Source organism: Mesocricetus auratus, unplaced genomic scaffold (assembly GCF_017639785.1).
Source record: "Mesocricetus auratus isolate SY011 unplaced genomic scaffold, BCM_Maur_2.0 Super-Scaffold_4256, whole genome shotgun sequence".
In the NCBI taxonomy this organism is placed as follows: domain Eukaryota; kingdom Metazoa; phylum Chordata; class Mammalia; order Rodentia; family Cricetidae; genus Mesocricetus; species Mesocricetus auratus.
Genome location: NW_024429182.1, coordinates 35,465,815 through 35,754,172, shown reverse-complemented (window position 1 = coordinate 35,754,172; position 288,358 = coordinate 35,465,815). Strand labels below are relative to the sequence as shown.

The 288,358-nt window shown below is 42.0% G+C and overlaps 4 protein-coding genes, 1 long non-coding RNA gene and 1 pseudogene across 7 annotated transcripts; 2 read left to right on the top strand and 4 right to left on the bottom strand.

Annotated features, from left to right (window-relative positions):
- Window positions 1-39,046: 39,046 nt before the first annotated feature.
- Tmem252 (transmembrane protein 252) lies at window positions 39,047-44,269 on the top strand. The gene is made up of 2 exons (XM_005063219.4): window positions 39,047-39,423; window positions 42,030-44,269. The coding sequence occupies exons 1-2, from the start codon at window positions 39,149-39,151 to the stop codon at window positions 42,259-42,261; spliced, it is 507 nt and encodes a 168-aa protein (XP_005063276.2). The 5' UTR covers window positions 39,047-39,148; the 3' UTR covers window positions 42,262-44,269.
- Window positions 44,270-48,099: 3,830 nt separating this feature from the next.
- On the bottom strand, window positions 48,100-202,591 carry Pgm5 (phosphoglucomutase 5). The gene is made up of 11 exons (XM_005063733.4): window positions 202,257-202,591; window positions 180,624-180,786; window positions 170,152-170,298; window positions 165,721-165,846; window positions 163,890-164,080; window positions 163,184-163,338; window positions 106,708-106,823; window positions 92,567-92,702; window positions 88,829-89,012; window positions 71,115-71,249; window positions 48,100-49,461 (listed from the first exon to the last, which is right to left on the bottom strand). Exons 1-11 carry the CDS (start codon window positions 202,515-202,517, stop codon window positions 49,372-49,374), a joined length of 1,704 nt encoding a protein of 567 aa, XP_005063790.1. The 5' UTR covers window positions 202,518-202,591; the 3' UTR covers window positions 48,100-49,371.
- Window positions 202,592-204,938: 2,347 nt separating this feature from the next.
- On the bottom strand, window positions 204,939-220,797 carry LOC121134303. Its single transcript, XR_005871378.1, has 4 exons — window positions 220,682-220,797; window positions 212,225-212,326; window positions 206,238-206,565; window positions 204,939-205,533 (listed from the first exon to the last, which is right to left on the bottom strand). It is a non-coding gene; the product is annotated as an uncharacterized LOC121134303 (long non-coding RNA).
- Window positions 220,798-231,875: 11,078 nt separating this feature from the next.
- LOC101841160 (forkhead box protein D4-like) lies at window positions 231,876-233,174 on the bottom strand. Its single transcript, XM_005088084.1, has one exon. It carries the CDS (start codon window positions 233,172-233,174, stop codon window positions 231,876-231,878), a length of 1,299 nt encoding a protein of 432 aa, XP_005088141.1.
- Window positions 233,175-242,236: 9,062 nt separating this feature from the next.
- On the top strand, window positions 242,237-243,995 carry LOC101829207 (annotated as a pseudogene).
- Window positions 243,996-245,583: 1,588 nt separating this feature from the next.
- Cbwd1 (COBW domain containing 1) lies at window positions 245,584-287,756 on the bottom strand. Of its 3 annotated transcripts, XM_005063731.4 has the most exons (15): window positions 287,511-287,755; window positions 285,035-285,121; window positions 282,258-282,354; window positions 280,214-280,305; window positions 274,796-274,855; window positions 273,660-273,697; window positions 268,163-268,209; window positions 266,151-266,237; window positions 263,946-263,990; window positions 259,238-259,294; window positions 255,915-255,963; window positions 248,670-248,738; window positions 248,504-248,569; window positions 246,889-247,018; window positions 245,584-246,476 (listed from the first exon to the last, which is right to left on the bottom strand). In XM_005063731.4, exons 1-15 carry the CDS (start codon window positions 287,656-287,658, stop codon window positions 246,367-246,369), a joined length of 1,182 nt encoding a protein of 393 aa, XP_005063788.1. In that variant the 5' UTR covers window positions 287,659-287,755; the 3' UTR covers window positions 245,584-246,366. The 3 variants fall into 3 exon arrangements, with proteins under 3 accessions (XP_005063788.1, XP_040602129.1, XP_021080938.1); XM_040746195.1 differs by lacking the exon at window positions 248,504-248,569 and having other exon boundaries at window positions 287,511-287,756; XM_021225279.2 differs by lacking the exons at window positions 280,214-280,305; window positions 285,035-285,121; window positions 287,511-287,755.
- Window positions 287,757-288,358: the final 602 nt, after the last annotated feature.

Below are 288,358 nucleotides of genomic sequence, written 5' to 3'. Positions count from 1 at the left end.
CCTGGTAGATCTACAAGACCATGGCTCTGATTTACCTCTCTAAACCTTTCATCTCTGCAGAGTAGGAAGAATAACTAACTATACCTGGAGATTTATAGGGTTTACAGTTTTCTAATTTCTAGTAAATGCTCAAGATAATGCTGGCAGAACTGAGAATTTAAGTTCAGTGCTGGCAACCACAGCATTCTTTGAAGGTAAATTATCTCCACAGTCCCCTCCAGCTCCAGAACCATAGCAGCCTGGCTGTTCAGAGGCACAGACTTTCTTTAATTATTATTGCATACCACAAAGGAAACTCACGTCTTCTTTGAAGGGAGGCCATATGAGGGGCAGTTCTTTTGTGATTAACATGGCACAGACCTCGCTGATAGGTGTCTGCACACTTCACCCCCCACTATAGAACACTGGGAATCTTTATGAAATAAGCATTTATCCATAGTAATTATCTCCCTGAGGAGCAGCAGATGATGGCTGGAAAAGCCGCATGAGGCAGCAAATCCAATGAACCAGATGGAAAGGCAGTTAGAGAAGGATCAAATAGAGGGTGAGGTTCAGTCTGGGACATGGAGGTGTTGCTCCAACCCCATCTCTGAGTAGCACATGGCTGTTAGAGTTCCTTTTCTTCAAACACACCAAAGACTACCAAGGGCATGGCAGGCTGGGGAAACAGGAGCCTTCAGAGTTCCAGCCACCACTCTGAGTGTCTCCCAGGCCATAGCCCAGTGGTCTATGTCCTCACGTATAAAATGAGATGGCTGGATGACATCAGGGCACATCTTGGAGTCCTTTTCTAAAATCAGCTTCGTGACAAATGCAGTTCACTATCCAATAAGTGAGTGGTATCCTGCTGACGATAGGTCTGGAAGGTCATTCAGAATTCACCTTACAGCTTTCATTAATCCCCACTGTGAATCCTGGGGCATTTTCCAAGCTCTCAGAGGAGCCTTATGAAAAATGCCCTCCTTTATGGTTTGCCTACCAGAAAACTAATCGCTAAGACAACCACTTGTCCCTACTGAGTTAACCACTAAAAACATCTGACTGTACTTCCTAAACATGTCACCAAAGTACTGAATGAGTACAGAGATGCAGATATAGGCAAACTTGCACAAGGGAAATCAGAAGAAACCTGGGACTCCACAGGCCCACTGGAAACCACTGAGCTGAGTACTGCATTCCAGCTCCAAACCTTTACCCTTCAACTTTGACCTAGTTCTTCAAAGGAAGGACCATGTTCCACAAAATCCTATCCCCCCCAACCAAACCCTTCCTTTTTATCTTTTGATGGATCTGCATGGAAACCATTATTAATCTAACTTTGCTCATGGGCAAGGGAAAATTATTTGCACAAGGCTTTTGAGCAAGATAGGATGGGGGTCGAATTTAAAAGAAGCAAATCTTGTCTCTGGTACCCAGATTGAAATAAAAGACAACTTTCAACATTCCTGTTACTGTGAGCAACTGTAGTTCATGCTGACCTTATCTGGTGCACAGTTGTTGTCTTTTTGAGATGGCCTTAATCCTAACTTTCTGTGTAATTGTGTTTCCAAGAATCATATGCAATGAAACAGCTGTCAAAAATGTAACACAACTTCATTTATTAGCTACAGAGAGGTTGCTAGAAAGCTTGGCGAGAAAGCAGATGGATGTATATATATATTCTGTTCCTGTGAATTGAGGGGCTTTTCTATGAGAAATTATAAATCATTACTTTCCTGGTTGTACCTTTACTCAGACAGATGGCACAAGACAGAGAACAATTCTAGGTTTCCATGGCAATTACTGGAAAACCCAGGCCTCTGTGCAATGATGGCTGGGACAGTATTTAGGTCAAAGGTGATATTGGAGGGACTCTTGGTAACTCAACAACTCCTCCTGGTTGCAAGCCAATCAAATGTCTTCTTTGGAGGCCTGTGCTTGCAAAGGCAGCCAATGTTGTCTTTCCTTCCTAAGATTGTTGGGTGGATATGTGGATAATATGGAGCTCTAGTGAGACCCACAGATGTGTCTTTACTATAGATTCTTTGTCTTAAACATTGGTCATCCAGCTAAGCGGTGGTAAGAATTAATCCTTAGAAACTGAATTAATTATCGACCTCTTTATTTGTATACCATATAAAAGGCATCAGAGCTCTGTGCGAAGAAGAGTATGGGCCCTGAGCCAGCCTGCCTCTGTTCAAATCCCAATACTGCCAGTTATTTTAGTGGGGTGACCGAATAAGCCACCTGACTTTGCCTTCTCTTAGTTTCCTTGTCTCTAATAATGACAATAATGAAAGCATTTAGCTCACAGGGCTTTTAAGAGGGCAATATGACTTAATACAGACTGAAGTCTGGCCTGGTAGCTCAGGCCTGTGATCCCAGCTACTTAAGAGACTAAGACAGGAGGATCCCAAGTTCAAGGCCATCCTTGTGCTCAATTCCCAGTACTTTCCAAAATAACCACAACCACAACAAAGCCAAAACAACCCACAAGAAACCAAGTTTGGAAAGAGCTTGGAACAGGGTCTGTGTTCAATGTCTAGGAACAATTAGCAAAGACCAAAGTCCTCAATATAGCTCTCTTCACTGATGTTCAAAAGATAGCACTAACCCGAGGTAGAGAAGGCCAGACTGTTGTTATTGCTATTCTGCTCTGTGAACTCCTGCTGGAAACACAAAGGCTGGTACACGCTAGGAAGACACTATATACCCAGGCCCCAGAGCCTGTGCTTTGTGGAGCCCCACAGCCCCTCTGATTTCTCTAGTGAGCTGCAGAGCTAAGTGAACAGAGTGAACCCTTGAACCCAAGGCCAAGGCTGCCCAGACACCATAATGTGAGCTGCTTGCTGCACCATGGCCTCCCACAGTTTTCCAACAGAACCATGCAGAGAGGGACTTCTGAAGTCAAGAGCCAGCATAAACCTTTGCTATTTTCAAGTCACTTCTCTCACGTGCTTTGTCATGGTGAAGCGTTTCATGGTGGCAGAAGGATACAGGGGGATAAGGATTCCTCATTGCAGGTGATATTTACATGGTTTGAATTTCCACTAGGACCAAGGAGAACCAGGGATTCTCTCATTAATTTGCCCAGAGTGAAAGCCATAAGTGGTGAAAGATCGAAATGGGTCAGAACACCAGATGGTTGACACCTGTCTCAGCACTTGGGAAGGAAGGTCACGTGTTCAAGGTCAGCTTGGGCTATGAGACTCTGAACATAAATAAATGATAAAAATTTTAAAATGGAATAAATGAGGTCAGATTCTTATCTTTTGAGAGTGGCGTCTTTCAGTGATGTCTGAATGAGATAAAACATATACAGCCTATTACTCAATTGCTGGTGAACAGCAAGTACTCAATAAATAATATAATTTAAAATAAGTTTTGCTTATTTAAGAAGACAACTTCTGAAACTCCTCTAAAAATGCAAGACACAACATCCTCCCTCTATTTGTTTTCACTAGATTTTTTCTAAAGCCTCAGTGTTATCCCCACATGTGAAGAAACAATTATCAGCTCCCTCTAGCCATCCATCTCAGACTGATTGTTGCTTGGAACACTTTCCCATAGAAATGATGCTATAAATAGAATTGCTTCCCAGAGAGACTGTCACATTCTTTCAAAACAGTAAGATAGCAAAAACAGTCATTGATGGAGCAGGGAACACTGACTCCTACCTACATTGCCACCTGGGCCTCTCAGCATGCCAAACTCCCCTGGCTCACAGTGATTCTGGACAAGACTGAACCCTCAGGTTTTTGGAAATGTCAGTCAGTCAGGGCTAGTGGGTTAAGAATCCACCTCTGATGCTCAGGGGCAGTGATGCCTGCTCTTCCTGACAGCCCCTAGATCAGACCCTGGTGGGACTGAGATTGTCTTGTCATGATTAAGCTAGCCCGTATCCTAGTAGATGGTATCTGGTGATGGGACCCAGGGAAAGATAACCCTAAACATGGTGGGGTTTTTTTCTTTATCAGCAAGATGACCCATTTGATCTACAGAAAATGAAAAGACTTTAAAGGCGTCCTGGCTTCTTTACCCAAAGCCAAGAGCAAGACTGACCTTCCCTACAAGTTCCTTTATCTTCATCAAGACCAGACTATAAAGAAAGGGTAAATGGAGTTCTTAATTGATCAGAGAGAAGAAGGACCAAGCCAACACCGCCTCTACCTCAATAGCCTCCCAGCAGGAAAGAGAGTGAGTTCCTGTTTGTTCCCACTTATATACTCTCTCTGCCAAGTTATCTCACTTCCTGTTTCTGCCCAGTTGTCTCACTTCCTGTCTGTCTCTACAGACCTGCAGACCCTCTATGGTTAGCTAGTGGCAAGCTCCATCCTCTGATTTTCAGATAAGCTTTATTTGTCCAAGCAAGATATCACCACAAGGGAGCATGATTGCCTTCCATCAGGAAAACCCCATGATCCAGCTGGAAAGGACAGGATATTAACCACACCTACAGGAGTCTCCCTGACTAAATAATGCTTGTCCCTTGCACTCATACAAACTACAGAGTCTGTCCAGACCACTCCTCTCCCTACTTAGACCCCTCACAACTATTCACACTCACACTTCCCCTCCTCCTATAACATATGTCTTAGTTAGGATTCAATTGCTGTGAAGAGACACCATGACCATGGCAAATCTTATAAGGAAAATATTTAATTGGGTGCTTTATAGTTCAGAGGTTTAGTCCATTATCACCATGGTAGGGCATGACAGCATGCAGGCAGACATGGTGCTGGAGAAGGAGCTGAGAGTTCTACAACTTACCTGCAGGCAACAGGAAGTGAACTGAGCCACTATGAGTGCAGCTTAAGCATAGGAGACATCAAAACCCACCCCCACAGTGACACACTTCCTCCAACACCTTCTAATAGTGGCACTCTCTATGAGCTTATGGGGGCCAGTTACATTCAAACTACCACAATGTGTACATTTTAAAATCGTATTTGGAAAGTGAATGGCCACATCTATCACGGTCCCCATCCTAAACCGTGGCTTTCCCCTTGCACCTGCATTCTTCCCTGCCCCCATACACTTATTATCAGTTAGTTTAACTTCCCTGAAAAGGACTCAGGAAAATTCCCTCCACGGGTGTAGGGGCTTGGGGACATTCTCTTCTCAGCCTTCTCAGGAGAGGTTGGATCAGGGCAAGAAGTGAGTGCTTCGGTGGAGACTTTTACCTTGGCCGGGGAAGCAAGACAAGATGCTTTCACTTGTAAGCAGAGTCGAAACAATGGGCAATGTGTGCAGAAGAGTTTGGGCAGGAGGCTCTGGGCACCTGAAACAGATTTGGATCAAGTCATGACTCAGAGCCACCCCCACAGTGGGTAAGGACGCCCAGCAGAGAGAAAGGCCACTTTGGGTTATCTTTCTGGTCTAAAGGTCTTAATTTACAGCTGCCCCTTCTCTGCTGTAGGAGTTCATGAAGGGGAGACATCTGTAGCGAAGCAGATGAAGGCAATTTGGGGGTATAGGAGGGGATCTGCATCACAGCAGGGAGCAGACTGGGACAGTTGATGACACACTGATAGCAGATTTGTAGAAGATGTCGGAATCACAGCCTCACGGAACATTTGGAGGGTGACAAACTATTCTAGGCACTCTCTGAACACCTCCAAGTCCCACACTTGTACCATGGTGTGCTGTTGTCATCCCATTTCACATGCGGGGAAAACAGCAGAGAGCAGTTAAACAACCTGCCCTATATTAGACATCTGATGGGTGACAGAGCTGGAGACTGAACTTACACAGCTTGCCTCCTGTGGCTGGGAGCTTATCCGGAGATGTCATTCTCTTTCATACTGAAGCACTTACCTGTAAGAACCTCAGACAAATGCAGTAAGGTATTATATAAGAGACAAATGAAGCTCATGAAGTACGATTTCCCTTAACATTCAAGTTCTGTGTGTATATGAGGTAAACAATGAGGATCCCTTTGTAAAGTTGATCTTTGCCAAAAGTCTGAGAAGATAAAATTGAGTTTTCTCTTGTCTTCTTCTCTTTCTTATTTTTGAGATTACAGCATAATTGCATCATTTCTCCCTTCCCTTCACTCACTCCAACACCTCCCATGCTATCCCCTCCATCTTCTATCAAGTTACTTACCTCTTTTTCTTTAATTGGTACCCACCCAGTTCATATGTTACCTGCATGTATGTTTCCACTTGGCGTTCCATAACCATTTGGTATGCTCCCCCTCAGGGAAGACTATTTATCCCACTCTCTACAATCCTTATTTGCCTATAGTTTTTTGTCTATAGTTTGTTAGTCTTCTGAGCTTTCTCTCTTCCACAGTAGCATATCTATTAGTGTTGTCCTTGTCCAGGGCTTGTGTAGGAAGCCATGTCCATGTCGGTGAGAATTTAGGGGTATTGCTTCTCTGACATTTCTAGAAGACACAATGTCACAGAAAACTTCTTATTCCTATGGCCTTTACAGTCTTTCCTCCCCTGAGCCTTAGATACAAGAGTTGAGTTCTAGATGCTATCAACTGGGACTGAGTTCTGCAACTCTGCTTTTTGACAGGTTATAGTTTTCTGTAATGGTCTCCATCTGCTGCAAAGACACATTTCCTTGATAAGTGGTGAGAACTGCATTTATCTGTAGGTATAAAGATGAATATTTAGAATGTCATTAGGGATTGTCCTGGTTTTGTAAAGTGGTGTTTGTAGGTTCTCCTCCAAGATTTATGATTTCACTAGTTCTGGGCTAGGTTTCCTTTACCAGGTATGGCTTCCCTCTTGTTGAGCAGGCTGTAAGTCCAATGAGAGAGCTGCTGGTTATAGCTAATGTATGTGTGGCACTGTTGTAACCTTAGGATTAACCAGCCCTAGTGGTTGCTGTGACTTGTAGTCATCACGATTGAGTAAGACTACTTGTTCCTTTCCTCTTTGGTAACTTGCATGGTGCCTTCTGGTGAGTTATGTTCTGCCTCTGATGATCAACACCCTATACCAGAGAGTCTTGGCTTCAGAAATGGAACAGTAAACTGCTGAAGGAATTAAGTCACACAATATGTCCCTCAAGCTCTTCAGAGTCTTGCCTGAACACACTCCTTCTACTTTGTACTTCTATACACTTGGGCTCTTTAATCACACGCTACCTAAGTTCTACTTCCTCATAATTATACTTCTCAGGATAAAATCCTGTACTTAGTTAACAAGTTTAGAAGCACTTACTGCGGGTTGGCTGCTAGTCTTCATTCCTTATGGCAGGGGGCAGCTGGGGAAACAAGCAGGTCACTTCAGAGACTCTATGTTCCTTATAAAGGAAATAACACAGTTTGAATATTTTTAAAGTGCATGTTAATAGGTATACACCACAGTAAAAATTTCCCTTAACTCTACAGTCTCACAGAACTGTATGAAATTAAGTATAGCTTTCCCAAAGAAATCTATCTTTAAATGCCAATGCCCCCGGTTGTCTTTGCTTTCCCAGCATGCCTTTCCACAGGAAGCACATAAGAAATAAATGGTAATCTTTCCTAAATGCCAGGCATTTGCCCAGTATCACCTTCTAGGGTGTTTCAGGTACCACTGTGTGCTCTTAGGTTAACACATTCAAACTTCGCAATAACCTTGGAGGGAGGTACCATTCTTATCCTGAAGAATCCATGACATAGAAACACTTCAACATGTAATGCAAGACTGTTCTTTGGGCTAGTTGGCACAGCCAAGTATCCCTTTGGCTACTAGGTACTGACTTTTTTTTTTCCAAAAAAAATGATTCTGCTTTTTAAAGTTTATTTGTTTGATTGGTTGGTTCTATGATACTCTGGGTTGAACCCAATGGGCTGCAGGACCTGTCCCTTCTTGGCTGACTAGAGAAAGGACAGGCAGTGAAAGGCAGGGCTTCTCTCTGTGTGCCCTGTTAGCCTCCTGCTGCTCCAGCCACTGTTAGGCTCAGACAGCTATAGACTTTGAAGACTTACAGACCGAATCTCCAGAGTCTGGGACACAGGATCTTAGTTTAAAAAATTGTTACTAACTTAATAACTACTACTAATAATGTACTTTAATTGTAGCGAAACAGAAAAGTGAGACTTTCTTGCCAAGCCAAAATTGCATCAATAAACAAAACAAAATAAAACATAGCAACAACAACAACAAAATAAACCCCAGACAAAGTAATAGTAATTTCATTTGTAGTTTGGGTCTGTCTAAGTGACCCAGCCTTGACTGGTAGCCCCTCCTCAAGGAAGGATAATGCAGGAAAGTCAAAGCAGAATCTTATTTTTTTTCCTCTTCATTTTTAAAAATTTAAATTACAAACAAGCTTGTTTCACATGTCAATCATAGCTCCTTCTCCTTCCCCTCCTCCCCCCTCCTTCCCCATTAGGCCCCCCCAGTCCCCCACCCAATCTCTGCTCCCATCCCCAGGGAGGGTGAGGCCCTCTATGGTGGATGCCCAGAGTCTGTCATTTCATCCAGGGCAGGGTCTAGGCCCTCCCACAAGAGTCCAGCTGAGAGAGCATCCCTCATTGTGTGATGGGCACTCAAAGTCTATCTGTATACCAGGGATAAATACTACCCAAGGCCCCATAGATTACCTAGGCCTCCTCACTGACACCCACATTCAGGGGGTCTGGGTCAGTCCCATGCTTTCCACACAGCCATCTATCTGGGGTACAAGAGCTCCCCCTTGTTCAGGTGAACTGTTTCTGTGGGTTAAACCAGCCCAGTCTTAACTCCTTTGTGATGCTCCAAATGACGCTGTAACGATAAGCGACACAATTACTGAAAGTAAAACTAAGTATTTATTGTAGAAATTACTCACAAGATACCAAACAAGTAACCCAGATGAGCCAAGTAGTCCCCCCCCCCGCTGCCGAACCGGAAGCCGAACTCCGGGGGAAAAAAGAGACCGAGACTTCCTGTGTGCTGTCTTTTATGCCTTCCCCCGTAACGCCCCCCTAGCCATGCCCAAAAGTGGGCCTGGCTAGTGACGTAGTTCACCGCCTACGTACGTATATGTCTTTACATCCAGCTGTATACGTCTTTAGTCATGCCTAAAGTGGGTGTGGTTAGCGGTGTGGTAAACCGCCCTTTTATTACCTCATCTGTATGCACCTCTAGTAAGTCACATGGTTAATGGCGGCATACAGGCTTCCTCCTACACCTTTGCTCATCAGTTCTCCCTTTCTGTGACTGGATTCCAGGAGTTCAGTTCAGTGTTTAGCTGTGGGTGTCTGCCTCTGCTTCCATCAGTCCCTGGGTGAAGGCTCTGTTTCTCAGATTCTCTGGCAATGGGTTTGTATGATGGCACTCCCCAGATTCATGTCTAAAATCCATAAATGAGTGAGTATATACCATGTTTCTCTTTTTGTTACTGCATTCAGGCTAGTTTCGTCTAGTGCCATCCATTTGCCTGCAAATTTCAAGATCCCATTGTTTTTCTCTCCCCCACAAAGCAGAATCTTGAGTGGCTGATTAAAAGTTCAATGCCAAGTTATACAAGTAACATGCAGATCAGGAACGGGAAGCCTAGGACTCTCTGTGAGGGGCGGGAATGTGGTTCACAGTCTGGAGGACAGAGAAGGCACTGGTCCCCAGGAGAGGCTGATGGGGACTTTTGAAAGCAATGGAACCTTACACAGTGCTTGGCAAAGCTTAACTTGAAGTCTTACCTGGAAGACTAGGTGGCAGATGGCCACAGAGCCATTCCTCTCTCTCATAGTTACCTTTGGGCCCCACCTCCTATTTTCCTGGTAACACTAGAGAGAAAAACATCTCAAGTAACCCTCCTTAAGTCTCCTGGTTAAAACAACAGACTCTAACTCTGACCCTGGGTGGAGGCATGGCATTTTGATCTCCAAAGATTAAAACATTGTATACTATTGTCTCCTCCCTTAAAAGTAATCTAGCTGGGCCTGTCGATCACTGGTCAGGAGACCACCCCACAGGAAATCTGGTTCACTTGAAGACAAGATAAAAAGATGGGAGCAAAAACTATTTTCTTAATGAGATAATGTTCTTAGACATCCTGGAGGCTCCTCAGCCCTAATGAAGCCTCCACATGAGGCTCTGCTAAGCCTGCCTAACTTTTCTTTTTCTTCAATTTCTTTCAGACACTCTTGAAAGCCTAAGTATGATTCCTTAAAACTCTGGGGGGGTGCCCTTTATCTGAAGCCCCTCCCCCTTTCTCTATACATCAGCAGCTGGCCTCCACTGCTGAAGAAACCTTCTTTCTGGGGCCTTAACTTAAAGAGCTAGACTTTCTCTCATTCCTTTCTCATTTTCCTCCTTCTGGCAGCTGCAAGGATTTACAGCTTGCCTATCGTCTTGGTTTTGTTTGTTTTGCTTTGTTCTTAAATGCCAATAAAATTGTCCTCAGGCTTCCTTCCCAAGTCTGTTCCTAAATTCTTTTTTCAGATTTGACTGAGAACGCACAGAAGGGAACAATAATTTCCCTGGTGACACAGGTAGTGACAGATGGTCCATTTCCTGCTTTCCTTCACTTTCCCAAGCCAAACTTGTCCCCTTGAAAGTACCATCAGCTGCAAGGCTGCTCCCCTGAGTTCTTCAGAGACCTGAGACCTGTGTCCCAGTTACTTTAGAGCCTTCTTTCCAACAGAGGCAATGACCCTGCTCAAGAGTTAGCCCCTCCCAGGAAGAGCCTCTGGCCTGTGACTAATTGACCAGGAAGACAAAATCATGACCCCGTCTTTTTTCAACTTGGGATGACTCTAGGGCAGTGGTTCTCAACCTGTGGGTTGTGACTCCTCTGGGGTCACATATTAGATATACTTCATATCATATATTTACAGTAATGATTCACAATGCAGCAAAGATGACATTTATGAAGCAGCAATGAAATAATCTTATGCTTGGGGGTTACCACAACACAAGGAACTGTGCTAAAAGGTCACAGCACTAGGAAGACTGAGGACCACTGCTCTAGAGGGCCATAATATCTAGAGCTCCCCACGGAGTTGACTATAGCCTTATGGCTGCAGCCCTGTTGAGGGGCAGCTCCCTTTGCCCCCAGTTTCTTCCCTCACTGCTGCTGCACTTCTCCCTCTGAGCGTTTCTAGAAGCACAAAGGAAGCCAAGGATGCTGAAGTTCTCCGTGTAGAGCAACATCACTATCAGATACCATGTATGGAAAGAGACAGAAACAGTTAGCTTCTTCAAAACATTCCACCAGAAAGAGGGACGCATGGCATGAGGGGTTGGCGAGTAAGAACAACACAAAGAAAGTGAGAGGTACTGAGAGACTCTCTATGAGACATTAAATGGAAATAGTGAAGGGCGCCCCGAAGTGAAATGGCCAACAGCAAAACTACTTCCCTGGGTCTTTTCCACACGCCTCAGGATAGCACTCCCTGAAGCCAGCAAGACACAGCAACCATTCAGCCTCTCTGTCTCCCCCAAACAGCCTGGAGGACACACTGTCAGGGCCTTGATTGGAACAGGATTTGAGTCTGCTCCTCTCGCAGGGGCCTCCTGTGGCCTGATGAGGGACTGAGAGCCTGTTTTTCTCTGCATCTGTCAGTGGCAGAGGGTTATAGCAAAATGGTCTGTGCTTTCTCTGAGTTAAGCAGCGTTTCAGGAAGGGGTGACAAGTGGCAGAGACCAAAACTGCTGCTAGAGTCAAAACTCCTCTCCAGAAGAGCTTTATCCTTCCCTGCTCCTGCCCACACCTCAGGCTGGACTTGCAGCTTCTATCAGTCCTGACACTTTCCCCGAGCTCGATGGAGGGGAGGTCTGGCTGCAGCAGGTAAGAATCTGTGCTTCCCTGCCAAGTTCATTGGCTACAAAAGAAAAATGATGGTGAGATTTGGTCTTGTAGGATGAGGTCCATGACCCTCCACAGCCTGTCCCAGGGTAACTAGGGAATGTTCAAATGTTCATTATTAAAGCCTAATACACCCCCTTCCCTGCTACCTCCTCGGCAGCTTGTCCATGTTTGTCTAATCAGCAGCTGGTCAGCACAGGACAGAGTCATGTCATTAAGAGTAACAGTTGGGAGGCAGGGGTTAACCATGCTGTAATATTTAACTATATTACTTAAAGCAGATGGTGAAATCTCATTTTAATTTTCAACTTCAAAGACAGGTCCAGGCCAAGGGAATTACTACAGTATCTCTCTAGGACAACCATGTAAAAGAAACAAGGCCTCCATTATCCAAGCCAGGGGCTTTGCTGGGCCTCTGTCAGTTGATAGGCCTGACATTGACCTGGGACCAGAAGAAACAGACCAATAATGAATGGCAGTAGGAGTGTGGAAGAGAATGGGCACACTTGAAGAGGAACAGAGAAGCCAGACTGGGACAGGTATTTCTCAGGAGTGATTTTCCAGGCTCTTACAATGAGATGAATAGCAAAGTCAGAGGGTTTATGACAATGACACGTGAATTTTAGCCACACCTAACAGTCTTTACTTAGACTGTTAAACAGTTCCAAACATCCTAGAATATTTCAAATGTTAACAGTCCATCTACAGGAAATTAGGTGTCCATCTAAAGAGTAAAATTGTAGTTGTTCATGAGTAATTTAAAGAAATGTATTGGCACATGGTGTCTTAGTTACTTTTCGATTGCGGTGTCAAAAGAACAAGACCAAGGCAACTTATAAAAGAGAACATCTAATTTGGAGCTCACAGTTGGAGAGTGTTAGAGTCAATGGCCACGGTGGTGGGGAGCATGGCAGCAGGCAAGTAGGTACGACTCTGGGGCAATCGCAGAGAGCTTACATCTTGATCCACAAGCATGAGGCAGAGAGCGCTAACAGAATGGAAAGGGCTTTTGATCTCAAAGCTTGCTCCCATTGACACAACTCCTCCAACAATGCCATTCTGCCCAAACCTTCCACCTGCTGGGGACTAGATATTCAAAAATATGAGCCTATGGGGGCCATTGTCATCCAAACCACCACACTAGTGACAAAGCAATGATTACACCACTGCTGAGTACAGGACCCTGGGTTTGGTGCTGTGAGTACCATGGTAAGGGGCTGAGACAGGCAGAGCCTCTGCCTTGCAAGTGTTTGTGATCTCACAGGAACAGAGACCTGAGAACAAATGAGGAACCTCAATTGGGTTGTATGTTGTTCTGGAAGGACCTAATCTTATTCAAGCCAAAGAAGTCTCCTGGGGTGACAGCCTCTGAGGCTTCAACAAGGAAGGGTTGAGGCAAGAGCTGGGGGGATGGTACAACAACTAAATAAAGACCTGAGTTTGGTTCCCAGCAGCCATGTGAAAATCTCAGGGGGAGGTGGAGACGGGAAGATTCCTGGAGCTCATTGGCCAGCTGGTCAATAAGAGAACTCCAGATTCAGTAAGAGACCCTGTCTCAGAAGACAAGGTGAAGAGTGACACCCAGCATTGATCTGTATTCTACATGCATGTGCACACACAAACACATACACACAATAAAAAAGTAGAAAAAGCATTCAACATCCTTAACAACTAGAGAAATACCAATTAGGATGACTGAGGTTGTTGTCTTACCACAGTCAGAATGACTAAGATCAAGAAAATGACTGCTAACTAATGACGGCTAGGATGTGGGGAAAGGGGACCCCTCTTCACAGTTGGTGGGAATGTAAACTTGTGCAGCCACTGTGGAAATCAGCGTGGAGAATTCTCAAAAAACTAAAAGCAGATTTACCATTTGACCCTGACACAGCCACATGTTCAAAGGCTGTGATATCCTACTCCTGAGATATTTGCTCAGCCATGTTCATAGCTGTTCTATTTACAATAGCTGGGGAATGAAATAACCTAAGTGCCCTTCAAGTGAAGAATAGGATAATGAAAATTCGGTATGTTTGCACCAAGGAATCCTTTTCTGCAGCAAAGAAAAAAATGAGGCTTGCAGGAAAGTGGATGGAACTAGAAAAGACGATATCGAGTGAAGGAACCCAGACCTGGCAAGATAAACACACATGCTCTCTCTCATCTGTGGATTCTAACTTCAAATCTTCAGAGATGCCGAGAGAGCATGGAGTAACTGCAGAAACTAGGAAAGTCTGAAAGTACTGGTGGTAGGGGTCGGGAGAAGGAGCTCTAGAGGGGGGAATAGCAGGACACGGGTGCTGTGAAAGGGGAGATGGGAAACACAACACAGTGGGGGACTTTCATTGGGGAGGAGTGGTGAGGGCTATACAGAAGGAGAGGGGCTGGAGGAACAAATAACCCTGAGGATGTTTAGAAAAGCCACAGGGAAACATATTATTTTATGTTTACTTAAAAACACACATGTGCCACTTGTTTTCTGTCAACTTGACACAAGATAGAATCATCTGGAAAGGCAAAACATTAAGAAAAATGCTTCCATCAGGTTGACCCATAGGCGAATCTGTGGGACATTTTCTTGATTTAATGATTGATGTAGGGGGTGGGGCAACCCACTGTAGGCAGTGCCATCCCTGAGCTAGTGGTCCTGGCTTGTGTAAAAAAGCAGGCTGAGTAAGCCTTGGGTGGTTGGGGGGCAAGGCAGTCAGTAGCACCCTTCCATGGCCTCTCCTTCAGTACCTGTTTCCAGGTTCTGCCTTGACTTGTCTGAGTGAAGGACAGTGACCCGGAGTATGTAAGCCAAGTAAATCCTTTCTTTCCTAAGTTGCTTTTGTTTGTGGTGTTTATCATAGCAATAAAAAGCAAACAAAGGTAACATGTGTATACATTTAAGTGGAGAGCGTTTAAATGAAGTTATGCCACTTGAGATGATAATGCTACTCATAGACTATCTAACAGAATCCTCCATGCCAATTATGGAAAATCTCCTTTGAGTTTCTGGTCAGGGTAGTTCAAGAGACTCTCAGAGCGCACGCCTTTAATCCCAACACTTGGGAGGCAGAGGCAGGCGGATCTCTGTGAGTTCGAGGCCAGTCTGGTCTACAAGAGCTAGTTCTAGGAAGCCTCCAAAACAATACAGAGAAACCTTGTCTTAGAAAAAAAGAGAGAGAGACTCTCAGAACAATATAGGCCATTGCTGTTGCCCTTGAGGCCCCTGAGGATTTGAAGGGAAGACCCTATTGCTGAAGACAACAGACACTTCAGACACAGAACTTAGAGGAATACAGCTGGAACTGACCCGGAAGCCTTCCCTAGTGGCTAACTCTCATACTGTTTGAAGGAGGCACTAAGAGGGGAGAGCAATCCACAGTCCTTCCTGGCTGTAAAGCTTGTGGACTACAACCACCAGCATGGCAAGATAGCCCCAAATATGTGATAGTTACATTTGTATATTGGGGATAAGTCTTTCAATTAGATGGAAAGCCTACTCAATAGAAAGGAATTCTTGCCTGGTTATTGTAAACTTAGTCCACTTCCTGTGGCTTATGATGTCATACATCCTAAAGGAGAACCTACTGCTGCCACTTTCCTAAACTCATACAACCTCTAACTGCATTATAAAGACTTATCTTTATACTCAGAGATTTGTGTAGCTTTCACCCCTCATTAAAGAAACCTTTTCTTCCAGCAAATGGAGGCCATTACAGAAAAACCATAACTGGTCAAAATTCAGAGAACAACCAACTGCAGGATGCCCAGCTCCAATTGGTACAACCATACTACAACCCATACACTTAGGGCTCAGGAAAAATCATGGAAGGGAGGGTAGAAACACCATAGGAGCCAAAGGACCAGGATACCTGCTGTGAGATAATGCCTTTTTAAGTGACAGGGAATCTATACCCATGAAATCTCAACAATATGATTCCCCAAACAAGACCAGCACAATAACACCAGTTGACATGCCAGTGTGGATAGAGGAAACCTCACCAAGTCCCACCCCTAGGTGAAGCTACAGGCAAGTAATGGCTGCAGAGATGCAGGGAGAGAGTCTGAAGTAGTCAGCCCTAAACACATATACACACAAGCAACAGTAAATGGACTCAGCAGGTTGTGTGTATGTATGTATGTATGTATGCTTGTATGCATATGTTAAAACCCCTGCCAAAGCCAACCGTGGGAAGAAAGAATTTATTTGTCTTACATTCCTATGTCACAGTCCACCACTGAGGGAAGTAGGGGAAAGAACTCAAGACAAGACTGGGAGACTAGGACTGGTGGAAAACCCCGTGGAGGAACACTGACTGCTGACTTGCTCTCTCGGTCTTGCTCAGCCTGCTTTCTTATACAACCCTAGGTCACCTGGCCAGAAGCAGCACTGTTAAGTGGGCTTGGCCCTCCCATATACCAATCACAAATCAAGAAAATGTCCCCACAGATTTGCCAATACAGCCCAATATGATGTACACAACTCTTCAATTAAGGTTCTTCTTCCCATAGGACTGTAATTGTGTCATGTCAACAAAACATTAACCACCAGCACGAGTGTGTGAACAGGGGAGAGCTCTTGGACCCCAGACAGACAGCTGGGAGGCCAGCATGGGACCGATCCAGACCCCCCCTGAATGTGAGAGTCAATGAGGAGGCCTGGGCTACCTATGGGGTCCTGAGCAGTGGATCAGTGTTTATCCCTCGAATACTAACAGACATCGTGTGTCCATAACACAAAGAGGGTTGCTCTCTCTGCCTGGACTCTTAGGGAAGTGCCTGGACCCTACCCTGAATGAAATGATAGACTCTAGATATCCCCTATGTGGAAGGAATTGGCAATAGGGTGGGAGGATGGGGGGATGGTGGAGGGGGGTGCGGGAGGAGGGGAGGGAGAAGGAACTGGGATTGACATGTAAAACAAGCTATTTAAAATAAAAATAAATAAATAAAAAGCTTTAAAAACAAAAAAAAGCAAAAAAAAAATCCAAAAAGGGACAAGCAAAGAGAGTTTCTGAAGCAAAGGACATCCCTAAGGATTCAGTCATGAGCTGGGACAGAATATGCAAAATACCATAAACGGCTCATATTAGTAACTGGGACAGGCCTGAGGTGGTCAGAGACCATCCCAGAAGGCCTTCCGTGACAGTGTAGTGTAGTTTGACTTCCAGATTTAAGGAAGGTAGTGGTAAAGTTAATCCCTCTGATTGAGAAGGTGAGCTAGGAAATGACTGTCCTCGTCCAAAAGTGACATGTTGGTGGTTTGAGCCAAGACGGTAATGTGTAATAGAGAGGAAGGAAGGGATTTAGAAATCACTTATCAGAAAGGGATGCAGGGATAAATTAAACAAAATAGAGAGACAGAGAATGCCATATGTAAAAGAAGCCAGGAGGGCCTAGAGGGACTTCCCAGGTTTCAGGTTACATAATTTGGAAGCTGATGGGGTCTTTTCCTAATGTAGGAAATCCAGGAGGAAGAGTGAGTTTTGAGTAGCAGTGGAGAGAGGGTGCAGTAAACCCCAAATGGTACCACGATGAGTAACACCACCCAGCCTCACCGGTAAGGATGCTAATCAGGTAAGCTGAACATGGTTGTTCTAGTCTCTGCCAGCCGAGGTTGTAAGCCCATGGTTGGCCATACTTATTGAAACAAAAGGCAAGGTTGGTTGGGTGTTTAAGAAGAATTTAACAATCTATTTTTGGGTCCTAAGGAGGAGACTACTTCCCATGTCCTATCTTTGACTGTACTTGTAGTGGGCTTTCCGGGTGGACATACCGAGTAGGCAGTTGAAGATTTGGCATTGAAACTGATACAGATGTAGGGATAGATACAGATTGATATAGATGATATACAGGTTGAGACGGAAGTGAATGTAGAGATACAAGATTTGGGAGATAGAATACACAGTCATATGACAGAAAGGGTTCGACAATATGTTGGGTGGAAGGACCCCAAGGACCAGGAATGTCTTTATACACTTGTGACATGTACACAACAGCGCTGAAGATTGTTTCCCTGTCTGTAACCTCCAATGACAGCAAGAGCATCAAGGAAACAGCAAGGGTCTTATCCATCCCTACCAACATTAGACTGGTTAATATCCTTACCCCACTGAGACAGAGATAGAGTTACTCTCATTACCACCACCACCACCACCACCACCACCACCATCATCATCATCACTATCGTCTTCTTCACCACCACCATTATCACTTAGCAGCTTGTTAGAGATGAAGAACCTTAAGTACTTCTGCTCTAGTCCTGCTAAATCAGAGTCTGCATGCTCTTAAGGTTCCCCAGTTGATTCACATGACAAGTCCTGAGTCTGAGAAGCACGAGCCTAGATGGCAGCTGTGTCCACAGTGTCTGCCATGTCAATCACATTATCTACTTCTTTATTTCTCCCCTCACTTGCTCATCTGTCATAAAACCCAACGTGCTACCAATGAAAGCAATGAAGGATTTGCTTAACCTGCTCCACGAATGTGTCCTCTTTATTTTCTGGAGAAGAGACAGAATAGGGCTTCAGTACAAGTTCAGCTATCTTCCAGTTTGAACCAGATGAAGATAGTACTATTGGTCTTTCTCATCTCCCAACTCCTGCAAGATGTGAAGTTATAGCCTTGGTTGACATTGCTACTTGGCTGCTGGAAGCATTTGTGTCCTTTAAAGCCACGGGGGGCATTTGGAATGCATGTTTAGTTGTTGCATGTTTTGACTTTAATTGTTTTGTATAATGCCCTTTACTGAGTCCGGGGAATTGCAGATTCTAATCAAAGCTTCTACACTGAGGTCTGTTAGGAGTCCCTCTTCCCCATGTCCCGGTAAATATTACTTTATGGGACAGGGTTTCCTTTAGCGAGTTCTTTCTATTGTTTGAAACTTCAAGACTTTAAAAAACATACAAAGGACCTAGACAGCCCCCAGAAGTAACAAATCTGGTTAAATAATTGCAGAACCAACCCTACGAGGAAGCGATAAAAGAATTTGCATGCTGAGGCTGAATAAATGAAGAATAACAAGTCACTGACATGCAGAATTGGATGATATTTCATCAGTGCTTTATCCAAGCATCTCTCCTCAGTAAATGAAGTACTCAGAACCTGATAAAGACAAAAGGATTGATGCTGTCTTCCTTGGCTTTCTCCCTATCCCTTCATTTATTCATTCATTTTTACTGACTACCTGACAAGCTTCAACCAATCCCTGCTGATAGCCTTATTATTTTACTTTAATGGGCGTGAGAACATATTCTTCTAAGAAATATAAATGTGTCAAGATGGAAATTTTAGTTTGTTGAAGGCACTACATTTAACATAATTTTGGCAAAACTGTAAGCATCTCAATGAGTTACTCTCTCCCTCCATGGCACAGGACCTCAGTGGTCTGTCCCCAGATTGTAATTCATCCCTCCCTTTGCTTGCCTGCCTCTGTCCTGCTCACATTTGCCTTAAGTGTGTCAAACCATTCACAAAACTCTCTTAAGCAGATTCCTATCTCTCCAACATGCCCTTCAATGTTGTGAAACACCTCAAGAATTTAAGCGCATTTGTAAGACTCTATAGCTGGCCTCTTAACATTAACCACCTTTGCCTCTAATACAGTGGTTCTCAACTTTCCTAATGCTATGACCCTTTAATACAGTTCCTCATGTTGTGGTGACCCCCAACCATGAAATTATTTTTGTTGCTACTTCAGAACTGTATTTTGTTACTGTTATGAATTGTAATGCAAACACTTTTTTCAGAGATAGAGGTTTGCTGAAAGGGTTGGGACCCACAGGTTGAGAACCCTTACTCTAATGTGATGCTTACACTGTTATGTAAGGTTATGGACTGCACTATTTTCTTTGTGTTCAGGAAGATTGCTTTTTTGCCTCATCAAAAGACAAAGCTCCCATCTCATTCTCTGTACTTCACTTGATACCTGTTTACAGGCCCAGAGAGTAGAACTAGTCTGTTTACCAAATATTTCTGGCTACTCAGCTTGTCTAGGTCCTTATTAAATTTACTCTTCTTGGTTCCTTAGGGTTGGTTGGGCATATATAGCCAATTATTGTCAATGAGTTACAACAGTCACCTCTAGGGCCCAAATGTTAATTACCAGTCCAGAACCCTTGAGGTTTATGTTTTCTCCAGTTGCTGCCACTGTTTAGTCACTAATCAGCTGAGTTCCAAAATGACAATAATGTCAGCATACAGCAGAACCCCAGTAGAACTATGTGAATGAGTACTGTAATTTAACAAGAAACTAACTTTCAACATCTACACTTGCTGACACCTAAGATTATTTGCTATGAAACAAGGCCTCTTGTATTCCAGTTGGTAACTCAGGAATGTTCCCCATACATATGGTGAGCCTGTGTTGTAGAAACTCATAAGCAGCAATGAGCAATTTTATCATCCATTGTAAATTTGCTAAGCAAAATGACAAACCTTAAACATGTGATGGAAGATGTAAAGTGTTAAATGAGAGATAGTTACTGATTCTCTCAGGACTCAACATCTCCCAGGCTTGGCGGGAGCTTAAAATGCCTACTCACAGAAGGCTGTGTGAAAACAGTAAGTGCAGGTGCCCAGCATATAGTGATACTGATTAAACTGGAGACCGTGTTAGGTGTATTTTTCATAATAGATTACATTAAACTAAGAAATTTAAAACCTATTCACTCCAAGGTATTCACTGCTCTTCTTGCCTGTAGATCAGGAGCAGTTTAACACCTCTGTCTTTCTTTTATCCATCTTTCAAAACACATCAATCGGAGTTATTTTAAAAATGCTAAATGTAGAGATGATAATTTATATTTAAATCCCATTTTCTCATCTGAGAAAAAGAAATATTTGTGAGGAATGTTGAGTTATCCCCTGTACTAGACACCAGTGACTCACATTAAATAAACACATGGATTGAGTAAAGAAAAGAGCCATCATTTTGCTTCTCAAGATTTTAGACAGGAAGTGGGTTCCTCTGCTTCTGCTGCTCTGAGTTTGTCTATAAGACAAAACAAGTAGTTCTGGTATTCATGGTTTCCAACCTTTATTCAAATGTAGTGAGCTATTCATCCCGATACACTTAAGTGACGATCTCTAAAAACCTAGGATCACAATCATGCTCGAAGCTTTCTTAAGCTCCTGGCTCAGAGATAATGTCTCGCAGGCTAAGCCATCATCTTTCCACATCTTCATACACCTGTGACTGAGCAACACATCCTTCAGAAACACTTCATATATCCTGTGATATTTTCTAGAATAAACATCGTGTTCCAAAGATAAGTGTTTGTTTCTAGGATATTAATAACAAAAGAGAAAATCTCAACTTTCCTATTTCAACTAAGAATAATGCTTCATTGAAAACAACCAAAATGGAAGGGAGGAGAAATCAAATAAAAAAGGTTGGGACACACATATGACCATCTCCTTCTCCATTTTCTGCTTTAGCCTGTTCTAAATTGCCACTTGTTCAACAGAAGGAAGAATTGGTGTCTTAGTTAGTATCTCTTAATCACTGAGCCATCTCTCCAGCCCCTTAGTTAGTGTCTCTATTGCTGTGGTGAAACATCATCACCAAAAAGCAACTTGAGGAGAATGGTTTATTAGGCTTCTACTTCCACTGCACTGTTGATCACTGAAGGAAGGCAGGACAGGGGCTCAAATACGACAGGATCCTGGAGGCAGGAACCGGTACAGAGACCATGGAGGGGTGCTGCTTACTGGCTTGTTTCCCATGGCTTGCTTGTTCAGCCTGCTTTCTTACAGAACCCAGGACCACCAGCCAAGGGATGGCACCACTCACAATGGGCTCAACCCTACCCCATCAATCACTAATCAAGAAAATGCCTTACAGCCAGATCTTACACAGGCATTTTCTCAGTTGAGGTTGCCTCCTTTCAGATAACTCTAGTTTGTGTGTCAAGTTGACATAAGGCTAGCCAGCGCAATGGGAATGTATGAGAAACATTTATAAAGCTCCAATAGCCAAGAGCTCAGGGTTCTCCAAAGCTGACATTTCCTATTTCTCCACCATTTCATCCTTTGGTGTGGAAGGGATAAAGTGACTAAATGTATGTATCCCCAGTATGATGCATTACTCAGGTTCACTCAAGATATATAATCACTAGAAATAATGTTTTAAAAAAACATGCTGTTCTGGTGATAAAAAAGACAAAACAAAATACAAAGCCACACAGACAATATGCCACAGCCTTAGCTCTATCCAATTATACCCTGGTGCCTTCAGGGGGAAAACGGGGCATAGCTGCCTGCCTCCCCTGTCCCATCCTCCAGTTACACTGAAATGACAACAAGGAAATCACAACAACCATAGTTCGGGCATTTTGAAGATTTGTGTAGATAGAATTTCACAGAACAATAAAGAAAAACCAAAAGAAGTCTGCAGCAAAGATTAGTTTTAAACATGTAGGTACTGGAAAGGCTTCAAGCTCACGGTTATTGGTCAGGGCACAAATGGCTTGGTCAGTAATTATCTAGCCCATAAATTGAAAGATTGTAAACTGCTGGGCCAATCAAGATCCTCCCAGGTGCCCCTTATGCTATAGTTCTGAAGGAGTTCTGTTGGCTCCCATGCTAAAGCCCTAACATCTGCTTGAAAGCAGTGAGGCTAGAGTGTCCCTCAGCAGGGTGTCTGAGCAGAGATGCCACAGAAACAGGACAGCACTCTATGTGTCTAGTCTTGAGGGGAGCTGAGCAAGGAAGTGGGGAGATGGCAAGGAGTCAGGGTCTTCTGATAATAGAGGTCCCCAGATCTCTTACTCTGGGGAGGGGAAGCTTCCACACCAGGGTAGTCCACTGCACACCTGACAGTCCTACCCCATGTCCCAGAAGCTGGCTTCTCATCACAGCCTTCACCCACTGGAAGGCTGAGTCAGCCATGCAGCAGAAGTGCAACGATGTGGAAGAAACGCTCAGATTTCCAGATCCTTGCAGACACTGTGGTATAAAATTGGTGTGTATGCAAATAGGTACATGAATATTAAATTAAGTAGCAAGGTTGTGGGCCTCCAAGGTCTTCTGGAAGACAGAGAGAATGGGATTTCCAGAAGCTTAGTGTCTGTCTCAGAGTTTGCAAAGGAGGGGACAAAGAGAATAGGTAAAAGGACATTTAGAAACAAAACAGATGACTTTTCCAGTGCTGCAGACACTATAAACTCTCATTATCAAACTTGTCCTTTATTCGCTGATTCATTTCAATCTACAAAACTTTTGCCTTCAGATTATCCCTTTCAGCGGTAGTACCATTTACATCCAGGACAATTTTGATCCCCAGAAGATGTGTACCAATGTTGGGAGGTGGTGTTGATTGCCATGAGAATGGGCCAGCCAGCATCTCTGATAAACCGGGTGCAACACACAGGAGAGCTTTACCCAAAGCATCCGTGCTGCTGGTGCTTCTGGGAGGCCCGCCTCCCCTAGGGGTACCCCCCTTCCTGCCTGCCTCCTCTAGGCACCCGACCCCCAACGTTAGTTAACTTCCTTGCTGAGGGGATTTTGTAACTGAGTCTTACACTCAGACATTTCTATACTGATACTTAGTGACTTTTGGGAAATATTTATAGTGTTCACAATTGAGCACAATTAAGACTCTTTGCCACTAAGCTCTCATTGCTTCTAGAAGCTTCCTCTGCATTAGGGGACATGCATTTTTAAAGAAATAAGTAAATCATAAATTCATAATTATTTAAGTTCCAATTTAAGATTACTCATATTTTCCCAATTTTTACTTTTATTTCTATTTTCTTTTATACTGGAAATTTTGGTCTGTGTTTATTATATAACATAAAAATTTAAATGACACTTTATATTTTTATGAACAATGCTACAAAATGCATTTTAGAATTTATTTGTAGGTTTTGTTTTATAGTAGGAACTCTCCCACTAAATAGAAATCCTTATCTTATGTTTTCTTAAAACAATTGCTTACTTTATGGTATGTGGTCACCCTAATAGGAGCACTGATTTATTTTTTTGTCCTTTGGAAAAAAAGCAGAAATTATTAGTCTTGGTTTAGTTTGTTTCTTAACTATGTAAAGCATGTGTCAAAACTATTTTTAAAGGGCACGTTTTGGCTGATTTGTCATCCAACCAACCTGGTTCCTCCCACCTGTCCTCTTGGGTTCTTCCTAAAAGTAGTTATCTTAAAACTGATTTTGTTAAAACTGTTTCTTTTTGAAAACATAGGCATGCATACAGACATATTTTCATACTATAATCCTTGTTGTCTAATTTTCCCTTCTATGAACACATCCTAGAGATCATTCTGGATAATGTAGAGATATTTATTCTGTTTTATACTGGACTTGAAGGACAGCATACATTGCACAGCATACTCCAAACAGAGGAGTATGACTCAAAACATCCAAACAGACGAGGCTGCTGGGAAGCCTTCAGCTTGACTGCTGTCTCCCTAAGCATAACCTCTGGGGTTTTGAGATTTTGATGTACCCTAGTGTGCTAACCCGCCCTTGTCATAGTTAGCTTTCTCTTAATGTGATAAAGCACACACCAAAAACAACTCAGGTAAAGGAAGGAGTTTGTTTGGCTTACAGGTCACATCACTGAGAGAAGCAACAACAGGAACTCAAGGCAGGAACCTACTAGAGTCAGGAGCTGAAGCGGAGACCATGACCATGCTTCCTGCCTTGCTTCTGCAGCTTGCTATCTCAGACGACCACGACTCACTCGCACAACAGTGGCACCCCCACAGTGGGCTAGAACCTCTTGTCTCCATCACTAATCAAGAAAATGTGCTCCCCCCCCCGACTTGAACACAGGCCAATCTGACGGAGGCAAGCCCTCAGTTGAGGTTGTTTCTTCCCAGGTGCTTCAAGTTGACAAAAACCACGAAGCTAACCAGCGAAGCCCCCTGTTTTTCACTCTCTGGAATGTTTCCAGTTGTGTGTAGTTGCAAACAGGGCTGCTGTGATAACGAGATCTGTGCACTGACAGTTTTACACTCTGCCAGAGTATCCTCGGAATCTATTTCCACAAGTGCAACTTGAGGGTCAGGAAAAAAATGCGTTTCTATCAGCAACATGTGAGACAGAGTTTTTTCTACCTTTGCCAACAGAGCATGTGGTCACTATTTGAGAATTTTACTCATCTGATATGTAAGAAATCATATTTCACTGTTCCCTACCATGAGTGAGGTTGAACAACACTTTAAATAACTATTTTTGCATTGCTCATCTATTTATCTCTTTTGTTTATTTTCATAATAGGTGAAATTAATTCTTATTTGGCACTAATGACAATGAGAAAATAGCATTTAAACCTGTGGGATTTGAGCTGAAGTGGCAAGAAGATGCTCTAACTATATTAGAAAATAACATTGGAAATAAGCATTCTCCAGACAATCCTGACAAAGAACGAGGAAAGTACCATCAAAAGTCAACTTCAGAGATTATTAAGGTTGAATGCAAAAATGAAGAAATACAAAATTAATACAAACAAAACCTTTAAAAGTCCTGCTTTACAGGGGATGGTACAGAAAGAATGGCCAAAGTAGAATAAAGGAATTATTGGTGGTAAAAGGAGAAATTACTAAATTAAAACATAAAACAAGGTCTGTTTTAAAAAGAAAATCCCTGAAGGGCCTACGTGATGCTTCTTGGTGAATATCAGTACATGAGCAGGCTATAAAAATGTCTACAGAAAATACAGGTTTGGGCAAACTCACTGAGACTAGAGAGTGGTGACACCAATGCAGAGCTAAGCATTGGGAAATGCCATAGAGTCTAAGGAGTTTGAAAACTATGAGCAAATACTATACATAGCAGCATAATTAAATACTGTGTACATATCTATATGCCACCCTGTGTGTACTCTGTGTGTGTGTGTGTGTGTGTGTGTGTGTGTGTGTGTAGCTCAATTGTAAAATTGGCAGACAATGCATGGAATATTTCTAGGAAACTGTTAATTGTGAAATTTGATTTAAAAAGACAAAAACTTTAAAATTATTAGAAGAATTTGAAGAACTGATTGAAAAAACAAACCATACTAATTAAAATGGTATCAAAGGTCTCTGCCTGGTATGCAGAAAGCTGGGGGTAGTCTTTCTCTGTGATAAAAATGTAGCCTACATTTCCTTGAGTCTATCAGCAAGCTGTGGTAAAAGGCTATCCAAATAGCCTCCAGTCTAAGAGCCTTCAGGGCAAGCTGGGACACAAGGCCTGTGTAGCCTATGGCTAAGCCCAGGAAGTGGGGCTCTGAGGATCACATAATTGAGGAAGATTAATCAGCTACAACTTTTATATTATTTTATTTTTATGTGTGTGTGTTTGTGTGTGTATATGGTGTGTCTGTGTGTGTGTATGTGTATGGTGTGTGTATGTGTGTGTATGTGTATCTGTATGTGTGAGTGTAGTGTGTGTGTATATGTGTATGTGTGTGTAAGGTGGGTGTGTATGTGTGTGTATGGTGTGTGTGTGTGTGTGTGTATGGTTTGCCCCCATGCATGTCTATGCATCATGTGTGTGCAGTTCCTGTGGGGGCCAGAAGAGCCTGGAACAGAGTTACAGTTGTGAGCTGCCATGTGGATGCTGGCGATCAAACCTGGGTCCTCTGCAACAGCAGCCTGTGGTCCTAACCACTAAGTCACCTCCTCTCTAGTCCCTCAGCTGAAATCTTCAATGGCTTCTTAGGATCCAAGTGTGGGCTACCATGAAAGCTCAGACCCTCTGGACTCTGCAGACACTTAGAAGCGTATAGACTCTGCTCTGACGATCTTGGTCATGCTGTTACATGGAAGTGATGAACCATCCTGGTACTCCAGTAAACTGCTGGGCCAGACTGTGTGGAAAGGGAGGAACTCTTACCACCATGACGCAGTGAAATTCCATGTGGCTGGAGAAAGGGAAGAGAAAGAAACCTCACATCCAGTAGTAAACTGTTCCTTGACCAAAACACTAGCTGGTTAGCCCTGGAGAGAGGGTAGATCCCCAAGACAATCCCCAACCCAGTCCAAACCCTGAGGTACACCTGGATGACAGAGAAGTCCCTGATCTTATACTTTGCTAGCAAGCAGCAAACAGCAGTGTGGCAGTTTGAATGAAAATGGCCCCCATAGTCTCAGAGGGAGTGACATTATTTGAAGGGACTAGATGTGGCCTTGTTGCAGGAAGTGTATTAATGGGAATGGGCTTTGAGATTTCAGAAACTCAACTTTCTCTCTCTCTCCCTCCCTCCCTCTCCCCCCCTCTCTCAATTCAGGAAGCAAGCACTTCTGGCTATTACAATAATGCTGCTATGAACATAGTGGAACAGACATCCTTGTTGTATGATTATGCATCTTTTGGGTATATGCCTAAGAGTGGAATTGCTGGGTCTTGTGGTAGACTGATTCCCATTTTTCTGAGGACTCTCCATACTGATTTCCAAAGTGGGTACAAGCTGGCACTCCCACCAGCAGTGGAGGAGTGTTCCCCTTTCTCCACACCCTCTTCAGCATAAACTGCCATTGGTGTTTTTTTATTTTAGCCATTCTGACAGCAGTATATCTCAGAGTTGTTTTCATTTGCATTTCCCAGGTGGCTAAGGATGTTGAGCACTTTTTATGTGCCTATCAGTCATTTTAGATTCCTCTATTGAGAATTCTCTATTTAGTTCTGTACCCCACTTTTTAATTGGATCCTTTGGGGTTTTGCAGACTTGCTTCTTGAGTTCTTTGTAAATTTTGGAGATTAGCCCTTTGTCAGAAGTGGGGTTAGTGAATATCTTTTCCCATTATGTGGGCTGTCTTTTTGTCTTGCTGACTTTGCCTTACAGAAGTTTCTCAGTTTCAGGAGGTCCCATTTATTAATTGTTTATCTCAGTGTATGTGCTACTGGTATTAAGTTCAGGAAGTGCCCTCCTGTACCAATTCATTCAAGAGTACCTCCTACTTTCTCTTTTAAGAGGTTCAATGTGGCTGGATTTATGTTGAAGTCTTTGATCCATTTGGAGTTAAGTTTTGTGTATGAGAATAGACATGGATCTATCTGTAGTCTTGCATTATTTATTGAAGATGCTTTCTTTTTTCCATTGTATAATTTTAGCTTCTTTGTCAAAAATCAAGTGTTCGTAGATGTGTGGGGTAATATCAGGGTTTTCAATTCCATTCCATTTGTTTGCCTGTCTATTTTTTGTGCTGACACCGAGCTGTCTTCAGGACTATAGCTCTATAATAGAATTTGAAGTCAGGGATGGTGATGCCTCTGGAAGTTCCTTTATTGTACAGGGTTGTTATGGCTATCCTGGGTCTTTTGTTTTTCCGTATAAAGTTGATTATTGTTCTTTCAAGGTCTGTGAAGAGTTGTGCCAGTATTTTGATGGGGATTGCACTGAATCTGTAGATTGCTTTTGGCAAGATTGCCATTTTTACCACGTTGATCCCACCTATCCATGAGCATAGGAGATCTTTCCATTTTCTGGTATCTTCTTTAACTTCTTTCTTTAAAGACTCAAAGTTCTTGCTATACAGGCCTTTCACTTGTTTGGTTAGTGTTACCCTAAGATATTTTATGTTGTTTGTGGCTATTGTAAAGGGTGATGTTTCTCTGATTTCTTTCTCTGCCCATTATCATCTGTATATAGTAGGGTTACTGATTTTTTTTAGTTCATCTTTTATCCTACCACTTTGCTGAAGGTGTTTATCACCTGTAGGAATTCTCTGGTAGAGCTTTCGGGTCACTTGTGTAAACTATCATATCATCTGCAAATAGTGAAAGTTTGACTTCTTCCTTTCCAATTTGTGTTCCCTTGATCTCTTTTTATTGTCTTATTGCTGCAGCTACAATTTCAAGTACAATATTGAAGAGATATGGAGAGAGTGGACAGTCTTGCCTTGTTCCTGATTTTAGAGGAATCACATTGAGTTTCTATTCATTTAGTTTGATGTTGGCTGAATATTGCTTTTATTATGTTAAGGTATGTTCCTGTTATCCCTGATCTCTCCAGGACCTTTATCATGAAGGGGTGTTGGATTTTGTCAAAGGTTTTTTTCAGTATCTAGAGAGATGATCATGTGGTTTTTCTTTTACAGTTTGTTTATATGTTGAATTACATTGATATATTTTCATATGTTAAACCATCCCTGCATCCCTGGGATGAAGCCTACTTGACCATAGTGGATGATTTTTCGGATGTGTTCTTGGATTTGATATGCCAGTGTTTTATTGAGTATTTTTGCATCAATGTTCATGAGTGATATTTCTCTGTAGTTCTCTTTCTTAGTTGTATCTTTGTGTGGCTTGGTAGCCTGATAAAAAGAGTTTGGCAATTAACCTTCTGCTTCTATTGTGTGGAACACTTTAAGGAATATTGATATTACCTCTTCTTTGAATTTCTGGCAGAATTCTGCACTGAAGCCATGTGGGCCTAGCCTTTTTTTGGTTGGGGGATTTTGATGACTGCTTCTGTTTCATTAGGGGTTATAGGTCTGTTTCAATTACTTATCTGTTCTTGATTTAATTTTTGTAAGTGATATCTATCCAGAAAATTGTCCATTTCCTTTAAATTTTCAAATTTTTGGAGTATAGGTTTTCAACGTATGACCTGAAGATTCTTTGGATTTCCTCAGTGTCCATTATTATGTCCCCCTTTTCATTCCTGATTTTGTTAATTTGCCTTTTGGTTAGTTTGGATAAAAGTTTGCCTATCTTGTTGATTTTTCTGAAAGAACCAACTCTTTGTTACATTGATTCTTTTGTATTGTTTTCTTTGTTTCTACTTTATTGATTTTGGCCCTCAGTTTGGTTATTTCCTGGCATAGACTCCTCTGGGGTGAGTTTGCTTCTTTTTGTTCTAGAGCTTTCAGTTGTGCTGTTAATTGTCTAGTGTGACTATTTTCCAGTTTCTTCATGTGAGCACTTAGTACTATGAACTTTCCTCTTAGCACTGCTTTCAAAGTGTCCCATAAGTTTGGGTATGTTGTGTCTTCATTTTCATTGAATTCTAGGAAGTCTTTAATTTCTTTCTTTATTTCTTCTTTGGCCCTAGAGTAGTGCAATTACACGTTGTTCAATTTCCACGTGTTTGTAGTGTTTCTGCAATTTGTGTTGTTGTTGAATTATAACTTTAAAGCATGGTGGTCTGATAAGTTACTTCAATTTTTTTGTACCTGTTGAGGTTTGCTGTGTTGCCAAGTATGTGGTCAATTTTAAAAAGGTCCCACGTGGCACTGAGAAGTTATACTTCTTGTTTGAATGGAATGTTCTATAGATGTCTGTTAAACCCAATTGGGTCATAACTTCTGTTAGTTCCTTTGTTTCTCTGTTAAGTTTCTCTGGTGGTCCTGTCCAGTGGTGAGATCGGGGTGCTAAAGTCTCCAATTATAACTGTGTGAGGTTTTATGTGTGATTTGAGTTTTAGTAATGTTTATTTTATAAATGTGGGTGCCTTTGTATTTGGGGCATAGATGTTCAGAATTGAGACTTCTTACTGATGGATTTTTCTTGTGATGAAAATGAAATGACCTTCTTCATCTCTTTTGATTGATTTTAGTTTGAAGTCTAATTTGTTAACTACTAGGATAGCTACACCACCTTGTTTCTTGGGTCCATTTGAATGTAAAATGTTATCCCAACCCTTTGCTCCAAGGTAATGTCTGTCTTTGAAGTTGAGGTGTGTTTCTTGTATGCAGCAGATACAAGAAACATGGATTCTGTCTTCAAATCCATTCTACTAGCCTGTGTCTTTTTATTGGCAAATTAAGACCATTAGTATTGGGGGAAATTGAGGAGCATTGAGTGTTAATTCTTGTTTGTTTTTGATTTGTGTTAGTAGTGTTACTGTTTGTGGATTTACCCCCCTTTTTCTTTTGTCTTTTGGTAAAGTGGGATTATCTATTGCCTTTGTTTTTGTGAGTGTAGTTAACTTCCTTAGTTTGGAGTTTCCCTTCCAGTACTTTCTGTAGGGCTGGATTAGTGAATACGAATTGTTTAAATCTGTTTGTGTGTGTGTGTGTGTGTGTGTGTGTGTGTGTGTGTGTGTGTGTGTGATATCTTGTTTTCTCCATCTATAGTGATTGAAAGCTTTGCTGTGTTTAGTAGTCTGGGCTGGCATCCGTGGTCTCTTAGTGCTGTTAGAATATCTATCTGGAACCTTCTGGATTTCAGAGTTTCCATAGAGAAGTCAGGTGTGATTCTGATAGGTTTGCCTTTATATGTTACTTGGCCTTTTTCCTTAGCTGCTCTTAATATTCTTTCTTTATTCTGTATGTTTGGTGTTTTCTTTATTATGTGCCTATGGGACTTTTTTGTGGTCCACTTTATTTTGTGTTCTGTAGGCTGGGAAAGTTTTCTTCTATGATTTTGTTGAATATGTTTTCTGTACCTTTGAGTTGGGTTTCTTCACCTTCTTCTATACCTATTATTCTTAGGTTTGGCCTTTTCACGGTGTCCCATATTTCCTGGATATTATGTGTTAGGGATTTGTTGGACTTAAGATTTTCTTTGGTCCATGAATCTATTTATCTCTTCCAGCTCTTGTATTCCATTGGTTATGCTTGCATCTGTAGTTCCTGATCGTTTACCCACCTTTTCTTTCCAGCATTTCTTCTGACTGTGTGTTTTTTATTGTCTATTTCAGATTTCAAACTTGCACTGTTTGAATTGTTTCTTGCAATTATTGGTTTGTTTTTTCTTCCATTTCTTTAAAGGATTTTCTCATTTCCTCTTTTAGGGTCTCTATCATCTTCATGAAGTTGTTTTTAAGGTCATTCTTTTCTGCTTCATCTGTGTTGAGATGTTTAGGTCTTTCTGGTATAGAGTCCCTAGACTCTGGTGGAGTCATATTGGTTTCCTGTTGTTGAATGTGTACTTATATTGTCTTATATTATCATCTTCCCATCCCTTCTTCCATTGGGTACAGGTGGGGTCTCTTCCTCTCCTGGTGGGTATGGGTCCAAGTTTCTCTTCCTCTGCCCTGAGTGGGGGCAGGAGTAAACCAGCAATCTCAGTAGTCTCCGGTTTTTTGGTGAGTTGGGGTTGAGTCAACCTTCCTGCAGTCTCCAGTCCAGGAGATCCCAGAGTGCAATTTTTTAAGGGAGAAGAAAATAAAGCAATCTTGGACCAAGTGATTTTATGTGTGAATTCTATATGTCTTTGAGGGACTGAAAATTTTTGCTTAAGTCATTCAAGAAGAAGAAAGTTGGTATGAACAACTAAGAGATAAAAGGAGAAGGACACAGAATCTCAATATTAAAGGAAGTTTCATGAAACAGGACCCAGATGTGTCATATTTACAAGTCCCCAACCATGACACCATTTGACAAAAACTTGTAAGATTTTGTCATGGTGTGAGGTTCTTGTCCTGTTCTGGAGTAGCTAGCCATGGAGGTTGGGCTCCTATCAGTTTTCCAGGGATCTAAAGAAATCACATCTGTTCTGGCTTATGTAGATCATGTTAGAAGTTAAACTTTCTATAACAAATTTCTCTTCTTGTTTGATCCACAGTCATGACAAGATCCAAACATGACCAGACTTGACACTATCAGGAGCAGGGATGCCCACTTGGGTTTTCAAAACTTGCTTGACAATAAAATCTATACCGATTAGCAATGGGTTTGACTTGCAACCCCACAAATTCAGTGCTGTGGACACACATCTCAGAGAATCCAGTTCCGGACCTGCTTGAGGTCTCTGGTTTGGTAACCTGCTGGCCACAGCGGGCAAGTGAGTGGCTGCCCCCTTCCTATGCTAGGAATTTCTTGACTTGCTGTTTGTCCTTTCCCAATCTCAAAAACTCCCTTCATCTCAGTCTTCTCCTGAGTGTGTGTGGGGGGGGGGTGGCAGAGGAAAAGGTTTAAAACCAAAGAAAACAAGGAGAAGGAGGAAGTGACCAGTGCTCAGTGAACCCTCAAGTGTGAAAGGCTAATCCAGAAACCACTTAGTAATCACCCCCATGAGGTCAGACGGGGTGGCATGGCTTCTTACGCACATGCTGCCTCCTCCACCTCCTGCAGAGGCTCACTTCCTGAGCCCAGGTGACCTCCTGAAACCTGTGCCTCCGTGCTTGGCATCAGGCCATTCCTGTGCCACAGGCTCTACAAGCTGCTTCCCAGTTAACCACCTGCCGGTTTTCAAGACACTGGCCTGTGTACCCTAGAGACAGAAACTTGAGTGTGGAGGACTGTGTCATGTCCTAAGGCCCTGACTGTGTGTGCTGCAGAGTGTGAGGAAAAAAAAAAGCCAATTTCCAGGGTACTCTAACGTGAACCAAGAAGCAGGACAGTGCCTGGAACTCAACCGCACACAATGTTCAGAACAGTACTCATGGGTCTGTCATGCCCAAGGGAACAGTGTTGAAAGTCATTTATGTCTTAAGACATTTGGCTGATGGCCAAATAACACATTACTGTTGTTAGGTCCAAATGAAATGCCAATTCCACACACTTCAAAAAGCAGTTCGGATATCCAGAAATGAGTTCATCCTGGACTGTAGGAAGATTTCTGGTGGGTTAGATAAAAGTCACATTCCTCATGACCTTGTGAAGCCTGTTCCTCTCTACCTAAAGGAGTCTCTTCCCTTACCTCTGACAGAAGGCACAAATGGCTACCTGTGGCGCCTGTTAGCATACCAAAGTATATGCTGGCCCACACCATCCTGCTTCTCTTATGACCAGGCCCAGTAAGGCATAAGGAAATGGCCAAATAAGGGACTAGGCCTTGGTGGCTAGCTTTAGGGACATAATCTAACAGTTTAATAAGGGACAGGGAGGGGGGCCTTGATGCCACATCTCTCCTCAAACTCCTAAAATAGCTAAAATAGCCTGGGCCCAGAAACTTTATATATATATATATACCTTTTTGGTGAAGGAACTGGTCCTTCCCTCCCCTGGTGCTTTCTGGATTTTGCTGTATTTCACTGAAATTCTTAGGAAGATACCACCACTGCTTCTGTCACCACCAATACAACCAGACACTACTCAGGAATGCCAGGAGCTATCTCTGGGATGCCTGAGAGGAAGAAACGTGTTTGGAAAACCATGTCTTTTGTTAGCACTGGAGGAGGCCGGGTAGGAAGGCGCACATTTGATCATGTCTTCCTGTCATCATAGGAACAGAGCCTGATCCGTCATCCTCCCCAGCTGAACTCCTACATTTATGCAACCCAAACAAACCAAACAATTCCATGATGGATGGCAGTTATTATGAGTACTACCCCTTCCTGATCTGACACTTAGTATTAGCCCCAGGACCCCACTGCAAATGAGAACTAGGGACCTAACCTTTAGTAACATCAATTCGGTTGGGAACCCTGGGTTTTCTTGTGGCTTTGGGGACTGTCAGGGATGGTGATCACAGTGGTGATAAGGAATACAGCTGACTGTAACATTGTGCTGTGGACTGGGTCCTGTGATAAACACTTAGCACTAACTACTCTGACTTCTCAGGTCCTAATGGAACTGGTTTAGTTCTCTCTTGCTACCTTAAAAAAAGTCACAGAAATGTAGCAACTTAAAGCATATTTATAAGCCCATAGCTTTTGTGACTCAGATATGGGAAGTATAACTTTCAATGACTCCAGTTCTCCAGGGGCACTTAGAGTGCTGCCTGAGCCTTCTCCAGAAGCAGTTGTGAAAGGAAATTAGTCGTCACTCCATACACTTGTGGACAGAATACACTTCTACATGGCTGATGAACTAAGGGACATTAGTGAAGGGTCTGTCAACGGCTGTTGATTAAGAAGGTGTTCTTAGTTCTTGCTAATACGGCAACCTCATGCTTCAGAGGTAATAATCTACTAGGAGGATGGACAATTCCCTTCTTTTTAACCTTATCATAGAAACAGGTATCATCTCTGCCTTATTCTTCTCTCTAGAGTCATATCACTAGGTCCAGCTCACACTCAAATGGAGGGGATTACTTCCATAAGAGTCATCAGTGACCGTCATAGCAACCTGAAAACCATTGCAGCAGGAGGAAGACTAGACTGCAAAGGTAGTTCCGAGCATAGAAGACAGAAGTAGTTCAAGGTTAGAATTGAAGCTACTGTATGTAGGGGTCAGTGGGTAGAAGGAGGAAGTGCCTGCTATTGTGTTTGGCCTGTGGTGTCTTCCTGTCTCTCCTAGTCCTAACTCAAAGGTGGAGCTAAGGAAATGGTGGGTACATGTTAAGAGAAGCTTTTTCTTTGCTAGCCGCTTTGGTTTATCCCCCGCCAGTCACCTGGGCTCTGCCGCGCCAGCCTGGTTCTAGATCTGCATGAGTCCCAAATAAACACACAGGAGGCTATATTAATTATGAAGCTGTTGGCCTTGCTTGTCCCTTACTGGCTAGCTCTGCCTTAAGTAATTACCCCATAATTGTTAATCTAAGTATGTTTCTTACCGGAGAATAGTTCCCGGCTTCTTACCCCTATGGCGTCACATGTCGACTCTCTTGTCTTTCTCCTTCCCAGAGTTCTCCTGGACTCCTAGTCCCTCCTATCTAGGTTTCCTATAGGCTCAACAGTACTTTATTGACAAATGCACAGGACTTCCCCCAACATCTCCTCTTTTCTGTTTAAACAAAAAGAAAGGTCTTAACTTTGACATAGTCAAATCATATATAACAGAACAGTTATCAAGTAAGAATACAGTTGTAATATTTTGTCTATCAACATTTAGCAAGATTTAAAGAAAATATCATCCATCCCATCCTTGTGAGTACAAAGTCCTATATGTAGCTTTTCTTTTATCATAACTAAGGAAAACTATAATTATAACTATCTGTCTTCAACTCCATCAAAGACCACAGAAGGATAATATATAATCACTAGGATTGACAGAGACATCTTACTGCCTGGACAGTCACCTGAAGTTCCTCTGTATTGTCGGGGCATCCATCTTCAGCCCATAGGCCACAATGTGTCTGGAACACTTCTCAGCAAAGCAGGAAATTTCAAACTGTCCATCTGCATTGGCAGTCTGTCAGTCATTTTTCTTTGTCCTGCAGAACGTCTCCTAGACTCTTCCATGAAGCAGGAACCCTGTAAGACTGAGTTCAGTAGTCACTTTCCTGTGGGTCCTGCTTATCCAGCTTATACAACAACAGTCAAGAAGTACAGGCAAGAGCAGTTCTTGCCCAAATGGCTAATCTTGCCATGTTGAAAGCAAACTTTATAACGAGTTTCTTCGATGCCCATCTTCCTCTCAGACGTAATTGGTGCTGCCAGGAGCAGACATTTCTCATTGTCAAGACAAACCCTAAACCATTTTAAATGCCATGTTCTGAAGGTCTTTGAGAGGTTTGAAGACTGTCCATCTCAAATATATTTCTGTATATCTAGAAAACCTAACTTACCTAACTATAAGTTCTGACTATTATAAGTAACTATCTATAATCTGTATTCAATTATGCATTACATTTTAAAAGATCAGTATAAGCACAATACTTAATCAAGAGGAGAAATATAAGCATCACAAAATTGACCTTGAATTTGTATCAATAAATGAAAAACAATACCCATACCATAATTCCCTTTTTTACCATTAAAAAAGATTGGCTGTGATCACTAGCCAATTATAAACAATCCCATTTAAATGAAAACAAAGTTTTATAAACAAGATGGGAATTGGGACGTCGCTCAGTCCAAACTGCTTCCTGCTGGAAGGGGGCGCTGTTTATACCATGGGGATCATGACAAAACTCAGAAACCTGTATAAGTCCGTATTTTCGGGGTCTGTAAAGCTCCATCATCTTAACTGTCTCAGTCGTTGGAACACCTGGTCCACTGCTTCCGGGGGTCTTGGTTCGTGAAACCACAGAAGCCTGGAAGGAATTCTCAGCTTTTCATTTTCTGTAGAAACATAAGCAAAAACTCCTTTTCCGAGTAACATATCCTTATACTTAAATTTTGAAGTCAAGTCATTTTCAAAAGATAGAAGTTGGATTAATTTAGCAGCATTTATAATCAAGTGTACTTTAGCAGCTGTTCCTTCCTGAGCAATTAAAAAATTGAAAAACACAATAGCGTACAGTATCCAGACTCTCTGTGTATTTTCCATCTTTACGTGGCTTATTTATTTATTATTACTTTATTTCTTTCACTTTTATTTCTTTTTCTCTGAGACAGGGTGTCTCTTTGGAAATCCGCCTGCCTCTGCCTCTGGAGCAATTCCTACCAGCGTGCGCCACCACAACGCCAGCTTTTGTATTTATTTACCACTTTGCCGTTTCATTTTCTCTCTCAATCTCACGTATATTTTTAAACACACTGTAAACCTTTAAAGGTTTTGTTCATCCAAGTCTGACTTTACTGTAAATCTTTATGTTTTTCTGGCCACGTGTCTTATCTGTTAAAACCGCGGCAGTTTAAACTGCCTCTTTTTTTTTTTTTCCAAGATGGCGGGCGTAAGCATGATTCCAGCTTACCGCCTCAGTCCATGCTGACCTCCAGCAAAAGCTGCCACTTCCAGCTGTACGTACACACCTTTCAATCGTTAGCAGAGTCTCTTAAAACAATCTTGCTGTTTTTTTTTTTTTTTTATGCCGAGTCAGGAAGACTCCCGTAAGCGAGCCACGTGAATCTCAGCTTGTCGTTAGCAAAACAGAGCACACCTGAGAAAAATGCTGCTACCAAAAATCTGTGCTTCTCTCCGTTCTTCTGTTTCTAAAATTCCTTTAAAGCTTTTGTCATTCTGCGTGGAAATTCAATCCCACTCCTGATCATCATTATGTTAAGGGAAGCTTTTTCTTTTGCTAGCCGCTTTGGTTTATCCCCCGCCAGTCACCTGGGCTCTGCCGCGCCAGCCTGGTTCTAGATCTGCATGAGTCCCAAATAAACACACAGGAGGCTATATTAATTATGAAGCTGTTGGCCTTGCTTGTCCCTTACTGGCTAGCTCTGCCTTAAGTAATTACCCCATAATTGTTAATCTAAGTATGTTTCTTACCGGAGAATAGTTCCCGGCTTCCTACCCCCATGGCGTCACATGTCGACTCTCCTGTCTTTCTCCTTCCCAGAGTTCTCCTGGACTCCTAGTCCCTCCTATCTAGGTTTCCTATAGGCTCAACAGTACTTTATTGACAAATGCACAGGACTTCCCCCAACAGGTACAAGGCTACAGGATACAAGTAGAAATATTATGACACTGCACAAATAAACACTTTCCCATTGGAAAAGCAAATGACAAGCCACGGCAATGGAGAAGTTTAGAAAGCATTTAGGCAAAAATGACTCAGGAGCCCTTGTGTGAAGAAGTCTTTTGGCATGGATGTGCCAATGTATCCAATAGAAAAGGTAGGAAGTAGGGCAAGAAGCAGATCTAGAATAAGATGTTTGCAACCATCGTCTGTCAAGAAGAAGGAAAACAGACTTCAGGCACAGTACATATGGCAGCTTGGGAAATGTTTCTAAGGCAATGTTGCACAGAGCAAAGGTGTAGGGGAGAGGGTGAGGAATGTCGTTTGGCGGCATCCACTAAGATACATTTTAGTTGCCATATCTTAGGGCGAAGGTTTCAGATTTTTCTGAGCCTATAATCTGCTAGTGTGCTGTGTGAAGCTGTGTGGGGGGCAGAGAGTGGTAATATAATAGGAGGCATTTCTGACTGTTCTGTGGTAGCTACAACGTGCTGTAGGGAATGCTCTTAGGTCCAAAGCCTGCGGATCTGTGTTGAGAGCAGGAAGAGACTTGGGTGAGCCATTCATAATAAACCAGAAATGGTGGCCTGAGCTAAAGTAATATAGAATAAATACTAGTAAGCACCCGTTATCCAGAGGTGATCATCATCTGGCAACATCTGCACCCTGACAGTGGGAAGGGTTCCAAAGCTGAGTTCAAACAACAATTATCACACCATCCCCTTTTACAGCCATCCCCAAGTGCCCCCATAATTCCTTCTCAGTATGTTCCTTCTCCCAGAATTCTCTCCTATCAGCAGACAGGTCACTCCCTGGCTTGTTCAGGGGTGGGGAAGGGGAGTTACCAGTACCAGAGTATTGGGACAATGAAGGTGAGAGTCACTTAGGTAGACAAGACAAAGATACCAAGAGTCTCAGAGAAATGTCTTCTTAGTATAGAAAGAGAAAATGAAATCAGGAAAGGATTTCTTGCCAAACAACAAAAGCAATAGCTTATGGAGAGATATAAACTTCTGTAGCTTTTAGTGAAGAATGCCCTACAGTGAGGGGTGAGAGACCAGTGCCATCATAGCCAAAAGGTTTAGGGCCTCTCCTGTAGCACCTGGGAGCAGCTGAGGTCCTACCCACTCACCAGGAAAACACTGGCTACGTGCAACCTTCCCTTCCTGGAGGACACAGTGTTATGTTTCTAGGTTCCCCCTGGAGGATATTACAGTAACTTTCAGTGGTTAATGAATAGCTTCCCGGTGCCTGCTTCACTTAATTGTTCAAAGGCCATTTGTTCGTGTGTGTATAAGGCTGCAACCTGGCTAATGAGTGTGTTTCCCTGAGCAGGCCTGGAAACAGAAGAGTGGCAAGGTCAGACGGGCTCCAGACAAGCAGGGATGCAGAACAGGACTGGTCTAATTCTCTGTGCCCTCTCTCTCTTCACTGGCTTCCTGATGATCTGCTTGGGGGCCTTCTTCATCTCCAACTCCATATTCTACTCTCCAAGGAACCTGGTCATGGCCTATGTACTTCTGCCTATGGGGTTTGTGATCCTTCTGAGTGGAATTTTCTGGGCCACTTACCGCCAAGCAAATGAAAACAAAGAGATGTTCAACCATGTGCTCAGACAGCACCTTGCTTCTCAGGACCTGTCCCTGGCCACAATAGACAGGTATGTGCTGAGTGCCAGAGGGCATGAGAAGGGCTGAGATGAGCCACAGTGTGGGATGTGGAGAGATGTATAATTCCACAGCAGATCCACTTACATGAGGCTTTGCATCTAGGCCTGAAGTTCATTGGGTAATTTGCTCTGGGGTCATAGTGTGGAGGAGCAAGGCTGTTATTGGGGGAAAACAACGAGGCAAGGGGGACTTTTCTTAGGCTAAGATCCATACACCCCTAGTAAAAACTCACCTACAGCAAATTAAGGGGCACAACTCCTAGGTTCTTCTTCTGAATTGGGGATGATTTTAGTAAATGTTAGGTGATGGCTAGGTGGTTTCTACAACATGGTTACTGAGTTATAAAGAAAGACCCAGACCAAACTCTGCCCACAATAAATGAGCAAGCAGACATTGAGTCAGTCAGCAACTTCTGTGACTAAGGGAAGTTCTAGATAACTGTCCTTTTGGGTGCTCTGGTCTCACCTTGTATGAAGCATGCATCCAAGGCAAGAAGATAATGTGTCCATCAATGATGGGAAAACAAATAGCAGCATGTACACATACGCATTGCAATATTATTTGGCTTTAAGAGAAAACAAAATAATGGATAGACGACATAGGTGGCTACACAGTGAAAACATTATGTCAAGTGACACCCAATGGTCAGAAAGGGCAACTACTGTACCATTCCATTTACACCAAGTAGCTACCGCAGACAGGAAATAGAACAGTGGTTCCCAGACCTGGAGCATGGTGTGGAGGGGGGGGCAAAAAGAGTTATTATTTAATGAATATGGGATTGGAATTTGGAGTGACATAAAAGTTCAAGAGATGGTTTGCAGCAATATAGGATCACTAAATACCACTAATGCCCTTACAAGTAATATATGTTTACACACACACACACACACACACACACACACACACATTCAAAACAAAAAGCCAAGGATTCAGGTAACCTTGTGGTCAATTAATTTAGCATTAATCTTCTGGTTCCTAACACAAGAATATCATTCTTAAGGTATAAGGTGTAAGAATCCATAATCCTAAGTCCTTTTGGGCTCTTCATGCAAGTGCAGGAAATCCATAAATGTCTTAGTTATCCCATGCACATTGAATCAGAGTCCTCTCACCCGTGACTATGCATTGCTGACATCCATCACACCAGTGACAACAACCACAGTCCATTTCCAAGGCTAATAAGACTAACCAGGAAGAAGTTCTTTGGGTTTGAGCAAAAATTAAGATATCAGGAATGATTTAGAAAGTACTTCTAGACCAATTGTGTGTGGGGAGGGTTGTGTGTGTTTGTGTTTGTGTGTGTGTGTATTTACCTCTACAGTGTGAATTCCTGCTATTAGTAATGAGTGCCTTTAGAATGCATCTAAAATTTACCAACACATTCATATATAGTAATTTGTCTTGAGTATTAAAAAGTAAATAATGACTATCTTGACACCCCTCTCTCACTGCTCCTTCCTGCTGCATCCTGAGATGCTCAGCCCACAGAGTCAAGTGGGAAAACTCCATATCTCAAAAGCTTTACACTCAACATGGGCACCAAGGCAGAGATATCCAAGCAAATACTCCTCTGGGGATGGAATTCATGGCAGCAGTCTTCCTGGAGTCTCTCAAATGGTTCCATGGAAGCGCTCACCTTTCTAGCCCCATGACTCAGCCTTAGCTATTCCTGAGAAAGGTCGAGCATTACATCGTACAGTAGACAGCTCCTTCAGCTATTTGGCCCTAGACTTTGTGACATTTGGAGTAGAGCAGTGGCTACAAATGGCAGACCCTGTTCTGTTGTGGTTACTCACCACAAACACTCCCTTTGGCACTGGATAGTTTGCCTCTATAAATACACAACTCATGCAAGCTCACCCTGGCTCTCTTCCACTTACCCCACCCTCAACTTCATTAATGGTGGAGGAGCCAGAGGAATTTAGTAATTACTTAGACTGGCAAGATGATGAACAAGTCCATCATCTGGACCAACTGATCTTGACCATGGGCAGGCCAGCACCTATGCTGCCATTGAATGCCTCACAAAACTACCAGCCGATGCCTTTTGAGACCTGAGCGTGTTTCCTATGTTTTCTCTGAAACCAGCTGTCCAGGACTTGACAATGTGTCAGGAGAGAGTGCGGCATCTCTCAGGTCAGGGACCTGCATGTAATAGGCTTCCATTCATTATTCTGGTGCTTGTGAAGGTCTCAGGCCTTGGGAGCAATGGAGTGGAAGAGGATGTGTGAGTGGTAACAACGATTGAGTACTGGCTAAAGAGAGGTTTAGGGTCAAAGTCTCTGTGTCACCCAGGGCTGATAAGGATAGTGCCCTGAATGGCTGTTTCCTGCGCTGAAAGAGCAAACAAGGAGGAGTAGCTTGGAATACCTGTCCGGAACAGGCGGGCTGCCATGACTGGAAAGGAACTGATTCTACAGGAAGGGTGTGCAGTTTTTAGAAACTGGTGATGTCAGAAAAGTACATCTGTTTCAAACTCAGTGTTTCTTAGCAGTTTAGCTTCACACGATGTGAGACGAGAGAGGCAGACATATGCTCCTTCACCACCGAGACCTAAATAACACATGCATATTTGTGGTATTTCGTCTTGCAGACCCAACTTTTACCCTCCGGCTTACGAAGAAAGCCTGGATGCTGAGAAGCAGGCCTATCCTGCAGGCAGAGGGCTCCTGGAATTTCCTCCTCCTCCATACACAGCGACAAGCCTTGAACTTGAAGATGAAAATGAGCCACAACCAGAGGCCCCACCGCCCTACCAGGAGAGCATGGCAGGTGCAGTGGCTACAGAGAAGGCCTGGGATGCTGTGGACCAGGCACAGTGCTGAAGGCAGGGCCAGCTCTCCAGCACTCAGGACTCCCCAGCTGCTGAGGAGACGGCTGGCCAGGGACCAGGAAGCTGCTCTGTCGCCCTGCACTGGAGCAGGGCCACCATGGGTTCAAGAGACTAGTGTTTCCAGGACAGCTTGGGGTCCTTGAAGGACATAGCCATCAGAAGGAAGTTGGTGTAGAGAATTCCCACAAAGCCCAACCCAGGCAAACCTTAGACGGGAGAGAAGGCATATGGACTGGCCTTCCAACCCCCTCCTAACCCCATGACCTCAACTCAAGCCTGGAGGTGCATTTGCTGTTGGTGGGGACTGCCACAGCCCTTCACATACTGTGTCCAAAGAATCTCAAAGGGAAGACTGTGTGGGAAGTCTTAGAGTCACCCTACTGACCGTGCTACCTGAGGGACGCCATAGCTCAGACATATCATGGGAGGGGCACTAGGAACCGAGGAACGTTATTTTGTATCATTTTATTTTAATTATGTATGGGTTTTTTTCTACGTGAAAGGGAAGAGGCTGCAATATTTGCTTTCCAATGGTTCAAACACAAAATGTTGAGTGACCTCTTAAAGAGGGTCTCATGAAGGCACAGAGGGGTTCTTCAAGATTAAAGTTGAGTAGACAGAATACTAAATTCATGACCAGATAATCAAGGGTGATGCTGATATATAACTTCTTACAAATCCTGTGAAGTTTAAAAATATATGTAGCTTTCCAAGATGTAACCCCCCCCTCAGATTCAGAATGTAAGAGATAAAAAAACTGTTTCTATCACCAGGAGGTAGGGGTGTGTGTGTGTGTGTGTGTGTGTGTGTGTGTGTGTGTGTGTGTGTGTGTGTATAGAGAACTAAACTTTTGGACTTAAAAACCCCAATGGTCCCTCCTGGGTTTTATCTTCTTTGCGAGAGTTTTTAAGGTCAGAGAACAGGTTAGGAAGAAGGATGGTGGCGGGACAGGTGGGCTGAGACTTTTGAATGTGGATGAGGATGTCTATATCCTGGCCTCAAGTTCCTTCTCTACCAAGTGAAGCATCAGTGTTCAGGTTGATATCTAACAGTCATGGCATGCCTCACACGTGATGGGTAAGCTAGCCTTCCCATCCATGTTATTTAGGCCCCATCCTCTCTTTGAGAGGCGGGTGCTGTGGCCATTCCTGTTTTATGGATGTGTCAACTGGGGCTTTGAGGATTCAGGAAATGTATTCAGTGAGACAGTGGCCTCAAGGAAGGTGAAAAACCTGCAGGAACGTGAGGAGAGTGACTCACCTCACACTTTTGAGTTAGGCTGGCTATGTCTTTCCTCTGTCCAGGACACATCTTAGATTTCTTACTCCATGTCAAAATGACCCCCAACAGAAAGCAACGTTCCCAGTCACTACTCTATTGTCCATCCTTGAAGAAGCAGCTGAGGTGACTTTAGGATTATTGGGCTTCTCGGTTAAAATATGCCAGCCTGTTTCCTGCCTGTGAAATGGACCCTCACAGTGCAGTTTTCCTGCATCCTATGGAGGATAGCCATGATGCTGGGTACAGAAGAGTCTTTAAATACACAGGGGAAGGATGACATCTTTCAAGAAGAGAGCCATCAAGGTGGAACTGGGTATCCATGGTCTCTGCTTCTCCACTGGTGTGGAATGCACAGACTGTGAGTGTCCGATAGAACAAAAGATGCCAAATGAACAAACCCCTAGTCCATGAAGCACACCTTTATGAATCTCTGCTTTGAGTCCTTGGCAATGAGCGAATGACTAGATAGGAAGGCCACTAATGACTGTTAGCAGGAAGGTGACCATTTATTAACAATGCAATTCATCATTCCTTTCTTGTCATCTCTTTTCATCATTCCCCTACCGAGCATTTTTTCCTACTCGTCTGAATGACCAGCATTATTGAACTTCTACCCAGATTTGCACACAGAATAGATGGTTTGTCAACCACTCAGATGAGCCAATTTCGTTTGCATACATTGTGTTAATCTCCTTAAGGAAATAAATTTTACATTCAGAGTCTTTTTGAAGTTTATTTTGTGGGTGTGTGCTGCACATGCCTGAATGTGCACACAAGTGCATTGCATACTCATGCATGGGGTAGTCTGGGGCTGTTGTTTCAAGTAGGATGGCCTGCACGTGAATTTCCAGGAGTCTCTCTGGGGTTCCTGGTATGAGTGATGATTTAAGCTAGTTCCTCATGCTTTCACAGAAAGCATGCTAACCCTAGTCACCTCTCTTTTACCTCAGACTTTCCTTCCTTCCTTCCTTCTTTCTTTTTTGTCACTTTTTTATCAGAAAAAAGCAGTATAGGACCCTAAGTAATGGTAGCATTCTCCACAGTATTAAGATGAGTTTATATTCCTGCAAACCCAAACATGATTGACACCAGCTGTTGCTTCAGAAAACAACCTGGTGCCTCCTTTTCAAAAAAGAATACTAAAGTTGGGCATGGTTGCACATACTTATAACCCAAGCACTTGTGAGGTAGAAGCTGGAAAATCAGGAGTTCAAAGTCAGCTTTGTAAGGGACGGAGGGAAGGAGGAAAGGGAAGGAGAGAGCAAAAAGAAAAAGAATAAAAAACAAATCAGCACTAAAACATACTCCTTGACATGTTTCTAAGACACATGTACTCTGATTACGGAGTCTAGAACCTGGACATCATGCAAAACAATCTTTAATTTTTGAGTCTCAACAACTAAAATCCATTGGGTAAGTCAAACGAATGTGTCCTGTTGTAGTGAATGATACTTTATTATTCCCTACAGGATGCACTCTGGGAAAGTAGCACTGGCACCCCCTTCTTTCTCAGGGTGTGATCAAATGAAATGATGCTGGGTTAGGAGCGGTGGTCTCATGGATACTGAGGAGGGCTTTTGGATATGAGACAATGGAGAGAGGATCCCATGGCGGAGGATCCTTACTCATTCATCCTCATCCCTAGTGTGAATTATCGTGCCCCCAGGCCCCCAGTTTATAGCTTCATGTTGTTCCTTTGATTAACAAGTTTAAATAATTACTGCCAGCCCCTAGAAGATCATGATGACAAGGTCAGTATGCAGTACATGATGCTGAGTCTTTGCATATCTGAGATGTATTGGCTCTGTCTTGACCCCCACGCACAAAACTCAGAGGTGTTTTTTTTTTACTGACACATCTGTTTGTCTCTCGAGATTTTGCTTCAGTGTATTATTTTCTGTGAAGCATCATTCAAGCTCGTCTACACGGCATATCACATGCTAGGTGCTGAAAGAAATGGAAAGAGGAGAGAATCATGGATTTGTTACTACACTTTGTTCTCTGAAGTTCCGTGACAACCCTGCTGACTCACACAATAGTGAGCTGTCGATTGCGTGGGCTATGTCTGCTGGGAAAGCCTCCAGCCCGTTGAAGTTGAGCAGGCATTCTGCTAAGCTCTGCTGCCTCAGATAATCTCCTGCTGTTTGGAACTGTTGATGACCCAAACACTGATTTACTAGCCTTGGGCATGGAGTCATCTTACTGTCATTATCAGGTCCCACAAATGCTTTCTCATCCTCTACATCAGCCGTAGCTCATGGATCTGGCCACCAAAAACTCAAGTCATAAAACTATATCATTCTTGCCAAGATTTAGTGTGGTCAAATCTAGTGCAGGGATGGCTGTCAATCTAAGGCTTCTTAGACGTAAGCATTCATGACCTGCAGATATGATGGCTGCATTTTGCAACTTGGAACAGTAAGATCTGATAAATGTCTCTTTAAACAGGGCTGCCCTTCTGTGTGTATAGGCATGTGTGTGCACATACATGTGGAGGCCAGAGGTCAATGTCAGGTGCTCTCCACCTTAGCTCTTGAGACATTTTACCACCTGAACCACCTTCCTAGCCCCCTCCCATTTTTTTAAAGGGCAATGAAGAAGTTCAAGAATCCTGGGTGAAACAAAGCAATGTTTTGTTTTGGGGAAATGGCTGATACCTGGCAGGCAGGGTATTTAACACCCAGGTTCCTATAAATGCCTCACTGGCACACATGCGCACACGTTTCCAAATCCCCTCAATGAATGGGGCACTGCTTTGGTTAAGAATCACTACATATGTGTGGTGGCTTGCCCTTTCCAGAGGCCTATGTTGCAGTGAGGGAATCCCTGAGTGCTAGAAGATCGCCAGACTGGCCCTAATAGTTACCTCACTATAAAATTGCTTCTTCTGCGAGTCACTACACTGGTTCCCACATGTGTGTCTCATGTCACTTACTCTTAACTGAAAAAAAATTGTCTGTGTGGAGGGAGGGGTGCACATGCCAGGACAAATGTGAAGGTCAGAGGACAACTGTGTGGAATTGAGTCTTCCTTCCTTTCTGTGGATCCTGGACTCAAGCCACTCAGTCGGCTTGCTCAGTAAGCACCATTACCTACCCACCAACCACCTGACTGATCCCAGTGCTCTTAAAGGCTGGTTGCTGACCCTCCCACTTTAACAATAAGAGGTACATCATAGAGGGAAGTGTGGTTTGCTGGCTTTCGTGCCTCTTCAGAGTAACACACACATTCACACATGCAATCTTGGGTTAAGGCAGAAATAATACCTCAGCAGTGTAAACTTGAGAGAACTCAGAGACAGGCCTTGTCCTAGAATTGCCGAGAGACCTGCTCTTTGTTAACCCAGCTGAGAGAAAATGATGGCCATGAGGATTGGTTCCACTTGATATCATATCCTATGTCTGCCTGAATGCCACCCATCATACCACCTCTGGCTCCCAAAGTCAACTTCTTGTAAGTCCCAGCTAACAATGACTGTTCTGTCTTGCTGGCTCTACTCACCTCTGGTAAAATATACAAACACTAATGGTTCCCAAGACACCCTATTCTTTAGGAAGAACCTCCTGTTGTCAGTGACCCACCATTTTGGGGCCAGTTACTCTTGGTGTGTTCTCGTAGCTCATGCTTGCACCTCTATTGTAATATTTATGCCTCCCCAATCACTTGTGTTTGTTCCCACCAACTCTTTCCAAATTCTAAGTTGGTAAGAGCAGTGATAACTCCACCCACCTTCCTGTTAACATTTAAAAGAGAAATGTGCCTGGAGTAGCTGCTCAACCAGTCTTTGCTGAATGGATGAATGAGTGAATTACTGAATGAATTGATGGCTGACTATAAATTGGGCTACATCACATGCATAAAAACGGGAAACAGAGCTGGGCATTGGTGGCACGTGCCTTTCATCTCAGCACTTGGGAGGCAGAGGCAGGCGGATCTCTGTGAGTTTGAGACCAGCCTGGTCTACAAGAGCTAGTTCCAGGACAGCCTCCAAAGCCACAGAGAAACCCTGTCTCCAAAAAAAGGGGGGGGGGGGGCAATGTTTACGCAGAATAACTTGAACTTAAAAGTTAGAAATGATTTAAGTTCAGGAACTCGAGGCAAAAATATTTGCTTGCCCTGCTCGAGCTGATTTGCCAAAGGACCTGTTAGAATGCGCTGACAGCAGGTCCACAGTGGGTGGATGAACGGATGTTATCAGGGACCTTTACTCCTGAGATAGTGAGAACTAAAGCCACAAGGCCAAAGCTTTCCATTCGTGATATGGTTTTTTTTTTTATAATCTCAGCTCAAAGCCACCTTCCTCTTATTCTGAAGTAAAGACTTTTAAGGTGAAAGACTAGATGCCATTTTAATTTTTGCTAATTCCCAAAACCAATTTTGAGCAATTCATTTTTCTCCTGTCCTGTTTTTAAAACCCAACCCTCCAAGTCATTAGAACGAACCAAAGCCCTCGCCAGTGTTCTGGAAGGCCGCTTTATCAGTACAGGTGACCGAACTGGAACTGCAAAGTGGCAAGAGGCAGAAATGAGCTGAAGGCCACAACCTTGTATGGAGGTTAAAATAAAGAAGTTTTGTTTTATTGGCTACAAAATGTCCTAGCAAGTTTCTGACAGAAGCACAGAGAGAGAATGGAAACAAACACCTTTCTGGGAATGTTTCCTTGCGGCAGTGACCTTGACGGCAGCAGTCATCCTTGCTCAACAGCCAAAAGGCACTAGGTCATCCCCACAAATGACACGATAAGTGAACCTGCAGTTCCCAAGGAAGCCAAACATAAGCAAACACATCCCGTGCCGGCCCGAGGACTCTGCCCCAGTCCATGTGCCTGCTGGAGCTGCCAGGTCCCTGTTCCTCACAGGCAAAGAAAGCTAGTGTGACAACCACCTCCCTGTCTCATAGGGCCCACGACTGTTCCACTAATTATTCCAGCCCCTTCTCCTTTATTCAGCCACTGGGAACAGGATCAGGATACACAGTGCTGGGAGGAGTTATTCAAACACATGTATCTTGTGACATCAAGGAAGCATCCCCCTCATTTTCAGCATTAATTTTCAGTCTTTTCCAGAAAATCGTTCCCCACCTACACAGAAAATGACTACATTCAGAAGGATGCAGCCAGCTTGATAGCTAAATTAATACTATATGCAAAATAAGAGAGGAAAACACCCTTTTATATGTCTTGTTGGAGGTGTGCCATTGTGAGTTACAGAAGATTCTAGAAGATGTGAGAGAGGCAGTGCAGAGATAGTGGCAGGCTGGGGAAAATGGACCATTGGATGGCTAGTGGGAGAGGGGTGCATCCTGAAGTTCTAAGCCTTTCACCTTGTAGATCTGATTACAAGCGCAAAGTTGAGTCCTCCTCCATGTTGATGAGATCTTCTGCCTGCCCAAAGGCCTTAGAACTTACCTGCCGGTCTAATTCTGGGTCTCTCTCTCTCTCTCTCTCTCTCTCTCTCTCTCTCTCTCTCTCTCTCTCTCTCTCTCTCTCTCTCTCTCTCTCCCTCCCTCCCTCTCTCTCCCCGACCAGAAACCCACAGGGGCTGTGATTAATACTTTCTTAGTGCACCTGTCTATCTCCAAAGGGGAAGCTCATTGGTGTGATGAAATATAGATATCAAACAACAGACAACTAAAGACCCTGCTGCATATGAAAGAACTGAACAAATCACAACAAAAAGGGTGCTTATCCCCTTCCCGCCCTCATTTCATCCCCCCCCCAACAGCAAAATAGCTTTTGTTTTCCAAAGTCCTAAGTGGCACAAACGGGAAGCAAGAAGGCACGGTGGTGACGTGTCTCTCTGCGTGCTCTTCTGCCCTGTGCTCAGGTGATGACGGTGGGTCCCCTCCGGCCAGTTCTCTCATGAATCTGGGATATTTTCAGCGCGATGGCTATGAGAGGGCTCAGCACCGCCTGGAAAAGAAAGGACGACCATCAACTTGAAATCAACTCCAGTACGGGCTTGGGGATGGATTTCTACCTCAGAGGCATGAACTCAGATTGTCTTTTACAGCCTACAGGTAGTGGCTGGAGCGGACAGGACACAGATAAGGGACAGAAAAGTGCTCTGTGAGGTTTTACTCAAACCACAGAGAAATTAATTCATGATAGGGACAAGCATAAGCCCTACTGCTAAACAAGACTATGAATTCAGGAAGACTGGAAACTTCCATTCTTCCTCTGATACTCTAATCCCTTCCAAGTTATAACCCCAACCAAACTCCTCCCCACATTCATTGTGAGAACAAATCTCACTCCCCATCCTGAGACCACAGGTCTAAAGAAGCCACTGTTCTGACACTCCAGAGATGACCACACGAATACTAAGACCCATCTTCCTATCCTGTACCATCCTGGCTACCAAGCTTCTTCAGTATTCCCAGGGAAGTGGGGCTGGCTCAGAGAGATTTGGAACCCAGTTCAGCAAAGGAACCAAAGGCTATCACAATCAGAGCAGTGGAAGTATTAATCTAAGGGTATGTTTGGTAAAATATTACTTTAGGGGCTATGTCATATAATTAAGTTGCACAACCTTAATAATGAACAATCACAAAATAATTTTACTCCATTTAAATAATTATATTGAAATTACTTCAATACAATTTCCCAAATAAAAAGTACACATATAGAGAAGCTTTTCTAAAAACTGAATTTTAGTATTTTAGAGACAATAGAGAATGATGATTGGTTTATCTGTTGAATTAGATATGCATGAGATATTGTAAAATATTGGTGAGAAATCAAAAACTGTAAAAGAATTCTTCAGCTTGCGTCACAATCACACTTAGGTTCCTATGGCGCTAACTAAATAAGAATAAAAGCTGAACATTATACAGGATGAAACAGAACCACAATCCTAAACACTGTACTCATATTCAAAGAAAAATGTCCTGACCCAAAACGAAGTGATTGGGAAATGAGCAATAGATTGACATGTGTGATTGGAAAGACACAGTGGTCAAGTATGTATTCAGAATCAGACAATGTCTCTTGGTCTGGTCACATCAAGCATGAGGTCACCAGTGGCAATTAGGCCAGTTCACAGAAGTCAGAGCAGGGTGCACACCCCCTTTACCCTTCATGTAGCAACTGGGCAGCCCTAATGCTAAGTACTTGGAATCATGGTTCTGAAATAGTTTGGGGTATAACCCAAGTCTAAAGACAAAACTCATTTTTGTTTCTCATATATGCTTTTTTACACATAACCCCAGGTAAGTTTATACAATATTCTTAATATATCTTCATTTTGACTGTGACCATATCACATGAGTCAAGGTCCAGAATCTTCCACTTCTAACACATCAAACAGTGTCAAAATTGGGAGCACTTTAGGCCTTTAGATTTGAGGTTCCGTGTGTTACACCTATTCCTTGCTCTCCACTGGTGTAGCTAGAACACTTCTTGTTGAACCTTATTCTTCCTTTCCGACCCACTGGCAGTCATCAAACCCTCTGTCCTTATTCACATAGTAGCTCCTCACCTATATTCTCCTCCTCCCCCCAGGTTTTTCCCTAATAGGGTTTGCTAGCATCCATGGCTCACAGGTGCCAGTCAACTGCTCCCAACCTTATCACACGCAGCTTCTTTCTTTCTGGAAGGGATCGTTTGATGTACAAGTCTCAGGTGGCTTCTCAAGGTCTGTCGTCAGCCATTCTCAGTATGGCTGCTGGGTTCCTGATGTGCTGTCAATCCTTAGCTCTTTCTCCCACTCCATCCATATAATCTATCTGTATTGTAAAGTACCTAACATTAATCAAAGTAGACAAGGAAGAGGGCCCATAGATAATTCAGAATTCAGAACTCAGCTTGGAGAGAATTTATCTTCTCCAAATAGCAAAACAGGCCTCCATAAAAATTCTTCTGAGGGAAAAATTCCTCTCCAGATTGAAGTAGAGGATATACTCCCAAAGAGACTCATCAAAGCAAAACCAAGCCAGTCTCTGGGAGTTCAATGTGCCACCCACAAAGCCACACAGGCAGGTGGCATCAGCCTCCTTCTCTACTACCCTTTCCACTTTTGCCATTGATTTGGGCCTTTAGGTAAGCGGTGGCATTTATACTACAACCTAACGAAAGTGGGACAATCATGAAGACAACTGTCCTATTTATTCAAACATGAGCTCATTTGGCTCCACACATGGAAGCATTTGGAGAACATGAGGTGGAGAGTAAGTGAGTAGGCTGGCCAGCTCTGTGGGTTCCGCTAGTGACTGGAGTACAGTGGGCTTCTGCCCTTGGTAGATACAAACTAGCCTGCGAAAGTTCTCATCTTAAGCCTCATAGAAGTAGTCCTTTGCTCACAACTTCCCCTTTCCTCTCTTCTCTGCCTGTACCCACCTCATCTTCCATGCAGCCATAGCATTGCAAAGGGATGGGGAATTGTCAGCTGGTGTAGATCCCTATATGCCCTCCCAAGATCTCCACTATGTCCTCATGTTTCTATTCACTGGGCATGTCCACAACACACTTCAAAATTTTCCTCTGTGCGGAATAGACTTGCTAGTTTAATGGAAAATGGCCTCCTAACTCATGCTAAAATTCTTAGCAGAAATGGATCTAAAAGACTGAAGCCAGAACTTTAGGCAAAAGACTGTCATCTATAGAGTTTGTTACTCCGAGCCTTCTCTTTTTCCTCCCTAAGGCTGCAGAAGCTGAGATAAAGGTTACTCTGTCATTTACTGCAATCTGAGTTCCTGTGGTTACAACATTGACATGCTTCAGTTTGGTGCTCTGCTTATACATGTTCCTTAGAAATGAAGTTGAAGACCCCACAGGTCTGCTAGCAGCTTGCTACCCAGGGAACAGCCAAGAATCACCCAACAATACAGCTGTGAGTTCTAGTCAGAGAGACAGAGTATTTGTGTTCCTATGAATCCTGTAATATGTAACTCTGACAAGCTTCCAAATGACCCTCGTGTATACCCAGGTCTGGGACCCTGCTTTGCAGCATTGTGCTCCTTCTCCTAGGATGGACAGAACAGGTCAGTGGTGAAATGACTCTGAAGCCAAACCTCCCTGGATCAACTGACTCTACCTCTTATGAGCTGTGTGATCTGGGTAAGTCACTTAACCTCACTGGACATCAATTTTCATTTCACGGGCTAACAGCACCTTCCTCACAGAGGTGAGAGGCTAAGCGAGCTGGTAGGTAGGAAACAGGACAGTCCCAAGCATGCAGGGCAAATACATAAGTGATTGTTATCATTAAAAACTAGGAAAGAGACTGTAGCATGCAAGCTGGCTGTCAAATGGCTGCTTGGTGTACTCTGTGATCTTTTATTAGAAAATCAACTCACACTTACTCAAATGTCAAGTGAATGCCTCCGGTATGCACCCCAGTTCAAAGCAGCTATTTTGTTTGGTCAGGTCTTACTGCCCTTTTTTTGCTCTGGTGAGTTATCAGCCTGCCATCTGGATCTCTGACCCCAGAACTTCCAAGAGGACCATACCCTGAATTCACCATGGCTCAAGTTGGCCTCTGCAGTGATATGGTGGGTCTGTCAGTGTGGAATGTACACACACTGTGCTATTTCTGAATGAAGCTGCATAGTAAACATGCCCTTGAAAGCTCCCAGGACTGTACAACCCATGCTATGGTTTAGATATGGTTTGGGTTTGTCCCTAGGAGTCCTGTGTAGTGTCATTGAGAGATGGCAGGTCCCTCTAAAACTGTGAGCCAAAATAAAGCATGTCTCCTTATAAGAAAATTATCTGGGAAATTTCATCATAATGATGCAAAGTTGATTGTACTAATGTATGTAGTGTACTACTACATAAAGGGCACAAATAGAGTAGTTTACACAGCTACAAAATCATTGGCATTCTCACACTAAATGGTGGGTTTAGAGCTGGGGAGACACCTTAGCAGTTAAGGGCCCTGAGTTTGCAGAGAGCATGACTTTGGTTCCCAGCAACCATATGGTGGTTTACAAACATCATAACTCCAGTTCTTCTGACCTCCACAGACACTAAGCATTCAAGTGCTGCACATCTGTGTATACAGGAAAAACACTCGTACACATAAAATAAAAACCTAAGGAGGCAGGTTTTCTTTGCCAAGCCTTGACATTTAGCAAGCTTTTTCATTCCAGACATAGTTCAGAAATGATGTTATGTGACTTCTCAGCCTGGGTTCCAGGATGCCATGAAACCTCCCACCAAGCCCTTAGCAGCCGTGTCAAGAAATCTGACACATGCCTAAAGCATGAATACAAAGACTCCTCCATAACATCACCAACAGTCATTCATCATCAGTTTGTTCCTTAGATACTGACGTCATAGAGGTGGGTAGGACAAGCTAACCCAGAGCCATGTTCAAATACCTGGATCCATGGACCCACAGAATGGGTCATTGCAGTGCTGCTAAGTTGTGAGGAAGCTTGTCAAGTAATACCAGCTGATGATGGCAGCCAAGGTCATAGCGCTTTGTTTGGTGAGGAAAGAGTTAAGGGCTGACAGGTACAGGAGGCCCTACCTTAAGTGGGTGACTGCCTGTGTGGGGGTGGCGGCTGGCTTCATTTCCACCTCTAGCACAAACTAGACAAGGCATTTAATCTCTTGTGCCTTACTTTTCAAATTGGAAACTAATAATAGTTCCTACCACACAGAGTCGTAAGCACGGAACGGAATGATGTATGACAGTACTTAGCCAAGTGCCTGTCACATAGTAAACATTCAATTAATCGTAGATATTCACGCATTAGTAATATCATTATCAAATGCTCCCGGGCAAGTTTAAGTCATGATACTTTTGCAAGCATCAAGTGACTCTCAGATACAGAATGTTTGGCTGGCTCTTTTCTCTACAGACCAGTAATTAAAATCCACATCTGAAAGCCATCCCCTATCTGCCTTTGAACTGACACCAAGCCACATTTCAGAGCTGTTCTTGCAAATTAATGCTAATGAGCATGGATGGAGGAATCTTTTTCTCAGCTGGTCACATGGCAGGGGTCCTCTCGGACAACATGTTCCACAGCTGACGACAGCAATAAAAAGCAGGCTGGCACAGTGGTTACCAGGCAGGCAGATGTATACACAGCCGCATTCTCGCCAGCATCCTACCCTGCAGTCAGGGGTGTCAATGGGTAGCTGGGAGGCCTCACCCAAGGACATATGCAAATTCCTGAGTAGGGACTCCACACACAAGGTACCTTCTCACTTTTGTGTGTAGCTCACAGGCAATACAACAGCCCCACCAAGGCAGAGGACTGAAATACTGGCTTTGTTTTCTTCTTCAACAGTTTTTAGTAGTGGACACCGAGTACTCACTACGACTCCTCACTCACTCTTCTCAATCCATGCACCACACTGATCTTAATGGCCTCTGAGGGGATGGTATACCGTCTCTCTAGATGGGGAAACTGAGGTCCGGAGGTATTGTGTTAACGTGCTGAAAGTCACCCAGCTTGCTAGTGCTCTGAGCTGAGCCTCTAAGTTGGGCTATTATTAGCAGAGATGACCCCTCATCCAACAGGAAGTTTCCCTTTCCCGAAAGATCCTGTGTGTGTGTGTGTGTTGTTATTGTTTGGTTTACTTTTAGGGTTTTTTTGGGGGGGTTAGTTTTTTGCTGTTGCCGTTATTATTTTTAGAGTTGTCTGAACGCCTGTACCTTAAAAGGGTTCTGTTTCAAGTATGGCATTTGAAATCTGTCCTTTAAAAAAATGTGAACGGCTGTAACTCCAGATCCAGGAGATTCCATCATCCCCTTATGGCCTCTGAGAGCACTGCACACATATGGTGCACAGACATACATGCAGGCAAAACATCCAAACACATAAAAGAACTGTAAACTGTTAAAACCACAGAGAAGTTAACTGAATTTAATCTACATGAGTTACATGTAAAATTGATGTTTGTGCTCTAAGACGAGCTGGGGTTGTATGTAAGTCTGCTGCCTGCTTCTCCACACAGTGCAGCTAGCCACACATACTGCCTGCACCCCAGAGGTTCCAGCAGTGCCATTCTGTGAGACCAAAGGCTTCTCTGGTTCCTTTCAGAAGAATGTTGACCATACATGAGTGCCACGTTTTATCAAATGCATTCTGTGCTTATTTTTTCTTTGCTTTCTAATTTAATTGCCTTTGTGATAGTGACAGAACCCTTTCACCCCCTACCCATAGTTAATTTTTACATATGTTTCTGTGTCATGCAAAGAATTTTATGTTTATATCACTTGGTGATATATATGTTCATTAAGTTAGGTGTGTAAACTAATCTACATTAGCACTAATAGAATGTTTGCTTGCTCTGAAAACTACTGAAGAGGAGGGAAGACTATTCTAGGATTAGTAAGGATTTCTTTAGTCTTGTTTTTTCTTATACTTTCTCCAGTCTTTTTGCTTAGGAATTTACACTTATATTTCCTGGGAGCAATTAAACCTGGCTTCCATTTCTTTATCTTTAGCAATGACTTTGACCTTGAAGTCCTCCTTATCTGAAATGACTAATGCTGTTTTTGTTATTAGTTGTGTGCATGTACACAAATACACACACACACACACTGTAGTTTTAAATCCCTGAAATTCTGATTTTTTTTGGTTTGACATGGCTTTTATATTCCATACTTTTAAAAATCTCTTTTGTGGGGAATGTAAGGGAACCTTGAGTAGATGTTTATTGTCTTACAAGGACACAGCCATGTCAAGGACCCCAGGGCCTCAGAGCCTTTCCAGGTGAGATGCAGAGGGATGGCAAAGCCCTCCTCTGGTCCAAGTGTGAATGGTGATGGTGTATGCAGAAACTGTCAATCACAGCTTCCTCTTCAGGGATGACTGCAGCCTGAGACTGCTGCCTACAGAGACCTCCTACGCAGATTAGCTAAACCTGCCTCCTTGTTCTACTGGGTACCATATACCTACTCCCTTACTCATCTATATACAGTAAGTCTGCCTTCTTGATTCAGATGTATTAAATAAACACGCTGAAGTTCTGGCTGCTACTGCAGCTGGTACCTGTTACCACACTGAGTACAGTCCACCCAATTCCAGCTTTTCTGTCTGTGTGTCCATCCTGTCTTCAGTCAGGTCTCCAGAACCAAACCATGCAAGACACCACACTCTTTGTTTTTATTCCTTGTTTCACTTTATTCCAAAATCCATCTGGGATAATGTCCCCCTGCCCCCACCACTATCTTGGGGGGACTTCTTCATGTGTGGCCCGCTGATGCACTACTCTTCTGTGTCAGTTGCCGGAAAAGTTCTCCCGTTTGCTTTCATTTTACAAGAAGGGTTTCACTACATTGGGAACTCTGGCTTCTAAGTGGTTTAATTTCAGCCCTTTGATCTTCAGTGTTGCTGCTAAAAATTATTTGCCAATAAAGCGATTACTTCTTTGACTTTCATTTTCTGTGATTTCATCTGGTGTGTCTAGATATGTATTAATCATTAATTATATCTTCTGCTTTGCCAACTGGTCCTATTGCACTGATACCTTTCCGGGTTTTGCCTGTACCCCAGTGCCTTCTCCTCTCCTTTTGAGACTAATTAATCATGTTAGAACTGTTCACGTAACTTTCACGTCTCACACTCTCTTTTCTATTTCCCCCTCTTTACTCTCCACCTGTGTTACATCTAGTTTCTCCAGACATAGCTTAAGTTCGACAACAATCTCTTGCACTGTGGATGAAATGATACTGTTTTAATTTCAACTTTCATTTTAGTTCTTTAATTTTAACATCTTGCTTCTTATTCTAAAGATTCGTTTATTTTTATTTATGTGTATGAGTGTTTTGTCTTTGTATTTGTGTGTGTGCACCACATACGTTCCTGGTGCCCAATGATCCCAAAAGAGGGTGTTAGATACTTTGGAATTGGAGTAACAGACACTTAGGAGCCACTTTGTGCTTTCTGGGAACTGAATCTGGGTCCTCTGCAAAAGCAGCAAGTACTTTTAACTTCTGGGCCATCTCTCCAGCCCTCAACATCTTGATTTAAAAAAACGAACAATTTCTAGTAATTTTCTGGTGACTCTATGCCCAGTGTTTGAATTCCTCGAGTACGGTGAAAACAATTGCTTTATAGTCTGTTCAGATGAGCTCCGACACCCATGGGTCTCCTGGCTGTATATAAGGTCTGTTGATTCCAGTACATATGCTTTGTCTCTTTAGGTGACCTGCAAACCTTCACTGGTCTCTGGCCATCTTGTTGGAAAAAGAGGCTGTAAACACACACGAGACATCAGACACTGTCAGTTTCCTTCATTTCCTTCTGTGAGACTTGTGGGGGATCTAGTAGTTCTTGAACTTGACTCTTTGATCCCCATCTTATTTTGATTCCTTGTGTGTTACAACCTAGAACAAGGGTTGCCATGAGGATAGCTTGCCCTTGGTGGGAACTCTACTTACTTTTCCCTCAGCACTTGAAGCTACCAGAGGTCTGCTTCACTGAGGCTAATCCTTTTCATAGTAGAGCTGGTTGTAATGGAGCAGGCTGTCCCCCTGGACCCATTGCCTGTCACCTAGACCCTGTGTAGATAGGCAAATGTCATAGACAGTAAGGGTCCTGGCTCATATCCCAAATTCCATCTCCTTGTTCCTATTACTGCCTCGTGGGACTTGTGGTGATGGATGTCTCCAAAAAGATGCTTTTACAGATGTCTTTCAGTTTATTTTCACTGTTGATTTTCAGATAGCTTGAAATACCCAGACTATTGCTTCCAGGAGCTAGCAACCTTTCACCTAAGGTTTGGTCTATTTATATTACTGCCAATTTAAAAAAAGAAACAACAACATGTATGAAAATCCAAAGACTTTGATTCTTTTAAAACCAGAACATCTAGCAACCTTGATGGCATCTATTAATATAAGTAGAGAGAGACCAGTGTCCCCCAAATTCCCATCCCACTCTATTGTGTTAAACAAACCCCAGTCTATACTCAAGGCCTGTGTTGGTGGGCTCCTGAGTTTGTACCATGAAAAGCAATAATGGAACAGAGGTAGTAAAATAATACCAGTATGAATGAGTGAGTGAGTGAGCATGGATTATACCCGGATAATTACACATCCAAAGATCTAGGCCATTCTAATTTAATTTTTTTCTCTTTCTCTGACACAGATTATCGTTATGAACTTGGAGACTACTAGGGAAGGCTGACAGGTTATACGTGGAGCCCAGAAACCTTTAGAGGGAGAAAGAAACTGAGATCCCCCTCACTGGCACTGTTCCAAATGACACAATCTCTCAGCATGAACTACTACAAAATGACTATAACTTGGGCACAGATCTGCAATCTACAACTATCACTGTGTACCTGGTCCTCCCACAGGGTACACAGCAACCTGATAAGCACAGTGAGACAGTTTTGATTCTTCTCTTAGAAATAATTTTTTCATTTATGCTTTGAGAATTTTGTAATGAAGAAAAATATATTTGTTTGCCTGTCAAACACTCCATTTCCATGGGTAGACAACTCAAAAGTTACAAAGCAGTAGAAAAGTTCCCTATAAATCAAAACTTCATACTACTAAGGTTCTAAACATCTGGGCATATTAGGTGATAGGTATTTAGTATGGATAGAACATACAACAGGCAGGAAGAAATGGTGGAAGACAAGTGGAGAAATATAGGGATAGGTCAAAATAAAGTAATTAGACTGCAAAGTGATATTTGGATATTACTGGGTAGGTCAATCATTTCCTCTGGAACACACGTATTTTAATTTACTACTGATATTTAAGTTAGAAGACAAAGTCAACCAAGACAAAAAACAGGTTTGTATTATTTTGATAAATAATATATAAATATATAAAGGAAGGAAGAGAGAAAGGGAGGGAGGGAGAGAGGCAGGGAATGAGGAAGGAAGAAAGAAAGGAAGGAAAAGAAAGAAAGAAAGAAAGGAAGAAAGGAAGGAAGACTACTGTGAGAGTGATGGGATGAACAGAGATACCCAGACCATGTTAGCAAGGAGAGTTCCCCAAGCTCTTTTCTCCTCATACCCTAGGAACTGCCAAGGAGTAGACAAGGACCTTCACTGCTTCGATGCTGGAGGCCCAGCACCACCATGTCCTTTCAGACCAACCCTTGGTGAGGTAATCCTGGATGGGCAATATTGCTTCTATGGGGGAGAGTGGAGAGTTGAGAGGCTCTCTGAACAGCTGCTCTTTCACAGCCTGCTTTACACAGCACCTAGAGGACATGGTTTCCTAAGAAGTCTAGTCCACTGGAAGAGAAAAGACCAGTCTTTTCTGCTAGTCTGGGATTGAGCTGTTTGAGAATAAAACCTGGGAACTCTCCTGGAAGATGGGTTGGTTTTTAGTTATTCTATGCCAGACTGAAGAGTACTCTGAGTACTCCAGGGAATTTCTCAGAGGTGAAGCAACATCCCCATATATTTGGGTGGCACGTGGGACAGCATCATAGTTAAGACCATGGGCTTTGGGAACAGAATCTAGGTTCAAATAGCAGTTGTGCTATTTTAAACCATAGGTAATTTAGATTTTCAGAGTCAAAGTTTTCTCATATGTAAAACATGAATGGCTCATGTATAGCTACTAATGGCATTGGCATGTGGTAGGACTACAATATGGCATACAGAAACCCATAACATTCTATGCAGCACACACATGCTATATGCCGATGAACACTTTTTGTTTTTCTTAAAGAAGGAGGCATACATACCATAATAGTAGGTAAGACCAAGGACACGTTTCATCCAACCCAACAGGCTGACCTTTAGAACTGAGTCAGCAAAACTCTTCCTTTATCACCCTTTATCAACAAAATGACGTTCATCTTTTCTAATGAAAGATTAAAGAGATCAAGAATGTGCGAGAGCTCTCAGTTGTTTGAACAAAAGCCACTTAACTCTGCTGCACCCCTGCTTTCTGTTACCTGTGCTGCTCCCCATGGCCAGCCAGAGGGAACCCCCATCAGATTGGAGTTGGACCAGACAACGGTGAAAAGTGGAAACTGATGGTAACAGCCGTTGGCAGCATGTTCTTTATGGGCATATCAGTTTGCTACAGCAACAGCAAGGACAGCTTTGTTGAATATTAAACAGCTCAACATTGGTTGAGCTGCAGAAGCATAGAGAAAGGAGAATGTCTACTATGAAGGCTGCTTGAGTCTCAAGAAGCAGGCAGCTCAACACCACAGACCAAGGGTAGAAAGGAACCCACCATAGCAAAGGAGTCTTCCATGCAAAGCCATTAGAGGGGCTCATGGATGGCCACTATACATTTTATGAGCATACGTAGTCATAGGGTCATGACTTGTTCTTTTTTTTAACATTCTGTGTCTTTAAGACTCAGCTGTCATACAACCCCTAAGTGTTTTAAATAATTGCCTTTTCCCGAGTAATTCGAGCTGTGCTAGACTGTCTACCAACAAATTTAGCAAGACTTCCGTATCTTGGAAAACTATCAGATGAGAAGTTTCTTCACTTCATCCAAGGCTTATTTTGAATCTCTCAGCTTAGCTAAGATAACCGTGCAAAGAAAACAAGCTCACTTGTGGATTGACACTGAGGTAAGGTTTCCATGGAGACACAAAATGAAACTGATCTTGTTTTCCTTTTTGTGAATTGACCTGAAAGAAAGGAAGAAATCTTCCGAGATCCTCAGAATTTTTTTCTCTTGGGTTGTTTTTGACACTCTTGGTAACTTTCCAGGTATAAGAAGGAATGACAGAGGCCAGTTACCCTCATAAGTACTTAGTAGTTGGATTGGCATTTGCTCAGCAGAGGCAGAAAAAAAGGATCTCAAAGGTCATCTACAGAGGCTTCTCTGACTTTAAAGTACATGTGTGCCACCCTCAAGCCTGTGACAGTGCAGAATCTGCTAGGTAGGTCTGAGACGGGGCCTGAGCCTGCAATTCTAAGAAGCTGCCTGCTGCCATGGATCAAGGATCTGTTGGGCAGTGAAGGTTCCAAGAAGTTCGGTAAACATAAAAATATACTTGTTTTGTAATTCCTTATCATTTTTTACTTGATAAAAGTGAATTTGTAATAACTGCCAATTCTGAACCCTGTTAGTGAGAATTATGCAATGTTAACACAAGTAGGAGTGCCCAGCTTGATTCATCAATCGAAAAATACCCACAGAGTCAGGGACAGTGTGACACTTACAGCTGTGGAACCTCAGGACTACATCATCAGATTGTCTTATCATATTTGGAACACTACACTGGCCATCTTGACTGTAACTCCTGAAGATGTCCCTAAAAGCAAGGAACATAAAGCAAGGACAGGCTCATTGCTTGTCAGATATGCTGTTCATGTGTTTATGATGTTCATGTGTTAGAAATGGCTCACAAATGAGTAAATTGGATTGCCGAGCGAGCCCAACTCCACACACCTTGCTCTGAGCCAGGAAGACACTGAATTTGCTCCATACTCTCTATGGATGTAGCGTCCCTGAAAGATGGTAAAAGTGAGCTGGTAGAGACTCTTGAGGTCATTTCAAAGCCTTCCCCACAGCTCAGTATGGGAAGAATGCCACGGCACAGGAGTTGGCAGCTTCTTGTAAAAGCCAGGTTTTCAGGCATTGTCAGCTCCATAGACCCAGTCAGACACTAATGACAGGCTAATTGCATTTTTAAAAAGTTACTAATTATCTAGAAAATCTTTTATCCTCAGGTGAGCTGAATCTTATCCACACTATTATTAACAAAAAAGGGGGAGAGGGAAACAATGACAGAAACTGGCATTTATTAAACAAGTTCGTGAGCTATGCATGGGGAAAACTTTTAACATGAATAATCTGATTGGGCACCTGAATGTTCTGTTTAGAATGCTCTGATAAAATGACTGATATTCAAACAAGCTCAGCTATGCAGACTCGTGGAACTGGGAACTGGAAGAAACAGGGCTGAAAAGCACACTCCTGGCTCTGAAGCTTGACCTCTGACCCAAAAGCCATCGATCTGACACTAACTATATGTAAAAGACAAATAAACAAGCAAAAATATAAATAAAACAGACCCCTATTGGAGCACCTTCCCAAATGTTTGCACATGAAGAATTGCCTGGCTTTACCATTCTATCTCTGAATTTGGCCCATCTGTTTAATCTGATACTCTGACACCCCAGTGCCTCACTGATATGGGAAAGACTGCCCTCCCAGAGCTGGCTGAGTCTCAGAGGTAACAGCTTACACTGGAGTGCCCACCACCTGCAGTCCAGTGGCTCCCTTCATTAGGTTCATACTTAAGCCACTATTTTCCTGCCCTGCATCTCCCAAAGCCACATACAAGGCAGTTAGGGACAGGTCCTGTGCTCTGGAACAGAGTCTCCTGGAGTTATTCAAATTAACCAGTCCTAAATTTGCTTGCCTGGCCTAGCCTACTTTTATTACAGGAAAATAATAGAGGCTTCAGCCCAAGGTTTCCCCTTGCCTCTTCTGCCTCCCAGCTGCCCCTGGTACACCGTGTGACCTGGTGGGGCGTGTGTCCCCCTCCTCTTCAGGACTGTGTGTAACAAATCATTTGGTCCCTGGCAGTTATCTCCTGATTTGCTGCCCTTTCATATCTGACAATAATTGAACCATTAGTTCAAACCACTCTTAAGGTTTCGTCTAGCTTCTATTCCTAAACTATGGAGCACACAGGTCCCAGTCAACCGAGCATGGCCTCACGTGACAGTTTCTACCAACAGATCTGCTCAGAAATGAGCCCCCTCCCCCCATAACTTCATTACCCCCTTTTGCTCTCCTCCTTTCCAAGACCTAGAATTCTACTATCAAAATATCCCTACCCCAAAGTCCCCTTAGATCCCAGCATTACTGGGAGGCAAAAACAAGGACAAGGGACTCCTTTATTGAGTGTCTTGCACAGGATTTCTCAATATGGTACTAGCATCACAAACTTAAAACCATCCAAGAGCCTAAGGAGAGGTGAGCCAGCTGACCTCCTCTCTGAGAGAGATGCCATCTCCCATGCCAGTGCGTGGCTGTGGTGATGCCTGGCAGTGCCCTCTCCAGGTGCCAGCTGAATACACCGAGTCCAGGGCTTTCTGTCAAAGTTCTCAGTCACTGACCAGGTTCCCTCAGTCGGCATTCATGTGCTGTGATACACCCCTGTTTATAAGCACAGGCAATGATTTACTAGCCACACCAAAAGATACTACTTCAAAGAAGTCCCGAGTCACCACCAGCCATGAGACTTGTGCAGCTTTCTATGGAAAGGCGCTGATGTGTCGTGTTGTGTGGCAGGGCTGGAACAAACATGACGCCAGAAAAGCCAGATTGCGCTGGTCACAGGTTTTCAAACCCATTCATCTGGCAAGAGGAGCTGTGACTTGTGACCTCTGTACTTGTATGACCAGCAGAAATTCATTCATGCTTTCTTCTGAGGCTGAGTAAACAAGACCTAGCGAGATCTGATGATTTGTAGACATAAACAGTGCAGGGTTAACCAAAAGCTGGTTAATACAAGAGTGATTTGGATACAGTAAGGCTGAGGCTCAACATAAACCTGGTAAGAGTTGAAACTGTATCTTAATTTTAGAAAATCAGGAGAGCATCAGAAAGAACAGAACTTAAATGTCATGCTTCCTTATACTCCTTTGAAAGCTAGCTTTGCTTTTGTGTTGACCTTTTTGAGTTGAACAAGGGGGAGCTCATGGACCCCAGACTGACAGCTGGGGAACCAGCATAGGACTGACCCAGGCCCCTTTAATCTTTAGGTTTTCTAAACCTTGTGTTAGACCCAACCTGAAGCCAAGGTCAAGGTGCAGCGTTCTGCTCCTCCATGCTCTGTTCTCAAGGCCACTAGGTTTTTTTGGACAGGTTGTCAACTCAAGAATCTGCCATGAGATTTGGAAAGAGTACCTTCTGTTTATATTGCTCTGAAGGAGATGACAAGGGCTCTGCATGTAGGACTGATATAAGGGATGTGCATAGGAGTTGCCTATTTCTCACAAGTTCTAGGCAGGGGACAGTGTGGGTGGACAGGGCCATCACACACTCAGGACCTTGAAGAGTGGTTGAGGAAAAGGCCCATTGTCATCAAAACTCTGTGTGACATCCTTAGAAATGTCAGCCAAACTCCCAGCCTGAAGGACATTTTCACATATCATCAGAATCCCAGCTCCAGGGAAATAACACAGAGACGGCTGAGTTGGGGTCTATATTTCAATACCAAGGCAGAAAAGGGAGGAGTGTGGGTCTGGTTGTTCTTTTGATTTGCTTTTGTTTTGGTTTTCCTTGGGACGTAAGTCAACTAAGCCAATAGAAATATAAGAAAGTCTGTACAACAGGGCCAAGGCGATGGCCCTGTGGGTTAAGTGCTTGCCGTGCAAATGCAAGAACCTAAGTTCCGATCTCCATTACCTTCCACCCGCATCGACCACACACAAATGGGGGCAGGCACACCACACACACACACACACACACACACACACACACACACACACACACACACACACACACACACACACACACACACACACACACACACACACACACACACACACACACACACACACACACACAGGGGGAAGGAATGGAGGGAGAGAGGGAGAGAGAGAAGCAGGACAGTAACAAAAACAATAAAACCTGTATAACTTTCTCTTTGTTAAAAGATTAATTCTATGCAGGTTCCCCAGCTGTCAGTGCAAAGTCAGTGAGCTCTCACTAGCTCATGTCAGCTGTTTTTGTGTGTTACCCCATCATGGTCTTGACCCCTTTGCTCATATTATCACTCCTCCATTTCCTCAACTGGGCTCTGGGAGCTCAGCCCAGTGCTTAGCTGTGGATCTCTGCTTCTGCATTCATCAATTACTGAATGAAGGTTCTATGATGACAATTAAGTTAGTCATCAACCTGATTACAGGGAAAGGCCAGTTCAGGCACCCTCTCTACTGTTACTTAGAGGACTTTAGCTGGGGTCATCCTTACGGATTCCTAACTAGACCCTCTGAATGTGAGTGACTGTTTATGGCACCACTGACAATGGGACCAGGATTTATCCCTAGTGCATGGAGGAATACCTTACTCCGCCTAGATACAGGCAGGAGGGCCTTGGTCCTGCCTCAATGTGATGTGCCAGACGTGTTTGACTCCCCGTGCCTCACCCTCTCTAAGGAGTAGATAGGGGTGGGGTGGGGTGGGGTGGGAGGGAGGTGGGTAGAACGGGAGGAGGAAAGGGAGAGGAACTGGGATTGGAATGTAAAATTAAAAGATTATTTTAATTTTTAAATTGAAAAATAAAAGATTGACAGCAAAATAAAAATAAAAATAAAAGATTAATTCTGTTCAAGTAGCAGATTTGTGAAAGACAATTTCTTTCTGCACCACTAGAGGGAAATCTAACCTACTCACTAGAAGATTTTCTCTCTTTTTTCCCTCCCTCCCTCTCTCTCTCTCTCTCTCTCTCTCTCTCTCTCTCTCTCTCTCTCTCTCTCTCTCTTACTCACTCAACAGAATTGGCATTTTAATACTGAAAAATACTTTGAGACATTATCTTATTCAATCCTCTGTATTCTTGTCCATATTTTAAAATTATTATTTGACTACATGATTATAGAGACTTCTGGAAAGGCACAAACCAGCCATCCTAGCTCGGCTGGTGGAAATATCACTGTTGGGAAATGGTCCTAACAGCAGATCTGAATCTCTCCTCCATCTTGAGTTTATTTCCTCAAATTACATATTCATTAGCCATAGCGAACAGCTGGTCATCTTTCAGCACCTCATATTATTTTTAAATTTCTGAAGATGTCTGGGTCAACCCTGTCTTCCAAGGAAATGAGCCAGCTCCTTAAGTCAGCCATAGAGTTTACAGCCCAACTCTTTCGCCACGTGTTTCTTCTCTAAACTCTCTCTGCATCACTTCCCCCTCCTGCTGTGAGCCGTATGACAGCAACACATACTAAATTCTAAGGCAAAAAGGGAAATGAAGTATTTCCTCGTGGATTTCTTCAAACATGTGGTTGTTAAGACATTCCTATGCAGATTTTCTTTCTAGATAACAAAATGGTGTTTTATTATTTGTTTATCATATGATTTGAAAATCATGCTTTCTCTCTCTCACAGACACACATGCATATACATTCATATCTACATGTTTTCATTGTATCATGAAAATGGACTGGCTAAGTAATGCCTATTTATGTCACTTTGGAGTCTATTATGCTTCCAACTCTCACATCATAAGTACCTCAATTTCTAATTCAGGCTTTTGACTAATAATTCCAGGCTCTTTATTTGCTATAAAACACAGACAGTATGTGCTGAGAACATTATCCTTTTAATAATGTTGTAAAAAGATAATCATTGCTAATAAAAAGTAAGGGGGGGAAACTAACCATTTACCCATGTTTGTATGTCTGAAGTGGTAAAAACCATATTTCATTTTGTTCCTGGTTCCTGGCCTTGATCTAACTCCATTGGAACTTCCTGGGTAGTAAGTGTCTGTGTTGATTATATTCCAACTACATCCAACTTCATACTCAAAAGGTGTCTTCAGGTTGGGCACTGTCTGACAAGGAAACACCCATGTGGTTAGACAGTTTGAACTTGTGGTGACTCCTTGACCCCTAAAGTGAGTTTAACAACCAAGGACAATGGCTTTATCCATCAAGTTTGAGTAATGAAGCCTCCATAAAATGCCCTGAAGAGGGCTGGGAGAACTTATGGTGCAAGCATTGCGTGTGGGGTAGGAGTGGGGGTGTGTTGGAGGGGTACAGAAACTTCTCACTCATCCCCCATACCTGGCCCTGCGTATTTCTTCCTTAGCCATACATGAGCTGAACCTTCTGGAAGAAACCAGTAACAGGCAAGTGGAGCCATTTTCTAAGGTCAGGCAAAAGAAATCGAATTGAATTTTACTGAGTTCTTAGGACACAGTTGAGGTTTAGAGGCTCAAAGTACTGATAAATGTGGAACTATAAGCCTCTTAACTGCTGAGTTGCCATCCCTACAGCCCTTAAAGGCAAACTTCTTAATAACAAAACCAAACTAAACTTCCAGAGCAGCACTGAACTCAAGTTCAGGTGATAAATCCTTGGCTCTTTGGACTCAACCATTAATCCATTTAGAAATCTTTCTTAAAACAAAACCAATCCAGAAATGACCTGTCCCATGGATCAGGGTAGTGAAATGAGGAATAACAGTGTATATGAAGTATCTAGAATTGAGCCTGACACATTGCAGACACATTAAAAACCAACATTAGAAGCATCTCAACAAATCACAAGTCCTACATCAGACCCACTGAATCTCTGAATGGGGGCCTGCTATGGATGTTTCTATAGATCTCTTTAAGTGGTTCTGATGGCAGTCTGGACTGAACCTCTCTGATCTAACTCCACTCCCTCCCTCATCTAAGAAGCCACACAGTTCTACACTAGGATGGAAACATGTCCCTAGAACAACCACATGGCCAGTTGATAGGGACCAATCTCAATGGGTATTAGTAAATACCTTCACTCTCAAAAGTGCCCTAGCTGGTCCATTCTCGCCATAGACAAAAAAAAAAAAAAAGACTCTATATTGTCTATTTTTGAACTATAAATTATTATAAGAACTGTTAGAACAAAATGGCAGGTGGGCTTGGGTGACATGTGAATTAAACATAAAAAGATCCCTGGTGCTTTAGACACACATCTGCTAGATGCAACTTATCAAAAATCTGTCAATTCATCAGTTTCAAAGAAGGTTCAAGAACATTGGCTCCTTCCCAAGACTGGAATGGGCTGGGGTGTGGTTCCATCTCGATTAGTCCCAAGCTGACCTCCATTCTCTGATAACCTAGCCCCTAATAAAACCTTCTTCTTTTTTCCTTTGACTGTGAGTAGCATTGGCTACTCCACCCGTGGTCTCCGATGGACAAAGGAATAAAGCAAACACAATGTTAACCCAGCAATCCTGCTGAGAAGTGAGATGGAGAGAATATGGAAACCACCTCCCATTTCTGTTACCTGTGAATTTAATCCAATCTGGCTCAGCCCTTTTTACAAATTTCCACCAGCTGACTTGGGTAGTAAAATTAAAGTAACTGTGTTTGAAAATGATGTGGATTTTCAGCATCTGTCATAGGGAAGGCTTTCTCTCTTCATATACCAAGGACCAAAGCTGTGCAAACACCTTTCCCATGACCTTCCTCCATTCACCACCAACTCACAGGTAAGTATGGAGAGAATGTTTTAAAAGTTTGTGTCAGTGAAGTGATTACTTGACATCACCTTAAAACACATGGCACAATTACCTCTACAAAAGAACACAGCCAAAACTCTAGCTGTAGGGGTCGAGGGTAGTACCCGTGTAAGTCACAGGGTTTCCTGGTTGTATCACAAGGCTAATTTGAACATTTTCTCCTTGAGGTAACAAGTCTAATGTCTAAAAATGCCTTTCTCATGTGCATTAAATATCTGAGAAATAAACAATGCATATGCAAAGTCAAATAACCAGACACCAGTATGGTATTTGAAGGGAACTCTGTCCTCATACAATATAACTAGAATGTAGATGACCACAGCACTGAGGTAGGTAAAACATAACAGAGCTGTGGCCTGGAAAGTATTTTCATAGGTGTGTGTGTGTGTGTGTGTGTGTGTGTGTGTGTGTGTGTGTGTATGTGTGTTCTCTGCAATCTAGATGACAAAACTGAAGTAGAATCTAAGAACGTACAAACTAGCCCTTGCCTGTTAGGCCGCTTGTCAGTGATGAGCCAGCATCTCAGTGTCGTGTCTTTATGTCTGTTAATGGCTAACCAAAGTTTCATCCTCTCAGGGTTCTTAGAAGGAAAACGCAGTTTGTGCCAGAAAGCAACAGTTCCCCAAAGGCTTAAAACCTCCAATGGAAGGGCCTAGATGAAGCCAAACAGTGATTAATGTGGGTAAACCAGCTGTGCCTCCGTCTCCTCTCCCCTTCTCCTCTGTCCTCCTTTCCCCTCCTCTCCCTTTTCCTTATGGAGTTAGAATTCTTTTAAATTTTGACTATTGTATCATGATCCCAATGTATTATGCAATAGGGCTTCAGTGAGTGAGTTGATGATATGTGCTATTTTAATCAGGAATTCTATTTTAATACAGAACTTTTAGCTAGATCATGTGCTATAATAAATGTACTGAGCCCCGTCTACTTGGGTCTAGGGAAAGACTCTTGTATTAGAGAAGGAGAAAGTGACTGTGATCCTAAGAGAAACATTAAGGAAGGGATTCCTGGGCCATTCAAACTGGCAAACTAGTACCCCAACAGGGTGGAAAATATGCAGTAATGGGAACTAAAACAAGCACTGTTTATGTTTTATTTACCCACACAACCCTCTAAAAGCAGGCCTGGGGAGAATTTTTGGCTTCAAGGAAAACCTTTTTTCAAAAGTGCCCTTTGCCTTCATGGACCACCTCGGAGATGCATTTGTGTATGAAAGGTCTAATGTCCTGGATGAAGTCCAGCAAGGGAGGTAAATAAAAATAAGCAAGTGTTTTAACCACTTGTCCAGTGCAAATAGGGAAAAGAATGCTAAGAAAAAAAAAAGTCTCAAGTCAGAGTGACTCAGAACTGGGGAGGCCAGAGATGTCATTCCTCACCTGGTGCAGAGTTCCTGCCTTTCAGCATGAGCCATAGAAAATAGTTTTATTCGGAAAGAGAATGTAAGTCTCTCTCCTTCCAGTTCTTGCATGGCTTGGTACTGTCTAGGGTGAAATGTACTCACTAACAAGTTATTTTGGCAGAGCATGGCCCATCCCTGCATGGACAGCTCCTGAGAGGAAAGGCTAGGACTAAATGCTGGTCATGGACTCTGTCTACTCATGCCCAAGTGACCCCGAGAATGACTCCCAGGCCTTTATTTCCCCATGTAGGATGATCTCACTCCCACAGACTTTTGAGTTACAAGAGCAGGTAGAAGAATCCACAACACACTGATGACTGAGTTCTTTGAGAGTCTCCAAAGAAAATAGCATGAACAAGTTACACTATCGACAGAAAAGGGCATTGCCCCAGGAGACAGGATGGATGAAGCTGAAAATCCTGGATAGCTGGACAATGAGAAATGGCCTGGATTTCTGCCCCTCCACTTTCCCAGAAAAAATCACAGCTAATGTTTCAGCCCAGGGAAGCACCCACAAAACCTGATGAAAGGGAGATCAAGGAGACCAGAGCACCCAACAATGCAGCATGATGCACCCAGTGGAGTGGGTTCTTCTCTGTCTAGTTTGTCTGCTGTGTTAGTAAATGTAGAAGTACAATGGTCTATGACTAAAACATTTGTGAGTGCTTCCTCAGTCTGAGAGAGGAATCGCAGAGTGGTATTCATATGGTTACCTCAATATCATGGTCCAATCCAGGTTTTCCTAATACCTAAAGATAAATAATTTACTGAGCACAATAAAGGGTTTGAAAATTTTGACTCTCTTATTTATACAACCCACCTTTTCTTGTTAGAACCCACATTAAGCCACAGGACACTGAAGAGAGGTGAATTATTTGGGAAATCCTGACCTGAAATCATCCTAGATCCTGGAGAGAAGTTCTTCTGCCTCCAACACTTCAAAGAGAGAATGGAACCTGTTTGAGGTCACACACAACTCGCCTCCCACTGAAGCTATCAATACGTCTTTCCATCAAAGGTCCATGGAAGCTTTAGGAGAAGACACACAATGCCAAGAGCAGAGCTGTGCTTATGTACCTGTGGTTCCTGGTCGTGACCGCTGGGATCCCTCTCATAGCTCTCTGCATACAGTCTGATGGTGGCCCGCACACCACTGGAGGAACTGAGCCGGAATATGAGCCGTGATGCATCGGAGAAAATGATCCTCAGGCCCTGAGACCAAGAACATCCCAAATGGCTCAGTGAACAAGTGAATACACAGGCAATGATAAACAATCCATGGTACAGAAATCAGAACAGCCCTATACACCAAATCCCATCAGGGCCATGCCAATTTCTAGTTGGCTCTGGGTACTCATTCAAGCGTAACACTGTGGTAAACCCAAAAGCTACTTGAGGTTACCCATTTGTTTCTTGATTCTATTTCTGTTGCTCTGTGGCTAATGTTGGCAGGTGTTGAAGAGCCAAACCATGGCCATATGCTCAGATTTTTCTGGGTCTAGTGTTATGAGGATTGTAAAAATAGCAGAGACGATTGGGATAGGATACCATTTAATAAATGTTCTCAAATTCATGGGGTAACCCTTATAAATCTGACTGCAATAGGCATTAAGCAAATTAACTATTGCAATAAGAAATACTCTGCTCCTTCCCTCCCCACCCCACCCCATTTTATTAGACTGAGTTTTGCCATGTCACCCAAGCGAGCCCAGAGCTCAAGACCCTGTCCCCACCTTACAAGAACTGGCATTACGTGTGTGCACCAACAGGCTAAGTAACAATTTCTCATTTTAAGGTTCAGATTACCCCATATACTGTTAGGCTTAGCTTAACCCCTTCCCCATTATCACAGTGGTAGAACCCTGCAATGAAATGTTCAGGGCTGCCCCTCCTCCAGGCTGTGAATGTTGCTGAGAACAAAGTCATCATCTTAGATGACCTAGAAATGCCGGGCACCAGCTTGGGGTCAGGACAGAGTTGTGGCCAGGTAAATTAAGTGCTATCCAATATTACATTTGCTTTTAGTGTAGAATGCCCCTATTATATGTATTTTCTCCTCATTCATGACAGGGATAGTAAAATATGGCCATACTTTTATGACCATAAGATCATATTCAGACTACTAATGGAAATACATTCTAAAGGCAGTTAACAAAGCAAGTCTGATCTGTAAAGCATTAGAAAGAGGAGCCCACAGTGTGTCACCAGTTGCCACTCATAAAATGTAGATGTCTTAGATGACCTCAATGACAGGCATTTTCCCTAAGTGATCTATCATGGAAATGTCCCTGGCCTCCAGTCCTGCTGACTATGAACCAGCATTATTAAAATCACTCCATTCCTGCTATGTGAATTTGAATGCCAGTTCCTTACCCCACCCCAGGCCTGACAGCATTTGATACAGGAGGGCATTTGATCCCGTCTGCATGGTTTTAAAAGGTTTGTTCCAATCCCAGATGCAAAGCTTTTGTTTATTTTACAGTTGTTCAACAGAAACCAGTGGGAATCAGCTCCCATACTAGCAACCAAGTACTAGTTTTTACTCACTGAGTTAACATCTGAAAGCGGCCCTATGAAATAAGCGCTAGGCTATGTCCTAGGTTTATGAAGGTAAAGGCACAATGTTTGCCTTTATAAACCTGGGCTATGTCCTAGGTTTATGAAGGTAAAGGCACAATGTTTGTCCTTCATAAACCTGGAGTCATCTATTACAACCATCAAAAACTCATTTCTTAGCTCGCTGCCCTTTGCCACCAGAGAGCTGAACAGTCAACAAATCCCAAATGGAGCAAGCAAACATGGGGGAAAAGAAAACATTTCCTAGTATCCAAAAACACCTGCTGCAAATGATGTTCAAACCATAGACTCCTAGAAGTCCCACAGATATGCTCACAGTTAAGTTTTCACAGATACTCCCAAAACTGTTAGTAATGTTAAAGCATACAATCTCATTGTCTCAACACAGGGCAACCAGTACATACTTCATCATTCCCAGGACTATGTATGATTTATTTATAAGTTGATAAAGGCAATTCTAAGGCTGAGGTACTTAACACACCAGTATTTGCAAGTGTCAAATAACTTGGGAGCTACATTTTCTGGTCCTTTCCCTGACTGAAGTCTTTGAGACAGATTCCATCACACAGTGAACCTCCTGGGTTTGTTACTGGCCAGTGGGAGGTATACAGGATTTCAGGTCATGTGGAATCATCAATTTGTAATAATTTATATCTAAAACCTTTACAAACAAAATCATACTCCCCCACTAGTTATACTGCATGCTACACACATAGAAGATCATTAGCAATTAGTAGAAATAAAGACAGTTTGAACTTGAAGAAATGATACCTGAGAGAATGGCATGTATCTGTCTGCTGAAAATAGTTTACCATCATCTCTCCTTCTAGAACACCAATCATAAGAGCTTAATTGAGAATCAGTGTTGTCTGAGAAGCCCTTATAGGCAATCAACATCACAATTCTCTTTTCTGCATGGAATGCATGACTTTCCAGACCAACCCCTCCTCTTCATTGCAATGTCATATGTATGTGTAAGGTTAATTAATATCCATTGTTGACTTGACTTCATTCAGAATTACCTAAGAGACACACTTCTGAGGGTGCATCTGTAAGAGTGTTTCCAGCAATGATTCTCTGAGGAGGAAAGACCCACTCTACATGTGAGAAGCACTACCCTACAGCTTTAATCCCAACTAATGAAAAATGGGAAAAAGCAGAAAGACATCACAGTACCAGCATTCCCCCAATGTAGGCTTGCATGCTTGCTGTCATGCTTTCTGTACCATGATGAATCATATCTATAGCAACTGTGATATAAAATTAACCCTCCCCATCTTCAGTCACTTCTTCTCAGGTATTTTGGAACAAGAAACAGAACTAATGCACCATGTCTGGTGAGTACCACTTCTATATGTAAAGAGTTAGATTGGATTTCTTTGAGATCTGCATGTTCCTTCAATGAGCATAATGACTTTGTAATCCATACATGAGCCATGTTCTTTCTAGCATAAATCATTATTACTATGAACAAAGCAGTTAGGCCAAAGTCACTATTCAACAAGAGTTGCCAGGCTTCATAGCATTCCTTAATTTTACCACAAAGACAACAATGATATGCTTTCCCTTCATTTGTTGTTGTTATTTAGGTTATTTCAGAGGTTGGTGAAACTTGTCACACCCTGTTTTTTTGTTTTAAATCAAGTTTTACTGGGACACAACTATGTCCATTCAGTTAGGAATTACCTATAGCTACTTTTGTACTATAGTTTTAGAGACTAATAATTGTGGCAGAAATCATCTAGTGCATAAGGCCTAAAATATTTATTATATAGTTCTCTACAAAAGTGTTTGCTGGCCTTGGGTATAAACAATTACATCATGCACAGCCTGGAATATTTACCCTTCAACCTTATAGTAGAAAACAGAAAATGTGGCCAGCTGCCATATCAAAATTTCAGTAAGGAGAAATGATGATGAAGATTATCCTCAGGGGATTCAACCCATTCATTTCCCAGGTATTCCAATTGTAACTATGAAAGCATCTGGACCATATCTGACCCACATCTGTTGACTTCTGACCACCTACTCCTTCTGTAAGTAGATTTAATGAATGGAACTTTGAATTGCCATCCTCACTCTTATTGCAAGCTGCTATACCATACTGTTTTATAATGTCCACTTTCCCAGTCCTGTAGGGATATTGTCAAAGACGGTACGAAACTAGATATGAGACATTCTCTCACAAGCCAAATGTTTTGAAAGCCTTTCCTTCCCCGAGGAACTGGTCGTCTTTTGCTTTCTGACAATAAACACTTTGTAACTAACCATATTTCCCTTCTCAATATGGCTGCCAGGACACTTAACACTAAACTTGAAGTTGAGTCCAAGTGGATCTCCATGACTCATGAAGCTATGAGTTTTTCTTCTTCTGTTCTTGGCATTCTAATTTATACATTCCCCAGTCTTGATTTCTGTTTCTTATTTATATTCTAACAACTTCATTATGTGTTTCTACTGACAAAAATCCTCTTAAACAGACAAGGCCCAGAGCAAAAAGATAAAACAAGTTCCCAGGGCAACTTTAAACTAAAGTGTTTGCCCTACTGTATTTTGTCTTCAGATCACTTATTAACTCTGAGAGGAAGACAGTCACATACCTTGTTCACCTCCATTTTAGCAACAGAGTCAGGACAATGCCAGTCACAGAGTAGGCCCTCCATAAACACTTGTTAGTTAATGTCACTACATGTTCAACACCTGGAGTGAGCAATACTAGGGACCTCACCAGGCAGTCCTGGAAGGATCTTCCACCTTTAGCTAAAGAAAAACAAATGCACGTTCTTTATGATGAACTGAGGCTGATGGCTCCACCTGAGAAGGTAGTTGATATTATAGACAAAAATCACCAGCACATTACAAATAAGTCAGCATCCGACATTTACTGGCCCATCCATTATTGTCACAATGTGCTAAAATAAAGCAAGTTTGTCTAAAGCAACAGAAGTTGAACCAGCATGGCTTCCTGGCTGTGCAATTGTGGATAGACTGCAAACTTCACTGCAACTGGAATTATCTGTGAGTCTCCTGCCCCAAGCTGTAGATGCCTGAATTGTGCTATAGGTCAGTATTCTAAGGAATTCCGAGAATAGCTATGAAGGAGTCTATGATTCCTCTGTAGCTACAGTAGCTAGAATGTCAGAATGACACACAACCATGATACACACACACACACACCACACACACACACACAGGAAAGGGTGTTAGTCTCCTTAGCAGATAGGGTAAATTATGGGGCTGGGTGGCTTAAAAGTTCCTGCCTTAAATTTGCCTGCCACGCACATCTCATTTCTGAGAGTAAAGTTGCGTCCATCCCAAATCTGTTGCAATATCACCTACTGCATACAGCTCTCTCTACACAAATACCCCACCAGCATCCAGACACCACTGTAGCATTTCTTTCTTTTTTTAATATCTCAGATTTGCCCCTCTTTGATTTACTGTGCACAGGTAGCTTGGAGATGATTCAGGAATTGCAACCAGATACATGCAGGCTAGAATTGTAGCTTGGCCACTCACTAGCTGGTGGTCTTGAGTAAGTAATTTAAGCTCCCTAAGCCTTAGTTTCCTAACTTGGATGAAAAATAGCCTGACTTTGGTTATAGGGTATCTGGGAACATCATATCAGAAACTGTGTATAAAAAGTGCTTGGTAAAGTATCAGTCATTATAAAAGACTTGTTATTCTTCCTATGTTAGTTGAATGATTATGAATAGGATTATCAAATAAAACTTTCATGCTGTAATGGTGCATGCTTGTTTATTTTTTATTATATTTTATTATTTTATTGTAGTGGAGAGGGGGGAGCACGTGTATGAGCCACAGTGCATAAGTGGAGACCAGAGGACAATTTTTGGGAGTTGGTTCTCTTCTACCACGTGGGTCCTAGGGATTGAATAGATCATCAGTCTTGTTGGCAAGTGTCTTTTCCTGCTGAGCCATCTCATTGGCCCTTCTTAAAAATTAGGCAGAATTAAGATGAGTTTTCAGAATGTTGAAAATCACTGTTGATATTTTTTTTTCAGCCTCCTGCCAATTATCTTTCCCAGAACAACCCCTGAAATGGCTTCTTCAGCAATAGAATACTCCTTTATTAATAGTCATTAGACACTTAAGGAGCTGAAAACCCTCAGGTGTGATCCTGGCCACTTCCTCTGCTTATGAAGAAGAAAGTAATTGTCAAAACTGGCTCAGTGTCGTAACACAGTGAGTCAGAGCCTCAAGGTCTTCTGACGGGGGGGGGGGTGGAGGATTCTTCTGACATGGGGGATGCTACGCCACATGAAAGAACTCATGCTCGTGCATCAGTTCTCATGCAAACCTCTGACAAATTTCTCATGTTAGGTATGAGCCTCAAAGCTGGCTTGAAGCCTCATGCAGAGTAAGTATCTGATAAATGCTTGATAAATGAATGTTGGAGGGGTTGCTGTTTGGGTTTTTTTTTTAAAACCCACATGTAAATCAAGGCAGAGAGATCTAGTTGCTAAATCCATGCATAACCGCCAGATGTTAGCTTGGAGACTGTAGGACATGTTGCAGCCAGGCAGGAGGAGGAGCTGTGCGTTACCAACAACTATTGGCAGCCTCTGACTTACTCAAATGCCGATGTAGGATGAATTCCAGGGGAAAACGGCATATGGCCCTGAAATCTTGTACAGTGTCACGTGTACAGTCAGTTGGCCACATGAGGCATATGAAGCTGGAGGAGAACAACCTTGGAAGCTAGTCTGGGCCTAACGTGGATGCTATCTCCCACAGGAAATCCCGGCCATTTATCTGGAAAGCGTCAAGGTGAAAACATGGCCATGTAACATCTGAACCATATTTTGTAGAAGAAAGCATGTATCCCATAGAGCAGGGGATTTGGATGGAACACACACACAAAACTACACGGAGTTACCTAGTTTCCTTTACTTAAGCCATAGAATTAACTGGAAACATGAGTTCAAAAATAATTGAGTAAGGCTGCAGCTAGTCCACACAGAGCCTTCATATGAGTTACAAAGTGGGGTCCCCTCTGGGTGGGAAAGGGACACAAAAGCATCTGTCCTCCTGGCTAGCTGCGGACTTTGGCTTTGCCTTTCCCATTAGGCTAGGGTCCTTTGTACAATGCACTGACCACACACATACACCCAGAGACACATTCTCATTTAGGCTTTATCTTAGTTACTTTTCTATTGCTGTGACAAAACACCATGACCAAGGTGACTTATATAAGAAAGCATGCAGTTCAGGGGCTCAAGGTTCCAGAGGGTTAAAGTATGTGACCATCATGGAAGGGATCACAGAAGCAGGAAAGAAGGCAACCAGAGCAGTACCTAAGTGCTTATATTTGATCCACAAGCATGAGGCAGAGAGAGAGAGAGAGAGAGAGAGAGAGAGAGAGAGAGAGAGAGAGAGAGAGAGAGAGAGAGAGAGAGAGAGACTCAGTAGTTGGGAATAATGTGGGCTTATGAAACGTCAAAGCCCATCTCCAGTGACACACCCCATAAATAGCCACACCTCCTAGTCCTTCCCAAACAGTTCTACCACTACAGACAAAGCATTCAAATATATGAGCCTATGGCCATTCTCATTCAGGATTTTTCTTCTTCTTTTTTAAATAACCAACACACCCTTTTGGGTCCAACAATTAGAAAGAATGAAAGAATTATCTGGGTAAAATCAAAGCCAAATGGCCCCTTAGATGGTCTTTCAAAGCACCAAGCTAGCAAATGCTACCTTAAGCAATGAGACGCTGCTTCGGTTTTTCTCATCAAAATGCTAACACTCAAATGTGGACCAGTGGAAACAGATCACACATATGTATCCATTTCTTGAGGAGAATTATTGCTCATCCCTGTTCGCTCTACCCCGCACTGGCCCTGGCTCTGGGAGACTTTGGATTCAGAATTGCTTTCCCTCCGGTCACAGCAGTTCTTTCTCCCTTAGCTCCTGTGGAGATATGCGGCCTTGCCTTCTGTACTGTTTCCTCCTGAGCATAGAGAGACATTAGCATTTCAGTAGGAAGTACCTGTAACTGAAGAACACTTAGATGTTCCTCATAGCTTGAAAGACAGCCCTAAACCTACCAACCTTTTCCAGGAAAGGTTAATTCATTTTAACTGAATTCTCCAGAAGCAGAAATGGGGGGAGGGTCTCCAACTAATAAGAAACCATGTCCCCATTGATCTATGTTCATAGCAGTAATAAGTAGATAATTATAAAGAACTGACTATGTGTTTCGTCCATGAAGGAAAATTTCAGGGAAACTGTATACTAGAAAATTTTTTAATAGTTTCCAAGATGTCCCACTAAGAAGCCTATTTAGCAAAGCAGACAGCTAAGTTGTCTGCATTTGCTATGACTACAGTGTTGCAGAAGTGTTGAAGTCTGGAATTATAGTTGTAGGTATCATAATACCCCCATGAGATTGTCTAGAATCAATCTCATTGTCAAGAAAACTAAACAGTCATATAATTACACTCAACTGAAGAAAGTTATAGAGTATGATGCAATGATCTCACCTGGGCTTGCTCTCTTGGGCATGGCTTAACCATCATCTTGTCTGAAGAGTTTTCTAGTTCCTCCAATATGCATGCCCAACTAAGTTCTTTCTCCATAACACTGTTCAATAAATTCTACAATAGTTACAAGTTCAACATCAAGTTACGTCTCCAACTAAAGTGTACTTGGGCAAAGGGCAGGAATCTCAGCTACCCAGCTTACTATTGGGTTCTCAGGACCAGAGTGCTGAGTGGCATACAGCACCTGTGTGGTAAACACTAATCTGATGGGGAAGAACATGAAATAATGACTTTAACTACCTTCTCCATATTTTCCTAAGTCAGGACAGGAATTCATATTTATCACAGGGATTGTTTTTCAACACCACACTATACCTATTATGGTAACCACACACTTCTATTACTCCACACAGAAGGGTCTAAGTGCCAACTTTCAGACTTAAATAAACTTTATTGGTGGCTCACCATTCCAACGGAATCATTTCCAACATTCTGCTTCTAGATGTACAAACCACACTCCAGTAAATGGCCCATGATAGAGCGATGGTCGGCTGCCACTGTTAGAGTCTCTCGGGTGGTTCATCTATAATGATGTTATTGAAATTGACAGGTGAAGCTGAAGATGGATCAGTTATCCCTAGAAGGAGAAGCCCTTGGCTTTGAAGCTCCAGAGTCCTCAGATAACACCATTTAGTGGCCTTTGCATAATGTAATAGATGCTGGCGGCTCAGCAAACTTCTCTAGGTGGGGAATGGAGAGGACGATGGCACCTAGGGACAAAGTCCAGCACCATGTCCCAGAACTGGTGTGATTTCCAGACTGCCAACTTATGTTCTTTATTGTTCCTAAATACTGAAATTAAAAAGGGCAGACCTGGTTCCTAGGTGTTAAAATTACAAGTCTGGAAACAAACGCTCTTAAGCGTAGGCTTTTCTCTGAATGGATTTCTTCCTTTCAGGCTGAGGAGGACATCCAACTGTTTCCATGCAGCCTGCATAACTTGAAGCATTAACGTGCCTAGAGTTAGCTCGGAGTTACACATAAGCAAACTGGATTTGGCTGTCCTTATTAGCTAGCTGGTACACATTTATTTACACCAAGTTTTAAATATCAGTTGAACAGTTACTTGCAAACTACTTCACTACTGGTATTTTCTGATTTCTGAGCCTGCTAAATAGAAATACAGAAGATTTGGGTGTGTCAGAAGAAAAAATAAGTCTCAGTTGCTTAAGCTGTGTTCCTGAAGTGTCAAGTTTTTTCATTTAAAAACAAATTTTCATGATATAGGCTATAGTTCTGGGTTGAGGCCACCATGGTGGCAATATGCCAGCTCTTACTATGTTATCACCTTTCCCAAATGGCCTTCATTCACAGGACCAAGACTAAAAATTTCCCACTGTTAGCACTGGAAGAGTCTCATAGCTATAGGCACCGAGGCTACAGGTAGATGGGATGAGGCAATGGTAGGAGACTATCTTGGTACTGAAAAGTTCCCTGGGATTTTGGAGGTAAAAGGGAGAGAAACCCAGCACCAATGGTGCCCTGGATACCTGCACAACAAATTCACCCTTGAAGTAAGACTCACACCCCCAGTGCTTGCCAAACTTTCCCTCATCTTGTTCCAGGGCATACACTGGAAACATCTTAAACTACTCAGTAATTTGATCAAACTGCTCTCCTACTCATTGTAACTATTGACTTATTTTCCCACTCATATTTGAAGAAAGCAGCATTAGTCACACTCATGTGACTCAATTTTACCTGAGAATAAACAATGACAGATTCCTCCAAAACAACACGGAAGAACTGCAGTGGCACCACACCTTACTAAATTGTGATTTCTAAACGCAATAGACTCTTGGTTCTGAACAGAGTAGACACCCAACATCTTAAAATCAGTCATAGCAAATCCTATGAAGTCTGGAAAGCCACTCAGGGTAGAGGAGGCACTTGGAATTCGAGGTGGGGTAGAGCGCTTCAGGGATTCCTTCTTGCCTCTGGCATGACCCTTGCAGGGTTTCAGGCAGGACAGATATCCCTAGATATTTCCACAGCCATGAGGCTGGCCAGGGACTTATTACCACAACAGGATTTTGGCTTCAATTTGGTTGGAAAAGCATTTCAACTTTATCTCTGGAGATGCATGCGGAATGGCTTTTTTCCCCTTTATCTGTTGCCTGACTCTGATCTGACCTCAAATTAAGGACAAAAAGGGAGGACCGTGCCCTATAAGAACCATTTTCTTTCTGAGTCAGACGTATGTGTTGGGGGTCGGGGGTGATGGGGGGATGGAGTGTGTGAATTGAATCACTGAGGGATGACTCAGACACCAGAGGCCCGCTCCTATCTTCGCAAGACACCCTATCAAACCTACCTTTCCTTTGCTTTTCTTACTTTCTGTGGCTCACCAAATGTCCAGATTTCTCATCACAGGATGTTCTTTTTGTTTCCTTTGTTACAGTGTTGGGGGTCAAGGGGTGCAATGCTCAACCACTGTTACATCCCTGGTGTTCCCAAGGTTGTTTAAGTAAGCTTAGTTAATCACTTACTAATGTTCCTTTTGTGTCAGGAATTCACAGGTTGTACTTAATTCTCCCAATGACCATGTGATGTAGCCATTTGTTATTCTTATTTTCTCAGATAGAATACCACAGGGAGAGCAAATTTATCAAGAAGGTGGAAGAGCAGCTAATCAGATTTAAGGTCCACTCAATAGGAGGGAGTTCATGCCTGGTGGTGTAAACCTAGCTAACTAACTGTGACTGTCATGAACCTTCGAGGAGAACCTACTACTGCACTTTCCTAAACCAGTATAATTCCCAACTGCATTCTAAATATCCTTATACCCACAAGTAAGTGTAGCTTTCACCCTGCATCAAAGGCACTTCTTTTTGCAGTAGGCAGAGGCCAATACAGAAATGCACTACTGGTTGAAATGAATAGAACAACTGACTGTGGGATGCCCGTCTCCACCTCTATAGCACAACCCTATACCTAAGGCTCGGGAAATACCATGAAGAGGGCGTGGAAAGATTATGAGATCAACATATAAGGATCAACATGCATTTTCTGTAATGTCACAAAGAGTTGTATCCATGAAACCTTGACAAGACCTGTACAATGACAACCCCAGCCAACTTCTCAAAGTAGATATGGAAATCCTACAGGGTCTCATCTTTGGAAGAACAGTGGCAGGCCGCTAAATGGCTACTAAGAGAATAATCAGTCTTCTCCCGGGATGAGGTCCTGACAGGTTATCCCATCCCAAGTGGTCAGCCCCAAATGATGTACATGTGAGCAAAACTAAGTGGACTCATCGCATTTAGAATACTACACACACACACAAATATGTGTAACAATAATACTTAAAGGAAAGGAGGTTATGAGTTTGGGGAGTAGGGAGTCATGAAACATGGGAGGAGTTACAGAGGGGAAACAGTGGGAAATGATATAAATACAGTACTCAAGTATGAAATTCTAAAAATAGAAATGTTAAAAAAGAGGCAAAAAAAAAAAAACATGGCAGTTGACTCAGCAAGTGCAAGGCCAGCCTAGGATATATAGTGAATTCCAGGACAGTCTGAGCTACAGTGTGAGAACTGATCTCAAAAAAAATTTTTTATTGATTTTGGTGAGAATGTGGAGAAAGGAGATGCCTTATCCTTTACTGGTAAGAATGTAAACTGGAACATCCACTATGAAGATAGCATGGAAATTTCCCAGAACACTGAAATCAGAACTACCATGCAGTCAGTTCAGCAATCCTAGCTATATACCAAAAGGATTCTAAATCATCATACCTCAGAAATACTTTTACATCCATATTTATTGCTGTACTACATATATCAGGTCAGATGTGAAACTAGTCTAGATGTCCATTAACAGATAAATAAAATGTGCTATATATACACAATGAAATTTCATTCAACTGTAAATAAAAATGAAATTGTTACATCTGCAGGAAAATAGATAGAACTGGAGATCATTATGTTAAGTGAAATAAGTCAGATGGAGACAAATTTCCCATATTTCCTCTTATATGTGAAATCTAGATTGAAATGTATACATGTGAGAGGATTTGAAAGAGGTCTATAAGAGGGGAGGAAGAAAACTAAAGGGGGAGGGAACAAGAGAGGATAATGGAATACATGTGACATGAAAACATGAGAAAGGACTGTTGGAGCTGTGACACCTCTGCTATAACCTGGAACTGTGAATCAAATGGACCCTTGCTCCCCTATGTCATTTGTTGTCAGGGCTTTTTGTCACAGAAAATAGAAGTGAAATCAAATCAGAAATTAGAACTTAAAATTTTGATTATTTTAAAGATGAGATAATTATTCCAATCCTTGAACTTTCTGACCACACACTTCAAAGTTGCCTGTGGAATTCCTAGCAGTGCCATGAGGCATAGGCTACTTCAGAGTACAATGCTGTACTTACAGATAATTTCTGCAGCTGGACAGTGTTGGCACACACCTTTAATCCCAGCACTCAGGAGGCAGAGGCAGGTGGATCTCTGTGAGTTCCAGGAGAGCCAGGACTGTTATAGAGAAACTCTGTCCTTAAAATAAACAAGACAAACCAAACAAGCAAATAACAACAACAACACAAAAAACACCAGATAATTGCTGTATCAAATAAAGAGCAAAACTTCTGTATAAAAGGTATTGTTGAAAGCCATGTATGTCATCTAATTCCTTCCTCTAGCAAGTTGAAATTATAGAGCAAACTACGAACATCCACTACCATGGGATCACTCACCTGAGCCTCAAAGTTCACTGCAAAATATCTAAGGCTAGGATAGAACACAGACTTACCACAATGATTTCTAATACTAGTACATGGCGTACAGTATTTTCAAACCATATACTTGATGGTGTATATGCATGCATGTGTGTAGGTACACACACCTCCAGACATGAAAGAAGGGGAAATAATGTATCTTTGCTCACTCTGATAGAAAGTTAAGGATTCTGGATAAAGAGAAAGAACTAATATTTCTTGAGTGTGGATTAGCTACCAGCCCCTGCACTGGAGCTCTATAGAATCTTTCTCTCAGACATCCTCCATTATCATACACACTGAATACCATTACCTCTCAAGTTGAGCTTCAACCCAACAGAAAAGATTAGACAGTGGCAAAGACAGCCTTTAAATCTGTGTATGTCTGATTTCAAACAACAGAGGAACAAGATGCCAAAGAGGACAACACAGTGCTGAGGAGAAATAAGATGCTGACGAGGACAGTGAACTGCCCTCTAGAGCTCATGCAGTTGCCAGGTGATCTTCGTGTTTTGGATACTGCTGTTGTTCCTATGGTTATAAAATTTCTTTCTTTTTTTTAGGAATGTTCATAGCTTACTTGACCTCAGAGTCATGATCCTCAGCTTCCTGAGTACCAGGATTATTGTGTGTGTGTGTGTGTGTGTGTGTGTGTGTGAGAGAGAGAGAGAGAGAGAGAGAGAGAGAATGAATCTGTTGTGTGAGTATGTGTGTGTTGTGTGTGTATGAGTGTGTTATGTGAGTGTGTGTGTGTGAGAGAGAGAGAGAGAGAGAGACAAAGAGAAAGACTATGTGCTTGTCTCTGCTCCTATATTAATTTTAAAGGAATCCACAGTACAGTATGTTGTTTGAAAACAGCAGTATTTAAAAATAAAAAAAGATATAGTCATAAATGTTAGCAAAGTGTGGGGAGCTGGGCCCCTCACATGCTGCTGGCAGGAATGGAAAGTGGTAGAACTGGGTTTGAAGACTGCATGGCAGCTCCTTTAAGGTTTAGCTGAACAACTGCTTTCCAGTTGTATATCAAGAGTGCTGCAACCTATGTCAGCACTACAACTACATGTGAACACTCACAACAGGTTCATTATAACAGTCAAAAATGGAAAATGCACTAAGTGGAAATCTATCAATGGACAAATGGAAAACAAAATGTAGCATCCACACAATAGAGTACAACTCAGTTTTTAAAGGAATGAGGTATTGGTATACAGTATAATATGAAAGGCCAGTACACTGAGAATAGACAGTCAAGTCACAAAGGCCACACGTGATTCCATTTAGAGGCAATGCCCAAAACAGACAAATCCAAAGATACAGAAGTTGATTGCCAGCACCTGGAGGCTGAGGGGCACTGGAAGGGAGAGGGCAGCTAAAATGAGCAAGGTCTCATTGTGATGAAAATGTTTTAAAATTTAATGAGGCGGTAACTGCATTACTTTGTCAATGTAAAAACCATTGAAATCTATACTTTAAATGAGTGAATTGTATAGCATGTATATTATAAGACTATAAAGTCACTACAAATTTGTGTTTAGAAAACTGCACAATGAATGAATGCACAAAAACCCAAATTTATATATTTTGTAGACTCTCAGTAAATATCAGCTTAGTGAGTCTACCCAAGAACTTCATGACTATTTTGAAATCATATAAGCTAATTTAAACTCATGAGTCTTTTAAGTGTCTCTCACTCAGAAAGTGTGCCAACTTTGCACAATATTACCTGAAGTGTACCTTAGATTCAACTATCCTTGAGTTGAATGTTGGTGTCTGCTGATAACCCCAAAGACTGCATAGTCCTACTGTGCTGAGTCCCTCTATACAGCACCCAACAGAACAAACTGTGCCAAGAGCCACCTTTGATAAGCTGACAGTGCATGAGCTAAGTGTTAACTGGTCCCTCATCACCCTCACTAAACCAAACCAAGGCCTGCAGAAAAGCTGCAGTAAGGTTCAGAACAACTCATACATGGAGAAATCACTCACAGGGCCCTGATATGAGAGAAAAGGAGATGGTCTATAGTGCTTTGTTATTCATGATTTATTAAAGCTTGACTGAGGATTCAGAAAAGCAAAGCCAGCCTCAAGCTATAGAGATCAGGCAGTGGTGATACACACCTTTAATCTCAGCAACCACAAGTTAAGAGGTGGTGGTACACACCTTTAATCCTAGAACTCGGGATTAAGAGGTAGATTGATCTCTGTGAGTCCAAAGCCACCCCGATCTACCCAAGATTGAATCAGTCTAAAGGAGGATTATAGCTCACACCTTTAATCCCAGGACTCATGAGAGGTACATAAGTCAGTATCAGGACTGAGTAGAGGCATTCATTCTCTAACCATGCTAAGGAGAGGTTACAGTCTGATGCTTGGTGAGAGCTGGTGGAGACAGAATCAGACCATTCAGCAGGAGGTAGAGCTAGTGACCAGCTGCTTTGCTTTTGTGATACCCAGCTTGAAGTTTGAACCCCGATATAAGTCTCTGGGTCAATCACTTTTCATGTTACAACAGTCTTTTTTCTTCTTTACTAGAAGATACCCAAGAGCAGCTCCTGGCAACACTGATCTGTTTATAAATACATTTGAGCTCAGGTGGAACAGTGTAGAAAGGAGAACATCAATATATCCAGAGTTCAAATGAAAACTAGCATCTGTGCTTACAGAGGGAAGGGGAATGGGATAAAGGTACATGAGAATTTGAGAGCGAGCTGAGGAAGTGACCTGATATAACTGATTAAAGCGCATCTAAGACGATTCCATCTGAATACTTAATGTCCCAGGAAAGAAGTAAGTCAGAGAAATGTTGGATCAAACAACAAATAAATTAACTCAGCAGCTAGGCTTCCCATGGCTAGATAACATCACCATTGTAGTTGTACCTAGACCAGTAACCCCCAAAGATGGTCCCAAGCTTTCTTCAGAGACTAGAAGCCGCGTCACAGGGATACTTTAGGCAAGATGGGGGAAACTCAGGGTGTTAGAGCTGTAGACCCAGAAATATACTTTAGAAAGTATATATATTTCAAGTCTCTCCAATCTAATGGCAACAAAAACAAAGTGAGCCTTGATAATGGGGCAGGCTGGTCTGGAGGGAAAGCGAAACAAAATTGGAAAATGTGTATTCAGGACATAAGGACCCAAAGATTTCATGTGAGCACCCATTTTCCATTGTGTCTGATGGCTGAATCACTGCTGTGATTTCAGAGCAAGGCCAGTAGGCAAGAACTATCCTTTGTGAAACCAACAGCCACAGAAGTGGGGGGGGGGCTCCCTATCAAAAGGAAAACCAGGGCTTTTGTCTGTCTTAGAATGGAAAACTTATACTCTTTACTATCTTCCTTCGTTCCATTTCTGAAACAATTGTGTGCATGGATGGAGACGAAAGTGCAGGCCTAAGAAATCAAGGAACTTCCCTGCAGTCCACACAGCAAGTAGCATGATTCCATTGTCTTCCAGATCCTGACTGTTTTCTTGACGACTTTTGCCTTTCTCGGCTGAACTTAAGGACTTCTAGAACAAAGGACTCCTTGTTCTCATTATTTATTTGTTTGTTTGTTCATTCATTCATTTTTGTTTTTTTGAGACAGGGTTTCTCTGTGTAGCCCTAGCACTCCTAGAACTCACTCTGTAGACCAGGCTGGCCTCAAACTCAGATACATCCACCTGCCTCTCTCTTCTGAGTGCTGGGATTAAAGGCGGGTATTACCACCGTCTAGTGCTTGTTTTCATTTTTAATGCATATATGAGTGGTTTGGCTAAATGTATGCCTATGTATCACGTGCATGTCTGGTGCCCACAGAAACCAGAAGAGAGCATCATAGCCGCTGAAACTTAGAGTTTCAGATGGTTCTGAGCTGCCACGTGGGTGCTGGAAACTGAACCTGGCCCTCTGTAATAGAAAATGTTCTTAACTGCTAAGTCATCTCTCCAGCCCAAAGCACTGATACTTTGATGGAGATTTTTAAAATAACTATAAAACTAAGCCAACTGGAGGCAGTACCAAGAGAATAAAACAGAATGCACTGGGATTTGGAGTACTACCCACAGTGTGGGGGCTTTCAAAACCAAGATGACAGGGGAAATATTAGTTAAATCAGGGTAGCAGTCCATATGTAGTCCCAAACACCTGCAGCACCTGTCTACTGTTACTGTCTTCACTTACAAAGTATGTATAAAAAGATAAGAACTTGGGGATTCATGAACTAAACCACTCTTAACATTACTCAGGTTGTATTACGTATACTGTAAATGTTAATGTCTGTTATGTGCTCCCAGAGGGGTCAGTACTTGCCATAACCAATAAAAACATAAGACTGGGAGAAAAAAAAATCATTATAGAGACATCAACTTTTCTCACGCAATTCACAAAAACGAGAGCATAATTGAAGCTGCAGCTGGCTTTGCTACTTGCCTGAGATTAGCATTCATCCATGAATCTTCCCCTTGGGATTTGTAGGCAAACTTTCCAACTATTCTTTCCCTCCCAAGACACTGAATTTATCTAAGCCCTTATAGTTCCTTGATGACATAAGGTAACAGAAGATGAAGTACCATACTCTGGGAGATCCCAACGACACGAGACATTTTGCTCTAGCAACTTCTGAGAATTTATCACCAAGAATAGCCACCACATAAAAGCACTTGCAGGCTGCTACCATTAAAGAAGGAAATACGGGGCCTATTCCTGTTTGAGGTCTTGATTCATCAGTTACCAGGTATAAGCAATATGGGACCGTGAGGTCCAGGTTCTAATCCACCCTCCACCAGTACTGAGGTAACCTTCATCAAGGCCTTCCTCTTCAAAAATGGAGAACTCTGTTGTTCAAACTGAAGAGCACAGAGAAGATGACCCCTAAAGATTTCTCCAGCCCTGCACACTTTGTCCATCTGCTTTGCCTAATCCACCTGTTCCCCAGCAAGTACCTGTTTCTTAGTCACAGTGCCATCCACAGGGTCCACATATTCGAAGCTGTCTGTCTTTGCAACGCTGTAAATGTGGCTCCCCACAGCAAACTGCTGGCCAATGAAGGACTTGTCCGTCACCAGGGCCTCCAGGTCCCTCATGATGTAGTATGTTGCCTTGGGCTCCAGTCCCTCATAGTCAAACCTGTTGCGGGAAGGCAGGACACAGGAAAAACAAAGCCCAATCAGAGAACTGGCAGCTGGGTGGACCACTCGTGGTCCTGGTTCCAGGAAGGGAAACAGAGAAAAGCATGTTGAACGGGCCTCACTTTCTCTTCACAGCCTCTCCAAGGCAATCTCCACATGGTGGCCTTGTAAACTCAAGTTATGTTGTTCCTTTCTTCTAAGCCCATCCCCAAACTCCTGCCATGGTTGAGAACAAAACCCCAGGCAGACTATCACACACTATGGGGTCCAACCCTGCCCTACTTAGCTTGACAAACTGACTTTGTCCCACTTTGCACAAGCCATCATGGCTTCCACTCCAGCCCCTGGTGACACCTCAGTCACCACTGGCACTTTGTACTTGGCATTTGTCCCTCCATTTCGTACATTCTTAGGGTCCACCTGTGCATTTTCGCTTGCACTGGCTTATGGATTCCCTCCTGCTTGCTTTTGAATTTGCTTGTTTCAAGTCTGTCCTTGCCATTCAGAATGTGAGTCCAAAGGGGCACAGACCTTAGTTCTCCTATTCTTTGCTGTTTCTGGAGCACAGTGCAAGCTGTGTAAGTACTTTGGGGTCAGGAAGCAATGGAGGGGAGGCGGGGCAAGGGCAAAGAGAGAGGAAGAAAGTAAATTAAAATCCTTGCAGAACTTGAAAGAAATGTCCCAACTGCTCCATTCAAAAAGGTCTTCCTATCCACAAGCATCAAATATAATAGTAAGGCTGGCGTGGTGATCAAAAGAGTAAAAGAAAGAATAAAAATTCTCCCTGCCCTGTTTGTTTTGGAGTTTGAAATATGATGATGCATACCACACAGTTGGCTCAATGCCAAGAATCAAAGCTTTAAAAAAAAATCTGTCCATTGATTTGTTTATTTCTTTGTTTTCCTTAGTTACTAACATAAAGAAATTGTCTCTCCAAACATAGATAATCATCTCCAAATTTGGCTGGCCACGGCATGGAGGGGATGGTTATTTACAAAGGGAGCCAGAGGAGGAGCTCTGGGCCTAAGTGGCTTCAGGAGGACTTCACATCTGGGCTTTCTGCAGAATACAGAACGCTCAGGGCAAGCTGCAAGATGGCAGCCCTGAATAGTTGCAACTGCTTTTGTCAACTTGAGAGGTTTAAAGATGTTCAGCAAATATCAGAGCACTTGCCGAAATGGGGGTCAGGGAATGACATCATGTCTATCTAGCACATCCTTTCTTCCTCCTATACCAGGTATCCTTCCTAAACTTCACAAATAAGGTAACAGTGAAGTCGGAACACTGCTGGGAAACATGTTCTGCATGGATTTTTATTCGAGATAGACACTCTGGGGTGGGGGGAGGAGACCCAGCTAAGAGCCTGGCATGGAGGCATTTGTAATCCCAACACTCAGGAGACTCAGCAAGAGAATTAAAATGAGTTCAATGCCAGCCTAGCTTCAAAGTAAGATTCTACCAATTGATAAGTAGATAGTAAAATTCTGTAAATAATAGTAAGACCAAGACGAGCAAAAAGGGGCAGGAAGATGGACAAGACAGGAGAACGAGAACGTTGGAGGCAAAAATTGGAAACTTGAGAACGTTTGTTTACTAAAGAAGAAGGTCAGGCTGAGTAAAACTGAGATCAAGGACAAGCACCAGACCTAATGGTTTACCTCCTCACATGAGCGACTCCTGAAGCCGCCCTCTCTCCTCTTCTCTCCCCCCACAGCCCAATGGCTACTCCAGATGCCACCACCAGCATATTTTCAAGGGATATAACCTTTGAGTGGAGAATTGTTTCTGGAATTTATCCAGACAAAGAAAATTAGGAGACTGTGCCCAGCTACAACTTTAGTCTCACTATTAGTGATACTGAAATTGTTTTATTATTTAAAACTGTCAGCTAGAAATCACTTATTTCATTCAAAACCCCTTCCCTCCGCTTGCTATTTGCTGGAATTGCAGGAGTCTGTCCTTCACTGTATCTGCCCCCTATTCCCTTCTTCTTAATCTCTGTGATTATTCTGGATAGAAATTTGTAATACAGTTGAATGTCCTGCAAGAAATTAATCTCCATTGCATAGTATTCTCTAATATGGTATTGTTATGAAAGAAGCAATTAACATTACAAGCTCTTGGCCACAAAACATGAAGTATGTTATAAATACACTTATCATCACACCATTTCTTCAAAACACTGGCAGGAACCTAAACAGTCATTCCACAAATTATAAGGCACATATCTCTGACTCAGAGAAATCGCTCAGCTAACTAGCAAGCACAAAATATTTTTGTCAGATTGGAATCTTTATAAGATCTTCATGCAACAGAAGAAATTCATGTGCCAACTAATCTTTGGGTGTAAATTAAACAAATATATAAATAAAAACTCCACAAGAATCAGGGGTGTGTGACCCATGTTAGAAATATTTATGGGCAAAACAAGATCTCACCTACCTTGAGAATTTGTTTTATGACTCAATGTGTAATATGCCGATTTATTTATTTTCACATTCCCAGTCTTCCTAACTAACCAGGAATCAGTTATTATGGTTGTTGTCTCTATTTCCCAGAACACTGCAGTCCCTTAGAGTTTAATAAGTACCCTCAAGGTCTTGCTTATTTTCTGATATTTATCTAGGTAGATGCTTTTTAAAACAAGAAACATCACCACAAAAGGGAAAAGTGGAAAGCTCTTTGCCCCTCAAGCTCTTGAAACTCAACTGAACACCCAAGGCTCATAACCACACGTAAACAGAACAGAATGAACCACAACCTATGTCTCTAACATTAAGTCTGAGGTTCCCTAAGTCCCCTTTCCCACACATAGTTGCCCAGAGTCAACAATTTTTTTCTACCACCCTTTCTCCTAAGCATGGCTTTGTAGTAGGTACACAACCTGGCACACACCTAGGTGGCATAACCTTGGAATGTTCTTTCTTAGTTCAACAACAGGAAAGGGATAGACCCGCTACCCTGAGTTCTAGCCCACCATTCTTTCCTCTGCCTCCTTCAGAGATACTATTTCCCTTCTCTGTGTCTCTTTTTATCAGGGTAAGCCTCTAGCAAAACTCTGGGGCTGCTGAGCCATGCGGGCCATGCAAAGAGTTCCGGCTCACTCATATCAGAAGGCTTCTGACCATTAGACCTAGGGTGGGAGAAGACTTCAAAAACACAGAATTGTGGGATTTTGTGTCTGCCCACTCCTTTAAAAGATTCACATAGACCAAACAAGAAATGTGTCTGCTTTGACTATAGGACCCATAGCAACCAAGGATCACAAAGAATTTCCCAAAGCCCTGCATTTTGATACCCTCCTGGCATGACCACCCATTTGCCTTATAGCTTCAATGAAAATATTATGGAGGAATGTCAGCAGGGCAAGTAAAATCTGTCCTTTCACTCCAGCAGCCCTTGACAATACTCCCTAACAGCCAAGCCCAGCCTTCCAGTCCCTCAGGTGTTTCTAAAAGATGCTTTCTTCTTCTTCAATTCAAGCCCATCAGGTTTAGAAAAATCTCTAAGGGTAGTTCTCAAGATGCATGCAGAGACCCTGCCCATCCTCACCTGCAGTAGTAGTGGCGGCCATATTTGGCCCAATGATCTCTAACAATTTCCTCCACACTCTGCTTCCGGGCAGCAATAATGGACAGCCAGACCAACACAGCCCAGAGGCCATCTTTCTCTCGGAGGTGATCAGATCCTAAGGCAAAAAGAGAGATTCTGTTGAGGGGTCTCTCCTGGGGAAAAGCAAAGGTCACAAGACCATTTAACAACTTGGAGCTGTATCAAAAAAAGCTGTGTATTTTTACCCACTATGTATAGTTGGCATGTTATAATGTACTTGTTTTTTTTCTTTAAAAACATGTAAACAAAATTCAAATAATATAAAATAACAACAAAAATCTAATAAAATCCTAAAAATTATTGAAGGAATTGAAGGCCCAAAATAACATGATGTCATTATATATTCATTCTTTTACTCAGTAAATATTTGACAACTCTTCCAATCATCTCAGCAGTTTTCTATATCCTGGCCAAAAAAAAAAAAAAAAAAAGGAGTGAACAAGAAAGTTCTTTACTTAAAGTCTGAGTTCAAGCATATGGAGGCAGACGAGAGAAAGGCAGACAGAAGCATATGAGACATCAAATAAGGGCAAATGCTCTGGAGACAGAGGACATGCTGGTAGCAAGGGGCGGCATCACAGGCTGCGAGCACAAAGGACTCATTCTTCCATAACCTATGGGTGTGGATTTCTTCTGGGGGAGATGGTCTTTGCAGGTGCAACTAAGTTAGGGATCCTGAAACAAAGCCATCCTGGAACATCCAGATGGCTCCTAAATCTAATAATGATGTTCTTATAGCCAAAGCCATGAAAAAGGAGAACTAGAACTACAAGCTGCAGAGACACTGAGCCTGGAGTCACCCTGCTGTGAACTAAGAAGCACACAAATCCATGCAGCTCTGAGGGTCAGGTCCAGTGAGTTGACCACACCTGACAATGAGGCATCGGGATGATGAAATAGACACAGGCATCTAGAGAAGAAGGCGTCCAAGCCAAAGGACAGCAAACCCAAAATTCCAGAGGCAGGGATAGCTGAGAAACTGGATCCTACAGCTATTTATATGGAAAAGAGAAACATGTCTCACTGTGGCCCTTATACAAATAACTCATAGAGCCCGAATGGGGAGTTTGCTGGGCCATGTGGTCCCAGGAGTTTGTGTTGCAAATATACTTAACATATGTCACTTGGCCAGTCACAAGATTTCTCTGAAGTGGGAAAAGTGCTGAATTGAAAGGAACATGTTGCAGTGTGAGAAAAGCATGAGGAAGGCTTTGGAATAAGGGGCCCAACAAACCTCTGCTGCTTTCCAGGTATGAAACATCGTTTAGAAGTTGCTAGCCCATATTGGGTGGTGGTATCTAATGCCCTTAATCTCAGCACTCAGGAAACAGAGGCAAGTGAAATCTCTGAGTTTGAGGCCAGCCAGGTCTACAGAGTGAGTTCCAGGATGGCCAGGGCTACACAGAGAAACCCTGTCTCAAAAAACCAACAACAACAACAAAAAAGTTGCTAACCATTCCAAGTCTCAATTTCTCATCTATAATATAATGATACTATTAGCAAGCTTGTAATCCCATAACAACTGAATCAAGTTCAAAGAGCAGGCACTACAATGGTGGTGTTTACCTGTATTTCTAGCTACTTAATAAGGTTTGGCAGTGTTAGAAGTTCAAAGTCAGCCCAGGGAACATAGTAAGGCCATGTCCTTTAAAAGGCAGCAAAGGGAGGCACATTCTAGAGACCAATTTTGCATGTTCAGAATCCTGTCTTAGCTATCCACTTCTGTTTGCTATACTTGTTTATACTACAAGAATAGTAACAGCCTCTACCCTATGGCTTCCTCTGGGATTAATCAACTAAATATTCATAAGTATTTAGAAGTGACTGAGACATCACAGGCTTGTGGCTGAGAGGAATTCCCATATGGTGCCTACAATGCTGATTCCTAATACTTGTTTTAAAACAAACCATTCTGTTATAACACAAGCTGCTTTCTTCTTCTTTTGACTTTAGCAATAGCAACATCTTAGGAAATGAGACTGGGCCCGGAAGTGGACCATTTCCCATTGCAATCAGGCAGTAAGAATGGACAAGCTCACTCTTGCTTTTAAGGTGATGAAATAGTCATAACAAATCAACAAAGCAGACCCATGACACAGAGCTCTTAAAACCTTGAAAATGGTACAAAATGTTATCTTAATTAAGCCAAACATCTATGGGGACTAAGGCTGAAACTACAGGCTGATTACCATCATTATTCTACCTACATACTAAATGTTAAATATTTTCTCTCAAGAAGTAAAAACATGTAACCAGAGAGGGCAGTAAAGTAACTTAAATCAATAGGAAAGAGTTGAGTCTTGAGACTAGGCTTGTTTAACCAACAGAAACAGATGACCTGAATAAGGGGGAGCTCTTGGACCCCAGACTGATGCCTGAAAGGCCAGCATGGAATTAATCCAGACCCCCTGAATGTGGGTGTCAGTGAGGCGGCCTAGGCAATCTATGGGACCTTGGGTAGTAGATCAGTACTTATCCCTGGCATACAAGTGAACTTTTGGTGCCCATCCCACAATAAGGATGCTTTCTCAGCCTGGACTCTTGGGGGATGGCCTAGGCCCTGCCCTGAACGAAATGACAGACTCTGGAGATCCCCCATGGAGGGCCTCACCCTCCCTGGGGAACAGAGTGGGGATTGGGTAGGGAGTTGGGGAATTGTTGGGAGGGCATGGGAGGAGGGGAGGGAGAGTGAACTGGGACTGACATGTGAAGCAGCCTTGCTTCTAATTTAAATTTTAAAAAGGTTAAATAAAAAAAGTCAAGTCTTTAGTTCGTAACACATGCTGATCGATGGTCTGCCAATGATACTGTTGGATGTCCCACCGTGGTTGGCTCCAGGTTAAGAAGATACTAGTCATAAAGAGACTTATCCCAGCCAGTGAGCTCTTCATGCTGCTACAAGAAATGGAAGAAATTTGGAAGACTCAGGCACAGCAATGTGGCCCACTGCCAAAATAACAAGCCTAGGAAACCTTGCCCAGTGCAATCATCTCAAACCCTCTTGTCCTTTTATAGCTGAAAAAAAAGTCACTTTTACTTACTGGCTGAAGAAAAATATCCCTTTGTCTAAAACAAGGGCTTTGCATACCTTGGATCTCCAGCTGGATCACATTACCAGAGATAGAACCATTAGATGATGTTAAGTCCTTACGAGAGATGTCAGAATTTAGTGGCATGGAAACCAGAGTTCTTTTAGATGGATAAAACCTACCCCAGGTCATCTGTAGATAACACATAGTAAATTGTGAGCTGGCCTGGACATCTTTGCCTACAGGGGTAACATTTGCCAAGAATCATAAGGGGCTGATGATTGAATGAAGTTAGCTTTCCTCTCTAGTTCATTGAGGAAGCAAGAGAGATGAGAAAAGATGCTGCAAGTATTTAGATGCTGCTATTGGATGATCACAGTGCTTTGTGGAGGTAGAGTCCTTTAACACAGCTTTAAGGCAAGTGAACTCCAATGCCCTCCCTATCAGTGTCAGGCAAATCATGTAAGGAATGTGAACGCCCAAAGATGCAAGTATTTCTCTAAAAGCCTAATATAAATGGGGGGAAATGTATGTATACACACACACTACAGATATTAGAGTGATAGATGATAGATACATATATCATCGATACATAGAAAGAGATAGAGATATATGACATAAATAACAAACTGAATACTGTAAAATGTTTTCAGTAAAGGGGAATCCCTGTAGACAGCCATGGGAAAGTCACAAGCAAGCCCTTTTCTGTTGAGGCCAGCGCAACATGAGGCACATTCCAAACTAGCAACTGTCAAGAGGAAAATAATAATGGCCAATGAACATCTAAACAAATGTTCAGTCTCACTGTGCTCAGAGGAAAGCCAGTAGAGTGGGCCAGCTTTGGAGACTGCCCCACTAGCAAAGGCTGGCTTAAAAAGGAACCTCTCCAGGCAAGGGTGAAGCACCAATGTAGATGAGGACAGTTTGGTCCAATAGTTTAATAATACTAATCAAAGGCCTTTACATGCCAATGGCATTTGGACCCTGCTATTTCTTTTTCTTAACCTTTACTCTTAGAGACATTCACTGACAGAAACAACTTAAAGGGGAAATTTGGAAAAATATGTATTAGATTGACATGTGAAGCCAGCTTGTTTCTAACTTAAATTTAAAAAAAAAAAGAAGAGAAAAAAATAAGTATTCGCTGTTGAACAACAGAGTAATTGTGAAAAAGTCAAAGGACAAAATATTAGCCAAGTCTTCAGTAACATAGAGTGATGCTCATGAATTTTAACAAATGACAACAGTTTAATAAAAATAATATCAATTGTATTCTTGTGGGAAATAAATGAACCCATGTGGGCACAGATGGGTAACAGATCTACTAACAATGGCTACGTAGCTCTGAAATGTAAGAACTCTGTTTGCTTTTCTTTTCTGTCTCTTGTTTATTTCTACAATAAACACGTACATATAACTTTCAAGAGAAAACTTCAATTTTTAAATTTGTCAATGATAAATAGATGTGGAACACATGTGTTCCACAATGTTGCATGGTTGGATTCAGCCAGTAAGCAGCCTTTTGAGGTGGGTTTCTTTTACTCTGCGATATGCTTGCCCATGCCCTTCCTATCTTCATGGCTGGTGGGGGTGGAGGGTTACCTTTGGGGAACTGAGTTACACCAGTACAATTTTTGAAATTTGGTTCCTCTAGCTTCTGACTGTCCATACAGCCAAAGCCTGCCATTCAACTGGGACAAAGCAAGGAGAATTTAGCTCCAGTTTCAAAAGTCTAGAAGTACCACTCAGCTTTCCTTCCTCAATCCAAGCCAGCCCGACCCAAGCCCACCTCGCCTTCATCTGCCCCGTCTGCACCACAGCCATCAGGCCAGAACCCACATGCCTGTATGGGGCACAGTCCTTGACTGCCAGACTCCAGGAGAGGCAGCACAAAAAGGGGTCTATTTTCTTGTCAGAAATATCACTGATCCCTCTCCACTCAAATCAGACCTGGGACATTTTAAAACCACATTCCTTGAGCCTGTGTGATGTCGTAATGGGTAAAAGCATCTACCACACAAGGCTGGTGACCTGAATGTGATCCCCAGAACCCACAGTGGAAGGGGAGAACCAATGCTCAAAAGTTGCTCTTTGACCTCCACACACATGCCCCCACATTATACATGCATACACCATCATTATCATCACCATCATCATCAGTTCCTTAGGGTCAGCAGTCACCAATGCACACACTGCACTCACCAGAGGGGAGAATAGACAGGAAAAATTAAAGAGGGCAATCAAGGAAAAGTAGAAGGAATTTCTTTAAATGAGCAAATCAATAAAACGTCACACATATATTGTGCTACTACGTCAAACCAATGAAACTAAATCTCAGGAGTCCTTAGTCTGTCACTTAGGAAATCCAGGGCACCCTGCACTCACATCTGTCACAGCTAGGAAATCCAGAGCATCCTGCACTCACATCTGTCACAGCTAGGAAATTCAGGGCATCCTGCACTCACATCTGGCAGAGCAGGGCTATCAAGACTGAAACTGAACTCTAGCACAAGCTGGCAGTTCTTAAGCCTGGATGGCAAGTTATAGTCACTGGAGAACTTTTACAAACACCCGTGTTCAGGACTCTGTAGGTCACCTGCCTGAACAGGGTCAGAGCCTGCTGTGAGTTCAGAAAGGCCATGTGGCAGCAACTGCTGCCCTCATGTCCTCCACACTGTAGGCTCCATGGGTCTTGATAAGTAAGAATTGTAATAGATGGATCATATGAAGAAAGCAGTGCTACTAATGATAGCTCACACAACATGATTGGGCCAATTGTCCTTTTAGCACTGCCTTGCAAACTCTACAAAGGAAGGGCTTACATTCTAAAATGTCTCTTTGCCGTATCCCTGTCCTGGTTCCTGAAAGGTATGAAGGAAACATTTGCTACGTGAATAAATGAGTGCAGGCATGAATCTTTGGCTCCTTCCTAAAAGTGAAGCTAGCCAAAGCAAGCCAACCTGTTACAATGGGGTAAACTCAACAGGCCATCTGCCTGAGAGGATCTATCCCACAGGTGAGAAGATGGAGGTGCAGAAAAGCAAAGCTGTCCATCCGAGTCAGCAGAACCATAGAGCAGAGCAGGGCTGTCAAGACTAGGGCTACCTCTGCTAGCTCCTGGCGCTGTGCCATTTACAAGACACCATCCTACAAGTTACATGGAATTGGCTCCATCTCCATACAAAAGGATCACAAGGGCCTTGGAAAATGACTTGCTAGCCTCACTGAAACATCAGCAGCAGGTGATGGAGAACCAGCAAGAGTGAACCCTTGCTTAGCCAAGGGACTTTAGCCAGGGACTTGAGCTTCCCTAAGCCATAGTGACTTCATCTATAAAATAGGAACCATTTATGGACCCTTCTTCATTTCAGGATAGAGAACAAAGCATGGAGTGTGGGGGGGGGTGTGCTAGGCATTGTGTCTGTTACTTAGGAGGCTTCCATATGTAACATTCCTAGTCAATTGACTCCCCAGGCCAGAGAATGGAGCATGTTAGCAGTTTCATGAACAGCCAGTGGACGCATTTCCCTCACAGTAACACACTAACCCTAGAATAGATCTCTTAATTTATATATCCCACATTATTCCTGTGGTACCAAGGCTCATAGGAACAACAGAACCGTCTAAGAATTGCTTCCAACAAGTCATATACTAGACCAGGAATATCCCTCAATAGATTCCAGGCTAAAGGCCTTTCACTCAGTCACTCTACTCCCTCCTCAGTAAGGCCTCTTAGTAACTAGTGATTCCCTCCCCCCAAAAAAGCCCATTAGGGATGCTCAAATACAATTTTAGGGATTGCATCTAAATCCCAAAGGACAAGACACATTCTTTAAAAGCCCCTTAATAGACACTTTGCAAAGTAATTCTCATTCTGTTTGGAAGTCCTTAGCCTGTGGCCAATGGCCATGGTCTCCTAGGCTCTAGGTCCCAGGAGGCACGGGAATGTGTAGATGTAGCTCAAAGGCACCAATCCTATGTTTCCATTTATACAACACTCTTGCCACTTTTCATCAACATACAGTATTAGCTGAGTGGTCAATGGAACATGTCCCATGAAAATTTCATGGAAGGGAGTCATGTGATGGAGACATTCTTCCCATGCTAATGGGAGTTTTGTTTCCAACACAGCGGGTGATAACTTGAAGAGAATCCAAAAGGTAGTTTCAATTTTCCAGTGTTACAAGGGGCTCTTAGGGATGTAATCACAGTGCCTCTACACTCTCCCTAATCTAGATTGAATTGCACACAGCCCATTTCTAACAGTCCTGCAGAGAAACTTTTTCCCAACCCTGATAATGTTGTCATCACGACCACTTGCCCCTTCTGCAATCTAGCCAAATTTAGAAGCACTGGCCACAGAGAAGAAAAATCACTGTACTTAATCATCTGAAACTCGGAGATAGGTGGACCTCTTTCTTTCCCCTGCTGACTGGGCAGAATTGAAAAAGACAAATGGGAAATTAAGACCCCTTGGAAGAGAACAGACATAAGCTTTCCCTCATTTGACTTGGAGAAACATAAAATAGTTGGACAATCTTGGGAGACTTAAGCCTCTTCTATATCTGTACCACAGCACTGCCTGGAACCCAGTCTTGAGTTGCAATGTATGTAGTTCATATGTAGTGAGAGCAGAAATGGAGGAGAGCACCCTGAGAGTGCTATAAACTGTACAACTACCGGGTGAGATAAAATTTCCTTACACAAAGGCACTGGAGAATAAGTCAATAATGCAGAACACAAAACAGCAGATCACAGAATGACTGTGATAAAGACACTAAGATTCACTATCATCCAGAACATCACAAAAGCTGGAAACAGCCCTCTGTCAAGCATAGCCACATCCCAGAGAGTGTCAGCACCCACATGGGAACTGGATAAGTTAAAAGTACAAACTACCAACACTTTAAAATCTGACCATTAGTATGCGTTTTGGAAGGGGAGATCTTTCTAAAACTGTTTTATTAGTTGTGGATTTGTGCTGATAATGATAAGACAACAAAAAAGCAAAATAGTTTTATAATTTACATAATTTTGTTTTTATCATTCTTTATTACATCCTCTTTCAACTGGGCTACCCTTGAATGGTTTGTGTGTATATCTGAATTGTTCCAGTTACTCCTTCAAAATGTTGGAGTACTCATATTTCCAGATATAAAGAAACATATCCATTTAAGAATGATAAAAATGCAATTACTGATGGGAGGAAGAAATAGCAAAGTTGAAATCCTCCCTCCTTTCCTTCCCTCTTTCTTTCCCTAGATCTATTTTTCTGCTCTTCTATGGGTCCCATAAACATTTACTCCAGACCTTCTTTATATCAAAGGATGAGGTATGAGGTCTGAAGAAGGCAGGCACGGCTCCTATCAACACATTTACAGTACCCACATGACAAACAGAGAAATCCAGCAGACCTCAGAAAACCAGAAGGGTACTAAGGACTCTGTGGCAAGGCAAGCAACAGGCCTCTTTCTGTTATGCTAGAATCCAAGATGTGAAAATTGCCAATTCAAGGCCATGGTACTGTATTCAAGAATTCACAGGGCAAAAATCTGGTGGGAAAATTTAGATAGGTGTATTATTGTCAGGAGTTCTGTATGTGTTTCATAAAGAAATGGATGTATAATTAATTTAGGAATGCCCTGACTCACTTACACAAACAAACAAGGTTGTTATTCTAGAAAATTCAACATAACGTACTTGCTTGGATACAACTGATAGTGCCATAGTGCATGTTTTCTTTGGCAGGTATGAGAGCCTTTGCTGCTGTGCAGGTGACAGTAACAACACTGGTGGTCAAGCTCAGAGCCCTCCAACATAGAGGGCAGTTCTTCAGCATCGCCTGCAATGGGACAAACTCCCGAACGCTGGGCTAGGACAACGCATATACTCTGCAAACAACATGGCCTCTTAGAAAACTGATGCTAATGATGAAAAGAGGAGGACCATTTTCAACAATGCAAAAAAACAAATCTTCCCTTGAGTTTTGGCTGTTTAAAACAATTCCTAATTTTAGTATATTAGTACATTCTCTTTGTGTTTGGAATAAGCCCAGATTCCTTTAAAATTGGAAGAAGAAGCCCAAATGCCATTTAGATGAATAATCTTCTGTTTGACTGGGTATGTACAAAATGTCCCCATCCCCAGTAAAGCAGCTTTCCAGAACTTTCCTGGGCCATCGGTGGACACCTGATCCTAGCATAAATGATGACTTGGCCTCTATTATCCAGTTTCTTTAATATAGCAATGAATGCAGGTTCCTACTGCCTAGATCATCTCACACAAGAGAAACCTGAACACATCTCTGTCCACCAGACTGCTACTTTGGCACACTCTGAGAACCAGAAATGCCAGCAGGGACATTTCTATTCAGGATATAGCTTGCTCCTGTGGGCCTAACCCTGGGCAATGTCTTGGCATCCTTGAGCTGAGGTTGAGTCTTATTTCCAAACTTTCTTGGCACTGCACTGTACATTCTTGGTTGGTACACAGTTCCATGCCCCAGGGACACTGGCAAAGGCCTCTACTTTGGAAAGCTGAAGTATACTCTAGAAGCTTCTCTGAGTCTATCTCTCCATTTCTCTTCCTATGATTAACATGATTCTGAAATGCATGTTATAGATAAGTAGCTCTTATGATGGACCATTCTCAACAAGTTGGAGGTGAAGAACAAAGAAGTCACTTGGTTGACCTCCAGTGTCAAACAAGGGTCCTGGAGGTGAGTCACAAGCCTTCTGTCTCTGTGTCTTGTACTGCTAAGTTAAACTCAGTGTGGAAGCTCAGACACACTCTTTTTCCCAGCTCCAGTGCAAAGCAAAAACCACTGATATCTCATCCCTGTTCCTGGATGTATACCAGAACTACTTAAACATATTTCTTTAAAATGCAAAGGCTCAGGGGCTGGAGAGATGGCTCAATGGTTAAGAGCACTGGCTGTTCTTCCAGAGGACCTGGGTTCAAATCCTAGCATCCATGTGGCAGTTCACAACTGTCTTTACAACCTATTCCATGGGATCCAACACCCTCACACAGACAAAACAGAAATGTACATAAAATAAAAATAAATAAATTAGTTTAAAAATGCAAAGACAAGTGACACCATTTTGAATCACTCTCAGGGATTCAAAGTTGGTATAGGAGAGAAACACACACAAACACACAAAACCAAGCTCACACACACACACACACAAACTAAGCTCCCCTGTGGTTCTGATACAGCCAGCTCAGAGCCTTTCTTTGAGCTGGTATTAAGGAAGCCTGACCCAAGAGCTGAATGAAGAGACTTCTCCTTCCTAGATTCTGTGTCACTCTCCTGTAGGCACTGGAGTGGTCACATACTTTCAGCTGATTCAGAGGCCAAAGGAGTCATTATTTTCCTGGGAAGACTGACAAGCGGGGTAGAAGCAGTGTACACTAAAGAGACAGAGAACTGTCTTTAGTTCTGCTAGATTTAATGAAAATGCAGGCTTCTTCCAGGTTCTGGAACCCTGGAGAATCATTTCACTATTCCTTGGGCTCAGAGGCTCTATAGATTAAAGTAGGTTAACATTTTTAACCTGCCAAAATGGCAGAGGATGCAACAATTTTAAAGCCCTTGACATGAAAAAAAAATCTTCTGTGTTCCTTGAAAGGAAAATGACAGACAAGTCCAAAAGTGAAAGATTTTTTTAAATCCCCATCCAATCCAGCCTTCACATTGCAGTCAGCATCACTATCTCAAAGCAGAACTTGCTGAAAGCACCCGCAAGCTGACCTCCCCACAGCCAGCTGAGAGTCTTAGCTGCATCTTGCTGGGGCCCCATATCTAAGAAACCCCCTTCTCGTGATATTTCCAGTTTTGTCTCTTCAAACTCTCTCCTCTACCTAGCCGTGTGTTCATAGGTAGCAAATGACAGCCCTTGGGCAAACTCTGAACTCACGCTTATGTCCAGGACTAACACTTTATCGGAGGATAGTCATGCTGGTTTGTTTATTCATCATCTGTGATATCTTTGTGTCACAGTCAGAGATGAGTAATTTTGACAGAGACCCCCTGAGGCCTTATGGCTGGTAAAGCCTAAAATATTTACTATCTTGCCTTTTATGAAAAATTTTGTGATTCTGGCCAAAGATGCTTACAGTTATTTTCACCGTGATCTATAGTAAGTACATTTTACCAGGAGAACTACTGCACACATATGTGTGCATGTGTATACTTACATACATACTACTACACACATATGTGTGCATGTGTGTACTTACACACAGAGAGAAGTTTTGGCACGCAATATCTAAATTGCAATGCGCTCCCATAGCTCCTGTTCCTTAAAGCAACTGATGCTATCATGTTACTCTCATGATCCACATTTGAAAAATACCACTCCAGAAAAAGCAAGCCATTGACTACATAAAAGACAAGTCCCTGCTCTCCCACCTCCATTGACTTTCTGACATTATCTCTTCTGGCAGGGCCTTGGTCTTCCATGTCTCGGTCTAAAATTCCTCCCCATTCTTCAAGTACAAGCTCAGCTGCCATCTCTTTCAAAAAGCACACACGTCAAAATTCTAGTCCCAATGCGTTTTTTTCCCTTATCTCGTCTCTTAAAGTGCATTCTCTATGCCTCTTTGTGGTCCTTCAAAGTTTCTGTTTTGTAGACATATTATTATCCTTAGGAAGACAGCCTTCATCACTTCATATTCAACATGTCACCCAATTGAATGCAAAGAAGTTAATAAATGTTTACAAAGTAGAAATGTGCATTAGCTAATTGTCCTAGTTTGCTTTCTACTATGGTGATGAAACACTGACCAAAACTCAAGTTAAGAGGAAAGGGATGTATTCATCTTACAACCTCCAGTTCATAATCCATCACTGAGGGAATCAGGGCAGACACTTGAGGTAGGAACCTGAGGCAAGAATGAAATGGAGGTCATAGAGGAAAGCTGATTATTGACTTCGTGTTCATGGCCTGCTCAGCTTGTGCTCTGAGGACAACTTGTCCAGCAAAACACAGTTGTCTGGGCCCTTCAATGTAAATCATTACTTGAGAAAATGCCCCCATAGATTTGCCTACAGGCTATCAGATGGAGGAATTTTCTCAGTTGAGGTGCCCTCTTCTATCTCAACAAACAAAACATCTCACAACATCAGAGTTCCTTCAATCGACGCATCAGCACACTGAAAACCAAAAAAAGAATAGATAAATATAAAGATAAGTTGTGCTGTTCCATTTTTTGTCAGCCTAACACAAACTAGAGTTTTGGGAGAAGAGAAACTTCAATTGAGAAAATATCTCCATCAGATTGCCTGCAGGCAAGTATGTGAGCATTTTTTTAAATTTAATGATTGACATAAGAGGGTCCAGCTAACAAGGGGGTAGTGTCACTCCTGGGAAGATGGTTCTGGACTGTTAAGGAAGTAGGCTGGGCAAGTCATGGTGAGCTAGCTAGTAAGCAGCATAATCAGCATTCATCCACAACCTCTACTGCAGTTCCTGCCTCCAGCTTCCTGCCCTGAGTGCCTGCCTTGACTTCGTTCATGATGTACTATAAGCTGTCTTTATCAAAGTGATGGAAACCCAAGATAGATGTCAATGAGGATCATCTAAACTTAAGCACACACATACAAAAGAATAAACCAAATTAGATGAGTACATGGAAAAGCTTCAAGTCAATGTCTTTGGTCATGGGTGATCAACATATAGTGTAACTGGAGTCTCATAAGAAAAAGAGAATATGAAAGATAAATGTTTGAAAAGGTAGTGACTATTTTCCAAAACTAACAATATATATAGACCCAGAAACATCACACACACACACACACACACACACACACGCCTAGACATATTAAATTTTAGTCATCGAAAATCAAAAATTTTTTAAAAATTGAATAGAGCCAGAGGGTATATGACTTGGAGAAAGCACTTTAAATAGTAGAATAGAGATACAAATTATACCAGAATCATGGAAATATGCAAAGCAATGGAATGACATCTTTAAGTTATTAAAGAAGTAATTTTAACTGTGACAGTGGTGTCATGGTTATATGCTTTTTCTGACATGGTTTTATATTTAAAGATTCCCACTGAAATATTCAGGAATAACAAGATGAGTTTTGGGATAGGAGGTTGCTTCATAACAATCAGGAAAGGTAACTTTCTTTGTGGAGAGAGTACAGAAAGCCATATTGATGATAATTCATAAAGAGAGGGAGGTAGGGGAGATGGAGGGAGGAAGGGAGGGAGGGAGAGAGGAAGGGAGGGAGGGAGGGAGACATTGTAGTACCTGCCAAATATTCAGGAGATAAGGGCAGGAAGATGGAAAGTTCAAGTGTGAGGCCAGCCTGAGCTATATAGTGAATTCTAGACTAGCCTCAGCTATATAGAATGACCTTGTCTTTAAAAAAAAAACAGCAACATGCAACATAGTGAAACACCCCTATAGTCTACTCTGGAGTCCTTGATCACTCATTCAAAGCTAGCAAGACCCTAACTTTAAATTTAAAAGATGTAGTTTACTGACAGAGCACTCATCTAGCAAATGAAAAGCCCAGAGTTCAGTCTTCAATAGTATAAAATAAAATTATTATCAAATAATGATTTAAAAACTGACCATGGCTAGGCAGTGGTGGCACACACCTTTAATTCCAGCACTTGGGAGGCAGAGGCAAGTGGATCTCTGAGAGTTCACAGCCAGCCTGGTCTATAGAGCTAATTCTTAGACAGTGGGGGGCTACACAAAGAAACCCTGCCTCAAAAAGAGAGAGAAAGAGACTGACCATGAGTTGATAATACTGGAAATTGAGTGGTACAATTAATATGATATTCTGTTTACACTTACAATTTTTAAATTCTGGTAAGAGAACTTTTCTCATAAAGACAGGAACTTTTTTAGAGATATCCTAAAGAGGTGAATGTGTCAGTGCACATATCCTAATGGATTTCTCTGATTTTTTTTTTTGCCTCTAAGTAATTCTTCCTCCAGCCTTTGATGCGCAGAAAGACGTACAAGTCTCCAATGGATTTGAAGAACTGCAGCCACCCTCACCAGTAACATCAGCCCAGCCCAGCCTACCAGTGCCAAAGCTCTCTTCTCCACACAGAGAGCACCGTCCAGAGTCCATCAGATTGGAGAAGAATCTCCATCCAGCCGGGGTCTCATACACAGGAACCTTCATTGATTTAGCCACTCTGAAAAAGGAAATTTGAGGCAACCATCAATTCACATGACGGATTTCCTTTATTTTCTCAGCTCAGTAGAAAGTCTTACGATCTATTTAATCTGCAAGCACATTTCAGAACAGCCTGAACAACTGCTGACAGCTTAGTTTTGAAGCTGTGAGTTACAGAGTAAGTAACATCCTTCAATGCTCTCAACTCTGCTTTCTCTATAATACAATATATACTAAGTCACTGCATGAATGATTCCAATATCAGTGTTCCTATAAATTTGGCAGAATCTAGAAATGCTGGTGGTTTCCGGCTAACAAATACAGCTTTCTTTCAATAAAAGATATTTCACTTGGGCTGAAGAGATGGCTTAGTGGTTAAGAGCATTGACTGCTTTTCCAGAGGTCCTGAGTTAAATTCCCAGCAACCACATAGTGGCTTACAGCCATCTATAATGGGATCTGATGCCCTCTTCTGAAACAGAGGCATATGTGCAGACAGAGCACTCATACCTAAAAAATGCATAAATAAATAAAAATCTAAAAAATAAGATGTCCCACACAAAGTCAGAAAGCCACCACTAGGTCAACTTAGTTAGTGTCTGATCCATGTGGAATAGTCAAAGGTCTGTCATTCATCCTAATTTTGGTACAACTCCGTGAAGCTATTTCAGTTCCAGGGATCCTTGCATGAAGGATTTTATGTGTCTTCAGTAGTTAGGTGTCTGTCTGTCTAGTCGTCTTCACTGTCCCTTTCCTATAATTTGAATATGACATGTTCCCTAAATGTCCACATTTTAGGGCTTGGTCCTCATCTCAGCACTATTAAAGATTATGAAAATCCTTAAGGAACACTCAGTAGGATGTTTGGGATCTTTGGGGGGCATGCCCTCAAAGGAGGGGCTGCGTGATGTTGGACTCATCTTCTTTCTTTTTTTTTTTTTAACTTCTCATGAGGTGATCAGTTTCCTAAGCTGTGTGCTCCTACTAATATGGGCTGCATCACCATAGGCCCAAAGGCAACATGGTCCAGTGACAATGTAATAAAACCTCTAAAACCAGAACAAACATCTCTCCTTTCTACATTGGCTGTCACAGGTGTTTTGTTACAGTAGTGGAAACCTGACTGACAAAGTGTTGATCATAGAGGCAGGTTTGATCTTTAAGGTAGAAAGGAATGAACTCCCTACAGGAAAATTTCTTTTAGAGCCATTTCCTGGAGACCCCAGTGTGTGATGTTACTCAACATAGTGTAACATGAGATTTGACAAGACTGATAAACCGCTATTTACAATAACTGAAACAATAAATAAATATCCTAGGAGAATGGACAAATAGCTTATGATATTGAGATGGTTAATCTTAATTTTCTACTTGATTGGATTAAGAGACACCTAGAAGATTAATGAAGCATACCTTTGGGTAGGCTGTGGGGGTGTTTCCAAAGATGATGACGTCATAAGGGTTGTGACCTAATGGTTCACATTAGAGTAGCCTGCTGAGAGGGAGCAGAACAGTGGAGTACGCATCCTAGCTGGAGGAAGTGGGTAATTAGTCTGCTTCCTGGCCACCACAAGGTGAGCGGCCACTGCCATACATTCCTGCAACCAGGATATTCTTCCCCATCTCAGGCATGTAACAATGGCTCTAGATAACTCAAACCAAAACTTGAAACTTTGACCTAAAATGAATATTTCCTTATTTCAAGTTACTTTCTCTGTCATTTTGTCATGGTAATGAAAAGCTTACTATTGTGGATATATAGATGCCATTAAATAAACGATTGTGTTAGGCACCACCCTGAATGAATGAAAACCCAAACAAAGGAATGTGTGCAATGCTGTTTTATAATACTTAGCTACTTAGATGTTCATTCAGCTCAAAGGTTCTAGCTCATCTCTTTTTCAACAGTTTAAGAAAAATATGCAATTGCACTTATATCCTGGGAGGAACAATGGAAGAGCCTCTCCACAAGCCTTAGAACAAAGGAGAATGTTCAGAGCTGCTAACTTCATCGTCAAGAACTCAAAGAAGGAAGAATAAATCACACAGAAACCCAATGGAGCACATAGGAAAATGTGGGTCATAGTTATCGTAACAAATGTAAACTCACAAGGGTGCCAAATAGAATGTAACACAGGGAGAAGGTGGGGGTGGGGGACAGTCATGAGGACACATAATCTTTGTCCAAAATACTCGTGTGGGTTCAAAGCCAAGTTGGCAGGACTGAAGGGAGGGGAAAGGATTTCCCTAGGTTCCACCCTTCCCAATCAATCACTGTCAGGAGGGCACCAGGCTGGATTGTAAAGAACCAGATACTTGTGTAACTATGAGCCTTAGTGGCAGTTATGCAAGCTGAGATAAGATGGGTAATTAAATTCCAGGACCCTGAGTGTAAACTGATTGTGCCCTGGGGTCAGAAAGGAATTCCCGTCCCTACCCTGAACTTGGGGCTCATCCCACGCACAGCACTCAGCAGACACTCTGAGTTAGACCTCCTGTTGGCAGGAAGCCCCTGGTGTCCACAATCCCTGAATACAAAAGCTGAAAGTGAAGCAGCTCACACAGCCACTCCCAGAGCACTGCCACCATAGGCCAGGAGCAAATGGAAGCTCTGTCAAGGAAGAAGAGAGTAGGGAGACTGTGGAGGCTGCACCTCTTCTGCCAGGGGAAATGAACCCTGCTTGGTGGCTAACAGAGCATATTGTATTAAGTCATCTCCTCAGTTGGGGTTTGTAGACCTTCACAGAAGTGAGGTCTTAGCCTCACTTTACAACAGCTTCCTCCACGCTCCCCCTTGTATTCTGTGCTCCTAAAGCTCTTCTCTATTTCCCAGAGATGTCCCTGCCTGCCTTCTGTTCCTGCTGGTTAGTGTTAGTCCTTCTATGCCATTCACTTAACTCCGACCAAGCCTTTGTTTCCAATCTCTGTCAAAATCTATTTTGAATGATCCGCCATCTGAAAGCCTGCCTAGATACATTTGTCCTGCTAAAACCAAAATGCCCGAGACTGATTTATAGAGAACAGAAAGTTATTTCTCATAGTTCTGGAGGGATGCCCAAGAGTACAGTGCCCATATTTGGCCTGGTGAGGAATTTGCTATGTCCTCACAAAGCAAAATACGGAAAAGCAACTTGCCACCTGCTCCATGAAACATCTTTCATAAGAGTTGTAAATTCAGGAACAAGGCCTCATTGTCTCTTCAAAGCCCCCTTCCTCTTTTCAATTCTTTCAACACCTGGGTTCTGGAGGGAGTTAACTTTCAACATGGATTTTGGAAGGGATTGAAGTTTCTCTGGCACACCCAGCTGATTGTATAACCTTACAGCAACAAGGTTGTAGCAGATTTAAAGGTGACAAGATCTGGGTCCCTTTGCCTATATCCAAATATCACGTTTGTTAAGCATCAAGAGGGGCCCACAGGACCATATTCTGTGTCCTGAGTTCTTGACCTTTCTTTAAAACCCTTCACCTTCACAGTCTGGGAGAAGATATCTGTATTGCACAAACCCAACCAAGTCCTCACACACACTCCATATTTTAAATTCCTATGAATCACTTTTAAAAAGTAAAAGTCCACAAAGAAATAAAAAACAAAATGTAGAAGGTACACACTTTATACAAGGTGATATCCAAAGGGCCAGTTGGCATATGAAAACTACTTGGAATTGCACACTAAAACCACAGTGTGGTGTCACTACCCACAATCCTAGAGGAAAAGAATGGGATTGGCAATGCTAGAGAAGACACGGAGTCTCATCGCAGAGTCACACTGACTACAGAGTATTTGTTCAACACAGTACAGTGCCATACCATAGGACAACAAAAATGAATAGTGTAGAACAATGTAAGCAGCGATTGGTAACGTGGAATAACGAAGCTAGACAATAGGATACCGCAGAACTCCATGTAGATGCAGCGCAAACAGGGTGAAAGAAGTCAGTGGTGGCAGGAGTCAGGGTGCTGGGGATCTGGGGATGGATGGAGAACAGTGGTGAGGAAGGGTGTTTCTTCACAGCAGTGGTTGCTGCGTGTGTGTGTGTGTGTGTGTGTGTGTGTGTGTGTGTGCGCTTAGAATTGCTTAGAATAGGTACACTTATGTACTGAACCTTTTCTACATGCACATTATACTTCGACTAAAAGTTTATTTTAAAGCTAGGCTTGGTGACACAGTGCTTAGGAGGCTGAAGTAGGAGGAGCAGGAATTTGGAGCCAGCCAGCCTGACTTCAAAGAATAAGATCCTATGGGGGGGCATATGGGAGAAAACCACAATTATTTAACTATTTTTAAAAGTTTATTCGCATGAAAGAATCCCTCTGGAATATTTAAGATTAAATGCATGTTTGAATTAGCAACATTTCGTACTCCTAGGAAACAAGGGAACCCCCATATGTTGTTAATGTCCAGCAGGCATGTAGCAGTCTTCAGGTTAGCTCTTCAGCGTCCTTACATGTTCATGTTCACACAGCCCTTTGATGTCTGGCTCTGCTGTCTGCAGATGCTCCCTAATAAAAGGCTTATATGAACTTGTACTTTAAAATCCCTTTTAAAGGAAGCCTGCCCAGATCATAAATATGAATGAGGCAGAGTTCATCCAAACCTGGTTTTCTAATAGCAGTCCCCCCTGACCTTTTTTCTTTTTATTGTCCAGTGATAAAACTTGAATTCCTGCACACAACAGGCAAGAACTCCAGCACTGAGCGATACAAGCCTTCTAACTGTAATCTTAAGTCTATTCTTAAGCCATTTTTGTTTGGATGAACTAGACATTGGGCAATCACACCAAGATGACTGCAGTCTCATCATTGTCTAAACCTCAAAACCCTCATGTAAAATGACACCTTCCTGCTTGTCTTATCAGATAGGCTGTAAGGATCAGATGTGAGAGCACCCCACTCTTGCCACTATAGAAAGGCCTCCTGAGTTACAACATTATCTCTCTTCTCAGTATGGGATCTTCAGTTAGCCCAAAGGAGGCAGGCTTACCACCTGAGAATATTTAAAAGGCAAAGATTAAGATAACTGCATGTTTCTTGTCCCTCGATACTTGACGGTGTTGGCCAACTATAAAGCAATGGAGAATTTCCAGCCTAGGAACCTTTGATGTCTCAACTTCACACTTCTGCATACTCATTTTATGTCTGTTCTGTGGGAGAAAGTAGAGGACCCTTCCCTGTCACATTTTCAAGTGTCTGGCAGCATAAGGCACACAGATTTCTGAAGATCCCGACTTAACTTGAGAGAAAAAACCATCTCGGCTTCAGAAAACTGACCAAAATCCAAGAAAATAAATACACAGAATTGAAACAACCACAGCTGTATTCTCTTTGACTAGTGAGAGATCAGAATGCCCCTGTGTGGGAAACCAAGTTCATGTTCACAGTCCCGGTGCTAGAGTACTTTGATGCAACAGCCGGGTTCTGATTGTCTTCAAATAATAATTTTTAAAAAATTGCCTAGGAGCTGAAACTGAGAGAACTTAAGCTCTGAGTTCTCAAGCTGAGCAATGGGTGGCCAAGAGACAGCTGTCCTCTGTCCTCCAGACTTCTGTAAGAGTGTACTAAGAATGAAGAAAAATAAATCATCTTATTTGGTTTCATTTTGCTTTGTTTTCTGATTCATGGGGACTTCTGATTGAAGCTATTAAAGTGCCTTTGGGAGATTTATTACCAACTTATTTGCTTCTAGAGTCCAAAAATGTTGAGAACTGACAAGACAGCTCCAACCTGGAATAGAGAACATCTCAGTACAACAAAGCCTCCTGAGTTTATAGAAAAGTCACTTTTCTCCTCTTCTGGATGCTAGCATCTTTTCCTAAATGGTACCCTAGAGATCTATGGAGGTGACATTCTGAGAGAGACAGAGAAGAGACACAGAGAGGAACACAAAGAGACTGTTCCCTGGTGCTCACTGAGACTAGAGAAATTAGCATCTGTAAAAGGCTGTGCCACCACTCTGTGGGGACAGAGTGACCCTGGGAGGCAGCGGTCTTCACTGAAATGCCATGGCTCTTCAGTTTTCCCAAAGCAAACATCTGCACCTGGTTCCCATGTTTCATGTTGGATTCAGCTTCAATAGGGCCAGAGACCTCAGTGTCTGTCTCCCACCTAACTCACTCATTTAAAGCCTAATCTGACAGAACAGCATTAGTAACTGACTTCCATGGATGACTACAGTGAAACTTTGAGGCAACAAGTATGTGTCTATCTAAATGTAAAGGAAATGTGATAAAGGAAATGTGATAAATTTAGTTGCATTAAAAATTACAAATATTTCTTTTTCTGCCAAAGGTAAGTGAAAAGAGGGTAAACTGCAGATTTAGAAAAAATACTTGCAATGTATGCTGAAGGATTCATCAACTTCAATAAAACACTGTAAATCAGTAAAAACATCTGAAACTACCCATGCAGTTCACAGGAAAGAGACTGACTGGCCAATCTGAAAACATACAGTAAATGATAGGACAGCGGTCAGATGACATTTCACAGTCACGAAATAAAGAGCAAAATAAAGGGTGGAAGAGAGGGAGGATGGAGGGGAGGGGAGAGAGAGTGAGAGAGGAGAGGGGGAAGGGAGACTTTGTGTGTATATATGTGTGTGTGTGAGAGAGAGAGAGAGAAAGAGAGAAAGAGAGAAAGAGAGAGAGTGTGTGTGTCAAGAAGGGAGGGGGGAGAGGAAGGAGAAGAGAGAGCAAGATTACCAAGTGTTGGAGTTCGTGGGAAAGCAGAATTCCAAACACTCTCCACACGGTTATACAGTTATCTGAGAGTTTTTAATAGGATCGATCATGCTCTACCATCCAGCAAGCCCACCACTGGATAAACTCTCTAGAGAAACTTGAATGCATGTTCAGAGGTGTCTATTCCAGTACTATCCTGTGAGTGAAATAAAGCCAAGTCAGAAGCAACTGTATCATCCATCAAACAGGAACTCGGCAAACTGTATTTAATTCACACAGCTCATAGACGGTGTGACTCGAGGGCAAAAAAGTTCAGAGAAGAAATTGTATAGTCTGTTTCTAAGCATTATCACTTTTATCTTCCAGTTACTGCCTCCGCTCAACAGTCCGAGCAGAGAGCCTAGTGGGATAGTGTCCCTACTCTCTAGCAATGGGTTTCAGATATTTGCAACTCGGAAGAATCAGTTTTTAAAAAGAACTATCCAAGTACAGAAAGACACCCAGTGACGTCATCTGGCTGAGCATCCCCTGGCTCAGTGAAGCAGCCAGAACCTCCCAGTGCCACCACAGCCACATGGGCACTTGAAAGATTTACCTTCCCCATAGGTGTGCTTCCCTGGCCAGAAGTCAAACCCAAGTGTGCTAGCTGTGGATAATTAGCCTGGGTGTTTCCTGAGAGTCCTCGTGCCTTTCACTTGCTTGGATGGGACACAAGCCCCTTCCTACTTTAAATCAAAAGGCTTTCTGGTTTTCTCTGTGTACTTGTACTAGAAGCAAGCAGTTCCTTCCTTTGCTCCTGCTGATCAGCCAATGACCCCATAAAAGAAATGCACCCTGTCTGTATCTGGTCTCTAACTGAGGCACATGTTCAGCTCTCTGTCAGAGGGTCCTGATCCTTAGACATGAAGACCAAATAGCCTTAAGGGCCCATACTCACCAATTTCCATGAGTTGGTTCCCTGAGCAGGGTCATATGCAGACCATCAGGGCCCCAAACCTTCAAAGAGGTCCCTCTGAGAGTGAGAGGCAGCTGTCATGCTAAGTTTGGAAGGTCGTGGACTAAACAATACTTCCTATCTGAACCTTCATTCCATCACATGACCCTGACCTGTGTCTTACCAGGTGATGTTTCTCTTGAAGCCAGACCAAGTTACCAGGCAACCATCTCCACATGGGCTCTGGAAAAATAAATGTTCATCAAGGGACTGTTTGAGGCTGTGCCTACCTTTCATGGTTTCTTCTGTCCCTTGGGATTGGGTTCAACTTTGCCAGCAAGCATCAGGAAAGGTCAGTCCATATTAGTTCTGCTCTAATATTATTTTTTAAAAGGATTTTGTTTAACGAGTCAGCATTATGAGGAAAGCAACTGACGGAAAAGCCGATGAATGTTTGTGGAAAATAGAGCTGGACATTAAAAAGTACTGTTGTGGGGGCAATAGAGCAAGCAAACACCCTGGGCTCAGTCACGTCCAAATGCCTTGGCATGGGAGGAAGGACCCCTAGTCCTCTTCCAACTCCACCCCTTCCTGGCTTTGTGAACTTGGCTAAGACACTTGTATTCAGTACACTCAGCTTTTCTACCTGTGAAATAGAACCACAAGCCATCCGACACTCAGAGGGGACCAAGCAGAATGAGTCCTGGGAAGCCCTGGATTCTAGGACCATCAGCAATAATGAAGAGCCCCTCTGCCTTCCTCCCCCTCCACCAATTCCAACCTCAGACTCTTTCCTCTGATGGAGAAAACTTTTTTTCTGATGGGTCCTCCTTCAATCCTGTCACTTCAGATTCTTGTACATGTCACTTATGCTTTGTCTCTGTGAAGGTCCCATCAGGAAGAGATGAGACACTCCATTCGAGTAATCTTAAGAGAGTTTTGTGCAGGAACTGTCTACACAGACATGCAAGGTGAAGAAAAGTATAGCAGAAGCCCATGCCCCTGGACAGGTACCAGATAAGTTATATCCTCTCACCTAAACAGCTATCACTGGTTCTGCCTGGCACAGGCCAGGATCTTTGGAAAGGCATGTTGCCAGCTGATGGAAATCTGTCACGAATGAAATAAATGCCTGACCACATTCTCTCCTGCCAAACATCTACAATGTTCACAATTATCCAACCTTAACATAAGTCTGGAGAAAAGAGGAGTCTATAGATAGTATAGAGGGGCCAGCTTTCAGGCCAGAGGACTGGAAGAAATGGACTTAGGGCAAATGGAAGATACCAGCTTGAGACAGAAAAGCATAGGGAATAGTTTAGGAACCTAAAACTCCACTTGGGTTGAGCTATGCACATATCCCTCATTTAATAATGTGTTTGGCAGCTTGAGACCCTTACTGTATGTGCTATTCACACATACTTCTCTGAACAATGCACCTATCAACCTGTTAGCAACCTAGGCCCCCATCTGCATTGAGCTGCATACACTCCTCACTGAATAGTGACATAAGCTTCTTTCCTTAACAGCTATCAAAACCTCCTTTTTCATGGACAGTTTCTTATTCAAATATACTTCATCCATATCCATGAATGTAAGGGGTCAATCCAACCTAGATTGTTTTGGGGTGCATGCTCAGTAAGACAAAAGTTGTCCTCTGAGTGATCTTTTATGGTTAAAAATAAAAAAGAAAGAAAAGAAATCCCTATTTACCATTTTATGCCTATACATAACTGAGCACGAATGTGATTAAAATCAGATGTATCATGGGATAAAAAATGCACAGTGAGCAAAGGTTTATATAATCTAAGTCTGTCCATTAAAACAGAGAACGAGCCAGTCAGATGGCCTAATGGTTAAATGAGCATGTCACCAACCCTAAAGAACCAAGTTCGGTCTCCAGGTCCCACACGGTGGAAGGAGAGAACTGGTTCCTACAAGTTGTCCTCTAAGACACACACACGCACACACACACACACACACACACACACACACACACACACACACACACACTTAATTGGTTAATTATTTATTTAATTAGGAGAAGAACCTGTGCTATGTCTCTACTTCTCTTGAAGTTTACAGAAGACCCAACCAATACCCAGGCCCTTCCAGTGCTGTCCCTCATGTGGCCTAGTGTTTTTATTCATAGCATATTTCTTTCTGATCTGTAATATTGCTCCATTTTTAAATAGTTTTCCTGCTACTTGGCAAATCTGTTTGACCCTTTATTTCAGTTTCTTGACTAAGAAGTCAAAAACCGGGAAACACCCAGCTGGGACACCAACGACCACTGGTGACAGGTTCTCCCCACTGCTGGCTGGCTATTTCCTCGCTTTCCAGCTTGAACTGGACAGTCTCTTGTGCTGCCCTGTGAGCTCAGCTAAGAACTCAGAGGAATATTGCCTTGGATGTCCAGACATCAGATTCCCTGCCACATCTGGGAGGCCTTGCAGGAGCCATCAGAACACAGCCATGAGGAGATACACAGAATGAGACTAAGAGCTGAGAGTCAGTTCAAGCCACAGTGAATGACTCTGAAAGAGCACAAAATTTGGCTGAAAATGTTAATAATCGCACTACTGTTATGTACAGTATATCTGTCAGCTTACCAAAGCTAGTGCTATAGTTTGGTGTGAAACAGCCCAGAAGTCTGCTGAAGCTACTTTCCCCATACAGAGTACGAACCAATGTTTATCTCCCTGGACTGCTTAGAGGAACAGAACACACTTCTCAGAGAGCACCCTCTGGGGTTGACAGTCTCATTCAGCACATGCTGGAAAACACTGACTTAAACAGACACAGCAGCTACCCTTTATACAGATATGACACCGGTGTGGTTCAAAGGGCTTTACTCCCAATGAACACTAGTGAGGACCAAGAAGAAAGAACATGCCAAATTCTGTTCATTCACCTCACATCAGAGAAAAGGTTGAAGAGAATTCCAGGAAGTAGAGAGCCCACCCCCTCTAATCCTGAATTGCAAGAAACTCTGAGCTCAGCAGAGAAAACAGACAAAAGGAAAGTCCCTCATCGACTTAGCCAGTGGGGACATCCATGGCCAACACATGTGACAGCAAGGCTCTCTGGCATCTGAGTGACCTGAGCAATCTGGCCCTGAGTTGAAATCCCTAGGGAGGTAGCTTAGGGTGAAGAAGAAGTTTGGAAAAGCAGCTGCTCCTAGATAGGGTGATTGTGCCAGCTACAGCTGAGACAGATCCTCTCGGTGGCCCTACTTGTCGCTAAGGGACAGGAACCAAAATAGGTTGGCAAGAATGCAGAGTTCCTGACATTAATGGGAGAAGCAGACATTCCCAGGAAAATAAAAAGGCCATTCGCTGTCCCATTGTTCTTCTCTGGGGACCTAGTGGGACAGTTTGTATTGGTGAGGTTTCATTCCAGGTGGAACCCACTGGGAGCTTAGGGAAAATGCCAGAACAGGGCAAGAACACAGAGATTTTTACGTCAAGAACTTACTGCCAGGAAGCAAGCCAGCCTACTGGTGGAAGAAAGCTAGAGGCAGGTGGGAAAGCCTGTAGAAATATCAGAGCCTCTGGCTTTGAGAACAACTATGTACAGGGACGAATAGCTCCCTTCCGTTCAAGATCCCACACCCAGAGGAGAGATTGAAATTACAGAAGGAGGGGCAGTTGCTGAGAGCCTTTATCTCAGCAGGTAGTATTCCAGCAGGCCAGAGCTAGATCCTAGACAGTGCCTCCAGAGCCCTTTGTGACAGCTTCAATACTGGTGCCCAAACAGGCACCTATGATCCAAAGGCTTGGTCTGCAGCCCACGCCCTACTGGAAAGTGGTGGAGTCTTTAAGAGATGGGGTCTAGTAGAAGGAAATTAGGTCACTAGGGTCATGTCCTTAAGGGAGCATTGAGACCTTGGACTCTCGCCTCCTTCTCCTTCCCCCACCCCAAGTCCCCCATTCTTGCTTTCCAACTACCATGAAGTGAACAGATCACCTCCACTGTGCATTGCAACCATGATGCACTGTGCCACCACAGGCCCAAAACAAGGAGGCCAACTGACCATGAAACCTCAGAAACAGAGACAAATGGTCCTCCCCACATCTCAGACACGTACTACAGTGGAAAGATGAACGGCATGTCTTTCTTCCAAACCTCACCTCCAGCTACCCAATTATATTGCACTGAGTTCCTTAGACCAGAACACATGAAAATATTCTGCTAAAGCATCACAATAGCATTCACACTGCCGCTTTGCTATGTAGTACCCTTATAAAGCATACATCCATTACAAATACATGCAGCAGCTCTTCACTGGTTCACCTGTGCTCAGGCAGAGAGTATACATATTTGAAGTAGAAAGAGAGGCATATACCCTCCCAAGATGGTCACATCACTGAAGGTATCCCTAAAGGTCTTTCACTGTCTTTAAAACCATTAGGGACAAAGAATTTCATTTTCCTACAACCCTGTGACTGGTTCAATAACATTGCATTATGGGAAACTCTGTGAGTATGGCTTTAAGTGTGTGTGTGTGTGTGTGTGTGTGTGTGTGTGTGTGTGTGTGTGGCCCCACCCCATTTCATGTCAAACATATTAAAACAAATCTACATTTCACATACAAATCTCTACTTTGTACTCCAAAAGCATCTTGAAGGGATTTCTGTAATTTTGCATTTGAAATGATGAACCTCCAAGTCACTCATTTAATTAACTATTGGCAATGCACTCTCATCCCTTGTGCACACTTGAGAATCCTTTCAGAATGAGAAAATGCAGCCTATAAATTATTCTCAAGTGTTATAATGAGCTCTTGAGTACGAAATTTAATAATAAAATGACATGTTGCATTTTTCTCATGTTCAGTTAGGCAGCTAATCATGGGAGAGTTGCAGTTTTCTTCGTTTTGGAGCTCCTGGTGGGAGTTAGATCACTTACAGGCTTATGGATAGCAAAAAGCCTGAGGCAAGACACTAAATATTGCAATAAGGAGTAAATTAGTGACCCTGGCGTATTCAAGCATGTGTACAGGTGGGTAGGTGCATGTGTGTGTAACAGAGAAGGATGTAGCTCTCCTCAGAACCTTGGGTTATCTCCTTGATAAAGCTTGAAGGACAAGGCTGTTTCCCACCCACCACGTTCTGCAATACTACACATTATACTTGCTTTCAGAATGTCTGAAGGCCTTATTTCTAAGCATTGCATTCCACAGTCCTCTCAGCCTCTGTCATTATCCACTACAATTAAAGATGCCCATTAGGAACACTAGACCCATATGTAAGCGTTCCCAGAACTTCAGCCTACTGCTGAAATATTAACCAAATTTCTTGAAAAGTTTAAAACAGTTGGAACAAAAGGTGGCCAGTCCCATGAGTAGGAAGATTTTCCAGCGAGTATGAATACTTTCTGTACAAGAAAAAGGGCCAAATTCAAGTCCCCATGACCCATCAGCCAGCTTGATGTCTGCCAGCACAGCTCCAGGCTTTGTGAGAAATCCTGTTTCAAAGAAATAAGGGGGGAGTGATAAGGTCGGACCACCAACATCCTCCTCTGGCCTCTGCATTTATATGCATGATATGCATATGTGCATGCAGGCACACGCACACACACATCAAACACACCTTCAAAAAAAAAAACAAAGTTAAACAAATAGAATGAAACACATTGTCAGTCCCTTGTAATGGCGCATGTGGCAGAATCACCTGGGGACACACTTCTAGCATGTCTGTGAGGACTTTTCTAGAGTGGGTTAAAAGAGGTGGGAACAGCCACCCTCATTATGATGCCCTAGGCTAGAGGTCCAGACTGAACAAAAGGGAGAAAGTAGGCTGAGCACCAGTGCTCATCTCTTCTGGTATCCAGAATGGAAAATCACCCCCAAGACAACCCTGCCACAGTTGCTCTTTTAGCTCTTTGATAGCACCATGCTATATATAAATTCACTTATGCTCTGTGCATCTCTAGTAGATTCAAGCAAAAAAGGGTCTCAGTTGAGTAGCGCCATTGTTAAGGAAGTTAGCATGGGGCTGTCAGGTGCTAGGTGGAAGCCTGTGGTAGGACAGGCCTCTGCGTGGATCCCTGAACCTGGGAATTTGCTATTGGGTGCTCTGAGGGCAACATCATGACACTGTGATTGTCCCAGAACAGGGTAGCACCGGCATTTAAAACATACACTATCACCTTTCTGACTGGAGTGGTTTGGAAGAAAACGGCCCCCAAAGGGAGTGGTACTATTAGGAGATGTGGCTTCTCTGGAATAGGTGTGGCTTGTTAGAGGAAGTGTGTCACTGTGGAAGCCGTGAGGTCTCACATATGCTCAAGCCATACCCAGTATTTCAGATCACTTCCCATTGCCTGTGAGCCAAGATGTAAGGACTCTTAACTCTTGCTCTAGAACCACGTCTGCCTGCATGCTGCCTTGCTTCCTGCCATGGTGATAATGGACTAAAGCTTTGAACTGTAATTAAGCCACCACAATTAAACACTTTCCTTTATAAGAGTTGCCATGAAACCAGGAGGTTTTGGCCTTTAATCACAGCTCTCAGAGGCAGACAGATCTCTGTGAGTGAGGCCAGCCTGGTCTACAGAGTGAGTTCCAGGGTGCACAAAGAAACCCTGTCTCAAAAAACAGGGAAAAAAAAGTTGCCAGGTCATGGTCGTGGTGTCTCTTCACAGCAATAGAAATCCTAACACACTGTCCTTTGGGCCTGTCCTATCAACCTGACCTTGTTTGCTGCAGAATAGAACTCACGATAAAAAATGAGTCTAGGATTGGATGCAATCTGGCAGGGCAGAGGAGGGGATAGGTTATCTATTTGCAGAGGAGAGGATAGGTCATCTATTTGCCTAGAAACTAAAAGAAGGAGCTCTACCTTCTGAAATGCCTCTTTCTCTTCCCCCTTCCCTATCTTATGAAATAAGACATAGTTTATTGCAGAGAAATCCCTACAGTTTTGCAGTGAATCATTTCTTTTTGCCCTTGCTCTGATTTGGTTTGTTTCTAGCCCCTGGCAACCAAAATACATGGATTTAAACAACTCTCATCACCAGACCACAGACTACAAAAGTAAGGTGCCAGGAGATTAGATAGTTTGTCCAACTCCATAAACCTAGGGGTGGCCGGGTAGAGAGCCAGATCCTGGTCCACCTCACCTCGTTTGCTATGCAGGGCCCTGCCAAGACATTCTTCAGGGATCCTAAGATTATTTATGAATGCCTTTGGCACTTAAAGAAAATCACTTGGTCAAAATTATGCTAGATCAGAACAGCAAGGTTTCAGGATACTACCCACAGACACCAAATCTATAGCTCTCATCCAGATAACACGGTAATGCCAACAATAACAACAACAGCTACCATTCATCAAACTTTCATTATGTTTCCAGCTCTGTGCTAAACACTTTACATTTTATCACATTCATTTTCTCTATTTTTAGTTGAGAACATTGAGTCTTGGAGAGTTACATGACTTATCTGAGATCTTGGAGACACTAAGGGAACTATCTATGACTTAAAACAATTTTATCCATCCATCCATCCATTCATCCATCTATTTACCTATATCTGTCTATCACCTATTTATTATCTACCTATATCTATTTATCTATCTATCTGCCTGTCTATCATCTATCTATCATCTATCTTATCTTTCTGACTGCTATCGTGTATCTATCTCTACCACTATCTCTCTCCATCCTTCTCCAGAAGTGAACATAATAGCACAGATACAACCAATCAGAAGCCTAAAGGAGGCAGGAGGGAGGGACAGTGTCTTTGTGGACATCATAATCACTCATAACAGATGGGAGCACCCCAATGACAGTCAGGATGTGACACTGGTAAAGTTTTCACTAAAGGTCAGAAATTCAACTGTGAGTTGGCTCATTAAGAGGAAGTACAATGCTGATTGCATTCAGGAGAGAGCATGATCTCTGAATTGTCTTCCCAAAGCTTGGTGCCAACAGGCCCCTGTGATTTATACTTCAGAGGCACATAGAACCTGCAGGCACCAATTTTGCAGTAACATGGAAAATGGATGGACTGCCTTGGGATGATTTCCCTGCACGCACCATGTTTCCTTAAAAGGTCTCCAGTGTATGTACAGTTGACACGAGGGAAGAACTGAATCATAGCTGGTCCTCTCTCTCCCCCCTTATATGGTCAAGTATCACAATGCCATTCTCCTTCTCACTTATGAAGAGAAGGGACAGAGGAATGCTGCTCAGGAGCTACAGGGATGGTTCACCAGGGAAGGTAGAAAGTTCATCCTGCTGGCAAAGGACTCACAAGACCAAGTGGGACAGAATATATCTTCCTCAGTTGTTTCCTTTTAACTCTGAAGAATAAACACATCCGTTCTTCTCCTGAATGTCAACATTTCATGAAGCCAAAGACTGTGCAGGGCTCCTCCCACATACTGGGAAAGTGAAAAGTAAAGCAAGAACAAACATTTCTAGGCATTGACCTTCATAAGAGAGCTTTTCTCCTCCCCGTGCCTTGTTTCCCTGTTGAACACACACACAGAAATGCATTCATAGACACACAGTACAGACATGCAGATACACAAACACATATAGACTTACACAGAATGTAGACATATTATTACAGACAGAGCCAATTAAGCATCTAACAAAGGACAATTTCATCTTAAACAGAACACAGAAATGGGACAAAGGACCATGACACTACAAAGAGTTCGTTATATCTAAAAGATCTTAACTGTGTTAGAAATTAGGAACCAAAATTTTCTATCCAAAGTCTGTCCTAAAATTGGAGCTAATAAAGAGGGGGGCACACATATAATACAAAGACATGGGAATGCTTCAAATTGTAACTCTCTCAATGGGTTGCATTGAGAGCATAAATTATGTTCTCATTTAACCTATCTTCCCCATTATGATCATTCACTTTTAGTTGGCCAAGACTCTGAATTGATCTGATTGATGTACGCTTTGGGCCAAATGATCAAATTCTTGTGAAAATGCAGTGGGACATGTAAAAGAGAGGTTCAGGGAAAGTGGTACGTTTCCTACAGCAACTCACTCCCATAGGAAATATTGCTGTCCACAAGAGCTTTAACAATCCCTTCCAGGGCTGGCGACCCAGTGGGGTAATTACATCCCACCAGGCCTCAGCTCTCAAAGACTGAACTACCTCAATGCTGCTCACACTGGGGGTCACACTCAAGCCATATCCAAAGCAGAGCAAGAGTCTTAAGGTGCTTCTATCACTTGGCGAGGAAAACAGAAAGGTCAGGAAAGAGCAACTTCCCTTGAAATCATCTATCAGCTTCTAGCAGCCAGATCTCATCTGAATATAGCTCCTAGGCCAATGTTTTTTCCTCCCACGACACCCAACACTCTCATTGTACCTCCCTGTTCCCAACCCATATCTATCCAAATGCTCCATAGGAGTGTCTAAACCCCACAATGATTCCTGGAAGCTACTGTTTTCTCCCTGACCAATCCCAACTTCTGCCTGAGAAATGAAATACCTAGGTTACTTCTGTAGAATTTCCCTTGGCCACTACTTGTCAATCAACATAATCTCTTTCCCATACAAAAAGAATGAACATGTGACAGGACTTACTCTGAGAAGATGCTGTATTGAGGTGAAAATGGGGTCAATGTACAATCTCCCTTCCCTAGGCCTAGGCTGCCAGCCACGGTTCCTGCTACTTTTTTTAATAACTCGTTCCATTGATGATGGCTTTTTATCTTTCATCACATTCCTTTTTAAGTCACTTAAAATTGATCTTATTACTTGCATCCAAAGAATGCTACCTGAACTCTTCTTCCTGACCCAATAGCCACAAATATCTAAGTATTTAATCCAATCCACTGCAAAGGGAAGTTGGTGTGTCAGACATCTCCCTTTGGGAAGCACAGAGGATGGCTAGGGCTTTGTATTTGGATGGGAGGGGTCCTGGAAACCACCATCCCCTCACTATACCCACAGTCACCCCAAATTATCCAGTATTTCTGCCTTTGATACCCAAACACATCATCTCCAAACTAAAATCTTAAGATTCTGTCTTTGCAGCTGGAAACAAACCATCATGAACCCATGCAGCAATGTGATCCACCCAACTCTGCTAAGCAGTGCACACAGTGCTTCCAGAGCCAATGCTAAGAGGCCATTGGACTTTGCCACATCTTCGCAAAGAGATGAATTGCCCTGCTTGTCAATCTGGGCTTCTCTCCCTGGGATAGCACCATGGTCTCTGACATACCTACATCTGCATGTGATTTCCACATAATGGGAGCAAGGCTTGGTTATTTTAAAGCCACAAGTACCATTAAGGTCTTTCTGCCAAAACCCATATTTCTCTTTTGTTACAAAGCTATACAAATATTTGTGTTTTCTGTTTAACTTGGCAGCATGGTATACTTTCAGATTCCCTACTGCTCTTGCTTTGAATGTCTGTCTCTTGCTGCAGGTTTCTTACTATAGACTGTGATTCCTCAGAATAGGTTCAACCTTTAGAAATCTTCTGAAACTCTGCTGTTAAAGAGGACCATCCTTGGTATTTGCCCAGAGAAGCAAGGATGCAATCTGGACAGCATACTAGCATTCTGAGCAAAGATTTTAAAATATATTGCACTTTTTAATGTAATTTTTACATTTATTGAGAGAAAGTGTGTGTGTGTGTGTGTGTGTGTGTGTGTGTGTGTGTGTGTGTGTGTGTACACGCACATGCCCCGACACACATGGTCTTTGGGCTTCGCAGCAAGTACCTTTCTCTACTAAGTCATTTAGCCAGTCCCATGCTTGTTGCTTGTTTTTCTTAAATCACCCACAGTGAAATTGCCTCTTTGGTGTGTTCTCTTTTTGTCAGCTTCAGACATGAGTAGATTCACCCATCCAGCACCACAATCAGGATACAAAGCACTTCTAACCACCCAAGAAAAGCCTTTGAGAAGTCACAGCTGTCCCATCTCCAGCACCGCTCTGTTTGCCTTATACTTTTGTCTGCTTGAACACAAAATAAAGGAACTCATACGGTATGTAACATTTGAGTCAGGTCCTTTGCACTGAGCAAAGTCCCTTAAGATTCATCCAACTTGGGCATTAGTTCGGTTCTATTGTGGAACATCGTATGGACATATCAGTTTGTTTACTCCTTCACCTATTAAATGGCTTTTGGCTCTTTCCAGTTCAGAGCTGTTATAGATGAGCTATTATAAATATTTGTATACAGGTTTTATGTGGATATACGATTTAGTTCTCTGGGGTCTATACACAGGAGTAGGATTACAGGGTCATATGGTAAGCATCTGTTTAACTTCATATGCATTTGGCAAACCTCTTCCCAGAGTGGCTTTCTGTTCTAGTTGCACTCCCACAAATGCCATACTGTACACAACTCCCAATGATGTGAAGATTCATCAGTACTTGGCTTGGTCTCAACACTAATTTTTATTTTTTTATATTCTCATTGTTCTGTCACAGTTTTTATTTGTGTTCTCTACAGGGTAACAGGGCTGAATATCTTTCTTTGTACTTCTTTGAGATCCATGTATCCTCTCTAGTGAAGTGTCTGCTCAAACTGTCCATGTAATTTTTAGTTGAAAGCTGTGTTAACTCGTCCATTCTCCTGGAAACACTGTGCTTTGTCCTATGAATTACTTTAGCACCATCAAAAATCAACTAGTCGTGTTTATTAGGTTTATTTCTGGGTCTCTGTCCTGTTTTGTTAAGCAATCCTTTCACTCTCATCATAATGCTTTTTAACAGTCAAAAAACACGGTTCTGACAGCTTCCCCCTCCCTTGTCTTCCTCCACTAAGGGTGATCTTTTTCCTCCCCCTACCACTTCCTTCCCTTTCTCTCCCTTCTCTCTTTGTTGTTCTTCATTTTCTGTGATTTTTTTCTTTGTGAGACTGAGGACCAAACACAGGCCCTCCCTCATCCATGCTAACCCAGCACACTACCACAGAGTCCCATCCTCAGTCCTAGTCGTTCTCAATCAAGACAGTCTTTAATAGTCATAGAACTGTCCCAACTACCAAACTCACCTTGGGTGAGTGTTGGAAACTTGTAATATGTATCAAGAATAATACATTTGGGGCCAGGTAATGGTGGGGCACTTTAATCCCAGCACTCAGGAGGCAGAGGCAGGTGGATCTCTGTGAGTTCAAGACCAGCCTGGTCTACAGAAGGAGTGCCAGGATAGGCTTCAAAGCTATGCAGAGAAACCCTGTCTGGGGGGGGGGGGGGGAATAACACATTCAGAAAGACACTCAGCTCAGCAACTCTGCAGACTGTTACCCTTGCACTAAAATCCCTGGACATTGCTGTGAAACCCTTTTTCTTTAAGGCATATCATTTCATGGAAGTTCGCAGCTTCCTTTTCTCCACTAACAATGCCCTTTATCACAGCCTCTTCCTTCAGTATAAGCCCGGAGGAAATGAAACAAGAGGAGAAAATTGGTAAAAGTAAAAAAAAGTGAGTCTCAATTAACCTACCCTGCAGAGGGAAATTAATTTGCAAGTCACAGAAAAAAGGGGATAATGAGGCAGGGTGTGTCCTGCAGAAGCTTGGTCCACAATGCAGACCTTATTACTGTCACTAAGTAGGAGCTGGCTCTATGTAAATGCAAATTATTTTCTTATTTTTGTGAAGAAATTCATTGATACAAATGAGTGCATACATAGCTCCAAGCTGGTTCACTTAGATGACCTGTGTGTTCCTATGATAACTAAAATACCTGAGAGCATGGTACAGGGCAAAAACCTTGAAATTAGGTAAGCCTGGACTTGCATTCCAGCACCTCTACCTACAATAACATGATCTTGAGCCCTGACTTCATTTTGTGTAAAATATGGTTAATAATAACAGTGTTTAGATCATCTTTTCTCGATTCAGGGGATGAAGTCTCACCCCCAGGGGCCTCAGGTGGTTAAGGTGAACATGGTGAGGGAAGAACCAGGATAATGACAGTCCAGTTATTAAACCACAGCATCATAGACACCTAGGGAATGCTGTGCAGCCGGACCTCAAGAAGACTTCACATAGTTCAGGGGCTCAGGAGTTGCACTCAGCTCTTCTTTGACCTCGTCATCACCACCTTGGCCCAGACATTCCTTCCCATCGGCTGGGTGTCTTCTCTGTAAATGTGGATGCTTTACCCGCCAGGTTTTGCTTTATCAACTCTGTTTCCTGTGACTTCACTCATAACCATCACCACTCCTCCAGTTTCCCTTTACATAACGACCTTTAAAAAGCTCTAGCTTTTTCTCCCTAGTGCTCGCATAGTGTAGTGGTTTAAATGAGAATGGCTCCTATAGGCTCCTATATTTGAGTGTTGGTTCCAGCTGGTGAACTATTTAGGAAGACTTAGGAAGTGGGGTATTGTTGGAGGAGGTGTGTCAATGGGAGTGGGCTTTGAGGTTTCAAAAGCCAGACCGGTCCCAGTTAGTTCTCGCCTCTCTCCCTCTCTCCTTCCCTCCTTCTCTCCCTCTCCCCCCATCGCAACATACAGATCAAATGTGAGCTCCCAGCACCATGCCTGCTTGCCTGCCACCATGTTCTCCGCCATGATGGGCATGGACTCACTCTCTGAATCTGTAAGCAAGCCTCCAGTTCAATGCTTCCTTCTATAAGTTGTCTTGGTTATAGTGATTCATCACAGCAATAGAACAGTAACAAAAACAGATTACTAAATTCAAGGCAATTAAAAATAAAACTCTTACAGGGTTCAAATTCTCTATGTGGGCGGATTTATTTTCTCTATCGCAAAAGATACAATAGGTCTATACCCACTCTAGACTAATCATTACCATCAAAGCTAGAGTCTCGTTGTGAGGGAAATAAGTTGCTTAGGATAAAATCAGCAGGCATGTGGCAGGATTAAAGCCTTCAAAAATGTGTAAATGCTGGCACTGGGGTCAGCATTTCTGACACAGTCTTCTTCAGAGCACATCGGATACAGACTGTTATTAACATGCATCTGATGCCTGGCAGATTCAGTGTATATTAACTAGTCATTAAGCACTACCTGAGAACCTACTGTATATAGGCACAGAAACGATGACAGTGACAAGTCAGATGGGATTTTCACCTGTATCAAGTTATAATCTAATGGAAGATGCATTACACAAGCCACAAAATTTACAAGGAACCCAGTGAGTCTACTCAGGTGTATAATCAAGACTTGTCATTCTTGTTTACAATAGCCACCCAAACATTCATCAATGGAAAGGAGAAGCCAAATGTGGCAGGCTTCTCTCTCTCTCTCTCCCTCCCTCTCTCCCCATCTCCCTCCCTCTCCCTCCCTCTCTCTCTCTCTCTCTCTCTCTCTCTCTCTCTCTCTCTCTCTCTCTCTCTCTCTCACACACACACACACACACACACACACTGGAACACCATCAAATACTGATGTATGCCAAATATTATGAATATTAAAGAAGACAGATACAAAAGGCCTCATGTTACATGAGTCAATTCATATGAGATTCTCCAATCAACCAAGAAAATTAGAAAGAGTAGACTCATGGGTACTTAGGGATGGAGAAGTAATAGGCAGTGGAGCAATGACAGCCAAAGAGAACGGGATGTCTTTGCAAAATCATGATGCCTTAAAATAATGGCAATGCTTGCCCAAGTCTGTGAATATGGATAACGAGTTTCATGTGTATAATTAGATGGTATGTGAGTGATACCGAAAGCTGTTAAGATTACTTTAGAATTTCCAAGAGACTGAGATAAAGAGTAGCACTTAGAGGCTCTCTTAGGGAGAGTGGTCAAGGCAGGGCACTCTAAGGAGGTGACATGTACGTTGACACGGAGCAGCTTTGGGAGGAGCAGTACAGGCAGCGGGAACATCCCACACAGAGGCCAGAAGTAGGAAAGGACTCAGCGCACTCCTCTCCCACTTGAGATGACTAAGAGGGGTGCCAGGACAAAGGTTACTCATCCTTCCTCCTCTTCTCTTCTCCAGTCTAGCTGTGAACCCCAAGATGGCTCATTCTCATGACCCTCCTACATAAGCCTCACAAGTGCTAAGACAGCTGCTGGCTGCTGGATGCCACCGCACCCTGTAGAAATCGTTTTCTATTCGTTCCAGTTCGTTTTTAAAACCGTATTAATCCCACCCTCTAGCACCTTAACTATAAGTACTAAGAGAATTCATTTGTAAGTTATAGTCACCTTATCAGGGATATACAAATTCTAAAAGCAGACTTCACAACTTTTGACTGAATTTGCACACAGGGATGATTTACTGGATATCATATCCTGGGTCTGGAAGTAACCTATTCATGTAAAATCTGAAATCTCACCTGTGTTGGCTTAAGTAGATTTCAGATGTGCTCTTTGGCAGCTGGGCTAAATGAAGAATGTTTCCTTAAGTATCTCTTAGGACTGTGGTTCACAGCCTTCCTAATACTTCGACCCTTTAATACAATTCCTCATGTTGTGGTGACCCCCAACCTTAAAATTATTTTTGTTGCTACTTCATAACTTCAATTTTGCTAGTGTTATGAACCATAATGTGCGTATTTTTGGAGCTAGAGGTTTGTCAAAGGAGTCGCAACCCACAGGTTGAGAACCACCATCTTAGGAACTCTTGAGTAGTATATAGTTGCCCTTAACTCCTCCTCACAGTTTCACATACCCAGGACCAGCAGCCATCCACAGACGTGATGTAGAAAATACATGAAGTAATTCAGACATTTCAAGTAGCATGTAGTCTTGGGCTGTTCCCCTTATGCCCCATCCAGAATGTGACCCATCCCTTTGCCTAATGTATCCACACTATATTCACTACCTACTCATCGCTATTGTTTTGTATTGTATTGTATTGTATTGTATTGTATTGTATTGTATTGTATTGTATTCAGTCTGGCTGCTGCAGTACCTCAGAGCAAGTGCCTGATACTTAGCTAATAATGACCCCCAAGTGCTTGAGTGGTGCTGTTTACTTGAATTACTGTATTCCATTATTGGATTGGATTGTTAATCTCTGACTGTGCCAAATTTACAAGCTAAACTTTATCATAGGTGTATGTGTATAGAAAAAAAAAACCGGTCCATTCAGGGGTCAGCACTCTCTGCAGTTTCAAGCATCACACTCAGGGTCTTGGTTCTTTGCATGAGGACAGACTATTGCATTGTACAGAGGGAGGTCCCAGGCGATCTGCAGCTTTGCCCTGTTGAGTACAGTAACAAGACACCTAGGACCCCTACTTCCCCTGATTCCTCAATAAGCAGAAGACTGAAATAAACCAACCCAGCATCTTTCCCAGACTCCTCATTTTTTTTTAATGGATCTGATTTTTACAGGGATCAGTGAGCAAAACATGGCCTTCATCTGAAAGATTGCTACCACGTGAGTGATGTCCCATCTGACTTGGAACTTGATTAAAACCAAATCTGTTCACTAGCCAACAGGTCAAACGTGCCCCATCCAAGCATCCCAGAGCACTTAAGAGTATGCATAAACACACAGCCATCAAACTGATTTGAATCGGACAAAATAAACACAATCTGGCCTAGATGGGGCTCTGCTCAGCAGTGGTTCTCAGCTTTGAAAGGCTCTGAAAGAAGAATTCACAGCTTGAATGTCTCAAAAGAACCTTCCAGGGAGGTTAATGGATCTGTTTACTAATCAAAGAGACATTGGGAGGAGCTTAAATCAGCTCTCTCCCAGCAATCTTGTTTGGACCAGGCCTAAATATGCCTGGAGACTGGGCAGCATCTATTTATATGTAGTAAGATTCCGGGGAAGTTGGAGCTGAGAATTCACTCCAATAAAGTCACTTGTCCAAAGAGCAAAGGGGGTGGCAGCCAAATTTGATTAGGACCTTTTGAGGTTTTGTTTTGTTTTTAGAATACACAGATGTAACAGCAGCAGTAAAAATTCGAAAGCACCCTTTAATCCAGAAATTACAATCTTAGAAATCAAATAGTACTTGTGTACAAATAAGGTATAGACACCCAAACAATCACTGCACTATTGTGGGTAGAATGAAAACACTGGGAGCTGCCTCCACGTCCAAAAGTAAGGAATGACTGAGCACAGGATGCCACCCCAGTGCAGTGCAATTGAACAGCTGTTATATTTCATGCTCTGACATGCACCTCCATGACAGACTGCAAAAATGGCGAGCTTCAGATCAAAGAGTGAATATGGCCTCATTCCTGTTTGTTTAGAAAACACATTAAAACTCCATGCACGTGCCTAAGTGCATATACACATGTTCACACAGATGTGTATATGCAATGTCAGAAAAGCCACATTCCACTGTCAACAGGGGTTCAGTACAAAGACAGGGACTTTTTAAAGCAAAGGGCAACAAAGTCAAAAACTCCACAGATGACACAAATAAGCTAGGTTTCCCGAGGCATACTGCATGACCTGCAAGCAACTCTTGGAAGCCCTGGCAGCACCAAGCCATGGAGTACACAGGGCAGGTTTTAGCCTGGCACTGGCCTCCATCAGTCTCATCTCTGGTGTGGAAAATACTGCATGGAGCACAGATCAAACCCAAGCTGGACTTCCCCCAACAATGCCCTTCTTACCAGCTGCCTCATCCAGCCACTCGAAGAAGGGAATTCTGAAAAACTGTAGCATAGGGTCCAGTCATCTTCCCATGGGACAGATACAGATCCTTAAGGGTAGACTTCGTGCTTCTAGCTGACAGAACGTAATTCTAGAATATTCTAAATGCATTATTTGAGCTTTCTCTGAACATACAACATACTGTATTGCTGGTGGCTTGAGAACTGGGGACAGGTGGCCTCTTTTAGAAAATTTGACCCCTGCTAAGTAATGCAAGAACTTTAATAGCTTCATCAAATCCTGTGCTCTTTGTAAAAATGTTTGTGTGACAGAGGCAAGATTTATTATTATTTGAACAATCTCAGCCTCACTCTGAGATCCTTAAAGCCTCAACTTCCTAATACAGATGGTTTTTCTTTGCCTGATCAGCTTCTTCCCGCTGCCTTCCCTCTCAGGAGACCACATCTTATTCATTTGATCCCCTGGGGTACCTGATTAGTTGACTCTAGGCTTCAGAACCAGGAGAAGGGGAGAGAAGGTAAAAACTAGAAGCCAATAAAATAAAATAGGAAATTGTGTGCCAGACAGGAAAAAGGAAGCACGAAGCACAGACGTGTGGAGCCCTTAGGTGCAAAGAAATGGAGGGGGTAAGGTGGGTCCTGGGAAATGGTTGGGATCCTTGCATGGGGTTTTCTTTAGGTACTCCATGGGAACTGGAAAGCCGGGGCTGTGCCTTTGAAAGAGGCCTGGTTACTGGTTGCTGGTTGCTGAGGGCTCTTTCCTGAAAACTGTCAATAACTGATGCCTATTACGAGGATGACACTAACCTCAGAAGACAACTTCATTTCAAAGAGAACTTTCAAACTAGACAAGACTAATCACATGGCAGTTTTAGCCTTCTATTAGGCTGCGCCTTTGATTATAAAAGACAATGGTATTTAGACCTAATGTACACATACCAGAAAGTGCAGAAAAGAAATGAGCATACTTACAGTTTGGAAGCTATATCCAAAAATTAACCTCCCACGTTAGGCATCCCCTTGGTTTAACTTGAACTCTGACCCACGTCAGAAATGGGGAATCAATCTTTTCCCAAAATCTCTGTAGTAGGGGCTGAGTGGCTCGAGGTTAAGAGCAGTGGCCATCCTTCCAAGTTACCAGAACCCACATGGTAACTTATAATCATCTGTAACTCCAGTCCCAGGGGATCTGTTGGACTCTTCTGGCCTCCACAGGCACCAGACACGCATGTGTTGCACATGCATACATGCAAACAAAACACACACCACATGATATAAAATAAATACATCCTTTTTTAGTCTCTGTGATAATGATGGTTCTAGCCATAACTCATAGCTCAGTCTGTGTTGGGGGCTGCTCTGCTTTCAGGTAGTACTTCGTCTAGTCATTACAGCAATACCACTGTAATCCTTCTTTTTTTTTTTTTTTTTGGTTTTACGATACAGGGGTTCTCTGTATTGTTTTGGAGGCTGTCAGTCCAGCCCGGCCTCGAACTCACAGAGATCCGCCTGCCTCTGCCTCCCGAGTGCTGGAATTAAAGGCATGCACCACCACCGCCCGGCCACTGTAATCCTTCTAACTTCGTGCATTTACTGGAGCAGACACTGGGTATTCTACTGGCATACCTCCTACTGGAAGATACCAACGCTAGGATGTTCCCTCTCAGTTTTGCAGTTGAAGAAAGCAAAGGACTGAAAGATCAATGAGTTTGTCCTACCTAGTAAGTTACATACGAAAACAGCATTCAAGGCAGCATCACACTAGCTATATATAACTCTGCCCCATGCCAAGCTCATATGTGGCTGTGTCTCTAAGCATGAGAGTGGAAGACAGCACAAAAAGAAGCCATCCACAGGTATGCGTGAAATGATTCTATGCATGAAATCTGAGTTATGGGGAACATTCTATAAAGCATAAATACTCACAGACATTCTCTAAGTATCCTTGAAATTATGTGCATATGAAATCTCAGGATGTGAAGGATGGAGATAGAAGCTTCCAAGACACCCCAGACTCCTGCAGCTGCTCTGAATTAGCATTAAGGCAGGAGACACTCAAAGCAGAGTTTCCTCTAGGAGGGCCCCCTCGCCATCCTGATTCCATGCTGAATCACAAACCCCAGATACAGATTTCCATACTCCTCCTGACAGGCTGCTAGCTTGCAGCTGAAACATGATATGTGACCTTAGCTCAGGGGAAACAGACATTAGCGTGTCTGCCTGAAAGCTAGTCAACAGAGGCAAAGGAAAAGATACAGCCATGTTTGAAATAGAAGGTGAAATGTAAATGTTTGAAACAATTTGCTCATTAGTATAAAATTAAGATAATGAAACGATCTATGAGTGGCTGAACAAACATGTCCCAAATTAATATATGTACACACGTGAAATAATAGTCAGCATCCCATGTGGCCCCCCTCTCCCAAGTGATGCTTAATTACAATAATTAGCATTCCCTGAAACACAGAAAGAGTCCTCAAACCCACGATGATCATTAGTTGAGGGTCTGAGGCAGATAACGTCTTCCTGGTCAAATTAAAACAATTCCTGTAATCAATATTTCCAGATTGCAATCTGTTCACAATGTCGAGTGTAGCTGTTCGAATTGAACTGGACTTAGGACTGTACCAGGATGCACAGTAGGAGAAGTGTCTACTTGTTCAACTGAATTTGGAGAGCTCATAGCAACGTCAGGAAAGAAAAGCCACAGCATTTTTACCAAGAACCCTGAGTCATTGCTCAGGCGTTTAGTGTGGAGCCTCAGAAACCTGAGTGTGTTCTAGGAGTTTTCACACAAAATAGTCATTGGAAGACTACAAGAGGGCTATGTTAGCCGCCTTTGCCCTTGGAGGGATACAAGCTAAGCCAGCACTACAGGAGGCTTCATGGTAGACAGACCTACCATTGGTTTTTTTAGCCAGCTCTCAATAAATTACACAGATTCCCAAGGAAATGGTTGCAAAGTAACCCAGTCTGAAGCCAAAACAAAACAAAACAACCTTCCTATACCCTTTTCAGAACTATTTGCCCAGCTTCTATTCCCTTTATCAAATTTTCCAGCAACAGCCAAGTGGGGAACATAGAACATTTGGAATCATTTTCTCAGATACAAGTTGAAAGCTCACAACTCGATCTTGCCTGAATTGGCCAGACATCCTGACCCTAGCATCCATGACCCCAGCAGGTGGCTTTATGATCCTCAAAAGGATCACATAGGGATTTTCTGCTCCAGGGGGATTTGGAAACCCTCCCCATCCTGTTGCGTCAAAGAATCCTGTTCTCACATCCAGACTTTCACAACATAGCTTGGAATTCTTTGACACGGGATATGGTTATCTAACAGCATGGCAAGGGTTTGATCTGTCATCTCCGACTCTGAAACAAGATCTGCTGTGCCGCCGAGTGACAGACATCAGTGAGGCAGGCGGTGATTAAAATATCCGAGTGAAGCGAGGGCCTTCCCTGTAATCACACAGCTTTACCCAAAACCCCTTCTCAAGGCATTCAGAGCTGAGACCAAGATCTTCTGTCTCAGGCTTGGGGGCTGGACTTGCCAGAGTGATGAGGCCACATGTGTCACATTTGCCCCTGTCAGTTCCTGACACTTGTGCCCAGCATGACATTTTCAAGAACTTTTTAATGAATGAGCAACTTGGCAAGTTGGGTGACAGTAAAGAATCTATTACATGCAGCCATCTGCTGAATTTATTGCCATTTAATCATCAGTCACTGAGCTTGGAAGTTCAGCCTGGTCAGGTTAGAGTACAAGGATGATTAAGCTACAATCTTACCCAGAGAAACTTACACTCACAGCTGTGTGGTTCTAAGAGAGTCTAAAGATGGAAATATGGCCACCAAATGTTGATTCCACATCTCTCTGGCGGTCTTCAAACAGGCATTGAAACACTAGTGACATCCTAGGACAGCTACCAAAGGGAAGCACATTTGGATGAAGAAAAAGACAGAATAGATTTTTAAAAATGCTCTTTCACACTGACTCCATAGCCCTACCCCAGAGAAACTGGTCCCCAAAACAAATGAATAGTTGTATATAGAGAAATGCCTAAGTGTGCCAAGACTTGTATGCTGCAGGCACTAATGCAGAGACCATGGAGGGGAGCTGCTCACTGGCTTACTTTCATGACTTGCTTGCTCAGCCTGCTTTCTTATAGAATGCACCCACAATGGGCTGGGCCTTCCAGTATCAGTCACTAATTAAGAAAATGACCTTCAGGCCTGCAGCCTGATCTTGGAAGGGGGGCATTTTCTCAGTCGAGGCCCCTTCCTCTAGCTTGTGTCAAGTTGACATAACACCAGGAGCACAGAATCCAAAGCTTTTCTGTTACTGACTTAGGCAGAAGTCTCTGAGTGGTTTCCAATGAACCCATGCCCCAGCAGCTCACAAAGACTGTGCCTGGAATGGGGGGGGGTTCTTGCCCACATAAGCATAGGGAATAGTGTGCATTCTGTTATCCTCTGCTGGAAAATCACAAGAGACCTTGACAGCTATGGAAAGTGAAAGGATCAAGACCTGCCCACCTTTGTTTCATCATTTTCTGGACCTCTGTACTGTTTTAGAACAAACTGTGCTCAGAAGCAGTGATAGGATCTGAATGCTTGTAACTCCTGTTAGCATCCAGGCACACCTTGGCCCCACCCCTTGGGGACCTGCCAGAGTGCCCACCCCTGCATACATGGCAGGAAGAATCCTGCCTCTGTATGCTAAGGTCTCTTTAAGAAACAAACTCGGTGGGTGTAAGATCTAACACTAATGCACAAACTGACTTAGTGGAGCACATTCTATATGGAGAGATTCCTTGACTAGCCTAGACACAGGGGTTTGGGGAATGGAGAGGTGACTTTGTTCTACCTCGACAAGATGATGGGACAGACTTAATAAATTTCCTAGGGGAGGTCTTACCTCTCTGAGGAGCAGGTAGGAGATGGGGAAGGAGGGGAGTGGGAAGAGAGGAGGGAGGGGTAACTAGGATTAGAATATAAAAAATAAATTAATATAGAAAAAGAAAAAAAGAGACAAGCTCTGCCCACTCTTGCTCGATCTTTCTGCCATTTCTCTGAAGAGGCAGACAGATCTCTGCCTCTCTCTCTCTCTCTCTCTCTCTCTCTCTCTCTCTCTCTCTCTCTCTCTCTCTCTGTCTCTGTGTGTGTGTGTGTGTGTTGTGTGTGTGTGTGTCTTTCTTCTCTCTCCCCTCTCTCTCTCCCTTCCCCTACTCCCTTCCCTTCCCTTCCCTAATAAAACTTTCTCCCCATGTAAGTTCTGCCTATTTGTCCCTCACCCGCCATAGGACGCTTCCAAGCTCCCCCTCAAGAAATATTCCTAACAACCCCTCCCCCATCTACACACTGAGGTCAAATCAATAATGGGAAGGTTGCATGATTCAGACCCTCCTGAATGGGATTTGTGCCCTCACAAAAGATGCCGCATTAAGCGGCCTGAAGTTCTTTCATACAAGGGTCCAGCAAGATACAGCCATGTTTGAACAGGGAAGTAGGCCCTTGAATCTGCCAGTTCCTTGATCACAGACCTCCCATCCTCCAGAACTGTGAAAAATATATTTCTTTTTCAAAAGGTGGGGGGGCGGGAGCGCAGTATGTATATGTACCCACGTGTTCATGTATGTGAATGTGAATATACATGCAGAATACAGGCAACAGCCTCCGGGACTGGTCTTCATGTGCGACATAGTTAGAGACAGTTTCCCCTTGTCATTTTTCCATTTCATGCACCAGGATAGCTGGCTCATGAGGTTTCTGGGATCTCCTGTCTCCACCTCCTACCCACTCCTTAAGAATGCTGGGATCACAGAGGTTTAAGTCACACTTCTAGCATTTACAGGAGTTCTGGAGATTTGAACTCAGGTCCTTAAACTTGTATGGCAAGCACTTTGGCCTACTGAGCTACTTCCACCAACTAAGAAATACATTTCTGTTGTTTATAAGTCTGTGTTTACAGCAGCCCAAATGGACTAAGACAAGTAGTGTGTGGGGTCTCTTCTACATTAAATGTCTCAGGTTTCATCCTTAACGTGTTCTAGGAAAACTTTCCAGACACTCACTCCAGCCTTGTTAACTTAAGGTATGGGATGTCTGCAGGGCAGGCATGGGTTGGAAGAAGGAAAGACAATCCTGAAAGTGCAATTAGAGGAGACATGGTCACCGGATGTCTGCTTCTTACTTTCCTAAGGGACAGCGGTGGTGACCTGGAAATGGATCCAGAAGACTTACAAACTCAGTCCATCTAGCTATGTCCTTCCTCCCAGTTGTTGCCCCGTCAACACATTTCTCTCCACAGGGCAAGGACAGACTAAGAGGAAGGTGCTGGAGTTGGACATGGGCAAACCACAGGCTGCGTGTGGGATAATGCTGTCTAACATTTAAGGGATATCTCTCATTATTCGTAGAATGGTCCAGAGTTTTCAAGCCCATAAAGGATGAAAAGAGAGAGAAAGGGAGGAAGAGGGAGAAGGAAAAGAGAGGGAAGAGTGGTTATATTCTTTCTGCTGTTATTTCACAAGGATTTCCTCAACGTGGGAAAAGAAATGACCTTTCTGAACAACTATCCTCTGTCCCCACCCTCAGCCCCCCAAAAAAGCTGCTGCCCTGGATAGAAACCTAGACTGAACAAAACCTTTCTGCCCGGCTTCTGGGCGACGCCCCATCCACCCCCCCCCACCCCATGCCTCCCATCCCCAGCAGGCCTTTCAAATTCAGATCTGCCTTTGCAGACCGCTATTCTCATGTTACTTATTTTCCTATTGGTGTGCTAATTCATTTCCTTTATCTCATCGCCATCTTTTCCCTTTCACTTTTTAAATGGACTGTGGGGGGGGGGGGAGCGGGGTCCATGCTGGGGAATTCTGAGGCTAGGTCCCTGACTTCACTCCCCTCCCTGGGTAAAAGCAACCTTTTTCAGAACAGGCAGCTTCTAGCCAAACCAAACCGCCCACTTCCTCCAAGATGGAGAAGCCCAAAGCCCCCTACAGACACATGCTAGAGTCAACTAACTCCAGTAAATTTTTTTTCAGGCCAAGTCATTATTTATTGTTGCTGGGATTCCCCCACCCCTAGCCCCCACCATCCTCTTGACCTGTCAAAAGTTAGAACTGCAGTGAGATTTCTAATTCGAACAGAGTTCTGACTTTTTTTAAACATTAAATAATCATTCCTTTATATATTCTGATGTTGTTTAATTTAAAATTTTATATATTTTATATGCTCACATATGAGCATATAATATATATATATCCCCTAACTTTTTGCTTTCAACCATTTCATTTTTTTAATTATTTTGCTTTTGCTGCACCATTTATATACAGGATAAATCTAAATCCTGTACAATTTGGTGATACTGTGTCTTAATCTAACATCCATCTACAAAGAAAACATCCCTGTTTCAGAGTCCAGCAGGAAAACAGCATCAACTCCAGGTAAGTGGTTTAACATGGAGAATCTGTTACCCTGGAGATGAAGAACAAAGACTCTGAACAGAAGAGAATGAGCCCACCAGGCATTAGCAACATCAGGACCCTGTCATAACGTCAGGACAGGAGAGATGCCACCTGTGAGCAGAACTGGTGGGCAGACAGAAGAGAGCAGAAGACCTGGGCTGGAGAATTTGAGGTAGAAGGCAGGATCTGCTAGCCATATTCTGTAATAGCTAGGGACTGAGAGATGCTGGGAGAACCTAGTGACCAGGTTAAATAGGCACCTCAGCCATTTGTCCCAGGTTAGCACTATGGTGCTACACACACACACACACACACACACACACACACACTTTAAATAAAAGAGACTTGAACCTGCCCTACATCCTTTGTTTGTATAGGAGATGTCCTGTCTGAGACTGAGAACACAGAGAAAGAGCAAGACAAGGTGCCATACAGCTGACTGAGTGCCAGACTAAGACGTAAATGCTATGTAGAAAGGGCACACAACACCAGGTCTGTAGAAAGCTGTGCAAAACAAATTATCTGGCTGATCTTCAGAGCAGCTGTGGGCCCACTCACCCCAGTTCCACTCCTGCCTCCCTCAAGGAGGGTTTCTTCCACTGCAGCTTCCAAATGGCCCGGTGTACCTGACATGATGCCTGCTCTAACCAAATCTTCCCACACAAGCAAGTCTTCCTGGGTTAGGCTGCCCCTCCCGTCCTCCGTGCCTGGATGTACAGCTGAGGGGAAGCAAGCTGGGCTGGGTGATCACCATTCCAGCCATTCGTGTTTTGCTCTTGTGCCAATAAGGTGCCTAGCAATAAGGATTCCACACAGTCACACCTTATAAAGTGATTGTTAGACTTATGGTACCTTATCTAAAGGCATTCGACCTTCTGTTCTACCATAGGCAACTCACTGTCTACACCAAAGCTTATACCTAACTCCTAATTAACCCAAAACAGGAAGCTAAGGAATTGCAGTCAATTGTGTTAGATTGAAGCAAGCGAATCTGTCCACATTTAACTAAACAGACTTAAGGTGGTGGTTTACTTCTGTGTTTACACTGGCACAGGGGCAGGACACTTGGTGAAGTAACTATCGCTGTGAAACAGGCTTCCTGATCCTGCCACACTCCTCACAGGGTATCATTTTACCCTCAGACTTTAATTTCCCAACACCTCCTCCTCCTTCCCTCCATCTCTGACACCCAAAACTAGAAACTGGGAAAGGGCAATTTAGGTAGTTTCGGCAAGTAGGCAGAAGGCGTCCTGAGGGGAAAAGAAAGACCCAACTACAGTGCTATCTCAGTCAACCAGCAAGACCAATTTGTCACACCGGGCTCCAGTGAGGTACCATCGCAAGTCATAAAGGGCAGTGGGCCTGGAGGCCTCACACAGCAGGTCTGCCAAGAGCAAGGAGCCATCCTGCCAAGCAGCAGGCAGAGCAAGGCAAGAGAGGCAGAGGGCTGCCTTAGAAACAGCTTGGATCTTCACTCTTGAACACAAGCACCCTTCCTCCCGCCCTTCCCAGTGGAGGACAAGCTATCAGTGATAAAGTGTAATTCCCCAGACACCTCTCTCTCACACCCTCAACACTGCAAAGATGTCAGCTATAAGGTCTGGCTGAAAATAACTCCACTTGTTTGCAAAGCTGAGTAGCACAAGGAAGTCTGAGACCAAGGGTGTAGTTAGACTTTCTTTGGGGCCACCAGCTCCCAAATAATGACACAGAGACTTGTTAATTATGAAAATGTGGCCTTAACTTAGGCTTGTTTCTAACTAGCTCTTGTAACTTAATTAACCTGTTTCTACTAACCTACGTTCTACCACGTGGCTTGGTTACCTTTCCTCTGTTCCCTATGTCTGATTTGTTTTTTGGTGTATCCCACATGCCTCGATTATCTTCTCTTCCTCTTCTGCCTAGCTAATGGCCATTCAGCTTTTTATTACACCAGTCACAGCAACACATCTTCACACAGTGTACAAATATTCTACAACACAGGGTGCCTTTGCCAGAGAGTGCAAACGGTGAGTTTACCACTGGTCCCTTCCTCCTGGGAATGAAAATGCCAGTGCTGACCTGCCCTGGGAAATAGGAGTATGGTGGGTTGGCGAGCAGGTGTAACCCTGTAGTTCGAAAAACTTGAGACCCTTTGCTCAGACTCAACTGGAACCAGGCAAGCAGCACATTGTAAAACTGAGAAAGACCTTACATGAGCCTTCAAAAACAACTCTGGCTTTTGTCAGGACTGAAACAGAGCAAAAGAGAGAGCCCAAAGGCAGAGAGTTAGGTTCCCTGCTCCCTGGAGGCATTAGGGAGGACTTTGGCAACTGTATGTCTCCTGAGAAGCCAAGCCAAGCTGAGAACAGATACTATCCTAGAGCCTGATTCACAGAAGGTAAAATTAAAGTCCCTCAAGAAGCTAGTAGCAAGGCACATATAGTCCAAATGAGGCAGAACTGAGAGGTCTCCTTTGGCTCTCCTTAAGTTTTGGCTTATACCATCAAATTCCAGGAAACGTGGGTTGCAATACAGAAGGATGGCAGCTGGGGGGAAAGAGTGTGTACAGCCATCGTTCTGAACCTTCCTAACACTGTGACCCTTTAACACAGTTCCTCACATTGTGGTGACCTCCAACCATAAAATTATTTTTGTTGCTACTTCCTAACTATAACATTGCTACTGTTATGAATCATAATGTAAGCATCTGTGGTTTCTGATGGTCTTAGGCAACCCCTATGGAAATGTCATTTGATCCTCAAAGGGATCGTGTGTGGCCCACAGGCTGAGAATTTGGGCAGGACACTTACAAGGCAGGTGTTGATCCAGAACCTAGCATCATTTGTAGTTCCTTAGCCTTTCCTGACTTGGTTAAAAGTGCAATGAACAGTTTCCAGCACTGATTTTACATCTGCGTCAATTTGGAAGCTAAAAATGTCTCTCCTGCATCTTAGATATTGACCTGAATGGGGGGAATAAAAGAACAAACCGTGTTGCATGAAGTGAATCAGACAGTGATGTCAGCATTTCCCACTAACACAAGTTCAAGGGAGCCCAGAACCAGGTCGGCACTTCCCCTTCTGATTGGCTCTTCCTTCCTGGGGCCTCTTGGGGAAGGCAGGGACCTGGATGGGACTGAAGTCCTTCCACTGTATTATCCAAATATATCCCACTGTCAAAGAAGTGGCCTCCAAATACAGTCTCTACAGATACATTCAGTCTCCAGTGTTCTGCTGGTTTGCTTGTTGGTTTTTCAAGACAGGGTTTCTCTATGTGTAGCTTTGGCTGTCTTGGAACTCACTCTGTAGGCCAGGCTGGCCTCTAAGAGTCTCCCGTGTTTTGATAAGAAAACCCATTCCATGAGAAGCCATACAGGCTTCTCCTAGCTCTGCTGATGACAGGCGGAGAGTGACAGGCCTGTGTCTGCCTGGAAGGAGGTGATTTTAGTAGGAGGTGAGCTGAGCAAAGGATGGGGTCCCGTGGGACCTGAGCTAGCCAGTCTTTGCACTTCCATCTGTCTTTCATCCTGGCCTTCTTGTCAACCCGCTGAACCCCATTAGAGAAGAAAAAAAATCTGTCAGCATGCTGAGCTGAAGAGAAAATCCCACTTTTAAGATAAGAGTCCATGTGTGGCAGATGTATATCTAGTTGGCTTTCTTAAATCTCTTTCCATAAAAGAGTTCCACAGCAGCTAATCTCATAAAATAATGAAATTATAGATAATCATCAAAGGCAGACAAGCCCCTTTGGGATTACCATTCAAAAGGGCCCGAGACAATTCCCCAGAGCTGGGCACTTTCTAGGTTACCTATTGCAACTGTGGAATGTCTGTCTGCAGGCGTGAACTTTTTCATTGCCCACCTTAGAAAAGCCAAGCTTGGGTCTGTGTGCAGAGTGAAAGTTGGCAGGGTTTTTAAATGTCTCCGCAGCAAATGAGGAAAAGAAGAAACGCACTTGCGCCTTTGTTTGCATTCTCCAGGGGGAGACTTGAATCCTGCAAAGATTCAGCCACACATGGCTTGTTTTGATGGGGAGGAAAGCAATGAAGACACAGATGGACACATGAAGGGAGAGTAATACAAATTAGGATTTCAGGCCAGTTATCTCCATGGTGACAAGAACGTAAGCCCACACAGGCTCTCTGGGAACTGGGGGGAAAAGGCCCCCTTTACAGAGTTGTTTATACAACTCTCATCATGTGCTGGTACAGGGGTGCCATTGGAACCACACGTGACTTCTTGGATGGACTTCTTTGGAGTAAAAATACTTCACCCAATATCTGCTTTTCTCTTACTGTTCCAATTTCTTATAAATAACATAAAGTCTTTGCTTACCCAACAACCAGGCAGAACACTTACAGGAAACCTCTCTACATCTCCATCTTCCTGTGCATGACTAACTTATCACTCAGGTCTTCGGCAAATGCACTACACTCTCACAGGACTTGGACATCCTTCAATACTAGCCATGCTGGAACTGATAGTGATAAAAATCTCAACAACAATATGGGTTTCTTCGACATTCATTTCTAGGTCCTAGGAAATGGAATTTTCTGAAAGAGAACGACTGAGGAAGACATCTGACACCAACCTCTGGCCTCCATACACATTATGTATACACACACACACACACACACACACACACACACACACACACGTGCACGCACGGGCAGAATATGCACAAAGGTTTACAGGGGCAAAAATTAAGCATCAGGCACCAATACTACTTCAATACTACTTTTTCAAATAGTGATAAATAAGGTAGTTTGCCTAAAGTAAGATCATTAGTTAATTCCAGATAACTGATTCTGATTCTGTTTTCCCCCCCAATTATTATTGTACATGTGTCTGTACATACATGATATTCATGTATGGGTACAGCACCCCCCCTCTCTCTGTGAGGATCAGAGAATAACTTTAATTCCAGATAACTGATTCTGATTCTGTTTCCCCCCAATTATTATTGTACATGTGTCTGTACATACTGATATGTGTGTATGGGTACAGCACCCTCCCCCCCCCCCCTCTCTCTGTGAGGATCAGAGAATAACTTTGGGGAGCTCCGTTTCTCCTGCCACCTTGACATGAGTTTTAGGACCCAATTTATGTAACTAGGTTACATGACAAGCTCCTTTCTGTACTTTGTCATCTCAGCAGTACATTTACATTTTGTTAATTATAGTTGACTTCTTTTGTGTACATGTGTGTAAGGGCAGGACACACATGCCACAATGTACATGTGGAAGTCAAAGGACAACTCATTCCATTGTGTGGCTCAAACTCAGGTCTCCAGGCTTGTCGGCAGGCACCGTTACCCTAGGAGCATCGCCCCAGCACAGTAAGTGATTCTCAGGGCAAAACGAAGCAGATGTACGCTAGGTGCAGCTGACAACCTCTGTGGTTTTGTGGCTGTGTGAGTGTGCCTATGAGATCACACAGCGATTCCAGATGTTTGGATACTCTAGGGCACAAACCTGCTATACCACAGGGAGCCTTTGTCACCCCTGTGGTGGTAGAACCCAGGATACAAAGCATTGACTTATTTGAAACCCAGGATGGAAATACGCTGAGAGGGGGAAAAGGGAAAACATAAAAGGAAAGATATGGAAACAAAGATAGCTGACCAGGTTTAGAAGAAAACAGTCCCTTTAAATAGAAAAATAGCCACAGGATATTACCAAATACCACTGCTTGCTACATCCACATTTTGACAAAGGAGACCACATGGTACTGCCTGTCCAAACAGTGCTGACCTCAGCCAAGTCCTGGCTGGAGAAATGGAACCCATGCAGTAACAACAGGTTCCTACACACATCAATTCTGTTGATGTTGGAGCAGATTAAGGCAGATGTTTCCTGTCAGACTGTGACTCTCTTCCCAAAGAGCACAGCAGCATCCTCTGTCTCGGCCAGAGCTTCAAGCCACTGGACTTCTCCACCTTCACTATCCTACATGTAAATATCATCATGTCTTTCCCCATCCCGTCCCCCCACCCCATATCCAGAAGCTCCACACTCTGGAACGCTCTTCTTACAATGGAAGATAGTTCATAGTTCAACAAAGGAGAACTCTATTGAGTGCCCTGCAGTCTCATGGGAGGGGCTGCCGTGGCCAGCTGTGCATGGTGGCTCAAAAATACCGAACACTTTTGGTGGAGGAGGGGTGGGGTTTGAGCATAGTCCCCAAGATCTAGAAATTCTGGTGGATACTGACCTGTTGACAAAGGGTGGGTCTATCAAAGCCCGAAAGGATGGAATTTAGCAATGCTTAACCCTTGACTCTTCCATCTTTCAGAGAGTATCGAACAGAGGAAGGAGAAGGTAGGAAATTTAGTTATGGTAGTTATTAGAACCAGACCAGTAATGTAAACACCATGGCTCTCAGCTCAGGAACCATGAAGCACATCACATTTAGGTCAGCTTCCAGTTGTCATAACGTTATGACGTGATTTAGAGACAGGATTGTCTTCAATAAACAGTTCAATAATACAAAATTCTTAAGTGAGGGAGAAAATAACAAGGCAGGCAGAGGATATTATTAATGATTAAAAAAACAGATAAAACTGACTGAGTTTTTATTCCATATGGACTTCATTACCACTTGCCTCTCAAGTGATGGCGAAGAATCCAGGGCCTCCTGCACAGCAGGCAAGCACCTCCATTAGTAATCCCATTTGAGTTCATGGCAACCCAACAAAGTTGACTTTCACTTGACAAATGAGAAAATAATCACAGAAAGGTTAGATAGTGGTGAGAGGTTGAGTAAGGGTGAAAGGTTAGGGAGTGGTGAAAGGCTAGGTAGGGGTGAAAGGTTAGGTGGGGGTGAAAGGTTAGTTAGGAAGTAAACTGTTAGGTAGAGGTTAAAGGTGAGGTAGGGGTGAAAGGTTAGGTGGGTGTTGGGGAAGTCCTTTGTCAATAAAGCACTGTTGAGCCAATAGGAATCTAGATAGGTGGGACTAGGAGTCCAGGAGGATTCTGGGAAGGAGAAACACAGGAGAGTCAACATGTAACGCCATGGGGTAGGAAGCCCGGAACTATTCTCCGGTAAGAAACATACTTAGATTAACAATTATGTGGTAATTACTTAAGTCAGAGCTAGCCAGTAAGAAACAAGCAAGGCCAACAGCTTCATAATTAATATAGCCTCCTATGTGTTATTTGGGACTGATGAGGCTCTAGAACCAGGCTGGCGGGAAGGCTTCTCTCAAAGGAAAAAGCTTCTCTTTACAGAGGTGGGGGTGAAAGGTTAGTTAGGAAGTAAACTGTTAGGTAGGGGTTAAAGGCGAGGTAGGGGTAAAAGGCTAGATGGGGGTGAAAAGTTAGGTGTGGATAAAAGGTTAGGTAGAGGTGAAAGGTTAGCTAATGATGCATCTACATGATGACTAGTAATGTGGGTCTCAGGCTCAACCTTGGATGACTGTGAAGCTCAAATCTACGCTTTTGTCACTGCACTGTGCACTTCATGACTCTAAAGGGTGGCTTGCTCCAGAACGCACACTCTCTTCCTGCATCCCCGTTTGCCACGTGGGTCACTGCTGTAATCAGAGCACTCTACTCAAATGGAAGTAAAAAGCAAAGATGTGGTTGATATTACAGTGCTCATTAAGGGTTCCCATGAACAGCATCCATAATGTGAAAAAAGAAAGAACCATTATGTCAGGTCCACATCATTTTGGTCCAATAACAGGACTTTTATCCACTTATTAATGACCTGTATAGAAGGAATTCCTTATATCGTATCCTGTGTGCTGCCACTAATGCCTGGCTCTCTCACTAAATCATAACTATGAGCCTGTTTGCTACACCACCAGACGAAGTGTGATTGATCTTGTCAATTCGACGCACCTGGGCATTTTCTTGATCGATAATTGATGTGGGAGGGCCCAGCCAGTCAAAGGCAGTACCACCCCTTGGCAGGTGTGCCTAGGCTATGTTAAGACCAAAAGCTGAGCAAGTCAGTAGGCAGTGTTTCTCCATGGCCCCTGTTCAGACCCTGCTTCCAGTTTCCTGCCCTGACTTCCCTCAGTGATGGACTGTGACCTGGAAATTGTAAACTGAAATGAATCCTTTCCTCCTCAATATGCTGTTGGTCATGGTGTTTATTGCAGCAACACAGAGAAAACTAGGACACGCAGAGACAGGAATAAATATTTCTTGATGGTTAGTTACAATAAGCAAGAGACACGCCAGGCGTTGGTGGCGCACGCCTTTAATCCCAGCACTCGGGAGGCAGAGGCAGGCAGATCTCTGGGAGTTCGAGGCCAGGCTGGACCGACAGCCTCCAAAACAGAGAAACCCTGTCTCGTAAAACCAAAAAAAAAAAAAAAGAGACACCAAAAATGATAGTATTTGTTGGAAAGCATCCATTATTCTAGAATGTTCTTTAATGATAGGCAGTTAATTTAAATGGATATTCTTACTGGTACAACTGGGACTTTAACAAGGTATCACTTCCCAGGGAAAAGCAGGGTCAGCTTTTCCTCCTGTGGAGGAGGGGACTTCAGAGATGTTTTTTGTTTTCCTGGATTTTTCTTTAATATTTTTATTAATTTTTTGAGAATTTCATGGAATGTAGTTTTGTGATTTCTGTTTTTATTCATTTTGCTTGTTTGTTTCATATACTTTTAGAACTTCATACACAAGTATTCGTTTTCCTCATTCCTACCACTCCCTCTCCCCCCTAATCTTCCCTCCCAAGTTCATGATCTCTTTTTTAATTATTCTTATATGTACATATATATGCACAAGTGTGTATGTATGCACATATGTACATATAACCTACTGAGTCCATTTAGCTTTGCTTGCATGTACATGTGTCCAAGCTGACCACTTGGGGTTGAACAACCTACGTGGTAGCTGCTTCCTGAAGCAGACAGATTCTCCTTCTCTCCCAGGCACTGACTATCTGTAGCTTTTATCTGGTGGTGGTGGGACAATAAGGAATTTTCCCTGTCCATATTGGCATGTCCATATTGGCTTGTCAACTGGTATTGTCATTATGCTAATCTTATGCAGGTAGCCACATTGCTGAGATTTCTTGAGTGCAACTTCCCTGCATATGTAGAGAACATCATCTCACAGAAATCACGCTGGTTCTCTGATTCATGTCATCTTTCCACCCTCTCTTCTGTGATTTCACTGAGCCTTTAGTGTAGGAGTTCACTGGAGATGTATCAGTTGGGTGTGATGTAAGCAAAAATCAGTCACCTTTCTTTTCCTAAGACCAGGTCCTGCGTCAGGGTAATAGCCAGCACTGCTGGGGCCTCTGTCAAGCCTTTGGATCTCCAGAACTATGTGTTATACAAGCCTTTCCTCTTCCTAACAATGGATGCCTCAGGTGCTTTATTGTAGGAATAGCTCAGCTGGAAAAGACCACACCTAAGCATGACAGAGCAGGTTCCACCAAGACATTGTATTGGCAGAGAACCAACTGCCCCTCTGGGGATGTCCCTTCTATCCATTTTAACAGGCAGAATGCAACTTTCTCTCAATGCTAGGACACTGGATAGAGTGTCTGATGCTTAGGACTGAAAGCCTTTAGCTCCCGAGGTCGTGACACAGGCTGGTTTGCTCTTGGTGTGCTTTTCCTATGTGAAGCAAGGTACTTATTTTTGAAAGAAGGAATTTATTTATTCCTTTATTCACTAGTCTCTGAGTTACTACATCTTAACAGCCTGACATCTTTTCTCTGGAAGATATCTCTCCTCCCTCTTCTTCCCATCATTATCTTTATTAGTACCGCCAACATCATGGTTTGTGTCATCCTCTGGAGTTCTTTAAAGGGAACTTTCATGCAAAACTCAGGTATTTTATATCTTCACCAAGCACTCTTTTCTACAGAGAATGTTGAAGGCACTGTTGAAAACTACAGCAGAGACTGTTCTCTGCCACCTCTGATGACCATCTCCCCTGCTTTCTTCATAAGAACACTCAACTTTGGCTCTCTTTCTCCCTCCCTCCCCCTCTCTCTCTGTGTGTGTGTGTGTGTGTGTGTGTGTGTGTGTGTGTGTGTGTGTGTGTGTGTACACTCTGTATAATGACTACATTTCTCAGCCCCCAAAGTTCTAAACACTGGGCTTTGGTCAGATGTGTCTGTCCATGTCTGTGAGCCATCTTAAAAGCTGTGTATTCTTGGCCATTCTTTACCCTCCCCTGTTTCCAACTAAGACATGAATATGGTTCCTACTTCCTTGAGCCCTGAGAATGAAGAAGGGGTGAGGAAGAGGGGGAGATGGCAGCAGTAGCTATCTCTCCTGACATAGTTTGAGTGTAGCTTAACTGTGTCTCTCGAAGGCCCATGTAATGAAAAGCTTGAACTCAAAGATGCTAGAACCACTGGGATGTAGGGCCTAGTAGTGGGTGTTTGGGCTATTTAGGGTATACTTATGAAGGGGCATAGGCCCCCAGTATCTCTGTCTTTCTAACATCCTGTCTGCCAACATGAAGCACTTTTGTGCATGTGCCTCTGCCATGATGTGACTGTAGCTGGGAGGGTCTTCACCAGAATTGAAGCCATGCCATGCCCTTAAACCTCCAAAACTATGACTTACACCAACCTTTTCTCTTTATAACATTAGAGGCCTCAGGCATTTTGTTGTAGTAATAATGCAGTGACCTCAACTTAGTCATGTCCAATCATAGCTACAATCCAGCCTGTGGCTCCCAAAATGTCATTAGATGAGAGTTCTTTCTAGAAATCTCATAGACCTTGTCTGAATCACTCATTGCTTTCAAGTTTCTAGTGCTCCTGATCCCACCTGATTGGTAAGATGCATTTAAAGAAATCCCATTTGAGTGGTTGAATTCTTCCTCTCCCATCTATCTGTAATGCATCAGAAGACTCGACTAGTGGTTTAGCAGAGAAAGGGGTAAATCTAACATAAAATCGGAAAACAAAGACTATTATATCAATAAATTGAGGTTGACTGGTGTTTAGAAATTACAGAGTAACAAAGAAATTCATTCTCACAAACATCTCTGTGAACAAGTTTATCACAAAAACAGTTCATTATAGTGTTTCTCATATTTTACTTTTGTAGCTTTTGGCTGAACTACTGACCAGATTAGGAAATGGGTAAATGCTTTCAATATGTACACAGTTCACATATGTTTTAGTGGGATGTCTGTGAGATACAGTCAAAACCCTATCATCACAGTTTATGGGAGAGATAAATGTTCAAGGAATTTAATGGATTTTGGCCGGCACACAGGCAGACACAGATGTGTCTTACAAGAAAAACAAAATAACAACAAAAGTCCTCCCACTAACCAAATTTTCCAAAGAGATAGGAGTGTAGTGGCCAACATGTTTCTATGTAAGTGCCTGATAGAGGGAACAAAGAACACAGAATTTTTCATTTGTCACAACTTTATAAGATGTTAATTAAAAGATGGATCAGAGGGCAATAGACCTAATCCTAGGTAACTGACTAAAGCTTGATGTCCATATGAAGAAACTCCAAATAAAATCAGCAATTATTAATTACCAGATAAGCAGAAAAACTGTGGACATATGAAGATCACATGGCAGTCTTCCTAAAAGCCTTGCTGTGTTGTGACGTGTACAGGACCCACAGCAAGGAGTCTGACAACCTATATGGAAGATATAGAGGCTAAGTCAAGCCACTGGACTTTAAAGGCTAAGTCCTAAGTGTGAATTGTATTTTTATTCATCTTTTATCTTTCTCAAGATAGGATTTCTCTCTGTAGTCCTGGCTGTCCTGGAACTTACTCTGTAGACCAGACTAGCCTTGAACTCACAGAGATTCTCCTGCCTCTGTCTCCCAAATGCTGGGATTAGAGGTGTGTGCCACCACAGCATGTAAAATGTTTCCCATAGGTTCATGCGTTTGAGCACTTGACCTCCATCTGATGGAGCTATTTGGACAGGTTGTGAGACCTATAGAAGGCGAGGACTCTCCAGAAGAAGTGGGTCACTGGGGTGAGTGTTGAGGTTCTATTGACCAGTCATGCTTCAGTTACCCTAGCAGAATGAGGAGTGTTGAGGTTCTATTGACCAGTCATGCTTCAGTTCTCATTCTGCTGCCTGACTACAGATACATTGTGATCTCCTGGCCTCCTTCTCTTTTCACCATGACTTCCCTGCTTGAACTGTAAGCCAGGATACCCTTCTTCTCTTCAGTTGCAACTAGCACTATAGAGCTGGAGACCTATCATGAGACTAGTCCACCATGCTTCAGTGTGAAGACTGTAAAACACCATCTGATAGTAATTGCCCATCTCCCCTGAGCAATGCTCAAGCATGTCCATGTATTTCTCCATCTACTACTCATGAAGGAGAGTGCTCTCATCATCCTCATTTAGAATAATCAGGTATCCCTGCCCAAGGTTACACAGCCAGAAAGCATCAGAGTCAGAGTTCAAACCCAGGTGGTCCACACACAGATTTCACGGTAGCCCAATAAAGATCCCTTCCCAGTTTCTGCAGAAGCCTGAATATCCTGGCAGCTCTAAATGCTTGCTCTTCTCAAATGATGTTGTCTTTCCCCTCCCTCTTCTCAATGCTAGGGAAGCTCTTCAAAGATAAAAGATCTTTAGGATGCTGTGCCATCCTGATTTCAGATCACTTACCTTGTCTGTCCTTGAGCTTCAGATGGCTAGCCCTCTCAGATCTGGTCCAATACCTTATGAAACATTAATTTTGGAATGTGAAGTTTGCTTGATGAACATAGACCACTGAGGTGAAGATCAGTGCCAGAAGTCACATGCTGGATAAACAGTGGACCAGGAATGCAAGAACGTTTTTGTTTGTTTGTTTTGAGAAGTGAAAAAATAAAGGTAGGTAAGGAAAGAAGAATGTAGCAGAGTAAAGGAAATAATGGAGAGATGGAGAAAAGAATAAGGGAGGAAGAAAGGGGTCAAGGTGGTATGGGTAGGAGAGGACAAGGACTGTGCGACCATGAATATGTAAAGGTCATGGATGGTTACACAGAGAACCCTTGCTTTGACAAAACCAAAACCCAAAACCCAAAGACAAAAAAAAAAAAAAAAAAAAAAAGTAAGGCAAGGCCACAGGCAAACACCACCACACCATTATCAGCGAATAGTGTAAGAGAGGATTTGCAGGGACATAAGGAGGTGAAAAGAAGGGGACCCTTAATTCCCTTCTAAAACCATACCCCTATACGCTCAGGTACTTCACAGCTCAAAGTTGCTGCAATTACTACTTTCACTGGGCAAAAAGAACAAATGCATCCATTATTCACCATTTGGTCTGAGAAGGAATGACCTTCATCCTGGCTCTACTTAAGGAGGGAGAGGGGCTTAATGCTGTCCACCCCTCCCACTGGCTAAGGCCCTGGTGAAAACTCCAACCAGGGTCTAGACTCAAGGAAATGTGGTTAGTTTCTTTGTCTCTCAGCCTCATAAGTAGAGTGCTATGGGGTATGAGGTTTAGAAATCCTGCAGACATCTGCTCCATCAACTCTGCCCTAGAGAGACAGAGCAAGGAGCCTGAAGAAGTGAGCAACACCTTCCAAGGGAAAGCAGAAAGGGCATTAATCAGGTCAAGCAAGCTGCTGGGTCAAGGTTCACCTGAGGCCAGCCTATGCTTTGTGTGAGCCAAACACTGCTTAAGAATTTAGGTTCCATTTCATCTAGTTTCTCTCCTGTTCTGTATAAAGTCCCTGGCAGATACCATCTGAGTCCTGGATAGAGATCTTGCTGTCTCAAATGCAGGCCTGAAGTTACCGAACAGTTGTCCTCAATGCTGGGATAGAAACCACTGATGCAATCAGACTTACCCACAGGGAACTCTAGAAGAGGCTGTAAATTGCAAATCCAAATGACAGTCACACCTCAGATAGACACCAGATTTGAGATGCAAAGAAGGATGCTCGGGCCTGGCCTCCAACCTCACCTGTGCAGAGTATACAGGCAGAGACTGTCTAGAGGCTTTTTTCTTAAGGCACTGGGTATCTGAAATGCAACTGCTAGCATATTCCCTACTGAAGAAACTCATCACTTAATCAATACCATTTATGTTTTGTGTCAGTGGTGTTGTCTGTCTTGGATTTAAAACTCTCAAAAAGAAGAAACTGTATCTGTTTACCCCACCTGCACAGAAGGCAGGCTGGCAACGCTACTGAAACCGGACCAACACCCTCAGTGCAGCCGCTCGCACTGGTATTACAGCTAGGGTGAGGGTGTAAATTCAAACTTTACCTTGAATTCCTGTCAATATTTTCATGGAAGTCTCAAGCCAAAGCCAAGAACCACTTCCTCCAAAGCTTGACTAATGCTCAAAAACCAGCAAACAAACAACAAAAACCAGGTTCAAAATTACAAGGCATTTTATGTTAAAATTATCTGGGTGTATCAAGTGTCACCCACCACCATTTGGGCAACGTGTCTCTCCTGCCACAGTGGTCTCCAGACCAAGCAACACAAATGACATCCATTCATGGTACAGGAAGAACTTTTGTTGTTCCCAACATCAGGAATAGTAAAGAAACAAGACTTGAGACAGACAATCTGATGGCTACAGCCTTTATGGCATTTTTGTCATGTGACCTTGGACAAGTTATGGAAGCTCTTGGCATCATATATTTTCTATAAATACCATGTCCACACTACAGGCTGCTCCAAATGTTTCTGTGGGTTTCTATGACGGACGGCATATACACCAGAGCTCATGGAGACAAAAATGCAGTCACACTCTAGTTTCCCCTCAGTCAGCAGTTCAGGCAGCTTCTCAATGCCCCCTGTGTGCCTCCCTCACATCCTATCCCTCCCTCAAGCAAAATCAGTATTAGCAAGCACCTGAGCCGTATAATAAACCCTGTTTACTATGACCCTGGGAGGTTAGAATTAAAAGCCATTTAGTATTCTGTTGTTAGTAAGAGTTACAAAACCCATTTCAAATTAGAAGCACATACAAAAATCACAACATCTTCATGACCTGGAAAATGCAGTGGGCCTAAGATGCCTTCCTCACTCTCTTCCATGTAAAAGCAATGCTACATGCCAAGCACATACATCAGAGTTACAAAGCACTGGCTGGCTTCCCTGTGTCTTTTTTTTGTGGCCAATAAATTTGACTACTGATCTTCAAATCTTAAAGACTTCCAGTTTTAAGTGAAGGCAAGTCTTTGTCAATGAAGACCAGATTGCTGGTAACACACATGTGTTCTGGTGTGGCACAAAGAGAAAAAAATATCCAGAGGTCTCTCCTGTATCCTGACTCCAACCACCATTTTCAGAAGATCTATGTATAAAATCCTCCATGATGACAAGGGGAGTCACCCACAGGAAGTGGTGGTTCCTGATGCTGATAGAGCAAGACTCAAAAGAAATACTCTCTTCACTTTTACATAAATGGGTTTGATTATTTTTTGCTCTTATTAAGTATAACTTATGAATAAAATAAGATTCATCACCCCCTTTTCCTTCACTTTAATTGTATAGCTCCATGGATCTTAGCAAGTCCATACAATTGTATAACTGCCACCATCATCAAGACACCAAGCATTGCTATCTGTCCAGTTACCTCAATGCTCTTCATAGCAACCAACAGGATTTGCTTTCTAAATCACTAAACCATCTCCCCAGCCCTTAGATTGCTTTCTACAACAGATTAATATTTTCAGTCATAAAGAATGAAAGGCAGTTATTAAACCAAACATACCCTCCACAAACCAAAATGAAACTACAAATAATGGCATACCCTGACTTACTGGAAATCTCTGAAACCCTGGATTTAGTCTTAAATCCAATCAATATCATGAAGATGCTAAGGGAACTCACAAAGTATGGCTACATCTGTCAATATGATTTCCCAAAGGCCAAGGAAACTGAGTCAATAAAGGGGCTGCAAATGGGGTTTTGGATACCTTTACCAATCTCAGTGCCCATCCAGGACAGGATCTGAAATTACAAAGAATCCTTACAAGTATAGCAGACCTGAGAGAGGAGACTTCAAAAGTCATTCATTTTCCCATTCCAGTGGATTGGTTTGGAACACAGGTGACTTAATGGCTATCCAACAGTGACAGTGATTTTCTGACAGTCTCACAGAGCAAAAACCTAAGATGACTCTGAAAAATGATTTACCCAATGATAAATGAAAGATGATTTACCCAATGTCTTCAAAGCCAGGAACCTTCTATTCAGAAATGTTCGCTTACTCTTCTCCCTCTACCCACATACACAAACGCCCTCCACTAACACTGCCCTTCCAGAGACCGACACGTGGAAATATTGGATATCAGGCACAAACTTTCTTGGCATCCTTTCCAGGAGCTGAACACAAAACCCATATGGGAAGGAGTGTTAGGCATCCTCTAAACAGCAGTTCTCGACCTGTGGGTCATGACCCCTGGGAGGGGCAAACAACCCTTTTATAGGGATCACATATAATATATTTACATTATGATTCATAACAGTAGCAAACTACCATTCTAAAGTAGCAAGAAAAAATAATATTATGGTTGGGGAGGGGGGTCAACACAACATGAGGAACTGTGTTAAAGTCACAGCCTTAGGAAGACTGGGAACCACTGATCTGAACATCCTAACAGTGAACTCACTACTCCTCCCATTTGCCAACACACGCAGCAGACCATCCTAAGCTGAAGGCCAGGTTGGAGCAGATTTGAATTAGCAGCTAGGAAGTGATTGTGCCACCTCCTGTCACATTAAGTCACACATGACACCAGCTTCTGTACTCACCTGCTGTTAATGAATTCCACCTTAATGAACATGAAAACCATAAGTCAAGCACAGTTCATTACACTCAAGTGAGACCGGGTCCTTAGGCATCCCTTGTTTTCTTCTTACCACTTGGGTCTATTTTCCCTTGTATTTGAGCACAACAATCACCAAATGTATCTTGGTACAAAAGTAAAATGAGGGTTGGGCTGCTGGCCGTGCATAGTAATCTTTCAGAATTATGTGTACTGATTTGTGGGACACTGCAAACAATTTTTCCAAAATGGCAAGTACCAAAAAGTGAAGAAATGTCACTCATTTGTTTAATAAGTGCACACTAAAAACATGCACTGTGCCAACTTATGAAGAAAAACACTGTTTTTAGGTCCAGTTACTATAGCGACAAAAGATCCATGAAGAGTAAATCTCATACACTGCTTTAAGGAGGAGGGACTATGACATCGAATACTCACTGCCAAGGTAAAGCTGGACTCCAGGCCTAAAAGAAAAAGAACGAGCTGAGGAAACGGGCAAAGACAGCACACTTCTCACAGAGAAGCTCCTGAAAATGCACCGAAGAGACGTGGACTAGGGGAGCTGTAAGCAGCACTTATCTAGAAGACTGAACATGTCATAACAGGGCATGCGTGGGATCTCCTCGTACACGCACCAAACGCTGCCAACTGATTTCAGGAAGGAGAGAGGTGTAATTCTGTGCTTTAGGTCAAGGTCCTTGGGAGATCTCCATCCAGAGTATGAGATGAAGATGAGCAGGAGACCGATTTATCAATTATCACAATAGCCGAAGGAGGAAAGTGTGAGAGAACCAGAAGCAATACATGGAAGACTGGAAGGGAGAGACTGAGTCAGACACACAATGGGACATTCAAGCATTCCACTGTGCTCTGTGGTGGAGCAGTCAGAGAAAGCACAAATACTGGATGTTTTTTAAGTGATAAGAAATGAGCCCTCCAGGGTAGATCAGCACTTTGCCCAGCATGTGTTTGATCACCAAAAAACTAGTTTATGTAAGAAACCCATTTTTAAAAAAAGGAAAGGTCTTCTCATTGGGCCAACTATGAGATGATGGGTAAGACAAACTTAGCTGTCTGGGTCTGAGGTCCCCCAAAGGACAGACTGGAAGTATAGTGAGCAAGCGGAGTGGTCCGGAATGCCTGGTGTGCCGGTTGCTCTGATGATTTTTTTGGTTGCTCCCTTCCGTTCTTTGATTCCCATTTCACTCAGTGTCCTGCTCTCCTTCCTAAAGTGAGCCTCAGGCCCTGGCAGGTTAGTCAGCAGGAGGCACCAGCAGGACACTGAGCATGAGGGGACAGAGGCCCTTGTTTCTCCCTCCCTGTAAGTTCAGTCCCCACCAGCAGCCGGCTTCACGGTTCCAGAGCCCACAGTGCTGGGCTTCACTGATCCTCGCCCTTGACCTTCCAGTCCTAAGGGATTCTCATCTGTTATTGCTGGTCACATTGGCCGTCCCACTCTTTTCTGACCTTGTGAGGATTCCCCAACTTCGTTCATGCCTCCATAAACTATTAGGTTCTCTCTGGTAAACCTTTTTCTTGTTTGAAGGTGAATTTCAGATGATGTACATGCAAGTGTTCTGTATGGAGGTGTGCACACGTGAGTGGAGAGCAGACGGAGGCATCAGATTCCCCGGAGCTGGAGTCATAGGCAGTTGTGAACTGACCGATGCAGCTGCTAGAAACCAAACTCAGGGTCCTCCACAAGAGCAACTCTTTGAGAGCAATGTCTTTCTTGCCTTCATCCTAATTGATGAGGAGTGTCATGGCAACCTATGATAAAGGTTTTCCCAAGTTTTCTTTCTGCTGTCTCAGTATAGGAGATCTGAGGCAAAATGCTCCCATCATTCTGTTGCAAAAGCAACCTATGGGAGGTGAGTGATCAGCCACTATTCACATTACTGTTTCTCATTGCCATGTACATGATGACTGATGCATGAGATGAAACAGCCCAGAGCTGTGGATGTGGCAAGGGTCAAGGTCACCATACATCAGTAGAAACTTGCATACTTGCAGGATTAACACTGTCTGAATTCCAGGAACCAGCTGAGCATGATCAAGATAAGCTACAGTCCGTATTTTAGACTGAAGATTGGCAGCAAACCACAGACTCAGGGGTAAGTGTTTTCATATGTGTTATATGGACCTTCTCATCCCAACCCCCAGTCAGGCCCAGCTGCATGTTTCTGATGGCCCATGAACTAACTGTGACCTCCTCACAGAGTCTTTCTGTAACTACCCTTTCTAAGCAAGATGCCCCCTCCTCACCAAGTTTCACTGTACCAAGTTCACATCCCCATAACTCAAATTACAACTTGTGTGTCTATATTTTTTTCTTTATGTTATTTTATGCCTTTCCTATCAGCAAGTTCTGTCATAGCAAGGGACCAAGTCTAGGGCATAGAAAGTGCTTAGAAATATTTTCCAGTGAATAAATACTAAATACACAGGTGGCACCAAAAGTAAAGGTGGAGGGTCACCAATGTGTCACCATCCTGTTTACACATATGGACTTTTGTGGCCTTGCTTGTAGTCAAAACATGCTTCTCATAGCTGGGTCCTTTGGATGTCTCCAAGGAAAGTTCCACTCTAGTGAGTAGAGCTTGAGGCTGCATGTTTGACTTGCTTTGTACAGCATTCGGCACAGCCCCAAGCACAGATGGAGCGTCATAAATATTACTGAATGATGATGACACCCAGGGTTATTTAATACCTCCATGTGGGTGGAGACAGACCTTGGGCCACAAATATACTTTGGATATGCGTTGCTTCTCAACTCATCTGTACCAGAATGTTTTCAACAACGCAGCTCATCTGTGCCACTAATCAGTCACATTCGGATGACACAGTCCCCAAAGAATGCCATTTTCAAAGAGGAAAGTTTATTATCTGGGGGTAAATGCGACCTTTGTGTTAGTGACACTGTGAGAATAGAAATTAAAGGCAATGAAAGTCTCTTTCTGGGAAACACCAGTCTTATCTGCGAATAACGAAAGTTTGGATATTTTATCAGTTTCAAAGTTAAGTGGGCTTTTGGATATATCACAAGCATTCAACAGCTACCCTGGTATTTATGGATACAATCCTATGGTTCCATTCATTTAAAATAATAGCACTAATACTAAGTAATTTGGGAAACCACAAGAAGACGGACTTTTGAAGCTGCATTTGTTCACCAGGAAGAAAGAGCTTATAAAGGGTCCATCATGAGAATCCCCAGGGGAGCGACCCAGCAGATCAAATACCCAAAACAAATCAGCAGGTCAGAGCCCCACAGAATTCTGAATCCCAACCAGCAAGCATGAATAATCCTTTTAAACGGTCACTCACGTATCAGAACAGGCCCTTTGTGAGTCTCTAGGCAAGGCCCCTGGCCTCTGACTGAACGGACGTTGTCTTGGGAAAGTGGACGATGCGAAATCAAGAGCTATTGGGACACTTCCACAAGAGAAGAGGACAAATGGTTTCTGTTGTTAGAATGAAACTTCCCACTGCCAGCCATGGCTTGGAAAGCTGTTGGCTACCTCACAGGAGAGCTGGGCAATGTTTTCAACGGTGTCAGCTAGGCCTCTCTAGATCCCTGAGAAGCTGAGATAGGAACCTGTATCAGAAGACACAGGGTCGAGTCCTGCCAGTTTCCAGTTAGCTGTGGGACCCAGTACAAGGCTCTTAACTTTCCTGATAACTAGTTTGTTAATATGAAGAGAGGAATGACTGGCATAATGTCCTCACAAAACTATTGCCAGTTTAAGTAAGATAAATGTAAATTTTATCTAAATTATAAAATTGTGTTTAAGCAGAATCCTGGAATATCACAAAAGCTACATACACAGTGCCCAGGATTCTTTCCTTGGGTACATGCACCATATGGTATTCACTCACACAGACACACGTATACACATAAAAATAAAAATAAAATTCTTTAAGAAACTACTCCGCTTATAACAGGCTCAAAATATGGAAATAGCAATAAAAGTTTAGCAAAACCTGTGAGACAACTACACTAAAAACTTCAAGTGTATGTGTAAGAGAAATTGAAGAAAACCTATTTAGAAATACACCCAGATTGGAAGATCTAATATTAGTAACTCCACTCAGGCATATATCCAAAAGATGCCCATTCATACAACAAAGATGTCTGTTCCACTATGTTCATAGCAGCTTTATTTGTAATAGCCAGAACTTGGAAGCAACCTAGATGCCCCCCAACCAAAGAATGGATAGAGAAAATGTGGTACATTTACACAATGGAGTACTATTCAGCAGAAAAAAAAAAAAAACAATGGAATCCTGAAATTTGCAGGCAAATGGATGGCACTAGAAGAAACAATCCTGAGTGAGGTAATGCAGTCACAAAAAGAGAAACATGGCATGTACTCTCTCATATATGGATTTTAGACATAGATCTGGGGAGTGCCAGCTTACAATTGCATGGCCAGAGAGTTTGGGAAACAGAACCTTCATTCAGTGGCTGATGGAAGCAGAGGCAGACTCCCACGGCTAAGCACTGAGCTGAACTCAAGAAATCCAGTGACAGAGAGGGAGGACTGATGACCAAAGGGGTTAAGACTGGGCTGGTTTAACCCCCAGAAACAGCTGACTTGACAAGGGTTAGAGCTTGAATCCCAAACTGATGCCTGGGAATCCAGCATGGGACTGATCAAGACCCCCTGAATGTGGGTGTCAGTGAGGAGGCCTAGGTAATCTATTGAGCCTTGGGTAGTAGATCAGTATTTATCCCAGGTATACAAATGGACTTTTGGCTCCCATCCAACAGTGAGAGATGCACTCTTACCCTGGACTCTTGGGGGAGGGTCTAGGCCCTGCCCTGGATGAAATGACAGACTATGGACACCCCCATGTAGGGCCTCACCCTCCCTGGGGAAATGAGGGGATACTGGGGTGGGGTTGATAGGAGGAGAGGGAAAGGGAGAGGGACCTGGAATTGACATGTGAAGCAACCTTGTTTCTAATTTAAATTTAAAAATAAAAAATTAAATTAAAAAAGAAAAAAAGAATGTAATCTTCCTCAGATGGCTTCACAGATTCAGCAGATTCTCTGTCAAGGTCCCAAACAGCTCTGATATGAACTGACACATCAGTTTTAAAATGTCCTTAGTAATGGAGAAAGCCGAGGAAATATATATGTAGTAACTAGACAAAGAATGAAAATGACCGGATGGTTAGCCTCCTGATTTCAGTGTAGTATCTTTGTAAAAACACAGTAAAATAAATGGAATAGAATAAAGAGTCCAAAGAGTTCCACATAAATATATGGTGGGTCAATCTTTAACAAAGAAATCAACACTATTCAGTGGAGAGAAAAATTCCTCCCATAAATAGAATTGGAGCAACTGAACGTGGGGGTGGGGTGGAAATCCTCAACTATTACCTCACACCACACATTAAAATGAACTGAAAATTGAAAGCACCAATGTAAATGTTATGACTGCAGTTATTCACAGGAAAAACCCTTCTGCTTTAAAGAGTATTGTGTAGCCATTTCCTCCAAAGACCATCCATCTTGGGGGAAATCTCATTAATATTCAGGAAGTAAACAACTGAATGGATTCAGGAAGTCCCTGAAACTGGCCAGATATGCTAGGTTCCTCTTACCCATGCATATATAAGCTGTAAGGACTCTTAAGACACCCTCAGATAAGCTGGGTTCTTTCAGATAAGCTGGGCTCTTTAGGAGAAGTTCAGACCAGCCAAGCCACTTGGGAGGAACAGACCAGCCAGCTACCCAAGGAGGCTCAGGCCACCTGAGCGGCTGGAAGGGGCACTCTCCATCCTACTGAGCAGCCTGCAGGCTGGGCTGTGTGCTCCGGAATGGTGGAGGGTGGAGGCAAGCTACAGGGAGGGATATATATCTTTTAAATGAAAGACGGTAACAAGTATCTGATAAGCATATGAAATAATTAAAAATCATGTTATTGGCTGTTGATAATTTAAACTATGATAAAATGATATCTAGCACACAATAGTTTGACTTAAGTTAAAAGTCTGTTCCAACCCCCAATTATTGGTAAGGATATTATGCAGCAAACACAAGCCCCCACATTGCTGAAAAATGTATAAGGTAGAAAACAGCTTGTCAGCTTCTTGGATGTACAACTATCCTAAAAATCAACATTAATTCTTAGATGTTTGCCCAGGACTAACTGAAGTATGTCAGCAACAAAACCTTTAAATAGCTACTGGCTACAGAGAGCCCAGATGTCTATCAATGAGAACCTGGAGAAAACAAATGGTAATATTCTCATATATTAGTAATACACTGCATAACAAGGAGAGATGTGCTTCTGACATATGCAATGATAAGGATAAATTTAAAAAGGGGTAGGAGGATGACACAGTAAAGGATCAGCTCTGCTTCTATGATATTGAACACTGCTAGAAAGCATCAGGTACAGGGACAGCAATGTAACTCAGTCTCAGAGCGCATCCCTAGCATGTCCGAGACTCTGGATTTGATCAAATCCAGGCTCCACTCTCAAGGGCCTCCAGAGTGGCCCTCCTGTTGTGTGCTCTCTGCACACCATCATTCCATTCTTACAACAACCTGTGATGTAGCATCCCTGTTTTCACTCACTTGATGAAAACGAAAGCTGAGTCTTGTATAATATAATCTGACCTCAAATTCCATGCTCTTTTCTTTTTGCTTATATATACACCCTCAGATTTGAGAAGACGACATATTTATGAGATATTCACTATGTTTCAATTAAATGCATATGGATGAACAAAAAAATATTAAATGAAACAACGCAACAACAAAGAAGCCCATAGTAGAGAATTCTACTTAAATGACTTTTGGAACAAGCAAGCTCCTGTGGAGACAGAAAGCATGACCTCATCCATACCTCACCACAATCTATGTAAGGATGGTATTGTCAGCATTCATATATTACAGATAAGAAAAGTAAGACATAGAGATCAAATAAGAAAGAACAATCCAGCTCAGGCTACTTGATTCCTACACTGCTATACTACACCATATCCCCAAGTCTCCAGGCTGTCACCTGGCTTGCAGTAGAGCAGGGAAAATGATAGCCAGCTACCAACAGAAGGACTTTAGCATCAGAAGTCTACTGTGAGTCACAGTAGCATCCTTGCTTACCTGTCCAGAGCCATGCTGGTTGGCATACTCCTCCCAAACCCTCGAACCCCCATCTGACGGAAATACGGAATGCAAGAGAGGTTGGCGGCGATGATGGCAAGGGAGTCTGAGGGACTCACAAAGAAGCCATTTTGGCCAAGGATCATATAACGGTCCTGTGAGAAGGAATGTGTGAAAATTATCAGAGAGAAGCATCTGGTCTTCATACCCAGTTCCCAACATCAGCACAAGCTACTTTCCTGCCATTTAAACAACCCAAGACAATTTGAATAGTTCAAAGGAAGCATGGGAAACCATATAAATTCCTCAGGGGCCCAGAATCTTGATACAGCTGGAATGTGCTCCACCTGTTGGGATGTGTGCACAGCTACTTCATGTATCTGTGACCTCCACAGACTCAATCCCTTCCTTCCCCACTGAAAGAGCTGTTAGTAACTGGTAAATAGCATGTTCCTTTATGTGGTGCTCTCAAAAAAGCCAATGATAAATGAAAATTGATTGTCTGACTATTTTCTTAAAGAAATAATTCCTCAAGAACATACATCAGTCTGAAACTAAGAAAAGCTATGGCTGCTTCGTGGTACTAGTAGCACTGAACAGAAGAGCAGAGCCATGCCCCATGCATGTGCACTCCAGGTACTCTGGCTTCTGGTACTTCTCCCATCACATGGGCAGCAGATCACAGTTGGGGAACCCTCCCACTTACCCCATCGGCATCAAATGCAGCTCCAAATCCATACTCTCCCCCTTTCATGGCTTCCAGAAGGGTAGTTGCGTATGTCAGGTTTGGGTCTGGGTGCTGCCCTCCAAAGTCTTCTAGTGGGACACAGTTTATAGCAGAGTTGGCCGGGGCCCCCAGTTCATCACACAAAACTTTTCTCACATAGGGTCCCATAACTAAAAAAGAATAGATGAGAATGTAAAAATACTTGAAGGGTACTCTTCCCTAGGTTTTTTTCTTCTGGTTAGAAAAAGACAAAAACAACTCACTTAAGAGCCTGGAAGAAAAAAAGAAATTATACCATCATTTTTTAGGACTTAACATGAAATAATAATCATATCAATTACCACTTATTGAGCATCTACCAAGCGCCAATCATCCAGTGAGATGAAATTCTTTTCCTTGTGGTTTCCTAAAATACTGCCTTATAGAAGCCAACTCTATAATAATGATTTATTACCTGCTGGTTTTCATGTATTAAGCACTTCAACTGAGTATACCAAAAGCACTAAAGGGCACTAGTAATTCTCTTATTCTCTTTGCACAATTGTTGTAACATTGCCAAGTTAAGCATCCAAATCCCAGAAGCTTCATAAAAAATAAAGCACCTCTTACAGAACAATGAATGTTATGCAATAATAGCAGTTATGTGGACCAGGAGACCTAACGTTGAACCCCTATGTTAAGAACCGAAAGGATCAGATGAAAGAGGGTGAGATGCATAACTGTCACATTCCTGGGCTCTTATCTAATAGTGAGACAAGTCAAATCTATAGAAGAGTGGAGAGGTGGGACAAAAAGGGAGAGATCTAGTGGGACACCATGACTTATAAAACGATATCCATAGGTAAGCTTCCCAAAGAAAGCAGTGTTTTGAGTAGGACTTGAAGGAAGAATGTAAATTTGAGAAGGGTGTTAGTAGGGGAACCACAAAAGTGAAAGCCATTAAAGCAAGAGAAGAGAGCCTGTGATAGGGCCACCATGCAGTCCTCTCAGCTGAAATGTGCATGAGATCACTTTCCTGTTTTCTCCAACACAACACTGTTTTCACACCATGAACATCTCTGTCTTGTGACCCAGTCCCTATGCACCCTCCTCTAGAGGAAGCATCAGGTTTCTTTTGGAAAAATCACATCTTTCTCCAAATCAACTCATACAACTAGGGTATGGCTAAAACTCTGCCCCCCTCAAGTAGGGAAGTGACCTACAAGAGGAGACACATGTGCCATGAGCATCGTTTTAAAAAAAACATTATGCTCAATGAAATGTGAAGCAAAAGATGACTGAGTTTATTCTTCCATTTATATGACCATCTAGAAAAGGCAAGACAATGAAGGCAGAAGAAAGATAAATGATTGCCAGCAGCTGCTGGGAGACATGGAGAGTTGACCATAAAAGTCCAGGAAGAAGCCCATATTCTTCAAAAATGAAAAGTTAATAAAGAATTATATATTTGTGGTATTCATAACAAGACAATAAACACTTTAAACATCACTAGAAGGGTTGAAAAAGGTTGACACTGGAAAATAGAACATTGACTGCCAAAAAGAATTGGGCACACATTTTTTCATAATTTTATTCAGCTGTTTAAATTATAGAATGTAGCAAGATTTTTTTAAAAAGTCAATAAATAGGTAGTCTTGATCTACGTTATTCACATGATACAGTCCCAAATTTGCTTGTTCAATTTTTGTTTACATTTACATCAAAAGAAAGTAGCCAGAGCCCTGAAATTTTCTAGAATATTCCATATATCTGAACATGTAGAGGTCTTTAACAGTTCTCAGCCACTGCTTTTAGAAAAATACAAGCTCACCTCCATGCATGGCATCAACTCGGATCTTCAGCTGGCTAGGCCCAGTCAGCAAACTCTTGATAGCATTAAAGTCAAAGATGGTCCGAAGAAGGTTGAGATAGATGTCAACGGGGTCCACAATCTCCACTGAAGATGGGAAACAGGGGTGGGAGGATGTCAACTAACATACTCAGAAATCACAGCACAATCAAAATGCGACAAACTCTTCAGATAAGTAATGGTACAAAAATATTCTACATTCTTCTTGCAAGGTAAAACTAAACACTAGAAGAGTTTAGGATACAAATGCACTGTCATCCCTGCCCTCACCTCCTCTACCCCTCCCTCCCCCAGCTGCACACACACCAGTGCTAACAAGCATCCCACATATGCAGAGGTCTTCCTGTGGGTTAGCCAAAGAATGACTCAGCTGGTAGGAAACACATAAAGGAGTGACCTCGGCTGTGGCCCTTATTTTCCAAATTCTAGTATACATACTGGGTCCAAGCACAGAACTGTGATGTATGGTTGGATTCTGATTTCACATAAATCCTCTTTCACACCCTGCCTGCTACCTAATTTCCAGAGTAATGCCAAACATCTGCAGCTCCTCAGGAAGCTCAAACGCTCTCCAGGGTGTCACCAAGAATCCCAAGCAAACCTTTTTATTTAACTCATGAAAACCAGCACACAGAACATGGCACCATTTCCAAACATCTACCTGTATGTAATTAGTGCTGAGAAAGCATTTTTCCTAGGAGAAGTATTTGAGTTTGGGGGAACTAAAATTTTGTCTTGGAAAGCAGTCTTTTTTAAAATTTGTGGTTACATCTATACCCATTATCTCCTTAATTGGGTGTGTGTGTGCACATGTGCACACACATGCATATGTGTGGGTGTGTACACATTTAGGTATGTGCACATTAGTGCAGATGCCTGCAGATACCAGAGGAAATGGATCCCCTGAAGCTGGAGTTGTGGGTAGTTATAAGCTGCCTGGGTGCTGTAAACCAAGCCATATTCTGAAGAGCAGTCAGTGCTCATAACTAGAAAGCCGCTTTTCCAGCCCCCTATAATTAAATTTTTAAAGTTATACATCTATTACTTTGCAATGTCATACTACTTTGGAGCTGAAACACTTAGGCCCACATTAAAGATATTATCAATCAATAATTTTTCAGTACACTCAGGTACAATATTTAGTATGTGATATAAATTACCCCTTCATCTGGACAAATACATGTATCAAAATATTTCCCTTACATTTAAATTGACATATGAATATCCACTCAAATTTAATTACTTCTTAAGGAGCACAGGCTATATTTAATCATCTTCTGATATATGAAGAATGTTAATTCAGAAAATAATTAAAAACCGCTGTCCATGAATTATACATCTGAAATGCTTGGTTTTATGCTATGAATGCTTTAGACATTTTACTTACTCAATAACATAAGATATTTTTGGGAATTTCATTCTGATTCTTCAGCTCTTGAGTCATTTGTCTAAAAATATTTGATATTCACCAGGGACAATTTAAGGAAGCAAGTCATTCAGGAAAATTGAACACTCCCATTAGCTAATACATGTCCTTGACACCTTAAGATAACATGCTAAGGACTATTTACTTTCAATTAATTCAAGCATTGCTCATCACTTAGAACAGTAGGAATATAACACATAAATTACTTCAAAGGATTATCTTTGGGAACCAGAAAAACCTCCACCTTCTTCCAGACTATCACCAGCACTTTAGAGAATCCACCCGAGAATCAATGTGGGTACAGCAATGAGCTCCCCAAATACTCAAGTCTCTCAGAAACTATAAAATAATAAATATGCCCAAAACAACTAAAATACATATGACTTCTTCCAGATGGTAATGCCTGATAGTTCTTATCCCTCTTATAGCCCCAATGTCCCTATGTTTCTTATCATATGTGGTAAGACATATTTAAACTGTTTTGCTAGATATAACACAGTTGCAGTTGCCTAGATAATCCACGTGAGCACATTTGTGTGTTGTGTGCACTTCTAACTAGATCAATAAAGATAGACACTTTTCAGCCAAGTGGTAGTGGTGCACACCTTTAATCCCAGCTCTTGGGAGGCAGAAGCAAGCATATCTCTGTGAGTTTCAAGACAGCATGGTCTACAGAGTGAGTTCCAGGATGGCCAGATCTGTTACACAGAAATACTGTCTTGAAAAAAAAAAGTGAAAACTTTTCACTGGTTCGATAGTAGCATGAAGTTTATAGAGGTAACCAATTGCTTTTGCATTGGATTTGAGGACTTCTCTGTAGGAAGGAATTAATATTTGGTACTATAAACCTGGTCAAAAGCCCATAATCCAAGAGATCACTAGCTCTAGGGGAAAATCTACTACTGTTACCTTGGTAAATTGAAATGTTACCAAAGTGCCAAATAAATATTTATATTTATATTTATATTTATACCCACAGATTAGTGATGCTTTTAATATTGGCCCCAGAAGCTTCTTCTGCAGTAGAAAGTAGTTAGTGCTGATATAGAACTCATAACTCATTCAAGTGCTGATAAGTGATTATTGAGTGCTCAGTCCTAAATAGGACATCTTTATCAATCCTCTCCCCTCTCAAGGTACAGAGAACACCACATAAGAGGGGATATAAAGAATATAAAAGCTAGAGGATGGAGAAGAGCATTGTTAATACTGTCTTCCATATATAGCATTGTCAGTGTATCCAGGAACTCACTGTAACTATGGTTACCCACACAAGATCAAGCAAACAAGATCAGTCAATGTTCCAGTGAAGAAGCACCAATTAGACTCAGTGGATTAAAAATAAACAAGATCAACAAAACAAAACCAAAGAAGAGAGCGTAAAGATGAGAAGGGGACATATATATTGGGGTAAAGGGCGGAGTGTGTGGGACTGGTTACAGATGATGTAATCAAGATATATCATTTACATTTATGAAAATACTGAAGAATAAATAAATGATACTGTATTTTTTAGGTGTGCACTGTTGCTTCTAGTGAATATCATGTGGCTTTTAGTAAATGTTCCCTACCTGAGGAAATGATCAGCTCAAAACTTTTCAAGAAAGACTTGGTATCAGTAGCCTAGTGTTATCACCATCACACACCGTCTATTTTAAGCTTTCTCTGACTTTAAAAATAGTGTGCTCAGGTTGGGAGGGTGAATCTGTGAGAACTTATGAGGAGTGGGTGGATGAATGTGATCAAAATGCAACATATGATATATGAAATTCTTAAAGAATAATAATATTTTTAAATTATATGCCCAAGATAGTTCATCTTTTTAGTCTAGTTGAATTATTTGTAAAATTAGGACACCATTGTGATACAAATTGTACCCAATCTTGTACAGGCACTAGATATGGTAATTCTATTGCTACCTACATGCCTTCTATACAGCTTTAATTGGATACAATAGATAAGGTATATTCATGCCATGAATGTTTCTATAATATTCATAATGAACCTGTAAAATAACAAATTGTGCTCAGTTCTTCACTCAACCATGTATGATAATAATTTTCAAACTTGTTCTGGTTGTTTTTCTTTCTTTCTTTCTTCCTTCTTCTTCTTCTTCTTCTTCTCCTTCTTCTTCTCCTTCTTCTTCTTCTTCTTCTTCTTCTTCTTCTTCTTCTCCTTCTCCTTCTCCTTCTCCTTCTCCTTCTCCTTCTCCTTCTTCTTCTTCTTCTTCTTCTTCTTCTTCTTCTTCTTCTTCTTCTTCTTCTTCTTCTTCTTCTTCTTCTTTTGAGACAACGTCTTTCTCTATAGCCCTGGCTGACTTTCAACTTACGACCCTGCTTCCTCAGTCTTCCAAGTTCTGTGGTTTTATTGTGTGCCACTGTGCCAGGCTTGAACCACTTGCCTAAATATATTCAACAATTACTGAATTCCTTTGTAAAATCTCTGGACACAGTACTTGGTATAGAGCATGTGGTCAACCTTAATATGTAAAGTCAAGCAGAACTGCATGGCTCTGACCTGGCAAAGAAACTCCTACCTCTCACGGGAAGTTTAACAACCCATTGACTTTTATCTCTCTTAACTTAGATTTTCCCATATCCTCAACTGCTTAGAAATTATTCAAAGACAAGTTTTGGTCATCCACAGTCTACTCCATGTATGCAATGATGAAGTCAACCAAAACCTTTTCCTATGTTGAAAACAAAACAGTTTGGATAGGGGCTTTTGAAAGTGTCAAGATCTAAATACAGAGATTTCTCCAGTTTCTTTCTGCACTGTATATACTTTTATTATAACCTCACCCTGAGCCACTCCTCAAATGACTAATTCAGTATTTCTCATGAGAATCCTTGCCTACAGAAACCACTGATGACCAACAAGGACCGCCACAACCTCATGCACACCTGGACTCCACCACACGCACCACTCTGTATGGAATTTTTTTATTTCTTCAAACTATGTGTTACCTCTGAATGGTTTGAACTTGTTCTCCAGGTCAAATTCTTGTCTCCCTAGTCGAGATAGGTCAATTCGAAGATCAGGACATATGGCGTATTCCTCAATTGTTTTGCTGATCTGGTAGATTTTGTCTGAGACAACATCTGGTGCAGGACCTAAAATGTGACACCCAAAATATGTTTATTTTAAAGCCTTCGGAATTTCAATCAAAGAAACATTACTGGCCTCAAGGACTAGAGAGGAGAGACTCATCTGGTCTCTCCATAATGAACAAAGATCCGCAGTTCAATTAGACCAGGTATTTCCCAGGTTGTATTCATTCACTGTAGAGGAGATTTGATCAGCCCTGCCTGTTCTGTGTGGACTAACAACCCACACGTGTGTTTTAATCTGCTTCTAAGCAATGATGTATGTACTCTAAAAATAGTTTCGCACCTGTTGGGGAGACCCGGTTATGTAATTAGCTTTATTCAGGATATGACACACAAACAGGACATGCGCTTGACAGAAGTGAGGGCTTCCAGATTTAAACCACAGCTCTCCAAATGAACCTTAAAAAAAATGATCTCCCTATTGTCTCATAGCAAGACAGGTAATCATTTTTTCCAGTTAACATTTTACAGCACAACTAGTTTTAAACTGAGGGATAACTAAAAATATTTGGTAGATTTCCTCAGAAGGTCAAATTGGCAACAGTGATGGAGAGAGATATTTTAAATGAGTTGAGTATGAAATCAGTAGTTGGTTTCCTCCTCCCTTTAAACACATGTGGCTTCACACAAGGTTTCATTGGGTTTTGTTTGGTCTTGGAGAATGTTAGGGATTAAATAAATAAGTGTATTGAATGGCCTTAAATATAAAAGACAGCTAGATAGTTTTGACTGTGAATCATAGTTTCTGACTACATTATAGCTTCCTATTGAGCAGAAATTGCATCTAGATACATTTCATTTTCTACTCCATAGCTGTACTATCCAATACAGTGACCATGCACCACATTTAGCTACTGAGTACCTGAAATGTCAGTAGTCAAACGGAAACCACTACAATTGTAAAATGCATATCAAAATTTTAAGTTAGTACAAACAAACAACCATATAACAGGTTATATTAACATTTCATGTTTATATATTGAAATGTTTGGACATAGTATGTTAAATAAGTTATATTACCTAGATATTCTTATTACAGTGTAATATAACTATTACAAAAATTTTAAATATACTATATATGGTTCGTAATACATTTGTATTGAACAAAGCTACTTTCTTGAATAAGAAGCAACATCTATAAAAAGGAATGGAAATAGCCCCACTCCAGCAGGAAAGGCAAAAGACAGCCTCATTGGTTACATGAACAATTATCTTACATGGGATGAGTGAAAATCTCAAACACATAGAAGGGCATGGGAGATACATGAGCTAGTAATGTGCTTTGCCATACAACCATGAGGACCTGAGCTTGGATCCTCGGCACTCACACAATGTAAAAAGCCAGGCATGACAATTCATGCCTATAACCCAGTGCTGGAGGACAGGGGTAGGAAAACAGGATTCTAGGAGCTCACTGGTCAGTTAGTCTAGCCAATCAGTGAACTCCTACTTCAGTGAGAGAGACCTTGTCTCAAAAGACACGGTGGACAGTGACAGTGGAAGCTACCTGATGTCAATACCTGGCCTTCACGTATGCACATAACTACACATACGTATGTATGAAGGTATATAAGTGCATAGAAAAAGAGGGGGGAGGAAGGGAGAGATATGCACAAAGCCTTTTTCCTTTACTCTGCCATTTAAAATGTTTCTAAATTATTCATTTTTATTATTTTTATTTGTGTATGCATGGTGTGTGTGTGTGTGTGTGTGTGTGCATGCGTGCACTCGTGCACATGAGTACAGATATCTACAGAGGCTGGGGGATTGGATCCACTGGAGCTGGAGTTACAGGCAATTGTGAATCATGTGATGTGGGTGTTAGGAATCGAACTTGGATCCTATGGAAGAGCAAGGCATGTCCTTAGCCACTGGGACATCTTCCTAGTCCCTCCTTACCATTTTTTACCCTTCACAAAACTTTTTAAAAAAGAAGAATCTTGTTTTGCATTTGCATTTTTAGGTTTGCTAGACTAAAGAGGGTTTTAACACTAACACACACACACACAAACACACACACACACACACTTAGCTATAAGAATTCAACAGATAACATATGGAGGGGGCTGAGCAGGTTACCAGCCCAGTAGGAGAACTGAACATCAACATTTTTATTGGTCTCCTCATCCTCAAAAAGTACTTAGAAAGCAACTTGATTTCAAATATACCCCTACATCCCTGAGCCTACTTAGTCTATAGACAAGTTCTATCCTCAAGGAGCATCAGTTTAATACACAATGAGAAGAGATAGATGCTGTAACTTTAGAAAATGAATGTCATGATAAAATACACTCTGAGGAGGAAGAAACTGAGTCTTCCCTTGCCATTAAGAATGTTCATTTCACGAGTGAGACAAGCAAACATGTTAGAAGCTAGAATGGTAGAAGGATTTTCAACATAAGCAAAGGCTCAGTGACAAGGTCACCCCAAACCCTCCCATTAAAGCATAACCTCCTGCATTGTCATCTACAAAGTGGGTATATAAATTGCTTTGGCTTGGCTATAGTTAATTCCCACCAATGACTCACATTGGTCCACTCTGTGTTGGTGCTAATGTTGCAGGACCTTTGGCCTAGTGAAAAGCAGTTAAGCCGATGGACAGACTATCATCAGATGAGATTAATATCGTTCTTATGGGACTCTGGTGAGTTGCTCAGAGAGGAATGTTGTTATAGAAAAGAGTAATTCTAGCAAGTTCCAGGTCATTAAAATAGCTTGTCTCTAAAAAAAATGGAATGACTCTAAAGGTTGACCTCTGGCCTCTAAATGCATACACATATGCACACACTAAGGAATTACACTGGAAGTTATCTCTGGCCTCTATATACATACACATTCATGTGTACACATACACACACACACACACACACACACTAAATAAAATGGTTACTATGGTAGAGCAAATTAACTTCTCTGTCATCACACAAGCAGGTTTTTTTGTAGCAAAGCAAGTAAAACTGAACAAAGTCATGACTATCCCATACATTATATCCCTAGAGTTGTTCATTCAACATATCTGCTGCTTTGTGACCTTTGACTTCTATTTTCCTATTTCCCCTCCCCCATGCCCTCACCAACAATGACAAGTGTTGTTGTCCATCTCTGGATAGCTAACTATAGCTGATTCCACCTGTAAGTAAACTCACACTTATTTAACTTGGAAGAATGTCCTCCAGGTCCATCCATGTTATGACAAATGACATCCTTTTCTAAAGTTAAATAATATCCCATCATGTGTGTGTCACATTCTTCATCCATTCATCTACTAACAGATAGTTGGGTTGTTTCTATATCTTAGCTATTGTAGACAATGCCACAAAGAAAATGATAGTGCAGATTTCTTTGCAATATAGTGGTCCAACATTGTATTTGGAGGCAGAAGAGGCATGGCTTGCTCACAGGAATTTCCAATTTTCTCCATACTGTTTTCCTTAATAGTTGTACCAATCTATGTTCTAGCCAACTGTGCTAGGCTTCTCTCTGTGTGTATCTTCTCAAACATTCATCTCTTACTGTTTCATAGTAGCCATTCTATCAAGTATATAATTCTTCAACTTGTTATTTTATTGTCTAACGTGTGTTCTGACGAAACAATGTCCTGGGAGAGAACATACACCCTGCTGCTGCCATGAGAGCCCAAGTTCTATCCATGCCTGCAAGGTTCATTTGGTGCAAAGTGCAGCTCAAATCCCATATTTTATCGAAAACTTTCTGTCTTGTTGATCTACCCATTGTTGGAAAGGGAGTATTGAAGTCCCCTGCTATTGCTCTCCTGATGCACATTTCTTCCTTCATATCTATTGAGATTTGCTTTACATGTTCAGGAGTCTCAGCACTGAGCACATACAGATTATAACTCTTATGGCCTCTTAGTGAACTGATCCCTTTATCATTACATGATGACCTTCTTTTTACTTTGAAATACTTATTTGATGGGAGTTGCATTTTACCTAAGTGTTGCCAGCCCTGATTTCCTTTGCTGTCTATCTTCCAGGAATATCTTCTCCTGCCCCTTCCCTTTCCATTTACCAGGGCATGTAAAGTTTCAAAGAGTCAATAACAGGCAGCAAGGAGATGACTCTTTTCAGTACCCATTCAGCCACTCTATATATTTCAATTGAAGTTGTCAATCTGTGGAGGACCCTAAATAAAGATAGCATAATAGAAGCCATCTTAATATTCCTACTGTATTCTTAGAGACTAACACTTAGTTAAGTTTCTATTTCTCTGTGCCTGCTTATCCTACTGTACAGCATACTTTCAAGGCCTGCAGTCCAGGCTCTCCCACCCTTCTGTCTCCTGGCCTGCAGTCCGGGCTACCCCAGCTGCAGGCTTGTGTCCTTGGAACATACTCTGCCAAGGAGAACTTCTGCTCCCCCGCCCTTCTGCTACCTGCCTTACTTAAGCCCTGCTGGTACTTTTAATAAACGAGACTTGATCAGAATACTGTCTCGTCTCCATCTCTCGTGTCTCTAGTCCCCCCATTCTCACTCCCTCCTCTAGGGTCCCCGTTGACTGACCCCGCCGGCCGGGGCAAGTCACACCCAACATGGAGGCCCAGGTACGAGAGCCACAGTGAAGAACATCACTGAGGAGAGCTGACCATATCAAAAAGAAAAGAAATAGAGGTAGCTGCAAGACGGGAGCCTGCTGCAGCAACAAAGACCTTGGTAAATGATCGACGATATGGGAAAAGAAATGAGTCAACATTAATTGTTTGTTGAAGGCCTCAAGAAGGCACTTAAGAGTTGAGGGATTAGACTTAAAACATAGGATTTGTTAAAGATTTTTGTCTTTATTAAGGAAGTTTGTCCCTGGTTCCCCACTGAAGGGACCATAGATGAAAAAAGGTGGAAGAGAGTAGGAGATGCTTTAAAGGATTACTATGAAACTTTTGGCCCTGAAAAGATTTCTATTACAGCATTTTCATTTTGGAATCTAATTAATGAAATTATTTCCCAGAAACAGCATGACCCTTTTGTAGCAAACATAATAAAATAAGTAGAGAAATGCTTAAAACCTACTGAAACAGAAAAAGTAGAGCAGCCTAGTGAGGAGCAGGACCTTATGTCATTTGATAGTGACTCAGAAGAGATTCAAAAGACTAGCCACAAACCCAGAATAAGATCGTTAAACCATGACCTAAAAAAGATGAGGGAGCCAGACCCAAAGTTAAAAAGATGTATCCCTCACTTAAAAAATTATCCAAAAATCAACAGCCTATGGAAGATAGTCTTAGTGATTCAGAGTGGGAAGATTTGGAGGAAGAGGCAGCTAAATATCATGATTCAGACTGCCCTGCATTAGCAGAACATCGGCCTCTGCCTTATATGCCTCCTCCAATAGCCCCCTCTCTGGCTTGCCCAGTTTTAAACCCTCAAAAAGAGCTACAGGACAAAATTCAATATCTTAAAGAGCAGATTCGATTAGAAACAGAACATTAAGACCTGATTACCCAGTTAGAGAGTTTGAAAGCAGGCAAGTTCACCAACACCTCTCAGAAAGGTGTTGCCAAGCCACCTCTCAGGGGGGCTGCCCTTAAGACACCTGTTACCCACCAACATCAGACAGAATCAGAGAATATGACTACTTTTCCAGTAACTGAGACAACAGATGCACAAAGCACTGCCTGGTGACATCATGCAGGTTTCAATTTCAATGTAATCAAAGAAATCAAAACTGCAGTCTCTCAATATGGAGCTATGGCTCCTTATACCACTGCCATCATATAATCTGTGGCAAACAATTGGCTTACTCCATCCGACTGGTGCACTTTAACTAGAGCAACCATGGCAGGGGGGAGATTATCTTTTATGGAAGTCAGAGTTTACAGAAGCTTGTACAGAAACTGCAAAAAGAAATGCCCAGGCAGGCAATAACTGGAATGCAGATATGTTAATGGGGGAAGGAAATTATGAGGCAGAGGAAGTTCAAATGCAATATGAACCTGGACTATTTGCCCAAATTCAAACAGCTGCCACCAAAGCCTGGAAGAGACTACCTGCTACAGGGGACATGAGCTCTTCCCTTACTAAGATTAAACAAGGGTCTGATGAGCCTTTTTCAGACTTTGTCCACTGCTTGCTAACAGCAGCAGGTAGGATTTTTGGAAATGCTAATTCAGGCTTTTGAAAATGCTAATTCTGCCTACCAAGCAGCTATTCGACCATATCATTAAAAAAATAGAACTTTTGGCTACATTTGCCTCTGTGCTGAGGTAGGTAAAGTTTATCAACAAGGACTTGCCATGGCAGCTGCTTTACAAGGCACTACTGTTAGACAGTTCTTGTCTAATCAGGGCAAAAACAAATATTTTAGCTGAGGTGAGTCAGGCCATTTTTCAAAAAACTGCCCACAAAACTCAAAGATTGATTTTTTTACTATACCCTTACATCTAGATAATCAAAAACGCTTTGCTTTTCAAGCACCCATGCACTGGTATCAATGGCATGTTCTCCCCAAGGCATGGCTAATAGTCCCACACTTTGCCAATCTTTTGTAGCATCTGCCATCCAAGCAGTTAGGGACTCATAGCCACAGATGTATATTATACATTATATGGATGATATCCTTTTAGCAGGACAAAAGGGGAAAGACATATTATCCTGTTATTAAAGAGTTATATTGGAGCTGGAGAGATGGCTCAGCAGTTAAGAGCACTGGCTGCTCTTCCACAGGACCCAGGTTCAAATCCCAGCACCCACATGGCGGCTCACAACCATCTATAATGAGATCTGATGCCCTTGTCTGGCCTGCAGGCATGCATGCAGAGAGAACACTGTATACATCATAAATGAACAAATCTTTAAAAAAAAAGAATTATATGATGCTCTAACAAAAAGGGGATTACAGATAGCACCAGAAAAAGTACAACTCAAAGATCCCTTTACTTATTTAGGTTTTCAAATGTTTGAAGATAAAATTTTATCTAAAAAATTACTTTGCGATTAGGTAGGCTTCATACCCCTAATGATTTTCAAAAATTATTGGGAGATATTAATTGGCTACTACCTTATTTAAAAATTAGCAAAGATGAATTAAAGCCCCTTGATGACATTCTCCTGGGTAATTCAGATTCCACCTCACCTCGTCAACTTTCACCTGAAGGCCGCAAGACAATAACTTTGGTGGAACAAGCCATACAGTCTCAAACAGTTATTTTTCTTGATTACAATCGCCCCTTGTGGTTCATTATTTGCAAAATAGCTCAGTCTCCAACGGCAGTTTTTTTGCAATCTGTTCCCACATTATGGTTTAATTTACCAGTCAGCCCAAAAAGGGTGCTAAATCCCTATTTTCAATTGGTCTCAGATATTATTCTTATAGGTAGGAAGCAGGCCAAGTCTTATTTTGGCCATGAGGCAAGCCTTATTATTCAACCTTATACCAAGGAACAGGTTGATTGGCTTATGCAAACAACAGAAAGCTGGCCTGTAGCCTTGGCCAATTACATAGGAAACACAGATAACCACTATCCCCCTAATAAGCTAATTGATTTTGCCAATAGTCAAGAATTTATTTTTCCAAAAATACTCTCCTAGATCCTATACCAGGTACATTAACTGTGTTTACTGATGGCTCCTCCAAAGGGATAGCTGCTTATGCTTGGAATGATGAGGTTATTAGTTTTCAAACTGGGGCCTCATCTGCCCAACTAACAGAATTATATGCTGTTATAGGTGCCTTTAGTGCCTTTCCAAATCAATCACTTAACATTTATGCTGACAGTGCCTATATTGCCCGTTTAGTACCGCTCTTAGAGACTATAGGTCAATGGACAACCAGGACCATGTCCAGTAGGATGCAATTTTGTGGACCAAATGAATGCTATGTGCTACAGCACATTCCAAGAATGCACATATAATGGCCTTACTTATTTTACTGTCATACCCTTAAGAACTTATTCTGGCAATGTTGGAGGAGATTTGTCTATTAATCCCCAGGTGCTTGGCAATTATAAATATGCTGCAGCCTCCTGCCGACCTGCTCCAGGAAAGCCAGCATGCTGAAACAAGGTAGCTCCCATTCATGTTTCTGATGGAGGCCCAACAGATATGGTTAGAGAAGCCAAGGTCCAAGAAGAGATTCAACATATAATTTACTCCATGATTCCTCATATAGATTATCACCCATTATTACTTGCAAAGTCTAAAGGCATGGATATTGATCTTCAAACCTCGGAGATATTGTCTGCTACCCATTATGCTTTAAATATTACTAATCCCCATCTGGCAAGGGATTGCTGGTTATGTTTGACCTTGGAATCTCATGGCCTCTGGCAATTCCAGTGTTACAAAATTTCTCAGTACCTATTGATGGTTCCCTGCAAGGTAATAATTGTTTGCTTAGCATTCCTTTTAAGATACAACCCACAGGATTTAATCATTACTTATGCTTTTATAAACATTTTAAAAATAATAGCTTTGATATAGATGTAAGACAAGCATCATTTACCTCATGCTCTTCAGTAATTAATGTATCCACAACTCTTTGTCCTGAGCCTGGACAAGTTTTGGTGTGTGGAAACGGAATGGCTTACTCCATGCTGCCTGCCAATTGGACAGGGTTATGTGTATTAGCCACCCTTCTTCCAAATATAGAATTTATACCAGGGAGTGAGCCCATTCCAATACCTAGCATAGATTATTTTATTCCCAGGCATAAGAGGGCCATCCAATTCATTCCCATGTTAGTTGGACTTGAAGTATTGGGAGCCTTAGCCACTGGCTCTGCAGGTGTGGGAGTAGCTATACAAATATATTCCAAGCTATCTCAGCAACTTGCTGATGATGTACAGACTATGCACAGGTCAGCTTAGGACCTTCAGGACCTAAGTTGACTCCCTAGCAGAGGTAGTTCTGCAGAATAGGAGAGGCCTAGATTTGCTTACAGCAGACAAGGGAGGCATTTGTTCGACTTTACAGGAAAAATGCTGCTTTTATGCCAATAAATCAGGCATTGTTCAAGACCGAATCAAAAACACCAGTAGGAGCCGCGCAGTGGTGGCGCACGCCTTTAATCCCAGCACTCAGGAGGCAGAGTCAGGCAGATCTCTGTGAGTTCGAGGCCAGGCTGGACCAACAGCCTCCAAAACAATAGAGAGAAACCCTGTCTCATAAAATAAAAACAAAACAAAAAAAAAAAACACCAGTAGGAGCTCAAGAAACACCACAGAGAATTGTTTGATCAGCCCATTTGGAGTGCTTGGAGAGGACTTCTGCCCTATCTTCTTCCCTTATTAGTCCTCCTGTTTGGCTTACTAATTCTCCTATTGCTAGGACCTTTTCTTTTCAGTAAACTGATGGCTTTCATTATGAGTCAAATGGATGCTATCAAGATGCAGCCTGTACAGGTGCACTATCACCGTCTTGACATGGCCTTACAACATCCCAAGTGTTCAAATGATTACCACAATGAGAAAAGCACAGTAATGTATACCTAGAGTCCATTTATCACTCTCCCTACTTTTTTGTACATTCTGTTTTCTAAAGTAATTCATCTCACTGCTCACTAGGGCTCCAGACTATACATTTCTATAAATTTTATGAACAAATGAAATAACTCCCCCTCTATGTATATAGTGAGAGAAAGTCTACAATGACATCGAGACTTAGGCTAAAAATCATTTATCTGTCTCTAAGCAGCCTTGTGACCTTTCAAAGTAATTCAGTTTCTTTGCAAGATGAAAAGGATATTTTAAATGCCCTTTGGGGTCTGTAATAACTTTGAAATACAGAGACCTCCTGTATCAATTATGAATCAACTGTCCAGTCTTTCACTTGGCTGAAGCACAGAGGAGATCAATAGACCAGCCCTGAGCATCTGAGGGGACATATGTTACTTCCTTGGGATCATATCACCTTGGGTACCTCACCAAATTTTTCTGAGCTGATTCTTGTTGGGGAAGTCCTGTGCATTTGTCAATAAAGCACTGTCTGGCCTATAGGGAATCTAGATAGGAGGGACTAGGAGTCCAGGAGGACTCTGGGAAGGAGAAACACAGGGGAGTCAAGATGTAATGCCATGGGGGTAGGAAGCCCGGAACCATTCTCCGGTAAGAGAAATACTTAGATTAACAATTATGGGGTAATTACTTAAGTCAGAGGTAGCCAGTAAGAAACAAGCAAGGCCAACAGCTTCATAATTAATATAGCCTCCTGTGTGTTTATTTGGGACTGATGCGGATCTAGAACCAGGCGGGCGGGAAAGCTTCTCTCAAAGAAAAAACTTCCTTTAACAGATTCCTCTCCGCTTTGCCTCTTTACCATCATAGAGTATGATAATACATGAGGAAAGAAATCAAGTAAGTCATAGCCAGAACCACATACCTCCATTGGCAACATTAAACTTCACTCCAAACTCTCCCCCTGGTCCTCCAGGACAGTGGCTGGCTGTGAGGATGATCCCACCAGCTGCCTTGATCTTCCTGATAATGCAGGAGACAGCAGGTGTTGACAAGATGCCATTCTGCCCAATAATCAGTCGTCCAATCTAAATCATCCAGGAAAGATAAATCAATTTGAGGTTCATGGAACGGAAGGCATCTCAACAGGAAAGTATCCCAGGATCTTTTAAGAGGTAACCAATCTCCTATCCAAAGGGATTGAGCAGGCTTTATGTTAGGAAAGCTGAATAAAAGGTGTTCCAGTATTGTTTGCACTACCCAAAGACTCCAAGCCCACTTGGGCTGCTCATATCTAGTTTCCCACTAGTAACTGGTAAGTACTTGAGGACCACTGATCTCTGTTAGCTTGTGATATCTACTTTTGATGACCTACAGGTTTGCTGAGCCCACATAAATTCTTAATTCGGTTCTGACTCAGAAACTATAATGATGAAGGTGTTAGAAATGACAAAGAAAAAGAAGAGGACTGCTTCCTACTTCTCTTGCTTCTTCTATGCGATATTTAAATCTTGATTGCAGCATTGATGCAATTTAGAATCACCATGGAAACAAACCTCCAGGGACATCTCCAGGGAAGATCTAGATCAGGTTGACAGAGGGAGAGAGGAAGACCTGCCTTAAATGTCTGTACCATTCTATGGGGTCATGGTCTCAAACCAGATTAAAAGAAGAAAGCCAACAGCAGCAGCATACATTTCTCTGCTTCCCAACTGCACATTCAATGTGACCAGTCACATCTCACTCTTGAGGCCACACCTTGTGTTTCTACTCCAAGGTGACAGACAGAAACTAAGACAGCCCTATGAAATGCAGTACTCACAGTCCCTACCTTGAGTTGTTTTCTATTTTTCCTGATAATGTTTCTTGTCTCATATCTTATCACCTAATACTTTCTGTATTATTTATTTACCTACGTGTATAACCCCCAAGAACTATTTATTTCACCGTTTTTAAATAACCTAGAACAAACCTTCCAGATAGCAAGTGTGTAGTAAATATCTGTGAATTTGTTAGTATTAAAACTAACGAACAAGTTCTGTATGAAAAATATACTGGGAAAGGAGAGAACGGCAAATGATACCCAAGATGGTGTGATGGTTACCTTTGTCAACTTAGAACCACCTAGAAAGTCTCAATAGGGTGTTATCTACATTGAATTGACCCATGTACATGCCTGGGGGGGGCTGTCTTAATTAATGGATATGGGAAGGCTCTGTCCACTGTGGGCAGCCCCATTCCCTAGGCATGTGTATGAGTGGAGAAACCAAGGTGAGCAGAAGCAAGCAAGCATATATGCATTCATTTCTCTCTGTTCTTGACTGTGGGTGTGACAATGGCTATCTGTTTGAAGTTTCTGGCTTAACTTCCTCATAATGATGGACTATAGCCTGGACTTGTACATTGCTTTTGCCGGGGCATTTTATCACAGCAACAGAAATGAAAATAGGACACTTGGACTGCTAGACTGTCTCCATGGGGGTAGGGGACAGGGATACTTAGACATCAGCTATCCTAATAGAAGGGCAAAGGAAGAAAAACACTAATCTAAGTAGCAAAAGAGAAAGAAAATTTAGGAAAGCAGAATGGGTGAAAGAACCCAGAGTGCATGCTAGAGGGCTCAGCCCTAACTGTGTGCACTCCCCTCCCAGGGCTAGTGAGGAAGAGAGCAGGGTTTGAATCACAGTTTAAGACAAGGAGGAAGTCTCATCAAACTCACACTGTATGTTCAGCGGCAGAACATTTAAGAACATTAAGGAAGGGTGATAAAAGCCACACCCACAGCAGCTGCACTGGCAGAAGATGTTGGGAAATCTCTTCCCCACACTGGACCAGAGCAGTGGCAAGAAGTCATTATGAGGGTAATGGGAATGGGCACGGATAATCAAAATATATTATACACATGTGTGAAAATGCCATAATTAAATACATAATATGTGTATATAACTAATATACACTAATCAACTTTAAAATGAGAGTTAAAAGACCCCCCCACTGAGTCAAGAGCTAAGCAGTTCTACAGGCAAAGGTTCATCCTTGTGTGCTCACTCTGAGAATCCAGGGAAGAATGGGATACTTGAAGGAATCTTACACATTAAAGAGACAGATAAGCATATCCTTGAGGCCCAGCAAAGAATAAACCAGGTAAAAAGCTATCAGGGGCTATTAACTAATAGCTTCCTAAACTGGGTAGAGACTAGAAATAGAGATGTTCAGTTTGTGAAATGTTTCTAATGGACAAAACATGCAATTGGGATGAAGTATGGAAGGGAGATACTGTGGAAGTCAGTCTCGACACAACCCCCAGGGGTCCTTGCATTCTGGCCATGGGGCCCTGTGCAATTCAAGGCAATCAATGCAATCCCACCAGCCACCTCCACAGTGGGGCTGACAATGATGCTGACACTCTTCACCCGGTTTTCTTAGACTGCTTATTCATGGAGAGTCTGGAAGCACTATGTTCTGAAGACCTTCACAGGTCCCCACGGAGAGAACTCTGTGTGGAGGAACCAGCACCTTCCATCAGTAGCCCGCACCATGTGGCAGCTTCATGAGTAAGTCACTTGCAGCAGATCCTCAGGCCTCTACAGATTCTTCATATGCCAAAAACTCCTACCAACACTCAACAGGGACCTTATGAGAATCCCCAGGCAAAAGTGACCATCTCCTGTCTGACCAAAGCATACTACTATATAAGCTACCAGCTCAGTTTTTAACCAGTAGGAAAGACTAGAACTCTGAGGAAGCAGTCAGGAATAATGCACAGTAGTACTACTGACCAAGATAAGGAGGATGGTAGAGACATCCCATTATTATCCAGGGCAACGACAAAGTATCTTCCATACACTTCCATTGAAATTCCCACTGTCATTCAACTCATGTTGAGTACCTGCCATGAAACAAGCAATGTGCAAACAGGGACACACACAACCACTGCCCTCAATGATATCTGCAAATTGCAAATGACATCCATCCTTAATTGTTTGTCTGCCCCACTGCTTGTACGTATTTCTAAAGAAAACGTATTTCTTTAAGTTGAGTTGGGGCACAGCCCAGTGGCCAAGCATTTGCCTAGTATGCTTCATGAAGTCATGGATTCCAACCCTAGCACAATAAATTAACTAGTTAATAAATAAGCTAATAAAGTTGGAAAAGGCGTACACATGTAGATATGTCTTGTGGTGCATTTACTTAAAATTCAATTTTTAAAACAATCTTATCGAGCAATAAGAACCAGTTAGACAAAGCAATGCAAGAAAGAAAACTATGTAATACTACTTAGCCATTTAAAAGTAATTATTTCTTAATTACCCAAGTGTGGCAAACATAATTAGCAGCCCACAAAAATTCAGGAGAGGGCCACAGGAGAGTGACAAGCACTAGAAATGAGTAGAGTAAGCCATGGGCTTCTGTCCTAATTAGGTCTCTGTTGCTGGGATAAAACCATGACCAAAATCAACCTAAGGGAAAGGGTTTATTTCCGTTTACAACTCCTAGGATGTTTACTTCACTAGAAGAGGTCAGGGCATGTACTCAAGGCAGGAACCCAGAGGCAGGAGCTAAAGCAGAGGCCTTGGAGAAGTGCTTCTTACTGGCTGCCCCCCTTTACTGGCTCCACTACCTTTATTATAGGGCCCAGGCCCACCTGCCAAAGGAGGATACTGCCCTTAGTAGGCTAGGCTCTCTTATATCAATTAGCAATCAGGAAAATGTCTCCACAGATATCTCCACAGACCAATCTGATGGAGGCTATTCTTCTATTGACATTCCCTCTTCCTAGGTGAGCCTAGCTTGTGTCAAGTTAACCAGAACTAACCAACACAATAGTCAAGGTATGAGGGCCCATTCTATGAGTTCCCAGCAGCCTCTTCCCCAACCTACTCCTGTCATTGTCCAAGAGCTCAGGTGGCAAGTGACCACCATAGTAAAGATGTATGGATGACCTCAGAAACATGGATTTCTGTTCAGCTAGGCTGCCCTCCTCCCTTCCGCCTGTCCAATCTGCCAACAGTAGAGATCAACCCAACCTCCAATATGGTTGTATTCACCTGGGGTGGTCAGCCTGATAGCAGGCTGATTCATTTGAGCCACTTCCATCATGGAAGGTCAACCCTTTAAACTAACATGGACACACAGAGGGGAAGACACCCAGAGAGAAGATGAAAACAGAGGCCAAGATGACTGTGGCTGAGCCATGTGGCCACAGACCCAGAAAGCCAAGGAATGCCAAATGCCACCAGGAGCTAGAAAGCCATGGAACAGATCCTTCCAGAGAGTCTCCAGGGAGCATGGTTCTGCCAATGCCTTCATTTCAACTTCTGGGCTCCAGATCTGTGAGAAAATAAATTGCTGTTGTTTTAAGCTAAGTGGGTCATTTGTTATGGTAGACGTAACAAATTAATATAAAATCTGAAAACTAATATAAAATCAGTGCCCTTTCCTAAGGCTGCCACAACAAACTGTCAACAACAAAGTGGCTAAAACAAGAGCGTGTTGGCTTCTTGTAGTTCTGAAGACCTGAAGTTCAAAACGAAGACCACACATCCTCAGATGGTCCCAGCACTGCTCTGGTTCCCGGTACCTACCTATTACTCTGGTCTCCGTCCTCCCATCTTCTCCTCTGTACGTCTACATCGTTCTCTCTTCTGTTAACCTTCCCTTTCCCAGTTAACCCAAGATGATCATCATCAGAAAAGTTGCTATTTCCAGCATCTAGCGATTGTTAAGATAAATGTGCATTTGAGACTTACTGAATAAAGGAAGGCACCCAATTTGAAACTACATGTGAGTCTTGTACCATGTCCTAGTTCCGCTTCTATTGCTATGATAAAATACCCATGAAGAAAAGCAACTTGGGGGTGGTATTTATGTCAGCTTATAATTTATAGCCCATCACTAAGTAAAGTCAAGGCAGGATCCTGGAGTCAGGAGCTGAAGCAGAGGCCTTGGGGATGTACTGCTTACTGCCCCTTCACTTGCTCCACTACCTTTATTATACAGCCCAGGCCCACCTGCCACGGGATGGCACCACCCTTAGCAGCCTAGGCTCTCCTACACCAATTAGCATCAGGAAAATGCCTCTGCAGTTGCAGGAGCTGAAGCAGAAGCCATGGAGGAACATTGCTTACTGTCTTTCTACCCATGACTTGTTCAACCTGCTTTCTTCTACCTCCCAGGACCACCTGAGCAGAGCAGGCACGCCCACAGTGGGGTGGGCCCTCTCAGATGTGCCCACAATAAACACAATGGAGGCATCTTCTCCACTGAGGTCCTACTTCCAAGTTACTTCTAGCTTCTGTTAAGTTAGAGGTGGAAAAACCAAGGATGTACCATTTAACCTCCTGAGCTTAATGTCTTTCTCTGCAAAACCAAAAGTGTTCACTTAGGGTTCTTTAAAGAAGAACTCTTTAAAAATTAGACATGACCCAATATAATAACAATGTCTCCCCCAATCCCTGAACTTCTTAAAAATTGTTTGTTTGTTTTCTAGATAGCATATTCTCCTTTAATCCATTGTTGAACTTTCTGGGAAAATTACCAGAGACAATGGGGCCTCTGGTAGTAGATCAGGATTTATCCCTAGCATACGAATGGACTTTGGGAGCCCACTCCACATAGAGGGATACTCTCTCAGCTTAGATACATGGGGGAGGGCCTAGGCCCTGCTCTAAATGATATGACAGACTTTGAAGATCCCCCAAGGAAGGCCTCACCCTCCCTGGGGAGCAGAAAGGGGATGGGATAAGGGGTTAGTGGGGAGCAGGGGAGGAGGTAATGGAGAAGGAACTGGGATTGACATGAAAAACAAGCTTGTTTCTAATTTAAATTAAAAAATAGAAAAAAACTACCACCCTATGCCTAAGTAGCAGACAACTAGCTGCCTTGCAAAGAAACCATGGCCTGCTTCCCTAACTGGCTTTGAGTCTGAGCACACACACACATCACTGAAGAACAACATCTGCCTTGTGTTTCTGAGTAAAACCCAGCTCACCTGGGGAGGGCAAAATATGGTATTCTGAATGCCCTACTCTGAACCTCCCGCTGCATGGCTTTGGCTGGATCTAAGGGTGACCCCCCCCCAGCCCTGCAGAACAAGTCTCCTCTGGAGAGTCCCTATTGCCACTAGAGAGCATTCAGCTCCAGCTTGGGAAGAAGGTGGGACAAACCCTAATTCCCTGAGACTTCACAGTACAGAAGGGGGCCGGACAGAGTCTACGCCATGCGGGAGAGACATTATCACACAGGACTGTGTGGATATGTAAATGGGACATATGCCTTCCCAGATGCAGAGCTAAATAGAGAGATGGGTCAACTGGCTCTCACTCAGCTGGAATTTTAAACGCTGGAGTAAATGGACATGGCAGCAGCTCTTTATGCTGCTCCCTGTTTGTTCTCCTAAGGATACCAAGGCCCCCCACCAACCCTTACACCTTGCCTGCTTGTATCGCTATTGTCTTCACTTAATGAAGGACATGGCTAGTGCTGATAGAATAACATGCCCTCCACGGGTCACAGACCCAGTGTCTAAGATGGAAACAGTCTGACACAAAGGCTTTCTCCTCCTCACGTCCATTTCTTTGCATCATGTGCATACAACCAACTTATTATTTTATTCATGCTTTCTCCTTTTATTTCAGAATGCCAACAACTGTTCTTCTAAATTAACATGAATTCACTTTCTAATTAGTTCCAATTAAAGTCCTTGAGAGCAGAGATGTACAGTTTCAACCCTAAGGCTGAAATCCCAGAGTAGATACAGAACCTGGATGCTGAACGAATTCTCCAGTAACATAACACTAATAAAAGCAGATTGGTCTCATGTGTGAACTCTCTCAAGAAAAATGCCCTGCTGTGACTCCCTTTTAGTTTTAAGTAAGTCATTTATTAAAAGAGAAAAGAAAGGCAAGTATGACACTCCTCAGTGTCTCCCACAACCTGGGTTACGACCCTAAAATGGAATCACATTTAATGGGATCACATCCCAGAGTGAATCAAGAAGAGTAAAGAGAACAATAAACAGACACATCCTCCATGCTTCACAGAGTGTTCCACAGGACCACACAGACGACACCATGTCCTCCTATGAAACGCTGTGGCTAGCACCTGTTTCCTGTCCTTGATGTTCACATGCATGTGTGCGCGCGCGCACACACACACGCACACACACACACAACACACAAAGATGTGAGTTAGGGTTAAGGATTAGGGTTAGGGGTTAGAATTAAGGGTTAGGGTTAGGGCCTAGGGTTAGGGTTAGGGCCTAGGGTTAGGGTTAGGATTAGGGGTTGGGGTTAGGGTTAGGGGTTAGGGTTAGGATTAGGACAGGGCTAGGGTTAAGGTTAGGCTTAGGGCTAGGGGTTAGGGCTAGGGCTATGGTTAGGGTTAGAGTTGGGGTTAGCAGTTAAGACTAGGGTTAGGGTTAGGATTGTTCATATATGCAGCCAAGCTGCCATGAACATGAACAGGAAGCCTTCAGTCTTTAAGTCCCTGCTATCAGAGAGGGATGGCAACCCTTAAGGAGTTCTGCGTGAGTAAGGAGATGGATGGCCCAGTGGAATTTAGAGAAATAACAGACTCAGCAAGGCATGGATGTGGTTACCCAAACATCAAGGGACTTCTCCATTTGCACATGGATAATTGTCAGCTATGTGCTTTCTTACATGGGGACCAGATGGGAACAACCGGATACACCCCCAGCTTCCTGGACTATTGGAAGGCATTATATACACTCTGATGCTGGACAGAGTACTGAGAGCATCTGAAGCAAACCAGCACAGATTTCTCATGCCATTCCTAGTGTCTGAACATGTGACAAAAGCTCACAGGCATATAGAAGTTTGGCCCCAAGTTGCATTGCTCAATCATCCCATTCTGAAAATCTCACTGAGATCAGGAAATCTACTTGCCTTTAGCTGCTAAACAGAGAAAACCCTGGAAAGTTTGTCCCTCTTCCCAGTCAGGTAGTTAAGTGCTTTGAGAATGCTCTGGAGCCTTGTCCTTGAGCCTGACTCAGTAAACTGCTGAGATTCTGTGACACATCATCACCCCAGTAGACAAAGAATAAAAATTGCCAATGTCTGTTGTGTCTCCCTGAGTGAAGAAGGTAGCATGGGGTCATCAAGCCAAGACAAGCTGGTACCAACATAAAATTCTATTTAAAGAGACTGTACTCCCCTGCTTCTGTGCTCTGGGCAAGATCCTTGGTCCCTCTGAATCTCAGTTTTGTTATTTAAAGGATCTAAAAGATCACATGATGGGAGCCAAGGAAGGAAAACAGCAAAGCTCCAGATCATGATGCCCAGCACCCAGCAATCCTTCAGCACATCCCACTGCCTTTCTCTAGCTGGTGACATTGCTAAACAATGAATGAATATGTCACTGTCACCAGGTACTAACTTGAAATATTTTTCTCCTATGTTTATTTTGTCAAACATTTATGACATACATAATAACAAAATAAAAATCATCTGTGAATCCTACCACCTACAACTATTGTCTACATTCCCAGGCACAGCCTTGGTCTCTGTTTCAGCTGTCTTCACACTTTGTACAAAAAAAGATTGTTGTGTAGCCTGCATTATTCACTTAGTCTCCCCCCCCCCCCCTCTCTCTCTCGTGTATAAGCTTAGAGCTTATAAAATACTTGGTTTCCCATATGGTTTTATCAAACCTCCTTAATGATAATTATCCCTCCCCCAACTGCTCCTGTCCTCTCCTCCCTCACTTAATTGTCACCCATAATTCCCTCTCCCCCTTCATACCACCACTTCCTTGCAATCTTTTTCCCATTCCCCTACCCTTTTTAGTTTCCCAACTTCTACAAATACTGCAAGTGAACTCCTCAAATCTAAAGATTCAAAACTAGGACATGCATATAGGAAAAGACATGTGGCATGTGTCTTTCTCGGCAAGTCTATCTTTTCATGACACTGAGTAACTTTCTCAACATGTTTTTAATGGGCATATAACCTTCCATTATTTAAACTGACTGTTATTAACTGGTGAATATGAAAATGTTTTACCTCAAGTTTCTATTTGTAAATCAATTCCGTGTTTGAAGACTGAAGCCATCTAGAGGTGTAACTTAAACTGGTTATTACTTGCCAATAACTAAGAAGCACTTCAGTCCATAGAATGTGTCCATAGTTACAGTGTCTTTTTAGCCACCAAACCTGCCCACTAACAAGCTGCCAAGGTCTATGGGAGGGAATGACAGACCAGCATCAACCAAGTCTTATATTGTGCTGTCTAAGTGCCTCACTGACCCTGTCTATTTGAATGCTCCAGTCACCAGTGTCATTGAGCTCAACTCACAAAGCTATCCTTGTGAGAGAGAGGCCTGTCTAGAATCATCAGATTTATACGCCTTATAGTTCTTCTCTCACTCCATCACCAGGTCTACTCAATGTTCTAGAAACACAGGTCAGTAGGAAGATTTAAGTGTATGTTTTGGCTTTATGATGTCATCAAACATTTCTGACATTTGGGATCCTGTCCTCTTAAAAATGTTACTTGTCAAGTTGACAGATTCTAGAATCATTTGGAGAGGGCTCACCTGAGAGAGGATATTGTCTTGTTTACAATAAGGCCCATCTTAATTGTGGATCAGGCCATTCCTTGGGTAGGAAATCCTGACCCATAAACAGTGGAGAGAGACACTGAGCACTACCTTGTATGCATTCATCCCTGTCTATTGCCTGATTTGAAATGTGATGTGATGAGAGACTTCAAGCTCCTGCCATGACTTCCCCACCATAATGGACAGACCTTGAATTTTAGTTATGGCAGCTTATACAGCAACAGAAAAAGAAATAAGACTCCTCGCAAACATATTCAAGGGAAAAATACAGTTCTGTGGGGGGTAAAGAGAATGGGGTCCTGGGCATATGCTACTTGGCAAAGTAGACAGAATCCACACATGTATCCACACCCATTTTAGGGGTAGCTTTTACATTAAAGATTGCACATAAGATTTTAACAATCTCTTTAATGGCACATGTTTTCTCTGAGTAGTTATCACAATCAATTTTGAAATTCATTTATGTCTGTTTTTAAGTGAATCGCCTCAGACCAATTCCTGCCTGACTGGGAAATAATAGCTGCCCATTTTCTAAGAGGCCCCTCCCTTCATCCTATGTTCCAGTGAACTGGTAAACTAAAGACCTCCGCCATCAGATTTACAATTCAGGGAGATTAAACAGTTTACTATTATTTATGACAGCAATTCCAGGCCTTCCGTGTCTGCATCTGTCACTGTACATTTGAGAGATTCTTCCAAAAAAATAGCATGCCTCCTAACCAGACACTGAGCAGAGCTGCAGGCACAAGCCCCTAACAGATATCCTAACCAAGCCTGAAAGTCAGGCCAGCTCCCACAGCTGTGAATTTTCAGACTCCTCAGCTGATTAGAGAGATTAGCATGGAGTCTCCCAGCTTCTGCTGGGCCTGTTCCTTTCAACAATCTCTCACATGGCCCAGCCCATTAGGTCAGAAAAGCTTCATGAAAAGAACAGATTAAGGGCTTGCTTCAGGAAAGGCCAGGGGGTAGGCCTGGAGGCTGGGGTTAGTGTCTCCACAAAGACTAAGGGGCAGAAAGGTTAACTGTGGAAAAGCATGGTGTTGACCCAGCTAGCTCCCTTCAGGAGACAAAACGAAGACTGCCCCAGGAAAGTCCTTTGGGTTGAGTCAGTCTTTGTGGGAGCAACTGCCGCCACCTCAAGGACCGTTCAGAGGCATGTGCATGCAGGCACAGCTGGGAAGAGCGGGGATGGTGTCTGCAGCAGTTGTCACCCAGCTTGCCAGCAGCATGGAGGAATGCCAAAAGTCAAGAGGAAGCAACCGTGGTCACCAGACCAACAGGAGCCTCTGGTTACAAGGCCATGGCTAACAAACACACTCTGCCTCCTTTTCATCAAAGTGAGATACTTTTGTAATAATTGTGTCATATAAATATACAAAATAACTCCTTTTTCACTTTTTCTTTTCTAACACTTTTTTATTTTTTTACATTCCAATCCCAGTTCCCCTCCTCTCCTCCTATGCCCCCACTCTCCCTCCCCCACATCACATCTGCTCCTCTGAGAGGGTAAGGCCTCCCCTAGAAAGTCTAAGTCTGTCCCATCATCTCCTTGAGGCAGGACCAAGGCACCTCTCCACCCCCCACACCCTGTGTCTAGACTGAGCAAGGTATCTCTCCATAGAGAATGGGCTCCACTAAGTCAGTTTGTGCATTAGAGTTAGATCTTGGACCCACTGCCAGTGGCTTCATATATTGTCCCAGCCACACCATTGTCACCTATATTAGGGGGGTCTAGTTTGGTCTTATGCAGTTTCCCCATTTGTCAGACTGGATTCAATGATCTCTCACTAGCTCGGGTCAGCTGACTCTGTGTGTTTCCCCATCATGGTCTTGACTCCTTTGTTCATATTATCACTCCTCCCTCACTTCTATTGTATTCTAGGAACTTGGCCCAATGCATCTGCTTCCATCTGTTTCTGGAAGAGGTTCTAGCTTCTCTGAGGTTGTGAATTATAGGCCAGGTATTTTTTGTTTCACGTCTGGTATCCACTTATGAGTGAGTACATACTATATTTGTCTTTCTGGATCTGAGTTACCTCACTCAGGATGGTTTTTTTTCTAGTTCTGTCTGTTTGCCTGCAAATTTTAGGATATCATTGTTTCTTAGCACTAAGCAGTACTCCATTGTGTAAATGTATCACATTTTCTTTATCCATTCTTCAGTTGAGGGGCATCTAGGTTGTTTACAAGATCTGACTATTACAAATAATGTTGCTGTGTGCATAGCTGAGCAAATGTCCTTGTGGTGTGAACAAAAATAATTCTTAATAATTCATTGCATTAAGCCACTGAGATACCTAGAAAATGTGGAGGGAAGTCTCACTGTTCTCTCCATTTTTATAAACCAACCCCAAGACTGTGAGATTTCCCCTGTTCATGAAGGTTGCAAGCAACAGCACCATAGATACACTCCTAACCTTTTCCTACTTTTACTTTGTTTCTTAAATGCTATTTGTTGGTGGTAGTTTTTGTGTGGTTGGTTGGTTGATTGGTTGGTTGGTTGGTTGGTTGGTTGGTTGGTTGGTTGGTTATTAAGATAGAGGACAGCTTGTACTTTGCAGTCTGGTCCTGTAAGCTTATATGATCCTCTAGCCCAACTCCCCTGTACTTCACTATTAATGTCATTAATTATTAAATCAATGAATATATGTATTATAACTCTTTTAATTATAAAAGTGTATAAAGTAGAAAGGAAAGGGGTACTCCTTCCATCCTACCACAGACACACACAGATATACTCACTGTAACTGTTGGGAGTCCAACCCTATTTGCTGACCATATATACAAAAAAAAATGGGATCATGCATCCCCAGTGATTGCTTTTTCTAGTTAGGAAGCTGCCATTCACGTCTTTCTAATACCATATTTCCACATCCTCCATATTCGGATTTTAATGGTATCATTGTGTAGCCATGCCATGAGTCATGTGCCTCATCTCCACTATAGAGTATATAGATTGTTTTCTAATGTTCTTTTAGCAAAGTGTACAGCGAGCATTGTTGAATGCAGGCTTGCACATTTGTAGTTAAACATCTACAGAACTGATTCTTAGATTACCACATTCCTGGGCTGTTGTGTAAAGACTCTATTAGTTAAGATATATACTGACCAAGCTGACTGACCAAAATGTTGTATCTATTAACAATATGTAATATAACATATTGTAATATAACTATGTTTTGTGACATATAATATATATCATCAACAATATGTAATGTAGACATCTGACTTTCCCATAAGCCACATCGATTCTTGAGTATTTTCAATTTTTTTAACATACCCATTATTTTTATTTAGATTTACCTGGCTACAATGACATTTTTACTTTGTTTGTGTGTGTTAGTTGGTGACAACTTTTGTATTAAATTTTTTGGGTTTTCTTCTTGATTTGGAAGGGTATGTTCTGTGTTGGAGATATGACCCATTAGTTTTAAAACTCTCCTCTCGGTATTTTTTGAGATCTTTTATTGAATAAACTAAGCTCTAACTCTGATTTCAGTCAATCCCCTCTGTACTGCCCCCCACCTTTGGAAATCCTAAATATAAAACTAGATAGCACTAGTTAGAAACCAGGAGACTTATTAAAGGAAAACAATAGAAAGGCAATAACTTAATAGTATGTTTGTATAAAATGTTTCTCAGTAAAGACTTGGCATGAGAAAAGAAAAATCAAAAACTCCTGTGACTCCAGGCTAAAGAAAAGATCTTCCCTGATGGCTTAGTGTCCCTTATTTTCTCTTCATACAAGTACAAACATTGCTCCAAAAGTTGATGTCACTAAAACCATACAAGGTACATGATATTTAAGGACTCAGAAAATGTGGGTCTTCACTTTTAAAAGTCCTGTATATATTATAGACATGTATTTATTCATAACTAGCAGGGTGGAATCAGATGAGGAGAGTTTAAATGTCCCTTTGGCTATGTAAGCATGAGCAGTGAAAGCATACTGGCCACTCTTGAGTGTTTCGGGTCTACTTACAAGGCCAGTGGCCCAATGCCTCACACTGAAGCCCTAGCTCTCTATCTTCACTTTTATATTCCTGAGATAATCAGATCCATTTTTCTCCTGTGGATTAGTCCCAAGAAATCTTGCTAAAATTCTATTTCAATGCTTATTTATATGGCTGTTCTCTAATAATGGGCAGGATCCTAACGTGAGAGTTAATGTTGGTGAACTCAATACCTATGTTTGGGCTGTTCTAAAAGTGGACACTATGTCCTAGTCCTCAAGTCTGTGAAGAGACCAAAAAACTTCTGGAGTTCATAAAGGGTCCATCATAATAGACTTTTCATCAAAAATTATCCCTAGGGCAAGTTTGACACATAATGTTGTGGATGTGTATCTGTCTTTTCAATAAACATCATTATATTTTACCACAAGATTTTTCAAAGCAGCTTAGTTCAGAATGCCATCTGGGTCTCTGGACACATTAACCAAAGCTTAAAATAACCAGTCAGCAGCTGGGAGGGCACAGCTGTTCTCAGACTCTCCGCTGTTAACGTCCCCATAAAAAAGTGAATGAAGACAGAAGGCTTAACGTGTCAACCAAACACTAGTCACATAGGGAAACAGAGGCAGCCATGGGCTCCTGAAGTGTGCTGTTGCTCCCAGGAATCTTGCCTGTTGCACACTTTATGGAGATCCAGAAAGGAAAGTGAGGCAAACTTATGGAAGGTCCCTTAAGGTTTCTCCTGAGTGTACCACAAGCCTGCTTTCCCTAATGTCTGAACTGTAGCTTATTCTGTCCTGCAGTTCTATAATGAACACAGTTGAAAACATGAAGCAATCACTCTTCCTCTAAAGGCAGGATCCTAGACCTTAGATTTTCAGATCTAGGGCAGGAAAGAGGCCCTAGGTGCTTCCTCTCTGCACGCCCACCCAATGCCAATACAGCCTACTTTGCTTCAACTTCTAGTCTTCAACTTCTACTCTGTGTTATTCCTCTGTGGAACTATACCAAGATCTGCTCCCCCAGAGAGTTGTAACAAGCACCAAAACAAGTACATTCTCATTCTGGGGAACCACCAGCTTTTCATGGACAACTGGGATCATGATACGTGTGGGAGCACCTGTCGGGGGACAGTCTCAAATCCCCTCTTGAACCAACTTGTCTCAGGTGACTGCAATTCACTTCCACCTCCAAAAGATTTCACTGCCAATGACTAGTGCTTGCAATCTCTTGAATACACTGTATCCTTCGCTTATCATTTGCTGGTCATCATGTCATCAGCACAGTTCATATCTCACCAACAAATGGGTTTTCTCTTGGCTAAAATGTACAACAGAGTTGTAGGTTTTTGTCAAGGGACCCATGACAGGCTTAGTTCAATACATATGGTTAAATTATAATTATATATATTCAGTTGGCCACAACAACACTTCTTTTTTGTTATTGTTAAAACATGTTATGGTTTGAAACTGAGATGTCTCCCAAAGGCTTGCTGCTGAAAAAATGAGTTATGAGTTGATGGACTTTGGGAGGTGATTGAATCCTGGGAGTTTCCACAAACTCAGAATTAAGCCCTGGTGGAGTCACAACATAACGGCAATAAACAGATAAGGAGAAACTATTTGGGGGAAGTGGGAAACTGGGAGCATGCCCTGGAAACACTTAACTTGTCCCTGGCCCCCTCTTATATCACTAGATTTTCTGACCACCATAGTGGGAAGCAACTTTGCTTAGCCATGTGTTCCTGTCACCATGGTCTTCTGCTTCATCATGGGTTCATACCATACTGACTACAGATTGACACACCAGAAGTGGTGGGACAAATTAAATCTTCATCCGTAACACTATAGGCATTTGTCACAACCATGAAAAATGACTAACACATGCTGTGGAATGGTCCTTCTGTACTCTGTGAAGATGTGTTGCTCTCATCATTAATAAAAAGCTGATTGGCCAATAGCTAGGCAGGATTTTCCAGGCAGAGAGAATGCTGGGAAGAAGAAGGGGTGGAGTCAGAGTCATGAGAGTCATGAGAGCCAGAAGTAGCAACATGGGAGCTTCATAGATGAGGTAAACAAGTCTTGGGGCAGCACATAGACTAGTAGAAATGGGTTCATTTAAGTTATAAGGGTTAGTTAAAAACAAGTCTAAACTACCAACTGAACATTTATAATTAATAATAAATCTCTGTGGTTACTGGGGAACTGGCTGGTGGTACAGAAAACTACGCCTACAAACACAATGGCTTAGCTATTACAAAGTGCATTCCGGAACAAGGCTTGATTGGACTTCCAGGGTAGTTCAGTGGTATTATCATACCAAATTTGAATATGGACAGTGACTTCTAGGCATGCCAGGTTAATAAGTCTACTGTGCAACTTGAGTGGCAGAGCAATAAAAGAAGGACCCTCTTCCAGCTGTTGACCCAAGGCTATTTCTCCATCCCATTACCTCCAAGGTTATCACATTCAGAAATCTTGTGCAGACTTTTCAAGTGTATGTTTGTAGTATTTGATGATGTCGGAGGCACAGCTTAGGAAAAACACTGGAGGAACAGGAGTTGTCAGACAGACTGTTTTGTTCTTCAAGAGAAGGAAATGACGGATGCCCATTAGCTACTTGTGACTATTTCTACTTCTACCTTATTTAATTAAAATGAAAGAAAATTTTAAAACTATATAGCTCATCGGTCACACTAGCATTTCACCTGTTCAACTGTCATAGGTAGAACCCAGGACCATGCTGATTCTTAAACACTTCTGCCACGGGAGAATTATGCTATAGAATATTATCTCCAGAGAAGGAAGACCTCAGCCACTTCTTGGTCTGCTGACAAAGGTCAGGTGCAGAGAAAGAAACTTTTAGAAAAATCCAGAAACATCTTGAGGAAAACACAGTGCCCAATATGAAGGGCAGTTAGAGCTACCTAAGAAAATTCCAGCTGAAGAGAGATTATGTGATCCTAACTGCAGGTGAACCCACCCAGAAGGGGCAAGGACATTTTTATAGCAACTGTGCTGCATTTAGCTCTTAAATTCTTGTGTGTGTGTGTGTGTGTGTGTGTGTGTGTGTGTGTGTGTGTGTCTGTCTGTCTGTCTGTGTCTGTGTGTGTGTGTCTGTCTGTGTCTCTCTGTGTGTGTTGATACTGAGGAGGTTCTGAATGAGATGGAAATAAAAACAGCTTCAAACATCAAACTAATCTTGTTCATAAGATTAAATACTATTTGCTTTTCAGTTCAGTCCTATTGGCTTTTTATACATAGCCACTGTTTTTCTTTCACTCTAGGGAATAGCATGGTTTGTGTCTTTAAAAAATTAAAATTTTTTATCAGGGGGTTTAGGTAAGTTTATATAACAACATAGAAACTATAAAAATGAGAGAACTTCAGTTATTGGTGAGAGGTGGAACACTTGTCCAGCATTCCCAAGGCCTGAGTTCCTAGCACTGAGTGGAGGCTGGAAAGTTAAAAGTATCTTATTTATTCACCAGTGCACTGAAATTGAATGCATAAAATCCAAGAATTCATGAATCATTCCTCAAAGCCAAAAGTGAGACAAATTCAGTTGTCATAAAGTTCCATTGTGGAGATAGCTATTTTCTTAAATCCCTGCTCCAGAGTTGGCAATGTGAAAGAGACAGGGTGTTTCCTTTTCAGGAGCAATAACTAAGTAGCCCAGTTGTAAGGACAACGTCCGGTTCATAAAAGAATGTCCTAAAGGCTGGGGAGACCATGCAAGTAAAAGGCTTGCATTGCAAGCATGGATACCTGAGTCCCACCCCTGGTACCCATATAAAAAGCAAGGCATGGGCGGAGGAAATGTCTGAACAGGTAAAGGCATCTACTGGCAAGCCTGAGAACCTGCATTCCTTCACCAGGACCCACATGGCATGCTAAAGTTACTTTGAAACTAATGAACTAGTTTAAGAGATGGTCATTAGTGGATTTTAAGCCAGTAAGTAAATGTTGATAAGAAACCAAACATGCACATAGTGTAAAGTGGAGCCCACAGCAGACGAGAACCGAGGAAGGAATGGTGGCACATGGAAACAGTGGCCGCCAGGACTCTGCAGTCCTCCTATTGTCACTATTGCTGAGACCACACAGCTTGCACTCCACAGGATGCAGATAATTCAGAGCCCCCAAAGTGCTGATGGTTGCACTTAATGTGGGTGAGGGGTGAGACTGGGAAACCAAGTAGATACACCAAACGGCGATTCGTCCTGTAGCACGGGGAAGAAGGAGCAGAAGCAGAAACCTAAAGTCTGGGAAAATGAACATAGTGAAGTAACTATGACTTCTTTTCTTGTTTTTTTTTTTTTGTTTCCCAAGTGGATGACAAACTCATAAGCCTCCAGTGATAGCATCAGAGGTGTGCACCGCCACACCAGGCTCTGAAACACTCTTCCTAAAAGATAAGTTTAAACTGAATCAAATGAGCTTTGCAAAAGAACTGAATGCTCATATCCCCCAAAATTCATACACTGAAATCCTAAGCCCAAGGTGACAGCTGGAGGTAAGGCATTTGGAGGAGAGTTTAGGTGGTGAGGATGGAGTCATCATGATTGGAATTTAGTGCCCTTAATAAAAGAGACCTCAAGAATTAGCAAGGTCCTCCCACTACGTGAAGTCACAGTAAGAAAGCACAATTCTTCCTGTCAGAAACTGGGCCCTCACCAGATAGATGCCAAAATAACCAGAGCCCTGACCTTGGGCTTACAGCCTCTAGAACTGCTTTGAAATGAGCTTCTGGTGTGTGCAAGCTACAGTCCATGATACTTTGTTACAGCAATGCACAGGGACTAAGGTAGTCTTCAGAACCAATTTCTAGCCAACAAGAAAAGCAAGGTGTAGAGTGAAAGTGAAATAGTGCCGTAAAAATACACTTGAAAGGCCTGAAAAGACCAGAAGAAACAGTCTACAGGGTAACTGGCCTGGTTCTTTGAAAACTCAGTTTCACAGACAGATGTACAAACAGACAGGCAGGCAGGAGACAGTATTTTATAGGTTAAAAATTGACCTAAATTACCAAATGCAATGTTTATTCCTTGATTAGGAGAACTCGGTTTGAATAAATCAATTTTAAAACAACAGAGTGAACTCAGATGTAGAGTTATAACTACATGGGAAAGGGTCCTTATTTTTTAAGAGATCCATACTGAAGACCCATACAAATGCCAGTTTTCTTAAGAAAATAGAAACATTTATGTCAAAAAGAGTGGCACAAACGTAAAATGGACCTATGGCTATTAATAAATCCTACCTTGACTTTTCTGAAAGCTGGAAATTTTCATAATGTTTAAAATTCTTTTTAGTTTTTATTTTTATGTGCACATGTGTATGTGTGTGGTGTGGATACATGAGAGTGCAGGCATGCACTCTCCCAACCATAACTTTTAATTTGTTCACTTATTTATTGTATATGTGTGTGTGCATGCACACATGTGCACACATACATCACAATACACATGAAGAAGTTAGAGAACAATATTCAGGAGTAAGTTCTCTCCTGCCACCTGGGCTCCAGGAATCAAACTCGGTTATCAGATTTAGAGGCAAGAACCTTTACCTACTGAGCCATCTTTCTGGCTCCATACCATGCTTTTATCCAAGAAGTGTTCAAATCCCAAATTATACACTAAGTAGTGTGAAATACATCAGTTTGAAGCTTGATGAACTAGTAAAATTATATGTAATATGTTCACCATTGAGAAATTTCATAGTTCTCCAACAATTATATTACCAAATACTAAGTACAGCTTTTCTCAGAAAATTTCCTTGTAAAATTAACTGCCTTAGTCAATGTTCTATTGCCGTGAAGAGATGCCAAGACTGCGACAATGCTTATAAAGAAAGCATTTAATTGGGTGCTTGCTTATAGTTTCAGAGGCTTAGTCCATTAGCAGCATGGCAGGAAGCATGGAGGTTTACAGGCAGACATAATGCTGCAGAAAAAAGCAAGAGTTCTACATCCTAAGCCACAGGCAACAGAGAGACCAGACTTGGCATAGGCTTTTATGCCTTAAAGCCAACCCCCAGTGACACACTTCCTCCAACAAGACCACACATACTCCAGCAAGGCCACACCTTCTAATCCTTCTCAAATAGTGCCACTCGCTAACATATGAGCCAATGGGGGTCATTCTTATTCAAACCACAATATTAACTTTTCAATCAAAGCCAAACTTTTTCAGATGGAGGAATGACAGACCACGTGATAATCAGATTTTCCCATTCCGTTATTTTTGCATCCTGTTTATGAATGTCCAGTAAAGAATCTATTTAAAGGCTTTAGGAATTCAGGCTGGTTGCCCTCAGCCTAACACAGCATGCATGTTAGAAGGCAAGTGAGTTCCATCTACATTCAGTCACACAAAGACCTATATTGCTCATTATTTTCTAGTCCTGCCAAGCTACATTTCTTCTAGAGCCAACTATCTGCCTATTCACTTCAGAACAAGTCTCCCAGAAGATAAGAAAAATTAAGAGGAGACTGGTCCAAGTCAATGCTCAAAATGCCAATCAACAACTGTCTTCAACAAATATTCTGACCCACAATAAATACTGGATAGGCTATGTTTTTCTCACCCCCTGACAAACTAGAGCATGGAAGAGGGTGAATGCTATCATAGCTCTCTCAGAGCTCATTATCCTCCCATCATTCCCAGGAATAGCTTTGTCAGACAAGAGGGAAAGAGTATTTGTCAACCTCTCACCAACCCTAGACTCTAGCCAAGATTCATCAATCCTAGGTGAAGTGCCAAAGATAAATGCCAGTCTGGAATCCACTCTAAAACCTCTGGCCCCACTTCCCCCAAATATTTTTTGGATATATATTTTTTTTAAAAGCCACAACAAAAATCCCACAAAACATCTTTTGTCCCCTATTCCATTCCTAATATGCCAAGAAGAGAAAATCACAGTAGGAAACATGAAGCCCGGCCTCTCTAAAAAAGAAACGCTAAGAAGAAATGACATCACAGAGAGGAGTGGGGTGGCCAGAATCCGCATGCCAGGTAATTTTCTAGTTTCACTTTTAAAGATGTTTACAACTATACATCTGAAAGAGATTTCACTCAAGGGAAAGTTTCGTTGGTGTGACTCTGGTCATGTTTAATCGGACTCAGATAACGTTTTAAAACCCTGTTTCCTACGGAGAATTCAAAGACCCCCAAAGTTTGGTAGTCGGAAGTTTTGGTCGCTGGATTTGGGGGTAAGGGGAAGCTAAGTAGGGAGAGCAGAGTGGATATGTCGGAACGTGCTTCTGTCTGAGGAATAAGGAAGAGGGAGCAGAAGGAAGAACCTCAAAGTCTGAAAAACCAAGCTGCAGAAGAAAACGGCAGAGGTCTTAGGAGAACGGAGAGGAAAGGAAGGTGTCCTGAGAAGGAAGAGGCCTGGCTTGTCAAATGCAAAAAGCATCTTGGAAAGAAGTTGGGAATCACAATACCCCATATGCCTCCTGGGAACTGAGAGGCCAGGCTGCAATGTCCCCAAAGCCATCCACCCCATCCCTGTCCCAATTAAAGTAGTCACTAAATGGCCACTGAGGTAAAGTGATTCGCAGGGAGGGGCCCGCTCTTGGGAAATAGCTCACCGGCTCAATACCGGTGTGGTGTGTGCGTGCAGGTAATCGTTAGGTTTGACAGCTGAGATTTGGGAGAGGATGGTGGCAAAACAATGATGAAGGTGATGATGATGGACAACTGGGTGGGAAATCATGTTAGCAGACTCGAAAAAAAAAAGTCTATGTGAGGAGGTGGGCCAAAAATCGGTTGAGAGAATATGGGAAACCCAAGCTGGGATGGGATGGAAAACGGATGAGGAAGAGAATGCAGCCGTGGAACAGGTGCGGGAGAAGTCTAAGGTTCCAGACCCAGGGCTTTGAGAACAGCCCCCTTGAAGGCCAGTGTCTCCAGTGTGCCTAGTGGCCACCAGTGCGCAGGTGTGGGAAGCTGAAGAGAGCACTCACTAGGGAGGTGGCCCGGGCGCAGGGACTGCAAACCCACACCGGGGTGGGAGTCACTCACCCCGTTGGCCGCAGCCATCTGCACCACGATCTCAGTGGCCGTCCTGCTGAAGTACCTGCCGTCGCTGCCCACCACCATGGTACAACCCTGGCGGTCGCGCAGGTCGATGGACGACAGCACACTCTGGATGAAGTTAGGCAGGTAGTTGCGCTGACCCTCGAAGAGTCCAGTGGGTCGCCGCAGCCCGCCACCGCCAGTCGGCCGCTGGTCCTCGTAGGGCGCCGTGGGCACCGTCAGCACCGGGATGGGGCTCCCCTCCATGGCGCCGCTAGCCGGTCCTGCCGCGGCTGCGGGAGCCTCGGGGATCTGCCGCCCGCCCGGGCCCCCGCCGCCTGGCCTCGCTCCCGGCTCCGCCTAGCGCCCTCCCCGCCCCTCCCCGCCCTCCTGCCGCTGCTCCCTGCGGGTCCCCTAAACGCCCGCCCAGAGTGGAGTCTGCCTCCGCCTTCAGAGAAAAGTTTTCTGTGGCCCAGAGGATCGCCCAGCTGTCCTTGGTTTCTTTCCCCAGCTGGCCTGACTTTCCGAGTGTCCCAAAAGCTGGACTCCAGGGCCAGCTACTGGGTCCCCAACTCCACCTTCCGTCCAGCCGAGGGACTCAGCCTTCCAGTGGAACCCGATGCACACTCTCTAGAAGACAGCCTGGGACTGGAGTCGTGCTAGCCTGGGTCTTCTCCGGCTGGCAGGCCTTTCTCCTCATACCCTGAAGTCAGCTTAGCTCAAGCACAAGTTTCTCTCCCTAGTAAGGACAGAGAGGGAGGTGGGAGGGGGCTGAAACCTTTTGCCATCAGAGAACAGTCCGAGCCAAAAATAACCCTGGAAAGGAGAGCTGAGAATTGTTAGGCTCTGCCAGAGGTGAAACTGGAGGCTGGGCACCGTGTGTGTGTGTGTGTGTGTGTGTGTGTGTGTGTGTGTGTGTGTGTGTGTGTGTGTGTGGGGGTGGGTGGGTGGGTGTGGGTGTGGGTGTGGGTGTGGGTGTGGGTGTGTACACTCAGCAGGAACATTTGTTGTGAGGAATCACACCCTGTCAGGACCTTCAGTACCCAGCATCCATTTTGGTAGCATTTCTCTCAGGATGGGAACTTTTTTCTTTTCTTTTCATTGTTGTAATTGCAGCAAACACATTGTCCTGTCCTGCCCGTCCTTCCTACACATCTGCTTAGAAACCGTCTCCCTTCACACTGCATCTGTCCACACTATTGAACTTTTCTCTGGATAAAGCACCTTCAATGGGCAATTTGAGCACATGTAATGTCCACCAGAAATGAATGAACAAAGCCGAACTGAAACAAAAATGAAGTGCAACCCACTGTGCTGAGCATTTTTGCCTGAATCCTTTCGTTCTACAGGACCTAGGGGTTTTCTGTATCCTATCCATAAAATCCTCCTGAAATCCAAAACCAGGAAAACCTTCATATAGTGAAGAGTGGGGAAGGAGGGAATTAGAAGGAGACAAAGACTGAGCTTGGCAGCACAGCTGTAATCCCAGAGCACAGGAGGCAGAGACTAGTCAAGGTTAGCCTCAGTTACCACTCTCCTTTCCAAAGTTATTAGCCACTTTCTGGGAGAACAATTGACTCGTTGCCTCATTGCTGGGGTGTAGTGTTTGATTTTAGGAACTAAGCAGTAATTAATACACAATGTAAAGGCCATGCACCCCCCAAGGCTAAAATCAACCAAAGAGAGTAGGAAAAGCCTTCATACTGGCCCATCTTATGGATGAGGAGAAAAGAACCTTTTGTGAAGTCAAGGAAATGGCCAAGACGTCCCTTGTAGCCAGCCCAGATTCTCCTCTTGCCTCTCCTTTCCATTAGTGTCCTTGAACTGTGATGGGGAAACGAGAGGAGCTATCAACTGGAACCTGCAAAGATCTTCTCCCCACTTCTTAGCAGTAAGGAACGAGGCCACTCTAGAGCAGGTGGAGAGGCAGAGGCAAAGCATAGAAACCTTCAACTACGCGGGACTAATGTCTTTTCTAAGATCCACTGCACCACATGGGAGAGGAAGGAAAGGGAGCCGGGCCAGCTTTGTGACCACAGCTGGTGACACCTCCTCCCATGTCCTAAGTGGGCAGGGATAAAATGTGATCATAGGTGGCTTGTTGCTCCCCTGTGCTGAGCTCAGAGTCACAAGGAATGCACAGCTCCCAGGCCTAGAGGTGTCTCTCAGCCTTCTCTGACTCCCAAAAGATTAGCACCACTCTGAAGTCTTGGTGTGAAACTGGAGCACCTTGGTGTCCTCAATATCCCCTTGCCACCAACCACCATCTTCACACACAGCATACACTAACTCAGTAAATCTGCATTTCCCCAGTGAGTGATGAAAGCCTTCATCCCCATCCCATCCTCACAGGTCCACAGAGCATGTCAGGGTCGAAGACACAGGAAATTCCAAGTCTTTGGAATACCTTGGGAAAGATGGCCGTGGTGATGCACACCTTTAACCCCAGCACTCAGGAGGCAGGGGCAGGTGGATCTCTGTGAGGGAACAGTTTGAAGAAGAACTCCAGGCTGAGTTTTCAGTCTAGACTGCCCATTAACCCTGTCCTGCCAGCTGCTCCCCAAATAGCCACACAGAGTCTTATTACTAATTATAAATGATAGGCCAATAGCTTAGGCTTGTCTCCAGCCAGCTCTTACAACTTAAATTATCCCATTTCTATTAATCTATGTGCTGCCCTGAGACATATTTACCTCATCTATGATCTTCCCATGTTGCTTCTACAGCTTCCGGTTCTGGGACTCTGGGACTCCCTGACTCTGCCCTTTCTTCTTCCCAAGTTTCCTTCTGCCCTGATAATCCTGCCTAGATATCAGCCAATCAATTTTTATTAACAATGAGAGCAACACACCTTTGCAGTGTACAGAAGGATCATTCCACAGCAGGGAACAGATTCCCTTGGATTAGAACATGAATTCTCTTGTGTATGAAGAATTTGATGAGACTGTTCCTGAAATTTTAAAATCACCTTACTCTGTATTGCTGATGTTTCTATCCAGGATGGTGGGAAATCAATCTTTGTCCTTAGGAAGGTGAAAGCCTCGTCTTTTTATGAATAATTGATTAAAATGAAACCATTTGCTTTCCAAAGTCCATAATTTTTGCAACTTCGTTAATTAACACTGAATACTTTTCACATAGAGCCAAGTGCAGACAGGGGTAGGAAATCATACCTCCGTTAATGTTCCTCGTTGGCTTCTTGCGCTGGGCTCTTAAGAAAGCTCTTCGATATTCCATGGATCTGTGGCTACCTCCCAAAATGAACTGCTAGAGACGGGGTCTCCTTAAAAATTTAATGCATGCTATTTTATTGTGCTGTACATGTGTTGCAAACATGCACGTGCCACAGCACACATGTGGAAGTCAGAGGACAACTTGCTGGAATCTAGTCCCTGCCACCTTGTGTACTCTGAGATCAGCTTTGGTGTCCAGGCTTAGCAGCAAGCATCTCTACCTGCTGAACCATCTTGCTAACCCCCTGAATTTCTTTTAATACTGTGTATATTTATTTACAGACCACATATGGGTCAGTAAAAAATGCGTTTTCATCATTAGCACTAATTAATTCTCTAATTCATGTTACTGTACTTGATATCAGGCTAAACAGTTAAACTGATATCCCTGATATCCACTCAAGTACTCTTTGATACAAAGAACAAGAACCATTCTTATGGCAATGGAAAAGGTCTGTTAATCACCACTATTTTAATAATAATAAATGAGTAATGATAATGATCACAATAGTAATAAGACTTAATTTGTAATAGTAGGAACAGCAAGCCAGGCACTGTGCAGGCAATTTGAAAAAGACCACCAACCCTAAGAGGTAGGAAGCATTGTGTGTTCTTGAACTCAGAAACTGATCGTCTGAGGCTGACCGGCTTGTTCAAGGCCTCGGGGGTCATTGTGGGTGAAGACATGAAGCTAGGAATGTAAGAACACATAGACAGGTGCCCCAACATTTTAAGGCACATGTATGACGCTCACCTTTTTCGTTTCTTAGCACTAACGTTGTGCGTGGCCTCTTCATGAAGGACTTGAGGAAGATGTGAGTTCCATTGGGATCTCCCTAAGCTATTTCACTTGTTGGGGAGAAGGTGGTTTAGTGGGAACTGGCATTTTAGGTGTTGCTTGAAAAATGTACTTAACATTCCCCCATCAAAAAGCATTCAGGCAGGCTAGGAAAGGCACATGAACTTCCTTGCAGGACTGCCCTGTGACATTTTCCACTCACTTTTCTGTCTCCTCTTGTCCTGCACTTTTGGCATTCTCTGCCCTCAGAGTCAATGTGTCAGCAGCATGTTTTTAGCATTCCCTGTGTGGACAGAAATGGACAATGACTCAATAAGAGCATATAACTACTGTGGGCCAAATACATCTGGACTTCCCTGAAGCCAGGGGAGCAGGGAGGGGAGGATGGGAGAAAAGAATCTAAAATCTAAAACATGTATTGTATGTATGTGTATGTATGTATGTTTTTAGGGTCTATCTGTGAAATCAGTTTACTGCCCTCCCCACCCCAACCACAACCCAACCCCTATCTGAGCTAGCTCACCCAGGGTCTCTCATACAAGCTTTGCTGGGCAAACCCTGTCATAGAACTATACCCCAAGGCAGAAAATGCCAGCTACACTTTGTTTAGTCTAAATGTATCTGGTTTGCTTGGGGAAAGAGTCAGGCTAGCTTTGTGACCACAGCTGGTCACTCTTCCTCCCATGTCCCCAGTGGGCAGGGATAAATCCTAATTCTGACCTCAGGACCTGATTACACTTCTGCACCCATCCTGGTTCCCAGCAAATGTAGAAGTAGACGTTAACCTCCACCTGTCAGTGATGCTGAGTCAATGGATGCCTCCAAATTGTTTCTTAATTCTCACAAAGAGTAAGGGGTCATATTAATAAACAAGGAATCATTTTTCTTTGTCTCAACTGATGTTTCTCAAAATTCAAAAGCCCAAATACATTGAAATGCCAGGTAGGAACTCCCAAATAGTAACGCTTTCCCCTTTGTTCTTTATTCTTTAAAGAAATTGCATTTTTCCTTCTCATCTCTAGTTTTTCTCTATTCCCATACAGTCATCACCTGCTCGGGCACCCAGCTCACAGGCCCTCCCCTGCAATATCCCCAATTCAGGCTCTGATTGCCAGTGAGCCTGTTACAACCATCCTACATTCCTGACCATATACAAGGGGGTAACTCCTGGAAGAATTTCTGGCTTAATTGGCTCTTCTCACTGCCTCAGGAATTTGAAGACTGGCACCCAGGCATACAGAATGCAGAGGCTTGGGTCATTGTGGTTTTTCCATGCCAGTGATGAGGACAAGAGAATGAAATCTCAGCTAGCTGTTGCTCATGTCCACTTGGGTACGTTCCACCGAATCCCTCTCGCTTAAAGCAACAGAATGACTTTCTGTTGTTTTCAATCAAAAGAACCCTAGTTAAAGCTCCATTACTCCACAGCCCTGGTCCCTTTCATTTTCCAGAAGAACAGAAAATGCCTTCCTGGTTTCTAAAAGTGGGATGTGAGACCATTTATGTAAAAATGTAGGAACACACAAAGGAATACTCTGTAGGGCTTCTCAAGCACACACGGGGAGTGTGGGCGGCAGTCACAGAAAGTGTATCAAGGGTGTGGTTGCCATGGTTGCCTCAATGTAAGGAGCATTCATATCCAAGTTGTGGTGCCTTGCTGGGAAGAGGAAACATGGCCCAGGAAGAGGCACAGGAAAGATGTAACAGTCACAACACTAATTCCTGGGTGACTCTGTAACCTGGTTTAAGTTTGTTATCCTAGATATTTAGCAGACACACAAAGCATGCACATGCACACACACACACACACACACACACACACACACACACATTTTAAAGATAAAAAAGAGATGATACATTCCTAGACACATAAAACCTACCAAGGGGACTGGAGCGATGACTCAGCAGTTAAGAGCACTAATGACTCTTCCAGAGGACTAGGGTTTGATTTCTAGCACCCCCATGGAGGCTCACCACCCTCTGTAACAGGGGCTCCAAAGGATCCCATGCCGTTTCTTGACTCCTGGAGTACTGCGTGCACGTGGCACACATATATAGATGTGCAGGCAAAACACCCATACACATAAAATTTTTTAAGATTAAAAAAAGACTAAGACTTTGTCATTAAGAAGTAACATGCTTGACCAGAACAATAATAGGAGAGAAGATTGATTCGGTAATAGAATGTCCCCACACACACACATCTAAGAAAAGACCAGGACCTGATAGTTCCACGGTTAAAATCTACCAAACATTAAAGTAATCTTTCTCAAACTTCTAAAAATGGTCGGCATTATCCTGACATTATCCTTATGAGGACACTCATAAGAAATGAAAATGACACAGATGAAAAAATCCTAACCAAATACTCACAAATCAAATTTAGCAGCAAGTAAAAAGAGTCACTACAATCAAGTGGGATTTATCCCTGGAATGCAAGGACGGCTCAACATATACAAACCAACAAACTGGATACTCCACATTAATAAAATGAGAGATGAAAAGCATATGATCATTTTGACGCATGCAGAAAAAGCATTATGTATCCCTTTGTGATGAAAACTCTCAACAGATTAAGTAGTAAAGAAATATACCCTAACAACAAAAGTTATTTAAAAAACATAGGAACCATCATATTCAATTGAAGAACTGGGAGTTTTCCTTCGTTTGATTAAGACAGGCATGCCTGCTCTTGCCATTTTTATTCAACGAAATACTGGGAGGGCTCACCAGAGCAACTAGAGGAAGGGGTGGTGGAGGAGAAGGAAGGAAGGAAGGAAGGAAGGAAGGAAGGAAGGAAGGAAGGAAGGAAGGAAGGAAGGAAAGGTATCCACCTAGGGAAAGTGGAATTGTCTCTGCTGACAACATGACTTTTTATGGGTGTTTTACTTGCATGGATGCCTGTGTACCACATTTGTGCAGTGCCCTAGATCCTCAAGCACTAGCATTAAAGAGGGTTGCAAACTATTATATGGATGTTGAGAATTAAACTGGGGTTCTCTGTAAGAGCAACCGGTGCTCTTTGAGCTATCTCTCTAGCCCTAGTGGTTGCATGGTTTTGTTAGACACAGAAAACACAAAAGAAACTGTATACACATACACACACACACATACACACACACACACACACACACGCACACTGTTAGGACTGATCAAATGCTTCAGTAAAATTATAAGCTACAAAATCAATATACAAAACCTTTACTATAATGGCATTCAGCTGTTTTATGTAAGTGTCCCAGAGGCAGGAGGGATCCAGAGGACTGAAAACCTGTACATAATTCACTCAGGAACTACAAGCCAAACTGTGTGGTTGTCTAAACATGCTGTGTCATTCCCTGAAACCCATTTGGAGAGCCAATGGGATATTTATTCAAAATTTAAAAATGACAGTCTGGAGGGAAAGCAGAGGTGAAGTCTTACCTTGGAAAGGACTAGTGGTTAACTCAATGCAGTATTCGGTAACTGTTCCTGAGCCAAAGACTTGTCTAATGATTTGGATATTACACACACAACCAGAAAAATCCGTCACCAGTGGAGAAAACGTGTGGCTATGCTGGGGCTCAGCTATCTAACAAGAGAAGGCAGTATTCTCAACGCACGGGAGGAATGTTGTTTGTCTTGGCTCATTATTATGAAGCCCACAGCCTCTCATTAGTGTTGAAGTGCGTGACATATCCACATCTACCCCCATATCTCCCATTAGTTCCCGAAGGATTTCAGCTGCACCAAATCCACCTCTAACAAACCTTCTGCCAAAATCTGATTTTCCAGAGAAAACTATCCAGGGACAGAGGGCACGGATCTGGAGGCCTTCCATCCCAGAGCTGCTTTAGGTTAACTCGAAAAATCCCACACTCAGGTCTGAATGGCTAACATCTGAACCACCAGGTCTCCCTGTAAGCAAGAAAGAGTCCTAATGGAAGGGATGACACTCTTGAAGTTGTGACTCCTGTCAGGCATGGTGACACATATCTGCAGTTCTGGCCCTTGGGAGGCTGAAGCAGAATTGATAGCCTAAGCTACAGTGACACCCTGTCTCAAAATAGCACAACACAAAACTAAATTCAAGTGTGACTGTTTTTAAATTTGCACTGCCTATTTCAAAGCAGTGGGTGACATTGGGCTTGTCGTTACTGTCGTTCATAGAGGAGTGAGCTGAGGGGACAATGTAACTGAAAACTTGCCCCCCATGCCAGTGGCCACCATCCGTGGCACTAGTCAGAGGATCTGTTGACCTGGCACCTCTTGAAGACATATTTGCACCATTATCTTTTCGGGATAAAGATGCAGGTAGATTTTGTGTGGAATGATCTGGAAGTGACCCGATGTATTCGTTTCGTCCCCATCACACATTTGGTGAAATAAATTAGACTTTAAAGTCAGGAGATTTAGCAATGAGAGTTTGTTTTTTTCACCCCCAGAGAAGAGGACAATATTTGCAGCTGCTTCAGGGAATGATAGGAAAAAGCCTTGCTAAACTGGAGAATGGTGGAGTGTCGCTCTCCCTGCACACGTCCATTCCTTAGCAAGCAATGTATTTTCACACAGTGCACAAATCTCTCACAACAACATTCTACTCCTTCCCTCTCCATTTATGCATTTAAAGGCTGCCACTGCCACCTGGCATCCTCAGATCCACCAACTTCAAACAGACCAACAATGTCACAAGCAGCGAGCAATACCTCATCCAGAAGTCTTCATTTGTGTTACATCTGAGAAGTGTCTGAGACTTGCAACCCAGAAAGAACACTGGCTGTCTGTACTCAATGCAAACAGCATCATGTAAAAAAAAAAAGTGAATTCTATCAATATCAGACCATTTATGTATGCACGCTGAGCTCAGTATGCACGCTGAGGAGCCAGTGGAGAAAATGGTCAAACAGCGCCACCTAATGCAGAACCCAAGAAGAGCAACAGTTGTGTGTTCCCAAAGAAAAAACAGCTGGTGTCATCCAGCTGCAGAAAGGTGACGTTGACAGGGAGGCTGTATGATTAACTTGTCATCACTTGAAAGGACACATAGTCTCCCATATATTAAGGAGGAAATATTAGATCAGGCTCTACTAAACAATGGGGAAAAACTCCATGTTGAGAAAAGTAATTTTGTTCCCATTGAAGATTCCTGACATCTGAAATGATGGCCTAGGGAATCCTTACATCTGGAGAAAGAAATGGAGTATTTCTTCTTTGTAATAAGAATCCCCACAAAATTCAAAGCAAACCCAGACTTTAGGAGTTGCCTCTTTTAATTCATAACTAACTTCTTTTCAAAGTCTCCCGATTACGAGGGAACATAGCAGAAAGAAATTTCCCCTAGCATCACACACAACTTAATGGCAGAATCTCTCTCGTGGGGGCAGCACTGCCTCTGGCCTCCCTGCCTTCTCTTTAGACCCTCTGTGGCTGGCGTTAAACACCTCCACGCTCTCTGCCAATGGCAGCCTTGCTCAGGGCACCACTCCCTTAAGCTTCCTGCCATTCCTTAAGACCTGCTTCTAAGTCAGCCAAAGTAGGAAGGCTCAAGCAATCACCATCACCTTTCAGTTCCTGGACAATTAACAACAGAAGTCTTATTCCTTTGGTGTATGTGTAAAAGGTGGAAATTTAAATCTTTCCTTCAATAGGTTCCTTGTTGAAATTCCATACTGGCTTTGTTTTCCCTGGGAGGAGCCCAAAGAAAAGAACTGGCTAAGTTTAAATAAAGTTGATTTTACTGTTCATTTTAATGCAGTCATTATCCCAAGTACCATCTTCTAATAAGGTCGTAAGTTCTGACCAAGCAAAGAACTCAGGTCTTAGACGTCAGAATCTCACTGCACCATCAGTAGCCCTACACTTTCTCATGTGCTCTCTACAGACAACCCACATCAGTCAGCTCTCTGCCACTCTGACTAGATGTCTAAGGTAACCAACACGATGGAATGTTGATTTTAGCTCACAGTTCTGGAAGTTTCGGCCCATGTCCTCTTGGTCTTGTTGCTTTGGTCAGTGGCACTTCAGTCTACGATGGTGGAGGCGTGTGGCAGAGAATGCCTGTCCACCTCATGATGGGAAACAAGGAAAAGGAAACAGAGGAATTAGCAAGATAGTCACGTGTTGTTGTCATGCTAGGATGCCCTGTGGCAGAGAATAAGCTCAGGGAGCTGTACTAAAAGGATCCAGAGACTGATGTTGGAGTTCAAGCTACAAGCTGAAGATCAGAATAGCAAAGCAGCCAGCCACTAGCTTCTTACCTCTACTTCAGGCTGAATGGGCTGGTCCTGTCTCCATGAGCTCCCACCAAGCCTCAGACGGTAACTTCTCAGTGTGATTGGAGAATGAATGCCCCTATCGAATCTGATACTGGCTTACATACCTCTCATGAGTCCTAGGATTAAAGGTGTGAGCTATAATTCTCTTTTGGACTACTTCAGTCTTGTGTAGATCTGGGTGGCCTTGGACTCATACAGATCAGTCTACCTCTTAATCCTGAGTTCTAGGATTAAAGGTGTGTACCACCACCTCCTAGTTTCTGTCTGCTGGGATTAAAGCCTGGCTTCTAAGGCTTGTGGCTGACTTTGCTTTTCTGAATCCTCAAGCAAGCTTTAACAAATCATAAATAATATATCACCACAGTGAGTTGAGAAGGGAATTACAGATTGTGATGCAAAAGTTGTCCCCTGACCTCTTTGAGCGCACTATGACATGTGCACACCTGCACTTGAGAGCACTCGCGTTCGCGCACTTGCGCACACACACACATTTATTTTAAAAAAGCTGACACTACAACATGACATACTGGAAGCCAGTATCATTATTCTAAATACAACAATAAACTCACAGCTACTTAAAAAAATTCTAAATGTACATGGGGTATGTGCACACATTTGGGAAACTGTTCTGCATTGCCCATTCTACCCCCCCCCCCAGTATCCCTGAAACAGGATACATGCTGGGGCAAAGAACAAATATAGCAGACTGAACAAAATGGCAGCCAGAAAAGCCTTGACTAGGGAGACAGGACTACTGACCCCTGAGATCCTGTACCCTGAATGTCAATGTCTCCAAATGAGGCTGGAAGTCCAGACACAGTAGCAGATTCCAGAAGTTTATTAAAAAGCACAGGTCCCATCCAGACCCACTCCATCTGTTTTTGCATTTTTTATTTTATTTATTTCTTTATTTTTATATATCCATGCATATCTGTGCACATGTATGCAGTGCTCTCAGAGGCCAGAAGAGGGTGTCAGATCCTCTGGAACTAGAGTTCCAAATAGTTGGGAGTCACCATGTGGGTGCTGGAAACCAAGCCCAGGTCCTCTTAACTGTTGAGCTATCTCTCCAACCCTGCCTATGCATTTAAACAAGATCCAACTGATTCATTTGCACGAAGTTATGAAGTCCTACTCTAGAGGAATGACCTCCGACTTGGCAGCAGGCTAGACCACCTAGGGGGACTCTCCAGATCCTGATACCTAGAGTCCACCCATCAGACTAAGAGGTAAACATCTGGAGCTTAGACTGAGCATAGATCAAAATAAATAAATAATAACACGTAACACCTCAACTTGTGAAGGCAGGAAATATCGCATGGAGTAAAGCAATTATAAAAATAGCCTGGAGTGCAGCCCTCAAACACAGCTCAGGTGGAATCAGGACCCATCTCAGGAGAGCACTGTTTTCTGGCACCACACAGTTTCCATTCCCTCTTCCCGTTGCACTCAGCACCAAGTTTCTAGGACTGGGCCGCTCACTGCTGCAGTTGCTAATTGAGAAGTTGTCCGTGTCCATCTGGCCCTCAAGCTGAAATCAGCTACTTCTGCGCTCAGGCCTGGGGGAGACTGTTCATTGGGATTAGTCTGACACAAGGTGCTGGGTCCCTTTTAGGGCTCTGACTGGGTCCTTTCTGCTGTGTGTGGGCATCTTCTTTGTGAAGAAAAAGATGCTGCCCCTCAGCCTCTTCCTCCTCCTCTTCTCCCCCTTCCTTCTCTCCCCTTCCTTCTTCCCCCTTCGTCTCTCCCCCTTACTCAGCACCCCACCTTCTCTCCTCCTTTTGGATTTCATTTTTTCCCATGGAGTTCTTACCAAAGGAACCAGGTCAGACTCCTCCAGGGAGTCTCTTCTACGATATATTGCTGCTTAAAATCATTTTGGCCCACTGAAGAGTAATTTTTTAAAATACGGAGTTATCTCTGTCTCAAACAAGAGGAGGTTTCTTAACAAAATGGAGAACACATAGCTCAATCACTTATCAGAGAGCATGCTGCTCTTAATCCTTCTACACAGATGTGGGTAATAAATCAGAGCCCCAGCCCACGAGGAGGGAGCTTGGCTCACTTCGCAATCCTTAGTTGAAATGTATGCTGTTCATATGTACATGACAGATAAAAAGAATGTGTCTTCAAGCCCATTGCTGGGCCTATCTTTCAAATATGTTAAATGGCATTTCTTTTCATAAAAAGAACTCTTTATTTACAATGTCAATTACAAGATACCAAGAGGAGACAACATGTAAATGATGCCTTCCTTGGCTTAGGGGTTGTGAATGAGTTCATCATAGATTTGCAGCAATGAAACATTAGAATAATTAGCACCCACTAGATGTGCCAGGTACTGGATTCGCATCACCAACTATGCTTTCCCATTTAATCCTCCGAATCTGTAACATGGATCACTTCACTGTTTCAGAGATGAAAGCTTGAAACACAGAAAAAACAAAGGGACAGCTGTACCATCTTTCTTCAGGATCAGTCCATTCCCCACCCCAGACAGCAAAGAGACTGCATTATCGCCTCCTCCAGCTGCTCTTCCCCAAGATCCACCCCCCACCCCCACCCCCACGCCCCCCCCCACCTCCACGCTCTCTCCTTGGCTTCCTGATCCTCTTCAGACAACTGTGGGGCTCCATCTCCACTCTGCTTTTTGCTCTCCTCCCTTCTCCCCTCAGCCCCTCCCAGTCTTAGGGCAGTGAAATGGAAAACCATTTCCTCAGTCCTTAGCCAACTCCAGGTGGCAAAGGCCCTGGGGTGCCCCTCCCCCCTTCAAACCCTGGTAACTTCTTAAAACTCCCGGGTGCATCCTCTCACTCTGCCTTCCCCTCCCAGGGGTCTCTGGGTCGCATCTTCTGCCTTGGCTTCTCCCCTAGCTCTAACCAGTGTCCCCTGCCCTCCAGCCCCTGAACTCCACACATGGAGCTGGTCCCCTCCCGCAGCATGGCACCCTAGCCCCCACCAGTGGGCTTGTCACCGGTGCCTGCTAAGGACTCAGGCCCTGCCTGCTACATGACAGCCCTCAGTGGCCATTTGTTAGTGTGAGCAACTGACCTCAGGGTCCTTCTTGATAAAACATTTATCTACAGCATCCTTTCTCGGGATGTCATTCTCTCCCTTTTTAAAAATATTTTATTGGTATGTACTAATTATCCTCTCCTCAACTAGTCTCTGTTCTACTTTTATGTCATTTTTAAGGACTCAATGGGTTTCATTAGGTTTGCTTATAAGAATCAAGTAAGAAGTTGTTTGCAGTAGCATAGGCACCTTACCAGTGGCTACAAAACAGAAGAAAATGCCTCTTCCTTTCCACTAATCATTAGCTACATACAACTCCTCAGGGGTAGTAGGGCTTCATGAGCCCTTTCCTCCTCCATGGCAGGGTGCTGACAGGCCTAGTCTTATGCAGATCTTGTGCAGGTAATCATAAGAAGCTGTTTTAGTTACTTTTCTATTGCTCTGCAGACACCGTGACAGAGTCAGCTTATAAAGGTGTCTACAATCATTATGGTGAAGGGAGCATGGTAGCAGGCAGGCAGGCATGGCACTGGTAAAGTAGCTGAGAGCTCAGATCTGATCCATAAGTACTAGGCAGAGAGAGAGAGAGCTAACTGGGAATGGTGTAGTCTTTGAAACCTCAAAGTCCATCCTCAGGGACACATCTCCTCCAACAAGACACACCTCCAAATCCTTCCCAAACAGTACCGTCAATTACATACATGGGTGAGTCATCGCCACCCATCTATTTCAAATGCTATGAGTTCAAGATTGCAGCAGCCATAGCATGTCCAGAAGTAAGCGTCCCATATCACTCCTTGCCCATCTTCTGGTGCTTACACTCTTCCAGCCACTTCTCCCACAATGTTCCCCTCTGGAAAGGATGATGCAGGTGATGTCATTACTTTGATCAGTTATAAGTCTCCATAGTAGCACTGCTCACTGCAAGAAGAATCTTTGACAAAAGTACACAACACTAAAATATGGGTACAAATGTGCTTATTGACAAGTGGACTTTATGAAGACATCATGTCCATTTAGCAAAACAGCAGTAGCTTCCCCACTAGAGCCTATGACCTTCCTAGCCACGGGCTGTTGATCAGGTTTGCAGTATAAAAAAATGAATTTCCTCCTGTGGCCTCCAATCCATTGTGAAAATGGTTGGTTACCCTTATAACAGATGTGACACTATTGCATCAGTAGGTACGTACTGCCTGGCCAGTTAGCAGGGTCCATAGCTGAGTCAGATTATTGATGAAAACTCTTCAGCAGTGACCTGCATTGCATCTTTCCCAGCACTCTGAGAGCTAGTTAGAAGGGCAGAAGCTTTCCAAACCAGTTCCAACTTGATTTCTCTGTGTCTTGCAACTGAAGTGAGTGATTTCTTCAGCAGCAGATTCTTACTGTCTAGTTCTAGTGGGAAACTGTAGTTTGAATGTAATTGACCTCCATAAGCTCGTAGGGAATAGCACTCTCAGGAGATGTAGCTTTGTTGGTGTACATATGGCCTTGTTGGAGGAAGTGTGTCACTGTGAAGGTTGACATTGAGGCCTCATATATGCTCAAGCCACTTCCAATGAGACAGTCTGCTTCCTGTTGCCCGTGGGTCAGGATGTGGGACTCTAAGCTCCTTTTCCAGCACCATGTTCTGCCAGATGCTACCATGGCCTGCCACTACACCTTAGAAATGTAAGTCACCCCAATTAAATGTTTTTCCTTTATAAGAGTTGCCATGGTCATGGTGTCTCCTCCAAGCAATAGAAACCCTAAGACAACAATCACTAGCAATGGCAGATGATTGTATTGTTGGGGGGGCCTCCCTGGCCAAAATCTGTAGCAGACTAGCCCACCCCTGACACTGGGATTTTCTTTTCATAACATAGTTTCTGGGAGCAATTTTGTTCACCCATGCATATTTCTTTCTTCCTTTTTAACTTTCCTCCTGTCTCGTTTTGGTTTTGGTTTTGGTTTGCTTGAGTCTAGGTCTCACTATGTAGTCTTGGAACTCAAGAGATCCGCCTACTTCCGCCTCCTGAGCGCTGGGATTAAAGGTGCATGCCACCATGCCTTGAATTTTTTTTAACTTTTAATTTTGTGCATATGTATGTGTCTGTGTTTAGTTGTGAACTTGAGTGCAGCCCTTTGTAAAGGAAAAAAAAGGTTGTCAGATCCCCTGGAGCTGGAGTCACAAGTGGTTGTAAGCCACACAATATGGATGCTGGAAACCTAACTCATGCTTCTGCAAGAGCAGTGCACATGCTTAACCATTGAGCCATCTCTCCAGGCTCCTTGCTTATGGCATTTTCATAAATGTTAGCTTAGTTGATCCTCCTTTCACCCATCCCCCACATCCTCCCCCCCAAAAATCCTTTCCACTTCCAGTATTTCCCCCTTGTATTTTTGCAGAACATGCTTTCTAGTACCCCTCCCCACTTAATGCCTCTCTTTTCCCTTCTGATGGACCCCGTCTGGTTTCCTGGGCTTCCCACACTTACTCCCACATTAGGAGTTAGAAGCTAGAATCCACAGATAAAAGAAGACATTGATATTAGTCTCTCTAGACCTGGATTATATCACTTACTATATTTTCCAGTTACACCCATTTTCCTACAAATTCCATCATTTCACTTTTTTCTTTATAAATACATTTTCTTTATAAACATTTTCTTATAAAAAATCTTTCTTCTAAATAAAATTCTTTTGTACGTATGTGGAAGTTTTTCATTACCCATTTACTAATTAATGTATATCTTGGCTGATCCCATCTCGTTGCTACTATGAAAAGGTATCTTGGTATGCAATTCTTGATAGTTGTCCACGAAGAACAAAGTCCTACTCCAGTCCACCATTAGGCCCCACACTACACTGTATTCCTTCTCTCATCCTGAAACACCCTGGAGCAAATCCTGTAGTGCTTCTGTGTGGTTTAGTGTAGTAGCTCACACATGTTGAATAAGCAATGAAATGTAAGGTGTTTTATTATTATTACTGGATTTATTTTGTATCTCTTCAGTATGGCAACCTGCAGTGGTGGCAAAAGGGGACAGGGCAGTCCCAAGAAAGCAAGGGAAGACACCTGGTCACCTGTCTTAATAAGTGCAAAACCAGCTCTATTAAAAAATTAATCTTATTGGGACCAGGTGGGAACAGGATAAAGTGGAGGATATGAACACTCAGTTTATATAGAAACCTACTCATGTGAGCTTTCAAGATGCCTTGACAGGTAGAGACACTTGCCACCAAGCCTAATGACCTGAGCTACATCCCCAGGACTTACCTACATATTAGAAGTAAAGAATTTCCCCCTGAAATTTGTCCTCTGATCTTCACATACACACACAGTGGCATTCCTGCTTAGACACATACACTCTCTCATATGTACACAGATAATAAACCAATGTTTCAAAATCCTTTGTACATGAGTTCTTAAAATAGCATTAATCTTTGGCATCAATAATTTGCTGTAGGTGGAAATCATAAGCACAAAGAGATTAGAGATCATCCAATCCATAATAATATTGTTGATAAAGAACAAAAGCCTATAACCAGTCAATAGATGCATGGCCTTAAAGTTCACAGATGGATAAACAGGTAATCCACCAGGTGTCTAAGAAATCATCTCCTTGTCCATCCCTTCATCTCCAGTCTTCCAGTGAACTGGGGAGTAAACCCCAGTGTTTCACCCAATCACTGCACTACAACCTGAAAACACAGCGTGTGATTCCAAGAATCCATAGGGGAAGGGGGGCTGTGGTTGGAAAAACAACAGCTTAGTGAGTAAAAATGAGTGTTGTTTGTGCATGAAGACCTGAGTCTGAACCCCTGGCATCCATATAAAAATAGGATATGGCCACATGCGTCTCTAAACTCAGCACTGGGGAGTAGAGACAGGAGGATCCCAGAAACTTGCTGGCCAGCCAGCCTGCCTGAAACACCAGGCTTTAAGCGATAGAGGAAGACATTCACATCTCCTCTGGCCTCCCACATATCCACATGAATGCCCCCGCACACCAAGAAAAAATGAGTGTGACACGGTAGGTGTGCTTGTATTCACAGTCCTGGGGTGGGAGGGAAACAAGGGGACCAGGAATATGGGGCTTCCCTCTGGCCTTCCAGAACAGTTTTCAGGTTAACGAAACGGCCATCTGTCTGCATCAGTAGGTTGCCGGCCCCCCCTGCTTCCCGTGGTCAGAACCCTCACCTAATCCTCTACCCACAGAGTAGAGCTCACCCCACAAGCTGTTGTTGCAGCTGCTCATACCGACAACTGCTCGTGATTTACTTGCTGAACGACATCGGCATCTCTAAAGCCGTGTAGCCAAGCCCCACGCAGCTATACCACTTGCTTCCTCCTTCCCCGATCCACATCTGCACCTACCCACATCCCTCTGCCCCCTCCCTCTAAGTCCACGATTGACCCGCCCACCTACGCTTCAGACCCCAGTCCCTTGGGAGCTGGCACCATCGATTACTCGCTTTCTGCCTGGACCCTTTGGCTTCCCCATTCCTAGGGCTCTTTAACGTATTCAACACAGATGTTCAAATCGCTTCCACGTTAAAAAAAATAAAAACTGCCTTTAACCCTGTCTTCCTTTGCAGCTTCTTCGGTCTGTAATCTCCCTTGTCCTTAGTTATCTACCTCATGTATCAGTTTGAACAGAGCCCCTGCTCATACTAATCCTAGTCCTTCCTAGAAACCCCAGACTAGGACTTTATTTGTAAACAGAGTCGTTATGGATATAGTCAGTTAAGTATATGCCCTTAATCTGCTGTGCCTAATGCCGTAAGAAGAGACACAGACATGCATACAGGGAAGGCTCCTTGATGGAGGCAGAGACGAGAACAAAGCAGCAGCCATGATACCCGAAGATTGCCATGGAGCAGCTTTCGGGTAGAGTGATTCATGCATGGAGTGATGGAAGTTTGACCAGCCTGAGAAGCAACACCAGAAGCCTTCCCTGCAACCTTCCCTGCAACCTTCAGAGAACGCGTGGAGTTACCCTACATCTTGGATTTCTGGCTTCCAGAACTATGAGATAATTGGTTAAAGCCACCCAGTTTCTGGTGCTGTGTTTCGGCGTGTTTATGAAATGGATACGCCCCCTGAGGTCACAACAATCTTCCCTCTGGATCTAAGATCTCTTTACATACCAACCGCTGCTGCAGCGAATCCAGCCTGCATTTTATGTGACTTTCTCAGTCACACAGTGTCTCTAACCAGCTGTCTGAGGGTCCTCATGGGCAGGCAAGGAGAAGAGCCTCAAATGCAGGTGGCTCTCATCTCCTGTGTTTAGATGCAGAGACCACAGGCATTAGCAGGAGGAAGCAGTGGAAATGGTGCCCTCTAGTGGTAAAGTCCTGGTACAGGTCACAGACAATGATACTCAGCTCTTGCTATCAGTCAGTATTGTAGCTCAGTGTCTCCTGTCTGAGACCTTTGGCTCTGAGGATTTGGCAGCTCTCTGGTTTAGCTACCAGGGGTTATGGGTGCTTTCCTCCGACTGCTTACAGACTTTATCCTTCAGCTGTAGATCTCCAGCGTCCCTTGCCACCATCTCTCACCTTGTCCTCCCTTCTTCCCAGCTGACCACTCCAGAACTGCTGAGCTGAGAAAAGCCGTACTGCTTAGGTACGGTGCCTCTGACATTCTGCTACACCTGCCATTGCCACTTCCATGCTGTCTCTCCTGCCTCTTCCTGCCCCCAGCTCAGTCCTCACGACAAGATAAAATAACGTTCTACCACCAGGGAAGACAGGCAGCACAGGACAGGGTGTCCCACCTCCTACTGAGCAATCAGCATTCACAGCCACGGAAGCGCTGTATAGACCAGTCACAGCCAACTGTCTGGACCAACCACCTTGCCTCTTAGCACCAATCAGAGTCATTGAGTCTTAGATTTTGGACCAATCATGGCCTTGCCTGAGCAACAGACACAACAGTCCTTCACTAGACCACAAGAAGCACCCTGCCCTGGCAAAAGTGGAAATGGTTCCCTGAGGCTTGTGATGGACAAAGATCTGATTTGAAACAGCCCTGGCTGATGTTGTGTCTCCAGGGGCCAGGGCAATCAGCTACAGGTAGTTTTGGCATAGTTATCTCAATACATCTGTGGTGTACTCAATACAGCTGGTCATGGCATAAGAGTAGTTCAATTAGCTGTTGACTGAAGAGGCCAGAAGAGGACTCTGGATCCCCAGGAACTGCAGTTGCAAGCAGATGTGAGCTATGAGCAGTGGATGCTGGGAACCGAGCTCAGGCTCTCTGCAAGCACAGTAGCATCCTCTCTCCAGCCCTATTTAACAGATTTTAGCAATGCTTTCTTTATAACCGTCCAGTGCCCAGGGGGAGAGGTCAATGGTCCTTACTTAGCCCTCATTGATGCTCATCTTCCCATCTTTCTCAGCCTCCCTGCTTTTCCTGACTCCCACGGCTCCCAGCTCCCTCCCATGTTGCAACGGTCCTCAGTTCATCGCAGCTTTTTCTCGCTGCAGTGCTATGCTGTGACCACATCTCACCATCAGATCCCCTGCTAGCCACACACCAAACTCCCAAAACCTGGTCCTGAATCCCACACCGTCTCCCGTAATGTACACCTGAAATTTGTTCACATCTCAGATACTGCATGGATGAAATGGAAGCAATGTTCTAGAGCCACCCTGACCATAAATATCACCAGCCACATGGACGCTGACAATGAAAGCAGCATCCAGTCTCAGAGGTGCGCACACGTATGCCCAGCTGGAACTTAATAGCAAAGAGTGACATCTGGTGGAGCAATGGGCTGGGCCGTGAATGCACACCTGTAAGGCAGCATCTACAGCAACCTGTCCCAGTGCCCTGTGTCATCCTGCAACCTTTAGACATCACAGAGGCTATCTGCAATTTCATTTTCCAGTCCTTGCACAGATTTCTTTTGTGGCTAAGCTTAACCTGGAGTCAACTGGAGAGAGATTCTGGGGAATGGCTTAGCTGTATGAGATAACAGCAAGTCATCAGAGAGAGGAAAGGCTAGCAACTGTTAGTAAGAGGGAATAAAATAAGACAATAATAAAACACGTGTAACATGCTGGAAAGTTCTCATCTGGGGCTACAGCACTCTGAAGGAAGGGAAGGATGGGGTGGGTGGGAAGCTGTGTAATGAAATAGGAGCAGGGCTAGGAAAGGGTGTGTAGGATTTGGCAGAGATGGAATAGTTAGCACTTGGTACTGAAGGAGGGGATCGGTATGGCAGTGCTGGGACCACCAGAGAGAGGCCTGGCCTGACCAGAAAAAGAACTGCAAGGCTGTGCTGTGAAACATGCATTAGTGCTGAAAATTAAGACAATGGTTACAGTGCTTTGGGCTGCCTGTAGGAAAGCAGGAAGAGGCTGTGTCCTGATGTGGACAAAGCAAAAGTTAACACCGCCGGCTCTTCACACCTTTGGGTTTCAATCTGTGGATTTGTCTCAGTGTAGGTAGATTATTCTGGATGGGGGATGTGCACTATAATAAACACGTGAGATTTCTGTTGTTGTTGTTGTTCCCTAAACAAAAAGTGCAGCAAACATTTACAGAGCTACATACTGTATTCAGTATGACAGATATACAGACATCGTTCAAAGTATTGGGAGGATATGCGTAGTTTGTTATATGACACCATTTCATAGAAGGGTCTTCGGCATGAGCAATTTGAGTAGCTACTGACAACCTAGAGCCAAGTGTCACAGGTGTGTGTGTGTGTGTGTGTGTGTGTGTGTGTGTGTGTGTGTGTGGTTCGTGATACAACTAATAGCATAAGGTTTTGGGTTTCTTTTTGTTATAGTTTTGGTTTTTGAAGCCTCCTGTGGAAATGGGAAATTTAAAAAAGAAAGTCTGCCCTTTGGTCTAGACTCCAGCAGACTCGGAGCCACAGGACAGAGAAAGGACGGCATCTCCAGGGCCGCGCTCTGGGGAGCAATAGGTAGCTGATAATGCTGTGTACTAGTGCCATGGACTGGTCTGACAGCGGTCCACCACCCACAGAAATGGGTGGTTCCAGTCTCAGGACACCACAGGAGAAGGCACACTGACAGCAGGCCAAGTTAGCGCGTGGCAGGGTGGGGCAGGAAATGTGTACGTAGGAAGAGTATTTAAACAGAAGGAAAGGGAGTGAGGCTCACCTTGTTAAAGATGCTGGGCGAGGACAGGAAGGGCAGAAACAGGGCAGCAAGGAGCAGGGGTCATAATCTGTCTTCTCATTGTTTCACACTCCTCAAACTCATCTTGTCACACAGTCCAGTTGCCTTTGAGCTATACTGATCCCAGGTGTTCTCTCTTTCAGAACTTTTTTTATTTTTTTTATTTTTTATTTTTTTGCTTATCACAAACATACATTCTGCAGCTGGCCAAAAAAAAAAAAAAAAAAAAAAAAAAAACAACTATTCATTCCGGTCATGGATCACAGGGGCGTGTGAAGCAACTGCTATGTGACAAGCTCTGTGCCAGGCACTAAAATACCAGCAGCCAAGATGACGTTTCCCAGGGGAGGGCAGAGATCTGCAAACAGGAGTGACAGTCAGCAGGAGGTAACTCTCTAGTTTCTCCCTGTGTCCTTAATCCACACAGACAGGACACCCACCCTGCCGTCCATGTTTCCCTTATCACTCTAAATGATAGAATAAGATCTTTGCGGGTAGAATGCAGATTTCCAGGTAACTAAAGGGGAACTTGTTGGATTTTGAATACATGATACAGACTGGGAAGTTCAAAAATGTCTGTCTCACACTTGGAGAGGCAAAGAACCCTGTAACTGCAATTTTTCATTGGGCCAGCAACCAGCTCCCAAATAAAGACACAGAGACTTACTATTAATTATGAATGCTTGGCTTAAGCTTGCCCCACTAGCTCTTTTAACTTAACCTAACCTGTTTTGATTAATTTATGTTTTGCCTCAGGGTGTTTACCTTTCTTTCATTCTATAGGTCCTACTTTCCTGCTTCCTCTCTGACTGGCTGGTGTCTCCCTGTCATCTCTTTTTTCTTTCTTATTTTCTTGAGCCTACATTCCTCCTCCTGTTTACTCTCTTTGCCTGGAAGTTCTGCTTATACCTCCTCCCTTGCTATTGGCTGTTCATCTTTTTATTGGCCCAATCAGGAGTCTTAGGCAGGCAAGGTAAAACAGCAGCACATCTTCACATAGTTAAACAAATGCAACTCATCTTTGCATAGTTAAACAAATGAAATGTAACAGGTCCCCCAGACCTTAACACAGTTGGCTCCATGACAGAAGTGACATTTAGGCCACAAAATAGCATCACCTGACAAAATGAAAACAAAGCCCTGATCCATCAAAGTCCATTGTATGGGAAAGCCTCTAAATGTACTAGCCTGCTTCTGGCTAACTGTTATGTTAACTGAAGTATATCAACCCAGAATATGCTTTTTCTTTGTGCTTAACAGCTTACCCCAAGAAAGGCTCTGGGGTATACTGAGATTCCAAACACCCAGTGTAGTTGCCAGATGGTTAATAAAGACTTTCTATTGGCTTAAACCCATGTCTGAGCAGTTTTCTCTGATGGTTACCCCACAACAGTAGGTCCCAGCTTTGGGCTTCCAACATGGACTGGAGATCTGTTGCTCTCTAGAATTCCTTAGGCCTTCATCACAAGATTGGACCTGCTGAAGCACCCAGCCTCTGGACTGACAAACTGTTGGGTTCTGTGGCAGAATATCTGTTTAACTATGCAAAGGTGAGTTTCATTTGTTTGATATGTCTTTACAGTAAGCATCTAATTTATACTCTATCAAGGATAAAGGCTTTAAAACTATTGAATGCCAAATATATTTGTTTGCATATATATGTGATATATATTATATGGCATTAACTGCCAAATGTAGTGAATCAGAAAGTATAAGAAAACGAAACAACAGTCAGCATTATATAAAATACCAGCTGTTTACCAGGTACATATAAAATAATTAGGGAATTAGAACTATTAAAACTTAAAGTGCTAGCACATGCCTTTAATCCCAGCTCTCAGGAGGCAGAGACAGGCAAATATCAAGAGTTCGAGGCCATCCTGGTTTCCAGAGAAAATTCCAGGAGAGCCAGGGCTATTACACAGAGAAACCCTGTGTCTTAGCTAGGTTTTCAATTGCTGTCAAGAGACACTATAACTATGGCAACTCTTACAAAGGAAAACATTTGATTATGTGGCTTACAGTTCAGAGGTTCAGTCCATTATCATCATGGTGAGACATGGCGGCGTGCAGCCAGACTCAGTGCTGGAGAAGGAACTGAGAGTTAATACATCTTGATCCAAAGGCAACAGGAAGTGAAGTGAGACACTGAGCATAATGAGACCTGAAAGCCCACCTCCACATTGACACCCTTCTTCTAACAAGGCTACACCTACTCCAACAAAGCCACACCTCCTATTAGTGCCACTCCCAATGAGCTTACGGGGACCAATTACATTCAAACTACCAAACCCCATCTTGAAAAAAAAAGTGCAATATTTTAACCTATCAAACTAGCCCTTTCCATTTGTTCTAGGTGAATGATACTTTTATACAAAAATATTTGTCATTTGAACAATACTTATACCCAACTAAATTAATGTTTCATTCCACTCCTTTGCACACCTGCTGTATTATAAACACAATAGATTTCAGTTAGTCAGAATTTTCAATAATGCACCAGGGCTCTTTTGAGATAAGTAAAACACGATTTGATTCCTGGAGATTTCTGTGGGTATAGAAACCTGTGCAAATAACTACACAATGTGGGTAACTGAAATCACAGAAACCAGTGTGCACTGAAGAATGGAAATGCAAGCTTGGTTTAGTTTGTACACTCATTCATAAGAAGCCCGAGTAGTTAACTACCTTCAGATTTTATTAAGCTTGCTTCTTACATGCAAGTGCAAGTGATTCCTTTTCTGTCCAGTCTAATTTCCTTTGTAACCTGATTCTCTTTCATTTGGGGTCACCTGAAAATGAATCTTTCTACAAGCCCAGAATTTTTGTTCTTACCTTATCGTGATATCACTGAGATTTTAGTATTTACATCCTAAAACACAACACAATATAAAACATTGTTCCCACCAAGTTCCACAGCTGCCTCAGAGCCCAAAAATAACACATGAGACACTTTATTAATTATAAGCTGTTGGCCTGTGACTAGTCTTTTTTATTGACTAGTTCTGTCTTAAGTATTAACCTATAACTACTAATATATGTATTTCTACAAGGTCTTATCTTACCGAGAACGCCAGACTCATGTGTCCTCTCTTCATGGGATCACATGGCAACTTCTCTCATACTCCACTTCCCAGAATCCTCCTTGTCTCCTAGTCCCACCTACCTTGCTTCCCTATTGGCCAACAGTGTTTTGTTCATCAGCCAATAAGATAAGCATATACAGAAGACCATTTCCCATCAAAACATAAAATGCTAAAACATAAAAATTTAAAGAAATAAAGGTCTGTATTCTCACAAATAAAACTAGATTTAAATTGTAAATGATGTGTCTAAGGAGTAATTTTATGTGTCTGTAAATACACCCAAAATGACAATCAATCTTTAAAAGTATAAGAAACATTTAAGAAGAATTAGCATAAGCTTTTCAAGACCCATTCTTGGGAATACCCAAAAGTCTGCAGAAGAGGCCAAGGAATGTTGATGCATCTTTCCACTGCCAGCCCTCAGAGGGCAGACTCAGGCACATTCCTGTGATTTCAGGCCCAGCTGGATCTACAGAGTTCCTGGTCAGTCAGGAGAATACAGTGAGATGCTGGGTTTGTTTGTTTTATTTTGTTTGCTGGTATTGTTGTTAAGTCTATAGGAACAGCATTATCACTGGGTATATTTTGCTATGAGAATATCATTTGTGGGCCAAAAAATCTGGAATGCTGAATGTCTCCCTTACTTTCTCCAGCTGCCTCTGAGGCCCTGGGGGCAATGAACGAGGACAGGGCAACCTGTCCTAAGAAAGCTTAGAGACTTGTCAACCGATTGTGAGCACCTGATCACCACTGTTCAAACTAACAAGCTTTTTTTGTTTTGTACTTTGTTTTTGTCTCTGTTTTCGTTTTGTGATGCAGGGTGTCACTACTGTGGCATTGGCTGGCCTGGAACTCACAGAGTTCTTCCCCCTTCTGCCTCCTTAATGTCTGTACCACCGTGCTCTTCTCAAACTAACAAACTTTTTAAAACTTTCTTTTGAGACAATTGAGGATATTTGATATTACCTAGGTAAAATGATGGTCAGTGAATGATTTTGGTATAACAATAGTAATAAGGTTACGTTGATGAAATTCTTGTCTTCGGAAACGTTCAAAAATATTTATGGATGAAATGATAGGATCTTGGATTTGACACAAAACAATCTGGAGAGAACAGTAAGATGGTAAAGATGAAATGGGTTAGTTACAACAGAATATGTTACAAATAATTACCACAGAGGAAAGCTACCATATTCTCTCTACGAAAGTTTCCATTTTTAAATGGAATAAATTAGCATTTGAAAAATGGCACACTGCTGGGTGTGGTGGCACACACCCTTAATCCCAGCACTCAGGAGTCAGAGGCAGTGGGATTTCTGTGAGTTCCAGGCCAGCCTGGCCTACATATCTGTAGCCAGAACTACATAGACCGTGTCTCCAAAAAAAAAAAAAAAAAAAAAAAAAAAAGAAAAGAAAACAGAATTAAAGAAAAAGGAATAGAAAGAATAGAGAGGAAAAAAAGATAGCAATAATAGTCACCCTAATTTATAACCTGTGGGTCATAAGTATGGCCCACAGCTATGCACGGAAAAAAATGCAAACCTCTTAGACTTCATTTAATCTCATTGTTCCTTTGCCTGGCTGGGGAAGAGAAACTGCTTCACTGTAAGGAAGTCATAACCTTCCTAAAACATTCTTAGTTACTGCCTACAGTAGAAACATGCCTGCACCCTATGGAAAAGGAGCTGGGCTGGGTTTATGTCCAGACACCTTCAGCTTGTTAAGGGACTTGAGCAGAGGGAACTACGGTGAATTTCACACTGTGGTCTCAAATGCTTGCTCTTTTCCTTCCTGTAAGTTTGTCTTTTGTGGAAAGTCAATTTTGCTAAGATTAGCAGTCACCTGCGCTAATTCTTTTCTGTTAGTGCCCTGTAAGTAAGAAGTCAGAGTTTAAAAGGCATTGAAATAATCTCAGGGCTCGTGGGGGTGGGGGCGGGGAGGAGGTAGGGGAATCCAAGCAACATTTCCGTGTAGACTGCCATCTGTGTTGATGTCGGCAAGTTTTCCTGAACATTCTCTGTAAATGCTGAACAGTCCCATAGGTCCCACTTTAGAAGACACCATTAGCTTCTTCTCGCTGCCCGCCTTAAAGCTGTTGAGGCCAGTGTTTCCCCCTCGTTTCTGATGCGGCCATAGACTGCCTATCATCTGTCACAGAATCTAAGCCAAAGGAGTATTCGTGGTTGACTTAAGCAGTCTAGAGATGAAAGCGGTTTCAGGATCCTAAACTCTCTGTCCAGTAGATATCGAGGTAGTTCATTTGGGGTGAAGATCCAGGCACTTGAGAAACAGTACCTTCTCACCCGCTGGCCCGCTGATCCCTGGTCTCAAACTGGCTCCGGGCTTGCAGGTTGGGTGTTGGGGAAGCCTCTGCTACTCCAGGGCTCCAGGTTCTTAGGGACCACCAGGAGGAACCGGAACAAAATCTAGGAGGCAGGAGGAGCTCCTTGAATTCTTCCGTTCGTGGGGTAGAAACCACATGGGTCCTGACGCTGCCACCCGAGGGTCCTTAGGAGACAATTTCTCCTAGTTTAAAGTTCCCCTCTGCAAACCATGGGGTTCTACCGCGAGTGTTCCTTAGTGAATGTTCGAGGTGCAGCCGGGCGCGGTCAGTGCCTGGTGCACCAGGAGTAGCAGCACCAGAGCAGCTAATAGTGCATGGCATTCATTCCTAGAAGGCAGAGGCTGTGAAGGTTCCCTCTAGCTCGCTGCTGCTGGTGGGAATGTCACGCACTCGCTTCTGTTCTGTGCAGTCAGTATGTACCCAACGAGACCCTCCAACCCCCAAGGTCTCAGAAACCATGTGTTTTTTAAAGCCCAGCCCGAGGCGCCCACCTGCACGAAGTGTAATCTAGAACCGCGGGCTTTGGGGCTCCGCATGGCCCTGCAGGAGGCGATGCAGGTGACCAGGCTGAGCCAGGCGCCCTGAGTACTCCAAGAACTTGGCACCGTGGGGACGGCCAGCCTGCCGCGGTCGCTGCTGGTGCGCGGGGTTCCTGCGGGTTCCTCAGGTGCTGCCACTGCAGCACGTACCCCCACCCCGTCCCCCGCCCTGCCAACTGGGAGCGCATGGCGCAGATCGCACCCGGAGGAGGAGGTCCGAGCTGTCCCAGTCCTCAGGGCGCTCTGGCCCAATGGACTCCTGGACCGACCTTCATTTTACCCGCCGACCGGCAACTGTCTTGGGAAGTCTTGGTTTCAAGAGAGAAACATTACTAGTTAGGGGCGGACCTGGGCCACGTTCTGGCCGCTCATCCTCGTGCTGGGCCGGGTTTAGGCGCCGTAGTAATGGGAATTCTGTGCACTGGAGCCCAGCCAGGAATCATTCCTATCCAGGGTTGTCTGGAGGCCGGGGGTGAGCAGTGTTAATTGAAAAGCTGAAGGTGGCCTGGCTCCGGACGTCTTAGCGCGAAGAGCAAAGCGGAACGGCGGAGAAGTGGGAAAGGGGACCCTTCGCTTTGTTTTTTTGGTGTTTTGTTTTGTTTTGTTTGTTTGTTTGTTTGTTTCTCCTCTAAATTCTCAAACTGCCGCTGGCCACCGAAGAGGTGGTACTGCGAGAACCGAGGGGCCATCGACAAAGTGGAGGAGAGCTGCCTGTTTGAATGCTCAAAGTTCCTAAGGTCTGAGTTTAGGAACTTTCCAGAAGGTCCCACAAAGCACTAACTCGGAAAGGGTGGGGGTAGCCGGTGGGGAGAGCTGTAGGAGAGCTGAGCTATGAAGAGTAAGCAGTGAAATGTGGACTTCGCTGCAAAGGGTGGGGAGCACAGACGCTTTCGGCTACTCAGGGTGGCTTTCCCCCAGAGCCACAAATGACAGAACCCGCTTACCATTGACCCAACCTCCAAAATCCCGCCTTTTCTCGCAGTCGTAGGTGATTGACAGTCTCTTGTTTTGCTTGCACCCTGAAGCTGAATCACTGTTACAAAGACCTCTCAGAAATTTTTAAAGGAAAATGTCATTAAAATATTAGTATTTTAATATACCTAATAGCCGTTTATTTTCCAAGAGTAGATGCGCTTTGTTTCAAATCGATCTCCAGTCATCCTCCTGTTTACCTCAGGGGGAAAAAAATCAACTTTAGAAAAATAGCGAATAAAGTCGGCATAATGGGGCATTCTAAGAATTCTGGGGGCTGGAATAGGAAGATAACTGATTCCAGGTCACGAAGAGCTACACCGCGGAAACCTCCCTTTCAAAAAAAACGAATGAAAGAAAGAAAGAGAGAGGGAGAGAGGGAGAAAGAAGGAAGGAGAGAAGGTGATGGGTGAGAGAGAATAGAGGTTGTATTAATTCTTCCAATTCTTTTCCTTCTAGAAGTTCCGTAAGTACTAAAACTATTTTATAAGATGAACTTTTGTCCACAAATATTCGGAATTTTTAAAGTCCATGTTTAAAATTCCTGTTATCTATAATGGACATAAAGCATAAAAACAAGCTGTGAAATAAGAATGTAAATTCCAAAAGAGATTCCAATTGTGAAAGTGAATAAAGAGACATAATAGGAAACAAGCGGTGTAGCATCCAGACTTAGTATTTTATTCAATTTATACCTCTAGGCTTAATTTCAACACTCCCCACTGGAGTAGGGAACATCACAAATACAAGAAATAAATGTTACGGAATTATTCTATTCATATTGCATACGGATTTCAGGAATCAGAGCATGTACGCATTCTGCATTTGACTGGGGAACACTTGCAGTCTTTAGGGAATGAAGTTGGGGATGTTTTTGTGTTGCCAGCTCTTCTGTTTATTAACAACTAAACATCTTGCTCACGTTCATCATTCGTAGGTTCCTGGGAAGTATGCAAATCGGAAAAAGCTGTGGAAGTCACAACTGAAGCATACAAGAAAAGGCGAGACTTCAAGCCCCTAGATTTCCCTGCTTTCGGTCACCAAGCCCCTAGATTTCCCTGCTTTCGGTCATCAAGGGGACAGAACACAGGAGTGACAGTTTGGCGCGACTTAATGCATGCTCCGCTGCTGGTTTTCTACGCACAAGCCTAGCAGGCGGGTGGTGCAAACCTAGACAGGGAGTGGTTCCACCCCGCCACTTGGCTCCCAGGTGTGTCATGGACGAGGAGGCTGGACGAGGATGCTGTTTAAAATGCAGGCAAGGTCCCCTCTGTGCCCGAAAGAGCAGCCAGAGTTGTCAGCCTGCAGTCCTCAAAGGCAGGCTGATGCCTCAGCAACGCCGCAAAGGCCGTCAGGTGCCGGCCCAGCCGCGCGCCTTTACCCGGAGCCGCGCTCCGGGCACAGAGCTGCTGCTCCTGCTGAGGCTGCTGCTGCAACACTGTCCGGGCGGCGGGGGACACTTGCAGCAGTGGGGGGACGACCTGAGGGTGCAGCAGGCACGACGGGTGCTGCAGCAGGTGGCAGTAGCTCCACGGAGCGGAGGGCGGACTCTGCGCAGCCCCAGTTCCTCCTCCTCTGACCCCCTGCATGATACTCTCGATGGTGAACGAGGTACAGCCGCGACCGGGAGAAGATCTCGAACCCTCGTCCCGGTCCCAAGGCTGGAAATCCAGTGCAGGTTGCAGCGCAGGGATGGCGCGGGACGGGGCTGGGTCAGCATCTTCGGCTTTTCCAGGCGCTTCGGCGTAGGCGGGGGCGGCAAGCAGCAGGTAGCGGAGGGGATGCGGATGCAGCGGCACGCTCGGGCGGCTCCCGGGAGGGGCGGCGGGGTGGACACCGAGGCCAAGCTGCGGTGGGGCAGAGTAGCGGAGTAGGAGGCTGGGGTGGGAGACGTGCAGGGTGGCAGGCACAGCGGGCGGAGGGAAGGGACACTGCGGGTGGCCTCCCGGGGGCGGGTGGTGGCGCTTGAAGCGCTTCCTGCGCCTGAGGAAGCTGCCATTGTCGAACATGTCCTGGGAGGCGGGGTCCAGGCTCCAGTAGTTGCCCTTGCCCGGGTGGCCCGGCTCGCGGGGGATCTTGACGAAGCAGTCGTTGAGCGACAGGTTGTGGCGGATGCTGTTCTGCCAGGCGGGGAACTTGCGGCGGTAATAGGGGAAGCGGCCGCTGATGAAGGCGCAGATGCCGCTGAGCGTCAGGCGCTTGTGCGGGCTCTGCAGGATGGCCATAGTGATGAGCGCGATGTAGGAGTACGGGGGCTTAGCGGGCTGCGGGCCGTCGGCGGCCGGAGTCGCGGCTGTCCGCGGCGCTCGGAACTTGCGGACGAACCCGGAGGAGTTACTCAGACCGCCGCCGCAGTCCCCTGAGCTCCTCCGGGGAAGGGCTCCCGGCCCCGGCTCCAGGTTCATCTTCCCCTTCTCCTCGTCGTCCTCGGTCTGGTCTCCATCCTCCCCTTCTGCCAGCACGTCGATTTCAACCTCATCCCGGTCGGTGCTTAGGGGACTGAGCTGCGGAGTGGAGAGAAGGTGCCCGACTTTTGCCAAGCTCATGGAGACTGGGAGGGCGAGGAAGGGGTGGACGTGGTGGCAGCTCACCTGGTTTGGGGTGGGTGGGTTAGCTGGGATGAGTCTGCCAGGAAGCTGGAGCGTTTCTGGGTCAGGCTTCCTTGTTCCTCCTGTTTCTTCTCCCAACACCACGTAGCAAGGTGCACTTAGTGTTCTAAGTGTCTGAGACATAAGCAATGGACTTCCCGCTATTTATCCTTCTTCCCGTTCCTCAGAGTGAAGCCACTTCCGACTGACGCAGTCCAATGATGAAGGTCCTCGGTCCGCTTTTCTACCTCGGCCCACCCACTATCAAGGAAGATGCTCTGGTCTTGGTTTAACCAGCCAAAGTGCTCTGGCATTGTCTGGGCTTGGTTAGTTTTGCTCTAGAACAGCACAAGTAAAATTCGGGGAGGGAAACATGAAACCCAAAGACCTGTGACTACACGGACACTCAGACCTTTGGCGCAGCAGAGGGCAAAGGAATGCATCTCAAACAGAATGGCTCACTGACTTAATGCTATGCCCTGTTCACGAAAGCATCACCAAATGTTCTCCCTACCTCGACTTCTCTAATGATTAAAACACCCTAGCATTGAGCTGTGGAAATTCAGTGTGAATTTTAAAAGATCAATAAAAGTATTTCCTTAGTCTCTACAGTCCTGATTCTCCAACTTCTTTTAATATTTAGCCAGAGAAACAAAGGTGGATATTATCTTCCACAGACAGGTATGCCTAGAAGAGGTTTCAGAAAGCAACATCCTTACACCCCAGTGATGACTGATGCTTTCTTTTTCTTATTAGTCTTGACCAACTACGTTGGTTTCATCATAAAAAGTACTGCTGCCCCAAAGTAGTTCTATAAATAAAGGAATTCCCCCAGTGTATGGGTGTGCCTGCCTGTCCTTACCCCTACCCACCACCCCCAACATCCATTCAGAAACACGAAGCACCTTTACTGTCACAATAATGAAGTTTGAAACTAAACTGGGGAAGCGCTGTGTCCCCGCTACTAGATACACCTTGGTCCATCGAGAAACATCCACACTGCAGGGCAGGGCACAGGACTCACTTGAAGGCTTTGGAGGGAGTACCTAAGTTTTTAGGTTGATTTCATGTACTTAACCCAGCAACTAAAGTAGCAATGTGGTGGCATGTGTTTGTTACATAGAGACTGAAGGCAAAACCCACCACCATGGAACATATTGGGGAATTCCAGAGTTGGAATCTAATAAAACACAATATGAAGTGATGTTTCTCCTTTTGTAGAACAGTTCCCTTGAAAGCCTTGGAGTTAAGCTTTATGCTCTGTGGAGGTTTTTGCCCAACAAGGCTTTCTATTTTGTGAGGCTTGTGGTAGGACAAACAAAAAGATCTGAGCTGGACAGATTAGCTTTTGAATCCAAAATTGACCAAGGACTATTTGTGTGATCCTAAACCGCAGGAGGGCCAGGCAGGTGTCTCATTCAATCTGATATCCCCAGATGCTGCCCTCAACTCCTGTGGGAGGCATGTGGTGTGCTGCCCTGATTACCTGAGAGAAAGAGTACTGTTGGTTTTCTTAAAGTCATCTTCTATGGGGATTGGGTGATTTACAAATGAAAGGATGTAAGGATATGCTCAAAGCCAAAACAGAACCCCCACATTGTGGGTGGATCTCAAAGGTAACACAGGAGCCAACTAAAGAGCTCCCTATGGCCAAAGCTGGGGCAATCTGTGCAACCAACACAGTAGCTGGGTTATAACTCTAATGTATTTGTGTGTCCACATTGCTAGAAAAATGAAACCTCTCTTTCAGAATTTCAGATAACTTATGTAGCTATTCAAGATGGAGTCTAATTCCCAACTATTTTCTGTGTGGGCTGCCCAGGTGTGATATTTCTCCCAAAAAAGGACAGTAGAAAGAGGGAAAGAGTAGCCTTTCTTGTGGAGAAATCTACTCAAACCCCAGCCAGGGGAGGAAAACCACCATCAACTACCATGCACCTTGTTGATGTGTGGCTGCTTGATGTGATGAAAGTGGCACTCTGATCTTCCCCGAATCCTAGCTACAGAGGAACAGTCCCAATTGAAGAGTCAAGGGCATAAAAACAAGGGAGAGATAAGGCACCGTCTCCAGGAATCCAAAGAGACGGTTGAGTGCCATATTCTATCCTGGATGGGATTCAATAGAAAAAGAATAAAGATGAGGTAAGGATTCCAAACAATCAGAGCTGTATCAATGTTGGTTTATAACACTGTATGGTGAAATGTGGGTGCATCTATAAATCTAAGCCTTTAACACACCCTAGGGCTGGGTATTGAATAATTCAGTTGATGAAGTGCTTGCCTTGTACTTGAGTTGTGTCCCCAGAACTCACATTAAAATGCTAAGCATGGTAACACACTTGTAATCCCAGGGACAGGAAGATAGAGACAGGCAGATCCCTGAGGGTCCCTAACCAGCTAGACTAGACTACTCGGAGAATTTGGGGACAGAAATAATAATAATAGTGATAATGATAATAATGAAAAATGGAAAAATACAAAAGAAAGGGGCTAGCACCAAAAGAACAATGCCTGAGTTTGTCCTCTGGCTTCCACAGGTGCGTACACATACGCAATAAAATACAATTAATTCTTAAAATTTTAGCCAGTTCTGGTGAATTAAGCCTATAACCTTAGCTACTCTAGAACAGCTAGGCCAGGAGGATTCCAAGTTTAAGATCTGTGAGGTTTATTAAGAGGGAGTTTAAGACCAGCATGGGAAAATTAGGGAGCTCTAAGCTCAAAGTAGAAAGAGGGCTGGTGTACTGGTTAGTTTTTATTGTCTACTTGATACAGCCTGAAGTCACCTGGGCAGAGGGAACCTCAACTGAAGAATTGCTTTCATCAGACTGGTCAGTGGTCACGTCTGTGAGAGATTGACTGGTCACTGTGAGCCTGGACTATGCAAGAAAGCAAGCTAAGCATAAGCATAAGCTAATAAGCATTGTTCCTCCATGGTTTCTGCTCCAAGTTCCTGCCTTGCCTCCCTGCCCTGACTTCACTCGGTGATGGACCTGGACGGTAAGTTGAAATAAACCCCTTCTTCCACTAAGCCACTTTTGGTCAATGGTTTAAAACAGTGGCAGAGAGTTTCCTAGCACATATGAAGCCCGACATTTAGTTCCCTGTTGAGCAAGGGGCTGGGGGTGATCATTAACAGAAGGACCTAAAAGTTCAAGTCTCTGTCAGCTCATCATACACAGAGTATGATGTAACCATACACTGGGGTACTATTCAGCAACATGGAATGAAGTATATATTCATTCAAATGGGCCTTGAAGACTCATGCTAAGTTAAAGGAGTTTGAATACTCAGCTCTTCAGAGATTAGTGTAAGGGACATGGGAAGTACTTGTTAAGGGGCATGGGGCTTCTTTGGATGTGAATTATAATGTTCTGCAATTAGATACCAGAAATAGTTAGCTAACTGTGGACTTGATGAAATCTGTGAACTGCATACTTTAGTGAAAAGTGTCAGTTGTACGGGACTATGCATTGAATAAAACGAAGAGCTGTAGCAATGAGAACTAAGCAGAATGTCCTGAGCAAAGCCCATTGTGGTTCCTCACTCTCAAGAACAAAAGAAAGGACTCTCACTGTCCTACACCATTGATGTTGCTTAAGCTTCGAGTCCTCCCTTTTCTTCCCTTTCCTTAGCTCCTGAACATTTGAAGGGCGCCCCAGAACAGTGGGATTCAACAGTACTTGGTGACCAACTCTCCAAAGACTAAACAGTTTTGCTGTCCTTGTTTTTCCAGAACAAATACTACATCTAAAAATCCTCATTCTCAGACACCCACAGCTAAACACTGAACTGATCTCCTGGAATTCAGTGTCAGAAAGAGAGAACTGATGAGCAAAGGGGTTAAGATTGGGCTGGCTTAACCCACAGAATCAGTTAACCTGAACTAGGGGAGCTCTTGGACCCCAGACTGATGGCTGTGTGGAAAGCGTGTGAGTGATCCAGACCCCCTGAATGTGGGTGGCAGTGAGGAAGCATAGGTAATCTATGGGGCCTTGGTATCATTTATCTCTGGCATACAAAAAGACTTTGAGTGCCCATCCCACAATGAGGGATGCTCTCTCAGCCTGGATTCTTGTGGGAGGGCCTAGGCCCTGTCCTGGATGAAATGACAGACTCTGGAGATCCACCATGGAGGGCCTCACCCTCGGAGTGGAGATTGGGTGGGGGAGCTGGGAGACCTGGTGGGGAGGGCAGAGGAGGAGGGGAGAGAGAGGGAGCTGGGATTGACATGTGAAACAAGCTTGTTTATAACTTAAATTTAAAAAATGAAGAAGAAGCTGGGCGGTGGTGGCGCACGCCTTTAATCCTAGCACTCGGGAGGCAGAGGCACGCGGATCTCTGTGAGTTCGAGGCCGGGATGGACCGATAGCCTCCAAAACAATACAGAGAAACCCTGTCTCATAAAAAACCAAAAAAAAAAAAAAAATGAAGAAGAAAAAATAAATAAAAAGCCTCATTCTGAGAAAACAACTTAGAATTTTAAGGGAAAATTCACTTTTTTCAACACTCTGTTCACAAATATAAGACATTTCTAGACATGGACAAGTCCTTTCAAAGCAATCTAAGTATACAGATTTTCTACCTAGACTAGTAAGCTTCAGGCTATAATTACCCAGTTCACACATTGCCTCCAAGCCCATACTATCACAGAGTATTGGTTATTATTGATTTAGAAGCTTTTATTTTGTTGATAATTACCTTCAAAATTGAGTCTAGGGATTAAAGACTCATAAAATTCCTTATTTTTGGTTTTTAAATAATTTCCAGCACTGGAGAATGAAACTCTTCTACATGCTAAGCCCATGTTCTGCTATGGAATTATATCCTCAGACCCCAAAAAGATTTTAAAGTCTTTTAATATTTTATATATATTCTATATTTGATACATTATAAATATTATACTTATTGAATATATAGATATTAATATATTATACAGTGGTACATAATACAAAATGCATGTTATCAATATATTTAATCAATTATATAGTATTATATAACATAAAATTTATAAATATAAGTGTTGTATATTTATCCAATATATAAATATACATTAAATATACCATCTATTTTATTGTAAATATATATACTTTTAATTTAAATAATTCAGCAAAAGCCCACAAAAGAAATCTGGGTTTCCAAGAAGGAAAGATAATTAGGAGCCCCCAAGTCTTCTTAGATGAGTAATTTAGAGGGTCTTTTCTAGGTTATACATAGACAGCCACTCAGAAGGGAAACTAGAGGCATAAAGCTCCAAGGTTTTACCAAGCTGTCAATCATCTGATCTGCCCCCATAACTGCACCTACACTTCTGCAACTGTCTTAAAGTTGGTACCAATTTTCTCGTCCCCTTTTACTTAGAGCTGAAAAGGGTTCCTACAGGCCTGCTTAGGTTAAGTAGAGGCTGAATTGTATGCAAACCTTGCTAGGAAATAGAAATTCACATTCATTGGGATCCTGTATTCAGCATAATTGACATTTAACCATTGGGATAATCCAGAGAAAATTGTGTATTACATCCACTTTATAAATAGGAAGACAGGGGCTCAGTGAAATGTAGTCTCTGGTCCTATATACCATAGTCAACTATAAAGTCCTAGGTAAACCATATTTAAACCTTGATCACCATCATCAGAATATTCTGTGCTTGCCCACATTATTATTTTTATATGTAACCAAATTTCTTAGTTTATTAAGAATAAGCAGTTTATTAAGAATAAGCCCCCTCTTCTGCACAGATCCCTGGCCCTCGAGAGGAGGGGTGAGATAGACATACCATTTATGGTAAGCACACCAAAGTCTCTTTCTCTCTAAATGTTCTTCATGGTAATTATCTGTGTCAACTATCATCTACTTCGAGAAACTTCTCTGATGATGGTTGAAAAATATACTGATCTATGCATATAGCAAACAACACTAGGAGTTATTTTACTGCTATGTTCCTTTAGGAGAATAATAATAATAATAGCATCTGTTCCCCTAGGGCACAGGACCTATCTAGTCCCAGGATCTTGGCCTCATTAACAGTGTCAGGTATGGGTTCCAAATCATGGAATGGGCCTTGAATAAAAAGCAAAACAACAAAAAACCCAAAAACATTCTCCAATAACATTTTTGTCACTGGTGCACCAGTATATTGTTGGGGAAGTCCTGTGCATTTGTCAATAAAGTACTGTCTGGCCAATAGGGAATCTAGATGGGAGGGACTAGGAGTCCAGAAGGACTCTGGGTAAGAGAAACACAGGAAGTTGAGATGTAACTGCCATGGGATAGGAAACCTGGAACTATTCTCCGGTAAGAGAAATACTTAGATTAACAATTATGGGGTAATTACTTAAGTCAGAGCTAGCCAGTAAGAAACAAGCAAGGCCAACAGCTTCATAATTAATACAGCGTCTTGTGTGTTATTTGGGGACTACAACGCGGCAGAGCCCAAGTGACTGGCGGGTGATAAACCAAAGCGGCTCCTCACAAAGAAAAGGCTTCTCTTAACAGTATATCTTGCAGGCAGGTCCTTATAGCAATCAGGGTTCATAGCTGGATGAAACGGACAATTACCTTTCTCCTCCGATAGCACGCACAGCACCTTCCAGCATTATCTATAAGTGCTGGCCAGTAGGGATGAAACCACTAGCCTGATTTCTCTATGTTCTGTGCCATAAGTCCTCAGCAGTAGGGGCTAACCATCAGTTGTGGAGAGTAACCAATAGCATTTGCAATAGCCTGCGATGTCTGGGGATCTACAAGGACCCCTTTAGTGGCCCACATTATTGCTGCATTACAAAAAACAAACAAAACCGACTCCTTAGAATAGCGGAAGCAAGGTACGAAATCTCCAGAAGGTACAGTTAAAATAAGACTCTGATCACTGGCAAATTCTTCATTCTGAGAAAAATAGAAAAAAAAAAGCAGGACAATATACCTTTTAAGGAATAAAAATAATATACAGTACAAAATAAAATATAAAACAGTGATATGCTCGTCCCCCAGATCAGTAAAAGCTGAAATATGGTTTAATTGTATTTAGGAAAATGGGTACTTTCATATATTAGTGAATGATGGGAAAAGATATAGATTTGGTAGAGCAATTCTCAGTATCTATTAAAAATTTAAATGTGCAAGTCCTACACACTAGTGACTTCCCACACACACTCTAGGGTGTACGCAATGTTGCTCACAACAGCACCACTTTCAATTTCAAGGCAGGGTCAACTACTTGACTCATCATCTCTCAGCTCCCAATGCTCTAGTGGCATCGCAGTGTATTCAGAGTAATCCATGCGCCAAGGAGATGACTCAGTGAATAAAGCCTGAGTCCAACACCAGGAGCTCATGTGAAGGCGGAAGGAGATCAACCCCATAAAAGAAGTCCTCTGACCTTTACACGTGTCATAGCCGCCATAGTCCCCACCCACCCAAATAGTAACCTTTTAAAGGGTAATCTGGGCATGATGACACGCCTTTAATCCCAGCACTTGGGAACAGAGGCAAGCAGCTCTCTCAAACTTGAGGTCAGCATGCTCTATATAGCAAGTTTCAGGCAAGCCTGGACTACACAGTGAGATCCCTCAAAAACAGGGAAAAAAAAAAAAAAAACAATCCAAATGTTCATTTTGTCCCACAAAGAATAGCAAACCCGGCTGATCTGTATTTCACCCTTGCTTTTTAACACTCAACCACCCCTGCCTCCTTCCCTGTCTATCTCCCACACATCACGCTGCTACCCACCTCTCCACGCCATCTAACCCTGACCTCGACTTTTAGCAGATGGCCTAGCTCTGCTTCCTGCTTTCCCATTTGCGTTTGTCTTTCCACCAGACTGCAGTTTGAGAACCTGGCTTTATCTATTGTGTGCCATTATTGTACAGGCACAGAAACCAAGCAAACTTGAGAGTAATCAAGAAACTTTTCAAGCATGAATGTATTCTTTGCTGTACTCTGAACTCTTATAAAGCAATTAAGGAATAAAGTTTATTTGCAGTATCATAGAAATATCCTAAACTGTTAGGTAAATTGCATCATCACATATATTTTATATAACACATATAAATAATAAAACCCTAAGGCTATCTCTGTCGTGTCTAAGTTTTTTTTTACATTTTTATTTTTAAATTTAAATTAGAAACAAGGTTGCTTCACATGTCAATCCCAGTTCCCTCTCCCTTTCCCTCCCCTCCTCCCACAGCCTCCCACCAACCCTCCCAATACCCCCTCTTTTCCCCAGGGAAGGTGAGGCCCTCCATGGGGGTATCCATAGTCTGTCATTTCATCCAAGGCAGGGCCTAGACCCTTCCCTAAGAGTCCAGGGTGAGAGTACATCTCTCATTGTTGGATGGGCACCCAAAGTCCATTTGTATGCCAGGGATAAATACTGATCTACTAAGTGTCTAAGTTTAAAAGTACTTTAGACTATGACTCTGATCTCTGGAAAATCTCTCTCTCTCTCTCTCTCTCTCTCTCTCTCTCTCTCTCTCTCTCTCTCTCTCTCTCTCTCTCTCTCTCTCTCTCTCTCTCTCTCTCACACACACACACACACACACACACACGCACGCACGCATGCATCTAACAAAGACAGGCAGTTAAGAGCATCACCAGCTGGGGAGTGCTCAGTGGTTAAGAGCACTTGTTCTCAAAGAGGACCTGATGGGTTTCCAGCACCTACATCTAGCAGCTCACAATTGCCTGTAACTCCAGTTCCAGGGGATCCTGGATTTTGGTAGCATGGGGCAGTGTACTCACACATACACATTCCCCCGCACAGATACACATGAATAAAAATAAAAGTAAAAATTCAAAAAGTATAGAGTACTGTTTTATGTATTTCCCCCATAAGATATACAAACAAGTTCCCTTTCATGTTCCAGAACACATACATTTAAACATTTATTATTTGACAAGTAATATTGTGGCATCTTAAAAATATTTTTATGAATAAACTTAAAGCCCAGATTTGAGTGAAATATTAGCTAACTTTCTATTGAAAAGCTCATTGCCATAAAATAAAATGTATTTTCTAAAACATGAACAATGAGAAAGGATTTCAGAGACAAGTGAGTAAGAAAAACTTTCAAATTAGACATCAATGTGAAGAAAGGTCAGATTCCCCTTCATTGATATGTTCACAAGAAAACAACATAAGAATCTAGCTAAGATCATTTAATCAGTTAGCCTCCTTTTGCTCCCAGTACAACCACTCAGCGTTTGGGAGGTTGAGGCTGGAAGGCCATGAGTTCCAGGCCTGTCTAGCTAACACAGTGAGACCCTTTCTAATTAATTAAATTCTGGGGGTAGGCTAACCCCCAAAGTTATTTTCATAGCATTCTCTGGTGTTCAACAACTATTAGTTTGGGAAAGTTTTTCATTATATTCTACCTATACAATCTGAGCAGTAAACGCTGGTTTGGCTTTTACTAAGAATAGGAGAAAACTGAGTTATTGCACAGAGACACACACATAAAAAATCATTATTGTAGCACAAGTTCTAATAGATCTTAGTAATAAAAACCCAGAGTAAGATATTGGGGTAAACACTGAAAGGTCAGAGAAGTAAAGGAGCCAGCACAAGAGAAACCTCTTACCTCTACCGAGTCCTCAGACCAAAGGGGCCATCCTGTCCTCACGAATCCTCAGACTGAATGTAGTGATCTTTTGTTTGTAATCTAATAATAAAGCTTGCCTCAAATCAGAGTGCAGAGCTAAACCACTAATTAGCCATAGAGGCAGTGGTGGCACACACCTTTAATAATCCCAGGAGACAGAGGCAGACAGATCTTTGTGAGTTCAAGGCCACCCTGGGCTACACAAGATTGAACCTGTTTAAAAGAGAGACAGAGGTCACACAAAGGTGATCCCAGCACTTGGGTTCACACGCCTTTAATCCCAGCACTAGGGAGGTGGAGACAGGAGTGATATGGCTGGGTGAAGAGATGAATATAAGGTAGGAGACAGGAGCTCACTACAGGCAGTCTGAGGACTTGTAGAGACAGGATACCCCATTTGGTCTGAGAATTTTGTAGAGGTGAGAACTGGTGGCTGCTCTGCTTTTCTTTTGGCTTTCATCCCCTAATATCTGATTCCCAGTTTTTATTATTAAGGCCTATTAGAATTCGTGCTACAAACCATCAAAAGTTATCTGGGGCTAAAGGCCTGGCTAACAATTAAGACCTTTTTTTTTTTCAATTAAGAACTCTTTATTGCTAGGCTGGAGGCCATAGCACTGGCCTGCCACCATAGGCATGGAGACTCTACCAATTCCACTTCTTAGTGTTCGAATGCCCCAACTTGAAGCTAAAGAAGCCACCTTGGGTGCACATGCCACTGGCCATGATGGCATATGCCCTGGTGGTGTCTCTATTGCATGTCACTAAAGGGATAATCTATGATCTTATTACTGAATCTCCAAGTGCTGGCTTAGTGTCTGATAAACATGGGCACCAGAGGCCACCAATTAAATAAGACAACATATTGTGAAAATATACAAGACAATACATTATGAAAAGACAAAGGTGGTTTAGGTTTCCTCATCCTGGACAGATCCAATGCACCAAATATCCAAAAACTTAATAGGTTTCTTCTCTTCGTTAGCTTTGTCTGTGTCCTATATACATTTCTTCATGGTTACCATATTCACGAGAATGAAACTGTCAGGTTACCTGGTGGGTGAGTGCTTTTAAGAAATCAGAGGATCCTGGATTCACTCCTATTAACGAAGTTTTAAAGACTGAGCCACTTCCTTATGCAGAAAAAGATGAACAGCAGAGTAAGAACAGCACCAAATAACAACTTAGCAGGCACATTAAAGCATAAACTGGAATCCCTTGGTATCAGAGTTCATTACCGCACTTGTCCTGATCATCTGTTCTGTACCAACTCTATCATAGCATCAACTACACTAAGTAGCATTTTCTTCCTAGTATTTTTCATTTCTTAAAGGAAATATACGCCACTTCTAAAACTATAATATTGAATAAAGTGATTGTTTTTTTACAACCCCCCTGTGATAGCTAATTTTGCTTGTCAGCATGATTACATGTAGAATCAACTAAAAACCAAGCTTCTGGGTATTTGTGTGAAGGATTTTTCTTGATTGGATCCTTTGAGGTCAGAAGACCCACCCTGAATCTGGGTCACACCTTCTGTTGGCAGTCCCCATAAAAGGACATGGAAGCTTTTGCTGCTTGGGCTCATTTTCTGGCAAGTTCATCCATCCTGCTGCTCAGACATTCCTTTGCTGGTATTAGAACCTGCTTCTGTGGATCTCAATATATACTGAAGACCAACTGAGAATACAACCCTTCTCGTCGGGAGACAGCCATTGTTGCCTTTGTCTCAGTTCTGCGCCTCTAGAGCAGTGGTTCTCAACCTGTGGGTCAAAGAGCCTGCCTTCAGGGGAGTCAAAGGCACTTTCCTAGGGGTGGCATATCAGATATCCTGCATATCAGATATTTACATTACGATTTATAACAGTAGCAAAATTACAGTTACAAAGTAGCTATGAAAAAATATTATGGTTGGGGGTCAGCACAACACAAGGAACTGTACCACTGCTCTAGCGAACCATGACTAACACAGCCCGAGCCATTTTTTGGACATGGTACTTCAGATTTTGAGAACTAACGTAAATTGAGAAGATCCCGAGGTCTGAGAAACTTGGACAGCTGGTCAGTTCCTCCAGCAGTGCTTTGCCTTTAAACAATGTGTGTGGTACTGTGTGCAGACACCTATGCAATGTGTGTGCCATTGCAGACTCATATGCAGGACTGCTTCCTGGACAATATGATGCATGAAAGGAACACAAGTAAAAGACCTTTATAATTGAAACTACAGAACTCTTACTGTTAATGTACAGAAGACCTGAATTCAGTTGCCAGCATGCACAATGACTCACAACTGCATGTTACTCCAGCTTGAGGGTGTCTCCACAGACACTTACACACATGTTCACATATGAACATACATATACATAAATTTTAGAAATCTTTTTTAAAGTTATCTGCGAGGCCAGGAAGACGGCTGGGCTACAGGTAAAAGTGCTTGTCATAAACCTTTGGCAACTAGGATTCAGGCTTGTTTTGGGTTTATAATCCCAGCTCTGGCACTTCTACAGTGAGATGGGAGGCAGAGACAGGAGAATTGGCTACAAATTCCAAAGATTGGTATGCATAGCACAGTAGTAGAAATAGTTACCTCTCTCAAAACAAGCTGAAGGGAGAGAAGTTATCCTCTGATCTACACATGTTCACACACACACACACACACACACACACACACACACACACACACACACACACGTTATCTGTAGTTATGGTTAGTAGAGATAGTGTACCTCACTACTTCTCGGATTATACAGAAAACCAACACACTTCAAAACAGTCAAGATGAATTTAATGCCAGCAATAAAACTACAGTTTAACATTCCACAATCATAATCTTCTAAACTAATACAGAACAAAGAGCTGAGGCATCATTACACTGATTGTAAGAGACAGTTTAATTTCTTTGACTCAGATTTCTTCCTCTTTAAGGAACTAGAGACTCATTCCATTAAAAACATAGTGACAGGGCTGAAGAGATGCTCAGTGGTTAAGAACACTGACTGCTCTTCCAGAGGACCTTCCAGTCCCAGAGGATCCAGCGCCCTATTCTGGACTCCTCAGGCAATGGATGCACATGGTGCACAGACATACATGCAGGCAAAACACCCATGCACGTATCATAAAAATAAAGGTTAAACATTTTTAAAAATACAACGACAGCACTTGTTTGGCTATTTTTGTTATTATCAAGACAATCATTGTATCTCTGCAATTTTCTGAAGTTTAAAGGGAAAATAAAATGTTAAAGTTTGCCATCATTTTTACAAATAATGAAGCATAAGTCGTCAGCTTTTATGCTTAAACTTCAAAGACAATTCTGGAATTTTTATGAAATACTTGTCTCAAAAAAACTTCAGAGGACATATTTTATTGTATGAATATCAAATGTTTTTATAATGATTTACTAAAACTTTATGTATTTTATAAAATAAATACTATCATAAAATATACTCCTAACTCCTAAGAGAGGTAATGAAAGGACTCAGGATTAAAATACACCCAGTAGAAAACTGATCCTTGTTTTTCTTATGAGTTCTTTTGGTAAGAAATGGCGTTTAGTGTGATGGACAAACTTGGTCTTTGTCAGGAGCCGTCCTCTGCTCTTCTGTTTCTGCCACAGCAGAGAGGAAGAGCTCTTTAAGAATATCCTTATCTAAATTCTTGCCTGAGAATAAAACAAGACAGGGATTACGAAAGGCTTGTTAAAACAACACTTGAATTTCCAGAGTGTTAAATGCATGGTGCTCTCTAGTGATCTACAAAATCAACAGTAACTGCATGACTCCTTCTACAACTCTCTAGTTAAACCTCAAATCCAAGTTAGTGCTTGAAGTAATCACTTTTCTAAGTCACCTGAACTTCTCTTTAAGTTCTAGAAATCTTATATTATCTGTGATTCAGACAAATACAGAGGCTTATGTAGCTAATACTGGTTAAATAACACACTATGTCTCCTAAAAACCTATTCTTGCATTTCCTTCAGAAATTTTCAGTTTATTTAGCTAATACTAGTGAACACATTATATCTCCTACAAACCTATTCTTGTTATTTTCCTTCAGAAATTTGTGTTACTTACCAATAAAGACCAGCTGACTTGATCTCTCAGCATCATCCTTCCAGCTTACTAGGCTCTCTTCCAGGTCATACAGCTCATGGATGCCTTGCAGAATCATTTGCTGTGGTTTGTCTTTTATGGACACTAGTCCCTGCTCAAAGAACAGTAACCATTCAGCTCCAGCTCAAGTTTGCAAGCACAAATAGTACATCAGATTTGAGAATGCTACTTTTCAAAAGACAAACTTATAACAAAGCTATGAAAGTCACCCATTTCAATTACAGCATATCTTAAGATTTTAAAACTTCTAATCATTTTGTATACACTGATCCCTGTCCCCTCCCCAAGACAGGGTTTCTTTGTGTAGCTATGGATGGCCTGCAACTCAGCACTTGGGAGATAAAGACCAAGCTGGCCTCAAACTCAAAAATCTGCTGGTCTTTATCTCCCAAGTGCTGAGATTAAAGGCATGCACCACTATGCCTAACTACTTCTTTAAAATAAAGAATTACTTTCTCTTTTCTGGTTTTTTGAGACAGAGTTTTACTATTAAGCCTGAGCCGGCTTGAAACTTGCTGTGCGGGCCAGACTGGCCTAGAACTTGCAGAAATCCACTTGTCTGACTGTGCATCACCACGAGTAGCAAAGGTTCCTTTTTCTAATGATAAAATTAATATATTAGGGTTTTTCAATGTTAGTTATAATAAAAAACTGAAAGTGATCAAGTCTGCTATCACACCATATCATACTAATTTCTCTGCCTTTAAGGGATTGGTACTTCTTTCACAAATTTAACATGAAAATTTAAGAAGTTAAGGTATTTTCTTGATGAATCTGTTTTAGAAATGTATTATAATAAATTTAGGCAATGATCAAATAGAAAGCTATTTTATTCTTCTGAATAAAAGTTCAATGTGGGAGTGGCAAGGTGTCTGGCTCAGAGGGTAAAGGCACTTACCTCTCAAATTTGACCAACTGAGTTCGAATCCCAGAACCCACAGTAGAAGAGAACTGACTCCCACAAAGTTGTCCTCTGACCTACACCTGCACATTGTGTTATGTGTTCACCCACATTCAGACAAACAAAAATACACACAGACAACTAAATGTCAAGTAATATGCATAGCTTTCCAAAAACTGAACAAGAATTCCAGTGTTTTGTACCTTTGTAATTACAAATGTTTATCGTGTCTGCTAAATTCATCAAGTAACATAAGATTCAGCAGTGGAAGAATTTTCAATATTATTTCTCTATTAAATGAAGCTCTCTTGGAAAAATAACCCATTTCTCTAAGTGACCAATCTGTGCAGAGAAGAACTGTTTGACAGTGTCAAGCTTATGAGCCAGACAACTGCTGGGAACACCTGGCAGAGGAAATCTGGACTAACATCCCAGGCACACAGGTTTTAGCAGCAGCACTAAATGAAACTGTGCAAATAAACCATTTGTTGTTGTTATTGTTGCTGTTGTTGTTTTTACAGTGATTTCTAAAGCTCTTTTCAGCAATGGAAATGAGGACAAATGTTATTTGTACTAAAGCTATTGTTTCTGTTTAAAATCAGATATGGTTTTTACATAACAGTCAAGAAAAGGATACTGTCTCCAAAGTCTGGGAGAGCAAATTGCATACTACACCTTCAGCCGAATGACCTCCATGCAGTGGCCGTCCTTGTTTTGTATGTTCTTTTCCCACAGGAGATTCTGTACCAGGCAACACAATTTCATAAGACCAACCACTGCAAATGCAACAACTATGCAACAAACAGCTGATGAATCATTAATCAGGTAAAATTGCATTCACCTGGATAAATACATTGAGACTCTCTTCCTTCGCACTTCCTGGTACTTCAAATGTGACTGTAACAATACTCTGTAAATCAAGAGAATAATCCATAATTTTTATAGAATCATCCTTCTGTTTTAAAAACTATAACCAGTTTTAAGATGAGAAAAGAAAAGAGCCATATTTATGAAATTTTAACTGATTAATGATATTATTAATCATTATTTCCCTCTTTGTTTGGGAATTACCAACTCTATAAAGTAGATCAATAGTATTTAAAAGCAAACCCCAAAGCCCCCTCATGTAAGGGTCCTGGAGTGTATGTAGCACACATTGTGTGCCTTCTGCGTGTGTCATCACACCTTCCCTTTGCTCTTCACGACAACCTGGGAGCAGGGAATATTTCACTTTAGAAGTCAGGCAAATGAAGCTCAGAAAAATAAAGTACATGATGCAGAAGCACTGCTCAAAACAGCGTAGTTCTGCCTCTCAGAAAGAAAAAGCACTGTGCTGAGTGAAAGGAGTTCTCAGCGATGCTGGCCGCAGTGGTGCTTCTGACTCAGGTTGTTGGAGCATCACGTACAGAATTCAGATTTATTTTTCCTCCTGATCTCAAAGATCTGTTTTCTCTAAAGAAGCTTAAAGTCTCCTCTAACAGGTTAATAATTAAAATTCAGACCTCCCTTCAACAATATAACCCCAAACCTCAAACTTAGCAACGAAAACACACAAAGGCTTAGCATGTCATTAAAAGCACTACTCCCATCCTGGACAGTAAGTAAGATGCTCGAGCAAAGCTCAAAATGTTTAAAACAAGAAGAAAGAGGGTAAAACTCAGTGTAATGTCTTGGAAATACTCATCTCCCATGCACTTTAGAAGACCGTGTAAGACTGAAGAAGAAAACATAAAAATGCCTCTGTTGTTTTATTTATTTAATTTTTGCTTCATTAGCTTTGAAACAAGGTCTTACTGTGTATTCCACGCTGGCTTTGAACTCACAATCCCCATTTTAGCTTAGCATGCTGGGGCTTCAGGTGTACATCAGCAAGCCCAGCTCCAGAATTGTTTTTATACAAATTTAGAGACTAGCTAAAAGTATTAAAGATCAATGTAGAGAAATCAATATGCTGACACTTAATCCTCTGATGCCGTCAATATACACAGTGTTTTCTTACTTAAAAAAAGCATGCTGGACTTTAAAAATGTAAGGCATATGAAAGTACTTCCCCTTATCTGTGGGACATACAGTAAAATAACTCTGGTATATGTATGAAACTACAGATAATACTGAGCCACAAGGTAAGGCCTTTAGAGTTTTAACTAAGCACTTACATGCTATGGTTACAGCTTCCATGTTTAAATCCAACTACAAAATTATCACAAGTTTCTTTTACTTCCTTCACAATATCACAGACAGTAAGTTTATTCTGACCAGAGATCTTATCAAATCACCTTTTCACATAAAGGAAGCACTCTAAGCTTCTCTTGGACACATTATATTGTCAGCATTATTAGTCTTATGCTTGGGAGGTGATTCAGTAACAGGGTCACATGAACATAAGCACTGTGATACTGTGACAGTAGATCTGGCAACAGAGATGCCAACTCAGTGAATGATGGGCAGGTACTGTAATTCAGCATGCATTCAGCAGACAATAGGATGACTCACACAATACTCAGGACACAGCAGAATGCTAAGAGGATTCATAATGGTACTCAAAACACCATCAGTTTTATACTGGTGAATTATTTATTTCTGGAATTTTTACACTTAATATTTTGGACTGCAGTTGGCTGCACAGAATGGAAACCATAGATTGTAAGGGCTCTGCCTGTATTTTGTTACAATAATTAAACCAAAAGCTTGAAATTATTTCAACAAATGAGTGGTTTTTTTTGTAAAGCAATGTGTACATACAATGGATTATTATTTAGTCTCAGGAAGGAAAGAAGGAAATTCTGCTATATAGTAAAATGCGAATAAACCTTAAGGATGTTATCCTAGATGAAATGAGCCAGGAATAGAACAAATATTGTATGGTTCCACTTGTAGTAAGTACTTAAAATGGCAGCTACTTGGTGGTAGGAGGGCAGCACTGAGGAGCTGCTGTTCAGTACGTTCCATTTGAGTCCCACAGGACACAAAGTTCTGTTGTACAACACACACACAACAATGCACACTTAGAATTTCTTTAAAGGACAGAGATCAACTTAAGCAGTTTTTGTTGTTGTTTTTCCCACAACAATATAGAGTACTTATTTTAAGATCTTAGTAAACATATTCTGTTTTTGGTAGTTCAAAGTAATATGCATTTAAATAAAATGGTGATTTTTTTCACATTAAAGAGATCACTGTAAGTGTCTAAAATCCTATGTCTAGCTGTATTGTAAAAGGCTACCAAATAAAACAGAATGTGTCAGTTTCAACAGAAAGTAATTTTGTCTTTAAAAATGCATTTCATTCAAGTTGAATGACTTAGCTTTTACTACTGAGAATGTTTCAACACACCCCCCCAGTACACTCACTACTTTACTGTTAGCTTAAAGACTTTTCTGAGAAGTTTTTTTTTTTCCATTTGTAGTTAAGGACATGACTTTGTTCAGTTAGTTTTGGTTTTCTGAGACAGTCTCAAGTAACCTAGGCTGGCTTTGAACTGTTGATCCTCCTGCATCTACCTCAGAACTGGGAATACCGCTATTAGAGACAGGGATCACAACACCTTGCTATCACTTATTTTAAAAGGGTATAGTTCCTCCAGCAATAGGCACAAATGATTCTTGAAACTAGCACAATACATAACAGGGTTCAAGGTGGGTGGATGCCCCTACTTTGGAACTGTGGCTTTCATACCCAGTCTTTTCATATGAGGAAAACTCAAATACAACGAAACCTATATATTGTGGTAGAAACTCAAGAATTCAAAATTGCCCCTACAAACAAAAATAACCATAGACTGCCACGTGGACTTTCTCGTCTATATTCCCATACCAGCTCATCTTTATTAGGATTAAGCAAGAAATAATGCAAAATAAAAAAAGGTGAATTACAGTAAGTATTTCTCAGGAATAAAACTTTAGTAACTCATATATAGCATATTCTAGATATTACCACCTTCAGATTAGATTTTGAAATTTATTTCTGATTTGAATATAAAACTAAGTCTCTTCCCATGGCTAGTAACACAAAAGCAGAAAAAGGAGGCAATAATTTACAAAATCGAAAGCCTGTTAAAGAAATTCCCCTAAAATAAAATTAATAGTAAGTCTGGTTTGTTGATTTGGCTTATTTTCCCAGTAAACTCATGAGAGTCTCAGTTTTATGCCCTATGTAAAGAAGACCTACTATGCAGTAACTTCTACGTGGTTTCTTTATCTGGAAAACCAAGCTCAGCAATGCAGTCAAACTCAATACCTCTTGTCTCCATGCTCCAGCCCTTTATTGCTCTTTGCCTCTGTGGTATTTTCTGCCTACAAATGACAAGCTAAGCATGGGGCATTCTCATTCAAATCTTTGTCCGCCAGATGTTTCTAGAGTTTTCTAGGTTCCGCTAGTTTGTCCACATTTCCCACCATTCCTCCCTCTTCTTACTAATCCATAGGCAGATAGCTCATGGTTTACCATTTCTACTGCAGGTATTCACTCCATGGTATACAGTCTTTATGCTTGGCCTCTCGAACCCAAAGACAAGTCCTGCTCCTCTAACACTGACACACATGAGCCTTCTTTGCTTTACACCTTATACCTCAACACCTTAGAACAAACTTCCAGTCCCAGTCATCTAAAAAGGCTTCTGTACTAAAAAGCTGCTTCTCTGGGATATATGTTCTCACTTTTCAATGTCTGGATTGCCTCTCCCTTTCCCTGTATCTATTTAAAATAAACAAGCCAGCCAACCAGCCAACAAAACCCTACTGATTCAAAATTTCTTTAGTACTCAAGTCAGAATGTCAACTATCTTTCTTTGGCCAGACGGTGCATAAGGGACTTCTCTACATTTATTATATTGATCTGAGCAGGAAATATAAAGGCAGGTGTTTGTACACATGGACGTACGTGTGTTTGTGTGTGTGTGTTGTGTGTGTGTGTGTACAGATAACACTGAATAACACACTAAAACCTGGATGATTTACTTTATATATAAAATACCTTTCATAAAGCTTTTGATGAGGTTAAGGATAAACGTAATGAAGGTTAACTTTCATTGTCATTTGACGAGATTTAGAAACAGTATGGAGGGACTAGAGAGATGGCTCTGTGGTTAAGAGCACTGACTGCTGTTCCAAAGGACATGGGTTCAATGCCCAGCACTGACATGGCAGTTTAAAACTTCTTGTGGCTCCAGTTCCAGGGGATCCAACACCCTCACAAAAACAGGTAGACAAAAGTAAATAAAAAAGACCACTATGGAAACAATTAAGCATGTTTCCAGAAAGGGTAAAGTGGTAGTAGAAGACATACCCTGAATGTGCCAGTACCACAGGCTTAGCTGGAACAAAAGGACAGGACAAAAAGCACCGGCACTCATCTCGCTGCTTCCTGGCTGCAGACGCAATGTGACAGCTGCCTCATGCTCCTGCTGCCATGACTTTCACACCTCAAACTGTGAGCCAAAATCAATCCTTCTTTCCTTACGTTGTTCTTGTCAGGTGCTTTGTTAAGGCAATGAGAAAAGTAACCAGTACAACATCCAAGCCCCAAATATAGCACTTTGGCATTTGAGAAACAAAAGCAAGAAAACCACTCTCACCTATCCTACCCACACATCCTTTTCCCTGAAGCAGGCCATAAACATAGGACTGCTTTTCTGAGCTTTCCCTCTAACAGATCTTAAGATTCTCATGTGAGAAGTGCCAAGAAGAAAAGAGCATCTTTATCTTTAGGGAGGGAAGGAAGCCCTGAGTGAGTGAAGTCCTGAGTGGATATGGGTTGTTGACATAGGCACAGCCATGTCAAGGCATAGCCTCAGGTTCAGAGGAATGGCAAAGCCTTCTTTGGGGGACCAAGTGTAAGTGTTGACAGACTGTGCAGAGAATATCTACCACTAACCAGATATTTATGGCCTAAAATGTACTCCCTCACAGAAACTGCTCCTACCAAGATTAGCTAAATGTGTCTCCTTGGTCATGCTATATTCCATATATTCCATTCAAATTCACAAAATAAACCCTGAGCTTCTGGTACCCTGAAGGGTTTTTTTTTTTTTTCAGTCAAAAGCCCAGACTACCGAATCCCAGCTTTTCTGTGTTTCTGTCTCTGTCTTTTCTTCATTCCCTACCGCCCTAGTCAAGTCCAAGTGCCTGGAACAATGAACGGACACAACACTATGTCTGAAGATAAACATCACAAAGAAGACTCTAAACAAATAAGCTTTTGCTAAATCTTTCAATTTAGTATTGTTAGGCCACATTCTTTCCCCTATTTTATCTCTCCACAACTCTCTATTATTAATTAAACCTACACAGAAACATTCAGGTTTAACTAATTCTTAAGGATTTCATTATGAAGGATTCCATATTACATACACTAGGTAAAAGTGTACGCTTTCTTCTTGCTAATCTGTCTTGTGATGGGGACTTCAGCCCTGAACTTGCCAATGAATGAAGAAGACATGCAGTTCCTCCTCTTTAAGTCTGATCCACTAAACCAATGAAAAGGTTCATGCTTGAATCATAGATCCCTGGAGCGTTCCTTTGCCCTATGTTTACACATTTAAAGTAGGGTAGTGTATCAGAAACTCACGTTGAGTTTTAACAAAAACAGACATGCCCTATTTACTGGAGAATGATGTAACGTCTGGGAATTGCTTCAACACACTGTAGCAGGAGTCATGAGTATATACATGTTCTTCATGTATATATTTTTTTAGTCTTTTATTATGACTGAAATTTACTATCTAAAAAATATATTTTAAACTCCAGCAAAGGAATGTTGGGAAGATAAATGAAATAAAATTGACAAAATGTTGATACCATTTAAACTAAGAGATGTATATAGGAGATCTTTTTACTTTTGCACAGTACTAAAGTATTCATAATAAAATGTTAAACTATGATTAACAAACATGTATTTAAGTGTCATTTCTGGAGATTTGAGGGGAAGGAACTATGGAATATCTGATTTTTGACAGCAAGAAAAGCAGAAAGGTAGGAAGGAAGGCAAGCAGGACACTCCAAAAGTGATTCTGAATTATACCACTGCTTGAGAATGTCAGCTCTTTGTTTCTTTGACAAATATCCACTGAGATGCTATTCTTATCAAATTCTATGCTATGCAATGAACAATTATTTTTAAAGAACCTGCACTAATGCAAGAGTAATGCAAGGGGGAAGCATTTCAGGCCACACTGCATGATGGGCTGCATTCAGGACATCATGAATGTACATACTGGCCATCATAAGGTTCTTGTGAGGACTCTTATTTTCTTCATCTTTTAATCCCAGATTCCTAATGTGATATCTTGAACCCAGTTCATCCTAGTACAGCTACTAAATGCCATATACACTTAATTTCCCTTAAAATTCCACTGCCAAGGACTTACTGTTTCTCTCACTGTAGAGGTAATGAATGTTATATTCTCTGAGAAATACGCCATGCCCATGGTGGTACAGCCCCCTTTGAACATGAGCCAAAATGAAGAAAATGTCAAGTGACTGTTGTTACCTTGCCCCATTACAGGTGGTAGACATGGAAACTCAGTTACAGCTTCTAGACAGAAGGGCCAGGCACACAGTTCACTCACAACTCCTCTTACTGCTTTGAATGAAATCAAAGAGTTCATTAAAGTTCTACCCTCTAGAACTTGTTTGGAGAAACATGGTTTTGAGACAACATATTTACTTTGTTCCCAGCATCTAAAATATCATCTTGGACAACCACAAAAAAACTTGAGTTCAAATTTATAGTGCTACTGAAGGTAAAACTCAAGGTCAGGTTTTATTTAAATAAGCCATCTTTTATTTCTCCCTAATCAATTAGTTAAATTCAGCTTAAGCAGAAAGCAGATTGAACCTCTGGGTCTCATTTAGGTAGAATTTCTCATCAAAATAAGCTTGAATCCAGGATTTTCTAAAATATCAGGAAACATGAAGGGTTAGAATACTTCTTAACACAGAAAATTTCATGCTAAACTAGACATAAAACTTCTAAAACTGCAAACCTAATCCATAAATAATGTTAGAAAGAGATCTAATGAAAAGTACTCTAAGTAGAACCAACTTAGTTGAAAGAGATACTTGAAAATTTTACAAAATTTTATTTTTACCTGATCAAGATGGGGTGCTGTTGGTACATGCTGAAGTTTTTTCTGTAAACTAAGAACAACCAATCACATATTTAAAGATCAGTATACTTCTGATTTAATGTTATCCATTATCCAGAGACACGGGCCAATTAAGAAACAAACATTTCATAACTGAATTTATCACAAAGTTTCAATTTGCCCACTCTTCACATGTTCTAAATTTATACATATATGCAACATCTGCATAGAACAGTTGAGAGATCTAAGATATATGTAGAGAAAAGCTGACAGATCTAAGAAATAAAAAATGTTTTTGGATGCACACACATAAGCATCATACAATGAAGAAAAACTAATATTTTAGCAACATTCTATTGTTAAATGTCAGTAGATTTTTTTATAATTCAGTAGTTTAATACAATAATTTCAACAGGCTTAGAAACATATACATGGCCATTCTGTAGTGCTCCATGTTTCTTACTTCTCCATGTTTCCTGATATGAAAGCATGCTGGTATCTTTAAAGAGTTAGAAATGTAAATTTTCCTATGTTAAGGGTTTCCATTGGATGTAATACCTATTATTAAAGGACAAACAGAATCCAAGTACAAATTTTCTATATAGTCAGTCACCAGTTAAGAAAACAAAAATGAAATCAGGCATAGTGATGCACACCTTTAAATCCCAGCATTCAGGAGGCAGAGGCAGGAGGATCTCTTTGAGTTTGAAGCCAGCCTGGTCTACATAGGGAGTTCCAGGACAGCCAGAGCTATATAGTGAAACCCTGCCACAAAAAAACTTAGAATCTTAAGAATGCATTGAGAAGAGGCAGCAACCAATATGCGTTGAGAAGAGCCAGAAGACCAATAAGCAGAAGAAATTATTACCATAACAACTGGAGCACACATTTAGACAGTGATGGTGACAGGGCAGAGGGAGGGGAGGGACTTAAAGCCTTGCAGAAGTTCTGTCTTGAAGCACAGTGAGGGGTAAATTAGTAACAGCACGTTTATGCTGTAGGAACTATTGTGGAAGGAATGATTCACACTGGGGGGTCTTAGAGGGAAAGTGTCAAATTAAATCCTTCCCAGCTGGTTGCTAACAGCTAAACAAAAAGAAAGTCAGGCAAAGGCCTACTGAGGGACAACATTACACACATACTCCTTTAAGTACTGCTAAAACATTATAACTGCTCTTAATCAAAAGTACAATGAGATTAGAAAATTGTTGGAAAATTATGTTTCCATGTTGCCAGACAGTGAGTACATACAACATCACATTCAAGAAAAAAGTCCAAGCAATTAACAAGGAAACTTTATGATTAATTCCTAGTAAGTCTCAAAATTTTATGCCCTTAATTTAGTTCTATCTTAACAAGAAAAGAAACTGTACTCTAGTTTACTGGACAAGCATATAGTAATAAAACCTGAAATTTTTAAATCAGAATCTTTTGTTTGAAAAATAACCAGTGAAATGCCTAATGCAAATTCCATATGCAACTATCATTAAGTATAAAACTCTTGAGTACTCAAAAATGTACAGCAGGAAAACTTCACACTGTGGAAAGAAACAATCAGGTGCTCTGACCATACCATATACACAGGAATGTATTTAAATGAGTACATACTCATAGTGATTCACAGATACCATCACTCCTATCTATCTTCATACTGCCCAGACCAAGAAAAGCGAATGTAGATCTTATCCAGGTGCTCCAGCAATGGTCATTTTAATTTGTTACTGGGTTATGCTAAAACTCCAACTCCAGAAGCAATGAGTAAAAGTAGCTCTCTACTGAAGACTTAAGTTCTAAAATGGCTAGTTCTAACCCTTGGCTGTAGGGTAATAAATCTACTCCTCTGGTTTTTAATTTAAAACATGAGGAAATAGCTGCCTTGAATATTCCATACTTCTAGGCACTAAAGTAGTCCCATTTAAAAGAAAATCACAGTAAATGGGAATTAAAATTCTCTGTAAGATAAAGAGGTTCAATAAAACACCATGTCATATCCCCAGGAATTATTTTAGCTGTTTTAAAGGGTGAGCTACACTAATGAAATGGGGGACTGGGTGACTACTTGTAGCTCACAAGTATAGAAGCCCTCACTATGACTACTCATAAAAATAACAGTCTTACTAATTAAAAATACTCAGAAGCATACATCTTTGTGCTATTAAGTAGACACATACGAAACTTAAAAGATATTTTATAAGCATTATTTACAATAGCTAAGATGTGGAAACAACCTAAATGTTTATTTTTGGAAAAAGAGATAAAATAAGTGGGCTTTAAAAAGGACGTCCTGCCCTCTAGGTCACTGAGGGACACAATACCTCAGCCCATAGAAGCAGGCACTTGAATATATTGGTTTCCAGGAGAGAAAGATAAGGATCTGTCATAGAGTGAATATTACAAGTCTGTGTTATATATCATTATCATCATGCCTAAAGTTAACTATCCTACATTGTAACTAAAAAATGTGTTATGAAAGACCTTATGTTACATATTCTTACTACAATTAGAGAAGTAAATAACTAAGTCAGACGTATCAGCACATGCCTTTAATTCTAGTACTCCAGAGGCAGAGGCAGGCAGGTCTATGTGAGTTCAGGTCAGCTGGTCGACTTAGCAAGTTCCAGGCTAGCCAAAGCTACATAGCAAGACCCTGTCTCAAAACAAAACAACAACAAAACACTAATGTTCAAGAATAAATTTTTTCAAAAAAAAAAAGAAGAAAAATTTTCATCTATCATAAAGATCCTTTCAAAAAGAGACAGAAAATTGATCTATTATCTAAGGGGAAGGGAGTAGTCTGTGACTCATTTAGATTTTCTATGTATTTCATGCGTATTTGGGGTTTTTTTTTTTTGAGTGCTATAATGATTAGCACATAAATATTGGTGAGTTTCCAGGCTTAATTATCATTTACATTGTAAGTTCTATAGACACAGCTTTCATGATCATAATTAAAATGATCTTGCCAGGCAAGTGTGGTAGTACATACTTTAATCTCAGTAGTTGAAAGGCTGAGGCAGAGGATCACAAGTTTAAAGGCCAGGCTGGGCTACAAAATAAAAGAAAAGAAAAAACAGCCGGGCGGTGGTGGCGCACGCCTGTAATCCCAGCACTCGGGAGGCAGAGGCAGGCGGATCTCTGTGAGTTCGAGGCCAGGCTGGACCGACAGCCTCCAAAACAATACAGAGAAACCCTGTCTCGAAAAAAAAAGAACAAAGAAAAAGAAAACAAAAAACAAACTTGTATGTCAAAGAAATGGCATCTTAAATAATAGGAAACAGGAATAAAACACACTACATAAAAAAATGACCAAAATTTTGAAAACATACCTTATTCCAGAGAGAATATCATAAGCATGAAGATCTAATATATTTGAGAGATGAACTCTGAAAGGAAGGAAATACATTTAAACTGTTGAAATTTCTGTAAAATTTCAAATTGGACACAGTGGCACAGGTCTAAAATCTCAGCATTTAGGACAAGAACAACTTTCAGCATTTAGCTCAAGGACATCCTTGGCTACATAGTGAGTTCAAGGCCAGCCTGGGCTATATGAGACCCTGTCTCAAAAAGGAAAATTTCTAAATATCTTTTATCAAGATATGTAAACATAGAGATTAATCAGTCTTGGGGCTGGAGAGAGAGAACCTGGGTTTGGTTCACAGCACCTTCTTGGTGGCTCACAACTGCCTGGAACCCCAGTTTCAGTCGATCTGATGCTCATTTCTGATGGTATTAGGCACATACATTACACATACATACATGCAGGCAAAATAATCACACACAAAATAAAAATAAATCTTTTTTAAACTAGCATATTACATTTAGGGAGATACATTAAATGACAGGCAAGAAAAAAAGAAATACTGTGAGATAATTCTACCTAAAATTCCTAATAGCTAAATGGTAAATATCAAACACACACACACACACAAATCACTTGCTACTGCTTCAAAAAAAGTTTCTTTTCCACTTCTGATTGTCCTTCAATTATAATTCTATATGCTTTAAACATTTTCAGAGTAAAAAATTATCTAAATAGCCGGGCGTTGGTGGCACACGCCTTTAATCCCAGTACTTGGGAGTCGGAGACAGGCGGATCACTGTGAGTTCGAGGCCAGCCTGGTCTACAGAGTAAGTTCCAGGACAGTCTCTAAAACAATACAGAGACACTGTGTCTCGAAAAAAAAAAAAAAAAAAGTTAGTTCCAGGACAGGCTCCAAAGCTACACAGGAAAACCCTGTGTTGAAAAAACAAAACAAAACAACAACAACAACAAAGTAAAAGAAAAAGAATTGACCTCAACCAACACTTGGCTTGGTTTAAATACAAAAAAGTAAAAATTTACAAAAATGGATGACTAATTTTCAATTTTAACATAAGTCCACAAAAGAGCAGAGAACAATCAATGCCTTCACAATTAAACTAAAATAAAGGGAATATTTAAAAGAAAGCAAAACTACAATCAAAAGTGCAATTACAATTCAACAACACTAGACCCGAGCAGCTTGTCAAACATTTTTTAACAAGGAAAACAAAGTTCATTTGTCACATTCAAAATGTCTGATTAAGCACACAAATGTAAGATAAAGTATCTCCTTTCGTTCAGGACTGGCCAGCTGTGCCTGCCTTGTTCACTTGCAGCAAGCAGCCACACACTTGGGACAGCATTCTACGAGATTATGAATGCTTTATCTTGGCACAGACAGACACATTCCCATCTTATTAAACAACAAATATCACAATTCTATGTTAATATACTGTATCAATGCTTCAAATATCGGACAGGCTGAGAAAGAAAAAACTTATGAATATCAATTTACACTAAGAGATCAAAATCTAGCATTTAGCATACTTCCTTTTCCATCTTAACAGTTAAACACGTACTTGTAAAGAGGTTGAAACCACATAAGTTTGCCATCTTCACTTCAGCAGTTTAAAGAAAAGTCTATGTTACCAATTCTGTGAATATCCAGTTCTGTGTTAAAAAAAAAAAAACCTTCTAAACACGCCACTGCCCCACTGTGACCGTGTCCTTGAGAACACTATCATCTAGAGACAACTCTGCTTCATTCATAGCACATCCTTTAGGCACCTCTAAGAATGAAAAGACCAACAACAGAATAACCACAAAGAATCGGAGTCTCTTGCCAAATTCTCAGTGGTCAGTATAAGAAGATAAGGTATAAGCTCACACGTGGAAGTTTTTATGAGCTTTTCCCCAAACCAGCACTGCTTTGGAGAAGAAAGTCGGTACTCATTTTAAAACATGTCTAGAAAAATTTTCCGTGGCATTGAATGTGTTCATTTAATTTCTCCCTTTAGAAATAAAATATCAGATATTTTCCAAGACATTCAAACAATAAGATCAAAAGACCATTATCATTTTAAATTAAATAGGAAAATAAATCAAAGGAAAAAATTCTTCAAAAGTTCATTCTTCTACTGTCTTATACAGCCTTCAGCTGCAACTTTAGGGAGACTGCCTAATAACCATCTTTTCAAATTCAACAAGTCCCTTCACGGGGTCACAAGGTCTACAGTTACTGTTATTTCCAAAAGCTTGGTGCTAAACTCTAGCACTAAATTTCCAATGTTCTCATTACCCTTTGCTATGTATAATAGTATTCTTGGTTCTTTGTGAAAGACTCATATATCCTCCTCTCAGCTACATGCAGCCAGGTGTCCTCATTAGTCATTCTAAAATACTAACCCTGAAATAGTAAGGCTTCTGTACACCTAGAAAGTCACCTGTACTCCAGGTGATCTGGAAAAACATCCATTCACTGTTTAAGACTCTAATCAAACTATTTTGCTAGTTAAGTTTTCCTGACTCTTCATCAAGAAAAATTGAATGGTCATTTCTCTGCCTTTTTATTCTTACAGAATGTTGTGCAGTCAATATTTCAATTGTGATATATTAAGAATATTCAAGGTGTTGCTTTTTGCTTGTTTACTTCTCAGTTTTTCCCAAATGACTGACCAACCCAGTGTCTTAAAAATACTTTTGTCTTATCTGTTACTTAACTCCTGAACCCACTCTGCAATGCCTAGAACCAGTGGAAAATTGAAATGGTTAACTTACGGACCAGCTGTATTTTTATTTTCTTCTATTCCATTCACCTGGACCTCTAAAATTGTAAAAGTCCAGAAAAGAATGCATGCCTTCTAACATTCCCTCCTACTTCAGAAATCTATGCAGTTCCTTAGAACTCATATTTGCCTGCCATTTCGCTTAAACCTTGCCAGTAAGACACCACCACACATAATTCTTACTCCCATTTTACAAAGTCAAGGTGAGCCTTTTCTAATGCTTGCTTCTAGTACTTTCACTTTTGCCAGCTTTAGTCAACCTCAAAATACTAATGGGATTAAAATGTTAAAAATAATGACTAATTATTTTGCTCTTAGCTAAATCTCTAGTCTAAACTGGGATCCCAAATTGCCCTATGTCTAAAGGAATTTGGGGAAATAATATAAGATTCATGACCCAATAGTAAGACTCCTACTTATAGCTGATCTTTATGAAAAAGTCTCTAAAGTCCAGTGTTCCCAGCAAGGACATGTTATTTCTGAGTCGCAGATACACTGTCAACAGCAGGTAATGAAGAATGAGAAGATAACGATTTTCTTCACTTACACCCTCATCATTAAGTAACAAACACTGCATAATTAATAAGCTTGTAAGAAGGCAGATGTTAAAAAGCATAATAAGCTAATCAAGAGGGAACTTTAGAACATGGACAATTTCAAAGTAGAAATAAAAAAAACATATGAACTGAATACAGGTTGTCACTACAGAAACACAGCTACTGATAGGTATGGATTCTTAAAAGCTAATTTAAGTGTTATGGAGATGCCTGTCATTTATAAAAGAAAGAAAATCAAGGAGAAAACAAATATAGACTGTGATAGGAAGAAGACATACTGAGGACTGGCTCAGAGTACATGTTAGATTATCTTGTTTCTACAGCAGAGGTGAAAAATCTGGGGGCACATTTGCTTGCACAGCGCCTGTAGCAGGAACACAGCAGAGGCATTTGTGGCTCCTGAAAATGCATACCAAATTCATTCTCCAGCTGTACACATGCTCAGAGCAGCTGCTGCTGTTACTGCCTCACACTTCTGTCAGTCTGTCAGCACCTCTAATCTTTGCTATTGCAGCAAGCCACTCAGCTAAGGCTTCTGCATTTGACAATGGAAAACTCAGAGGCTGGGTGGCACTAGGCTGCCAGCTGTGAGTCTCAGAGGGGTCTACTAAGCCATTCTTGTCCCCAACATGAACTTAACAAAATACCCTTTCACTGAAGTTTTCCAAAATCATGACAGCATTCAATGGAAAACAGTTACATCTATAAAAGTACAGTTCACAAAAGTTTTTTTTTAAAGGAGTACAACTATTTCAGAAGATTATATACATCTTTATAAACAGAACTACAAGAAGCTACAGAAGATGTAAATAAAGGGATACAGTAAGAACTTAAACATAAAAAACTATGTATTCTTACTGCAGGCTTTTTTTTTTGTAACACTAAGGCTTTAAAATTAAAAACTTATTTAAAGGTCTTAAATTAAGATTCCTGAATAGCTTTTTCAGATTTATATGTCATAGCTTTGTAGTTCTTAGCAAAGGTACTAACTAAATATGGCAAACAAATTTGTATAGAGCATTAAGACAATATTTAGGTGTTACTTTAATGCACTTATATCCTTATTATATCATAATTAAGTTACTTACCAATTTTTAATAATTAAAGGCTAAGTTATTTGTTGTTGGTATTAGTAATAAGTTTTTTTTTCCCTGTTCTTCCTCCCTCCTCCCACCTCATGTAGCCCAGCCTATCCTTGCCTTCCTCCATAGTTCAAGGATGACCTTGAACTACTAATTTCTTGTCTATACAATCAAAGTGCTAAGATTATAGGCACATGCTATGCACAGTTTATGCAGTGCTGCAGTCAACTCCAGGGCCTTACACATGTTAGGCAACAACCCAACTGACATACACCTCCGGTCCCAGTAATAACTTTAAAAAGTACCTTGATCTTTGAGTTTCTAAAATTTTTCCCAGTCCATTTATTGATCTGAAATAAAAAACAAAAGGAAAGGATTAAAAAGTGAATGGTAACTTTTTCAAAAAGCACATACAAAATCAATTACTCCTAAAACAAAGTAAATAGACACAAGTGTAACCAGACCTAGTAACAATTGAAAATGGAAAACAAACTTGCATTGTTTTAATGGCTTAGAATTCTTTCCCTTCAAACCACAAATCTGACACAATCTAGTTGTATATTTAAGAAAATGTGTTGCTCAAAACCTACCATACAGCTGGAAGGCTAGGTATGATTGTGAGTTATAAAAGGTCCTTCACTTAAGAAAATGGGTAAGGATGTGGCTCAGTGGTACAGTTCTTGCCAAAAAGAAAAGGAAGGAAAAAGGTGATTCCTAATGTTCTTGAATACTCAAAACTTTTGCATGACAGCCAGTTTTAACACATTGTATAAATGGTGAATGCAAACACCAAAATAAAGAAAAAAGGTTCCCTTTGTAAATGCCATAAAAGATACTTTAATCCCTTTAAATACTGTGAATACCTATGTATTTTTGTAGCATTAATTCTCTTTTCTTTACAGATACATAGCTAAAATATGTGCTGCTTGTTGGATATGTTCCCATGGATAAGCCTCCCTGTGTGCAATGACTCTGAGGTTAAGTCTCACTTTTGGACTACTTTAATCTTCTCTTTGCAACTCTCCCCTATAATAACTGCTCAGGAAACACTCATAGTGACAGGCACTGGGCATGGCTCACCAGAAATTCCACAGGGCTCATGTACTACTTAAAGCAAACTTGTAAGATATGTTTTATTCTTGTTTTGAAGACAATGTTTAAGAAGCTTAAGTAAACCCCCTAAAAACAGTGAGAAACAGATCAAGAATTACAACCAAGGTAGACTTCAACTCCATATTCTTAAACATTATGCAATATTATCTGCCTTCTATAGGAGACATTACTTTTTATAGTAAAACCTAAAGATATTATCATTAAGATATGAGAAAAAATAGAAGAAAAAGCATGAATTCCTTTCTCTTGTAATCATAATCACTACAAATGACCTCTTAATGAGTTATGTATTTTTGATTCAGTTTTATAACATATACTATATAAACTAGTGGTACTACAGTCAACATGTAAGGTCAACAGAAATTTGATCAGATATGGTAATGCTAATTCGTTATAACTCTATAATCACTAAAAGTGACCAATAAGGAAAGTTACTGAAATATATGGTACTGTCTAATTTAGGTCTTACAAAACAATTCAAGACACAGTCCCTGGACTTTACCCTCATTTGAAAAATTCACCTTTGGTTTCAAAGAAAATGGGACTCTTCAAACCAGCTAGCAAAATGACTGTTATCTTATTTATTAGTAACAGTATCATTCATACTGTTCTATTTTGATTAGCCATGAACATTGGCAATGTAGACATAAAGCAAGCTGGAAGACAAAGCAGAGTTGACAATTAAGGAAACCATTAAAATCAAGGATTCAAGGGAAGTGACATAATCTGAGCAAGGAAGACTTCATTAAGGAATGAAAGGAAAAGAGAAAATAGGCTCTACAGATGAAAATATATAATATATATTATAAAGGAGGGAATGGACTCAGAAACTGGCAAGTGAGAAAATATTGTGAGTAGGTGGGACCTGGTAAGATATACATGAAAAAGTGAATTAACTGTCTTAGGGAGTTAAGGAGGCTTGACCTTAAGAAAGAGTCAAAGAACAGATAGGAAATGAAAACTTATAAAGGAAGTTGGTGGACCTAGAATATCAGCCTAAAAATTCCAAATTTTGTTTTGCAAGCATTGGTGAATTATTTCATATATATTTCTATTTATTTAACAATCAATTAGTCAAGAACAATATATGTGATTCTTTAATGATCTCTGAAGGAAGTCAACCTTGGATCGTATGTTCATTTACAACAACAATCATGGCAAAAATATTTTACATATTAAAATTTATGTTTGAAGGCATTTAACATAATTTTCATTGTTCTTTAAAAATGAATTTAGGTTTATTTTTTAATTGACATTTAAAAACTGTACATAAAGGGGGTGCTGCGTGACACCTCAATACATGTACAAACTGTCACACTTAGGTAAACATATCTATCTCCTCCAACATTCTTACTTCCGGCTTTTAAAATGCAATAGTCAAGTACTATCTACTATACCTGACAGTTGCAGCTAATTTGTTTAGCTCCTCTTCTGAAACCAAGTCTGTTTTATTGATAAGAATCATGTCTGCCAAAGCAACTTGCCTAAAACAGCAAAGTATCAGAAAAAAACTGTTAAGAAATCACAACAACATTTAAATCAACATTCCAATTAAGAACTAGTGTGGCTTCAGTTTACTCCCAATCTACTCATTCTACAGAAAATTTCATGTCATTATGTAAGCTCATCCAAAAATTATGTTACTGATTCTATAAAGATAAGCCTCCAGAGTTTTTAATCTGAGAATAATTTTTAATTCATGGTGTGTGTGTGTGTGTTTGTACACATGCACACATATGTTAAAGAAAAGCATAAAATTCAGTTACACATTATGATGAGAATAAGGACAGCCTATTAGATAAAAACTGCAAAATTCACCACAATTTTCAAAATACAGGGAAAAGGTAACTTAAAATAAAAAGTTTGCTTTAGAATACTATACTTCAAAAAATATATCAAGATCTTATATAAATATCTTCTTCATCCCTATGAATATGTATTTATTATTGTGAATTAGATACACAGAAATCCCAGTTAAATAACCCAACTGATAAAATGCTATATAACAGATTATTTCCCCCAATTCTACATGAAATTCTAATGACTGTATTATTAGTTTCTGTTGGTATTCGGGCATCTGTACTGGTCTGTCTTTGGGGTTCTGATGGGTTATGCCCTCAGCTGCAGCCACTAAGAGCACCATCTGTGTATATTCATTATGTCCCTTTTAAAAGGGTCCTGTCTACCTCCATTCTCCTTCTTCCTCTCCCTTCCTTCTCTCCTTCCCTCCCTCTCCCTCTCCCTCTCTCCTCTCTCCTGCTGCTCCTGCTGCTGGTCTCCCCCCCTTCCCTTCCCTTTCCCCTTATGATCCTTTTACCTTAAAAAAACAAAAAACAAAAACCTCCTCTGCTCGATCCCTGTCTCATGGCATCTTTCAAGTGCTGCTTTTCTTAAATTACAACAATTTCTAATTCTGTTCTTAAGATATAAATTAAAGAACATAAGCAAATAAAATATTGTATATCATAATCCTACTTCTATTTAAGTATTTTAATGTGGCTGAAGACTGTATGTACATATTCCAAAATATTAACCGTCACAATCTTTTATTGGAGACCTTCTATTTAATCTTTCATGGACTTCACAACATTCTGATATTATCTATTTAGCTTATGTATACTTTCTATAATAACCATTTCAGGAGGAAAAAGTTTCAATCATATTAAAATTCATTTTAATTAAGTCACAAGTACATAATGACACAATATTTAGGAAGGATTACAAAAGAATTCAATCATCAAACTCCAAAATAACAAGGAATTACTTGCTTACAGTCCTATTTTCCTGTGCTGAGGTCATCTGTAGCATATCCCAGGAGGCCTCACTCTTAAGCCCAGCAGCATATTTGGTTTCAATACCTACATCCCATTAGTAAAAATATGCTTAGGGTAGGGAAACTAATTTGAATACTTGTAAATCTACAGACAAAACAATTAAGAACATAAAAGTACTTAAAACTGCTTTAAGTGCCAAGTCAAAAGTGTTTCAGTATTTGCTCCTCTGTACTTAGTAACAGGGAGGACTGAGACAGTTTCTAAGGGAGCAAAGTAATTCTTCAATTCCAAAGACTCCAGCTGGCCTCGTGGTGCAACGGTAGCTTGTTTGACCCCAATTCCAACGACTCAGCATTAGAGTCAAATGCTTCTAAATGCTAAAATCTTGTAAGTTCATCAAATCAACTAAGTCCTGCGCCCACCACTCATTTTATCACACAATATTAATGGTTTAAATAAAATGCTAGTCATTAATTAGTCCATGATGGGTAGTCAGCAATAATGTGTGGAAGGAAAAGAAAGTAAGTTTGCCTTAACTATCTTCATATTTTTAGTACTTATCGTTTTGCTTTTATGTTACTTATCTTCTTCTCTCTGGCTAGTTAGCAATCAATGTAAGCTTTAAATTTGAATACCTCGCAGCTTCATTGACAAGGCCATCGGGTTTTTCTTCAGTTAAATGCTGAACAAAACAAAATTTTAAAATATTACTCTAATATAATATAAAATCTAATGTCAATCAGTTAAATGCTGAACAAAACAAAATTTTAAAATATTACTCTAATATAATATAAAATCTAATGTCAAAAAAGGATTTTACTTTAAAGCTACCTTTTTTAAAATCTTAATGAGACTTCAAGTTCCACTACTAAATACAAATGTAGAAAGATTTATTTAGTTAGTTACTATAATTGACTTAGAAGGCCATGAGATACTTTTCACCTCCAGAGGCAGCTCCTCTCTCAACACTATTTATATCCTTAAGGCATCTATGCCATAAGGGTTACCAGGGGTTGTCTTCTGCAAATTCATGTTTTCAACCTATCACCTTACCTCTCAACAGAGACTCCCAATCACAACAAAAGACTGGCTACTCAGGACCACAGACAACTAGATATCAACATTTTACGCTCTAATCAAATTTTATAAATTATTTAATTTTTGGGTTGGCGAGATGGCTTAACCATTAAGGGCTAAGCTCAAAATCAAAAATAATTTCATTTTTAAAACATTTTAACTCATTTAGACATCATGACAATGAGAAGTAGCTATTTTCATTATTTATATATATATAAAAGAACTTCAATCTAATGCCCTCATCATCACAGAATACTGTTTTTACATACTACCACCAGATTATTTTTTATTAAAAACTCACTTAATAGAAGTAAAGTGAACACAATTTAAAATCTTTTTTAAAAGCTGTTATGCCATGTACAACCAGTCTTATGCAGAATGCTACTTAACAATTACATAAGAATATACTTAGAATTATGTACAAATTACATCATATTTTGTCAGGCTAGTTTCACAATTCATGGGGAGGTGATTATTAGAGCTTAGAACTTAAGACACAATGAAGATTATTTAATAGACTTGGTTAAGAGTAAAAACGTGATCTTTTTTTCTTCTAAAAGTTTACCAAATACAACAGAACAAAAAGGACCCAAAGTCATGACAGTGACATAGTCATTTCATTTCTTAATACAATTTTATAAATTCAACCACATACTTACTCCCCAGTTACAGAGCTCACAGAACAGAGTGTATTGTATCAATAATTACTCCATGACAAAAGACCAAATCTAATATTCATGTTTTCATAATTATTCATGGCTTCTTATTGTTAGTAAATCCATTTAGTATGATAGAATAAAGCTACCATCAGGTCCTAGAACAGTCTATAAATGAACTGTAGCTAACAATCCTATTTGCTGATATAGACACATAAATCTGTTATTTTAAAAATGGTATAAAACATACAGCAGCATATCTCTTTCCACTGAGCAGTCAAAATGATAAATCTGCATCTGAATGATCCTATGCATTAATCTTTAAAGCTGAAATATTTCTGAAGCTGCTCCACTGGGCTTCATTTGCATGCATACCAATACATGCATCTGATTGTGACTCTAAAACATGTAAAAAAGATATTAAAATTTAATGACTTTAAATTTTTCTTAAATGTAATTTTAAAAAGTCTGGCAGTTTCACAAAACAACCTGCAATGTTTTAAGTCATTTATCCAAGATAGATTTTCAATCAGAACTAAATGGGACACACTAACATTTGATTATCTTTGGACAGATAAGAGATTAAAAACAAAAATTACTTAAAATCTCCCAAAATGAAAGGCTGGCAATTTGTACAACCTGATTACAAGTACATGTGATGATCCTAGAAAAAGAGATAAATGCCCTGCCTATGCACATATGAAAATTTTCTAAATGTTAAAAGTAGTAAATGTATACTAACACTTATTTTTCTGAGTATCAGCCCTACAGTTCCCTTATGAAAGTTCTACCTCCCCAAGCCAAGCTTAGCAAAAAGACCAAAACCTTGTTTGCTATTCAGAAGATATTTGGTCATAAGTCAGACTTCCATTTATAAAATAAGAACAAGAATTTAAATTTTGATATTCTATTCTACCTATAGAGGCATACAATAAAAAGTTTACTAAAAGTAAAACACAACAACAAAAAAATACCTATCTCCAAGGAATTCCTCATCTCTGCTAAAGGCTGTAGCTTTTGTTTATACTTCAAAAGAGGCAATAATAATTTTAGTACTAATGAAGCTAAAAGCCAACACATTCAAAGAGAAAAAGTTCACACTCCCAATGTGGCCTACCGTGACAAACAAAATGAGGGGAGATGGTGGCCAATGTGCACATGTCCTAGATTCTCTGGAGGAATAGATTCTGGAAATTTATTCTGGAAAGCTAATTATAGCATGGCAACTATAATTAGGACTATGGGATGGGGTAATAGAAATTTCCAGAATGATCTCATCCTATATGCTAACAAAAACTGTTAACTATGCAAGTAGATGGACAAGGTTGGTATTTGGTTGTTTCACAATGTCTTTAGGACATATACACAGACAGATCAGGGTAGCAAATTGTATACCTTAAATCTATAACTTTTATTTATGGGTATGGCTCAATAAAATTGAGGAACAAAAAAAAAAATTCAAGATAAATTACTACTATAGTTACAACTTCAAGAAGGGCTACAGGAGTTCTTTCCTGCAAGGGGGAAAACAAAAAACCATGAGCAAACAAAGAAAATAAATCAAAATGGTCTAAAAATTTATTAACTAAGAAAGAACTGTGCTGACCACAGTGGAAACAAATTCAATGTCAAAGATGTCTGCCATCAGACAAAGAAAAAGGAGAGAAATAGCAGCATTAAAACAACAACAACAACAAAAACAAAAAAACAAGGACTGGTTAGAGAGCTAAAGTAGTTTCAGCTTTGAAAACAAATTATCGCATAATGCCTATTTATTTTTCTGGACTTTTCCAAGCCAAACTGATTTCTTACAGAATTGTTTCAATAGCTTGTGTAATACAACAGAAGACTCAAAAAGAAACCTCTTACTTGACCTTTTATGTGTAAACTTCATTCATTGATTCTATTGCATTAAATGCTGTCACATTTGTAGAACTGAAAAGAACCATGTCAGTGCCTAGATGTCAAGCCTTGAGAATAGAGAGCTGTCATTTTAAGTTGTCCAATTCTTTGCCCATGATTAAAAAATGAATATTTCAGATCAATGGGTGACAATCCCATTAGAGTGATAGCCCATGATATCAATTACCACTTCAGTTTCAATTTGGCTGGCTGGCCACAGGGTACCATTTCTCAGCTTTACTTGTGATGGGCTGGCTCTGTGAAGCATGACACCCTTAAATTGCTGCCCATTATCCAACTGTCATTACTTGTACAGCCTCAGAATTCTCTGAATCACAAGCAGCTACTGAGGTCAAGCTTTGCAACCAGAGGAATTGGACAAGTTGGCAAATTCTTTATATAAAGGCAAAGTTATTTATCTGACATCTGACTTGGAAAATCTAAAGTTTCCATTATCCTGACAGTATGTCAGTTTTGTGTAGGTATATTGATTTAATAATTTAAGAGGTTTTATCAAGGTGACAAGGGGTTAAATGTATACTGTGTTTGCATAGAACACTGCTTTGTTTTGGGGTCTTCATCATGCCAGTAAAAGATTCTATTTAATTCCTCTCTATGTCTAACTACAAATATAAAACTATTACTATAAACATAAAACACCAGTTTGACTTTGAGTAAAGCATGCTAAATCTATATAAAAAAGCAAATGAAATGTTCTAGCTGCTATCTTAGGTACCCTAAATTTCTGAAACAATTTATAGAGGAAATTAATTCAAACATGCCTATAAAAATGTTCAAAATGAGAAACATTAAGTTTTCTAGTGGTTTTTTGTTTGTTTGCTTTTGTTTTTTGAGACAGGGTTTTTCTGTATTGTTTTGGAGGCTGTCTTGGAACTCGCTCTGCAGACCAGGCTGGCCTCGAACTCACAGGGATCCTCTTGCCTCTGCCTCCCGAGTGCTGGGATTAAAGGCATGCGCCACCAACGCCCGTTGCTTCTAGTGTTTTTTTTTTTAACTATCTCCATTCACATTTTCTTGAAATATTATTTGAAAATAACCATTAACATGATTATTTTTCTGTTGAGAAGTCTGTTTCTCTCTCTTTCCCTCCCTACCTCTTATCCCAGCTCTGAATGCCTATAGTTAAATCTATGTTAAAAAATCTTTTTAAAACAAATTACAACTTTTTTTTTTAAGAAGAAACCCATTAAGCAAAGTGTAGTGAACCACAACTAAAGCCCTAGTACTCAGGAGATGTAGGGTAAGGGTTATGAGTTTGAGGACAGCCTGGATTCAGGATTGCATAGGCTAAACAGTATGAATAAAACTGTGATATTTGCAATCTTTCTTTGAGTCCTATTCTATTCATAAGTTTAGATTGCAAATTCTAGAACAAGATTCAAATGTCTCAAATTAGGGTACTGAGAGCTGAGGTATAAAGGGTCAGTAAAGTAGACTGATAGCCATTTGAACAGACCTGACAAATTTTCTCACAACATAATTTCATTGAAGACTTGGAAGAAAGACCAACATAAAAATTAAGTTTAGATACATCAATAGGTAAAATACTCAACTAATGTATAAACACTGATTTTTAACTCCCGAGAAATTTTGTTTGTTTTCTGAGCCAGATTCTCACTGGCTGGCCTGGAATTCACTATGTAGATCAAGCTGCCCTCCAACTACTGACATCCACTGTCTCTACCTCCCAACTTCTGAGACAAAAGGTGTGCACCACTATACCCAGCCTCCATGGAACTACTGGGAAGTGCTATTTTACCTTATGCAGCAATAAGCATTTGAGTGCATTTTCTAAGTTGAAGCTAAAGAAATACACTTAAAAACCTCAGCAGTTGTATCATTTAATGAAGAATCTCTTCTTATTAAGCACTAATTTTATTTCTTCAAAATTAAATAGGTCAGTATTTTATCTAAAAAACTAATTTATAGTTTGTGTTTGCTAACAGTTCTTCACAAAACTAAAATCTCATATATTTTATTAAGCTGATTTTTTTCTTTTTCTTTTCTTTTTTTTTTTTTTTTTTTTTTTTTGGTTTTTTCGAGACAGGGTTTCTCTGTAGCTTTGGAGGCTGTCCTGGAACTCACTTTGTAGACCAGGCTGGCCTCGAACTCTGATTTTTTTTTCTATAAAGAAAAACCAATAGTGGGAATAGATTATAGTGAGAAGTAACACATATCCAAACATTCTTTTTTTTTCGTTTTTTTTTGTTTGTTTGTTTTTTGAGACAGGATTTCTGTGGCTTTGGAGGCTGTCCTAGAACTAGTTCGTAGACCAGGCTCATCTCAAACTTAGAGATCCACCTGTCTCTGCCTCCTGAGTGCTGGGATTAAAACGGTGTGCACCACCACTGCCCTGCTGACTATTATTTTGAAAAAGGTTTTTCTTAAGAAAATTTTAACAGAAACAGGAAATAATACAACCAGCCCCTCCATTCTTTCTCCTTGACAATTAGCAAGTTATATTTACTCAACTTACTTTTAATCCATATTTTGAATCTACAACAGTTATGATACCTACAAAAAATATAAACAAGTTAGTCACTCCTTAAAGTTGTCAGCTTTATGCAACTATACTTAAGAAGGAAAATTAAAACATCCTTCAGTTCATAAATATTATTCAATGAAGTACTTTTTCTCTTACCAATGCAGCAAATTAACTCATTCTCAGGAATAAGCAATTATGTTTCAAATATATATTGAATTACTAGCTGTTTCTAAAAAATGAAAAAATTTATAAAATAAAATTTAAAAATTAAGTCAATAATAAAATAAAACTTCTTTGGTGTTTAAAAGTTTTAAAGTCCAAATGAAGATTCATTCCATAATATATAATGAAATAAGACAAATTAACACAAGACAGGTTATTTTTATTTTCACAATAAAAATAAAGCTTTTCTAAATATTTAATGTTTAAAGAATCTGAGACATCATTTTTTTTTCTGGTTTTTCTAGCCACGGTTTCTCTGTAGCTTTGGAGCCTGCCCTGGAATTTGTAGCTAGTCTTGAACTCATAGAGATCCACCTGTCTCTGCTTCCTGAGAGCTGGGATTAAAGGTGTGCACCACCACCGCCTGGCTATCTGAAACATTCAATGATTCTTACCCTATAGTCTATATGACTGGTTTAAAGAAATATAAAGAGAAGAAATGAGAACTGACAGGGCAAAGTGAATATAGCTGCTACACTAAGTGGTATCGAGCTTATAAATTTACACAGACTGACAAGAGTTAGGTAGTGTATGTACACATACAGCACTCTGAATTCTCATCTGGAAGGAGGAATGAAAGCAGGAATATAACCTTTCCCGGGTCTTCCTAACTAGCTACAAAGATCTACCTTTATACTAAGTGCACCATGGCAACAGAGGATACAAGCAATCTATAGAGATTTTGAAAGGAAAGCCTGAGTAAAAGTCTTGAGAGCAATTCCTAAAAATGCAGTTTTATCACTGACCAGGACTTTAGAATCGCTTATCAACAAAAACTTGATCCATCAAAAATTAAACAAGTTTGAAAAGAACAATGGTGTAAGAATTATAACTGCAATATAAACAAAATGAGCTCAACCATAAAATAAACCTTACCTAAAAACACAAGAAATATTTTAACTTACCATCAAGATAAATATCACTCCCTAACTCAGCATCAACCCAAAACATGGAAGCCACTGCACCTGAAAATATATAATATAATAATATTCATCAAATAAAGTATTTCTTCAAATTACAAAACACAATTTTAACAGTCTTATTTTTCACCAGTGGAATTAGCTGCTAAAAACATATACAAACTAAACCTATACTTCAATCTTTTTATGAGAATTACAGTGATAGGACTTTTCAAGATCTGCAGTCATCCTATTCCTCTCCCTTTTTATAAAAACAATAAATCTTAGCATTTATCAAACATCATGCTTCTATTGATGCTAAAATAATTTACCAATAAATACTATGAAACAATTTGGATACAATAGCTGAGTATACATTGGATGTGTCTTTTCATTTCCTGACTATGATTATCATACAGTTCACAAATAATAAATTCCTCCCAAGGGAAAGCAAATACAACACATTAACTCCAAAACTCACTTGCCCAAAACAAATCCACTTGTAATCTTTATAGAAAAAGAACAAGAAAAATTACAGGTTCTCTAGTGGTACTCATTGTCACATATTGCTTAGTACTAAGCACAAAATATGCACCCGAAGAAAAAATATTTCTAAGAAAGAAATTAAAATTTGTTTTTGACAGGAACTGGTTTAACACAAAACCACACATTCTGATTAGTGTGCAGCAATACAAGAAAAGGAAACTGACAGCAAAGGAAAGCATTTGATTTTTCAAAGCACCACTGTCCCAGTTAGTAATGGTGCTGTCTAAAAGAATGAACATCAGGGCAAACAAGGATAACTGAACTCATCCTACTGTCTAAAGCTGTCTACCTACTCTGACAAGATGTGGTCCTGCTAAGCATCACTCTGTGTCAACAGTGAAACACCTGTCAGCTGTTTATAGTGATTACTCATGCAAGATATAGCAAGGGCCACAAGACCTAATGGTTTCCTGATACCTATTGATTTTTTCCCAAAAACTTAATAGTTTTCCAATTTGACTGAAATGGGATTTGTGAGTAACAGGAGGAGAATCAATGTCTGTCCTTTTCAAGGAAATTACTTTACCATGACAATTATTTAGCTAAGAACCAGAGAGTGTCAGTCTCCTAAGTGAGAAACAACTGAATTGCCAATAAGAATTATTTCCACTTTCTTGGCTAAAAACATGGTTTTAATTAATAAAGGAGAAAAGAGTAAATTTACTACATCATGACACCAAACAGTAAGATACAAAAAAGCATTATTTTCTTTACTTAGCCAAATATGTAGGTATGTTAGTATCGTAGTTTTTTTTTGTTGTTGTTGTTTTGTTTTTTGTTTTTCGAGACAGGGTTTCTCTGTATTGTTTTGGAGCCTGTCCTGGAACTCTCTTGGTTGACCAGGCTTGGTCTCGAACTCACAGAGATCCACCTGCCTCTGCCTCCTGAGTGCTGGGATTAAAGGCGTGCGCCACCAATGCCCGGCAGCATCGTAGTTTTATAACTCTAAAACCTCACTGCTTTTTATTCAAATAAATGGCTCTAAGTCTTATATAAGAATATAAGGATGAATTATAAATGTGTATTATAGCTTTTATTCTAAATGTCATTTACATCTGATAGAATCCTTACAAGATGCACAAGAAAGAACTATCTGACTATAAATGTGGGTGCTTAGGAATAGCAAAGATGAGGGAGTGGAGTGGATGACTCTTCTCCCCAGGGAATATTAGGCAATGCCTGAAGATAATTCTAGTTGCTTCTAGGAATGTGCTACTGGTAGGCAGAACCAGGGATGCTATTAAACATTCTATAATGGTCAAGAAAGCACCCCTCACAAATGATAACTGCCATCCAAAACATCATTCGTGCCAAAGCTGAGAAGTTCTGAATTATATTACAGGATCTACCTACTTCAAAACCTGAAACTTTTTTTAAAAAATTAAATATCAAAATTTTATTAGAACAAGCAAATAATAAGAAATGATCAGTTCCCTAACCATAAATTTAGAAGTGTAATAGTCAAAATTGGAAACAAAGTTCTGTGTGAAGGTGGTGGTTTGAATAGGAACGGCCCCCACAGGCTCACATATTTGAAGGCTTGGTTATTAGGGAATGGTGCTACTTAACAGGACTAGGATGTACGGCCTTGTTGGAGGAAGTATGTCACTGGGGATAGTCTTTGGGGTTTTAAATGCTCAGGCCAGGCCCAGTGTCTGTCTCTTCCTGCTGCCTTCAGATCCAGATGTAAAATTCTTAGCTACCATGTCTGCCTGTGTGCTGCCATGCTCCCTATAATGAAGATAGCAGACTAAACCTCTGAAACTGTGAGCAAGCCCCACAGTTTGTAAGAGTTGCTGTGGTTATGTGTGTCTTCACAGCAACAGAACACTGGCTAAGACAGTGAGTTATTATGGTCTTTCCTAACTCAATTTCCACCCCCAAAAGAGGTTCCAGAAGAATAGTTTACAAAATTCTACTATTATCTCCCCAAAACACAAGATGTAGGACTAACTGGAAAGCAATAAAGGGGAAGTGTCAATGATAACAACAAATACTTCACAAATAAAAACATGTAATTACTTCTATGTCGGGAGAATTTGCTTTGTGGGACTGAGAGCAAAAGGAACAAGAGCCATGAGGTCTAATGATGCACCACAGCATCAAGGACTGAATATGTACTGTAGGTGAGGGGAACAAACCCAAGGAAGCCACACTCGATATTTGAGGGCAGAAGTTAAAGCTAAAATCACACGCACACACTCACGCGCGCGCGCGCACACACACACACACACACAAGATAGTGAAGATATTGCCAGGTGGTGATATCAGGTGCACGCCTTTAGTCCCAGCACTCAGGAGGCAGAGGCAGGAAGATCCCTGTGAGTTCCAGAACAGCCTCCAAAGCTACAAAGGAACCCTGTCCTGTCTCAGAAAAAAAAAAAAGAAAAGATAGTGAAGATATTAAAAGGAATCAATGAACACAGGTAAAAGAAAGTCCTCTGACTTTCCCACAACAGGCACAAAAGCACACATATGATTTTAGCAGAGGAAAACAAATACAGATAAACATCAGAAAGGGAAAAATAATGAAATAATTTAATAGAACAACATATGGCAAAGGATTCATTTTGAAAGGAAACATAATCCAAGAAATCAAATAAAACTTTGAAGTAGCTCTTCGTAGCAAAAAAATACAAAACAACAACAACAAAAAAACCTAAAAGCAATAGAATACAAAAACAAGCTTGAAGGCAAGAGGGAGAGAGAGATAGTAGAATAATATGAGGCTTCATATCACTAATAAATTTGGAATGAATTTAATAGCATCATTGCTTAATCAATAATTAATTTATAATAGGAGAAGAAAACAGTATGAGGGGGATTACTGACATACAGAAAGCATAAGACTATCAGAGTAAACATACCTGCAGAAGATAAATCAGAACAATTAAAACATGGCTAAGGGCATAGTATGTACAAGGTACTCAAAAACAGTAAAAAAGAGAACTAGAAGCCAGAGATGGCTCAACAGGCAAGGAGGCACACTGCCAAACCTGATCCTTTGAGTCTAGTCCCAGGACCCACATGGTGAGGAGAGACAAAAGACCAACATGGTGAAGAAAGAGAGCCGACTCCCACAGATTGTCCCATGAACTCCACACATGTACCACAGCATTCACATTCATATTCATTCTCATTTATTCAGTCATTCATTTTCTCTCCCTCCTTCACCCTGTAACCCCTTTACCTTGTAAACCCAACTATATAAGCAAATTAATATAATTTTTAGAAGAAAATTAGACTAGTTAAAAGAACAAAGCAAAATTCATTGGTCTCACTAGTATAGAACCAAATAATTGGACATGAAAAAAATATTCACAGTAATAAAAAAATGAAAATGTCCTTAAATAAAGTGTAGAAAAAACACAGCTAAAAACAAAAACAAATTCCCACATTTTCACCAGACCACAAAGATTTGGGGTCTGACCCCAGTGACTTTTGATGTATTATGCAAACATCAGGGGACTAATTAATTTTTGTAATTTATGAGTGTTTTGCATGCATATTTATCTGCTAGATGAGGGAACTGAATCCCCTAAAACTGGAGTTACAGATGGTTGTGAGCTGCCATGTGAGCTCTGGGACTGAAACTGGGTCCTCTGGAAGAACAAGCAGTGCTCTTAAGTGCTGGGCCATTTCTCCAGACCCCTGGGGCCTAATCCTTAATGACCAATGATACCCTATTCAATCTCAAGAGCACCCATGTCAGGTAGCTCACAACCACCTGTAACTCTAGTTCCAGGGGATCTGACACCCACGTCTGGCTTCTTTGTGCACCTGTACATATATGTTACATATGTTACACACATGTTGTGGGAGCTAAATCCGATTAGTCAATGACATTTAGGGCGAGTAGCCATATGGGCATGGTTTTCTCTGATATAGACTGGTTAAGAACTGATCATGGCCGGGTGTTGGTGGCGCACAACTTTAATCCCAGCACTCGGGAAGCAGAGGCAGGCGGATCTCTGTGAGTTCGAGGCCAACATGGCCTACAGAGCAAGTTCCAGGACAGACTCCAAAACAATACAGAGAAACCCTGTCTTGAAAAACAAACAAACAAACAAACAAACAAACAAAAAGAACTGAGCATGGGTGGTGGGGGTTGTACTCTCTCTCTGGCTTGGATGTGAAAGGATTCCTGATGCACCATTTGGTAACCTGGTCTGGAGCTTTCTCCATCCTTTCTTGGTGGATGAAGAGGCAATGGTGTCGCCTCCCACTGTATGTTTGAGTGTGTGTTTTCCCTATTTTATCCCTTAATAAATAAGTCTTCCCAAGCATCCATGGTTTTTTTGCAACACACACACACACACACACACACACACACAAATCTTTATTAAAAAATAACTTATTCCTACCAATAACTCTACATCAATTAATACAACTTCAAATTCTATTAATAGCTTAAATGTCTCAAGAAGTACAGTGATGACTCTTACATGACACAAGCCAGAATTTCTCTTCTTTTGAACAATAACAAAAATTAAATCCAGAGAAAAGCTTTAGGGCTCAACAGGAAAAGCACTTCCTGTGCAAGAGTTAAGACCAGACCCAAAACGTCCACATAAAAGCTGGGTGGGCATGGCCACCCACCTGCGATTCCATCATGGGGAAGTAAATAAAAACAAGCTAGAGACAGGGAATTCCTGAAGCAAGCTGGATAGCCAGACTAGCAAAAGTGACAAGTTCAGCTCTTAGTTCATTGAGAGACCCTACATCATCAATACCTAAGGTAAAAGCCCACACACATTTGAACATGTATACATTCATGGATGCACACCATACGCAAAAAATAAGGCCTTAATCTCATTTTAACTAGTTCTCTAAGGTATAAAGAACTATATGCTAGTGACTAATAATGTCATTTCTTACCAGGATCTGCTAGTCCAGTGGTCTCTAAGAGTATGTAATCAAATTTCCCCTTCTTTTGCATCAGATTCTCTATAGCTCTAAGGCCATTGTCCCTGAGAATACCAAAAACATAGTAATAACTGACTAACTGAACGTTTTAAAATAGTCACAACACAACACAAAAATGTTTTCAGGTACATACAAATATTAACTCCTTCTTCAAGTTCCTAATAAAATGTCCAATATTTAATGATAAGAAAATAGATGCAAATACAGACAGATATGATATGTGTAATAAGTTCATTTTTTATTAAAACTAAAAGCAAAGGGGATGTTATAAAAGTCAGTATTTTATTTTACAGCTTTATAAAAGAAAACCAGTATAATGATGAAATTTATTGTCTAGAGTAGTTCAATACGAAATTAAAGGAACAATGTCACTGCATACCTTTTAACTATAGTCTGAATTAGGGTGCAGTATAACTTCCTTGAGGGGGGAGGGGAAGCCTCTCACTATACAGCTCAACCTTGTCTGGAACTGTAAATTGTCCTGCTTCCACTCCCAAATGCGGGGATTACAGGTTTTAATACATGTTTTTATCCTTATAGTAGCAAAAGTTAAGGTAAATACTGAATGTGGTGCCTTTTGGTTAAGAAAATCTTCATGACTATTTCCTCTTTCCAAAAAGCATTACTCAGTGAGTGCCAAACATTTATAAGCAATGCAAGAGAAACTTAATTCACTATAATGTAGAAAAGTCAACAGCACATATAGTAATTATGACAATTTATCCAAGTGATTATTTTATCAGATAATTTATCTGAGTTGCTGTTTTATGGCAAGTACTCTTCTAGGACCTATGGAAGCTTAGGAAACTAAGGGGACACTGTCCATGGAAACTTAAGCAGTAACTTAACATAAGGTTCTTTCTCTGTTTCTTTGTGTGTTTATGTGTTGATACTGGGATTTGAACACAGAACCACACATACACTAAGCAAGCATGCTACTACTAAGCTACATTCCCAGTCTCTTTTTTCTTTTATTTTGAGATAATATCTCATTAAGTTGCCCAGGCTAGATTTGACTCACTTGGTAACCCAGATAGGCCTTAAGAGGCTCCTGCATCAGCCTCTCAAGTAGCTATGACTACAAATCTGTGTTACCAGGCTTGGCTGATTCTTCTCTCTTTTGTATGTGTTTGTATGTGTAGGCATGTGTGGTGATGTGTATATGCATGTAGAAGACAGATACCAATGTTGGGTGTCTGTCTCAATAGCTTCCCACACTATTGTTTTTCTGGCAGGATCTTTCACTTACTGCCCAGCCAATGGAGATCTTACCCGTCTTCCTGCCTACCCAGCACTGGGATTACAAGCTGACACTGCCACACCTGACTTTCCATGTTGATGCTCAGTTTTTAACCTGGGTCTTCAAGCTTGTGTAGGAAGCACTTTACCCACAGACATTTCCCAGCCCATGACTGTTCTCTTTTATGACAGTCATCTATTTTTTATTTAAGAGAGATTGAATACTTAGGGGATGGAGAGATGGCTCAGAGCAATTGTTGACCTTTCAGAGAGTTCAATTCACAGCACTCACATGGTAGCTTACAACTGTCTGTGACTCCAGTTTCAAGGTATTCAGTGCCTTCTCTGGACTCTATGGGCATGATGCATGAATGTGGTACACAGGCATATATGCAGACAAAATACCAATACACATAAAATACAAATTTTTAAAGAAAAAAATGAGGTTGAATACTTGGAAATAAGAATAATGACACATTAAATTCAGAATAATTTTGTTTTACATATGAAATAAGATACTGAAAAATAATTTTAAAAAATTCAATGAGAGACTATGAACATTAGAACAAATAGAAAATAATAGCAAGGAACATTTAAAGAAAGCACAATCTAACAAATGTATATCCTATCCAAAAAATACAATGATACAAGCTTTGCAGGCAAATTCAGTTAAACTACACAGGAAAACCAAAGCTGGAAATATAATCAACAGACATCTTAAGTCATCCAACAAGCACATAGTAAGCCCACTCCTTACTTCACGGAACAGCAGAGGCAACCGTTTCTAAGTTCCAGCCACTCTTCATACAGTTCTCCACCTTGACTGATAGATAAGGATTTCTCTACCGCACTCCCTAAAAACAGGAACAGGCAGTCTTTAGATTACTTTCACTAGCCAAGCAAAAAACAAGAGGATGTTCAGAAACAGAGTAGATTCCAATACAGAAACTATAGCTTAGCACATGCATTCTCTCATAATTCTAAATTAACCAATAAAACTTCAAATTCTATTAACAGCTTAAAAGTTTCAAAAAGTATACTGATGACTTTTCTGTGATGGAATCCACAATCTCTCATCTTTTGAACAACAAAAAAGTAAAACCTAAAGTCAGTATTTAATTCAGCAAATACTTAAATTATGGTACTCTAGATGATTTTAACTTTTCTTTCTGAAGATTTAAATAGAGCCAGGCATGGTGTACACCTGTAATCCCAAAACTTAGGAGTCTAAGGCTGAAGGATCTGCAGTTTAAGATACAACTGGGCTCCAAAGCAAGCTCCAATTCAGTCTGGGCTACACAGTGAGACCTTATCCCAAAGATGTAAAGATGGCTTAAGAGCATTTGCTGCTCTTGCAGAACCAGAGTTCAGCTCCTAGCACCCATACTACACACTGAACAGCTGACAACTACCTATAACTCCAGCTCCAAGGGATTCAAGGCTAATTTCTGGCCTCCAAGAGTCTTCTGCATACACATACACACACATACACTTTTTTGTTTGTTTGTTTGTTTGCTTGTTTTTGTTTTCTGAAACAGGGTTTCTCTGTGTAGCTTTGGAGGCTGTCCTGGAACTTGCTCTGTAGATAAGGCTGGCCTTAAGCTCACAGAGATCCACCTGCCTCTGCCTCCCGAGTGCTGTGACTAAAGGTGTGGACCACTACCACCCAGCTAATTTTAAAAAATTTAATGAACGGGGGCTGAAGAGATGGCTTAAAAGTTAAGAACACTCATTGCTCTTGCAAAAGACCTAAATTTGATTCTCAGCACCCACATGGGAGCTCACAACTGGCTATAGTCCCCAGTTCCAGGAGACCCAATACCCTCTTTTGTGTCACAGGCATTCATGTGGTGTATAAACACACACACAAGCAAAACACTTATACACATAAAATATTTATAAAATATTAAGAAAGTAATTTAAGTTAATAAGACAAATCCAAAATTAATAAGCATATTAATTCTTCCTCTTCTAGATTCTTAGTTGTCTGACTCTGTTTCTTAATAAGGAGCTACTATGAAGACTTTTTTTTCTTCTCATTCATTATAAGCTTTCTAAGTATACTGATATGCTTTTGAAATACTGGGTTTTGTATTTCTTCAATCTCTTATGAGATTGTTTTCCTTTTAATTCCTCACTAAGTTGGTGGTTTCTGTTATAAGGTTGCTCAGGATTCTAAATACATATTAAAACTCTACTTCATTTTGACAAAGAATTTTAGTCAGTATCATGCAGTCATTTAAAAATTAAACTTTTATTCAAATAAAAAAAGTCTCTTAGTAAGGCTTACCTGGGAAATAAGTACACATGAGATGTTTATCACAAGAATGATCTTAGATTTTTTTTATTATTTTAGATGTTTTACAGTGTATCTATACCAAGGAAAAATTTTAAATAGCAAAGAAAAGGAGGATCTCTGTGAGTTCAAGGCCAGTCTGGTCTACAGAGCGAGTTCCAGGGCAGCCTCTAAAACAATACAGAGAAACAATACAGAGAAATCCTGTCTCAAAAAAAATTTTCATTGTTCATTTATGTATTTTTCTGTACACATTTCAGTAGGGTAATGACAGAGTATCATGCAATACTAGGCTACATAAAACTTTATTAAAAAGTACTGAGGATGTTGCAAAAGGCAAAACCATAAAAACATTACAAAATGAAGAAAAACAGTAAAAAATAATGAATATAACCAGTGCACAACAAAATACCTATTAACGAAAAGCTAGAAAATGACTATTAGAAATTTTCTGATTTTTTGTTTTTTGAGACAGGGTTTCACTGTATTGTTTTGGAGCCTGTCCTGGAACTAGCTCAGTAGACCAGGCTGGTCTTGAACTCACAGAAATCCACCTGCCTCTGCCTCCTGAGTGCTGGGATTAAAGGCGTGAGCCACCAATGCCCAGCTTTAAAGATTTATTTATGTATTTATGTATGTATGTATTTATTTATTTATTTATACAGTGTTCTGCCTGCATATATCCCTGCAAACCAGAAGAGGGCACCAGATCTCATTACAGATGGTTGAGAGCCACTATATGGTTGCTGGGAATTGAACTCAGGACCTCTGGAAGAACAGCCAGTGTTCTTAACCTCTGAGCCATCTCTGCAGCCACTGAAATCTTCCAATTTTTAATGGCTAAAAGCATAGCTCAGAGAGAGAGGGAGAATATTCTTAGCATACCGGAAAACTTGCACCACAATCAATCAATCAGTCTCTTTAGATGTACTTCACTTATCATGTATGGGGAGGGCCTTGCGTTTGATGTGTACTGACTGTATGTGGAGGTCAAACTTTGGGGAGTTGGATCCCACCTGGCTGAGGCATGGTCTCTCTTGTTGCCTTCTGCCACTGCACTGCATACTCCAGGCTAGCTTAATAAAAATTAATCCTAATTTCTGAAACTATTCATAGTGACCTCATGTTATAAGGTCACTATGAATCCTATCTAAGTTTAAGTACTGGGTACCAATTCACCAGTGGAATAAAGGGTCTCAAATATTATTGCAATATTACAGTTATTGAACTTTACTTACCTTCTCCAAATTCATTTAAAATAACTGCTATTTTTCTATTATGCTGTTCAGTCAAAATGTAGTTTAGAAGTGTTGTCTTTCCAGCACCTATAAAATATGTTAAAGCAACAAAACTCAAAGACTAATTTTCAAAACATACTTAACAATAGTACAGAGGACTTTACAGAAGAGATTAGAACAATCTTTGAAAACTATCATAATATTCCTTATGTACATTTCATAATTACAAATAATTTTACAAGTTGAGTCAGTTTTCTAACTTAATGACTAAAATATGTCTTCATCATAACTTAAAGTACAGTAATAAAGGGCATCTAAAATCTACACTTAATAAAAGAATTAATTATGGTTTCTAAGAAATGTCACTTCATGCCAGGTGGTGGTGCATACCTTTAATCCCAGCATCAGGCAGATCTCTGTGAGTTCGAGGCTAGACTGGTCTACAAAGCTACACAGAGAAACCCTGTCTGGAAAAACCAAAAGAAAAAAAGAAAGACAGAAATAACACTTTTAAAATAAAAATATGTAGATTTCTTTCATGATGCCCCTTTTCTCAAGTAAGAATACTTGGTTACTTCCCTAAACTTATTCAACCTACTTCAATATTCACTAACTAGCTATAAATTCAGATTGACTATAAAGCTACTTTTAGTATGCGTAAGCAGCGTATTACTATAAAACTGATTTTATAAAATGGGATACAGAGATATTAAGTGTACACAAAAGACCATTCAGTCAATTCGTAAGACTATACTAATTTTATCCAGCAGGTGGCATAATAACCTAGTTTGTTCTTCTGAAGCAGAAGAAAAACAATCTTGTAAACCAAAGATTCTAAAGTTCATAATAGAATATATATATTTTTAAAAATTAACAACACCTTAACTGCACAGCAGTGTAATTTAACTATTGAAATGTATCATCATTTTTCTGTAGGTTTGATTGTCCCTAATATTTTACTGTCACAAGCAGTAATGCTAAAAAGTTTTACACACAGTTTTAACATGTTTACTAAAATACATTTGCAAGTTTCCCAGGGTATAACTAAGAGAGAGTTAGGGAGTATCAGGGTACTAATATCTTCAACATTTTAGGTTATTTTCCTTTTAAGAGTTCTTGAAGGAGATACTGTTGGTGTTGCAGGTGGTTGGGAATCTCAGGAGTAGGGTTTGAGGAGGTCTTAGCTTATGGAGTGTGTTGGACATGTTAAGTCTGGAGCTGCCAGTAGGACATCAAAACTGAAACTATACAGACATGAAACCAATGTGTGGAAGCTGGAGAAACAGGTGGGAAGTAGGAGGTCAGTGGAAGAGTCTTCCCCGTATTTCAAAAAGAAGTGACAAAGGTAGCAACTGTCCCCTAGGTTCAGTCAGCAACAAGGAGGTTGCTAGGGTTTGTCCTGACCCCAGAGCTTCAGGCCATTAGGTACCTGCACTGTTCCAGTAAACAAAATGCAGGAAGGCAAAGGGGCACGTCTGAAGCATGCCCTTTGAACAAGGAATTTACTCAACTTCTACGGAGTAGCTAGCCTCTGAATCCAAAACATTATTCCTTTATAAAAATCAGGCCCAAGTAAACTCTAGAATACTCTTGGTCTGACTCTAGAAGGAAAAACAAACAAAAAACCTGGTGGGGAGAGGCACCAGTGATTTCTTAGTCGTGTGTAAAAGGTGTGCCAAGTCCAGCCGTCTCGTGCAGCACACAGGAGTGAGTACACTTTATTCTCTTTTGTAATCACTCATTTGTTGTTGCACTCTGTTACCTACACTGTTTTAAAAGGGTATCTGCAAATGTTTACAACGAAAAATAAGCACGCGAACTGTCCTTCAGAAAACGGCCCCATGTTCACAAATCTGGGTTTTCGGGTATCCCCTATGTACCCCCAACACGCCAGCTTAAGAAAGTCTTCAAGGCAAACATCTTACGCCAACTCGATGTCCTACTGGGCTTCGCAAGCAGCCCTCAAAAGGAGGGTGGGGGACAGTTTACAACAGTAAAAACTTTCCACTAAAGACTGGAAGAGTTTGGTTCCTGTGATGTGGTCTCTCCTAAGCTAAGCAAGGTCTGAGCATTTTGCATACAGGGCATCCTATTTATTATTATCATTATTATTATTATTGATCTTTCTTGATCAGGGCATCTTTTAATAACACAGACCGTTGGTCCTGTTGTTGCTTTTTTTTTCTCATATGAGAAAACAAACTCAGGTGACTTTTATTATTTTCCTTCTCAACTGGGGTGGATGAGTTTCACAAAGGTAAGAAGACAGCTTAGCCATCAAGAGGCCGCAGGACAATAAGGTGTGTCTGGGTTTCAAAACCACCTTTGAAAAAGCGAGGAGAAAGAGACCCCAGCCCCTACCTCGAAGACATTCGTCCTCGGCCATGGGGCCCGGGTGTCTGAAGAGACACGGCAGACCCCCCACCCCTCCGAGAGCACAGTTCACGGCCTTTTTCTGAGCGGTGACCCTAATTACCTAAATACCCGGTGATAATTGTGACTGGAATCTTAGTGATGAAGTCAAGATTTTCCTCTTCTTGGTTGTTGGTCTCAATGGGAACCAGTTCAGGACAATCCTCCGCGTACTCCTCTTCCGCCTCCACAGTTTTCATAGCCGGTAACATGCCACCGGCAGTACACCGCCCCTCAGCGAAAAAGCTGCCACAGTCGCCCTACTGGGACTGGATTCAGCCAGCGCGGCTCTGTGACGTCACCACAACGCGACTCTCAGCCTGACTTTCAGTAACCAGCCCGCCCTCCAGCTCCGCCCCTAGGAGAGTTTGATACGCCTTCCCGGGAAGCCACGCCCCTACGCAGAGATGAGCACGCCCCCACACGCCTGGACACGCCCCTCATGGGATGGAACACACCCCCGGATGTGAGGCATGCTCTCGGGGCGTGTCCTCCGAGGGTGAGCCAGGCTGCCCTGTGTTGTTAGAACGCTAGGGGCTCTCTTTCCTCCAAGCTGTAGAGAGCTCCTGCAGCTAAGCTGCTGTCTCTTGCTAGGGCTGAGGCTAGACAAGTTAGGGCTTGGAGTGTCTTCACCAAAGCATTCCCACAGGACAGACTTTCTCAAGCTGACATCTTTTTACTCTCAATAAGTCCAATATTTTTCATTCACAGTGAAATGAATGATTATGGAAGTCATGCTGTGAATTGAAACCTTTCTACCGGAAGGACAGCTAGCTAAACTTTCAACATTTTTTTTTTTTGGTATTTTCGAGACAGGTTTTCTGTGGCTTTGGAGGCTGGCCTGGAACTAGCTCTTATAGACCAGGCTGGTCTCGAACTTACAGAGATCCACCTACCTCTGCCTCCCAAGTG

What these genes read in the sequence shown, in the direction of transcription:
- Tmem252 (XM_005063219.4), top strand. Translation starts at nt 39,149, where the DNA reads ATGCAGAACAGGACTGGTCTAATTCTCTGTGCCCTCTCTCTCTTCACT. An exon ending in TCCCTGGCCACAATAGACAG is followed by an intron (nt 39,424 to 42,029) that starts GTATGTGCTGAG and finishes TTCGTCTTGCAG; the next exon opens with ACCCAACTTTTACCCTCCGG.
- Pgm5 (XM_005063733.4), bottom strand. Translation starts at nt 202,517, where the DNA reads ATGGAGGGGAGCCCCATCCCGGTGCTGACGGTGCCCACGGCGCCCTAC. An exon ending in AGATGGCTGCGGCCAACGGG is followed by an intron (nt 180,787 to 202,256) that starts GTGAGTGACTCC and finishes TGGATGATTTAG; the next exon opens with ATTGGACGACTGATTATTGG. An exon ending in ACCAGCATGGCTCTGGACAG is followed by an intron (nt 106,824 to 163,183) that starts GTAAGCAAGGAT and finishes TTCCTTTTTCAG; the next exon opens with AGTGGCTAAATCAATGAAGG.
- LOC101841160 (XM_005088084.1), bottom strand. Translation starts at nt 233,174, where the DNA reads ATGAGCTTGGCAAAAGTCGGGCACCTTCTCTCCACTCCGCAGCTCAGT.
- Cbwd1 (XM_005063731.4), bottom strand. Translation starts at nt 287,658, where the DNA reads ATGTTACCGGCTATGAAAACTGTGGAGGCGGAAGAGGAGTACGCGGAG. An exon ending in TTTAAATGAATTTGGAGAAG is followed by an intron (nt 282,355 to 285,034) that starts GTAAGTAAAGTT and finishes TCCTGTTTTTAG; the next exon opens with GGAGTGCGGTAGAGAAATCC. An exon ending in GAGTGATATTTATCTTGATG is followed by an intron (nt 273,698 to 274,795) that starts GTAAGTTAAAAT and finishes TATTTTTTGTAG; the next exon opens with GTATCATAACTGTTGTAGAT.